Below are 258982 nucleotides of genomic sequence, written 5' to 3' on the forward strand. Positions count from 1 at the left end.
GACCAGTGGTCAGGGATGATGGGAATTGTAGTCCAAAACATCTGGAGGGCCAAAGGGTGGGGATGCCAGGTCTAGTCCAATCCTCTTCTATGCAGGAATCTCAACTAAAACCTCCAAGACAAATGGCCATCGAAACCTCTGCTTAAAAACCTCCAATGAAGGAGAGTTCACCACCTTCCAAGAGAGCCCACTCCACTGTTGAACAGCTCTCACCATAAGAAAGTTCCTCCTGCTGTATAGTCAGCATCTCCTTTATTGCAACTTGAATCCATTGGTTTGGGTTCTACCCTCTAGAGCAGGAGAAAACAAGCTTGCTCCATCCTCCATGGGACAGCCCTTAGCTATTTGAAGATGGCAGTCATGTCTGCTCTCAGCCTCCTCTTTTCCAGGCTAAACATACCTAGCTCCTTTAACCGTTCCAGATCCTTTATGATCAGGGTCACCCTCATCCACACATGTTCCAGCTTGTTAACTTTTTTCTGAAATTGTGGCACCCAGAACTGGACACAATACTCCAGGTGTGGCCTGACCAAGGCAGAATAGAGCAGCACTATGACTACCCTTAGGGGATACTGGTGGTGCTGTGGGTTAAACCATAGAGCCTAGGACTTGCCGATCAGAAGGTCGGCGGTTCGAATCCCCGCGACGGGGTGAGCTCCTGTTGCTCGGTCCCTGCTCCTGCCAACCTAGCAGTTCGAAAGCACGTCAAAGTGCAAGTAGATAAATAGGTACCGCTCCGGCGAGGTAAACAGCATTTCCATGCGCTGCTCTGGTTCGCCAGAAGCGGCTTAGTCATGCTGGCCACATGACCCGGAAGCTGTACACCGGCTCCCTCGGCCAATAAAGCAAGATGAGCGCCGCAACCCCAGAGTCGGCCACGACTGGACCTAATGGTCAGGGGTCCCTTTACCTTTATGACTACCATTGATCTAGACACTATATTTCTGTGGATGCAGCCTCTAATATAATTAGCGCCCCCCCCCATAGCTCCTTTGCTGGAAGCAACAATACAAACCACACAGTGAAGAAACAAAAGCCTATCATACGCATTCCTTAAGCAATGAAGAGCATGTGCAGAGTGCTTTCCCCTAGATTATCATGATCTATTTACTTACACTCCGCCTTTTTCCCGTAAGCCTTTTCCCTTTTCGCCTAAGCCCTTTATGGCTTAGGGCCCTCGTATTTACGGGACCGCCTCTCCTGGTATGCCCCACAGAGGACCTTAAGGTCCATGAATAATCATAGTTTAGAGGTCCCGGGCCCTAAGGAAGACTATCCTCCACCAGGGCCAGGGCCTTTTCAGTGATGGCTCTGACCTGGTGGAACGCTCTGTCCCATGAGACTAGGGCCCTTCAGGATTTAACCTCCTTCCAGGATTTCCCTTCTCTTCCCTCCCCTTTTATGAAGATTACCCGCTCTGAGACCCCACAGCTAATTTTCCCCTGGCCTCCTCGCTGGCCCAAGTAGGACTAATTCATCCAGCTAGCCCTGGTGATTATCTAATGTTTATTAGATGGATTTCCCCTAAATAGATTTATGAACTTTGAATTTTATTGTTATTCATGTTTTTATACTGTATTTTATGCTGCTTTTACAATTAAGTGTTTTAAATTTGTTGTTAGCCGCCCTGAGCCTGGTTTTTGAACCGGGAAGGGTGGGGTATAAATAAAGTTATATTATTATTATTATTGTTATTATTATTACGGGACTAAAGGTAAAGGTAAAGGGTCCAGTCGTGGCCGACTCTGGGGTTGTGGCGCTCATCTCGCTTTATTGGCCAAGGGAGCCTGCGTACAGCTTCCGGGTCATGTGGCCAGCATGACTAAGCCACTTCTGGCGAACCACAGCAGCACACGGAAACACCGTTTACCTTCCTGCCAGAGTGGTACCTATTTATCTACTTGCACTTTGACGTGCTTTCGAACTGCTAGGTTGGTAGGAGCATTATGCGGCGAGAGAGAGAGAGAGAAAACAAGAACCCCCTCAAAAGATGGGGGGAAATCATTTTTTTAAAAATAGACAGTGATATCATTAAAACTATATCCATATATAAAATCTACGAAAGCCATATGAACAATTTTTAAAAAACACAACAGCAGGGCACCTGCCCTTTAATTAACAGCAGCCGCCCCGCCCCTTTCCTATCTCCTTGCACGCCTCCAGCCAGCCTTTGCCCTCCTCGCTTCTTCCTCATCTCTCATTCTCCGCCCCCTTCCGCTCCGGAGGCTCCTCCCTCTTCTCCCGCCCTTCCTACCACCTGAAAGCTTTGCCTCGCCCCTCCCCATCGCACCCCCAAAGGGGCGCAGCAGGCGCACGCGCAGCGCCGCGGTAAACAAGGGGTGGGGAGGGAAAGGCCGAGGCCCCGCCCACATCGCGGCGTGAACGTTCCACGGGCTTCCCTTCCCTTTTGCTTTCGGGCAGGGGAAGCGAGCTTTCCCCCTTTCTCGGCGGCGGCGGCGGCGCCTGCGCGCTGGCCTCAACATCCGGGCACTGGGGCAGGATGAATGCTCCTTTCCAAGATGGCGGCGGAGGGAGGAGGGAAGGAGATGAACGAGATTAAGACCCAGTTTACCACCCGCGAGGGGCTGTACAAGCTGCTGAGCCACTCGGAGTACAGCCGGCCCAACAGGGTGCCCTTCAACTCGCAGGGCTCCAACCCCGTCCGCGTCTCCTTCGTCAACGTCAACGACCAGAGCGGCAACGGCGACCGGCTCTGCTTCAATGTGGGCCGGGAGCTCTACTTCTACATTTACAAGGGGGTCCGCAAGGTAAAGGGACGGGAAGGGGAGGGCGCCGCCGCTCGGAAGGGACTGCCGGCGCCGCGCTGAGGGAGGCGGCGCGGCCTGAGGAGGGGCGTTCGGGGCTAGCCGGGTGGCATGAAGGGGCGCCCGGCCCTCTCTGGCTGGGCTCACCCTCGCCGAGAGGCTGCCTGACTGGCGTAACCGCCTCCGCCCCGCGGGAGCTGTCAACAAACACGTTTCCCTCGCTTCCTTTAAAAAAAGAAGGGGGGGAGAAATCCGTTAAAGGGTCCCCCACCCCTTGTAGCTTTTTTGGGTAGGTGGGTTGGTGGGAGGGAGGTAACTTTGCGTGGTTTGGAGAGCAATGGAGGTGTCCTTGCCGGGATCAGGCGTATAGGGCAGGTTACACAGGTCTCTCTTAGGTGCTGTGGGTCTTCACTTTGAATAAGATAAAAGCAAATGGAAGCGGGGAGGCGGCAGCAAGACCTTTTTTCCTTCTTCTTTTTGCCTTGGAAGTCTTTAATGTAACCTGCCCTCTTGACAGGAAGCACAAAAAGGTGTCTCTGGAAGTATGTGTGGGTGGACTGCTGGGTACCTTTAAAAAGTTGTCTGCCATGCTCTTCAAGGAAGAGCAATAAAATAAGAAGGATGGACTTCTTGTTCTGTTCATTTACTTTTTTTCTTTTAAGAAGCGCTGTTAGCTAAAGCAGCATTGATCATTTTGGTATTCCAGGAACGCTTGTGCTGTAAGGTGAATGTATTTACCCTTAAACAAACCTGGTCTATAGGAGCCCTTCCAGCTCTCGGTTTACAGGACAAATGAATTCTGGATGTGTTCATTTTCATTCACTGCCTCGTGAGATTTTGGGAGGAGAAAATTATTTTGTCATCGTTGTGTCAACACCCTTTTGAGGTGCATGTAGTTTGCAAGGCTTGGTTTTAGCTAGGAAAACTGGGAATTTTGATGTAGAAAGTGAGGAGTTACCCCAGTGTCCTGGTTGGTAGTGAGTTTTGGTTGGAAAATGTTTTCAAAGTAGTGAAGATTCTTGTGTGTTTAATGTAAGTGTAGGTGCTGATATGAGATAGTGTAATAGAAACAGCTCTTAAGAAGAGCGTGCTGGATCAGGCCACTGGCCTAACTAGTCCAGCACCTTGTTCTCACAGTGGCCAGCCAGATGCCTGTGGGAAGCCTGAAAGAGAAGGGATAAAGTTTTTTTAGCCATTCACTTGATATTAAATAATATGTAATCACAGTTAAGTTTATTTGGATAGTTTGGAAAGTTTGCATTTTCATCTGTGAGTTGGGTGCCTGACTAAATCATAGAATACCATGTTAATGAACATAGGCATGTAGATGCTGATAATGATAATAATATCTGGTACCTGCTGTATTATATTGAAATGCCAGTTTCCTACTCAGTAGTAACACGATGGGTTGAATTGCCAGTGAAAAATCAAACACTCTAGTTGAGGATCAGTTTGCAGTAACTAGCCCTACAGACCTATTTTTAAGTATCCCCTTAGATCAACTAAAGCCCAAATCTTGTACACATGCACCTGTGCCATATATTGAGGCAAGCCTTTCATTTCAAAAGGAGAAAACAGAGACCTTCTGACTATATACAAATTAAGTGGTGTGCTAATTAATATTGGCAAATGAAGCTTTGTGGTTTCATTTCATAGCCTGACGAAGTTATTACCACATCTTAATTGCTTGAACTTTATCGTTTCTATGACTTTTCTGTCTGAGATTCAGTGCCCTAATACATAATTAAAACATTAGTTCATCTTTCCTCAACAGTCTGGTCTATAATGTATTAAGATTCATATTTGGTGTAATATTTGTTTGTTCGCTTCAGCCAAAAAAGAGTTCAAGGGTGGCTTTTAGATCACTTTATTGAAGAGGAAAAAAGAAGAAAGCCCCTACTCTCATGCTTATACTTTAAACAGACACAACACAGAAGTAAAATGGATAGGGATGGAGGAGGCAATAAGCAAACTTGGCTACAGATTCTTTGTTTTTCTCTACTGGCAAGTTGGGGTGAAAAAGCTTAAGGTAAGAAGCGGCAAAATCTTGGTGCATTGGTGGCGCAGCCCTACCTCTCCTCTTTCCTCCATTACTGCAACTGGATATAATGGCTGCTGCCAGGTGACAGTTGCTGAAGGAAGGAGTCTGGCTCCTCAGTAGAGCTGTAAATGACCACTCATGCCTTCCCTTGTTTACAACCAAATGCTACTCATGGGAACTAATTTTCAAGATGACCCAGTGAGTCATTAAATTTCTGTGGCACCAGTTATCACAATTGTAAAATATGGGGGAAGGGGTGTGCAGTTTGGAAGTAGGACAGAGATCTTGAAGTGAAATGGCTTTCTGAAGCCATTTAGATTCTCCCTTTTGATTAAAAGAATAATGTCATACTGAATGAATGACAGTAAGCTCTGTTGAGAAACATCTAGTATATTTCAGATCCAGCTGTAAATATTTTGAAAGGCAGTACAAAAGTCAATAAATACTTTATTTTAGCAAGTTGGCTAGAGCCATGAATAGCCTTAAAAAGTGCTTGAATCAAAAACAGTATCTTAGCTGGCAGTGCTCAGATTTCTATGTTAAGAAATTGATGTTAAAGGTTTTTGTTGTAGTTTTTGCTATGCATGGTAATCTTTGATACAGGCATTTTGTATGAGAGGCCTTTTTGGTTTTAGTAATAATTAAACGTTTTAGACATCTTATCAAAGGAACATATAGGGTTCTGTTTTTTCCTTGAAGAAAGCTATGGAAGAAGAAAGTAGAAAATGTGAAACATTATGTTCTGAAAATGAAACTTTTTAGTTAGAATGCAGCAATCATGTGCTAAACTAGTGATGTCAGGTGGACATCTTCAAAAACAGTGAACTTTTTCCAGTGGTTCACTTTTCCGTGGAAATTTAATTGCTTCATAAGTTCATTAGTAACAATGAATGGATTCCAGTTACAAATACAATATTAGGCAAGCTCGGCAGTTTAAAAGTTGTAGTTAATGTTTTTCAGAAGATTATCCCTATCAAGTGTGAAAGAGAATACATGCATTTGTAAGTGGCAGGTGCAAGGGAATCAAAACACCATGTTGACCATTTTCAATACCCTTTTGCCTTAAATTTAGAAAATGTAAGGTGAATACATGCTACTGTCATTAAATTGTACAAGTATTCCAAAAGAAATGTCTACATAATATATCATTTAAGCCACTTCAAGTGTGCTTTGTAGGACAAAATTTTTTTTGGAGTGCTTTTATCTTTGTTTACTAAGTGGAAGAAAAATAAACATACTAAACTAGATCACTTTCTATGGCATCAGAAAATTTCCCAGTGCAAACAGAAAGATTTCCAGAAAACCGGTGTAATGGTTAGAGTATTTGACTAGAACCTGGGAGGCCAGGATTCTGATCCCCACCCATGGAGCATTCTAGGTGGCTTTGGGCCAGTCACTATCTTGCAACCTAATAGACCTCACAGGGTTGTTTTGCGCATGAAATGAAGAGGAGAACCATTTATGCCACCTTGGGCTGTTTGCAAGAAACGTGCAATATAAATGTAGCAACAAAAAATCAGTATACAGTGGTACCTCGGTTTATGAACTTAATCTGTCGCGGAACTCCGTTCTTAAACTGAAACCGTTCTTAAACCGAGGTACCACTGTACTTGCATACATTATTTTCAATTATTCATAGGGCTATAGGATCAATCTATAGAATCAGATAAATAGTATTTATCTTCCCGTTTGCTATTTGAAGGTCAGTATATATTCATGGGCTATCCAGATTACTGTGTTCTTGCTTAGCTGCCTACTTCTGAAATCTCATTGTGTTGATTTATTCCCCCTAAACCTGGTTGTAATAACATTCCAAGTGAAGACTAAAGTCTCATGTCTTTGCACATCACTATCTCTTTGGTTGTAATTTATTAGCATTTATTACTAGTATTTATATACTGTAACTAGTGTAACGGGCATTTTACAGAACAGCACAGGTCTCAACATACCTTTAAAACACTTACGATACAATTGCAAATCCTTACGTTAAGCCTGCTCAGGGGCTTTCATGCCCCTAGTGGAATTCTGGCCTTCAACCCTTTGAAAAAGCAGGCCATGTTTATCAACTGTTACTTCATATTCTAAAGCAAATTGTGAGAACCATGTTCATTTTTTTGTACAGAGGTAAAAGGCAGAAATTCCTCTGGGTGTTTTGCAAGTTCTTGAACATGCCTAAAATTAGGTTTTTCAGTTTAAGCTCCTTGAGGCAGAAACTTGTCTCTTTGTTCTGTAAAACACCATTAACAACAACAACAAAAAAGTTCTTGTGTTCATGTTGATGACGCTTGTACTGAAATAAGAGATACAAGTTAGTGTGGTTAGCAAGTTGCTGATCGAAACACTGAGTACAAATTCTCCTTGAATCATCCTATTTGTGGTTTTTGGATCCCAGCTTTTGAATCTTTTTTGCTGATGACCATAGGCCGAAATGATGGAGCTGAATCTTGGGAGTTCATACTTCATGCTTCCTATTCTTATTTTCCCTACCTGTCTCAGAGGATTGTTAGGCCACAGTGTTGTTCTGAACTACTGCCAGAAATTAGCTAAAACAAAAAAAAAATTTCCTTCCAGTAGCACCTTAAAGACCAACTAAGTTAGTTCTTGGTATGAGCTTTCGTGTGCATGAGCTCATACCAAGAACTAACTTAGTTGGTCTTTAAGGTGCTACTGGAAGGAAAAAAATTTTTTTGTTTTGACTATGGCAGACCAACACGGCTACCTATCTGTAACAGAAATTAGCTAGTCACGTTTTGCTACTGGCACAGATCCAACTGCGACCGCACGGAGATCTCTGGATGCCATGTTGCTGACTGGGGAAAGCAAAATGTCACCTAGAGAAGGATCTGAAATATTTTCCTTGAAGCTTGAATTTGTTTTATTCTGGATTGTTTTACTTGATGTTTTAATGTATTGTAAGCAGCTTTGAGATTGGTTCTATAAAGTGGTATAGAAATGAAATGAACAAGAACAACAACTTCATGGGGGGGGGATGGTGCCTACACATTCCATTGTGTTGACCATAACCTACATTATTCCATTTGGCGATTTCATTATATATCTGAGTTTCTAATACTGTTCTGAATTCTTCAGAGAAAGAGTAGGAAACAAAAATATCAAAATAAGTGCTAATTGAAATGATAACCAATTTTATGGCTCTATACTACCCAAAAAATCATCAGGCTCCCCCCAAATATTAAACGTAAGCATTAAATAACTAGTTAATATATCCAACACCCATGTACCAATCACCTGTGAGTAAATTCGTATTTTCTGTTTTGCTGAAATTATGCAAATTATCTTCATCGTTTGACTTTGTCATAGCTTGTTTGTAATTGTTAGTGGCAAACACTCATTGCACATTGATAATGTCCTGTGGGAAGTACTGGTATTCTAGGGTGCATATTGTCCTATTCCCAGTTGCCTGAGAGTACAATTATGTTTAGTGGTTCTTACTTTTGAGCAGAACTGTACAGGACTGCACTGTAAATATCACTTTAGGTAGATTACCTATGCATTGACCCACTCTGTATTTGCATAGTGCTTTAAAAAGTATTATAAGGTAGATTTTCCTTCCATTTAAATGTGTATGTGAATCCATATTGGATTGTAATCCATATAGATAATTGAACTATGTTATTGTTACTTCACAACACGGAATATATGTATGATCTTGCATTTGTCTTTAAATTGATCTGCCTGGGAGGTGAGGAATGGTTTGTTTGTGTGCATGTGTTGGCCTTAACTTTAGATGTCTTGTAAAGGGCATGTGACTTTGCTAAAATGTAGATTAAAAAAAAAAAAAGAGGTAGCCAAACAGAATGAGATATAGGATATTCAAGTATTATAAACCTGTGGGAAGCTGTCTACTTACTGAGGCCCCTGTCCTTAATGTTCTAGTCTGTCAAGACAAACTGCTGAGAAATACTGCTCTTGAAGTTGCATCTGTTAAACAAGGAATTGATCTCTTTTTTTCTTGCAAAGTATTTGAAAGTCTTAAGCTATTCTGTCATACCAACTGCAATGATACATAGAAATAACAATTCATGTATTATGATATAAGCTTTTGTGTGCCAGAGTCCACGTCATCAAATATATTTATATATTTTACTACATTTTTATCCTGTTCTTCCTTCCAAAGAATCTCAGAGTGGCAATATCTGAAGCATAATATTTAATTGTCAGCCCAGGCATACACATGGTTCAGGAGAAATGGAGAAGGCAGTGGCCAGAGGGAAACAAAATGCAAAAAGGAAACTTTTGACTTTGAAAGCATGTGCCACAATAAATTGCACACTTCTTCAGATACCTGTGTATCTGAAGAAGTGTGCATGCACATGAAAGCTCATACCAAGAACTAACTTAGTTGGTCTTTAAGGTGCTACTGGAAGAAAAAAAATTTTTTGTTTTGACTATGGCAGACCAACACGGCTACCTATCTGTAACACAATAAATTGGTTAGTCTTGAAGGTATCACAAGACTGTTTTTGCTGCAACAGGCTAACATGGCTGCTACTCTGGAAGTATTTGTGGAAAGGCCATGCTTCTATAATGCTTGCCTCTTTTCTGCATTTGAAGGTAGATGTGTGTCCAATGACATAGGTGGAGGTGAATTTTTTTTTTAGCCAGCTTTGTGAGTACTGAAGACTAAGGGATCCAAAATACATGTCAGAAATATGGTGGCTGGTTTCTGTTTTTCCATCCCTGAGACTGTATGTTTTATTTTGCTTTGTCACAGATAAAACAGTACCTGGACTCATTAATTTATTCTAAATTGCTCTTCTGTCAACCCTGTAAATTTCATGTACCCAGCTGCAACTGCCATTGGCTCCTTTGAATATTCTTGAAGGGTGGATTACTGCAGGGGTAGATTGACCTGGTCTTGTGTCTACTTATTTTCACGTGCATCGTTATGATCCATGGTTGAATTTAAAATTGACAAAACAAGAGTGCATACTTGGGATCTCTGACCAATTAAGACATAAATAATCTGTTTTAAGTAATACTTGGTATGCACCATCACTTTTTGCCAGAATCCCAACAACCAGTAGGTCCTAGGCAGATTCCCAGAAACTGGCCAGTTGTTCATCCATGGAGCATAGTCTGTCTTTTGCCCAACCTTGAATTACTGGATGACTTCTAGAAAAGTTTGCTTTTTAAAAATTATCAGACTGACATATCAGATTGCTGTATGGTTTACCAAATATTAATTTTTAATGTAATGTCGCTAGTGTGGGAAGGTTAACAACGTTCATGGGTTAATCATATGAAGTTCTTGACCTGCACTGAGGCATGGCAAATGATTGTCTAATTGTCTTAGTGTAATACATCTTGGCTTTCTGCATACAGGTTAACTAATTTAACATGAATTAAAGAGTTGCCTGATAAGATGCTTGCTCTTGGGTTAACAGGCAGATAGCCTGTTATTTGTACCTAGATGTGCTGAGGTACATAAAAGTTTAGACTACGGTTAAAGTGACAAACAGAAATACTTCAGTATCTTTGGCTTCCAGAGTATTGTACCTGATGATTTCTTTTCTTTTGTTGGAGTTGAGATGATTTGTTATCTCTGGATGCCTTCACTGTCCATGCAAATTAAGGGTGGGGTACCTCTGCCCCTTGGGCCCAACGGTGCCTCCCCATTGGCCCATCAGGCCATTTGGGCCAAACATGCCCACTTGCATGATGCCTGTGGGGCAGGAAAAACCTAGCTCAGCTGAAAGGGCATTTGCAGGCACTGTTGATTAGCTTGTTAACAGTGTCTGAAAAGTGCTGTGCAGATAGCACTTTGAAAGGGGCTTCTGAAAATCCTGTAGGCAATTGTGATGCCAGGTGATTGACGTGTGGATGGCTCTGCCTACTTGTCAGACTTGACCTGTAAGGGATGGGGGAGATAATGATAAAGCTCTCTGGCCAGGGCCAGTTCCTCACCCCTGATGTAAACAATAGTTCTCTAGGAAAGCAGATTTATGGTATTGTGTCCATTACTGGAATTGGATGAAATGTGTAACAATGGTCTTGCAAAACAATGTGGCATCGACACTCTAGATGTGTAAGCAGCTTGCTGCATAATCATACACATGTTTACTCAGAAGGAACATAGAAGTACCACTGTCCTAAGCAGGGCTAATTCACAAATATAGATAGGACTCGCTCATAAGCGATCGAGAGTTAGAAGTGAGCACTGAGATGGTCAAACTTGCTAATGATACTAAATTGTTTAGGGTTGCTAAAACAAAAATGTGAAGAGCTCCAAAAGGACCTCTCCAAACTGACTGAATGGTCAGTAAAATGGCAAGTGCAGTTCAATGTAAATAAGTGCAAAATGATTCATATGGGGGCAAAAAAAAATCTTAATTTCATGGGGTCTGAACTGGAGGTGACAGACCAGGAATGAGACTTTAGGGTCATGGTAAATAACTTGATGATGATGATGTGAACCCAATGTACAGTGGCTATGGAAAATGCATAGTGTCAGACTAGGATCTGGGAGATCAGGGTTCAGATCCTAACTCACAGTCATTAAGCTCACTAGGTGACCTTGGGTCAGTCACAGCCTCTTAGCCTACCTCACAGGATTGTTGTAGGAATTAATTTAGGAGGGGGGTGAACCATGTACTCCTTGGAGAAAAAGGTTGGATATAAATGCAATTTACTAGCTCTTAAGAAAGCAGGAGGTGCCAGCCAGATGACGGTCATCAGTCTGACATCCAGAGATCTCCGTGTCATCGAAATTGGATCTGTGCCAGTTGCAAAACTTGCTTGGTGCCTGGGGAATTTCAAACACTGGTTGGGGTACCCTCCAGAACAGCATGAGAGTCTCTCCTTCCTCCCGCAGGAACCTCCTCCTGGATCTCAGTTCCTTCTGTCAACAGGAGCAAGTCTGGATCCAACTGTCTTGGTAGTTTTAGCCAAAACTACAATTTTTCATAGGATTATAAGGATTTATCAGACGAGGCTTTTAAAAGGATGCTTGAGAACTTTTGTGAAACTTTTTATAGTGCTTTTCTAAAATGATTATACTCAACAGTGTTACTGCTGTTTTCCTGCATTTCAGTCATGACCAAACAGTTTGTGGCTAGTGGAAAGATGGCAGTAAAGTTTAGTAGTTTTTATTGTATGTAAATTGCATTCTTGGTGTTTCAGAAACAGATAACTATAGTAATACTCGATTACTCAGTTGGTTTCTGGGTAGTAATGTTAGCAAGTGATTTCTCTTGCTAACTGCCTCCGGACTGTGTGGGGAACTCTGAGCTCAGTTGCAATTCTGATTTCTGGAACATGTTCTTCTAACTTCAAGATTACATAAACTGAAGTTTTGAAGATGGGATGTTTACAGTACTTTCTCCCTGCATTTCTGAGGTCACCATTTCTAGTAACATGGTTATTAAGCTAACAAACAATGGAAAACAGCCTAGAAAAAACAAACAACCCTACAAATCCATTTTTCGTACAGCATCCACAGGATGGCTAAATCTGTGGCTGTATTCAGGATACAGTTGATTTGTTTATTAAGTATGTTAACTATTATGCTATTCTAATACTAGAGGGTGAGCTTATTTAATATGGGGGTGTGGGACCTATGGCCCTCCAGATATTGTTGGACTCCCATCAGCTTGCTGGGGCTTACGGGATCGAGAGTCCATCAAGGCTGCAAGTTCCCCATCCCTGTTTTAATATAAAGACATGATTATTTCCTCCACCCACCCCAAACTGGTAGAATTTAACACCTACAGCCCTGGATTCTGGCATCCTTTTTGTAGAGATGCCAGAGATTTCATATGGCATCTTCTTCATCAAAGCTTGGGCTTAACTAGTAAGCTATGATTTTAACTCTTTATCTCTGGGCTTGGTTGTGGTCCCCAGAATATTCAGACTAATTTGTGACTAAGGATATGTGCAACTTTTTGAGCTCTATAAAGATGTTCACAGCTTTAAAAAGATGTATTTGCTTTTCAAAATCAGCTGTCTGATGAAGGCTTTTGTTTGGGGGCTAAAGTAGATATAACAGCAGCAGTCGCAAGTGTTCTCTGTGTTTGCCCTACTAGCATACGGAATGGGGTGTGTCTAATTTAAACATCAGTCTCAGGGTCATTGGTACGAGCCACACATTAGGCAAAAGGATAGAACAAAATACATGTGTGCCCTACATTGTGACTGATGTACAAGCAGTGAAGTGTTGGGGTATGTTGTAAAAATGATTTTCTTCTAAAACCATTTTGAAAGTGGCAAAATAAAAATGGACCCTCCTGATCCTAAGCATCTCAGCTCAATGGAAGAGGGGTTTTGAGAACCTGAAGCTGTGAAGCCTGATAATTACATGGGCAGATTAAAGAACTCTGGAGGCAAACAACCAATAATTGTTATAGCTTTATTGGTCAATAATCAGACTTCACTGTACTGGAACTATCCAGACATCCAGCTGGCTGGAAGAACTGAGATGTAAAAGAAAACTATCTTGCATATCTTTAATAGGCTGGTGCTGTGGTCTGTGAATGAAATACCTATGCAAACTAAAGAATAGTGGGAAAATTCCTTCTTTCTGGAAGAGGGTAGTCTTCATTTTTTTCTCTTTTACCTGAGACAGTTGAGTTGCAATTAGGAGAATGTTGTTCTTGACCTCAGCTGTTAATAATGTACATTGCCTATTCAGAAACTGCAAAAATGGTATTTATAAAATTGCAAAGTGAGTCAGGCCATGAAGCTGCCTACAGCTGAGGCTTGCATAAACAAACAAGGATGCAACACAAATTAAATACACCACTTGTGTAAACATTCTAGGCTACAGGGGCACCAGGAAGTGGAGAATTAGCAAACTAGAAATCATAACTCTAACTTGGTGTCCCTCTAATGTAGGTGGTGTTGGACATGCACTTGAAATCCTTTTATTATTTTGTATCGCATATTTAATACTGTATTTTATTCTTTTAATTTTTGTGAGCCTCTTGAGAGAGTAAGTGTTTTTGGGCAGCTCTACAATTATTGTAAATTGAAGTCTTTGGTTTTTTTTAATGAATTGTTTTAACTGATGAAATAGTTACAGTAAAAAATTACCACCACTACCAGAACCCTGGAAACTGTAGCTTTGTAGTTGTGCCATATATGCACCCCCCCTTGACTCCATATTAATTCAGAAAAATCACTACCCCTTGGCACCATAATCATTAAATTTATGCTGGTCCTTCTGCAAGAAGACAAACTCCCTCTTGATTTCCTGTACAGTTGTCCACCAGCTCTTAACCTAAATCTTATTAGTGCACTCAAAAGAAACACATTGGACTTTCATGACTTCCATATCTTATATATCACTAGTAATTGACTGTATTCATTTCCAGCTGTTATGGTTTGGTTAAGGCATAGTGACCAAAGTGTATTTTGGTGTCTGACTACCTACAAGATATAGCATCTTCCTTTCCCTGCTTCTCTCAAACTTTAGTTTTGTCATTGCATCTCAGTTGGATGAACTGTAGTTGCTTCCACCCAGGAATCGCTTCCAAACTATGACTCCAAAAGGTTTGGATGCAGTTCCTGGTTTGCAGTAACCGTAGCTTGTCAAGGCTGGATTTCACAGCAAGCTACAAAAGGGAGGAGGAATGCCCCCTGCCAAAGTTTCTGAACCATGGCTTGACAATGATATCTGAATTGGACTGGTGAAATGTCAAGCTTTGCTAAAACATCACTTGCTTTGCCACTGAGGGACAGATTCAGCTAACTGGTCCAAGTAACACAAACCCACACAAGGACTTATTGTAGTGCAATGGGGCATATCCCCTCCCCTCCCACCGTGTGTTCCACCAAATTGGCTGCTGTGGGGTGGGGTGGGGTGGGCAGGATAACTCCCACATCAGCATGCGGGGGAAGGAGATGGGAGATCATTCCATTGGGTAAGCAGAACTGCTTGCACTGATGGGTCAATCTCCTTAGTGCTGTGTTATACATAGAGAGATATGTAGTAGATTATAGCCTGCTTTTTGTCACAAGTCCTCAAAGCAACTAACAGCTGCACGCTCATGAAACAAAACAAAAGCAGGGGCTGGATCGGGTGGCAGTTGGTGTCAATTGGCTCTGAGATGGGATGTGGGAAAGACAGGCTGACAGGATTGGGCCCTGATGTTACCCTTGATTGCTTCCCTCACTCTTTCCATAGAAGATATCACCTCTGTCCTTCATTTCTGCCATGCCACCTATCTTCTCTTGCCAGAATTGGTAAGTGCTGCAAAGCCCTACTCTATCTAAATGCCATTCTTGAGCTTGAAACCAAACTATTCTCATAAATCTGTTTGGCTTAGAACACTGTTGCAGGATTGCTGAGAATAGCACATGTGACCATATATTCTTTTCACTGTGTGTATATATGTTGAATATGTGTTGCAGGCTTTGTGTAGCTATGTGTGGGAAATGAATGAGAGGATCATATGCATCCTTTTAAAAGTATAGGAGGTTGTTTTGTGTGGAAGGGTGTGTGTACTTGCACCTTGTCTCTTAGGGGCGGGCCCCAGAGATTGGCACAGCAGTTCTATTAACAACAGCTGATGGTGCCAGCAGCTGCTTTAAACCCTGCATGCTAAGAAAGTTTTTCTCAGGAGACAAAGTCCCTGACAGAGGCAAGACCTGCCCTGGTGTGGGTGTGCAGGTGGAGGGAGGGAGGATGCAGTGAAGAAATATCTTTATGCTCCTGAGACATGCCAAGCTTTCTACACAGCCAGTTCCAGATTGGGTCAGTTCCAGTGCTCATGCCTTTTCTGCAATTGTTAAGGCAAAAGATGCACTGAATACTTCTTCACTGTGGCTGATAACTCCTCATCTAAAAATGGGCTGCAGTTCCTTTTTATTTGTTAGGATGCAGAAGAATTAGTTTTTTATTCTCTAAGTCTGTGATGCCTTAGCAGGGATAGGATGAGAAAACTTTCTGAAAAGTGGTGTCATTGACGTTGTTTTCATTGCATTAAGCAGCAATAGAGTCCAGTTTTGATGTCATGCCAAAACATACTTTTGATTACCATACTGTATATCTGGTTATAGAACCTTGTTCCTTTTCTGAATCAGTTATCTCCAAGAAGCGACTGTCTAAACATCCTGCACAAACTGAGAACCCTTATTCTAAGAAACCACAAATTCCCTCAGCTTCATACCTTTTCTCGTTTAAATCTTTAAGGAATCAATAATCTCTTCCCTTAACCTCCTCTCCAGAGATGTGTCAAAGAATGGATGATAAACATATTGCTAATGATTTTGAGGTTGCAGTTGGTGGCAAGCATATGATCTCTTCCTCCAGTAGAAATCTTTGAGGCCACCCAGTACCTCTCCACAATGACACAAATTGGCATCTCACGGGTTAACTTCAATCACAGCTATTGCATACTCTCCTCAAGGATCCTGAGAAACCACAAGTGGCCATTCCACATTGTCTCTGGCAACAAGAAAAACAGTGAATGTGGATTCATATGCAGGAGCCATTCTTGCAGTGTCCAGAAGTTCCAAGACTCAAATAGAGATACTGGAAAGCAAAATGAAAAATGGCAAGTGAATAAAAAGTTCATTGCCTGGAATGAGTTGTGAGGTGTGGTTGATGTTAAGATGGTGCATTTGCTGCCTTGATTCACTACTAAGTCCATGTGCAAACAGGAGTGGCTGTGCTGGTCCATGTCAGATGGCACAGATCATTTTGAAGGAGGACAAAGATGAAAATGGCTGAGAACAGCCAAGCCATTCAGACATCTCAGCTCCCTTTCCCATATACTTGCATCATCCTGAGGCCAGGAAATGAGTTTTATTAAGAGCTAAACTTGCAAATGTTGCTTCTACCAAAGCTTCACTCATCAGCTTCAGGGGTTATTTATACCTTATAATAGTCTCATGGCTTGCTTCCATGTTTTCAAGGGTGGGTTTGGGGACTGTGTCATCCTGAGAATGGGGGCAGAAACTCTCCCAAGCCAGCATTGGTTTCAGCAGGGAACTCTGACATACATAGTGCAGAAAGCTTGACTGTGCTTTGCAGCATCAAAAAACAAGAAGAAAAAGTTGGGTAGCAACCGTGAGTTAAAATTACTAATGCAGGGGGAGTGGAGAACCAACACTCCATTGTGAAGTGCTTAAGCCAGATGTGGGGTGTGGATGGCAGCTTCTATTTTAGACATATATTTATTATATTTATATACGTTAATCCAAACATGTTCTCTGCATGAAATACAGTTTATAATTTGCAGTGCTGTAGGAGGTAAGCTGCTTCTATAGTAAGCAGTTTGTGGTAACAGAGAAAGAAGGGCATTATTGACATCAAAGTATATAAAATACGCCTATAAAGGTAATTTTCTGCTAGTATAGAATCATAGAATTGTAGGGTTGGAAGGGACTCCAAGGGTCATCTAGTCCCACCCCCTGCAATGCAGGAATCTCAACATAGCATCCATGGCAGATGGCCATCCAACCTCTGCTTAGTAGAAATTGGTAGTCATAATAAGAGCTGAGCTTAGCCTTTGGCTAATACTTTTTCTTTGAAAGAAAAAGGCAAGGTGGGAAGAATAAAATCTTATTGGGTGTGGGAGAAAGTTTTCTTTATTTTTTACAGGGTAGGGGGCCATACCCTAACAAGCAGTTAGGGTTGTACATCATGCATTGAGCATACCAGTATGTTTGCCTAGGGGCTTCTTTTCTCTTGGATCCTTTTTTTCAGATGAGTATGGCAGAACCTTGAGCCCATGCCCTAGGGCAGCCTGGGTCCAATATATGCTTCCTCCCAAGCAAGCTGTCTGGGGTTTGTATAATATTGAACATCCTTCCCTGGAGTGCTGCCTCTGAAGTGCCATAGGGACACTGATGAGTAATGATTACCAGCTGCAACACAGTCACTGGACTGATTGAGTCAAAGTGTTCATGAGCAAGTGATGGTTCTCCCATCTCAATGCCCTTCTGGTGCCCTTGCCGTGTTGTGTGGAGGAAGGGTATTGTCTGAAACAATAGTTAGCCCTTCCTTGGGAAGTGGGACTCTTACGTGCATAGAGTCTAGGAAAAACTGGGTATGGATAAATAAATGGACGAGAACAAAGATCTGTGCTCAAAGTAGCTGTGCCCAGGCATTGATCCTATAAGGCAGGTGGGCCTCTGCACCTTTGACCAGCAGTTGCAGTGGCTGGAACAGAGCACATGCTGCTCATGGACTCGAGCATTTCATCTACATAATTGAGAGTATTGAAGCATGAGGAGCAAAATGTGGGGGACGTGTGTAGCAGTTATACTTTGAGGCATGGCACCTTTCCTCCTTGTGAACCCTTCTGAAGCAGCAGAGTATAATCTCTGTTTTGAATCCTGAGGCAGAGTTAGAGTTCTGAGAAGGCCAATGGTGGCAATGAGCTCTTCCTGCATTTGTGCTGAGGCTAGGCTGTTCATGTAGGGTGCCCTCTCTTTGTGCAGTCTGCCCTTTCACCATAGATCTTCTCACCAAAGTTCCCATTGTGGAAACTATGTGAGACCCAAGTGATGTGTGCTCTGTCATGTAAGTAAAGGGCTTCCTTAGTGCTGGACAGTTTGTATACTAGTGATACTGCACTGCAATTGGGTGCAGTTAGAGTCTATAGTCTGCCACAGCAGTGTAGGTGGTGGCAGGGAGAGGAATAGTTTATTTTGGCAACTCATTTTCAGTTATTTTGCCAGCAAAGAAATTGGGCTAAGCTTGATCCTCACCACCTGCTGCCCATCTTGGCCACTCTATCAATAGTTCTGCCAACAGTGAGGATATGTTGCTGTCTCTGGGACTATCAGCTAAAAAGATCGCCAATGATGGTGTGGTATGTGCCCAAGATACATCAGCATTGGGAACGTAAGCCAGTTAAGATGGTATCCTTGAAGCCTGGGATTGTAGTGTGAGCTGCCTTGAGTTGGTAAAATCTTAATTGGACCGATGTCCTGGTAATCTCTTGGAAGAGGCTTTGCTATTACTGCTTCCAAAAAATCCTTAATTAAAGGACAAAATAGTTGGTTCTAGATTTTCTCCTTAGCAATAAAACATTTAAGCAGCCCACAAATATCTCATGTCTCGCAGAATACCAATGTTCTGCCCCAATATCTCATTCTGAGGAGAGAAGAGAATGATTAATCCAAATGACTTCAAGCTGTGAATAGAGACCAGTACAGGAAAAGGTGGGCAGCTGTTATGGAGGGAGGATCTGTCCAAATGAGCAGTAATTAAAATGGAGTGCTGAATATTTGAAGACTTAATAGATGCAGGAAACAAGTTGCTACAACTAGAAAGAGAGGGAGTAGGAAAATAAGGCCTTTGCTACATCCTTTTTATACGATTTATAAAAGTGACTGAGAACAGGGATTGGGAGGCATGGCACAGGAGACACTGTAATTATATTTTCAAGTATAAATAGAAGTCTGTCTGGGATTCCAGTTCCTGGAGGCATCTGTGTGTGTGGCACTAAATAAGTTTCTCACTCTGGTGATGGAGTTGAGAAGCTACACAAATCAAAGTAGATTGTTAACTAGTTTTACATTTTTAACCAGAACAGGAAAGTACTAAATTTGGAGGCAGTGTGTCATGAACACATGCGAAACCTAATTTTTCTATTTCTAGAACCGCTGTAGCGCTATGTGTTACTGTTGTAACACTTTTTTCTGATTGTGTTGGGACTAGAGTCTTAAGATTTGGGTGGGGGGAAGTAACACGGTTTTTCAGAACTTGTCGAGGAGCCTCCCAATGACTTTTGACTTAAGTTCAATAGAAGTTTAAATTGTTATTGCCTATTCTTTCTAACTCAAGAACTGTAGCATAAAATGATTTTCTAGGAACTGTTAATTACTTTCTTGCCTGAATAGGTAGAAATCCTCCGCCTAACTGGCATGTATACATCTAAATTGTTCCCATTGCCAGTGGTGTTTTCTTCTTATTATCTTTGCACCACCCTCTTAACCCTCAAATTTGCTCAACAAAATTGATTATTGATTAATAAGCTTAGATTATTCTTGTCTTCAGAGTTTTTCTTTAATCTATCAGTTATATTATACCACATCTTTCTTGATCATCACTGTTTCTGTAAAATTAGCATGATTTAGAGTTCAAAGAGTACATTTGATTAAAGCAGAGAAAGTGATCTAATTTAGGGGTGTCATAGGGATGGATGTAGCCAAGATTATAAAGAAGATGAACAATATTTATGAATTAATGTTTCTTCCACCAGCCTGTTACTGCATTTCCCCAAGATGGGCTGTTGGAGATTAAGGCCTCACACCAATGTCAGGGAGGGGTTAATCTGGCATGCTTTCCTGGATAGTGCAGTGTTTGGAAGGGTGAAGGAGGTGCCCTAACCAGATAGGCAAGAAGGCTTTGCATAGCAGGTGAGAATAAGGAAGTTGAGAGGTACTGCAATTTTAGACACTGATCCAAAGGAGGAAAAGATGTGAGTAGCTGCTTCTTTCTTCAGCTGTTTGGAGTTCTGGCTCATCATCTCCTACCTCAAATAATCACCCCACTGCCCTTTTACCTATTGGGCCATGTTGTGGAGTTCCAGAAAAATGGTTCCATGCTCTAAATTAGGATCTTATTCAGCATGTTTATTTTGACTAATAGTAAACAACTTAAGAAGTACCGTGTACTCTAATAACCATACATGCTATATAGCACCAGCATTTTTCCAGCAGCTGAAGGGATTTGAATGAGAAGGTCTGATAAGGAGGAAAATTAAAGCACACTAAGAATTGAATGCACTGAAACAGGTGTCTACAATTTTTGGCTTTCCTTGCTGGCCATGCGAAAAACTGGATAGATACCATATTTTCCTGTGTATAACACGCACCCCTATAGACAACCCCTATTTGGGGGGACTCAAAATTAAAGAAATGGGGGGAGATTGCTCAGAGTTGTTGAGCTTTTTAAGGGGAGATTGCCCAGAGTTGCACAACTCACCGAAGCCATCGATCGTCTGCCCGCTAGCCACCAGCAACAGCCAAACACACGGCCACTTCCCACAGCAGCAGCCAGTCGCCAGCACGCATTGCTGCAGCCCAAAAACCACAGCCAAATCACCGCTTAAAATCTCCTGCTCACAGCTGCGACCAATCGCACTTCCCCCCTCTGCACTATCCGTGTATAAGATGACCCCAAAAATTTAACAGTTCTTTGTAATATAACAACCTCATCTTACACACAGAAAAAGACGGTAACCCCTTCTCTACATTTCCTGAACTCAAGCACAAAAAACATTGGGAACAATGAAAGGCAGTCTGTTCCTGAATGACCAAGGTTGTCTGGCAACATAGCTGTCAGATGTCCCTTAACTTTCTGCCTAGTGGCCCAGGTGGTAGCGATCTCTGTAGAAAGATATCTGCCACTTTCTACAGCTTCAAAGTTGGGATAAAGGCAGGCTGCTCACTACAGTGAAGTTACATCCTTGCCACGGTGAGCATAATTGGACATCTTCCCTGTTGTTATGCTAAATTTATAAAACTCAAAAGGGTTTTGTATTGGGCAAGACATTACTGTTGTAAGTAATGTGGAGTTGCAGGGGTGGGGAGAGACGTGGAAAGAGAGGGAAGGAAGGAAGGAATGGATGGGGGTTGGTGAAATTTCATTATATTGCATTGTAATGGTATATGAACAAAGTTTTGTGTCAGAGTCCCATAAATAGGTACCTTATTTTTGTTGGCGGTATGAGAGTCTGGAGTGCCCAGGGCATGGTTGGTTGCAGATGGCTGGTTGCCTGACTTCTGTAGAATTAAGAAACAGCCTCTAGTGCATACAGCTGCATGTGTGATTAGGAGCCCTGGCCAGCCATCAGCACAGATCCAACACCCCATAGCCTGTTCTCACTTTTTGCTCAGAGAGCAGAGGTTGTTTGGGCAGGGCTTCTGCATGTTTGGTGAGAAGGGACGAAATAAGTAGCCACAATCCCACTCCCCTCCATGACTAGATGGAACATGAGAAAGGACCTATAGTTAAGGGGGTGGGGACAACTTACAACTTTGAACATGCCCAGTGAAATTGCATTTATTCATTATGATGCTACTAAGTCATTTTTAAGAAAACATTCTTTCACATGGAAAATGTTCTGCCCCACATCACTTCTAGTATACTAGGATGGGTGAGGAGGTAGTAGGAAGTGAAAGAGAGCAGATTTCCAGGAGGGAACACACTAAAATGCCAGCTTGTCTTCTAGCAGTGATGGCTGCCAGTTGCTCCAAAACCCCAGCATTCATTTTCACTACCACCCCACCAGTTAACTACCTGCATGCATATGACGGAGTAGCTGCATATGGCACCATTTTGAGAATATGTGAATTCTTTTCTGCTGGCTGTCAGTTGCGAAGCCAAACTTCCAAATGTTACTAAACCAGGTTAACAAGTTGTATGATTATGAAACAAATGAGGCTAATTGCTTTCACGTTGTTATGCTGCTAGGGTGCATCTTTTAATTGTTTCAGTTGGACCTTGGGGAAGGGAGAAGTCTACAGCAGAAATAATTTTGAGAGAGCTACTGAAATTGAATTGCTCAATAATTACTGAGGCCTTTTAAAATTGCGTCTGACAACATTTTTTGTCTGCAAAACCTTCCCCTACTCCTCCGATAGGAAAACACCTGCTAGGGAGGGAAATTTGAGACCAGTGTATATAAGCAAGGAGAACAGTAATCTTGTTCACGTGCTTTAGACTTGTTTTTTCTGTCTCAGTAAATATGAGAAATCTTTCATACCAGGAGTGTGAAAGCATTTTGCAGCAATATTTTGTGCAGCAGGCAAATAGTTGTACATATGACACTGCACAATAACATTGAATAGCCCCCACAACCCTGTTGGCTTTCTACCTGCATGCTTTTTGTTCATGGTCTTCTACAGTTGTGAAGTTGGGATTTGTAAGATAAAGTGGGAAGGTTATCTGCCCTTGCCTACTGGCCCTGTTGCTAAACCTGTGCAGGTGGCAGGTGCTTACCTTGCTTGTTTGCTTAACTGTTTACCTTAATGCTTTGTCACTGAGGCTGAGACTCTTGTCTGCTGGGATTCTGCTAATTCTTGTAGAACTGCCACCATCTCCCTCCTTCTGCCTACTTGTTTCTGTCTGCCATCTTTCTTTGGGTGTAATCTTCGATGCCTCCCTCTCCATGGAGGCGCAGATTGCAGCTATAACAAAGGCGGCATTTTTTCATCTCCGCCAAGCTAAGCAGTTGGCTCCTTACCTCTCTCGCCCTGACCTAGCCACTGTGATCCACGCGACGGTCACCTCCAGACTGGAATATTGTAACTCGCTCTACGTGGGGCTGCCCTTGAGACTGACCCAGAAACTCCAGCGGGTGCAGAATGCTGCAGCGAGACTCCTTACGGGGTCTTCGCTGCGAGATCACATTCACTCGGTGCTATACCAGCTGCACTGGCTCCCGGTGGAGTACAGGATTAGGTTTAAGGTGCTGGTTTTAACCTTTAAAGCCCTATACAGCCTAGGATCCTCGTACCTACGGGACCGCCTCTCCTGGTATGCCCCACAGAGAAACTTACGGTCTTCAAATAAAAACATCTTGAAGGTCCCAGGCCACAGAGAAGTTAGGCTGACCTCAACTAGAGCCAGGGCTTTTTCGGCTGTGGCTCCGACCTGGTGGAACACTCTATCACAAGAGACTAGAGCCCTGCGGGACTTGACATCTTTCCGCAGGGCCTGCAAGACAGAGCTGTTCCGCCAGGCCTTTGGCCAGGGCGCAGCCTGACTCCCTCCCTTGGCAATCTTCGCGGAGCTCTGGCCCAATGGTGGCCAGTGGCTTGAATTTAATTAATTTTATAATGAATGATTTTAGAGTGTTGTTTGTGCTGTACTTTTGTACTATTTTATTGTTGTTAGCCGCCCTGAGCCCGGCTTCGGCTGGGGAGGGCGGGATATAAATAACATTTATTATTATTATTATTATTATTATTATTATTATTATTATTATTATTTCCTTCCTTCCTTCCTTCCTTCCTTCCTTCCTTCCTTCCTTCCTTCCTTCCCCTTCTCTCCATTTTGCTGCTATCTTCCTTTCAAACACCAGCCAGTGCTCCAACTGGCCTATCTGGAAGTGGAGGAATGCAGTTGTAGGCGGTGGCGGCAGCAGCTTACACCCTGCAAACTACTGAGTGCTGAGAAGTGGTGACAAAGAGTTGTGTGCTTGGCACCAGTAGTACCAGGAAAGGAGAGGGAGGTGCAAATTCATTGTGTGGCGGTGGAATGAGGGGCAGTCTTTTTGCAGGTGCAGGGAAGGGACCATTGACACACAGTCCCAATATTACAACCAAACTATGGGTTGTCCGTAATCTGGCTGTAAAGGGCTTACATGGTCACTTATTTACTCTCCCCTTCCATCCTGCACTTCCTGGTTTCTGTCAACCACACTTTATCCTGACACCAGAATTGTTCAGACAGTGGTTACCACAAACCATGGCTTCTGGTTCTATTTTTGAAGCATACTATGAACCTTAATCTTCCCAATTCAGACATCATGTCAAGCTATTGTCATTGAAAATCAAGAAGCTTAGATGAGAGTTGGCATTGCCATTAGCTTGCTTTTCCCTCTTGTGTTCCCAGTGGTGAAAACCTGTTTTCATTGGTGCCATGCTATTAAAACCAGAGTTGGTTAGAGCTCTTTAAAGAGAATGTGTGTGTTTCTAAATACTCAGTGATTTTCTCAAGATGGCATACTGTGTTGGCTTGAAGGTTTCTTGATCTTTAGATGTCTATAACCATGCTGTGCTGTTTAGTTATCACTGACAAGAGTTTCTGTTTGAAGCTCACTTGCTTAAGCTAATCCGCTTTAAGTTTACAACTGTTCATTTTTCTTCCCTTCAGTGGACTGGTGTGTTTTTTTCATGCCACCAAGCCGTACTTTTGCAAAGCATTCTGTGGTTCAACATAGATGCACTTTTTCTGACAACTTGCTGCTTTCTCTTCTCCTATTCAAAAGTTGTTCTTGTCTTTCTTCTTTGGCATAAGTTCATCCACATCTTAAATACACTGGAATAGAATATGCATTTCCCATACACAGCTTATTGCAGTCATGCAGCACAGAAGACCTATAAATCAGAGCTGTTAACCAATCTATGCTTACATACTGTTTGTGTGTGAGGGAGCAGATGAGCAATGAATTTCACCACTTACTGGCTACAAGGCAGTTGTGTTGCTGGTACTAAATGTTTCATTATGGGGTGGGAAATTGAAACATGACTGTAGAGATGAACTTGTGATATTTAAGTTGAACTTCCTCTTCAAAAGGTGTGCCCTGACTGTAGACTGCTCAACTCAGAGAGGCTCACCCGGTGTCTTCCTTGATGCCCTTCTTGCACTTAGCAAATACCTCTTTATTCCCTCAGGCCTTATGTATGTATCTATGTATTTCTGCACTGTCAAATTACCAAATAGCAGGGTGCTGTACAATAATAAGCACCATTAAAAAAATACAAATTGTTTAGTTTCTCACTGGCATATCCCTCTGTGATTTTAGACTTGATTTGTCTTTTCATTGCATTTCACACTTTGTTTTCTGATAGTTTGCTCCCCTGAGAACTTACTCAGATGTGGAATAGAAATGCAGTCAATCAGTTGCTAAAGTAGGTGGGATGTAAAGAGCTCTGTTCTGGGCCTCTGCACATACAGCCCCTTTGCTTTGCAAAAGACCACCTTGAAGCGCTTGCAGAAACAGTCTCTGGCATACCACAAGGAACATCAAAAGTGGAGAACAGAAGCTTTCTTGTACATGCACCAGAGCACTTGAACCCTTGCTTAGAATTTTTTGTATCCTATCCTATATGTTTTAAAACAAATCTGACTCTGATTTACATAGGCTGCTTGCCAACTCCTGTTGCAAGGTAGGCTTGCATAATTATTGTAACAAGTATATCTGATCTACCTTTACACAGACATAGCACTGTGACACAGATGTCACCATGGTGGTGCCCACAGAGGCATATGCTTCTGTGCACAGAGTCTCCCCGCCCTCACTGAAATTAAACACAAAAGAAGCATTCTGATAGTTTCCCTGGTTTGCAGTTGTGTCCATGACCCAAAAAGGTCGGGAGCCTTTATGGACAGGAAGGAGTTCACTTATTCCAAAAACTTCTTCTTAACTCTAATCCAGAACTTCTGCCTCGTGCTGCCTTAGAGTTAAAATACTTCTGCACCTCTTACGACCCTGACAATCAATTTACAATGTATGTATAAACCAGCTGGTTCTCATTTTTAGAATTCAAGGAGTGCTGTAAAATGACATTTTATTCATAGCTTACTTGGAATAAAACATGTCAGTTCCAAGACAAAAGCAAATTAAGACTTCTATGCATTTCTTAACATTTCATAAAGCAGGTGTCTGTGGGATTTTTGTTTTTATTGCATGCTGCAATACTAAATAATTGAATAATTTTGTAATTCTCACCTGTTCTTACTAGGCAGTTTCCACATGATCAAAAACATCTCTACAATTTAACAAAAGTACAAAATCAGAATTTGACACAACCATTTAGGATAGAGAGAATGCACAGTGATTAACCATCACCACCACATTAGAACATCTCCTTGGCAACCCAAGATAAAATTATGCAAACTGCATTTAGTTTGTTGATAACTTATTTACATCTAAATGAAAGATGAACACCTAAGATTTTGACTTTTGTGGTGTGCATATTATAGGACTGTGAACAGTTTATTTTACACTGAAATGCCAGTATCCGTAATACATTTATTTTTCAACCAAGGTGCTAAGATCTTTGAGGTTTCGGTATTACTGTTTGTATTATGCTACTTGATACTTACATATAGTACTTGATAATTGACATGTTGGTGTGTTTGCACTTGAAAAAAACCTGTTGCTTAAGGGCCAAAGTAGACATTACACACAGATGTGAGTAACATCTCTTTAGGAACCTAAAAAATCAAATCAAAAATTTTGAGAGATGGTGAGTAATCTTTTCCCTAGGGCTGTTTTTTATTATCCAAATATGCCACCCTCCAAACCTATTTATCTCTCCCCCGCCCCCCCCCCTGGAGACTTATATTTGAAACTTGCTGGCTGTAGTACTACTCTGAATTGAGAAACAACTACTGGGGAGAGGGAAGTAGATACACCACCTGTTTCTCCTCCTGAACACCCTGTCCTGAAGCCGCTGCTGATTAGCCAGCAGGGTAACCTTAAAGAAACCCATGCATTTGGCCATAAAATGCAGCCAAATTGGAATCATTCTAATTTCAAAGAGGAAAAATAATATTGGACAGTTAGAGTGGCTAACCATTGAGTCTGACTTGATACTACATTAAGGACCGGATTTAGACATTGCCCTAGTTTGCATGGAACACTAAACTCTGGATGGGGTGAGTTTCCTCATAGGAACCTTCTCGCATGCTGGCAGTGGGTGGGAATAGAGGCAGAAATGGGTGGGCGAGAGGCAAAACAGTCAATGGAGCAGCAGCTGTCGTTCTTACCTTTGAATTATGGGCCACATTCCAGCCTTGCAAAACCCAGAGGTTTTCCCACATGTAGATCTCTCTTTCCGTCCAGGCAAGCAAAAGGGATGATCATATTTCAAAGAGATATTCTGGGCAGGCAAAAGCACTTGAGGAAGTGAAGCAGTGCCAGTGAGGTGAGCTTGTATTGAGGTGAGCTTGCATTAGACCCCCGGGCCTGAGGCTCCACACCCCAGCACTAAACCATTGCTTAGTGTAGGGTTGGCTAATATCTTTTTCAGCCTAAGGGCCATAGTGAAAGCTGCTCACTTATGGCATGGGCATGACAAACATGGATAGTTTGTGTCTGCATACACAACATTTTTCAACCCCACAATAGGCTAGGAGTGTGGGTTGAGATAAACAAAGGGAAGTAAAATCAGGATAGTCTTAGTGCCTTTTCTCCCTCTGGCACAGTACCTTTGTAAGGAAGTCTTCGTGCTCTTTCCTATTTCTCAGGTCTCCAAAACCACCTTCCAAGACAAGGCTTTCCTACCCCTGATTTTGGTCGAAGGTTGGTAGGCCATAAAGGTGGTTCTGTGGATCAGAACCAGGCCAAGGTTCCGTGCTACATGCATGAGGTGGAACAAAGCCAAGTGAAGCATTGGGTTCCATTTCCTCCTTACCCATTTTACAGGGAGAGCTTTGCAAGGCCCCATCCCCACGTTCCTCTAATCTCTGCTTGTTGCATATAAGCAAAATATTGCAGTTTAGCACATATACTGGTTAGTTCAAAATAAGCTAGCTTTAGATGGCGAGTTAAGAAGCTGACTTGTTAAACTAAGCTGAACTTTCCGTAAACTCCAGTTTCTATTTCGTACACAAGGACAAGCTAAGATGAGGGGAAAGTGAAAGAAAATGCTGGCAAAATCCTTCTCCTGGATGTACAAGATAGGGGAATGCATGAGCCTGAGGCTTTGTTTAGGCTCATTGCAGCTTGTGCGCATAGCACTGAAGAACGGTTTAGCATCATACGCAAGGACTTCCAGTGAGTTACTATGTCCTTTATAGGAAGCACCTACTGTTTTGAATGACCTAGAGAATGTCAGGTTTTTTGTGCTGATTTGTCAAGTAAGTACAATCATAGGGTTAATCATCAGAGAAGAGAGAAATCTGCTGTAATACCTTTTTTTGTTTAACAAAATGTTGCACCAAACCAAAGAATGGAAATCTTTATGCATTCATGTAGCACAATTGCATGGTGTGCAGTGCTGAATTGCCATCTGAAGAGCTTAGTCAAAAGATGGAAGTTGACACAATAGATAATAAACAGTGGTGGTATGTGTACTGAATGAATGCCTTTTGGATGATGCTAGCAATCTCCATCTCCACTTATCTGAAGTCATGCAGATCTTTGGCAACAAGTCTCAGTGGCTTGAAATTGTGTTTAAGGAGCATCAGAATTTAGATTTAATCTCTGCTTTAAACACATAAGGGTGCAGAAGAATATAAAGCAGGCAATAAGGGAGAAAATCCTTGTTTTGAGGGTGTCATCTGAAGCCTGAAAGAGGAATTGAATCATTGCTTTGTGAATGTGTATGGAGCCTAAAAATTAGCCCAGCCGAAGACGGGTAAATGGGGTATGCAGAGAGCAGGTTGGGATAACCCTTGAAAGATTCTGAATTGATGTGTCTAATGAATGTATTTGGACTTTTCTATCCACCGCATAGCCTTTGTTGCATATAACCACAAGCAATAGCCCTTTGTGTTGATGAAAAGTGGCATATAAATGCTGGTATGAATAAAATGAATACTCCCAGTATATCTTAATGATAGAACTTCTTGTTCTGTAAATATTGGCCATTTATTGTTCAAAATCACTCTGAAACATCAAGATACCCTGAGGCATTTTTGATAGGCCCCTTGGCAATTTTGCTTTGAGGTTGTGCAAGGATCCATCTTAACCTCCGTGTTGTTAAATACCTATATGAAACAGCTGGGGAACATCATTTGGGAAACAATGTCAACAATATGCAGATTATTCCCAGCTGTCTTTCTATTCCACCTGAAATCAGGTGATGCTGTGAAGATGCCAGACCAGAGTCTGGTGACACTAATGAGCTGTATGTGGGCCAGTAAATTGAACTGAGCCTTTGCCCATATAGTTCTCAACAGATTACAGTCAGTTGCTTACAAGTCTTTCCCGAGTCACACACAGTGTACCTTTGGAGCTCAGAGGTCAACAGTCAACATGATTTTTTCACTGCATCAACTGCAGGAGAAGTGCCGAGAGCAGAGACGCCCCTTGTACATCACCTTCATAGGCCTGACAAAGGCCTTTGATCTCTTCAGCTGAAAAGGACTCTTCACACTGCTCAGCAAGATAGGTGGCTCACCTAAGATTGTTTTCTTCCACAAGAAAGTGCACAGCACTGTCCAATATGGCGGCTCATCCCCCTGGGATGATGGTCAAAGAGTGTTCTGCCCTAGCCGTACAGACCCAGGGCAATTCAAAAAACTGAAGGAGAGCAGGACTTTGTGTTTGGGGCAGTAATTTACCATTAAAAACAGCAACACCCTCAGTTGGTTCCTCTGGGTGCATAAATAAGAAAACTGACTTGCAGTGTGATTTTTCAAGGATTTGTGTTTGCTAAATTGTGTCAGTTATTAATATAAATATTGGCATAATCATTTATTAACTCTGACTGCTTCCCACCACAACTTCTAAATGTTGCTTAATACATTGCCCCTCTGTTCATTTAAGAATGTGAAAGCAATTTTTACACCTTGGCTTAAGATACAGTTTTTGCTTAAGCTGGGGTGATAGGCTTAGAGATTTGGGGGCAATGATGTGGAAAGTTTTTTTTTTTGTTGTGTGGTCTTCTGAAGTTTAGATAGTTACATTTGTCCCAAATAAAACTTAGCTGAATATTTGAAAATCCACAGTTGATACCAATAGTGACGGGTAATTTTGTGCTTGCTTTCAGTGTCACAAAATAGAACAAACTGTCACTTCTACTGTAATTATACATAGTAAGCAAAGAATACTCAATGTAATGAAATGAAATGCAGTGGGTACCCATGAGTAGTAACTAGGGCTGCCACATTTCACAGATCCTGAATCCTCCACCTTTTGAAGCAGAAATATAGCTGGCGATTCTCACAACTTTGTCGGCCTTCTCCGGCTGCTGGGAATTGTAATCCAAAACACCTGGAGGATGCAAGGTGACAGAAGGATGCTTTACGTCCATGTTAGGAAAAAATGGACTGCTTAACAGCAGTCTGACATATAGATGATAAATAGGTGAAACTTTTTCCTGTTACCTTATATATTTGTCGGAAAAAGCCTAATCTGAATTGTGTGTCAGGTTGTTACAGGAACAGAAGCAGACCAAGGAAAAAGGTGGCAGCCTAAGGAGTACCTGAATTTAAGTCACCATGTATCTTTCACCTTGGTATAAAAGGTTTATCTAGGACTCTTAAAACAGTATTTTCATTTGCTGCACATTAGCATTGGCTACATCTTACTCTGGTTTTGTTTTGGGTAGTGCAGGTGGGGAAGAGAAAATTGAACCATAGCGGATGCTGTTGCCACTTAGCTGTGAATAGATTGATGTTGGTATTTGGTAATCCTACCAGCAATATTAGAAGAGCAGAGATTTGGATTGTGGTAAACTGTAATATTTGGTAAATTGTCATATAATTCACGAAATTTTATTCAATAAAATGTTGTGATAGTCTCCAGTCTAAATGGTAAATTTGTAGAGAATGTTAAGCACGATAGCTAAATTGAACCACCATGTTCAAAGGAAGTATGCCAAAATACCAGGAATTGGGGATAAACATCAGTAGAAGTTTGTTTGCTTCATACCATACTTGCAGATTTCCTGGAAGATTATGTTGGAAATGGGGTGTGGATTAGATAGAACCCTATGCAAAATCATATTTTGTCATCCAGGCACCTTGGGGTTAGCATAAGAGATCGACTTCACTATCTCTTGCCAAGAAAAAATGGGCACATAAAATGCAATGTGTGTATGTGTTTCTGGGCTTGCTTGGCTCTAATTTGATGCTAGATCTGTTTCTGATGACTGTCCTTTACCAGTGTGTCATGCAGAAACGTCTTCACACTGAGTATCTGTCTTGCAGAGAATAGTTTAGCAATGGTATTAATGTGTTCCTCCAGCATGGTAAGAATAATGAATGAAAAATATTACGGCTCCCAAGATGTTTAAGAGCAAAGACCACCAGTCCTTTTCTCCTCCCGTCTAATAAAAAAAGTCATTGTTCAGAGGCCCATTTAGACAGGTGAGACATGTATCCTTCAGAGCATTAAAAACCAAGAGTTAGTTAAAGGATAGTTAATGTATTTGCTTCCTCTGTTTTACTTATGGGGTGCTCTTTATATTTGTAACAAACCCTTTAAAAATTGCTTGCCCCCAGGTCCAGTGGTTAGCCCTCTGGCTTGCACAGTCTCTTAAATTTAGTGGACTCTTATTAAATATGTTCGTGTTGTAATATGAAATGGCAAAGAGGTCATATTTAATTCAGTGCTTTTGGAAACGGTATCTGAAGCATTTAGACATAATGAAATGTTCAGTGCTTTTATTCCAACTCTTTTAAGTACTGAGGCTGGATCTGAGGAAGCATGGTAGTATAACTTGAAGAGTCACTTAGTGTGAGTGGAAACACAGAGCACCTTTCAGATACAACCTCCTAACAAACTTAGGAACTGCTTCAGATTGCGAAGAAGGGTTCATATTGTGCAGTGGTGGCGAACTTACGGCATGTGTGCCAGAGAGGGCACTCAGAGCCTTCTCTGTGGGCGCGTGTGCCGTTGCTTCCGTGCCGGGGGTGGGGGAAGAGGAGGAGAGGAGGGCTCACGCGCGCCGTCCAAATTCTGTGGCACCAGGGCCTGGCGAGCGAACAAGGGGCTGAGCAAGCATTGACTTTTGATGCGCCAGGGCCTCCCGCCAGTCTGTTTTTCCTACTTGGGAGTAAGCTGCCTTGAGTTCAGCAGGGCTCAACACCTAGGCCATTAAGCATATAAAGACGGCAACCTAAGAAAGGGCTGCTGGGTTTACAACAGAGAAATTCATTCCATTGAGGCTGCGATCAAACGGCAGCCAAAGAAACAGCAAATAATAATGATAATAATAATAATAATAATAATAATAATAATAATAATAATAGTATTATTTATATCCCGCCCATTTGGTTGGGTTTATTTATTTATTTTTATTTGTATGTGTGCACGCAGACTATCACTATTATCTCACATTAAAAATTGGGAGAGGGTGGGTCTTAGTACAGCCCTCCAGTGTGCTAGTGGCCAAAATTGTGGAACCTTCTGGAAAAAACGTATTTGCGAGGTTTGATGGCTCATAACACCACTTTGTTTTGGAGTAATACCAGTGCTTTTTTCCTGTGGGGACGCATACCCCTAAACATTTTGTGAATTTAATGGGAGAAGAAATTCACTGTATTTATTTCCCCCGATTTGAACTGTATTGATTTCCCCCCGGTGGTGATTTTCTTGAGTCAATATGAGAATGCCATTAAACATTTTTTTAGAAAAAAAGCACTGAGTTATACCATAAAATTATATATCAGTGGGAAGATAATTTAATGAAGAATGTAATGCAATAACTTTTATGAAGGATTATTTATTACAACAGCAGCCATAAAGAAGAAACGTGAAACACACAGAAAAAATGAGATATAAAGGTTAAATTGCCGTGTTGGCACTTTGTGATAAATAAGTGGGTTTGGGGTTGCAGTTTGGGCACTCAGTCTCTAAAAGGTTCGCCACCACTGATATAGTATAATTGGTATTGTTACCTTGAAAGCCATGTTTCCTGTCCACAGGAAAACAGAAAATTAGAGTTTACAATAAATCTGGGTGAAGTTTCCAGTAGTTAGAATGAAACCTCTGTGGACAAATTGGAGGGAAAGGCAAGTGCACATAAAACAAATATTGTTCCCAAGCCATTTGGAATTCAGTTTTCTCCTATAAAGGAGGTAGAAAATAAACTCATTTGCTTACCTTATGCTGGCTCACGGGAAAGCCTAAGGCTGCAGTCCCAACAATACTAAGTACCATTGAATTCAATAGGACTTCTGAGTAGACATAGGTAGGCTTGTTCTGTTAATCACAGTTCTTCTAATATATTTGCCAACTGCTTGCTCCCAATATCACAGCCTTTAAAGTCTACTTGTGATTAAGTTCCTAATACATTATATTTAAGATCTTAGTTTAAATCACCAAAGGCAGCAGAGATTGCTATTGCTGCACCAGGTGTTGGGTCTTTGACCTCAAGACCACTCTCTCCCCACCACAGAGAGGTAGGTCAGCAGCCTCCCAGCTGTTCTTCCCACTGCCCTAGGATTGTTCTCAGGATGTCCAAGTTAACACTATGTAGATTAAGTATTTAATTTACTTGTCAGCTGTATAATTTGTACTAAAAAGTATTAAGGACGCTATTGCCACAACTGTCTCTTAATAGCAGGGGTCATATGGAAAAATACACCTTCCACAATTCAGTTAGTTCCATTGTTGACCTTACTAGAATAATACATATTAACATTGCTCTTGTAATCTTTAAGCATCTTCATGATGGACAGTAAAGATGAAACTAGATGTTAGGCTTGACAAAGATTGCAGAAACCTTGTGTTGAATTATTGCATCTCTCTCTAATGCTCAGGCACATTTACTTATGACATATCACCATGCACTAGTTATTTAAAATATTTGTATCCCACTCTTCAGCCAAAAATGATTCCAGAATGACTTACAAGATCAATAAAAAACAATGCAGCCCCCGCTGTGGGGCTTATAATCTAAGGTATGATACAAAAGGAAAAAGGAATGTGAGTGGAGGATGCAAATGTTTTAAAAGTAGAGTGTTGTAGTGTAGTGTAATGGGCAAGAGAGATTCAATTTATGAGAAGTTGGAGAGCTTAACATGGAGCTGCTGTTTTATTGTGCCAATGCCGCACTGAACATTAAGTCTTTTTCTACCATATGTTTTAGGTAGTCCTACTGCATTGACTTGTGTCTGATACAGTGCTAAGTAACTGTCCCACCAGTTCAAGGGTTAATGCTTGTGCAACAGTACTTTTCTCCCATCTCCTCTCCCTAGGTGTTCCCTGCATCCTCCCCAAATGTACGTGTGAGGGTTGTGGGAATCCCCAGAACAGATTTAGGGGCACATGGTTCAGGTCCTGTGGGGGCCTGGTACAAATTGGCCTAAATGGAAGATGCAGAATTATCCTTTCAACAGGCTGATAAAATAGATTAGACTGGTGGAGTGACCTATCTGGGGTACCTGATGAACCTCATAGCCTTCAAAACCAGAAGCTCTATGCCATTGCATTACTCTTCTGTGATAATGGATAATGACTCTGATGACCAGAGATGAAGCAGCAATGCATTTCATGTAGAGCATGAAGCTTATTGGCACACCACTTAATACAGTGGAGTTACAGATTCTTGGAACATTTTGCTTCAAACAAGGATGGCCACCTGCCAGCAGTTTCATGTCATCCGAATCTTGTACTAAGGTGTTAATATACAGTAAAACCTTTGGTCCACTATGTTTACTTGTAAGGGAACTTCTTGTTAAGGAATTGAGATATCCATTGTTGTTGTTGTTTAGTCGTTTACTCGTGTCCAGCTCTTCGTGACCCCATGGACCAGAGCACGCCAGGCACCCCTGTCTTCCACTGCCTCCCGCAGCTTGGTCAGACTCATGTTTGTCGCTTCAAGAACACTGTCCAACCATCTCATCCTCTGTCGTCCCCTTCTCCTTGTGCCCTCCATCTTTCCCAACATCAGGGTCTTTTCCAGGGACTCTTCTCTTCTCATGAGGTGGCCAAAGTATTGGAGCCTCAGTGAGCACCCTGGAAGGACAGATCGTGAAGCTGAGGCTCCAATACTCAGATATCCATACTCAGTTGCAACTTCTTTGAATTTTTGAATGTGCTGCCAATGTGCATGTTACTGTGTAATGCTTTCCATGAATGCATGTGCTGTCCGACTGGGAAGCCCAGGTGCTGCCAACTTTTGATAGACTGTGTCCATTTCTGAAGAGGTCAGTACATGAGTGACTAGATATATTTTGGCCTCCTGATGACTCTCGACTATACAACTCTTGACTATACAAAAAAAAATGCAGTTCCTTTAGTACATGATTTCCAAATGGTCTACTTAAAGTTAGTTTCTAAACTCTCTCTGGGTTTTAATCCTGCATTGTTGCCACAGTTGCTACAAACATCAGACTTGTTCTATTGTAGAGCACACTAGAGTACCGTTATATTCATTGCTAATCTTATTTTCAATCTTTTTGCAGGCTGCTGACTTGAGTAAACCAATAGATAAAAGGATATACAAAGGAACACAACCAACGTGTCATGACTTCAATCATTTAACAGCCACGGCAGAAAGTGTTTCTCTACTAGTGGGCTTCTCTGCAGGCCAGGTGCAACTTATAGATCCTATTAAAAAAGAAACTAGCAAATTATTTAATGAGGAAGTAAGTGGATACCGTAATCTTGGTGCATGCAAACGTTTATTTTCTTTTATGAGTTCTCCATATGCATGTTTGTTTTTCCATTTGAAAATAGTCACCTTGGGGGGATACTAGGGGAAGCCTTTGAAAATGGGAAAGCACATTTATATCACATTCTGTGAGAGGGACTGTATCACAGTAATGCACCATGGAAGAGGTGGTGGTTTTTCTCACACCCTCAGTTTATCACCATTTGCTTATTGTCAGAAGACTGGAGAACTGTATGGGCTATAGCAGTGCACTTAAACTGTGGGCAGCGTTACATCTGTATCATCTCCTAATCTAAGGGTGGCTAACACTCAGGTTGACTCCCAAAGGCCCAACAATTTTCCCTGGGGCAGCAAAAAATTAAAATAAAGTAGACACAGTGCTGAAATGGGTAGACTCTACCATTCTGTGATTGCATGAACTGTTATATGGAATGCTCTAGACCTATTTCAGTTAATATTAATGCTTAAAGGCTTGCATATTTGCAGAACATAAATTTATTAGTTCTTGGTTTACCTTCGAGCTTGGACAGCTGCATCCGAAGAGCTCCTTCAGGCGAGTTGCACTCAGTGGTTTCTTAGCTTGAACAGTTTATTGCTTTGCAGCTTTCCTCAATTTCAAGTATTTTACCATGCAATGAAACTGGCACACATACATACCAGCCTTTGCATGCCCAAGACAGTTTTGGAACCATGAAACTTTTGGGGACCATGAAAGTGATTTTTGGATTGCTTAGTAACTATTCTAGAGGGGTAGGTAATTCATAATATAAGACAACTATGCCCAAACACCTCCCCCTGTTCTCCTTTTGCATACAAGGCAAGATCACAGAATTGTAGAGTTAGAAGGGACCACAAAGGTCATCTAGTCCAACCCTCTGCAATGCAGGAGTCTTTTGGCCAACATGGGGCTCGAACCCATGACCCTCAGATTAAGAGTCTCATGCTCTACTGACTTAGCTATCCCAGATCATCAGCTCTCCAAAGATGGATCAGCACAATTTGGACAAAATGTGCTGCAACTTGCTTTAGGTATAGTTTATCGTTCATTGCAGTGGTTTGTAAAGAAAATATAACACTGTGAGAGCAGTTGTAAGTCACAAACCGTGTTCCACAATTTTATACTGGCTTTAATGCCTTGTTACTGATGATGATAGATAATAATAATAATAAAAAAAATCTGGTGCAACTTGAAAGAAGCATTTTTTTGTTTTAACTTGTTGAGGATTAGTATACCATATGATGGTGAGATGTTTGGCTGCCAGATTTTTAAAGTAGAGAGATCTGTAATTTAATTTGAATACAAATTCTACTTTAAAGTGAGTCTCTAAAATCTGATGCTTAAAGGTCTTGCCTTCTATCCACTCATAAATGTGCTCAGCAGTTTGCTATAGCAACTCAGGTAGTTGCAAACACATTCAAAACACATTTGCGCATTTCTAGCACCTGTGTCAGTAAAATCGTTAACTGGAAGTCTAACATTGATTATGACTCAGTCGAATTATTCTAGAAGGTGGATCCTTGAGTAACCCTGAATATAAACTGGATTGGGTTTGGGGTTTTTTGGTTCTGTTCTCATGAATGTCAGCCATACCTATAAAACCTTCTTTTGTTTCATTGGCTGAAAATGTTTCACTTTTCGGGGGTTCAGGAGGCATATTCCTGAAAGTGGTCACCTTAGTACAGAATATGGTGGACTTTGGGCCGGGCATGTTTTTTTCTTTGAAGTTTGCTGAGACGAGAGTAGTAAAAAACTCTGCATCTCACTATAAATTTGCTAGCTTGGATCCTATGATAAGTTGACTTAAGGATGCTTACAGGAGACTTTCTCATCTTCTCCTGCTACCGCCCACATGAGAAAAGACTCTCCAGAACAATGTGAGATGGGGAAATGTGTGTTGGGGGGTGACATCTTCTGCGGGGAGGGGTAATTGCCGAAAATTGGACTTGGATCCCAGTATAAGCTTTAATGTAAGGGATTTCACAAAAGGAAAGTGTCCTGTTCTCTTCTTTATTATTAATATTACCATCTTTCTCTCCCCTGCCCTCACACCAGGGAAATGCAAACCTTCTTTGCTTGTACTGACTCCAGATTATCAGGGATCCATTAGCCCCTATACCTCAACCCACCCTATTCAGCAGGTTCCCCTGAAGCCCTGAGGGGAAATCAGCTTTTGCCAGCCTCCTTCCATTGACTCTTCTCTAGACCATCCCAGCATTTTCTAGCTACAGCTGCTCATTTAACATATTGTGCATTGTACACAATTTGTCACGTTGGTGTATATCCTATATTGAACAAGACAGGGCAAGAACTCTAGGATAGGGTTTTCACATTTCATAATTTGATGATTTTCCCTCAGTGAGCAGCCTTTACATCACTGTACTAGTGAAAAAGTATGGTATCATAAATTTTAGTTAAATAAATAAGTTGTGTCCCAGTTGAAGACATACTACAGTATTCCAGAGAGGGAAGGACATTTAGTTTTATAGCTGGTTACAAAAAACCCCCCTGGTATTACTGTTATTTGCTTCTTCCCTTTTTTGTTGTGATGCTTGAATGGCCTAGGTTGGCAGAATAATGATAAAACCCACAGAAGTGCCATTACTATCACTTAAAGATAATGAACCCACAGGGCAAATTGCATTGGTTGTTCATAGAAGCCCAGCACAGGTAATTGGAAGGTGGAATCCGCAACTGAAAATCTCTTCCATCTATTGTAACTAATTACCTTGAATGTCTAGACATCTACACAAAAGCAATGCAGTATTTGTTAAGTGGCTCAAAGATTTTAACTTGCCCAGATACTAGATCTCTCTCCCAGATCCTAGGTCCAGACTGTCAAAGTATTTTTTAAGTTGAGCATACTTTGCAATTGCCATTATTTTTGTTGAAATAACTTCTACTTGCTTCCTATTTTCACTTCAGTAAGTTAGAGCTCTAATACTTAAAGTGGTCCCATTATTCCACTAAATTACTTCTTCTATTCTGGATCCTTAAAGCCAGGTTCCTTTTTCCAAGGACAAATTAAGTGGTTGTCTTTTCAGGCCCCCGCCCACCCCCAAATCTATGTCAGATTCAGATCATGCTGACCATGGTAATGTTACTCCAGATCTACATGGGGTAAGAAAAGCACACAGTACCTTATAACTGAAGTAGTCATAAGCTTGTTTTCTGCAAGTAGAATAACTTATGTGTATTAAATGCCGACTGGCAGAAAATGAATTACCTTATTAAATGAAAAATCAAAACTGAGATGACTCTGATGTGTACCTTCTTTCCTTTGTTTTCCAGAGACTAATAGACAAGTCCAGAGTAACTTGTGTAAAATGGGTTCCTGGTTCAGAAAGCCTCTTCCTAGTAGCTCATTCCAGTGGCAATATGTACTTGTATAATGTGGAACACAATTGTGGTACCACAGCCCCACACTATCAGCTACTCAAACAAGGAGAAAGTTTTGCAGTCCATACATGCAAGAGCAAATCTACACGAAACCCTTTGCTTAAATGGACAGTAGGTGAGGGGGCCCTGAACGAATTTGCTTTTTCCCCAGATGGGAAATTCTTGGCATGTGTAAGCCAGGATGGCTTTCTTCGTGTATTTAACTTTGATTCTGTGGAGTTGCACGGTACAATGAAAAGCTACTTTGGAGGGCTGCTGTGCGCCTGTTGGAGCCCTGATGGCAAATACATCGTGACAGGCGGAGAAGACGACTTAGTGACTGTCTGGTCTTTTGTGGACTGCCGAGTGATAGCTAGAGGCCACGGACACAAATCCTGGGTCAGCGTCGTGGCCTTTGATCCGTATACCACTAGCGTAGAAGAAAGCGACCCAATGGAATTCAGCGGCAGCGACGAGGACTTCCAAGACCTTCTTCATTTTGGAAGGGATCGAGCAAACAGCACGCAGTCTAGGCTATCTAAAAGGAACTCTACGGACAGTCGTCCAGTAAGTGTCACATATAGGTTTGGTTCAGTGGGCCAGGACACGCAGCTATGCTTATGGGACCTAACAGAAGATATCCTCTTCCCACACCAACCCCTCTCGAGAGCAAGGACACACACAAATGTCATGAATGCAACCAGCCCACCTGCAGGAAGCGGTGGAGCTAATCCAGGCAGTAATGGAAACAGCATCACAACACCTGGGAACTCTGTGCCCCCTCCTCTTCCACGGTCCAATAGCCTTCCACATTCTGCCGTCTCCAATTCTGGCAGTAAAAGCAGTGTCATGGACGGCGCCATTGCCTCTGGCGTTAGTAAGTTTGCAACCTTATCACTACATGATCGGAAGGAGAGGCACCACGAAAAAGACCACAAGCGAAACCATAGTATGGGACATATATCTAGTAAGAGCAGTGACAAACTGAACCTAGTTACTAAAACCAAAACGGACCCAGCAAAAACTTTGGGAACGCCCCTGTGTCCCAGAATGGAGGAAGTTCCTTTGTTAGAGCCTCTTATCTGTAAAAAGATAGCACACGAAAGACTGACTGTGTTAATTTTTCTTGAAGACTGTATAGTCACTGCTTGTCAGGAGGGATTTATTTGCACATGGGCAAGGCCTGGTAAAGTGGTAAGTTTTAACCCTTAATGCTGCATCAAAGAAGTAGAACTTGAATAGGTAGTTTTTCTCAAAACATAACTGAATGTTGAATATAAAATTTCTTTATGCTTAATGTAAAAAAGAAAAAGAAAAAAAGATTATTTCCTCAGAGCCATACTTTTGGATACTGCATGCCATATTTCTGAACGATTTGAAGTGTCTGGCCCAGGTAAAGTTCTTTTGAAATACAGTTGCCTTCCAGCTGGAGAAGTGTTGTGTATCCAAAGTGTCCGTGATAGTTTTCCTATATTTTCAAAAGCTATTTTTGTATAACATGATTCAGACAAATCTAAAAAAAAAATCAACTAGTGAGGGTAGAATTGTAAGGGCATTCAGGATATCGGATTGGTTGCAGCTTGGGTGAGCTGTAGCTTTGCATAACATGCATTCTGGGTAAATTGAAGTTGGAACACTTATTCTGACAGGAATCCATAAAGCAGGGTCTGTTCTCACTTTTTTTTCCTTTCCAAAAGTTAGTCTCTTCCTCCTTCGGTGATCATCTCAACAGCAGTTTTTAGTGTCGCCATTTAAAATTTGAATAAACTTGGTATTAAATATACGTTGTAATATTCTGATCTTTAATATCAATCTTCTCCAAATATGTAAGGTCACTTTTTAAAAGAAGCTTCCTAGTGAATTGTATCCCTTACTCATTTCTACCCCCTAATCACTTTACAGAACGTTTGTGTTAAAGGTATTTTTAATTCATGCATTTTTCATTAAATCCACAGGCTTAAAATGTGGCACTAGTGATGTCTTCTTTCATGTTAAGAAACTGAAATTATCTATTTAATATTTAGTACTTTCTACTGATAAAAATTATTTTGCCTTCAAATACTCATGGGCAATTTGCAGGCTATGGCCAAGCTCCAAGACTTTTGAGGTGGCTTTTGGGCATGCAATTTGGTTGACTTTGGCTTGCTCTTCTCAGAGGGGGCTCCCCAAAAGCAACCATTAAGGGTTGGGGGGATCCTTTAATTCAGAACCCAACACTGTGTGAGGGGTTAGAGCTGCAAGCAAAGACTTGGGAAGCCCAGTGTGTGCATTGGAATGCACACATGGGTTCTCCTGATCTCTGCCTATGATGGATAAACCAGCAAAAGACCCTAAATGGCAGCTGGTTATCTTCTGTAGATCTTCCTGAAGGTTCCTAAACTTGGTTCCTAAATCTTCCAAAACTTGGAAAGTGTTGTTGAGAGTTTCTGAAGTGCGTCTGTTTTACAAAATTAACACTCTTCCAGTAGACATTAATGCCCATTTTGACTGTAAGGATTCACAGCTTCTCTAAAATATGTAATAATTGGATATTTTAAGTGAAATCTTATCAAACATGTTCTGGTATGTAATGTCACCTGTATGCCTTATCTTGGATAGACAATCTGGAAAAATACGGCATTGCTTTTCGTGCAGGGGGAATAGCAAATGGTAAGGATAAAGGACAAAACTATGTTCCCAAGTGCTAAAATCATGGAAATGTGTGTATTTCTGTGCCAGGGCCAAACAGTTTTGAAGGTAATTTTGCAGATGTGCATTGCTGAGCTATCGTTGGTAGCTATCCAAGCCCCTCTGCTTACTATATTCTAAAGTAACTTAACATTCACCCTTTGGCTACTTGCATTTCTATTAAGTAAAAATTCTGCAAAGAAGTTGTGTTTAATCGGTACAGGTCGTAACTTGCACGCAAATGACAATTTGATTTGGAGCACATTTCAAATATTTCAGAGATAAGTATGCAGTACCAAAAGCTAGGATTTCTATATTTGGCCAATGCGGAAATCTTTAATTAAAGGTAAGTTTCATGCTGATGTTGTTCACTAGGTCTTTGAAAACTAATATCACACACTGATGTAAATGCCATATTGTTTAGGATGTGTTTATTTAGAATGGGTTTCAAATTATTATTATGCTTTATTTTTGCAGTCAGTGAGCTCACTCAGCTGGCCTAAATTAGCAAGTTAGGTGATATGTTTACATGGCTCTGGCCAAGAAAGTCTTTGTTCCAGAAAGGTGTTAATAAGCACCATTTTCGTTCTATAGGAGAGCACTTACTAAACTTTATACTTATTTAATGAGTCTTCAGAAACACTCATGGTAACATATTTCTTTCCCTTGGGTTATACACTGCATATGTTAGTCTTGCCTATAGTTTAGTTCCGTAGCTTTTAAAGAGTTTAAAGCTGCTACCTTCCCGCGTTGACATTTCTCTCCCAGACTCCTCGAAAAGTATTTCCATTGCCCTTTTCCTCTGCTGAATTTGTTTCCCACCCACCCTTTGGCAGAGGATCTCAGTTGGAAAGAAGGGCCACAAACTTCCAGTTTGAGGAGCAAATGGGCCAGAAGACTCAACCAGTTGCGCAGTCTGAAACCTCACTGCTACTGAGCCAACCCTGTCTTTTTCCTTCCTCACCTGTCTGTCTGCCAGGCTGATGCAGTCAGGAAAGCAAATGTTATTTTCTTGAGAAGAACAGGGTTCGAATAGGCAGGGACGGGCAACCTGCGGTATTCGTATTGGGCTCCCTTCAGCCCCAGCCATCATGGCTGATGGTTGAGGACGATGGGAGTTGTAGTCTGACCACACCTGGAAGGCCGCAGGCTAACCCATCCCTGGTACGGACAGTCCCTCCCTAGAATAAACAGCTTTTGTCTGGCTGATACTTGGCTAGACTTGAGTCTCAGAGACCCATAGGGCAGAGGAAGCCAATGTAGTGCCCTGCAGATGTCACTGGACAATATCTCCCCCCACCACCGCCATAGGGCACAGACAGACTCGCTGCCGGGTTGGAGCAAGAAGATCTACGCTACAAACATTATGACCTCCGTGTAGCATTCGCACCATGTCTTGAGCTTCCTTAACTTCCTTTCTCTTTTGAAATGCTACTTAAACACGAGTTCAGATCTAAAGTACCATGTTCAGCAGAAAACATGGGACAAGCCCATGTTGCATACCGCAGCAACATTTTAGAAGTGCACTAATTTGTGGGAGAAACTACCTACTCTACAGGAAACAAAACTTCTCAGTAATGACTTTGTAAAAATATATATGTATATATGCTGTACTACTGGGAAAGACAAAACTGCTTATCTATCTCTCGGCCATTTCCTTCCTGATTACATCGTATGGCAGAGATGGCAGGAAAGCTTTTGCATTTCTTTTGCAGTGCTACTGTCACACATGGAGGTGTTGCTTTCAGTAGCAGGCTAATCTGCAGCCCTCCAGGTGCTACTGGACTGCAGCTCCCATCAACCCCCATGCAGCAGAGCCAAAGGCTGGGGATGATGGGAGCTGCAGTCTAGCAAAACCTATTGGGCCAAAGCATTGTTATCCCTGATCTACAACCCCTTGTAATTTCAGGGGAACTTGCCACTACTTAACCGGAAAACTCATGGTAAGAAAGAGTAGACAACTGCAAATGAATACAGTAGTTGAGTGAAATGGCAGCATATACCCTGGCTGAGAAAATGTGTTACCACTTTGTACAACAAAATGCACATGAAATTTAGAATATTTATTTGAACTATATTGTACAGGGAAAAATCTAGAGTTAAATTATAGAACGTCCTTTAGTTTTCCAATAAACAGGAACTATATAGTACAGCATCATGTTTAAATGAGTTCTATCATTGCTGTTTTAACAGACATTTTGTTTTACTATTTGGGCATGGGAAGACGTCACGTTTACTACTAAATCTTCATTGGCAAAGGGCATTTCATTTGTTAGAACTGAAGTATAAAGTGCTGTTGGGAAGTACTATCTTATTTTGTTTGATTTAATTTTAAATTCAGGGATGGTTAGGAATTGCTAAATCAGTTCTTGATTTTGAGGTTGCCATGATATAAAATGAAATATATTGAACCATAAACACTGCAAATGGGAGTTGGGATTCCTTGAAATATTGCCATGCAAAGTTCTCGGGATTGGTGTTGGCTTAGTACACCAGGTTAAGAAGCTGCCCAGTTGAGAGTGGGCCAGTTACTTCTGTGAAGCCAGGAAAGAGTAATTGCCTTATTATGTGGGTGTCCAGATTAGGAGGGAAAGATTCTTACTAAAGACTTTTCAGAAATGCTTGATCTTTTGGAACTCAGTTATGTACTTGAAAAGACTGTATATGTCTCCTCCTACCACGTTAAAGCTACTAAATTTGCATTTAGAATAACTGCTGGCCTGCTTGTGTTCTCAAAGAAAGAAAACCAGCTAATTTACTGTCACATAACTTGTGTAAAGTTTAAAAGCGAGACTTTTTTCCTGCATTTATGAAATCTGTATACATGAATTTGTTAAGATTGACACGTTAGGTGATACTGTACAAAATTGTAATGATATAGTGAAAAAAAATCAACAGTAAAATTCATATGTATTTTCTTTATAAACGTCCATCTAATTTCTTGACAACTTGAATAAATTTCATAAGAGCCTTTCTAACATAACAAATTGTTAAACTAAATTGACTGTTGCAATAATAATGAAGCTTTAATAAGTATTGTTATATTTATAATTTTAAAAAATCATGTTTGTTTCATACTGCTTATTTTTTAGCGTTTTATGTCACTGTTTCAGCTGAAGAACCCTACTAAATACTTGACATTACAGAATAATTTACTGGGGTTGTCCTCTGTATACTGACATTAAATAAAAAGTGTGACTGAACTGTAAAATGTAGATAACTGTCAATAGTGCTTCTCATGCCTGAAGTTCTAATATTGATCTGCCGCAGTTAAGACTTCTATGCAGGAAGAAGCATATTCCTGAACAAAAAATGGCCACCGTGAAACTGCTGCCTCTGTAACTGCCATTTTTATAAATGACCAATGTACAACCTCTTATTTCATACAGTTTTCAGATGTCAGCTTTGACTTACTTACTTATATTGATCTGTCATAATTCATGTCCATTTGAACTGTCATAGATACCATACTGGATTGTTATATGACTTAAATGAGAAAATATGCAGTGGGCGTGGTTAAAATTGGTGTTTCTAGTTTAAATAACAAGGAATTGTGGGAGAAGGTAAGATGATGATGTAAATCCATTAAACAACCAATGGAATGGAGAATTGATGCCTTTTGGATTCTACAGGAGCTCTTTTGTTTATCAACAATGCACGTTAACGTTTAAGCGCTTTAGGGGCTGCTCACCAGAATGAAGTGCATAAAAGGACAACCCAAGGCTAACTTTAAACACAGATTCGTGCAACTCTGAAGTGTTTGGGTAATGTAGGCTGCTGATACTGCAGGATGTTGCTGGCAAACTTTAATTCAAATTTGGTTAGACCACTTGGTTCTTTCTGTGTTCTCTCCAAAAGCAAGAGTTCTTAACTGTATCAGAAGCAGGCATGGTATTGTCACTAGAAGGTATCTTCCCCAGGCTGGCACGTTGAATATGGATTTAAAAATCCATCTCCCAACTTGGTTTCCAAAGCCATACTTCCTACTACTGTTCGGTTACGTTACTTTCTAGTTACCCAATTCCTTTGATTCCTGTCCATTTGCCTCTGTGCACCAAAGTGGCTTTAAATCTGGCAGTGACCCCCCTCCCCCAAGCTTTACGAAAACACAGAATGAAAAGGGGAGGGGGTAGAGCTGTCCTTGCTGAAGAGTTATATGACCGCTACCTTCGGGTACAGAGTCTGTGTCACAGCAAGATCATAATCATTTGAAGCCCAGCGTCTAATCTGACTTTCAGCATATAGCTTTCCCCAGGAAAAGCATTTGAAGATTCTCTGCACTGGCTCCAGTTTAATTTTTGAATGGATCACCCCTAATTTTGGCCCTTGGGGAACTTAGCTTCCAAACTTGACGAGAGAGACAAGCTCCTCAGTGGGTACGGCAGTTTCTGCTAAATTAGCAACCGTAACCATATCTTGGTGTGTGATCCTACTTGCAGAGAGTATATACCTTGAACATATGAAGGGTATTGCTCCTTGAAGTTTGCTATATTCAGGGTACCAGTATGGTACCCCCCAGATTTCATTTGATTCCTACCTCCATCAGCCCAAGCCAGCCTGGCTGATGGTTGGCGATGATGGAATAAGTAGCACAGCAACATCTGGAGGCACCATGTTAGGTACCCCTGGCAATAGACCTTGTAGAAGTGACATGCAATGCACTAGAGCACGGTGCCCCAATTACTGCCAAATGCTTTTTCGTGTCTCATTGATAGAAGCAGAGTATGTTGCAAAAGGGAAAGTGGATATATTTGAGAAGAAGTCTGGAAGAATTTACATTACATCAATAAGATTATGCAGTCTTAATTTCTGTAAAGAGATTGAGTGGTGTCCAGTGAAGTTTTCCAACAGAAGTAATACATCAGATGAATGGGAGGCAGGCAAATTTTGGCGATTCTGCCTCCCCCTGCACCCCCTAAATGCGTTTCATAGGGCTCCCCATTGTTAACCAGTCTTGAATGGAATAGCTTGTTTTTATTGCGCCGAAAGAGAGCAGCCTTTTTTGTTTGTCAGGTAGCTTTGGCTCTCACTGTCTCAATATTTGTTGCAGTGTGTTATGCAAGGTACCGGTTTCCTCCCTGAGTATTTGCATAGAAGCAATGTTGTTTCAACTTCGTCTGCTTGCCCAAGAAAAATACTTGAATCGTTCTAAGAACCTTTTCCTGTCTTGATGTGCCAAGCATTCGAAAAGAAAAGGTTTATATTGATCATAGTTGGATTTCTTTTTGATAGTTTCCTTGTACAACCTTTCTGATACGGTCAATTTTCTTTAAAAGCAAACTAGGGAATGATCCTGTCTCCCTTCTGTGGATGGTAGATGAACCCTTTCAATCACTCCGATGTATGTGCAAACAAAAAGGAAAAAATATAGAGAGCAGCTGGATTCCCTCCTTAGACTTAAGGATGGTACCTTAAGAGATTCAAGATGTATTATGCCCTACTTATTATATTTGATAGAGAAATAGCTACCTTTTCATTCTATCGAGTAAATGATTACTTGAAAGGGATGCCTACATAATAACCATGGAAAGTTGGGCCAGTGAAAATTTATTGATCTGCATATAGTAAGTGTGAGACCTACAGAAAACCTGGCTTCAGTTATTCTACAATGTCTCTGCTAAGCTTCTTTTCTTTCCTACGTGTGACTGAGATATGCATGTAATAGATTTTGTTGAAGCTGATCAATGTCATTTTATAAGAAAACCATTTATTACAGTGTTGATAGTTTCTGTTTCCCAAGCCCCACAAAGCCAAGATATATTTGATCCCTGAATATATCTGTATACTTGGGGCATAGCAGCTCAGATGTCAGCTGCACCCCAAGGCACTAAATATATTTTGATTCTTCCCTGGTTGGGAAATTTAGGGGAGAAATACATATTACATAGGAATGATCTACACTATAATAAATGAAAGTCTGTTCTTATTTGGGTTTAAAGCAAACCCTTCTCCAGAGCCCTGCACTATCTAGAAACAGATGAAACAATACCAAAAATACCCACAAGGGAATAATAGAACACACAGGCTTCAAGTAGTGATCTTTTTCAAACTCTTTACTGCTTCAGAGCTGAAATGGGCTACTTCTAGCTTTAACAGAATTAGATAATTGGGGATCTTACAGCTGTTGCTGGGATCCAGCTTCTTTCAGCCCCAGCCAGCATGGTCAGGGATGTGGGAGTTGTAGCCCATAATATTTGCTGGATGGTGGTGGTGGTTGTTATTATTACTATTACTATTATTATTATTTAAAGTTATTAAAGGAAGCAAAATGGAGCTACAATAATATTTTAACACCCTAGGGTTCCACAGCTTAAACTGCTGTACTCGGGGAGAAGTGAATGGAGGCTGCACACAGTATTTAAGCTAGTTGGCTAAGCAGCTTGAAAAGTATCGAGTATGAGAAGTTCTTCATACTTAAATGCTCCTTGAACAGGCCTGTGGTGATGGGGACTGACTGATCAATACAAAAGTCTTCTGGGTGTCAAATTAGTCATGTAGTTCTCTGGACCCAGGCCCAAGTGTTTTAGATAATTTTGAAGGACATTTTTATATTGTCAAACAGCTTTGTGCTGACGGGAGTCACCATTTGTTAGCTTGAACAGATTAGAACTTGGAAAGAGTAAGAGAAGATAATTAGAATATCATTAAAATTTGCCAACCCTTGCTGAACTAGCACTGCTCAAAGTGTTCAATTTGCCTTTGAACATAGATGTTTCATTCTTAGTTACTTTTGGCTAATGGATCTATTACTGGCAGCTGGCTATAGGAGGAAAAATGAATCATTAAAGTTGGGCTTAGCAATGGCTGTTATTGTGTGTACTCCGCAAGCAAAAGTCCATAGCTCAGTTGCAAACGGCCCGCTCTAGATATGTTGTTGCCTGATAGAGCATCAAATGCCTCCTTTCAAGGTACATAGTACCCAAGGCCAGCCAAGTTATTTTGGCACCTGAGGAAGAAAATCCTTCAAGCACTTCTTCCTGGCAGTAAAAAGAATAAGCCGCAATTTCCTGCTCTTTAATGATACTCAAAATCAGGTACTTGAGGTGCATGCTTCACTTCCTCTAATGATCGGGCCAGCCCTGGAGAGAGTCCATGGTGTTTGTATACAGAAGATTCTAGATTCACTGGCAAGTACCTGCTGTTAAAGGATTTAAACTGGATTTTAACAAGCAGAACTGGGAAAGAGCTGCTGTTAATCAGAACACTTGGACCAATGGACAACAGTCAGTCATATTTTGTAATTTCCCCCCATACTTAATCCATCTTATGCAGAGTTTAGAATATGATGGTCTCTCTTTTCGTTGCTTTATTTTAAAAGGACACACTTCCGGCATTTATAGTTTCATAGATAGTTTTGAATGGGTACATGCCATAGAAGTTCTAAGAAGCCACAATGCTGGATGAATAAGATCTTCGTGCCTGGCAGAAGCAGAACATATTATGCAAATCCAGCAAATAGATGTAATTTCTTCATAATCATACAGGTCACAGAATTCAGCTTCTCTTGGTCCAGAGCTCTTGAGTCAGGCTAGCTGCTCGCAGCCAGCCAATTAGAACTTGCTCGTTCAGAGGCTGTATACTAGTGCTTAAAGAAATTGTTGGGAAAGTTACACACCTCTGACAATTTTTCAAGTTATGCATGGGGGGGGGGGAGATCTGTTTCCCCATCCAAACACACTTTTGCATTAGGGATATATGTTTGAGTACACTTCCATATCCAAAAATACATGTATTTGCTCTGCACTACGTTTTTTCAGTGGGATGCATGTGCAGTCACACCATAGGAAATCATGGGTCCAGCTGCCTTGGAAATGGGGACATGTTCCCCTTCTCTCCTCCCCTGCCCCCCAGCAGTGACAGATGAGAAGAAATGGTGGCTGTGAAGAGCTATGGAAATGTGCAGAAATGAAAACTGGAGGCATGAACCATGGGGACTTTGGCAGTGAAAAGTGATCCTCACCAATTCAGCTGAGAGCACCACTACCTACATCTGTCTACTAAGTCAAATTTTGTTGTCAAACTCTGATTATGAACACCTGGGTTAACAGTAAATCATTGATGTTGGATGATATTCATCATTTGGACCTGTGGCCTAACCAAGTAAAGCAATTTGTTTATTAATATTGACATGTATGAGAAACGTAAAGAATATAGTGACCATACAGATATCAGCCACAGAACAGACCGTGTTTTTTAGCTACGTTGATTAAGGGTTGTCCATTAGCCTTTATTTTGCCTATTGAATCCGACTTTGGGGCCGTCACTCCTATGACAAGGCAAGTTTATGCAGATGGTTTAGATCTGACTTCACATTTTTTTTTGCTACTTTCTCCTGTCTCTTGTTTCTAGCTAATGCTATACTCTTTATTCAGAGTGGTGTTTTCTCAAAGGCTCCTTTCCCATTTTGAAATCAGCAGTTTTACACCTTTCTCGCTGGGACATAACTTTGGTGTGGGGTATGCTAGACTATGTTGTGCATAATATGAAATATAATATGAAAAGTGTGTGCCTACCGAAACAGTGGTTAGGCTACTGGGCTTAAAATGAAGACACTGTGAATTATACCCTAGTGCACCCGGAAGAGCTATGTCTGTCTTTCTGTGCTGCTACCTGAAATGTCATCTTGAATAAACTTGGTTTAGACATTTTTAAGAGATGAAAATATCAGGCCAGGTTCTGGTCTGGGTAGCTTGTGTTCTCCAAAGCAGGGCACTTTTGTCCAACCTGATTTCAAGAGCAGGGAGTATACTTCTCTTTCATAGCGCTTTCTCAGTATTTGGGTCAGACCCCAAAAGAGCTCCTGTAGATTCTGAAGACTTAATTCTACATTACAATTAATAATAATAATAATGATTTGTACCCCGCCCATCTGGTTGATCCAACCTGAATTTCACAATATTCAGGTAAGAAAAATACCTGCAAACCAAGTATTCAAAATGAGGGATTTCCTCCATGCATACTTAAAGTGGAACAACGGTATTTAAGAAACAAAACTAAAAAAACAAGCACCCAAGTTAGGTGTAGATGCCAGTGTATCTGTTAGGGGAGGGGTGTAACACAGAAATGTTCAGAACCGTATCTCTAAAGCCAGCTTTGCTAGCCTTGCTGATCAGTTTCTGATTGGAGAAACGGTTGCTTAGTGAGCTGCAAATTAAATATGAAATGAGCATTTCCCATTGTTTAAAACTCAGTTTTAAAAAATGCTAATTGGAAACGTGAGAGTTCACTGCAAGCGCAACCACTAGCTGCAGTTGCTTGTTAGTGATCCGTTTGTGGGTTTCATTAGAGGTGAAATGATTTCCTATTAAAGGGTTGCTTCCCTGCGATGTCTATGTCTGACATAGCAACATTGGTTCTGTTGGCTGGGCAGATCCACAGGCTGGGCAGGGTCCATTATGTCATATGAAAAAGCAGGGTAATTTTTCCCCCCAATCAGCAGTTCTGCATCCAAGAAACAATAGGCTGCAGCATCTTTCCTTGGCATAGATACAGTGGTTGAGAGGGGCTGTAGCTTGCACTTTGAAACATCTGGCTGAAGAGCCCCTCACGAATACCTGTGTCTTATGGTTGCAAGGTGCATACAGCAGGGAGAGATACATGTTGATCGTAACCTCCTGGTAAAAGACTTGTGGCACAAATGTGCCCTGTAGCTCACTGACTTTATGTTTTTAATAGGATAGCTTAAGTTTTGTAAGACATGAGCTAAAATCTAATCGTACTACGGTCATAATCAAGATTCCTGGGGCCTATTAAAAATGAATACATACTGTGGTATAAGCTTCTGTGGACTAAAACCCACTTCGTCAAGTTTTATTATTTTAAAGCAGCAACCATATTCCTTGCTTGCTGGAATATATTACAGCTGCTACACCCCTGGAATTCTAATTATGATCTACATCTTATAAGTTACTTTGAACTAAACTGCTACATAAAGAGCGAAATCGTTCATGTTAAGACGTTCGAACAATGTGATCTATCACTTTGAAGTCATAATATGCAAATGCCACTGTGCACTGAAAGTCTACAGATATATATAGAACTGTTTAGAAAACTAAATGCTGGGTTCTCTTGCTGGATTAATGCAAATTGCTTTGTTTGCAGGGTTTATTGCCATCCCAAAACCAGGCCAATTCTCCAAGTGGAACTGTAGTATAGCCATCACATTTCTGCTAGCAAATCTTTGAACACAGAACAAGAAGTAATGGCAATGGAACCAGGAGCTGCTGTTCAGCCAGGGAGCACCACAAATTCTTAAAGGCAGAGTGTAAACTTGGAGTTATGTGAATCACATAGTGTTTTACAAAAATAATAATGTAATGAATTCTTTTTACAGCTAATATTTAGGCTGATGGCCGAAAGAAGGATTTTGCTAAAAAATACTTCTTTTGGTGTTGCAGTTAAAAATAGTATAACTTTTCCAGTTTCTCTGTAAAACAAAATGTTTGTTAAATCTGAGTAAGTTTAATGGTTATATAAATTAGAACTTCATTGTTGGGTTTTTTTGCACTGATTTTTTTATCCAGCAATGGTTAGTCTAGAATGCTCTCATGGGAAATGAAAGTCATTACTTTCTGGCTTCATAAATGTAATTCAGGAAGATGGATGCTGCAATCATAGAGGTTCCCCCCTCCCCCCAAAAAAGATTGTTTGCACTTAAATAGCTTAATGCTAATAGAAAATTACTTTTAAATGGGTGTTTGGACACCCTCTAAAGCTATGTTATGGGGAAAGAGATCCTTTGTATCTATTAAACATTTTATTTTAATAATGTTTTGAGCTACAATCAATCTGTATTATATGTGTAAATAATGTAATTCAGTGATCGGGGGAGAAATGAGTCATTACACTAGTAATTTTCATTTAGGAAAGTGATATTTCTAATTCAGAAAATACATATTAAACTATCTTGAATATGCAGTTTTGTTTATGTTCTGTTTAAATTAAATCAACTGTGATGTAATCTTTTTTGAATGTAGTATTGGCGTGGACATGCAGGGCATATTCATTTTGGAAACACTCAGGTTGGATTCACTACCCATTTAACCAAGCTTGCCCTTTGTTATAAGACATAATAATTCCCCACTATATTCTAAACACTACATCAATTCTTAAAATTAGTCTAATTTTCTAATCAAGGTTAGCCACTTAACAGTAGGACTATCCATTTTTATATATTAGAAATGCAATGTAGCATATTTTAAGGCTAGCATAATTTTAAATGTTGATTTAAAATTCAGTGTAAGAGCAATACAGTGAAATAGGTTGATACAATAGAATAATGTGTCAGACTATACAGTTTATTTTCCAGAAAAAGACATGTCTTCTGTTGGAGGAGAGATTTGACAGCCTACAAAGTCTAACTGCTGCTTAGTTAGTATTAAACTGATTTTGAACAGTATAAAGACACTAGATTTCAATTCAGTTCTTCACTGGTAGTGGTTCCCACCCTGTGGAACGCCCTCCCATCAGATGTCAAAGGAATAAACAAATATGACGTTTAGAAGACACCTGAAGGCAGCCCAGTTTAGGGAGGTTTTTTAATGTTTGATGTTTTAATGTATTTTTAATCTCCTGTTGGAATCCGCCCAGGGTGGCTGCGGAAACCCAGTCCGATGGGCGGGGTATAAGTAATAGATTATTGCTATTGTTATTAATATTCATTGAAGAAAATGCTGTCTGCTTGATACCAGGATCTATGAGGGCTGGGTATTATTTTCCTGATAGTGAAAGCCTCACCTTTTTAACTTTTTGAGTTAAACTTTTTGAGTTAAAGTAGTCTTCTTATTCCCCCCCCCCCAACATATCTAGTAACATGACAAGTTTTAATGCCTCCTCACAAAAACAAAAACAAAATCTGGTCCCCAAACATAACATATTTAGGCATATTCACCTGTGTTTAAAAGCTCTGGTCTTCAAAGATAGCTTTTTATATATTTGGATGGGTGTGAGCAGGCAGGCAGCTAGCTACTCATATTGCCTGTTACATTCAAAACTCTGCAGCTAGATCTAAATCTGTCAGACCATGCTTCTCAAAGTGGTGCGAATCACTTTTTTGAACAGCATGTTTCAAAATCGGATCATGGAGCCCTGGGCTCCCTCAGGAGGAATTACAGGCTATATAAACGAATAGGGGAAACCCTTCCGCTTTTCCAAAGGACTGCTCTGGCATGTAATCAAGACAAGTATTAATTAGTTTGAAAGAGGGTAACAGCAGCACTAAGACACTCAAAAATGTTTCAAAGCCTCCCTGCCTTTCTTGTTCATTTGTGGTGGTCTGAAAAGGGAAGAAGAAGAAGAAAACAGATTCCCTACCTGGTGACTTGCATAGGCTCTTATTTGTACAGGGAAGTATTTGCAGTCTTAACCTTTTAAATATATGCAAGTATTTGCAAAGCCCGGTAGAAAGGAGAGTTGCACTGGCAGCCTCACCTGGTACTTCCTCCACATTGGTTAGTATATGTGTATACAATTTCACTTAAATATAAGAGCAAGAAACACTTGAGTAGTAACTTCATGACCTGTTCACCAGAGCGCTGCTCCTCCGATGTGACTAATGCTGCACTCATAATCATGTCTACTCAGAAGTCTCTCATTGAATTAAATAGGGCTTACTCCCAGGTAAGTAGAATTTGGATTAAAACCTGAATCACGAAGAGGCAGAACTATAATGAACAAGTTACTTCTATGGCGGGATTCAAGTTCAAATGCAAGTTGGGAGCATAGCTTTACTTCAGAATGCATGAAACCCATGTGGCTTGACAGTTGCGAGTTTCTTCCCTTAGAGGGCTGTGCAAGAAGTCTCTGCCCCTCCCAGCTGGTGGTAGTTGTCATATGACAGCTCTGGAGGCTTCAATAGAACAGCTGTGACAAAACAGACTCCCAAGGGAGAAAAGCTGAATTGAGACCAGCAAAAAGTGGGCAAACTTGCGTATTTTTGCTTGCTTTGGATGAATGACATTTCGCTTCTGCTAGTTGTGGGTCAGGTCAAGCAGCTTTGAGGGGTTCTGAAGCCCCATCCCTTGACTCGGAACTTGCATGCAGCTCCCTCTCTGGCTTGTGAGATTAGACCACATCAGCTGTATGAGTTACAAACTTCAAATCAAAAAGAGCCAGCGTTGATTTCAAAGGTGAAAACTGACATTTCCCACTTGCATGTAAACACTAAAACAACAGAACAATCCAGTCCTTGGCTACCTTTTGTGCCTTTCAAGGGTTCTGGTGTGACCTCCCCCCCCCCCCCCCGGCTACTTATGTTATATTACCTTGATGATGCAGGAAGAAAGCATGCCAGAACTGACGTGTAGAGAATGTGTCTGCACTGCACTCTTAACTTACTTGCCAATGGGTACCTAGAAGCAGCACGTCTTCTGAGCTGCCTCTGCTCTTCCCAAAAGCACCTGCCAGGTAAGTCCACCTCAGAAGTGGGGTGGAATGGGATAAATCCCAGAACCAGTTTACGATGCCATGCAAAAATCAGTGTGGGTGGGAGGTACTGAGATTAATAGCCTTTCATGAATTTGGCATGTAAACTAATCAGCACAGTATTTAGGATCCTTTGCTGCACTTCCCCCAGCAGTGGATGTCTGTAATTTTTTTAAAAAATAGGAACCTGCTCCATGAATTAGCACTTAACTTTCTGGATCTGAATGAAGTCAATACACTTGAGAAATGCTTGTGCTTGAAGATGCTTAAAGATACTTTTCACTTGTGCTGGTAGCAAGATTGGAAGCTTTTGCCATTCAATAGGTACTTGGATGAAACTGCAATATTGTTCAAGAGTTCTTGCCCTCGTACATGGAAGAAATGCAACCTTTTAGCAGTATAGAAGCTACATGGCTATGTTCTGGTTCATGCTTCCCTTGAATACATCTGTGGCTTTTCTGGAGGGAAAATCCATTTACCGTACAACTTTCATTATTTAAGGTAAGGTCAGGTCTCACTTATTTTTGTACTATCTACCTATCCGCTAGCATTACTGATTAAAAAAAACCCCATTGTATCATTGACTTCCTTTCTAGGATAGGTGTTCACCTCTATTTTGGGGGATCTGATGCTTTGGATGATGGTCATAAATTTATTTATACAATTAGTTGTACCAGTAATACACAAACTACTTTCCTTGTTAGAGAGAGGTTGTTATAGAAGTGGATTTCATTTCAAAAGGGTAGTATATAATAAACCTTGAGAGTACCATTTCAAAACCTGGTATTTTAATAAAACGGCATTTTTATTTTTCATTTAAACGGTCATTCTGAAAGCAACTTAAGAATCTTCTTGTTCCTGGCAGAGACAAGGCCCCTCTCCCACAAAATATACTTTCAGATATTATTGGCTCTTCTAGCACAAATGCACAATGTGTTCTTTGAAGTGAAATTGTATTGAGCATGTGACAAATCGCATTTTAACTGATAAAACTTGCCCATGCTGTTTAAGCTTCCGTGCTACAGGAATATGTTGGGAGAGCAACAGCAAGACTAACTTGATCTTACGAACGACGCATGCAGAGAAAATCTGCCCATTTACATAATTTGGAAAATAAACCTTTACACAAGATTGCACTCAAATCAGATGTAACATACTCCAGAAGACACTAAGTAGACTCGGGTTTTGAAACTACCAAACACCTTCCCCGCTGCTTCAATCTATATCTCCACAGTCACATTTACAAAAATACACAAATTCAGTTTCAACACACCTTAAATAAGAACTACTGTATCGTGTTTAATATAAAAGTAGTAACAATTCCATTCCTACCAGAGCAGCACAATTGGAACAAATGTACGACCCACTTAAGAGGAAATAAAATTGTACATCGGGAGCTTAAAAAAAAAAATGAGTCTGAGTTATGAAAACGGTGCTCACGTAGAAAGGCTCCTTTTCCTTTTTTTTTTAAAGTTAAGCACAAAAATAATAATATTGTAGCATCTTGCTGCAGCATTTGAGAAGATAAGGCACTATTGCTGTTAGTGTACCTTTCAAAAGTATTGGCGAGCACAAGGGATTCTTAGTCCATCAGTAACCACCTCTTCTTCCCAGAGCAGGCAAGTGGTAGTGTTTCACAGGAGATTTAAATTCCTTCTGTCTTTCAGACTGTTGGTGAGACAACACAAGTTAAAATGGGCTGTTAATTACTTGTCTAAAATTGTACAATCTGAGAAGCAAGGCAGAATTACCTTGCAGTGTGTCCCAAAATATGTTATGGGCTGCAACACTTGGACTTGCCCGTTGGTTGCTGGGAGAGGAAAAACTGACTGAAATGGAGGATTAGGGTAAGAAGTCAAGTTGGTTACTTCAGGAACAGCCAGTTTGGGCAACTCCACTGTATAGGGAAATCCACGACGTCCCAGTGGATTCTCCTGGGCTCTCCTAAGAAAGTTCTTTTAAAATAAAAATAAAAGTTCAATTTTTTAAAAAAATCAGTATGTTTTGTGTAGGCTAAATGTTAAGTGTTTTGATGACCTGTGTTGGTCTGGTTGACATTGTTGCTGTGGTGGTCTAACCATGTATACAGACTTACAACCAAAATGGTTCTTCCCAAGTAGTGCTGCTTGTTTTCTGTGATCGCACCTTCAGAAAGAAACACATAGATGGATGTACTTTAAAGGTATTCGGATTAGTGTAGGAGCAAACGTAGATAATGGTAACTACACCAATACTGGTATCCAAACACTACTGAAGAAAAGCTGGAGCATATTGGAAGGTGGATATTTACCAGGAAAATAGATTTTTTGCTGCTCTAATTTTGAGAGAACCAAGAATTTCAACTGTGCCACAAGCTGAGGCCTGATCAAACTTGCTCTGTTAGTAGCATGAGATTAATTTCTAATTTCTAAAACTACTCCCTAGAACAGCTATTGGAATACCTTCTAAATAAGACAAAACATTGGTTAGATCTGACATAGAATTTGATAAGGTGTTGGCAACTTAAACCTGGTGCCTTCAGAATTCTATGGTGGGAAGGAAGCTTAGTGTAGTGGTTTCAAAAGGTAAGATCTGTTGTTCATCGGGCACATTTCATCCTGCCCCCTCCCCTTGCACAAGTGATCCAATAGATCCTGGAAAAGCTTTGTTAGAATAAGTGACCCTCTTTACCCTGCTTGGATTTCAGTTTGGTCAGCACAGAATCTTGCTTGGGTGCTGGCAAATGGGATACTGATAGCTCAAGTGACAACTTGCATCTGGTTCAGCCAGATTCTTCCGATTTCATAGTTCTATAATTAATGTACAATTTGCAGGGATGATTTAATAAGCCTGGATGCATCAGCAGTCATGCTCACAGGAACATCTCGAGAAAAGATGTGTAAATAACCTGTTCCAGCATAATTACATGTGCATCTTCATAAGGTCACTAAAAGTTTTCTGAGCGCCAAATGCTATACTGTATGCTCCTCCAAGCTGTAAATCATAATATTCAGCACCCTGACATTAGCCTGGTAGTGACTGGCAACAAGAAATTCCATGCAGGCAGCTGAACAGGCTTGTAGAGAAGGGACAGAACATTTCCCCCATCCACTCCCAAACTAGAAACCAAACAGGCTGCCGGGAAGCCTCTCTGCAATTCCATATAAATGAAGCAGGTTCCTGCAAGAGGGACAGAGCCCTCTTTCCCCAGCCACCAACAAGCTAGTAAATATTTTTGCAGGCTAGTAGCTTTTGGGGGCTTATTTGCAAGGCTAGTATGCAGTATGTATGCAAAGCCTTCTCTAAAGCTACCTGTCTTGCTTAGATGGACATTGTTTGTTTAGACCAGAAATCCATACAGCCTTGGATCCTTTTGAGACAAAAATCCTAAAATACGTTTTGCCTATTGGACACTATTCATCATATCATCACATTTGACACAGGGTTGTTCTGCTGGCAATTTTAAAATGACATTACTTAATTAGGTTTATTACTTATTCATTGATTTAAAGATTACCTGCCTTTGATCCTCCTTTGAAATACGACGCAAGCTGAGAGTCTCCCTTTCTAATGGGTTTTCTGCTAATCTCATTCTTCTGCGTATGGTCAAAGCTTGTTTCTCTGCCAACCTGTTCAGCACAGAGCCAGACAAAATCTCACCTATGAAACTCAAAATTCATTTGTGTCAACTAGAGAGTCGAGCCAACATAGCACCTTCCGTTTTTCAGCCGTACTAAACAGTAATTTAAAATGCAGCTGTTAAGTACCCAAACCTAGTGAAGTAGGTCAAGATTTAAGCTTGGATGCTATAGGTGTAATTTAAGTCCTCTGGGTGATATCCAGTGTTGAATCGTGTTTGCACCAGTGGGACTTTCCCTTCCTCGCAGCCCCCCACCTGCCCCTGTGGTCTGCTTTAGTTAGCCAAGGGCCTCTCTGGAGCAGTTTGTGAGGATTAAGGCGGTTGTGAGAGGAAGGGAAGTCCTGTTCATGCACTGTTGCAATGGTGGACCTCACTCACTGATTTTAAGTCTGGGATTAAGAAGCTGGAGACACCAGCAACTCCACATTTATTGCTCAATTCAAGAGACACTGAAAGTTTACTTACCTTAATTCTCTGAAGTAAGGGTGCTGTAGGGCTTCATGGGCACAGATCCTCTCGTCAGGATCATATTGTATCATTGCATACATAAGAGTTAGGCTCTTGTTTGACAAGCTAGGCATAAATGGAGAGATTCCTGTCCCTTTTCTGATGGGAAAATCAAAGCTCATCACTCGTGACCTGCATTAATCCAGTGAAAGGAAACACATTCCTGTCAGGAGGCTATTAATGTCAGCCTTACTGGGGAGATGGGGCAGGGATGCCAAAGAGATAAAGCTGACGTAGAAAATCTTGAAGGCTAAATACACATTTTGCTCTTTGTCTGACCTTCGATTTGTCTACCCAGAAGCAGCAGGTTCACAGTTTGTTTGTGCTTTTGGCTCCAGCTCTGTCACTGGAAGCCTCAGCAGCTTAGAAGTGCCTTTTACCAATGGCAATTGCTTTGACTGATGCAGCCATTCCTGGACTAGGAAAACCTGGCCACAGCAGTTCACAAACTGAAGACTGGATCGCTGCAGTGCACCCTAGGTGGGGCTTCCCTCGCACTTGATCTAGAAGCTGAAGTTTGTGCAGAGTTGCTGCAGCACAATTACTGACAATAGTGAGACTTTGTCAGTGTATAACACCTATGGTCAGAGATCTGGCTACCGGGCCGTCTTCAGCGGTGCTTTGCAACCCATAGCCTACTTAACATATACATAGCATTGTTGAGTGTTCAAAGGACTTCTCATACATTAATGATTCACGTTATTCCCATGTTATAGAGGATGAAGTTGAGAAGACAGTAGCTTGCCTCAGGGCACTTGGCGAGGTCATGGCAGAGGTGACTTCCTGACTCAGCATCTTGGCCATTAAGTAAATAACAGGTATCAGGATCTTCCCGTGCTTGAGGAGGTACTCATTGATCACAGTTTAAAATACCACAATGCTGGAGTAGAAGCATGTGTGACTTGTGGCATAGGGGTGGGGAGTGGGATCTCTGGGGAGGCAAAGGGATAAATGCATGTCCCTCTGCTGGATCTGCTCTGTGCTTGGAGCCTGAAGCTGGTATATCTGTACCACTTAACACTCTGAAGCAGAGATCTAATTTGCTTTTGAATGGAAAAGTAGACAGCGAGCAATCTAATCAATTCACAAGATGACATGATTTGGAGTGTGACCTCAGCTCACAACCGATGAAGTAGCCTCAGGTTACACTGAATTGTTAGTCTACAGTGTTTTAGCTACGAACTAGCAAACAGCTTCCTTGACATGATGTGTGAGCATTCTCCTCTAAATTAAGACATTTATTTGTTCAGGTTCGATCACAGAGAAGATGCACTATTAAATCCCAGAATTCAAAATGTACTTACTGCTTGAACTTATTAAGAATCTTCTTGGGAGGAGTACCTACAATATCATGGATTTTTGATATTTGGTCCAGTTCATTAGATCCAGGAAAGAGTGGGTGGAAACTAGAAACAAGAAAAGGGGAATTGGTTGGCCAGTCTGGGAAATTAAACTGCCAGGGTTGAGGGTTTTCTCCTTGTGAGAAAAACTGTCCAGTCTTAAATTGTGGCACAGGTGTTGGTAGTATTTGCCCCCTGCGCCAACTATTGAGGAGATTACAGGTGGAATTCAGCACTGTGCTATTGCAAACATTCCATCTGTGCAAGCAATGCAGCTTGCAAGACAGAACAATCTTCTCTCCCTCCCCATGTGCTGTTCTGGGGTTTCTTCCATCCCTCTCAAATCCACCCCCACCCCAGTGAAGACTCAAGTATATGTTTACTAGCAAGGCCAAAGACTATATCTAAAACCCTCTCCACGCAAAAGCATGTGCTTTCCCACTGAGCTTTACCTGTTGTTGTCCAGCTTTTCACAGTATCTGAAATTGTTTCCGTGACACAACTGTGAACACTTCATGCCATCTACACAATCCTACCCTTATGTGAATTTCACTCTAAGACAAGGGCGGTGTGTCCCGTTCTGCCGCCCGAGGCAAAATGGGAAGGTGCTGCCCCACTGCCAATGCCTCCGTTACCTGGGTCGCGAAGTGGTGGCAGGAAGCCGCCACCGCTGCTTGTCTACTAATGACGGGGCAGACAGGGGTACCACCTCGTGGTGTTCCACTGCCCAAGGCGGCTGCCTCAGCCCACCTCATGGCTGGGCCGGCCCTGCTCTCAAGTCAAACCACCAATTCCTTTAAGATAATGTACCTTGCAATTTCATAGAACACACAGCCAGCACTCCACATGTCCATTTTATAACTGTAGTACCCATCTGTGAGAAGACATTCAGGTGCCCTGTACCAGCGCGTAGAGATGTACTCTGTATAAGGCTGCTTGGAGTGTATACTTCTGCAGGAACCAAAATCCCCGAGCTTCAGAAGATCCTGCTGCAGTTAAGATAGTTGTGGCATCTCAAATGAGAAGGCATTCATATAAAATCAATCATGTGTAAAGGTGCTTAATTTGAGAATTAAATCTGGCTATTACATTGCAATGAACTCTGGTCCATGGCTATTTTAGGCAGAGTGCTTATAGTCTTTGGAAATGGAGAGAAAATGTAACTGCAGGAGCACTTAACATGGTAACGGGGTGTAAAGGTAAAGGGACCCCTGACCATTAGGTCCAGTCGTGGCCGACTGTGGGGTTGCGGCACTCATCTCGCTTTATTGGCCGAGGGAGCCGGCGTACAGCTTCCGGGTCATGTGGCCAGCATGACTAAGCCACTTCTGGCGAACCAAAGCAGTGCACGGAAACGCCGTTTACTTCCCGCCAGAGTGGTACCTATTTCTCTACTTGCACTTTGACGTGCTTTTGAACTGCTAGGTTGGCAGGAGCAGGGACCGAGCAACGGGAGCTCACCCCGTCGCAGGGATTCAAACCACCGACCTTCTGATCGGCAAGTCCTAGGCTCAGTGGTTTAACCCACAGCGCCACCCGCGTCCCCATAACGGGGTGTACTTAACTGGGGGGGAAAAGCTTGAAACTTTGGTCACAAGAAGACTTACCAGGTTATAGAATATTACTTACTCCACTTCATCAGTAGTGTTTGGGAAAGGCTAGGGACAATACTGCCACTTATCTAAACTGGGCACCTGTAGTTCCACATCCAAAACTAACAATGCACTTTTCTCTTAGGTACAAATGCACTTCCAAATTGCAGTCTTAGCATAATGAATACAGAGTTTCAACATATTTATCGCTTGTGCTACGGCTGTGTTTCCCAAACCTACAACAAACCTCTTTTGAGTTTAGTCTTACTGGTGTGCCCCTTCTCAAGCAAATATAAATTGGGGGTATTTTTAATAATACTATTTTATTTATGATAAAATAATAAATTCTGCCTTGTACTCTTTGAAACTCTTTCACGTACCTGGAGGGGGGTGGAACACATTTTGAGAAACACTGCACTAAAGACTGCTTACCTTTATTAATATGTTTTCTGGTTTTACATCTCTGTGAAATAACCCATTCCTGCAAGAGAATTATGCAGGGCAAGTAAGTATTTATATACCAAGAATGGCGTACAGAAAAGTCCCCTGTGCATTGGGGTTTTCCTGCTCCCCACTGTCCCATTCCCAGTCCACCTTATGAACACTCCTGAAAACCATCCCTGGGCTGGAGATTGGGGGATGCTCCAGAGAAGAATTTGCAGAGTGAGAGGCTGCAGCTGGAATAGATACATCAAGGCCAAACTGCATGGATGTTACATGCAGAGCCTGCTGCTAGTGGCTTACTGGTTTTTTTCTGTGCATAGTGTTTTTAAACTGTGATTTAAGGTTGTTTTAATGTGATTTTATGAAGACTGTAAGCTACCTGGGCTCCTATGGAAGGAAGGACAGATATTATATATATATATTATCAAGATAGGGGGATTAACTTGATTCCTTTTTTTTTTTGGAGAAAACTAGAATGGGCTCCCAATCCACATTGGAGCCCTATACCATTTCCCCCCTACTGAAAATCATTCTCTTATGGCTGTTATTAGCCCCAGCAAATGCTGTATATTGCCATCAGTAGTCTACTTTTTGGAGGCAAGCAGATGAGCAATTTTCATCAGTGTGAAGTCAGAATAAATGCACATTCTGGATAGGGCCCCCAAGGCTGCTTTTCCTCCAAAATAAAAGCAGCCCCACGACTAATATCGTATGTACTTTGACCCTCACAGCAGTACCTTCGGGGTATTCACTGGACTCTCCAGATCCCGGCTCAATGATATAGCCAAATACTACATTTGCAAAAATAAATACAAATGGCTGCCTTACCTGTGCATGTGATCAAGAGACTTGCATAACTGGTACATATAATTCATTATTTTTCCTTCAGGCAATGGTTTTTTCCTCCCTAGAGGAAACAGTCAAATGAACGTGGTACAGTTTTATACAAAGTTCACTTTATGATGGAGAGCTTGCAGTCACTTCTGCCAGTTAAGTGAATTTTAAATACAGATGTGAGATGGTTTGCCTATGAACCATGGTAGAGTGTTTGTTTTCTTTTTACATTTTCCATAGTGGTGAGGAAGAACACACTGGGCTGGTTTAATCTGTTTCTAATATACTGTTGATTTTAAAAAAAATGTTTTAAATAGTTGTTTTTAACTGTATTCTCTTTGTAAACCACTTTGAGGGTTTTTGTTTACAATCAAGTAGAATATAATTTTTATTAAAATGCATTCATTCATTTAACGAGGCTACCATTAAGAGTTCAGCAGTCATCTATCCCCCTCCCTAGAGCAAATTATCCTGCTCAGCCTGAACCACTGTTAAAAGAAACACAGGCACTCACCTAACCACAGTTAACACATGCCAGAGTTCTGGATAACTGTAGACAGAGTCAACGCTGACTCTTCTCTTAATAGTGGTCAACATGATATGAAGGTTTGCTCCCCATAAATGTGGGCGAGGAGGAAGTGTTGATTCCTAAACTGGCTTTCCAATCTCTGCTGAAAGGGCAGCCACTGTTGGGAATACCTAGGCCCATTCTGAACAGTGTAAAGTACATGCCTTAGATGTTTACTTGCCCTCCAGGAACGGAAGAGCAAACTTCCATGCCTAGAGGGAACCTACTATCGGATACTCCCTTATATGGTGAGCTCAACCACATGATACGGTTGGTGCATAGTAAACCTGACAGGAGATATATCAATCTAACCAAAGCATCTGAACTTTGGGAAATGCGGAGCAGAATGCCCTACTCCAAGATGGTGAAACTGTGGCCCCTCAGAAGTTGTTGGCTTCCCAGATCCCATGGAACCTAGCCAGCATGGCCAGTGGTCATGGATGATGGGAGCTGAACAGCTAGAAGGCCACAGGTTCCTTTCCTACACAATAGGCAGTAGTAGCCTCATCACATAACCACACCTGCCCTGATATGGCACACAGACTGGCTCTTCCAAAGACTGCTTTCAGTATTACAGAGGATAGATATAACAGGACACCAAGGGTGTTTGTATGCTGGCAGTAGGATGTAATGCATGAGAAGGAAAAGCTTTGTCAAGGCCCCAAAGTATCACAAATATGCGTATTTTTTTATCTTCCTGCTCAAACTGCTACATTGCTTCATTTCAGGTAGTATTGGCATACTTGAAGCAACCATGACTAATTTACTCACTGCATTTTCAGCATGAACTTTTACTTCTCAAGTTATTGCTTCAATAAGCTACAGCTGTTTGGGATGATAAGGGTGAACGAATGCTCCTGACTGACCAATGTACAGTGCTACCTCGGATTACAGATACTTCAGGTTACAGATGCTTCAGGTTACAGACTCCGCTAACCCAGAAATAGTACCTCGGGTTAAGAACTTTGCTTCAGGATGAGAAAAGAAATCGTGCAGCGGCAGCAGCGGGAGGCCCCATTAGCTAAAGTGGTGCTTCAAGTTAAGAACAGTTTCAGGTTAAGAACGGACCTCCAGAACGAATTAAGTACGTAACCAGAGGTACCACTTTATTCAATTTGGGATGGGGGGGGGGGAGAGGTAACATTGGTCATACTTGGATCCAGATTAAGATAGTCATGCTTTAGTCTTGCTGTAATCAGTGGGATTAAAAGTATGACTAATTTAGCCTGGATTCAACCTACAATGTAGTAACCTGACTCCTAAGACACTTCACCCTCAACTATTTAAATACAAAATACCTTTATACTTAGCCACCAAATGAGCCATAAGTTCATGAAGAAGCTGAACAGCCAGACATCTGGATTTTATATATATTGTCCCATAGATCTCCTGTCATAATACTGTGTCTCTTTTCACAGACATTTTCAGAATATTCATCATGGAAACTCAGTCACATTTTCATAAGCCTTAATTGCTTATTTTAATGCATTCTAGATGACAGAATCAATCGGCTTTCTAACTCACAGTTATTGCTATGCAACTATCGCCATTAGAAAACTATTTCCATTCTAGTTGTTGCTTCTGTGTATTGTATTAGCAACTTATTATTTTTCCTTAGCTAATTTAATAAGTGAATGCAGTAGATTATTCCAGTCCTTACAATCTCACCCGAAGAAATGATACTAAAACCCCAGCAACTGTGGGGCCTCATATTCTGCAGTTTGTTCACATTTAAGATCAAATAATGATTTAAGATTGAACCCCCAGTATCTATGTCACTCCTTTCGAAAGAATTATCAAATGGAAAGGGCCTCAGCCATCACCTTGCCATGCTAAGTGCCAACTCATACATACCATATTTTTTGCTCTATAAGACTCACTTTTTTCCTCCTAAAAAGTAAAGGGAAATGTGTGTGCGTTTTATGGAGCGAATGCAGGCTGCGCAGCTATCCCAGAAGCCAGAACAGCAAGAGGGATTGCTGCTTTCATTGCGCAGCGATCCCTCTTGCTGTTCTGGCTTCTGAGATTCAGAATTTTTTTTTTCTTGTTTTCCTCCTCCAAAAACTAGGTGCGTCTTGTGGTCTGGTGCGTCTTATAGAGCAAAAAATATGGTACATTATTTTACTCTGCATCTACAAACAGAATATGGATTCACATCAGCTTGTACTAGTGTGAGCTGACTCTCCTGGAAAGCATCGCATCTGAGGTGACCTCAGGAGCAATGAAAGCATCCATCTATGAAGGCCCACTCAGACAAGTGAGTCACCACTAGGTGTTGTAGTCACTAGCTGCTGAACATGTATGAGTGCACTGTCCCTCAGAAGATTCATCGCTGAAGGAAATGGAACTGCAACTAAAGAAAGCAAGCCACATTTTCTTTATGTATGATACATATACCAAATGCCCTGAAGGACCAATGGGTTGATTAAACAGAGGCAAGGGGGAAAGTCTATTTTTGCAGATTCTCTCTTCTGGAGAAAAAAATTAAGGTTGGAGGAGGGAGGGGTAACTGGTGAAATTTATCTCCTGCGTTCTGTTGGGAGGGGCCTCTGCTAGATCAAAAGCCCTTCCACAAGCAGGAGGACATTGGCTGCCACCCAATGAGTCCTTATAAATATCAATACAATCAATGAAAGCCTTTCCCTGTAGCAACTCAAGGACAAAATTATTATAAAGGCACTGAACTGAAGAAACTTGATTACCACCCTTAGAAAGTGGCTTGCATAGAGAAGCATGATTTTTAGTTTAGAAAGCTTCTTCTGTCATCATTCTGCAATTTTTTGCATTTGTATGTGCGGCCACATTCAATACTAGCTAAGACAATCGTGAATACTTGTCTTGAATTCTGAAAGTTCTGAGTTCCTAAGACTCTTTAGATAAACATAGAGTTAGCCTAAAAAAGGAAGATGGTGGAGCTGGAACTTTTAAGATTCATTGCATTAAAATTACTTGCGGCTCATGGTACCAGACTTGTCCAGCCTTTCATTTTTCATCAACATACAACCAGCATTTGAAGCATACACTATGCCATTCCCTCCAATACTCAGCTATATTTTACTGCCGGGGGGCAACAACCACAGGCCAAGATCCAAACAGTGCTCAGACTTGAAAGTGATTCCACTTGTGGTGAAAAGGATTGCTGCTGGAAAGGAAAGTCAGTAACTGCTATCTACCCTTGCTCTGCAGGGACCCTCAGCCAGTGGCATTGCAAGGGGGGGGGCGTTCGCACTGGGTGCCATGTGTGGGGGGTGACAAGAAGGCACCTCACGGGGTGCTCACCCTGCTGCCCCCGGGCGCGGTGGCGCAAGCAGCCATTGCGCTGCAGCAGCCGCATGTGGAGGATCCTCTGTTCACGGCTGCAGCTGCAAGCAGAGAATCCCACCGCCGGCCGTACAACATTCAGGAGGCGCCACCGGCAAACCACTACGTACAACGCATGCACAGTGTCGCACCCATGTGCTGTACATAGTGACGCCGCACATGCGCCCTATGTAGTGACACCATGCATGTGTCGTACATAGTGGTGCAAAGCGTGTGCAGCCGGCGGTTTCCCCTGCCCCGGGTGTCGGTTAGCCTTTGTTCGTCCCTGCCCCCAGCCACCAGTAATAACTTTTGAGGTGTGCAAGAAAGCAGGTGAGTGCAAACTCCTGTTCTCACACACATGCACATGGCCAAGAATGACAAAGGAATGGCAAGAAAAGATAGGGGACTTAATCTCTCAACAGCACTGAAACATGATCGTGGCTTTCTAATCTCAGCCAATCAGTTGTTTTGAATTGTAAATATATATATTTGTGATGTGTGAGCTGTTATAGCAGGACTCTTAATTACAGAGCAGAGATGACACAATTATTAGCTGCTGTTCCCTTTCTACACAGTCTTCCCACCTGCACCTGTTTCCTCCTTTCCAGCACCGTCAAGCAGGTGTTTCCCTTCGGTATCTGTAATTATATGGAAATGTCATCTCCACATTTCAAAATCTCTCTCTGCCTTCACCTACTGGGAAGAAGACCATGGGCGGTAAACAGCTGAATTGCACAAAGAGAATGACTTCAGCTTGGGCATCAGGACTGGCCAACTAGAGAAATCTTGTGGTCCTTCAGATGTTGTTGGACAACAACTCCCTGACAACTGGTCCTCCAGATGTTGCTAGAGAAAAACACCCTGACAATTGGCTATGCTGGCTGAGACTGATGGGAGTTGGAGTTCAACAACATTTAGCGTGTCACAGGTTCTCCACCTGCCCTACTTTATTCTTTTGGTCAGTCATACTGTACAAATAGTTGGGTTTCTGCATAAATAAATAAAGATAATCTCTGCAAAGGACTTTCTCATTGGTATGATCTACATACCTTTGATCAGTTCATAAATGTTCATGTCCATGAGTTCACATATCAATGCCACAGCACCGGCTTTCTTGTCACTGAAGGGGGAAAAAGAGTGATCTTACTTAACTACATAGAAGAAAGGATAAAACTACTTATGAAATCCTTTGGTGGATAGGAGGTGTTCTCATATGTAAAAAGGCTAGAACTCTAGCAAAAGTTCTGAACTTATGTGGAGACAAAAGTCACTTTATTCAGTAGAATACAACAGTATGAAAAACGTTTTGTTATCATCCACTGACCACCTGCAGTCTTTTATTGGGCAGGTGGCATAAGACAGCCCACCTTACAATACGGGCATCTCCCCATTTACACAGGGGTTGCATTCTGAGGCACTTTGTGTTTAAGTGAAATCACGTATATTGGGAACACCATTGAAAAAGCCTGAAAGCACCCTCCAAACCTCCTTGCTCAAGTTCCAACTCTCGACAGGCCTCAAAGTTCGGGGCAAAGGCTCCTGGGATTGCACTCGCAAAGGCTTGTGGGATTGCTAGACACTGTTTTCATGCAATTTCTGCCGTTTTTTGCTCTCTTTTAGGGCTGTTTTTGCCCCTTTTCATGCCACTTCCAGGTTCATGGCAATGTGTGCGCGCATGGTCACACGTGCCTTCAATGCATGTAAATTGGGAGTTGCCTGTACGTGTAATTCTCCTTAATAGTGTCATTACTTGAGTCCTTCGTTGTACTTTTCTTGTACCGTTCATGCTGCCATCATCTACACTACCAGAGAACACAGATAAAGATGGAATAAAAGCAAGTTGTTCCTTAAAACTTGTACATGTAGAGTCTCGGTGTTCATGCTACCAGTGGCTCAATGGCCTTACTTAGATATATTACTCAGCCATTCAAGTGCAAGTGATTGGTAGCCCCAGTAGGCTCACTTCCCAACGCAAGGGTATTTGCTGCCCTCCTGGGAGCAGGGGTGTAGGAAAAGGCAGAATCTCATTCATTATGCCACAGGAAAATAGAGGAGCTGTTGCCTCAAACAACTGTAACCAGATTAAAACTGGTCTGGCAAATGAAATTGTGATTCACCACCTCCGCATCATCTTAGGGAAGAATACTCAGGGTATAGAAAGGGAAGGTGAAAGAAAGCATGCAGCACTTACAATATCACTTCATGCAACGTGAGGATATTTGGATGTGGATTCAGTCGCCTTAGTGCTTGTATCTCTCTCATACTGTTCACGTGGTCGATACTTCAGTATATAAAAAAGGGAAAAGATTAGGCTACCATGTTAAGGTCGCTTTTGTTTGTTAAAATTACAGAAGAGTAAACACTTCATCCCCCCTCCTCTTTATTGTTGCTCGGTCCAGTCTGTGAATTGGGCCACACATAATCTCAAGAGATGCGTGAGACACATGCTTGGATGAGTGAATTAGAGCATTTCATGGTTTTCTCTTCCAGTAGCAGAAGAGTGTTATTTATTTATTTTATTTATGTATTACATTAATAGCAGAGGCATCTCATGGCGTTCCCCAAGGTTATGAAAGTGGCTTATAAGACAGCATGTAAACTACTTCTGTAAGAGATCACAAAGAAGCCTCTATCTCTGGTCACCAGCTCCCACACCTCTGATGGTTGTGGGATCCAGAGAAGGGCTACGTACTATGTTTAATGCTCGGGACAAAAGAGACAAATTTGGATATGTCAGCCAAGTCCATTATTGAGAAATGTAGTGGTTGTAAGGTTAGTTGTCCTCTTTGAAGGCACTCTTTTTCTGTATAACAGTTATAAATATTCAGAATCAATTTTTAAATCAAACTTTGATCATCTTAATTTCAATATTTCAACATTTAAGTAAAAAGAAAATTCAAAAAGCAGCTGCACCTACCTTTCAAAATGCTGTTTCATTTGTTTACATGCATAATATTGTCCATCTTTGAAATTTTGTACCTTCAGAACATCAGAAAATGTTCCCTCGCCAATCTTACCAATCGTTTTATATTCTAAAAAGGTCAAAATTTTAAAAGAAAACTAGGTTTTAGTATCAATAGCAAGCTTAATATCCTCAAGATTGCTTTAAATTCTGCTTCATTGGACAACTTTACAGTTATAGCTTACTTATTTATTCAACCAACTCTCCTATCATTACTGTATCTATCAAAAACTAAGGCTTGCATCCCTCTACACTGTATAAGGATTATGGAAATACAGCTCTTATTTATGGACAGCTCCACCTTGCTTATGATTGCATTTACTGTAATAACTCGAAGCTTTTCTTTGCTTAACTGCCTATCAGATGCTTCTTCAGCAAAGTGTGGAATAGTCATTTTACTCCCATGGTCATTTATGAGATAAAATGTTAATCAAATTAGTGTCAATTTAGTTTTCAGAGATTTGAGTTTGCTGTGTAAGAGTATCAGAAATGAGCAACAGGCATTTTAAAGCTTGACCACTATGGCGTTTAAATTCATGCCTATCTAGCCTTTAAGTTGGACTGTTTTGATTCTTAGAATCAAATAATCATTTTTATTATTATTTATTAAATTTCTATACTGTCCTATACCCAGAGGTATATTGTTGGAATCCTTTAGTGAAATGTAGCACATGTAAGCTGGGATCACAGCTGTAGCTACATCTATAATCTCCTAATGCTCTGCTATGTAATTCAGAGCGTTTTACTCATTGTGTGACATTGCCACTCACACAGGGATAGCTGCCCATGGATATGGCTTTTGGCCCCCAATATAGACAGCATCCCTCTTGCTATCATATTGATAACTCTGGTGTTAAGTATCTGCAGACTGAGTCAATTCTAACTTTTTAATTGTCTTCTGTAGATACCTCTGTCCTCTCTAATTTGGTTTAGTCGTCTCCCATACATATCACCTCTACAACAACTGCTTCTAAAAGCCTCTACTGGCTAACTTCTCATGACAATTAACTTCTTCAGACTGCAGCTAGCTGTAAAGAAAAAGTAGTTCTTTCAGGGAGGGATGCGGGGTGCTCAAATTGCTCTGCAGTTGGAAAAGCAGATGCAGGTGTCTGCAACTCAAGAAGTGCATTGGCTCATAACTGTACACCATTGATAGCTTTGGAAACATGTGTTTAAAACAATTGGTTAAAGCAAATAACCCCACTTTTAAAACTTTAGATTCGTTGAAGATTATGGAGTCTGAACATGTAGACAATGAATTGTGCTCTAGCATCTAAACAGGTATGGGGTCTTCCACATATTCTTGAGTAAAAAACTCATCATCCTTAACTACTGGCCATGCTAGTTGGGGCTGATGGGAGCTAGAATTCATTGACATCTGGAAGGACACAGCTTGTCTATCCTCACCTACCCTTCTTTTAAATGAAGTGTGACTATCAGAGCCACATATCTAATAATGGCAAAGCACCTGGAATCTGGGCCTGTCCCCAGTTCAAACAGTAGAACACAGACTACAAAGAGTGAAGTACATACCAGTCATGGTAAGAATTGGTTGGGTACCCTACCCCACCCCTATTAAAGATCTCTTTTTACAATATATATCACTGCTTGATAATAAATCAAACCATTGCTGTTACCACCTTAGGTATGTTTACTTGACAACTCTATATAGTAACAAAAGGCAGGGTGGGGAAACTGTAGCCCTCCAAATAATGGTGGTCTGCAACAGGTGTGGGGAACCTTTGACCCACCAGATATTGCTGAACTACAACTTGCATCAGCCCATGGGTGATGTCCAGGGACGATGGGAGTCGTGGTTCAGCAACCTCTGGCGGGACGAAAGTTCCCCACACATGGCTATGTTGGCTGGGGATAACTGGAGTTGGAATTCAACGCCATCTGGAGGGTCAAAGGTTTCCCACTCCTGAAGGAAGGCTTGTGCTTGATACATACATGAAAGGAAAACCCATTAAATTGTGTTTTGAGTAAGCATTATCAGATCAGGGGCTAGGAAGAGTTTTAAGGCTGGACTGCAATCTGAAACATTTATCATGGCATAAGCTTTTGTAGATCATGTCATATAATACTCCAGATGTATAAAGCAGGCTGAAAATATGATAGGTGTTCATATACACCTGAATTGAAGCACACATCCTAATTCAGGCATCCCCAAACTCTGCCCTCCAGCTGTTTTCGGACTACAACTCCCATCATCCCTAGCTAACAGGACCAGTGGTCAGGGATGATGGGAGTTGTAGTCCCCAAACAGCTGGAGGGCAGAGTTTGGGGATGCCTGTCCTAATTATTGAACATGAAATTAGAATAGGATACATACAACAAAGCAGAAGAAACACCACCTTCAATCTCTGTTCAAAGCCTGAAAAATGATGTACCTAGCCCAGGCTTCCTAAACCTCTGCCCTCCAGATGTCTTGAGACTACAATCATGCGAGTTGTAGGCCAAAACATCTGGAGGGCTGAAGTTGAGGAAGTCTGTCCTAGCCCAAGGTCACTCAGTGAGCTGCATGGCTGGCCCAGAGGGGATTTGAATTCTTTTATCTCCCAGGTGGTTGACACTCTAACGCAGAGTTTTCCAAACTGTGTGTCACAACACATTAGTGTGCCAGCGTGTTGCATGAACACTCCCCGCACTCCTCCTGCAACTAGAAAGGGGTTAGTTTAACCTCCGGTTTGCTAGTAAAAGGTTACCAGATGTCCTCGTTTCCCGGGGACAGTCCTGGATTTACAAACCAGTCCCCATACAAAATCCATTGAAGTTGAAAAGTGTCCCTGGATTCATTGAAAAAAATCTGGTAACCTTAAGTAAAACTGAATTACTGCGTCACAAAATGATGCATGTCTAAAAAGTGTGTCACCAACATGAAAAATTTGGAAAACTCTGCTCTAACCGCTATTATTGTTGGCACTCTACTGCCTCTAGAGACCATTGAGTGCGCCTCTGAGGGCGAAGTCAAACCACTGCATTAACAGCACCAAAGTGACCTCCCTGGGGTACAAGCCTGGGCAGCGTTTGTGGAGTTCCAGGGCTGCCTAGTCGATGACACCCCCCCCCCCCGCTTGGCCTCGCTGATATGATCCAAAGGAAAGCAGAGCAATATGTTGGGCACCAGCTTGGCTGCAGCAGTTGCCGGATGGACTGGAGTTCTCCTTCTCCAAACGGGCTACCTTCCCAGGTTGGCGAGCCCCATCTGCCCCTCGCTTCCCTCTACAGCACACGCAGAAACCACTATACCACACTGTTACAAACACCTCTTCCCCTTCCCGACGGGCTTCCCCTCCCCACCCCACCCCCACTAAGCGGGATATCGAATCAGACACCTCTCGCTATAAGAATTTAGCATCTCTGTTTAACTAGCCGGCTGCCAGAAGATATACGCCTCAGCAGCCACCGGTCGCATCCTTCCAGGACCTGGATCAAACTTCTCCGACGCGATGTTGTAGATCATATACATTACACACGTGTACACACATACACACGTACACACATATATATTCCTTTAACCCCTCCTCCCCCGCCTCCTCGCGATCCGCCTTGAAAAGCGAGCTGCACCGGCTCCTCTCCTCTCTCCCCCTCCCCCTCCCAATTCCCCTCAGGGAGACTCGCCGCTGCCGCCGCCCCCAGCGAGGCCGCCCCCTTACTGTTCATCCTCCGCTCGCTTTCCCCGCGCGTGCCCTCCGGTGGGGAGCGGGGTGTGGGGCGGCGAGGGTCCTCTCTGAAGCGCCAGGGCCCCCCGCCCTCCGCTCCCCGCGCCGAGAACTTGTCAGCGCGCCATGTTGTATCCCCGTCACCCTGGCAACCCCAGAGCGTCAAGCTCCCTCAACCCGGGGGCGCGACCGTGTCAGCCCCGCCCTCGGAGCGGCGCAAGCGCAGTTGCTAACCTCCGCCCTCTCCTATTGACTGCGGCAGCCGCAGGGCGGGCTTCATGGCGGCGGCGGGGCCTCCGAGGGGCGCATGCGCACACCGCGGCGCCTCTCCTTTCTGCGCGCATCCTCAGTCGCCTCGCCCTATGAAACCCCACCCACCCCCGCCCCTCGGGCGAGCCTTGCACATGCGCAGTCACGGAAGAGCCTAGAACCTTAGCCGAGTCGGAAGGGGTGCCCCAAAGGTCATCTAGTCCAACCCCGCTCGGCAATGCGGGAATCACACTCCATGACAGATGCAACCTCTGCTTTAGAATGATCAAATGAAGGAGAGTAAGCTTATCTGGGAGTAAGTCGCCGTCGAACTTCCCTGTAAGCATGCTTAAGTTTGAACTGTAAGGGGCAGCAGGTAGAATTACTCAAGGAGCTATACATGCGGGCAAGTTCCATTGCACTCAGCGAGGCTTACTTCCGAGTAAGCATCTCCTGCTCCATGAAGACACATCTTGAACATAGTTAAGCAAAATATTGTTGTTTTGAAAAGGAGCTATGTTACCAAAACCAACCACTGCCCACTGTCAGAATTACAAAGTAATTATTTTGGAGTGGGAGTTGACGTGACAGGCATTCAAAAGGAAAGAAATAACATGCTGGTTGAGTCGCTCTTGCAAAAGTCGCCACTTCCAGTACAGAATTGGGATTGCAGGGGTGTCACTTGCCTGTGAATAACTGCAGCTCGAATACTGTGTCCCAGTTCGCTAGATATCTCCGCAACTGCTCCGCGTAATAAGACAGCATAGGATCTGAATAACAGATTTTGAAAATCCAGAATTGGAAGGTGTATCCAGCTCTGAAAATCTACCAGCTGTTACATCGTTTGCTCATAACCCTTTTCTCTAGCTGTTAAAAAAGGCAAAGCATAGTGTTGACTCGTGTAGTCGATGCTCTGTATGTAATAAATAGCCATTAGACAGTCATTAAACGGAGCAGCCCTTTTTCATAACCGCAGCTACAATTTTTCTCACACTCTCAAATGGATCACTTTTGAACAGCATGCAGATCTGCTTCGTTTTACAGTGAAACACACATTTGTGATTCAAAGAAACGACATGCAACTCTAGATGCACAGCCATTAATAGTGTATACGAATTCCAATCTTCAAAGTTGAGTCACCGAGTAGCAGAAAGAAAGCCAAGGCAAAACGTTCTCCCAGTGGCCGGTTAGCTCAGTTGGTTAGAGCGTGGTGCTAATAACGCCAAGGTCGCGGGTTCGATCCCCGTACGGGCCACAAGGAAGCCTTTTGCTTTTCAATAAAATGTTCGTCCGCCACAAAGCAAAACAAACAAATACTCCGTTGCCGTAAAATGTCGCTTAGAAAAAAGCAAATTTCTTCATTTTGCAAACAGCAAAAAAGGCGACGGTTATACGATGTTGAAAAACTGTTTCTTTTTTATGTTTAGGATTTTAAGGAAAAAAAGGTCGACTTACATTTATTTTTAAGTACAGCAACAAAAACAGAAACCTGTGCTCCACCCCGTTAAGTGAAAACCACCCAGGCTTCATTCTGCGGAGGGGCTGTGCACATTTCCGTACAGTACAGGCATTTCTAACAGATCGCTTTGGAGACAAAAGTCAGAATACTCATGTTTTGTCAATCTATTTAATCTGCTCGGCGTTTAGAACCTCGACTTTGGCAATACCTTCCAGTTTAAATAATAATAATAATAATAATAATAATAATAATAATGAAGAATTTAAAGCTTCCCCCTTGGATAATGCAAACAAAACACGGCCCCTCCAGGCACAATTAAGTTGCGATTTTATTTATTCCCATTTGCCCGAAATCCAGAATGTGCCCACCGAGTTCGCGTCAAGGAGATGAGCGAGCATACGAGGGGTTCGAAGATGGCACTAGGACTCTAGGGAAGCGACTAAACGCTTTTGAAGCTAATTTGACCCCGCTCGGCTCCCACCGCGACGCTCTAACTCTTGCTCCTCCTCCCCACTCCACCCCTTCGCTGTCGTCCCGTACCCCAAACAGCCGAGCCCGATTCCTATTGGTCCGGCGCTGTTTGTACCTCATGCGCGCGGTAGGGGCGGGGCTTAGGGAGACTTCCAACCGTCTCCCCTGACAGCAGCTACTCGCTAAGATGGCGGCCTCTGAGGCGAGCGGGCTTGTAGACCCGGACTCGGCGCTCGGCCTACAGCAGCCGGGCGAGACCTTGCCCCTTGGGAAGCAAACGGGGAGGCCCGTGGGCCCCCGTATCTCCGGGGCTGCAGCGTCGCCTCAAGGGCGGGAAGCCTCTTCTCCAGTAGCCCAGGACGACGGCCTCGCGCCTTCTCATCCCCACTTCCCGGCTCGGGGCTTCTGCTCGGCGACTTCCGCCTCGACTTCGGCGGACCCGCCGGTGTCCAGTATCCCGCACGACGCGGCGCAGCGGCTGCAGAAGGTGCCCCGTGTCCCCGCCAGGCTCCTGCCGCCCAAGGTATAAGAAATAAGCCTGTGGGGTTTATGTGGTTGATTTTTCGTAAGGGGGATCGCTGATGCTTAAGTCGTAGAATGGTTAAATCGCTGCTTGCGGGGCGGAGGGCTGCTGCTATTTATTTATTTATTTAATAACTATATATACCGCTTTTAATCCGAAGATCCCAGAGCGGCTTACAACATAAAAACACCAAATACGTATTATTATTATTGCTATTATTACAGTATTGTTAAGTAATTGGTGTTTTTTTGTTGTAAGCCGCTCTGGGATCTTTGGCTGTAGGGTGGTATATAACTATAATAATAATAAATTAATATAGGGTCACCAAAGTGCTGCTTTACATGGAGGCGAATAGTTTAGTGTCCTCTTGGGAGGAAAAGAAATTCTGGATCTCCTGTGTACAAAGCAGGCACGCCTTTGAAGCAGTAGATTTATCAGAGAGCAAGGTAAGCAGTGCTTATCCATCACAACCTCGCCTGAGGCGGAGCTTCCCCAAAGTTGTGAACTTCTTTGGGGAACATCACCAAAACGTGCTTAGCTCCGACACGCTCCAACCCCCCATCACGCCCAGGACACCCTGCCCCCCCCCCCGCCCACCTCTACTACTGCTTTCTGCCTATTCTAAAGTTGCACAAGCATCTGCTCCCTCTGCTGAACTGAGGGGTGTACCATAAAGAAATGAAAGGAGATCCCCAACTTTCACAAATCCTGTCAATTAATTTCCCATGGATGAAACACCAACTGACCATGCCAGACTTTTACCCAGCAATCTGCTTAACAATAGCAGGTCAGTTAGTTAGCAGTTAAAACCACATCATTTCTCCCCTTCCTGCCCTTGATCTCCTTCAGGTCACTATTAAAAATTTACTCCACTCCCCATAAAACCTTAACTTTAATCCTTACAATGATATGACAAGTAGATAAACGTGTATAATACTAGTTTCAGGAGTATGCAAGCTAGAGTATTATTATTTTTTAAAGTCAATTATGCTACAATTTCCAACCAATCTTGACTGTGTTTACTTGGATTAAAAGAGACTTTTAAAAACTAGTGTGTGGTCATCTAGATCAGTTTCATTTTCAAGAATGTATAGAAAACCTTATATGACTTTGTGCTTAAATAAGCTTTATTTTTTCTTACAGCCATTGGAAACCATCTGTGTCCAAGTACAGCCAGAACAGAAAAAAGAGAAAGAAAGATCAGAGCTGTCTCTTGCAGCAATTCAAAGATCAAAAAATGTAACTATGAATCAGCCATTTGAGAAAAATTCCAGGATTGTAGCAGTCAGTGTTATTAACCCACATATTGCTACAGTGCCTAGACCACAGCAATTTTTGTTATATAAATCTTCTGAACCTACCCTTCAGCTGCTTCTGCAGAGACCTTTACATCCTCTTGGACAAGTTTCCTCAGGCAACATAACACATGAACTACTCAATGGCCTCGCTGTCAATGGACAGAAAAGCATATCTGTTGCAATAGCTGCTTCAGATTCTCCAAATGTTACGCGCACCCCATCTTGTTCAGCAAATTCACTCACAAACCATGAGAAGTACAAATACAGAGTTAAAAAATCTCTAAAAGTGAAAACTCGTTCTGGGCGGATTTCAAGGCCTCCCAAATATAATGCTAAGGATTACAAATTCATTAAAACGAAAGACTTGGCTGACTGTCACCAGTCTGATTCTGATGACTATGCTGAGCTAAGTCTAGAAGATGATGAAGGAGGCGGCAAGGAGAAGGAAGTGTGCTCATTATTTGGTCCCTTGAACTATGACCTGAAGCCAAAATTGTTTAAATGTCAAAGCTGTGAAAAATCCTACATAGGAAAAGGTGGATTAGCAAGGCATTATAAACTTAATCCAGCTCATAGGCAGGAAGAATCTTCACAATCTTCTCCTATAAATAGACAGTTGCTGGAGTGTACTGGGCAGACAAGTTGTGAAAGTGTACATCAGATGCTTTCACCACCACCAATTAGTGCCCCTCTACTAAATGAAATTGGATCAGCTGTAGACTTGAAAAATAATCTTCCTATAGAGAATAAGCAACAGGTAAGAGAAATATATATATATTTCTATTTCAAATTATCCAGGGAATAGTCAGCTCATGCCCTCTGCCTTTCCAGAGCAAGCTGGATCTCCCTTTGCCACTTATCTAAAACCAGTTCGTAGCTACAGGAATCTATACAATAGGCTTCACTGAATGGTATTGCTGGACTATTTTAAACAACTGCACTTCTAATTCTAAACGCTAGTAGCTCATTAAAGTTAGACAGGAGAAAAACAGGTGTATGCCATTCTTATCCCTGCAATATGAAGAGGGATTTAGTCTGGGATAGAGTCTGCTGGTAACGTTTAAGTATTTAATGGACAATCTATTCTAAAGGCAATTTCTAATCAATGTAATGGGGAAGCATACCATACAAAAAATCCTTTTCATGAATGGCATTTGTCATATGAAAGCAATACAGTACTGTATTGATACATGCATGTCTTAAAAGATCTTCAAATACTGTGAATTATTGGTCATGATTACTGGATAGATAAGGTAACTGGTGTAAAAGTATTGCTAGTATTCTCATTGCCTTCCTCCTTCTGAATTGCAAGGTTCATTTTGAAGCTTCCTTGCAAGTAGCAAGCAAATGAAAACTGCTTACCAGCTGCAGTAATTCCAGAGGCACCATTGTTTTGCCTTGTTGCTCTATCAGTGCTCCTTACTGTGTCAAAAAGTAGGTAGTCCTTGTTTCTGGAAGTAGACAGGGTTATGTGAAAATAAATCCTAAAACAGCAAAGTTAGCAGCACATGCAAACCATAATGATGTGACATCACGGTGCATTAAAGGTAGGAGAAAAGGAATTTGCAATCTTCCTTGTCTTGAAGTGACATGTGGGAAGTATATGTGCCTTTAAACTCAGTTTTATAGGATAATGTTAGTATAATGATTCCAAACTGAAAAATTAATACATAAAGTCAAAACTGTTTAAAGCATTCTTATGAACATTTTTAAAAGTCTACAGAAGATGGAAAGTTACTAGAACATCAAAACACCGATTTATTGTATTTGGCTCCTGGAAGACCCCGACGACCAAGAAGGTGTGGCCGACCAAAGACAGCTGAAAGATCAAGGTATTCTGGAAGATATAGCAGATGCAGTCAGTTCTCTCCAAAGTGTCTTAATAATATGTCAGCAGAGCACCACAGTATATTTAGAAGGAAAGCTAGGCTAAAAGAGGTATGGTTCCTTTTCACAATTGTTCATACTCGCTTCTCTAGTGATAGTTTCTCCATTAGGCTACAGTACTCACAATAAATCTTAAGCATGTTTACTGAGAATTGGGTCTCATTGAGCTCAGTGGGACTTACACCTTGGTAAAAATACCTAGGATTGTGAACCTAGAGAGGCCTGGATGTTTTCCCACTTCTGAACTATCTGGCCCCCTGGATTCACACCAGTCCGTCTCCTCACCCTCCTCGAGTGACTTTGCCTAGCTGGAATGTGCTGTTGTACCTTAATAGTACCTTACTTACTTGAATGGAGAGATATGTGTGTGCATGTGTGTTGAAACCTATGACTTTTGTGTAGTTGGAAAGAGATCCTACAGTACAAAGTAAAAAATCTTAATCACTTTTGCCAGCTGCCCTTGCCACCATTGGTGTATGGCTTCAAGAACGTTGCTCATGAGGAAATGCTGCTCCAGGATTGACAAAGGATCCCCATCCCTTAGTTAGCCTCATCCATTTAAAATGTTTTGATAACTTGAAAGGTGTCTCAGTTGGGCAACACACATTCCTGAAATTATTTTGATATAAGTATAAAATGGGGAGATGGCTGGTGCTATCTTATAAGAACTATCCATTTCTCTTTAAGCAGGAGGAAATGTTTCTAAGGGTGCCTGCTGCTTCATCTAAGAACAAGCATGCCTTTCTCATCAAAGCTTTTATACATATGTGACCATTTTTGCAGATTTAACCATTTAAAATTCCTACAAGTTATTTAGTTCTCTGGTGAAAGACTTATTATTTTTTCTTTCAGTATCTGCCAGCTAAGATTCTACTTGGTAACTAGCCTTTCATGTAGTAAATGAGGCTTTGGAGAGGCTTGGATAAAGTGTTTGCCCATGGCAAAATAATCCAATTGTGTGTGCTTCACACAAGTTGTACATGTTTTCTGCATTAGTTTTGATCATCTCCATGCAGGAAGAATGTTGTGTGAGGTGGCCCCTAGATATAACTGCTGGGATTTAAAAATTGAATTTATTCTGGCAATGACTCTAAGAACTGTCTCCTAACATTGACACTTCTCAGTGATTATCTGTTTTCTATAATAAATTGCTCAGATATCATGCATTTTTCTTTGTTCATTTCCATGTATTTAGACTTGGCGTTTTAGCGATTTGACTTTATGGCTTCTCTAAAGAAATTATTATGGTCTTTAATAGCTGATTCAGCAATGTGCCAATGAAGATTTTATGGAGCTGGCTCTTCCACGCTTTACAACACTTGTTACTGTATCTGAATTCCTATTGATGAAGGTAAGATACATCTTGCAAACTTAGTGTAAAATGCACAAAATAACTGAATAATAAATACTACCTGCAAATGTGCATTTAATTTCCTATAGTCAAACTCATGCGGGTTTGAACAAAAATTGGATGAAACCAGATTAACCAGGAGGAGTACAAGGAATTACATGGTGGAAGATTGAAGAAGTGGGACACATCACTTTCCCTGCCCTATTTGAAGTTATAGTTTAGGGGAAAGTCAACAATTTTATTTCACTCTTTATGGAAATATAGATTAGTACAGTAAGTTATTCCAGTGAGATATTTTTCTCATAACGGGTAGATAGGAGTTATGGTTCTTAACATAATCTTCCTGGACCTTGAACCACAGCCTCTGTTGTCTAGTTTTCTCAACTCCACAGTCCCTACTTCTCCAGACTCTGTTTAACATAAGATCAGTTTAAGCCAACGACAACCAGATGGACTGACAGCTTTGATCCAAACCAATGTGGTCAAGATAGGGGACTTGCTGGAGAGGTTCAAATAGTGCTTTCTGCCTTTAATCGCCTGTTACTTGTTCGCATTATAATAGGCTTGAATGATACTTATAGCATGTGATTGTGAATTTGCTCATATTCATGTAGCTTTTGTTACTAAACAGGTAGAAAAAAATTATCCAACCAAAGCACTTTTTCCAGAAGTATACCGGGAATTTGAAGAGCTGCACACTATAGTAAAGAAAATGTGCCAAGACTATTTGAGTACTCCTGAATTAAACAACTCTCTGGCGATAAAAAACCCAAAGGTATGTTGGGTAGTTCCGTGTGTGGCTGTGAATCAAGATCCAGTAGCTAAACTGAGTGTAGCAGGTGAAACTGAACACATTTTCTTTAAAAGAAGGAGTGTGAAGATAAATAGCAAATACTGAAGATAAGCAGAAATTAAGTACATCTTATTCTATATTTGCGCTTCTGTCTTTTGCTCTTAGGCCTACTTGCTAAGATCAAATATAGTACCTTGGAGTAAAAAACTATCACCACAATAGTTAAATAATTTTCCGCTAAAGCAGCTTTTAGGGTGGCGCTGTGGGTTAAACCACAGAGCCTAGGACTTGCCGATCAGAAGGTTGGTGGTTCGAATCATGGGGTGAGCTCCCATTGCTCGGTCCCTGCTCCGGCCAACCTAGCAGTTCAAAAGCACGTCAAAGTGCAAGTAGATAAATAGGTACCGCTCTGGCGGGAAGGTAAACAGCGTTTCCGTGTGCTGCTCTGGTTCGCCAGAAGTGGCTTAGTCATGCTGGCCACATGAGCCAGAAGCTGTACGCCAGCTCCCTCGGCCAATAAAGCGAGATGAGTGCCGCAACCCCAGAGTCGGTCACAACTGGACCTAATGGTCAGGGGTCCCTTTACCTTTAAAGCAGCTTTATTTACAAACATGATACTCAAAATATTAACAAAGAAGACTTGGTAAGGTCTAATAAAACCATCCTCGAAATAATGAAAGCAGGTACATGCCCTTCTGACTTACCGCCTGTAAATAATAATTTACTGTGAATAAATTGTGTATTACTGATCTAGGGCAAAAATATTGTGTTTCGTCTTTCATAGGTGGCTGAATCTCTAGGAATTATAGGCAGTGATCTTGAAATGCAAATGGTTCAAACAATAGAATCTTCACCTGAGTGTATTAAAATTTTTGATGCACCTGTATGTACACAGATTCTGGGACAGAAACGAGCAACTGAGGTATAAAATAGGTGAATTCTGCCACATCAATAATACTGTAGAAACCTTGTAGCATATTTCACTTTTCTTGTGCTTTTTTGCTTGTATATGTCTTGCTGAAAATAAGCTGTTGCATATTTCATCTTCCATACAAAATTGGTCTTTATGAGCAAACTATACTTTTTTGGCATAAGTTCATTCACTTGGATTCTTGTGTGGCACAAAGTGCTGCCAAATGAATAGAGCTTTTTAAAATATTGGAATAATTTTAAAAAGTTGATGTTTGATGAATATGCTGGTAAGTTTATTTTCTCTCTCAACAGGGTTCAGATGAAATGTTGCCATTTGCAAAAAAGATCAGAGCTGAAAATTTGTTAGAAAGTGTGACTATCAGTTCAAGTCAAGGTGAAATAAAGGAAAGAAGTCCTGCATATGAAGGTAGTGGTATGAGAATTCTAATATCTCCACTCTCTCCTGAAGATAAAATTACATGCAAATAGCTAGGAAGCTGAAAGAGTATAATGACCCTTTAAACTCTAGTGGTATAAGTCTAAAAATAATATTGAGTAGGGAGAGAGAGAAAGGAAACTTAGCTAAAAATTTGCTGTATCCTTCACACTTGCATTCTCCTTAAGGTACTTAATGCATAGGTTTTCCAAAAGTAGTTTTTTTTCTTTATTGGTGATTTGAATCCAGATTTCACTAAATGAATGTCAGTACTGCTGTTTTAGAAACACGAGCTTAAAGCCCCACTGGGCATACAAAACTAACTATACCTTTGTTTAGCTCTTAACCTGTATTGGAAGGAAATGTGATATAATGCAAGTATTTATTATTGGTAAATACTCCACCACCTGGCTGCTTTCAGGGATAAATGTTAACACTGCCAAGCAGATTTTAAAAAAAATCTGTTGCCAAAGTAGAAGCTGTTTGTTTATAAACTATTTATTCTATTATATTACTTAATGCTTAATATTATACTTAAAACAGCTTAATTTTTTATATGGGTAGCATATACCACAATCGGGCGGTATATAATTTTTATGAAATAAATATTTTATAAAACACTTTCGTTTTTGTCTGTTTTGAAAAGCATGCATGTAAACTGAAGTTTTGTGTTTTTTTAACTTGATTTTTTTAGGTTTCCCCCCAGAACAGAACTGCGGAGCAAACATTTGCACCGGAAATACATTACAGCAAAAGGAGTGCCACAAATCACTTGAACTAGAAGCTTCAAATGAGATTGCAGATACAGATCAGTTCCTGCAAGGGAAGGCTGAGATCTTACAACCTTCAAGTGTATCAGGGTTGGATTGTTCAGGCTACCTATTCTCACGGAGTGAAAGGTTGCCACTTGCCAGTTCAGAAAGTTCACAAGAAAAGATGGTGGCAGCGTCCTCGGATAATGCAGCAAGCAGACTAAGTGTGTTTGAGATTTGTAACTCCACAGCATCAAAAAAAGCTAATCAAAATCCTTCCTTGTTAGTGCATGAAGAAAGCAATCATAATGAAAAATATCAAGAATCTCAGGAAGAAGCGAGGATTTTGTCATTAATAGATTGTGAACATCCTAGGGTATCTGATTAAGCAAAATCCTCCCAAATTAGTAACATGGCAGTAGCTAATCCATTTGGGTCTCAGTGAGATAGCATTTCTATGTGTGCTTAGAAAACTCATTGACAATTGATTAAAAAGATGACTGGATGAGCTAGAAACTCTTCTCTAGGGATATGAAATAGCTCAGGCTTTGCCTCATCCTGGTGCTGCTGTCTTTTTCAACCAGTGTCGTAACCAAACTGATGATCCTGCTATGCACTTACACATTCCAGTTCTTTGGAAAGTACAGAGGCTCTTTTAACAACATTGTTCACACAGAGAACTTGCTCAGAGTAAAGCCATTATGAAAATATATGGGGTTTTTTAAAAAACCAATTTCTTAAAATGTGTATTTTTGTTATTAAATCTTAATTTTCTGCTGCTTGTGACCTTTGTGCAATTACAACTAACATGACTGAAGAGTAACTAGAATTCCAAGTAAACTGCACTGTTTACCAAACGGATCTGTTTTTTGGACACAACTTATTACCAAAATTACGCTGCTTTTTGACTAAACGGTAGGATCAAGAACCTTTTTTATAAAATTGGTAATCTGTGCAAACAAAGGTAATGGCATTCAGTGCTGGATGCCACACTGTAATTGATGGTTTATCTAGTTCAAATTAAAGGTACTACATATACTATCCTTGACACCTTGGGTGTGTCAGGTCATTTTGATGTTTTGAACACAGGAGCTGCTGTAAAGCTGCTAAGCATAGAGAGATTGTATTGCAGTCAGTTAGGAAGTGAAAGCTTCAGTCTGGTAAGTAGGTCACTTTCATATTTTGATATTATCCTCTGGAAGAGCAGGCCTTCGTGTCCCAGAGATGAATCCAATCCCCTAACATACAGACTTCAGTGACAGACTTCAACGAGGCTGTTCAGATTTAGATAATTTCCCAGAGTAGCGGCAATTCTAAAAAGCATATGCCTCTGGGCACAACCTGAGCCGAAATGGTAATGTAGCATTTGCCTAATGTTAACAATTTTCTGTTCACTAAGGTAGAAATGCAAAAAGTGCCTAATAGCCATTGGTGCCTGGAAAAAAATGGGCCTGTCAGCTAGGATGCTGAGAAGGGCAGGAGGCTGTTAGTGCTTTGCCTCTTGTATGTGTTTCCTGAAATCCCCAGTGCTTTCTATGCTGTCATGGCCTAGCAACAGAGGCAAGGATGGGCCTTTATGGGATTTACATATTGGCCTCGTAATCCAAGGCATGTGTTAACTTTTCTCATAGCCCTGGTGAAAGATCCAGCTACAGTCATATTTAGATTATAAATGAGGAGAGAGTGCTGGTGCACTCAGGTACTGCTAGCAGGCTTTCCACAGGCATATAGTTGGCCATTGAGAACAGTATGCTTGACTAGATAGACCATTGGCCTACTCTAGCAGGCTCCTCTTACACTCATGGTGTGAAAGTTCAGACTTTAAAACAAAAGAAAAAGGAGTTCCACTGGATATTGAAATCTGTGAAAGCAGATTTTTAGAGACCCTAAAGTTAATCAAGCTCTGTTTTAGAATTGTTTTGATTCTATTATTTTACAAAATTTATATAAATCTGGATGGTACTAAAACCTCTAAGTGGTTTTGTTTGTTGTAATCCCAATGTGGGACCTGCTAGGTAGATACAATTTTAGAAAATAAAACAGACTTTATTAAAACGTTGGAACTATACAAAAATATATAAATTGCATTGTATTTAATGTATTAGCAGTGCAGTTCAAGGCAAATGCAACCTTATGAAGTGGCAGGAAAGGTTAGACCAGCCTGTGTCCTGTTTCCAATAGCATGCTTTCTAGTAATACTTGGCTGGTATTCTCAATGTAGGGCTGGTATAACCATGACGACAAGTAGGCCATCAGGAGATCTTGGTCAGCGGTATGAGCAATCTCTTGCACAATAGTTTGCTTGAGTTTTAGTTCCTTTGAGTACATGTTCAAGAGCTTTCCAGAAACTTCATCTGAAAAAGATAAATTAAATCAAGAAGTAGCTCTGGAAATACATAGGCATTCTGAATATGGCTTAGGACAGCAAATGAAGAGAAGAATGTGCACTAACTTTGTCCCCACCCTCCTCTCAATTAGATGCTGTGTTTCCTAGCAACTGTCTGCATGTACCCCTGTGCACTTTGAAAGCCTGATTTTTTTTTTCAGGGTTTCAAAATGCATAGATGCAGCCATGATTCCAGGACGCTTCCCTGCTGCAGCCAGTTTGATAGGGAACACATGGCGAATGTGGTACAGCTACCACACCCTCAGAGTGCATACTCTCATATGTATTGACAAAGCCATAATTCAGAATGCCTGAGTAGTGCTCTGATTTTGCTTCATATTACAAATGCTGAACATACTACATTGCTAGCTAGATTGCTTGCCTATAGTTTTTAAGCTTTAGAATTAGTTAACTCATCCTCCATCCCTCAAGTTCCATATTTCTCCTGCTGCGCAATTTTTAAAAAGCCTATGTCGTTTCAACATATGGAATTCTAGGTATTGATGTGGGTTGATGATTTGGAGCATTCTCTCCTGAGAGCTATAGTTGCCTTGCAAATTTGCAATTCAAGCAATATAAGCTAAATTTAATTTCTTTAGCTCACAGTATTTCACTCTCATTTTCAAATAAATAAATAAATAAATAAATAAATAATATATATATATATATATATATATATATATATATATATATATATATATATATATTTTCAAATAAACATACTTCAGCAGAAAGAAATAGCAGTATCTCAGAAAGGAAGAATTTACTTACAGAAGTAAGGAATGGGCCACGTGTGAAAGAATGGTGTCTTCTGATATCCATGATATGCTTCTAAGTCACAGATCCCTTTAGTAGTTGAACATAGTTTTTCCATTTTCTGTTGTATTTTTGCCTAACAAAGTTTTAAGTGTCTGTGTAAGAAGCTAATATTTTGTAACCAACAGTACAATCCTAACCATGTCTATTCAGAAGTCACATTGAATTTTATGTTTGAACTGCCCTGAAATCTGCAGATGAAGAGCGGTATACAAATTTAATAAACAATAATAATTACGGTAATAAATACCATATTTATGTGAATCTAATGCACCTTCAAACCCAATGTGCACCTCAGTTTTCAAAACCTTAAAACCAAAAAAAGTACAGTAGTACCTCGGGTTAAGAACTTTACCTCAGGATGAGAACAGAAATTACGCGACGGCAGCAGCAGGAGGCCCCATTAGCTATAGTGGTACCTCATGTTAAGAACGGACCTCCGGAATGAATTAAGTTCGTAACCAGAGATACCACTGTATTTGCTATGTCTGTGTTTTTCAAGCTTGCAATTGAATCTAATGCACCATCAAATCTAATGCACACTCTAATTTCCATGACATAATTGGGCCAAAATGGTACACATTACATACGAGTAAATAATGTAATAATAACAATAAATGTGTGTTTGTCCTGAAGTGGCAATCCTAGTCCCACCTACCTGGCCTAACCTCAACTGAATTCAATGTGACTTATTTCTGAGTAGACATGAATACGACTGCAGCTTAACATATGTTCTATCTGTGTAGGCTACTCAATCCCTACTTTCAGAAACTTCACAACCAGGGAACTTTTATTACAAAGACTGGATAACTGGATTAGAGACAAATCACTAATTAAAGTATTCAGTCAGTACTGGACTAAAATTAGTAGTTCTCAAAGGGCATTTTTCACAACAAAACATTAAGAATAGCTTCAGTTCTCCCTTCTGAATGTTTTGCACAGAAGAGATTCATTTTTCATTTGGTTGATTGCTCCATTAGGTAGATTTGCATATAATTCTTATATCCTCTCTTGTGAAGGGGTCTTGAATATTCATGGAAAACATTGTTGAAAAGAAGACCTCTAGATCTCCCACAAGTGGCTATGGCCTCTCCCTCTCCAGAATAAGGGTTCAGAAACTGTCCAGGAGTTTCATTTAGGTGGTCTGCAATGTGTCCATAAAAATAAGAGTTAAAAATCACACAGCATCTAGCAGTGTGTGTTATAATTGCTACAACTTGCAGAAAAATCACTTAACTGGTCCCCTGGGCTGGGGAAAGTTTTGGGAACCACTGATATATAGGAGGATGGTGGAAACAGAAAAATGCAGTGGGGGTCTTAATAAGAGAAATAGAGTACCATGTTTTCAAAAGTATCAAGTAGTTCTGTACAGCACTCCTCCAATTCTACATTGTAGTCAACTGGTCGTCTTCCGGACTCTGAAGCAGTATTATCATGTTCTATTTCCAACTTGCCATTTTTGCACCTAAAGAAAAATATCATTCACTGTACATAATAGAAGCTCTGTTCCTCTGACAACTTCTACCCCTTGTTGCCTATAATATATAGGGTCAACTGTAGTCAGTACATAATGCAAGGTAAATTGTTACATTCATATCATGCAGATTTTAAAAAGTGATGGCCTAAGGTAATAAATTTGCATTGGAACCATCGACAAGATCTTTCAATATACTTACTCTCCAGAAATTTTGATGTTCACGATTTTGGTGGCAGTGGTAAATCCCTTATTATTCAGAGTTTCCCACTTCATCATTAAATTATGCCAGTCTGCTGCATTATCTTTAATTTTTCTTGCACTGATGGATAATACAGGTGTCTTGGGAGTTGAGCCTTTGGCTAATCAAAAACACAACAATAAAACCCTTTAAATAGGAAGAGGGAAAATATTTATGTGAGACATTTTAGGCTGCTGGCGACATTTTTTTTGTAATGTAATAAAATAAACAACAACACCATTCTCATTGTTTTGTGAAGTTTCAGCCTCTACACTTGGCACATTGCTTCAAACTTTCAATAAGAGGTTTTATTTCATTGATAGAAAACTGACAGGTCTCTGCCCGCTGCAACACCGTGCGCCTGCCCATTGCCCATCACCCAAACGTGTGAAGAAGATGACCAACCCAACCCAACCGGAAGCTGGGATTGTAGTAGCATCGCAGGATCATCTCACTTCCTTCGCAACGCCACAACCAGTTCCCAAAATTCACCCTCCCCCCTGCCTACATTCAGTAACAGCCTCTCTCAACTCCTGCCACGGCTGCCTTGCAACATCTCCAGTGTCAGATTTACGTATAAGCTAAACAAGCTACAACTTAGGGCCCCACTCTCTTGGGGGCCCCCAAAAAATTAAAGGAAAAAAAACCTGGATGTACATTTCCAAAATATAAGATTAAAAAACAAATAAAATAAAACCTACATACAGCAACAGTGTTTTGTGTCGTGTAGGCTCCAATGATGGGCCCCGCCTGCTAGCCTGCTCCCTGAAATATCACTGGTTTGCTCATTTCTATATATAGGGTGCCTACATTCTGCATGTGCAAATGGCTTTAGATACTTACTAGGTTCATAAATTACTATATAGCATATATTCAACACAAAAACGAGACTATTTGTTGTTGACAAAGGACAGCTGGACATATAAAGGGCCCCATTACCTTCAGCAGCTTAGCGCCTCATCAAACCTAAACCCGGCCCTGAACATCTCCTTATAGTTCTTAAGTTGGAGGCCAACCCTGCCTCCAGTGGCGGGGAGTTCCACCGTCCCGCTACCCTTTCATCTTCTGCTCCCTCGCACGCCCCCCACCCCCGTCCTGGTATTACTTGAGAGGGAGGAAAAAAACTGCCGGGTTGTGGCGCCCCCCTCCCCATGCGCCTTTCTCCAGCAACCGCTTTCCCTGGTGGAGGCACCCGGGGCCTCCTCCGCCGCAGGAGCTGCAGGCCGCGCTCCCGCCCGCTGCCTGGGGAAGAAGCGCTTACCGGCCATCTCCGCCGCCACCCGAGGCCGAGGCCGCTCCCTCCCCTCGGAAGTGCGCTCACGTCCGGCTCCGCCCAGCTCCGCCGCCCAGCGCTGGAGACCCAGCGCTGCTGGGCCTGGGGGCGACGCGGGAGCTCAGGCCCCGGCCCCGGCCCTTGCTGAGGTGAGGAGGGCAGCCTATCGCGGCGTGGAGACCGGGTGGGAGCCTCCTGGCTAGGCGGCCCTCTCTTCTTCCCTTCCCTGGCTGCAGGAGGAGATAAGAAGCGGAGAGAAGGACGCTCACCGTCCGGAGAACCCCCTTTTTACGCATTCCTTTCCGGGTTTCCTTCGAGAGACCCGGCGCTGGAAACACGTGTCGAGGCTCCGTCCTGACGAGCTCTGGGCGGTTGGTCGGCTTCTCTGCCCGCCAAGGCGCGCACAGAGAATGAGGCTTGCCTTGAGCATCTCTTACGGGGGTGAAGCGGGGGCGCATGTTTGGGAACCGCCGTGTGCTGGGTTTGTTTACCTCCTTTAGTGTATTTCGGCCGCCTGTCTGCCTGCCTGTACTCTTGTTCCGTTCATGCTTCAGGTGCGGTGGTTGGGCTTCTCAACAGTGCTGATTATTACTCTGTCGATTAATGGGATCTCTTAATTCTGCCATCTTTTATCACTCATGGGTTAGAATTGTCAATCTGCATTGAGGAGGAAGGACAAAAATCCAACCAGAAGTTTTCTCCTCTCCCATTAGTCTTGTCTTGTCTTTCTTTCTTTCTTTCTTTCTTTCTTTCTTTCTTTCTTTCTTTCTTGTAGATTTGTGCTTTCCTCTTCATGCCCTTCTTAGCAAAGCAAATAAATAATACAACTTCTAGACGGCATTGAAATGGGGGTGGGTGGGAATGCTATCTCTTTAAGCAACTCCTCTCACTGCTGCACAGTTTGCAGAATTAATATTGCAGCACCGACCCTTAACAGCTCCCGGGACCCTGAAATGAAAACATATTCCAAGAAGCTTTTCCATCCTAAATATCTGTAGCTAGGAAAGTGGCAAAGTTCCTGATACTTGAGCTGTGCATTTACTAATTCTGCAAGCTACAGATGTTGGCACAGCCACCTTGTAGCCCAGTGTACTTCAGTTATTTACTTCGTTCACTGTTCTGCCTGATGCCTGTTGAATTCTTCCTTGGACAAATCATTTATTTGTTATAAATGTATGCTTTTGAAAAAGGTAGCTCTCCTGGGACCTAGTTTTATGTTTGTTTAAAAAGCAAAACGGTTGACGCTGTCCCTTCAAAGTGATTTAATGGTTTCATTATTTGAGCTACTGTTACTTCAACAGGAGGATAACACACACCGTTTTCCAAATTTATTGTCTGCAACAAAGATGTATCCTGCCTTAGGGTAGCGGACTGAATGTGATGAACTGGCTGCTTAAAGCCATAGGATTCTTCGATGGAAGACTAGCAGAGTGAGTGCACCATAACCCTTGGTTCTGACATGAGTTTTAATATTCTGTTTTGAAAAAAGTGTCTGAAATTTATTGTGACCTTAGCTCACGAAATAGAAGTTCCCTAAAAACTCTTAAGCACACTGTGTTAGCAGAGCTTAAGCAATCCAGAGGGCTGTCACATGAGAACTGGGTGTGGAAAATTAGCAAGACATTCACTTTGACCTTTAATGGTGCCTAATTTCAATGCTGGTTCTTCCCTGTGAGTACATAGGCAGGTAAATGACAGCTGGCCAACCCATGTTCAGTGATGAACTGCATTTGGGTTGTACATAATTTTCTACACTTAAGGCAACTTTATAATGTATGAGGAGGTCTTCAATGCATATTTAGATGTCAGTAGTAGGAGTAAATCATATGACCCAATGCAAGAGGGATGCCAGGATTTAACTAGACTCCCCTCCCCCTCCCCACTATTAGCAAGGGACAATATTTATTTGGAACTTTTACTTTCATTTTATCTCAGAAGTGCCTTTCGAAAGAATACTAGCTCACTCAGCTTCTTTTACTTGCATGTGTGGCTTTTACTTGCTATGGTCTTGAGTGCTTGCATAGACATTAATTCTGCATAATTTCCTGTGGTGGCAGAGATGGAAGCATTGGCATTGGCTTGAATGAACAGGATTGCTGATTTGGCTATGTTTGCAAGTTGTGGCAAGCCATAGTTAATGGTTTCCTGTCAGCAACACATGTGACTTCCACATCACTCCTCCCCAAGCATGACTGGGAGGAACAAACCATGATCCCTGACGATGATAAGACACAGGACTATGATGTGGAAAACGCTTTGGAATTCAGACCGTGGGAAGTCAAAAAAATTAAGATTACAATTTGGAAGACAATTGGACTTTTTTATTTTAGTTTTTTATTTTAATTTGATTTGATATGTTAATTGGATGTTCTTATTGGAAAATTAATAAATGCTTTAAAAAAACAACAACATGATCCCTGACTTAGTGTTACATCCAAGCTGAGTACCATGGTTTGTTTTGCTCCAAATAAACCATGATGTGAAACCAAGGGTTGTTCTTGATTTACCATTAGGTGTGGGGATGGGGAAGAGATTTGGCACTAAGATTAAGATTCACTGTTACATCTTTGGATCAGCCTCTTAGAGAGTATTTTTGTTTTTAAACTCTGTGGGATTTATAAATGGGACCCGGGGTACAGAGGGAATCGTGAACTTTGCATTTTGTGGGAACATTCCCCAATTGTAGTGATGTTAAATCAGGGGTCAGCAAAGTTTTTGTGGCTTGGGCTGGTTCACTGTCCTGCAGATGCTGCAGTGGGCTGGAGTGCGCACACAAGCACACATGCGCAAACACTGTTTCCGGCGTGGAGAAGCCGTGTGCAGCTTCCCATTGGCTGCAGGAGCTTGCTGCAGCCAATGGGAAGCCAGCCAGCGTCGTGGAAGGCGGTCCCCGTTCTGCTCTGTGCCGGGGTCCATGGGCCGGTTAAACGACCCCCTTAGGTTGCCGACCCCTGTGTTAAATGAAAGACAGGAATCTTGTGCATCAGTTCACACTGCTATTTGCTGTCCGAGAGCTTGGTTCTGGAGGAGAAGAGGGAAGCTGGGTAAAATGCATGTCTCCCATCCCTAGCTTATTGAAGCAAAGCTCCTTTGTAAACCACAGTTTGAAGTTGGCTTATTTCTGCAAACTCTTGTTAAGGCTAACCACAGTTGGTCTGGCTTTGAATGGAACTCTGAACTGCAGTTAATGGAAGTGAATTTCTTTCTACAAAATATTGAGGGTGCCAGTTGGCATCCATCAGTTTTGGGAGACAGTGGAAGAGTGTTGGAACATTGGCAACTAATTGCTTTGTGTTCTCCTTTTCATAAGTTGAAAACCTTTGTCATGCATAAAAAAGAAATCACAAAGTGTTGTTCTGGGTTATGAGACACAAAATGTTATACAGCGTAAGCATTATGTTAAGCCAACTAGTTGCAGATCTGTAATGCAGTAAGTATTATTATTATTATTATTAAACTTTTCATGAGGGAGAAAAACCACTTTTCCCCACCAGCATTGTACGTACTCCCAGTTGTATAGATACCAAGGGTGGCCGCTGAAATAAATACTCCTTGTTTTCATGGGCTTCAGGAATACATGCAGTTTATCTTTTCCAGCCTCTAGGTAGCACATACAGATGTTTGCCATGGCATCGGCAACTCCATCGTTTACCTTCAAGGAGTTCTGTCCCTTGTACTATCTTCTCAATGCCATTCCTACAAAGATCCAAAAGGGATTCCGTTCCATTGTGGTATACCTCACTGCACTTGACACTAATGAGGACTACATCGCTGTGGGCAGCAGTATTGGAATGTTGTATTTATACTGCAGGCGCTTGAACCAGATGAAAAAGTACAATTTTGAGGTATGAACGAACACCTTCATTTTTTAAAAGGTGTGATGAAGCTTATGTCTTGGGTTTTGTCAGTTTTAGCATATTGAAATGTGCAGAAATGTAAAGCTATAGAGTTGGTTAACTTGAGGAAAAGCGGTTGCTCTGGCTGTTGCTAAAATTAGATTAAGAATCAGCATCTATTTGTGGTCTGTAATTATTTTATCTCACACAGCATGTTTTAGGGGTTTGTTCTCAATTCTGTCTACTTCTCAGTCAGGCATTCTGTTGTTCATCATATGTTTATTTATATGCTGCTTTTCCACTAGAGATAGTTCCCATAGTGGTTTTCAGGGCATAAGGAAATGAGAGCTGTAATATATTGCAAAATATAAACGTTAGTACATCAAAGTTCAACAGCAGTTTCATACCCTATAGATTGCAACAACATAATATCAACATATTTTATTTATTTATGTTACTTATTTAATTTCTATACTGCCCTATACCCAAAGGTCTCAGGGGAGTTCACATAAAATATCAAATACATAAAATCAAAACAACAACAACAACCCAGCATTTTAAAAAGGATATAGGATGTAGATCAAGTCAGGCAAAGGCCTGGTTAAAAAGGAATGTTTTTGCCTGGTGCCTAAAGGTGTACAGTGGTACCTCGGGTTACATACGCTTCAGGTTACATACGCTTCAGGTTACAGACACCACTAACCCAGAAATAGTACCTCGGGTTAAGAACTTTGCTTCAGGATGAGAACAGAAATCGTGCTCTGGCGGCAGCTGGAGGCCCCATTAGCTAAAGTGGTGCTTCAAGTTAAGAACAGTTTCAGGTTAAGAACGGACCTCCAGGACGAATCAACCCAAGGTACCACTGTATAGTGAAGGCGCCAGGCAAACTTCCCTGGGGAGAGCATTCCACAGACGGGGAGCCATTGCAGAGGAGGGCCATTCTCGTGTTGTCACCCTCCTGACCTCTTGAGGTGGAGGCACACAATTATAATTCATATTGATATTTCATTTATTTGGAAAGATTTATAGACCACACTTCATCAAAAAATTCTCTAAGCATTGCACATGCTAAAATTACCAGTAAAACACAGCTAAAATCCACAAAACTATTAAAAAAACAAATATACATAAAATAATTATGAATATAACACAAATTAAAATCGGTCACAATGTAAAAGAAACTTTAGGTGACTAAATTGTATGTTTGGGTAGACTTGCTGAAACATAACAGTTTTCAGCAGGCATCTAAAACAAAATAGTGAGGGCTCTTGTTTAATTATCAGCAGACAGGAAGATTGACACCTTATAAATGGTAATCAATGATTCATATAGCATATCAAAAAAATTATACAGCTGATAAAAAACTGGTAGTAAAACAGTGTGTTGCAAAGTCAGCTATCAACATATCAAGACATTCAATATGTTCCAAACATTAATATTATTATAATAGCCAGTACAATCATAATTATCCTATAAAACATACAAAAGAATACCAAAAGCGGCAGCAACAACACAGTACTTGAAAAACAAACAAATGCCTAAGCTACAAGTAAAACCCTCAGAAGCAGCAGCAATACGATATACTCTCAAGAGCATCCCAGAGCCCAGCAAGCAAGTCGGAGAGCTTAAAAGCTCTTTCCGTGTTGGGAAAACCTGGCGCAAAATGCGCTTTAAAGCTCTCTGCCTTGCATGTAATTAATTTGCAGGATTTCAGACTGCTGGCTTTCAACCTTGTAAGGTTGAAATCATGCAAGTTAATTGCACGCAAGACAAGATTGTATTGTACTGTGCATCCACAGTATAAAAATATGTACATTAAAAGCAGTTTCAGCAACAGAGCAAATTTTTATTCAGCATTAGCTAGAGATCAAACCGCAGCAACAGCCCCTTCCTAGTCCAAATATCCTTCTAAGCAAAGCGGTCTTCACTAGCCTTTGGAAAGCCCCCAGAGAGCTAGCCAGTTGAGCCTTCTTAGGCAGTGAGATCCACAGGGAGGAACGAAAGCTCTCCTTCAGGTATGCCACTTTTGTCTCAGCCGATACGAATAAACATGGCATCTTAATTTTACAGCTGTCTTTTTTTTTTTCCTGCTCCACCAGGGAAAAAATGAGTCTATCACTGTCGTGAAAGTCTTGAGCTGCTTTGATGATCTTGTTGCTGTTGGGACAGCTTCGGGCAAGATTGCTATTTTTCAGCTTGTCTCGTCCTTGCCAGGGAGAAACAAACAAGTAAGAGCCAAACTTGGTTACAGCCTGTGCTGTTTCACATTAATTGTGTGATTAGGTTAATGTTTCACATTAATTGTGTGATTAGGTTATTGTATTTTAGTGTTTTGTTGGAAGCCGCCCAGAGTGGCTGGGGAAACCCAGCCAGATGGGCGGGGTATAAATAATAATAATAATAATAATAATAATAATTATAATAATAATAATTGTTATTGTTATTGTTATTATTATTATTTTGCTTCAGCTCAGTGGTAGAGCAGCTGCTTTGCAGTCTCCACTGCCTTGTGGTACATCTTTGGGAGAAGAAAAGACTCAGGAGTAAATCCAGAGGGAAACCCAAAGACAATTGGATTCCTCCTTGTATGCCTTTTTCCTGCAGCCAAGCTGGTGCCAAACGCCTTGCTTAGCTTTCCTTTTGACCGCATCAGCGAGTTCTTGTCGTCTGGGCAGCCCAGGACCTCCATACACACTGCCCAGGTTTGCAACCTGGGGAGGTCATTTCAGTGCTGCTAACGCAGCAGTTTGGCTTCACCCCAGAGGTGCACTCCATTGTCTCTCAAGACAGACGGATGCCAATAATATGTTAAAGCTGGGGTCAGCAGCCTAAGGCCTATGGGCTGGAGGCAGCCCACGGAGGCTGTTTAACCAGCCCACAAGCCGCCCCCAAACCGAGCCGCCTGCTCAGCGAGTCCCCACTCACTGCACTAAACCAGCACAGCGTGGTGCGCAGACTCTCTTCTGCGGCTCCGGAAATTGGTTCTGCGCGTGCCCAGACGCTGGAAATTGCATCTGTGCATGTCCGCGGTGCCATAAAATCGTTTCTGCACATGCCCAGAGGGCGAAAATCGCTTCTGCACAGGCGAGATTTTAGGCATCTGCTCATGCACAGAAGCGATTTCCGGCGCTGCGGACATGCGCATGTGCAATTTCCGGCGTTGCGATGTGCTGGCCCGGCCCACGGAGGATCTCCGCGGGAGTGATCCAGCCCATGCCCAGTAAGCCTTGCCGACTCCTGTGTTAAAGTGTCAGTTGGGGCTTTTGTGACATTGCAATTCGCTGACTGCACAGATTCCCCCCCCCCAATTTTTTTTAATTGGTTTTCACAAAATTATAAACAAACAAACACATAAAACAACAAACATAGATCATAGCCTTATTAAAAATTACACTTATTAACATTGTTAGGTGACTTCCTTGCTTCCCCTTGGTTGAATTTCATTGCATGTCCTTTTAACGGTTTTCCAAATGGCTGACTGCACAGATCTATCTGGAAACGTGCGTGAGCATTAAAATGAAGTAGCAGGACTAATAGAGAAGTGCCTTTGATAGCTACATCAATGAATAAACCCACCCACTGTAGGCCTTCTTGCTTTCTGCTTGGTTTCTCCCGTATGCTCACTGATGTCTGTCTTTGCAGCTTCGGAGATTTAACGTGTCTGGTATCCACAAAAGTAGCATCACAGCCTTGGCGTGGAGTCCCAATGGAATGAAATTGTTCTCTGGAGATGACAAAGGGAAAATAGTGTATTCTGCTTTGGATCTGGATCAGGTAATTGGTTGTTTGCCCAAACCTTTGGTACCTGGGATACAAATAACAGTGGTACCTTGGTTCTCGAGCTAATCAGTTCCAGGAGTCCGTTCGATTCCCGAAACCATTTGAAAACCAAGGCACGGCTTCCGATTGGCTGCAGGAGCTCCCTGCACTCAATCGGAAGCCGTGTTGGACGTTCGGCTTCTGAAAAACGTTTGCAAACCGGAAAATTCACTTCTGGGTTTGTGGCATTTGGGAGCCGATTAATTCAGGAGCCAAGCCGTCCAAGGTACCACTGTATTCAAAGCGTATATAAAAACTTTTCCTATAGATTAAAATTGGAGATGTAGAGAAGGTGGAGCCTAGGGGGCTGTAAGTAAGGGAGTAGTTACGTAAAATTCTGCTGCTTGTGAGATGGCATTTATTGAGGGTTTATTCCCCTCCCGCCCTGACCACTATCTGTAGTTGTTGTGTTTTCCCCAAAGCATTTATTTCCTTGAATCCCTGTAGTGGGTGGTATTGATCTGCAAGACCTGGCGTCACATCTTTGCTCAGTCATGGGATCATTTGGTGGTCTTGAACATTGCCTGCCTTTCAGCCTTGAGGTTTTTACCTGGAGAAATATCCTAAGCAGAAAGAAGCACTCCAAAATGCTGTGACATTAACTACGTGAAGTGAATTCTAGTGGGTCCCCTACAAATAGTCGAACGCTAGATAAACCAGCTTTAACATAAGCTTGCACAGACCACCCGGCAAGTTTAGACAACTTAACTTGAAATATGACGGCTCTGTATATTCACACTACGTCCTTCCAGGGTCGTTGCAACTCCAGTTTGGTACTGGAAGAGCCTTCTTCAATCGTGCAGCTGGATTATAGCCAGAAAGTGTTGCTGGTCTCCACATTACAGCGAAGTCTGCTTTTTTACACTGAAGAAAAATCTGTCAAGCAAGTTGGAAGCCAACCCAGAAAAAAGTAGGTCTTCTAGATTTTTGCCCAGACATTTAGAGATGAGATTTAAATAATGTATATAACTCTGTATAATTCTGCTAAGGTATTTCATGGACTGTTGCCCTCTTCTAAAGTTGTTAATAAAGGAGGCAAAATAGATAATTTGAAGTACTGTTCATGTTTTTATTCTTTTAATCATTCCAATGGGGAAGGACTCTGCTGAAGTGAAAATGTAAGAAGCTTCCAGCTATTGGTGGGCAAGAAATTAGTATCCTGACCCTATTTGGTTCCGTAATTATTTTCCCATGATTCCTGAACTTAAGGGCTAACTCACATTTCCTTGTTCATTCACACAATCCTCTCCCAGTAGTAGTAGTAGTATTATTTCATCCCAAACTTCCCAAACAGGTAGTGGAACAAAGGTTTTTATGTGGCATAGCACTAAGGTGAACATTCTTTTAGTGCAAGGATTTTCCCTTGCTCAGTGGAACGTTCTCCCTTTTCTCTTGCCCACACACTACCACTAAATCTGTTAGGAGTGTTCCCCCAGTCCTCCAGAGCAGACAGGAAACAGCGCAGGGCACACACAAGAGGGTAGGCAGAATAAAAATAAGCAAAGCTATTTATACCAAATTTGCTAATCCCTCTTTGTTTTCTTCATACCCTTGCGTTTTGAGGATTTAAAATATCTCCCATCCAAGAAGAAGAAAGAGCAAGTATCTATCCAGGTTGTGAACAGCCCTAACTGTGAGCCACAGTACTTCCATGTGCACCTAGTGTAATGGTCAATGGGTGCATTGCACTGAACTCTGGGACAAATCTCTTGACTCCCAGAAACAGTGTTTAGGAAGACACCTAGGGTTGCAGCAAGAGGAAGAGGGGGTTGGAAAAATCTCTGGAGCATGCACGGTAGACCATTCAGAGCCCTTTGGCTTCCAGCACATATTTTTCTTTCTCATGTATTGCATGTTGGTAATGCGGGTGGCGCTGTGGTCTAAACCACTGAGCCTCTTGGGCTTGCTGATCAGAAGGTCAGTGGTTCAAATCCATATGACGGGGTGAGCTCCCGTTGCTCTGCCCCAGCTCCTGCCGGTCTAGCAGTTCAAAAGCATGCCAAGGCAAGTAAATAAATAGATACCACTGCGGCGGGAAGGTAAATGACGTTTCTGTGAGCTTTGGCACTTGTCACGGTCCTCTGTGCGCCAGTAGCGGTTTAGTCGTGCTGGCCACATCACCCAGAAACCTGTCTGTGGACAAACGCCGGCTCCCTTGGCCTGAAAGCGAGATGCGCGCCGCAACCCCATAGTTGCCTTTGACTGCACTTAACCGTCCAGGGGTCCTTTATATTTATTATTATTATTATTATTATTATTATTATTATTATGATGATGATGATGATGATGCTGCAATTATTTATTAGAGCCATGTTTTCACTTGGCTCCAGTTTGCACTTGGAGACAAAAGAGTTTTAGCATTGTTCATCTTCCCAGTCCCACCACTCCCCACCTCTGAGTATAATAACGACGTGGTTTGGTCATTTTTCTGCTTTTACATTTTTAGTACTGGCAGACTTGGAGCATGTTTTGTACCCGGGCTGTGCAAGCAAAGCGACCTGACCCTGTTTGCTGCAAGGCCTGGGATCCGCCTTTGGAAATCAGATGTTCAGGGGACTGTTCAGGCCACGTTTATTTTGAAAGATGTATTTCCTATTGGAATGAAGCCTTTTGAATTATATCCCCGACTGGAGCCCTTAAGCAACAGCAGCTGCAATTTCCCAGACAGGCAACTTGGACTCATTTCCTGCTTCTTCCAGGAAGGATGGGTGCTGAGCTGGAATGAATATAGCATCTATTTAATAGATACAGTAAACCAGGTGAGTCAAACCAAGAGAGCAGTAGCGTTTTAAGCTGGACGTGCGCGGCCTTTAATCTGGAACAGTTAAATTACATTGAAATTTAGAGGTATGTTAAAACTATCTGATCTGCACAAATAGGGCACATGTTTAATTAATCCCTGGCATCTCCAGTTCAAAGGGTTTAGTAGCGGGTGATGGGAAGGACTTTCTGCCTGACACCCTGGAAAACCACTGCCAGTCAGAGTAGACAGTATTGAGTTTGATGGGCCGGTGGGTCTGCCTCTGTACAGATCAACTTCCTTTGTTCCTATCTTAACATGCTTTCTAGACATAGAAGCAGTGACACTTCATATTAACTCACCTGCCATGGAGCCACTGCACATTGCAGAGGAATTCTGGGGCATGCTCTGAGATGCACTGTCAATTCAAACGGGGTGGCCTGTTGGTTGCCTGAGATGAAATTTGGAAGCTTCCCAATACTTTCCCCTCTTTTTCCTTAGTGTTCTGTGTACGAGGGCTCAGGTCTGGCGCTGACAGGCAGCCTTGAACATGAGCATTTTGAGTGGCGTGGCAGGATGCTATAGGCAGGGTGAAAATGTCTATTCCTTCCTAGAAAAATCCTCGTATAATGCAGGGAAGAATTGCTGCTTTTTAAACCCCCCACCCCATTTTGTTATAAGCTGTTAAAGGGTTGAGCAGGCCAGTTCCCTCTCCTTTCCTCACTCCCTTCCATTTCCAGTTCCTTTTCTTTCTCAGTTGACACTTCAATTTTCAGTAAATCCTGGACCTTCACAGGTCCTCCTCCTTCCATTTTGAGCTCTTAGTTTTGTTTGTTTAATTTGCAAACTTGCATATTTAGCAGTCCCATTTCTCTTCCAAGCTGACGACACGTTCAGCCACCCTAGCCTGCTATTAATGGGAATCATTTTGCACTTGGCTATAAAGCCCATGCAGGGACGCCCCCATCCAGGGACGCGGGTGGCGCTGTGGGTAAAACCTCAGCACCTAGGACTTGCCGATCGCATGGTCGGCGGTTCGAATCCCCGCCGTTCGGTCCCAGCTCCTGCCCACCTAGCAGTTCGAAAGCACCGTTAAGTGCAAGTAGATAAATAGGTACCACTTTATAGCGGGAAGGTAAACGGCGTTTCTGTGTGCTGCTCTGGTGCCGGTTCGCCAGATGCAGCTTGTCACGCTGGCCACGTGACCCGGAAGTGTCTGCGGACAGCGCTGGCTCCCGGCCTCTAGAGTGAGATGAGTGCACAACCCTAGAGTCCGTCAAGACTGGCCCGTATGGGCAGGGGTACCTTTACCTATAAAGCCCATTGACACTGAATTCCAAATAGGTCATGCAAATTAGTTGAGTTTATACAAGTTACCCTTTCCCTTTATCTCAACCAAGTCCTTTAAGAGCTTCTGCCAATCTTTTGCTTCTTTGGGACTTGGAAGTGTCTTTGATTGTGGTCTGAAGCTACATTTCTTAAGCCAGGAGTGAATTATCACAAACAGAGCTACGTTTATAAAACATTTATAGCCCATTTCTGTTCTTAGCCAAGCTTTACATGAGTCACCCTCTCCCCCAAGCCTGCATTCGTGCTTTCTTTCTTTTAGGACTGCTGTTTTGCTCCTTGATTTGACAGTATAATATTGCTTGCCAAAAATAAAATCAGGCCTCTGAAGTGTTGCTTGCATCCTAAAATGCTTCCTGGCACATTCGTTGCTCATCTTTAACTTCTCTTGCTTTCACAGACCCTGATTGGAAGTTTGGAAGGATCTGGCGATATTGTGTCTGTATCCTGCACAGAAACTGAGATATTTCTCTTAAAGGGAGATAGAGATATCATTAGGATCTCAAGCAGACCAGAAGGATTGGTCTCAATAGGTTTGCATACATTAGCATACTAAGCTTATAGTAATTTTTAAAAAAGATTTATGTTAATGCATAGATGATTGTTTTATTGCAAGGAGCTGTGTCTGGAGCTGTGCGTGCTTTGCTGCCACTGCCCTTTTTGTCCCTCAAAAACTTACTCCTGGAGATTGGTGGAGTTTCCGGAATGGCATGGAGTTATGTGTGGGGAGGTGAAGGGGGCGGCTACACCTCAGGGTCAGGATCAGTAGAAATCGGAGACCATCACTTGCAGAGTGGAAATGCCTTTTTGATAATGGACTCCCTTGGGCGAAGGCTAGCAATAGGGAGCAGATTTAAGACTCTTACCGGGTCACCCAGCCTACAGATTCTTCTTCCTCTTGTTCTTGTCTTTAGAATGGGCTGGATAAATCATTAGGGCTATTGGTTTTATTTTGGGCTGTCCTGTTTAGTAGCAGATTACCTATTGGAAGGCTATGACCAAGGTGTTTGGGGACAAATGTTGGGACTATCTCGCTGGTAAAATGTCACTGTAGGACAAGATGCTAATTAACCCAAAGCAAGATGCCAGGATACATTTGGGAGCCACGAACACCGGACACCTCTTGCACGCCTCTCTCAGCAGCCAGATGTCTCTGACAAATGTGCAAAGCCCCCATTGAAGCAAAACAAACAAACCAGCCTTGCCCTAATATGAATGTGGCTTTGTTTACTGCATGCAAGTCTGTACCAATGCATCACAATAAATTCTGGCTTGCTTAGAATGATTTTTAGGACACAATAAGACACAGCTTTTAAAGAAATGATTTGAATTTTCCTGATATTTTTTGTTGAATTGCAGCCTTTAATGAGATGAGTTTCAGTGATATCACTTTACTTCAACAGTTTGTTTGTTGTTATTGCCAAATTTATCTTGGAAAACATACGCATAAAAGCATATTTTTATTTTGCTGTTTTGCAAACCCCTTGATTGGACCAAATCTGGTCAACCATTCTATTTCCAGTCAGATGCGTCTGTGAAACATACAAGCAACACATGAAGACATTAGCCTTCTGCTGTCCGTCACCTAGCAATCTGCTATATATTTTGGAAAGTCGTTCATTCTCTTTGCATTCAGACAACTCTAAAGATATCATAACCAGATTTTGCATGATGGTTCCTGAGACCAAGGAGCAGATTGCCTTCTGCTTGGATACATTTTAAGTCAAGTTGCTAGGCTGAAGCTTTGAAAACTGCACTGATCTCAACTACTACCGTATTTTTCGCTCTATAAGACCCACCAGACCACAAGACGCACCTAGTTTTTGGAGGAGGAAAACAAGAAAAAAAATATTCTGAATCTCAGAAGCCAGAACAGCAAGAGGGATTGCTGCACAGTGAAAGCAGCAATCCCTCTTGCTGTTCTGGCTTCTGGGATAGCTGCGCAGCCTGCATTCGCTCCATTAGACACACACATATTTCCCCTTACTTTTTAGGAGAGAAAAAATGAGTCTTATAGAGCAAAAAATATGGTAATTTCAAAACAGCACTGATTTTTTGATGTTCTTCCTTAGAATACGTAGCTGCTAGTCTGATGGATAGACTGGCTGCATTCTCACATAACACTAAACTATAGTACAGTGTTCACAAGCTAGAACTACCCCAAAGTTTACCCTCGGACACGCATGCTCCCCTTATTCCTATTGCAAGGCTAGGAGGGAGTGTTCAGTTCTAATTTCAAATAATCCTGACTTAATGTTACTTACAAACCAGGGATCATGATTTAAAACAAACTCTGGTTAGCTGAACCGCAGCTTCATAAACTGCGGTTTGAAGTTGGTTGGTTTGGAAACTGTGCTAAATTGTTTGGAATTTGCTTTAAACCACAAACTCTGGGGTCACATCTACACCACACATTTAAAGTGCCTGGCTTCCCCCAAAGAATCCTGGGAACTCTAGGTTGTTGGGAATTGTAGATCCACGAGAGGCAAACTACAGTTCCCAGGATTCACAGAATTGTAGAGTTGGAAGGGGACCATGAGGCTCATCTAGTCCAACTCCCTGCAATATAGGATTTTTTTTGCCCAGCGTGGGGCTTGAACCCACAACCCTGAGATTAAGAGTCTTCATGCTCTACCAGCTGAGCATAGGCAGATACAGGGTCTTTCCTTCAGGCTACAGCCAACCAGACATAGCTGTCAACTGTCCCTTATTTGGCGGGAAAGTCCCTTATCCCAGCGCTGTGTCCCGCTGCTGTCCCTTATTGATGATGTCCCTTAAATTTCCCGGGTTTCAAAGGAAGCAGCTCCTCTCCCTCCCTCCCTGCCGGCCAGGGAGGAGGGAGGCTCCAACTGTGTTGCTTGGTTGCGTTGCTCACCCAATAAGGAGTCTAAGAACGACTGGGGGGTGGAGCTTGCATGCCTTGTGCCGATCAAATTGGCCGCGTTGCCTGGGGACTCGCCTTTGCTCAGCGCTTCCCAGCGGAGCGGTGATGGTGGTTTTCCTTGCTGCATCCCCTTTGCCGGGTTGCTGTGCTGTGGGAACCACCGCTTGAGGCTTCGTTTGGCTGCTGGCTGGGCTTTCTGCCTTTGGCTCGGAGGGACTCAGAAGTTGAACATACCTGTGCTCCGAAAATCCCTTATTTTGGCTGCTGATCCCTTATTTTCGAGGCTGCTGGTCCCTTACTTTCAAATCTGTAAGTTGACAGCTATGCAGCCAGGACACGATTGTTAAGCCATGACTGTGCTTTAAAAGGTATGGTGTGAATGTGACCTGCTTCATAAATTCCTCAAAGCTGGGATTCTTTGAAACTGAAAGAAATGTAACAAACGTCCTTTTCCTGACCGGGGGGGCGGGAACATTCTCACTTGTGTGCACAAATTTACATTTTAGCATTGCATGCAATCCAACCCTCTTTTCATCTATCATTGCTAACAGCCAGAGAGCAACAAATTCATGGGGGGGGGGCCTGGTCTAATTCTTTTTTTTTTTTTTTAAGCTGTCTGAGCTAGCAGCCGCCGCTTCATCTTGCAGCAGCCAGTCCCCTGCATTAATCATGTGTTCTTCTGTCTTGCGTGAGAAAGAAGACTGAAAACAGTCCACGAATTTCATTGAGCAGCTCCCAAGTTCTAGCATTACAAGGAAGGGAGAAAAATTCCTTTCCCATTAAGCCATGGTTATATTAAGGGAAGTATAGCCATGGCTTAGGGACGCAGGTGGCGCTGTGGTCTAAACCACTGAGCCTAGGACTTGCCGATCAGAAGGTCGGCGGTTCGAATCCCCGCAACGGGATGAGCTCCCGTTGCTCAGTCCCTGCTCCTGCCAACCTAGCAGTTCGAAAGCATGTCAAAGTGCAAGTAGATAAATAGGTACCGCTCCGGCGGGAAGGTAAACGGCGTTTCCGTGTGCTGCTCTGGTTCGCCAGAAGCGGCTTAGTCATGCTGGCCACATGACCCGGAAGCTGTACGCCGGCTCCCTCGGCCAATAAAGCGAGATGAGCACCGCAACCCCAGAGTCGGTCACGACTGGACCTAATGGTCAGGGGTCCCTTTACCTTTACCTAACTATGGCTTAATGGGGAAGGAATTCTTCTCCTTCTGCCCCTAAATATCTAGTTATCTCCCGCTTAGACTACTGCAATGGGCTCTACGTGGGGCTACCTTTGAAGGTGACTCGGAAACTGCAATTAATCCAGAATGCGGCAGCTAGACTGGTGACTGGGAGTGGCCGCCGAGACCATATAACACTGGTCCTGAAAGATCTTCATTGGCTCCCAGTATGTTTCTGAGCACAATTCAAAGTGTTGGTGCTGACCTTTAAAGCCCTAAATGGCCTTGGTCCTGTATACCTGAAGGAGCAGCTCCACCCCCATCGTCCAGCCCGGACACTGAGGTCCAGCTCCGAGGACCTTCTGGCGGTTTTCTCACTGCGAGAAGTGAGGTTACAGGGAACCAGGCAGAGGGCCTTCTCGGTAGTGGCACCTGCCCTGTGGAACGCCCTCCCAGCAGATGTCAAGGCAATAAACAACTATTTTGCTTTTAACAGACAACTGAAGGCGGCCCTGTTTAGGGACGTTTTTAATGTCTGATGCTGTATTGTTTTTAATGTTCGGTTGGAAGCCGCTCAGAGTGGCTGGGGAAACCCAGTCAGATAGGTGGGGTATAAATAATACATTATTATTATTATTATTATTATTATTATTATTATTATTATTATATCATTCTTTGTGCTCCAATTTCAGATAGGAATGGAAAATCGATGAGCCCGCTATCTGATACGAGCCCCAAGTTACAGAGCCCGTACTCTGTTGCTGCGGCGTCTGTGTTGTCCGAACCTTCTCCAGAAGCAAGCCAAACGCGGAACAGCTTCCCTTCCTCCCAAACGCCTGGTGACAGGAATGGCTCTGTCGCCAGAGCAGACCTGGAAGTGGCCCTGCTCACAGAGAGGATCCGTTCCCAGAGCTTCAACGGGTTTGGGGACTTGAGCACCGACCCGAGAAGGCGGGGCTACTCAGTGGCCAGTGAGCCCAGGAGCAGGAGCACCTCGGTCAGCTCTGTGGGCAGCGGCTGCAGTTTTGTGACCAGTGGAGAACAGGCCTCAGTCCAAGTCCAGAAAGAAGGTCTGCTTTCTTCGCAGCGGTTCAGTGTGATCAGTTCTGAAGACTTCAACCAGGAGCTGGTCGTTAAGCCAATCAAAGTGAAGAAGAAGAAAAAGAAAAGATCCGGTAAAGAAATATTATTTTTAAATTTTTGCTTGGTGGTCGGTTTCTTACCCACCCTTTATCGTAAGGTCCAGTACTCTGAGTGGACAGATTTGTATACCGCCTTTCATAGATCTCAGGGCAGTTCACAACATAAAAATGCAATATAAAAAAACACAAAATGCATAATGATTTATCAGCTACTTTTAAAATGAGGCTGCATTTTAAATTGCATTTTAAGATGTATTTTAAATAGTCCCCCCCCCAATTAAGGTTTAACTGTGGTTTTATTGGTGTTCACTGCCCCTCCCTGGCCAGAGTCGGGCTGGGTATAAATAAAATTTATTATTATTATTATTATTATTATTATTATTAAAACAGGAACAAAAAAACCACAAACCAATAACCCCACTCCCCATCATGGTTTCACTGCTGTTCGAAGATGATAAGCAGTTTAGAGCAGGGATGTCCAACTGGTTGACCGTGATCGACAGGTCTTATCCCTGTTTTATCACGGTCGGTCGCGGGCTCTTTTTCCTCTGCGGTGGGAAAAGGAGCATCCGCCCCCGCCCCCTCGCTCTGTCCTTTATTCATGCACGATTCCAAGAATGGAAGACGGAGTTCCCGCTGGTGGGACGACTACTACTACTATTACTATTACTATTACTATTACTGTTACTATTACTATTGTGATGTTTGTCACGCATGCCCCCCCCAGCAGCAGAACTATGGGTTCCCCCCCAAAATGGGTAGATCACTACCATTAATCTTTTCCCAGGAGTAGATCGCAACTCTTGGGAGCTGGACGTCCCTGGTTTAGGACATTCAGAGTTTTGTAATACTTAAAATAGCCCTACAGTATAAATCAGTGTTACTTCTCCCTATTGGAGAGTGGGGACAGAGGCTGAGATTTCCCCTTTGACAGCAGTGGGGTAGAGGTGACATTCAAACCAGAAACTTCCTGAATCACAGATCAGTCCCTTGGCTACTACAACACAACAGTTAAGATCCTGCTTTGGTGGCAAGTTCCCCACTGCTGAAGTAGGCAGTTTGGCCTGCCAATATATTCCTGGAGCTTCAAATAGATGGTTTCTTGTTTTTCGTTGGCCCTAGAATAGCATTCTCTTAATTAACAAGCTTCTTTTCTCCCTTTCCTCCTCTCTGCCCCTCGGCTTACCTATTTCCCTCTCCCACCTTTCCCGACTATGTGTGAGCTTAGAAAATTCGAGATACCTCAGCTCTCTGGAAAGCACACCGTCCTGTGAACGTCAAGACTTTGCTGACAGCCCTCAGTCTGTAAATGCGGACTCTTTCTCTATTGAATCTAGCCTCATGGGCAGTTCTGAAGACCAGGAAAGTGTATTCTGTATTGAATCCCAAAACGTGCCGCGGGAGGAAAATGGCTCTGAAACATTCAGCGTCCTTCAGTCGCCGGAGTCGGTAGCTGCTCTGACGCCAGAGGACGACGATGTGCCAGAAGTCTTGAAATGTTCCAACGGCGAGAGCGAAGTGGGCACATCTCCCGCTAGGAGCTCCTTGGCTTCCGGTTCCCCCTTGCTTCTCGCAGGAGATAAAGCGCTTAGCGATGGCGCTGAATGTAATTGGAGCCCTACGTCTGAACAAAACGAAATCGTCTCAAAACTGCCAGCTCAGGATGAAGAATGTTGTTCTATCCTGCATAAAACAGAAGGCACTTTAGCTAAGTTAGGTGTTTTAGATTCTCTGGAAGAGACAAACCCTGAGAAAGGAACATCTGGAGATGTGAAAGCCAGCCTTAGTGCTGAGGACTCAGCTGGTCAGGAGGCGGGAGTTGAGGCCCACACGGAACAGAAGCAGCAGCTACCTCTAACGGACCCAGTCCCCGCCAGTCCCCTTCCTGCCCCTTTTAAAGAGGAGAGCGGTCTTCAAGAGAGTGCATTGCCCGGGCAGGATTTCAGGGACCCACTGACGGCTAACTGCAACGCTAGCGCTGCCAGTGAATGGATAAGCAACACCTCTGATGCAGCAGCTGAGAGATCTGCATCGAGTGATGAAGAGGATATCTACAGGCATGGCCTACCTTACTCATCCTCTGAGACGAGTGTAACAGAAATGGGGGGCTGCCTCCCGCCCCAGGAAAAAGTCAGAACCAGCTTAGATGAAGGAGCACTTTTAAAGTCGGATCAGGTATGCGCTTGAATACAAACTTGCATCACACCCTAGAGCAGGCATAGGCAAACTCTGGCCCTCCAGATGTTTGAGACTACATTTCCCATCATCACTGACCACTGGTCCTGTTAGCTAGGGATGATGGGAATTGTAGTCCCAAGCATCTGGAGGGCTGGAGTTTGCCTACGCCTCCCCCAGAGGCTCCCCGGCATGAGCAGAAGGTCCTTGCGGCCCCACCAGCCATTTCCCCATTGATTTCCCTCCCTTCTGCTGCAGCCCTCCAAACCACAGTGTTCCCTGCAATCCCCACAAGTGGATTTGGGTAGGGTGGGGGAAGAGGGGAGAAGCAGGAAAGCCGTATTGCACTCCACGTGTGTTTCCTCTCAATCCAGTCCCTATTTTATTACATCTTTAAAATGAAGCACAGTTTTTAGGATATTGGGGCCAGTCTCCTACGAGCCAGTGCCCGCAAGCTGACTTTCCAGAATACTGGCTTTCCAGAAGCTGCATTTTAAAACAAAAAAACAAAAACAAACAGGTTTCAACAACTAGAAACTGCAAATATGCTTTTGTTTGGTTTACGGAAGTAGGAAGAGAGCCATGGGACACTGGAGGCGATTGGTATGAAGGAGAAGACGTCTGCAGTGTAGCAAAGAGTGATTACCTCCTTGTTTCTGGCCACTTAAATTTATTACACCAAGCCAATTTATTCTTGAAACTTCAGCACAGAGCATCCATACCCTATCAGACTTTACCTGCCTCTGGTCAGCATGAGAAACGTACTTTTGGATTCACATCTAGGAGCCATCATTCCAGTGTTTAGGAATTAATGGTGTTTTCCTGGCTGTGAAACTCTCTAGAAATCCCACCATAACTATCAAAACAGTTACCAGGGTGGGTGATTAAGCTGAGAAAACTCACATTGGATATAACTAAAAAAAATTCTGGAGACTGCGTTGTTTAATGTTTGTCTTGCAGAAATCAAATGATCCTCCTTTTTTAATGGAGCATTTCAAGAAGATACAATGAATGCATTCACCCCTCCCTTTTCGTAATGTCGAAATTTGTCTGATTTCTCGCACCGATAAAGATACCTCACCTGCATTCTAACTCTCCAGTCTTTAGTTTGCAGAAAGCTGGATGGGCTACGCAGGTCCTGGCTATGGAATACTGAGCCTAGTTGTCTCTGAAAAATACATCTGGTGCCTGGACTACAAAGGCGGCCTGTACTGCAGTGCTTTACCTAGTGCTGGTCTACGCTGGCAGAAGTTTGAAGATAACGTCCAGCAGGTGGCAGTCTCTCCTTCAGGTTGGTTAGCCTGTCATTCTTTTCATCATCATCATCACCAGCATCACCATCATCGTTTTGCATTCTGTACTTGGTTTGGGGGGGGGATGGCTTCTGCAACTATGCTGCAAAAGCCTCATTGCAGCTGCCCTCTGTTTGATTAAACTTTGTTTGCCTTTTCTTATATACAGAGATCATTCTTCCCACAGACAAGGTCCATGCGCGTCCCTTGAAATGATTATGAGCAATTTACAGATCTTGGTAGCAGAACCAGTGCACTTCTGGTGCATACTTCTAGAGTCCAGAATTAAGTTTGGAGCTGGGGTTAATAGTCTGTTACGTTAGTACAGAAAACAATAGGCTGAGGGCATCTGGTTGCATATTGCAGAAAAGCAGTCAAGCTTCCCTGAACTGTTCCACCATAGGCTGCAAATGGGCTGGTTTGGTTACATGTTTCAGTGATAAGAAACCTGTTGGGTTGAAATATAACCTTCCCAAAAAACACTTTATTTAAGGTAGATAAGGACAAGATGAAATTATACAATTGAATATAAATATAGATGGGAAACGGCTATGTATTGTGAGTACTTATCTACTTTTAAAAATTTCCACCTATGATCTTTTTCTTTTACTTCTTTATTTTTTCTTGGTTCTTTTGTTCTTTTTTCTGATATCTTATCTTTTTCCTCTCTCCTTTATTGTGAATAGCATTTTATAGAGGTATAAATAACTGTAAATATGAAAAGAGACAAAATATTCTCTAGTTTTTTTCCCCTTGGTTAGATGTATTTTTTTTTCTTTTGTATTTTCTTTTGTTGTGAATATGTATGTTTTCTAATTTGTACTTAATAAGAAAAAAAGGGGGGGAAATATAACCTTCCCCTGTCAGGCTAGTACTCTTGCGTGGAGGGATGATTTTTGCCAGGTGGAGAAGAACATTCAGACAAGCCCCCTCCATGCGCACCCAGCCTGAAGTATAGTCTCAAAAAAGCGTTTTATCAGTTCTCCTGATTGCATGTTCTGACTCTCCTACCTGCCCCTTAAGCTGTGCCTGATTTTCTGTGACAATTCTGTTCAATGTCTTTGGAATTTTAGCAGCATGCAGTATAATACTACAGGGGGCAATGCTGGCTTATTTTATTTTTTTACCAGGCAGCTCTCAGTTCAAATAAAAACCTAGTGCACCTCAATTGTAAAATAATATGATAATGGTGAAAGTACTAAAAGCAGTGTGCCTTCTAATGGGTTTAAGATCTTTGGGGGACATTTCCAGCAAAACATTTTGCATCCACAGGGTGGATAATGAAATTATTCCAGTAACACAAGACACAGTTATACAGGCACATCTTCAGTAGCTGGTCCTGTGAACTACAGCTGTGAAGGCCTTTGGGCCCTGCTTAAAGGAAAACCTTGCAAGCAGCTTCTGTGGCTGTGCTGTCCATAAAAATGCTCTTTGCCGGTATGTCATTGCGGTGAGCTCATGTTGCACTGTCCCAGCTCCTGCCAACCTAGCAGTTCGAAAGCACACCAGTGCAAGTAGCTAAATAGGTACCGCTATGGCGGGAAGGTAAACAGCATTTCTGTGCGCTCTGGTTTCCGTCACGGTGTTCCGTTGCTCCAGAAGCGGTTTAGTGATGCTGGCCACATGACCCGGAAAGCTGTCTGTGGACAAACACCGGTTCCCTCGGCTTGAAAGTGAGATGAGCACCACAACCTCATATTCGCTTTTGATTGGACTTAACCATCCAGGGGTCCTATATATATACAGTGGTACCTCGGTTTACAAACTTAATCCGTTCCAGAAGTCCGTTCTTAAACCAAAGCCATTCTGAAACCGAGGTACACTTTCCCTAATGAGGCCTTCTGCTGCTGGTACCCTTCCACCGTTCGGCTTCCGTTTGTAGACCTAGGTAAATTTTGCTAACCAGAACACTACTTCCGGTTTTGCAGAGTTTGTATACTGAATAGATCATAAACAGGGCTGTTCTTAAACCAAAGTACCACTGTATATACATATTCCATGAAAGTAGGTCTTTCAAGCTTTAAAATGACTGTAACGAACGAATAAAATTGGAGCGCCTAAGAAGGTCCAGAGGTGTTCCCTTGCGCTAAACATGATTCATCTGACTAATGTGAGGCTCCTTCCTCAGGGACTCTTCTCTGGAAGGTTGAGCACAAAACCAATAAAGCCTTTGCCTGTGGAAAAGTGACTATTAAAGGAAAACGTCACTGGTACGAAGCTTTGCCTGAGACAGCGTTTGTATCTTTGAGTGATGACACTGCCTGGATTATCCGAACAAACGGCGACCTATACCTGCAGACAGGTACCTCAGTTAACTTGCTTTTTTGCTTCTCTAGGGTGGTGGTGTTTCCCCCTCTGCCCCCCCCAAAAGTGCATTTTGGGAGAACCCTCCGGTTCTTTGGAAACTTCTCAAGGTTGTGACGAAGTAAAGCAGACATTTTTCCTGCCATTTCCCATCCTCCTTCAACCCCTCCCCTTGCCTAGGCACATCATGACTCAAGTTATTGAAAACAGTGTTATTGGTGGACACAGATAAATGTAGATTGTTTTAAAAAACCTTTTTTTAATTGGTAAATGTCACACAAGCAAATAAGTAAGGGAGAAACAAACACATCAGTAGTATTTATTTATTTATTTATTTATTTATTTATTTATTTATTTATTTATTTATTTATTTATTTGATTAATTAAAAACCTCATTACCTGCTGGCATTAACAAGAATATTCAGTCAGTCCTGATTTAAATGTATACATTCATATAGGAAGTCCAAATGTCTAAAGATGTATCTAAAAGAAAGGGATGATTGTGAGTCATGCTTTCATATGTAAAAAGTGTGAGATCTTCAGGTCACTGGGCGATAGACGTTTTACAGCAGAAGTCTCTTAGGCACTGTAGAGGCTTGCAGAACCCACTTTCGTTGCCCACAGGAATATGATTTAAGAGTGTGCGAACATCCACAGATATCAAGGCTTTTTTCAGAATGAAATTGATAAGAGCAGTAATTTCTGACCAGGAAGAAAACACCACAGGCCGTTCCCGGAAAGGAATATGCTAAGGGCGCATACTGTGAGCTTAAAGCATGGGCATAATAACCACAGGAAGATAATTTATGAACCCTGAAGGTGAGCACCGTAAGCATAAAAGTGAGTTAATGCAATTTATTTCTACTCTGTATTTTACTTGAAGGCCTGAGTGTGGATCGTCCCTGTGCCAGAGCAGTAAAAGTGGACTGTCCCTATCCGCTCTCGCAGGTCACAGCCAGAAATAATGTTGTCTGGGCATTAACTGAGCATCGTGCGCTTCTGTACCGCGAGGGGGTAAGCAGCTTCTGCCCTGAAGGGGAGCAGTGGAAATGCGATGTCATCAGGTAAGCAGTGTTTAATCAGCAGGTATGTTCTGTAATAGATGTTCCCTGATCTTGCAACACCGTAGTTTGGATTTACACATCTTTTGAAGGGAGTATTGCATCATACGAGAAGGCCAGTTTCCTAATCGGGGCAGTAGGTTTCATTGACCTCGCGTTACATTGCGCTCTGTTCTGAAACTGTACAAGAGGGTGAAAAGCAGCCTGTTTGTGGAAGCAGCACGAGGAAGTTGTATCAGCTGGCATTTAATATTGCACAATTTGATAACAGCTGTGCATTTATGTGGTCATGTTCCAACGAGTACTGAAAGCTTCTTTGATTTACCTTCTTAGACGCAGGGCTGTGTGTTTTGAGGTGTTGGGTGGTGTATGCACTGTGGAAGCTCAGCCAAGCGATTAAGCTCACCACAGAAAACAGCCATTTAACAGATTGTCTTTACAAGGCTAACTCCAGCGTACAGTTCAGTTGCTTGCAAAGTCCTGCAACTGATAGAGTTCTCCGAGTTCTGAAGTCTGGAAATTTTCCAAGTCCTTCCTCAGTACGATCTCTGAATGCCTTCCCTCAGATCCACGGTTCCAACAGATAGCCTTGACAGTTCCTGCGATCTCTTTCCATGACCCACACAATATGCTGCAACCTGAGCCATATATATATATATAGAGAGAGAGAGAGAGAGAGAGAGAGAGTGTTGTGTGCAAGGCTAAGACAATAGCATTCTACTGAACCGTTTTAACTTCAATTCCCAGAACTATAAATACCATATTTTTCGCTCTATAGGACGCTTCGGAGGCTTCGCGTTGCTATCGCTGAAGCCAAGGAGCCTGCATTCGCTCCATAGGACGCACACACATTTCCCCTTAATTTTTGGAGGGGAAAAAGTGCATCCTATAGAGCGAAAAATATGGTAAGTAAATCAGAAAAATCGGCAGGGCATGGTACAGGTTGTATATTTGGGGAGGGTGGAAACACTTGTGTGCAAATGTGTTGTGACTTTTGTTTGTTTTTGCAGTGAAATGCAAGCTCTAGAGCCGGTGTGTGTGACTCTTGGAGACCAGCAGACCATATGGGTTTTAGACATCCATGGCAATCTGTGGTTCAGAACGGGTGTTGTTTCCAAGAAACCACAAGGGGATGATAACCACTGGTGGCAAGTAGGCATTCCTTCTTCTACTTTCAGTAAATGCAGAGGGCAAAATACATACTTTGCACGTGTAAGGTCCCTGATGCAACCCGACCTAAAGGATCTTGGATCTGAGAAAAGCCTTTGCATGAGACCTTGGAGAGCCACTACTGATCAGATGCTGGTCCGGTTTGCATGTCACGCTTAAGCCAAGCATGAGAAGAGATCGTGGACACTTTGATCCTCCTCCGGTCCTGCTGCTCCCCCCTCCTGTCACAGTGCTGTTTGTTGAACCGTAGTTTGGCTTAGCCAGTCGTTCAAACCCATGCTCTTGGTACGCCCCACTGCAGACAAGCCACGAGGTGTAACCATGGTTTGTTCTTGATTTACAGCTCATGGTTTGTTTGCAGGAAACAAAACCGCAAGCCTGGGTTCAGATGACACACTAAGCCATGTATGTCCAATGCATCGATCGCGATTGACTTGTAGATCGCGTGATGGATCTTCATCTCAATCACCCTGCTTTACCCGACGTCCAGTCAGCTGGCCAGCCCAGAAAGGTGCGAGGCACCTCCCTCCCCCCCCCAAAGCCACAGCCCCGGGCAGGGAGGCGAAAATGAGGTGTGGGTGCAGCTGTGGAGGTGCCCAGTCAGCTGGCCAGCCGGAAAAGGGAGCCAAGGGAAGGGCAGAGAGACAATGACATCCCTCTCCCCACTCCCGCCAGTTCCCATGGGAAGAAAACACCCTCTCCCTCTTAGTTCTGCATGGATGCTGAACTTTCCCCACCTTTCCAGCTCCAGCCTAGCTGTGTTTACTCAGAAGTAAGCCACTGCCCCCCTCCCTTCCCAGGGAGCTCTTTGTCGGTAAAGGGGCAATTGGTCATTTTGGGGCATGTTGCCTTCCCACGTGCACCAAGAGCCCTGGGAAGGGCCTGGTGTAGGGGTAATAATTTGTAATTATCATCATCATCATCATCATCATCATAATTTATTATTTATACCCTGCCCATCTGGCTGGCTTCCCCCAGCCAAATATAACATGTTTAAGTTGAAGAATGACAGTGGGAGAGTGTGGTAGATCACTGCCAGATTTTGATACTGGATGGTGGATCGCAACCTATTGGAACTTGGACGTGCCTGCGTTAAGCCAAAACATGGCTTAGCACACCACAGCAACAGGACTGGAGAAGGGGAAAAAGCAGCCTCTGTCTCCTCTCCAGGAGCCTGGTGTTCACAGTAAGGTCACAACCACACCATACATATAAAGAACTCCTATTCATGGCTTCCCCCAAAGCATCCTGGGTGAGGAAGCCCCGTCCCAGAGAAAGTGTCTCTGATGGCACAGGGTTGGTGCTCAGCAGCCACTTCTGATATTTTTGACTCACTGTGAGTTTGTATAGAACTGTATTGCTTACATGACGAATTTGTTTTCTGTGCTATTTATATGCTGTTGTGCTTTTGATGTGACTATAGCGATTGTAACGTTTGCTCATTTTAAAGGTGGTTATTGTTGAGCTGCTCAATATGGTTGTTGGGAAATTGAAGTACTACAAAAACTGAGTCAAATAAAAAAAAATCCGATCAGCCCTGGGAACTGCAGTTTTAAGGGTCTCCTCGCAATTCTTGGCTCCCTTAACAAATTATAGTTCCCCAGGATTCTCGGGGGGGGGGGAGGGGAGAGCCATGACTGTTAAAGTTGTTTTTGCAGGGATTGTAGTGTGGAACTGCCAACAGACATGGCTTTATATATGACTTCTCTTATAGGTTAGTTCCTAAACGCAAGATAAAGGAGTCTATCTGGTCCTGTTCCCATTAGAGCCACTGAAGAAAAAATAGAGATAAAGAACTAAACTCATATTTATCTTGCTAAGTGAGGTATCTGAGCTTCTTCATTTTGCTAGTCGCAGTGTTCTCACAAACCTTCGCTAATCTCCAGCTGTGGAGTGAGACAAATGTTACTGTTTCCCCTTTGCAAAATATCAACCCTGTTACTTGGATTTTCTTGTCAGGTGTAGGGTTTTCTGCCCCCGCCCCCCTTTTTTGCACATACTTTCTCAAAAGGAACAGCTTGGCTGCTTGCCTTTGGTGTAACAACCAACCCTTCCAAACAAATTGAGGTGCCCCTTTGCAGTTTTCATTAATCTACACATTGTTCTGCTAGGATATTTCAGAGCCATCTGATTTTTTGATTAACAGCACTCCAGATTGGAGATCTATAGTGCTTGTTTCTTTGTCACCTCTCTGGTTCCGAAGCATAAAACTAAAAAGCATAAAACTAAAAACAGCTTCAAGAGCGAGGCAAGCAGAATTCAGTATTACACAAACTGCCTCCTGCCCGTCCTCACTATTTGTTGTTGCCAGTAGCCAGAATAACTGCAAAAATTCAGGAAGGGCAATAACCCGATTGTACATCATATGCGGGTGGCGCTGTGCTCTAAACCACAGAGCCTAGGGCTTGCTGATCAGAAGGTCGGCGGTTCGAATCCCCGCGACAGGGTGAGCTCCAGTTGCTCGGTCCCTTCTCCTGCCAACCTAGCAGTTCGAAAGCACGTCAAAGTGCAAGTAAATAAATAGGTACCACTCCGGCGGGAAGGTAAACGGCGTTTCCGTGTGCTGCTCTGGTTCTCCAGAAGTGGCTTAGTCCTGCTGGCCACATGACCCGGAAGCTGTCTGCGGACAAACGCCGGCTCCCTCGGCCTATAGAGTGAGATGAGCGCCGCAACCCCAGAGTCGTTTGCGACTGGACCTAATGGTCAGGGGTCCTTTTACCTTTATGCTTTGCATGTAGAAGGTCCCGGGCTTAATCCTCTGAATTTCCAGATAGGGCTGGGAGCGACCCCCGCCTGAAACTCTGGAGAGCCGTTACCAGTCAGTGTAGATGAGCGTTCTTCAACCTGGGTCCCCAGATGTTCTTGGACTAGCACTCCCATATTCCACAGCCAGCTGAGCCCAGTGGGTCAGGGATGATGGGAGTTGTAGTCCACCAACATCTAGGAAGCCAATATTGAAGAACACTAGGTAGGCAGATTCCTATGTTTCTATTGGACACAATGCAGACAAAGTGAGAGTGGCCTCTGGTTTGGACTCAGTCTGACCCTTATGTTTCCTTCCCCTTATGGTTTTGATCTATGGGCTACTATTAAAATGAGGCTGCATTTTAAATTTTATTTCTAACCTGAATTTTAAATTGGTGTTCCCCCCCCCCCTTTATTATGTTTTTATTGTAATTTTACTGGTGTTAGCTGCCCTGAGCCTGGCTCTGGAGGGTGGGGTATAAATAAATTATTATTATTATTATTATTATTAAAAGTCCCGCTGATTTCAAATGTGGATTTTTCTCCTCTTGAAATCAGAGAGACTCACAAACCTCACTGATAATACGCTGGGATTTTGCCTATTGTTGTGGGTTTCCCACCCCCTGATCCAGTCTTCACTTTCTCTTTCGCTGACCTGGTTCTTTCCGTACATTTCCCCCCCAGGTAAGCATTACGGATTACGTAGTGTTTGACCAGAGCAGCCTTTTCCAGACCATCATCCAGGCAACCCAAACAGTAGCCACAGCAGCTCAGGCCCCTGTCGAGAAGGTGGCAGACAAACTCCGCACGGCTTTCTGGCCACAGCCGCTTCAGTGTCAGCCGAGTCTCCTCGCCGTCAGCAGCGGCGGCGTCTGGATCTCGTCGGGGAAGAATGAGTTTCACGTAGCCAAGGGAAACCTCGTGGGTAGGCGTGCTTTTGGTTGCTGGCTTCTGTTTGCAAAAGACGAAGCCAGGCGGTTTGTCCACATTTAGCAGCACAACAGTGTGTCTTCATTCATACCAGCTGCTTAGAAATGGAAGACTCCCTGAACCTCCCATGGCAGCATGTACTTGCGTTGTAATGGGATAGCTCAGTCGGTAGAGCGTGAGACTCTTAATCTCAGGGTTGTGGGTTCGAACCCCACATTGGGCGAATGATTCCTGCATTGCAGAGAGTTTGACTAGAGGACCTTCAATGTCCCTTCAAACACTTAACATTCTGTGAGAAACGGTGGTCAACCTCTTTGGCAATTCTGCCATTCCAAAGTGGGCAAAAACAGAAGTGGATCATTTAACACCATATTCTGAGTAATACATATTTTTGGAAACATCACTGTGAGTGGAAACTCTACTCCATATCCGCAGCAATTTTCATTATATGAGAGAGATGAATGCGTAGATAATGGTGATGATGAATATTAGTACAAATCATAATATTGACTAATAATAATATGACTAATAATATTAGTCACTTTCCCCCCCAGAAAGATGAACTCAGAGCAACTTACAAAAGCAAATAAAGATGTTTCTGCCTGGCACCTAAAAACAGATAGTGATGATGATGCCAAGTGTGCCTCACAGAGCATTCCACAAACAGGGGGCCATCCCTGAGAAGGCCCGCTCTCACACCTCCCTTGGAGGGAAGGGCCTAAGATGAGAATTCCATGGTGTATAGAATAAAAACTTGAAGCAGGAATCTCAGGAGCACCAGAAGAGTTTGGGAGAAAGCTGGCTGTTTTCATTCTAAGACTATTCCTCCTTCCTTCTCCAGGTACTTATTGGAATAACGTCGTGCCTCGCGGCACTGCTTCGGCCACAAAATGGGCGTTTGCATTGGCTTCCGCAGCTCCAGCAAAAGAAGGTAACGTCTGTCCCGGGGCTGCCTTGCAAGTTTATTCTGCTTTTCTGACACACCGGCGAAAGATAACAAGCTCTTTGCATCAATATACTCCATCCATTGATATCGGCAGGTTTTTCTAAGGGCATCAATGTGTACTGGACACAGGGCGAAGGAAGGGGGTGCGGTGGGGGCAGGCCGTTCCAGGGGTCACCACTGGGGTGTGTGTGACAAAATGCTGGGCAGCACTCACCACGGAGCCTGGGAGTGACGCAGTGGCTTGGGCACCCACCGCCTCCCCACTGCCCCAAACAGTCCACCTGCCACCTCCCTCTAAGCTGTAGGGTGGCTGAGTGGAAGGAGGCAGGCAGACTCCTCAGAGGCCCCATGGAGTGTCCTGTCCCGGCTGGCCCCGCCCCTGGGCGCTGGGCATGTGCCCCAGGCGCTCAATCGACTTCCTCTGCCATTGACTGGAAGAGCAGACCTGAACAATGGCTTCTAACCCCATGGCTTAGCCTTTGCTCTGCACTGCAGCACAAGTAGGAAAAAGAGCACAGGTCACCCTAGCCAGTCCCATAAATAATCATTAACGTGGGCAGTTAAGATTTAAGGTTCACAAACAGTTAACAAAAATGCAGGATTAAAAGTGAGTGGTCTACTTTCGGTTCACACACAGAGACGGGGACACAGTATTAATTGCGCTCATTTAAGCCAAACGAAGTCTGCATCTTTGATTTTCACATTCCCATGTTCCTTTGGTGGTTAAGCTGGTGCCTTGTCTGCACTGTAACAGTTCTTTTGGTCGTGTGATGGAGTAACCCTGAGCAGAGAAGGGCAGGAGGGATGTTCCACCACTTTCCAAAACCTCGCTGGCTTGCACCAGCCGGAGCAGGAGCTGTGTTGTATGTGGCGTGGGTGTTTTTCCTTCAGCCCTGTTGATTAGCATGTGTTTAATTCCATCACTCCCATTATTGAAACCAATGGAGCATTGGTGAGATTATTCACAGCAGCTCCAAGCTGGCAGAGGTAGTGAGCCTAATTGCAGGTTCTCTTCGCAGGAACAAAAGAGTTTTTGGATCCAAGGCTGCCTCCACCCCAGGCCCAGAATGCATTGCTTCAGAAATTAGCACTGGCTATTGCTGGCCAAAATACAGGGAGCGGTAGATCTGGACCCAAAGAGTTTTCTGCAGCTGTTGCAGGGGCTTCTGCCGCAGCTGCATAGGGTGGGGAACAAAGGGGCACTGCCATTATTAAACCATCAGTGAAGAGGCTCTTCTTCCCCATCCTAACTCATTTCAGCCAGTGGTTAGGATTATTTGAGGGCAGTGCTGATATGCCAAGAGTTTCTGGCTGATTAAGCAGCATAGGAAATTGTCTTCTCCTGAATCAGACAATCAAGCCCACTGTTGTCACACAGCATGGCAGTGACCCTCTCCACTGAGTTCCAGGCAGGGGTCTGTGCTTGGCCTGGAGATGCCAGGAATCTCCTGCATGCAAAGCATTATTATTATTATTATTATTATTATTATTATTATTATTATTAGGTAAAGGTACCCCTGACCGTTAGGTCCAGTCGCGGACAACTCTGTGGTTGCGCGCTCATCTCGCTCTATAGGCCGAGGGAGCCGGCGTTTGTCCGCAGTCAGCTGGTCATGTGGCCAGCATGACTAAGCCGCTTCTGGCGAACCAGAGCAGCGCATGGAAATGCCATTTACCTTCCCGCCCAAGCGGTACCTATTTATCTACTTGCACTTTGACTTGCTATCGAACTGCTAGGTGGGCAGGAGCTGGGACCGAACAATGGGAGCTCACCCCATCGCGGGAATTTGAACTGCCGACCTTCTGATCGGCAAGCCCTAGGCTCTGTGGTTTAGACCACAGCGCCACCCGCGTCTCCACCTCCTCCTCCTCCTCTTCTTCTTTATTTATTTATATCCCACCCATCTGGCTGGGTTTCCCCAGCCACTCTTAGCGTCTCCCAACAGAATATTAAAAACACGATAAAAGATCAAACATTAAAAACTTCCCTAAACAGGATTGCTTTCAGATGTCTTCTAAAAGTCAGATAGTTGTTTATTTCCTTGACATTTGATGGAGGGCGTTCCACAGAGCGGGTGCCGCTACCAAGAAGGCCCTCTGCCCGGTTCCCTGTAACCTCACTTCTCGCAGGGAGGGAGCCTCCAGAAGGCCCTCGGAGTTGGACCTTAGCGTCCGGGCTGAATGATGGAGGTGGAGACGCTCCTTTAGGTAGCATTAGCTCCCTGAGCAACTCTGGAAAACTCATTGTGTGTGTTGATTTGCCAGACATAAAAAAAACTCGCCTCCAGTAAATGGTCTTTTGTAAAACGTATAGCATGAAATGAAGCAAGCACATATTTAAACTGTGGAGCTCCCTACCCCAAGTTGCAGTGATAGTCATGAACTTGGATGGCTTCGAAAGGAGGTTGGACAAATTCATGGAGGATAAGGCTATAGTAGCTCTGCATTACCTCCAGGATCAAAAGCAGCATGTCTCTGAATACCAGTTACTGGGGAGCAGCAGCACAGCAGCAAAAGGGTATTTCTTTATGTCTGCTTCTTGGCTTCCTGAACCAGGATGGGCCTTTGGAATGATCCAGCAAGACTCTTACATTACTAAGCAGCTATCTTTCAGCCTCAGCCTTCCCATCTGCATTATGGGGATAATGCTGGCTTACCGTACAGGGCTGTTTTGCCAAGATACTGTAAAATTTATATAGTGCTTGACTGTGGGAAAAACATTGAAGTGGTTTATGTATGCAAAGTTTCTTGGGTGCACAGTAGAAATAGTAATAATACAGTCATACCTCTTGTTATGTTCGGTTCAGGTTATGTCTTTTCAGGTTGCGTCCCGCGGCGACCCAGAAGTAATGGAACGGGTTACTTCCGGGTTTCGCTGCTCGCACATGCACAGACGCTCAAAATGACGTCACATGCATGCGCAGAAGCGGCAGATCGCGGCATGCGCAGACGTGGGTTGTGTTCTGCTCATGCTGTGAACGGGGCTCCGGAACGGATCCCGTTCACGACCAGAGGTACGACTGTAATAGTAATTATTTACTATATTCAATCTAGGTTTGAATACTGATACTTAGACACTGAATGGTTTTGTAACGGCGAAGGCTTCTGGAAAAGCAGATTTAACCATGTAAGTGTTGTCCCTCCCACAGGAAGCTTTCTGTGGTTGTGCCAAAGCAGCAAGGATCTCTTTTGTGTCAGCGACCAAAACCCTCAGTTTCATCCTTCGACTGTTCAGCTACCCCCTGATGACGAAATAGAATACTATTCAGCCTGCCAGGATGCCATATGGAGCCTGGACCACCTGGGACAAGTCTTCATAAGGACACTCTCGCCAAATTGCCCAACGGGGATGCACTGGACCAGGCTGGACCTTGCCCAGTTAGGTAAGACTCCTTGTGAGCTCGTTTGTCACATGCAAATTTCCCGACTTAAACACAGACTGATGGGGAGCATTCCCTCTGCATACCTGGTGAGTATTTGGACACAAACTTGCTCTGACCCGTGAAACCTATGGCTAAAGCATCAAACAGGGACACCTTCTGGTAGCTTGGCTTCATAGAATTTTTTGCCATCTTAATCTCAGAGAAAGGGTAGGACAGAGAACTGCAGGGCCATTTTGACTTGACTGGAAAGAAAAGATGATCCAGATTTTCAAAAAAGCAGAATAAAGGTGCCATCGGAGCAAGGTGTGATGTGCATCCTTTGGGAGCATCCTTGTGTGGACATCCCACAGGAGCGATGGGGAACCTGTGATCCTCACTTCATCCCTGACCTTTGGCCACGCTGGCTGGAGCTGATGATAGTTGGTAGTCGCAACAGTATATGGAAGGCCAGAGGCTCCCATCCTGCCCTACAGGATGAAGGTAGATCAAGAATTAATGCTATCCTGGCCCACAGAGGATCAGGATGTCTGCCACTTCCCTGTGGCTCTGTCCCACTTCTCCAGCTGTGATAAAACTGGAAAGGGTTTCTTCCCATACGAAGGTGTCCTGCCAACCCTATATTTTGCATGCTTGTGGGTTGCGGTGTGTTAAAGGGAAAACTGGATGAGCTCATCTTTTTTTAAAAGAAAGCAAAACTTCTACTTCAAATGTGCACTCTGGAAGTCAAACTCAAGGCAAGTAACACCTGATGAAATGGCATTAGCAAATAAGAGGCTTAAAATAGCATACCAATAGGTTTTGGAACGTCTCTTGCGCAGATTTCTGAGGCATAGCATTTGACGTGATCAGAGCTGCCCTGTCATATCCCAGAGTTCCAAAAAATGAAGCGGGATTCACTTTGACAGTGTGCTAGCAAGCAGAAAGATTTGTTTCTCTGGATGAGCAATTAGCATCAGCTTTGGAGAAAGGAGGAAAAACCCAAGGTGGAATAGGAAAACAAGCCGAAAACGTTACATAAGAGAAGTGCGCATTTGGATATCAGGTTGTGCTGCATATGTCAATAAGTGCCCAGCGATGCAGAGCAGGTGATATGTGACCCCTTGTTCAGAGAGCCCTGATGCTTAGCTAGATCAAAACCAACAGCTGAACCGCTGAGGCCCAAAGCCACCGTGATCCAGGATGTCTGTGCCGGGAGAAGTAACAAGACTTTATTTTAAATAGCGCTGCTGAATGTCAGACCCAGAGGAGCAGCAGAATTATGCTGATGACTCTCTTCCCCACCCCACGGCTATTTTGAGCCGGGCAGGTCTTATGTAACGGTGCTAAAATAAAGATAGAATGCAAGAAGAAACTATATGAGAATAAGCTAGGAGAAGTCAGGTGCTCAACACCTTGGTTGTTTTAACCCATTTCAAATAAAGCCACTTTAAATTGTCATTTTATCACTTAGCATATTGGTATCCCTTTCAACCTCTAGGGAACCTTGGGACATTTCTGAGCTACCACTCCCCCCCCCCCATTTTATCTGTGGTCTCTTTCTTTGACGTAAGGTGGTACCTCGGGTTAAGTACTTAATTCGTTCCGGAGGTCCGTTCTTAACCTGAAACTGTTCTTAACCTGAAGCACCACTTTAGCTAATGGGGCCTCCTGCTGCTGCCGCGCCGTCGGAGCACGATTTCTCTTCTCATCCTGAAGCAAAGTTCTTAACCCGAGGTACTATTTCTGGGTTAGCAGAGTCTGTAACCTGAAGCGTATGTAACCCGAGGTACCACTGTACATGTGGGCTTCTCCCATTTGTGCAGGAGTTTCTAGACTGCAAGCTCAGGACAGAGCTGGTGCCATTTCCCTCAACTGGAGAGATTTTATCTTTGTTCTGTACATGAAGGAAGCGAGTGGTAGTTCTTTTGACTACCACAAGACCAACAATGCAGATACAGTGGTGCCTCACAAGACGAAATTAATTCGTTCCGCAAGTTTTTTCTTCTTGCGAGTTTTTCGTCTTGCGAAGCACGGTTTCCCATAGGAATGCACTGAAAATCAATTAATGCGTTCCTATGGAGACCGCCTTCAGACCAGGTCCGGGGACAGTCTGTCCCCGGACCTCTTCTGAAGGCTGGCGGGGGGGAGAAGGACTTTTCTCCCCACCGCCAGCCTTCAGAACAGCCTTCTGAATGTTGGCGGTGGGGAGGAAAACCTTCCTCCCACCGCAAGTCTTCAGGACAGGTCCGAGAACAGAGGAGAAGCGCTGCGCGCCTTCTCCTCTGTTCCCGGACCTGTCCTGAAGGCTTGCGGTGGGAGGAGGGCTTTCCTCCCCACCACCAACATTCAGAATGCTGTTCTGGATGTTGGTGGTGGGGAGGAAAAACCCTCCTCCCACTGCAAGCCCCGGGAACAGAGGAGAAGCGCTGCGCGCCTTCTCCTCTGTTCCCGGACCTCCCACCGCAAGCCTTTAGGACAGGTCCGGGAACAGAGGAGAAGGCGCGCTGCGCTTCCCCGCTGTCCCCGGAGATTTCCCTGTGGGCTTTCGTCTTGCGAAGCAAGCCCATAGGGAAATTCGTCTTGCGAAGCCGCTAAAAAATCGGAAAACCCTTTCGTCTTGCGGGTTTTTCGTTTAGCGAGGCATTCGTCTTGCGGGGCACCACTGTACATATTTCCCCCCCCCGATAGGTTTTCCCCTCAGTGAATCCTTTCTTTCTCTCCCTACAGACCTATTACTTAATTCAGTTTATATTTTCTTTCTTTTCTGCCACACACACCTGTGGTGCGAAGGCCTTTTTTTAAAGCCACAACCTGCATTCTGCCACGGCCATTTTGAGGAGAAGAGCACAGATTCAATTTTTGCACTCAGGGAGAGAAGCCACGGGTTTGGCTTAGCATGTTGGCCGAACATCGAGTCGTAGTCAAAGTTTGTCCTTGCCTACAGCTCACGGTTAGAAAGAAGAGACCTTTGCCATGAGCCTCAGTTCAGACAGCAACCTTAGCCCAACCTTGGCTTAGCCTAACATGGGATTTTTTAAAAGAGAGAGAGAGAGAGAGAGGGAGAGAGGGAGAGAGAGATTAGAGCAAAGTGACTGTCAGCTCTTCTCTGGTATCCCATACATTTGTAGGGCTGATTTGCCTTGCTGTGATGTGAGAACGAAGCCATTGACAAGAGATGCAAAAAAAAAACCCCCTCCACGCCATTGCTGCTCTCCCATAGAACACGATGCCGCTTCCAGTTCTGTGATACTCGAGAACGTTAAACCACCATCGCATTCTTTTAAAGTGCCTTAAAGAACTACAAGGGAGGTGGAAATTTGCCTGTGGCTTATGTTGCAAAATGGCATGTTCCTTGCTCGTAGATCTTTTTTTATATATATTTTATTTTTAGCAAATTTTATTTTGCTTTAAACAGATAAATATAAACAACCAAAATTACAAAAGAAAAATCCTTAACAATGGAAAAGGCTAAAAAACTACAAAAAATATCAAAGTACATGGCACAGAACATAAGCTATTATGGGAAAGGAAAAAGAAAAAGGAAAGGAGAAGGAGAAGGAAGAAAAAAAGGGGGGGAAGGGTGGCAATGAGCCAAAACACAAGAAGGCTCGTCTATTGTACGCTTCTGTCAAGGTCACAACAGATCATTATTCTTATCAATTCTCTCTGTCTGCATTCCATAGAATCCCTCATCTTGGTATCAGGGAACATTTCCCTATGTGGTATCATTCTAAACATAACCAGGTCTTTATTGATGAACCCTTATCCCCTAGATAATTATTTAAACGTTCCCATTCTTCTTTCACCATCTAGTTCTTAACGCAACTCAGTTTTTTAGACTTCTCTTTCTCCCCCATCCAGGTGTTTCTGCTACAAAATACAGAAGCACTAGACATGATAAGGTTGGCCTTGGCTTATAAACCGTAGGTGCTTTCCCCCCCTTTTTCCTTGAAGTGCCTTTTTCAGTGTAAATAGTATAGCTGAAGTTTCTAGGAACAAGTGCTCTTGCTGATGGATGGCTGCCTAATGACCTGAGAGAGTTGCTTCACAGCTTTACACTTTTCTATTTCAGTCCTCGGGGAAGCAGCAAAGTTATGATGCTGCCGTACGGCTGAAAATAAAAATAACCTGTTGATGGCACAGTCGTTTTTTGGAGAAGAGCTCCTTGCTTGCGTTGCATGCTAGAAATGAAAGCAGGCTAACTCTGAAATACTTGTTCCATAGTTCGGCAACCACTGTTTGCTAGTAACATTTGGAATGTTAAGCACTAACATGTATTTATAGACCTGGTCTGTAAGCACGACCGGCTCCCTGGGAGAGTTCACTTGAGGTCATGTGAAAAGTTGCATCTCTAGTTTAGACCAATCACATTGCATGAAGGGATCCGCCCCCACCCCCACATTGCATGAAGGGTCCCGCCCCCACCCCCACATTGCATGAAGGGTCCCGCCCCCACCCCCACCTGATTTTCCTCTTTGAAAATCATCGTTTTAAATGTCAGTGATTTGTGGACTACATTGTGTCCTGTTATCCTAAGGCACTTCATGGAAGGGACCACAAGAGTCATCTGGTTCAGTCTCCTGCAATGCAGGAACATCTTTTGGCCCATTGTGGGGCTCGATCCTGGAAATAAGAGTCTTATGCTGTACCAAGTGAGCTATCCTGCAAACCAACTTCAGTGTTGGTGCTGACCTTTAAAGCCCTAAATGGCCTCTGCCCAGTATACCTGAAGGAGCGTCTCCACCCCTATCGTTCTGCCCAGACACTGAGGTCCAGCGCCGAGGGCCTTCTGGCGGTTCCCTCACTGTGAGAAGCAAAGCTACAGGGAACCAGGCAGAGGGCCTTCTCGGTAGTGGCGCCCTCCCATCAGATGTCAAAGAGATAAACAACTACCTGACATTTAGAAGACATCTGAAGGCAGCCCTGTTTAGGGAAGTTTTTAATGTGTGGCATTCTAATGTATTTTTAATCTTTGTTGGAAGCTGCTCAGAGTGGCTGGGGAAACCCAGCCAGATGGGCGGGGTACAAATAATAAAGTATGATGATGATGATGATGATGCAGAAAAGGACTCGCTAAACAAGCAGAATCAACATCTTACATTGCACCTGCCACCAGCCAGCTCTCATACTTGTTTCGCATTGCTAACAAAGTGAAATGTTCTATGCCCTCCTTATGGTAGACATAGTATTCTCTTGTGTAAATGATTCAGTTCAGGTGAATTCTCCCAAGTAGTGGCTACACATGGGGTGGGAGCAAGGGAGCCAGTGGATCCTTCTTGCCCGTCTTGCACTCAGACTCTGCAAAAGTCAATGCATGGGTCTAACATCTGCATGAGGGTCTTGCAAACACAAGTCTAACTCGTTCTGTCCGTTCCCTGGATGGCACACAAGATGTCCATGCAGTTCAGGCCTGGATTTTCTGCTGAGAGGGTCCATATTCTCACATACATCCAGTGAAAGGTAATCTGTAGCGTTGGAAGAGACCCCAAGGGTCATCTAGTCCAACCCCCTGCTGTGCAGGAATCTTAACTAGATCATGCATGACAGGTGGCCATGCAACCTCTGCTTAAAAAGAACCTCTAAGGAAAGAGAGTTCGCCGCCCATCGTTTTTCTTTGTAGTCTTAAGTGTCCATGAGAGGCTCTGATTTTTTTTTTTTAGTGCAACGGCAGCATTGGGGAAAGGAGTTTCCCGCTCTCCCCTTGCACCCCTGCCTTCGTAGTCTGACTCCCTTCCTCCTGAAGCTGATTTAGGGGGAAACGAAGGGGGAAACGCAGAGTATCTTTGTAGTTCGACCCTAACTAGCGTCATAAATCAGAATTGAAGGTGGCTGGTTGAATGACTGCGTGCCCCCCTTCCTCTCTTTTTTCAATTAGGTGCTGTGAAACTTAAAAGTCTGGCATGTGGCAAACAGCACATCTGGGCCTGTGACAGCGGTGGCGGAATCTACTTCCGGGTTGGGACACAGCCCCTGAACCCCAGTTTGATGCTGCCTGCATGGATCATGATTGAGCCACCAATCCAGGTAGAAAAACAAGTTGCCTTGTTTTTAATTCGAAAACCATCAGAATGCCTAAATCTAGCTGAAAAAAACATGTAAACGTAATAGGCTGTATGGTAACAACTGCAAAGTTATTTACTAGAAACTACTTCTCAAAAATTAGATACAGCTTCTCATAGTGTCAAAATCAACATTGTGACATAATATATTAAAATGTAGCTTATTCAGTTGACAACCAAGTCCAGTATGTACAAAATACAAATCCTATTTTGTCAGTGCCGTAATACATTCATTTCTAATTTCTTCATCTTCTCTTGTATTTTACCTCGCCTGAGAACCTGTTACAAATAAGTTCCATGTAGCTGTTATATACAGCTGATGAAGCCCCTTCGGGCGAAACAGGGAAATATTCAGGAATCCTTCTCTTCTCTGTCTGTGCCAGCATCTACCAGTGCCAGTTTCTTTTGTCTACCAACTTTATCACCTTCATTAGACATTTAGAAGATTATTTCATGTCACTCTTCTAAGGAATACGTCAGACAGAAAAACAGAAGAGAAGATGAAGAAACCAGAAACAAACGTATTACTGCACTGACAAAATAGGATTTGTATTTTGTACATACTGGACTTGGTTGTCAACTTAATAAGCAACATTTTAATATATTATGTCACAATGTTGATCTTGTTTTTAATTCAGCCTCTAATCTTTAGGCCTTCTGACATGAAAAGATCCCATTTCTTCAGTGACGGCAAGTGAAGATTCTCAGGTCTGGGAATGCTGTGGGGCAGGAGGGAGGGCTCAGCTATGGACTTAAGGCTGTCATAGACTTGGTAATATTTAGTAGAAGATTGAGATACCAGAATGAACACTGGTGTGCATGGTCAGAGCACCATTCTCTCTTTCCAGCATAGATCCTTGCTGAATTCCTGCATCTGTTTTTGAAGTGGACGGTGGGGTAGCCTTTAATGGGGGGAAACTGGACTTCTGTAGCTGGAGGTGAACTTGATACAACCTGGTTTCTCCTCCTGTCTTGATATCCCATTTCCCCCCCAAAACTGGAAATTCTTCCTTTTTTGCCAAACATCAGCAATGCCTAATGCAGTTGATCTCAAAGAGCAAAGAATTTGGGCTATTCCCCGCCCCCAACCTTCCAGAGAAGTAATCTCTTGGTTACGTAATAGCATCTGGGAGAATTCCAGTTCATTAGGCCAAATGGGTATAAGAAAATGTAAAAAACTGCAACTTCATATTGCCTAATGCCCCAAAACCCAGCTCAAATCTAGCTTTCGGCCAACAGATGTTAGCAGGCGAGTGTCTTCTTAGCAAGTCATTCAGCAAGCTTTGCAGAACCCCAGTTAATGTCATTTGGGCTGCACCTCACTGACTTGACCTAGGAAGTTACGTTACATCATGTTCACAACAATGAGCAAAAGAAGGAATGGCACAGAGCAGGCGGGGAGGGTGAGAGAGGGGTGTTGCCAAGGCTTTCAGTGGCTTCAGGTACAACCCTGCTCTCAGAATACAGCCTCTGCCATCATTGAGGCAGGACAGCCTGATCCTTCAGCCAGATAGAATAATTTGCTGTTCCTCAGAACACGTGAGTCATGAAATTTGCCTGCAAGTGGCTGAATTTTCATCTTTAGCTGCACCGCTTGTGTAACACTCCAAAATTCTAGGGCAACACGACTTCTGTCAGGGTTGATATGGATCATAAATCTGTCGCCTAAAATAACATCGCCTTTCTTGGATTTTCGCCGGCGATTTGAGTAACTAGACCTTACCTCTCCTTGTGAATCTGAGCCTTGGCTTTAAATGCTGGCTTATATCTGATAAATGTGCACATGTTCCTTTCATCGTGTTCTCTCCACAGCTTGTGGGATGACTCCCGACCCCTCTCATGTGAAAGCAGATCGGCTGTTTACCATCCTGTTTTTCTGTTTGCTGAGCCGAGATCAGCGGTCAGCAAAATGACAGGGCGGGGAGCTATTAAAATATGGAACAGTTGTTTATCAAAACATAGCCTGCTCTGCTCTGGACTTCTAACAGTATACAAACAAGCTGTCAGAATGCCCTTTTGCTCTGTGAGAAGTGCACTTTTAAATCTCTTGTCAGGTTTGAGAAAAAGTCTGTTCTCTGCTCCAGCATTTGAGCATCCCAGAAGTAAATCCGTTGTCTCTTTGTTTTCATTCATCACAATGGCATTTCTATACTTTTACCATGTAAATCAGATTTTGTTCAACTTATAAATATTAGGGGTTTGTGTGTGTGTGTGTGTGTGTGTGTGTGTGTGTATTTACAGCACACTCTTGTTGGGTAGAATGAAGTCCTTTTTGTTTCATTCCTTTAGCAGTTCTAGTAATCTGTAGCCATAATAGATGGGGAGAGTAGTAGTAGTAGTAGTAGTAGGAGTAGTAATAATAATCATCATCATCATCATCATCATCACCATTATAATCATCAGACACCCCATTAAAAATGCACTGGGTGTCTGATTCTGATGATGTTTAGTATATGATTGTGTTTAGTTCCCAGTGCATTTTAATGGGATGTCTTGTCTGATTCTGATGATCACAGCATAAAATTACAATACAAAAAGCACAAAATGCATGATTAAAAAAAAAGAACATAATCAAACCAATAACCCTCTCCTCCCCTCCCAGAACACATTTAAAAGGGCACTGAATGTCAATCAGCCAAAGGCCCGGTTGAAGAGGAACGTTTTCGCCTGGCGCCTAAAGGCGTCTAATGATGCTTCCATGATATGGTCGTTTCAAGTTTTTGAATGTGTTTCTTCACTTTTATGGGCTGGGGTTCTGAGTTTAACCTGAGGGAAGTTTGCAGGAGGAGGGTTCCTGCAGCTACCTGGATCCCTCCCTCAGAGCCCCTCCAGGTGGGATGGTGGGAGAGGGTCTCCTGGAGACTTTCCTTCCATGAACATCCTTAGACTGATTTATCTTTGCGTCCGATAATTTCCGCCCCCCAACCCTCGTCTTCCAGTGCTGTGCTTAAGTCAGAAAATGTGCACTATTTAGTATGGCAAGACAGAGACTTGCATCTGTGAAAGTGTTCTTCAATGACTCACCCCTGTTTTATCAAGGGCTCATGTGGATATCTGTTGTTGTTGTTGTTGTTGTTGTTGTTGTTGTTGTTGTTGTTTTATGCATTGCCTTAGATATGAAGGTCCCTAGGCGACTTGCATAAAAAGAAAGCCCACTGCGTTTTGGTGCCTAGGCAGCAAATCTAACTATTACTTTTTTTATTTTAAAAAAAAGATATTTATTGGAGTTTTACAAAAACATAAATTTAAAAAATCATATAAAAAGAAAGAAATACAATAAAAAAACATAGAAGAATACATAAAGTAAGAAAAAGAAGAATAAAAACAAATCCATTTTTGTAACCCTAACTCATTATCTTATTTCCTTGGCCTCCTCACACCTCCCCTTTTTGTATCCCCATTTAAATAATCAAATCAGCAAATCCTTACCCTCTTTCGTTTATCTTAACTATATCTTAACATATTATAACTCTATATTTTCATCCATTATCAGTTCAATTTTGCATACTCTTGTTAACTTTGTTGCTAATGCCACTTATTTTCAATCCAACATCATTTTAACATTCATTAATTTTACAGTGTTTCTGCAGATAGTCTTTAAATTTCTTCCAGTCTTCTTCCACCAACTCTTCTCCCAGGTCTCGGATTCTGCCAGTCATTTCCGCCAATTCCATATAGTCCATCACCTTCATCTGCCACTCTTCCAGGGTGGGTAAATCTTGTGTCTTCCAATACTTTGCAATCAGTATTCTTGCTGCTGTTAGCAAATCTAACTATTACTTCCCATGATGGTAAAAATGAAATAATAAACAACTTAATTCACGATTAGCTTCTCTTGCTTCGTCCTCCTTAAAGCTAAGACTGACTCTGGCTTTAAGGAAAGAGAGGCAAGAATCTTGCCTTGTTTGTGCAGGATGGGCGGCTTATCCTAATTATGGTGTTGGAATATGTTTCTCGTAGCTTTTTTAGTTTCCTACCGTGTCTCAGGGGCGGGAGGCAGGAGATGGTGGCTCAAGTAAGAGAAACGGAAAAGGGAACAGCTGATGGATGATCCACTCTTTCCAATTCTCAGGTGTTCTTGATATTTATCTCAGATGACACAGGGAATGTAAACAGTGCTGTAAATAAACAGCAGCTTGAAAGGGGATCCAGGAGAGATGCTTAACTAAACTGAGTGATCAAGGTGACTCATGTGGGCCTCTTGCATTCAGGATTTCTTAAGGCATTGGGGAATTCTGTGCCGTGACTCTGATGATGAAACATCCCATCAGTACCTACTAGAGTAGACACTTGACAGGTATTTTAGCACCTCACCCTGTACAAAAAAAAAAAAAAAGCTATATCTACAAAAGGAGTGAGAAAGTTACCTCTATTTAGAGCCAGTGTGGTTTAGTGGATGAAAGACCCCTGTTCAAATTCACACTAGGCCACAAAGGTTACTGGCATAACTTTGATCCAGTCGCTATCTTTCTTGCCCAGCCCACCTCGCAAGGTTGCTGTGAGGATGCAAAGGAGATGGGATGGAAAGGAGTAGAATAAAAATTTGAGGAGTAATAACATGAATATTGAACTGTTAGAGCCTAACATAATGATAGGTAATATAACACAGACACACCCCCCAAAAATGTTGGTGTACTACTGTTGTAAACAAAATCTGCCCTTCTTCCCTTATGGGGTATCCAAGAGCCCGTATAGAGTCCTTACGTGGGTTCCCTATTGGTAGGAGAAAATAACAGATGCCAACCAGAGAATATTAAGAAGCAAAGCAGCTAGTAAGCCTGATCTTTATTAAAATCTCTCACAGGTGCACACACACAATTCCCTTGTGGGCAGTGCCGGATTTACATATAAGCTAAACAAGCTGTAGCTTTGGGGCCCCCCCCAAAAAATTACTTCATTTACATTTTGTTATGTGCAAATGGCTTTAGATACCTATTAGGTCGATAAATTACCATATAGCACATATTCAACACAAAAACCAGCGACCATTTGTTGTTGACAAAGGACAGCTGGACATATAAAGGGCTCCATTACCTTCAGTAGCTTAGGGCCTCATCAAACCTAAATCCTGCCCTGCTTGTGGTTACCTGCATATTTTGCAACATTGGGCAAATAATAGCTTGGACATGGGGACAGAAGGCTAATGTCTTCCTTCCTGCAGCACTGCGGTGCTGATCTGACTCTCAGCTACAGCTGCTTGGATCTATTTTTTATTGTCGAGGGACATCCTGGTCGTGGATCTCCCACAACACACCCACCCAATGTGGCTACAAGGCAGGATCCTAACAAATCAATGGAAGATTTAGTGGCATAGAGATGACAAGCGGCGCATACATAAGGTCCCAGGCTCAGTATCCATTAAAAGGATCAAGTAGCAGGTGATGGGATAATTGCTCTATCTGTTGAGAAACTGAAGAGCTGCTTGCTGCCGGGGAAAGGAGGCAATACTGGCCTCCTATAAAGACTGGCAGGGACGCGGGTGGCGCTGTGGGTTAAACCACAGAGCCTAGGACTTGCCGATCAGAAGGTTGGCGGTTCGAATCCCCACAATGGGGTGAGCTCCCGTTGCTTGGTCCCTGCTCTTGCCAACCTAGCAGTTCGAAAGCATGTCAAAGTGCAAGTAGATAAATAGGTACCGCTCTGGCGGGAAGGTAAATGGCGTTTCCGTGCGCTGCTCTGGTTCGCCAGAAGCGGCTTAGTCATGCTGGCCACATGACCTGGAAGCTGTACGCCGGTTCCCTCGGCCAATAAAGCAAGATGAGCGCTGCAAGCCCAGAGTCGGCCATGACTGGACCTAATGGTCAGGGGTCCCTTTACCTTTACCTTTATAAAGACTGGCCTCCAGTGTCCCTGCAATAGAGATGTGCCCTGCCCCTTCTTTACCCCTCACTATGAAGATCAGCGTGCACATGGTTCCCCGGAAGTCTTCTATTCAGAAGCTGGGCAATCTCAGACATGCTCATCTTTGCAGCTGTTCAGGGTGCCTCAGACCATGCACGAGTCTCTCTGGTTGCCTGGAGATGTGAGTGCGGTTTGCAGATGGGTGCCAAAATCATCCCCGGGAATGCAGAGCTGAAGGGAAGCATGCTCGGCTTTCTACTGCTGAACACAAAAGCCACAAAGAGGTTCCTCCCAGGAAGAACATCATAGCAATGGGAATAATAATAATAATAATAATAATAATAATAATAATAATAATAATAATAATTTATTATTTATATCCCGCCCATATGGCTGGGCTTCCCCAGCCACTCTGGGCGGCTTCCAACAAAATATTAAAATACCATAATGCATCATACATTAAAAACAGGGCTGCCTTCAGATGTCTTCTAAAAGTCTGGTAGTTGTTGTTCTCTTTGACCTTTGACATCTGGTGGGGGTGCCACTACCGAGAAGGCCCTCTGCCTGGTTCCCTGTAACTTGGCTTCTTGCCGTGAGGGAACTGCCAGAAGGCCCTCGGCGCTGGACCTCAGTGTCCGGGTAGAACGATGGGGGTGGAGATGCTCCTTCAGATATACTGGACCAAGGCCTAGCCCTATCAATTAGCCAGAAATGGAGCAGCTGCAGAGAGCTTGCTTCGTTCTTCCTTGCCAGAAAGCAGGAGTGCCTGGGTGTTGTTGTTTTCCCCTCCCCCCTCCCTGTCACTTTCTCCTTTTGTGCCATGTCTTGTGTATTGCACAAGGAGCATGGAATCGCAGAATTGTAGAGTTGGAAGGGAACCCCAAAGGCCATCTAGTCCAACCCCCTGCAGTGCAGGAATCTTTTGCCCAGCATGGGGTCGAACCCACAACCCTGAAAAATTAAGAGTCTCATGCGCTACCGACTGAGCCGTCATCTTGTTACTGATCATTGTAACCCCTTTCTGGAGACAGGGTAAAAATACTGTCTCCAGGGTAAAAATACTTTATTGCCGTTAGGTCAAGGAATATATGGGCTTAAAAAAAATATTATTTTAGTAGAGTGGAGTGGGCACAGGAGAAGGTGCATGCAGCAGAGCAGAGTGTGGCCCTGTTTAAGGGTTTTCAGAGGACACCCACGTGTCTGCCTAAGCACATGTTCAAACTTGCAGCACTAAATTTTCCTCCAGGCGCCCAGTTGTACTTTTGGGAATGAAGCTTGTAAAATGAGATTGCAGGATAAAGGTCAGCGATGGGCCCTGCTCACGCATCCTGCCTCGAGTGATTCCCAGTGTAGCCCCTGTTTGGTGGTCGCTTTGAGAAGAGGAGCCTTTGGATGAAGGGCTAGCTCATCTTGCTTGTGCCACCCACGTTTGACTGCTTTTTCATTCCTTCTTTCTTTCTATCTTTTTTGCTCACTTCCCTTTTCATCTTTCAAGTCTTCTTTTCACAACATGCGTGTTGGGAATGCACGAATGGCTTATTAAAGGCTGGAAAGGATTTCTAAACAATTATCCTGAGTTTGGAGTGATGAAAGTACTGTTTCTGAACATTTACGGGCAGGATTTGACCTGTGCAAGGACATCTGATTGCACAACAGGGCTCCCCTACCTTCTCCTGCCCCCCATGGATGCCCTGGATCTCCCAGAATAATGTGGGTGGTGGAGCGGAGGGTGTTTCTATATTATATATTTTGTCATCTCGGTTTGTATTTTTCTGTTGCAAACTGCCCTGTGTTCTTTGAACGAAGGGTGGTATACATCAGGGGGTAGGCAACCTAAGGCCCATGGGCCAGGAGCAGCCCATGGGGGGGTCGTTTAACTGGCCCACGAGCTGCCCGCTTGGCAAGTCCCCGCGTCCTGTGCTAAACCGGTGCAGCGCGGCGCCGGAAATCACTTCTGCACAGGCGCTGGAAATTGCGTGCACATGTGCAATCCAGCCCGCAGAGGGATCTCCGCTGGAGTGAACCGGCCCAGGCGAGGTAAACCTTGCCAACCCCTGGTATACATAGAACCATAGAATTGTTGAAAGGGACCCCCCAGGGTCTTCTAGTCCAGCCCTCTGCTATGCAGGAATTCTGCCCACAGCTGTCCCTAGGTGGACTCGAAGCACCAGCTTTCTGGTTAGCAGCCGATGCACTGACCCATTGTGCCACTGGGGCACACATTTAATAATAATAATAATAATAATAATAATAATAATAATAATAATAATAATAAATAATCTGCAATGCTTGCACAGGTAGAACAGCAGGAGGAGCCCAGTGTTCAGTTCCACCCTGTATCCTCCAAGTTGATGAGGCTCGTTTGACATCACCACGAAACAGAGCCTTTAGTCTCATCGGCCCAGTCCTATGGGATGCTCGTCCAGCAGAGATTCAGCAGGTGTCTTCTGCCTTAACTTTCAAATATTTGCAGGGGAACGTTTTCTGTGCCGCCAGGCTTACGCAGACAATTAAGAAAATATTTCCTGTAATAGTTAGCTGATGATCCACTACCTTAAATTTTGTACGCAATGTGTGTGTGTGTGTATAATGCTTGTGAACCGCTTTGATATTTTTTATGATGCAGTATACAAGTATTCCCCCCGCCCCCGTAAATGCAATAGGTTTATAGTCTAAGCTACAGCATCTGGTGCATTTAAAAGCTAGCAGGTCTTTTTGTGGCTTTTGTGAACTAAAGCCTAGTTCGTCAGATGCCTAAACCATTGGCAAAGAATGGCACGGTGCTTGACTTTGCTGCAGGGCTAAGATTCAGCAACCACATAACCGGAGTCTTTTAAAATTCAGCCTTGGATTTTAAAAGAGAGTCTGGCTCGCACTCCATATTACTGGCCAACATGCATGTGGGGAATATGTGATTTGAAGTTGGGGGGGGGGGCAGAGGAAGGAGGACGAAACATAAGAGTAACTGTGTTTGACCCATAAAGAAAAATCTCCTAAGTTGGCTGCTAATGTGTAATGAGTAAAAGATCCCTTGCAATACCCAACAGCTATTCCTTCATGTTTGTTATTGTTTCTGTTGGTGTTCGGAGGGCATTTCACAGCTCATACTCAACCGTGCAGTCGCACAAGACTGTGGGAGGCATCGTGTGGGTGTGGGACTCTGAAGAGCCTCATACGAAACTCTCCTGCTCGTCTTCCTATGTGCAGCAACGTGCTTGCTATCTGCCTGTCCAGCTTATTGTGGGTGCTGCAAAGTGATAAGAAATGATGTGTTCCGCATAAGATACTGGTAGCTTCAAAAACTTCGAAGAGCTGGCTAACGTTTCACGTGCAATGCTCAAATGGCCCTTAAAATAAGTTGGCATCGGTGACATTTGCAGTAGCCGTTGTTGACACACACACAGCGATCCTTCTCACGATTCAGCAGCAGAGGCTTCATTTATAAATGTTTGCTTTTTTTAGAGAACAGGATAATTCTCCCCCTGTTTTGTTGTCATCTGTAGACCAGAGCGTGGTGTGCTAGATCAACAGTCTGTGTTCAGGACCCAGACATCATAACTGAAATACTTTATTGTCACTTGTACAACTTGTATACAGTGAGATTACACGAGCAGCCTCCACTCAGCTCTCTTAGTCTTAATTCCCCTCGTTTACTGACGCACACCCACCAAACCCAAAAATCAGTTGCCCTGTTGTTATCTTTCATTCAGCAGCCTAACAGCCCATGGATAGAAGCTGTTCTTTACCCTGTTGGTGCGACTAATCATGCTTCTTCTATATCTTCTGCCTGAGGGCAGGAGATCAAGAAAGTGCCAGCCAGGGTGTGAATCATCCCTGAGAATTTTCCTCACTCTCCTGAGGCAACGTTCTTCCGCTATTTCATCCGGTGGATTCACGGGACAGCCCATAATATCTTGAGCTGTATTCACCACCCTCTGTAGGCACTTCCTATCAGTTGATGTCAAACCAGCATACCACACCGTGATGCAGTATGAAAGGACACTTTCTATTGTGGACCAGTAGAAGGAGATCATTAAATGTCGATTGACATTGTTCTTTCTCAATACTCTGAGGAGATGGAGTCTCTGTTGGGCTTTCTTAACCACCTGGGTTGTGTTGATTTTCCAAGTAAGGTCTTCACTGAGATAAACTCCTAGGAATTTAAAGGAAGAGACTCTCTCCACACAGCCCTCCACACAGGGCTAAGAACGTCCTGATACCTGTCCACCACCTCATCCCCAATGCATAGTCATCCAAACATTTAAACCAGTGTGGTGTAGTGGTTAAGAGTGGTAGTCTCGTAATCTGGGGAACCGGGTTCGCTTCCCCGCTCCTCCACATGCAGCTGCTGGGTGACCTTGGGCTAGTCACACTTCTTTGAAGTCTCTCAGCCCCACTCACCTCACAGAGTGTTTGTTGTGGGAGAGGAAGGGAAAGGAGAATGTTAGCCGCTTTGAGACTCCTGAAGGGGAGTGAAAGGCGGGATATCAAATCCAAACTCTTCTTCTTCTTCATCGATAGCTAAAACCAGGGTGGAGAGCCAGAGGCTGAATGCGGCCCTGCAGGCTCTCAGTCTGGCCCTTGGCACTCTCCATAAGCCACAGCCTCTCCCTAGGCCATGCCCCTCATTGCTTCTGCTCTGCTGCCATCTTGAATGTTTTTACCTGGTTGTAATGTGTCCTTGGACAGCAAATAGATTCTTGCTTGCCTGGGTAGAGGCTGGAGAGAGGGCTTTTTGTGTACGTTGGTAGAAACCTCAGGCTTTTGGGTGTCTGGAATTTAGCCTCTTGCACAAAGGTAATAATCTCCCTTCATCACCCACCCCCTTCTCATTTCCCCCAGCACCACCTGCGTCGGCTTGTAGCCCCAGGAGGGTTCCCTATTAGGGCGTGGGGCCCTCTGGCTGAAAGCTTGATGTTGCCCTGGGACAAGAGCAGAATTCAGGGTGACTCGCACGCTGCCGCCGTCGTGGCAGTGCAAAGTAGCAGGGCAGAGACAGAGATCACACACAAGGGAAGGGGTCTTTGCCAGTTTGAGCTGGAGGAGAGCTTTTCATCCCAATCGCTATGATCAGATTCTGACTGGAAAGGGGATGAGCTTCTTTGGCTTCTAATACACTCAGCGCCTGTTCTCCCGGTAGCCATAATTTCGCTAAAGGCTAAGATACAGAGTGTAGATCGAGTTGTGCAGAATGGCGATAATTCAGATAAGCAGCTTTTTACTCCAGAGCACAATGCCTATGTATTCTATAATGCAGAAATAATAGGGAGCCGAAAGAATCAAAAGGCATTGACACTGCAAATAGCAAGGGCTTGTGCGCATGTATCATATTTGGATGTATTCTGTATTATTTGGTATTTAAATTGAAACACGATGGGGAACTGTAGGATGCAGTCATGAAAAATGAAATGTGTGTGTGTCAGAGAGCGAGAGACGGAGAGAAGAGAATCTCTTTGTAAGAACAGTATGACATGGAGTCTCTCGCCTACCATATTTCTCTTTCCATGACAGATTTGCTTCCTGTTGCACTTAATGGAAATTTGGCACCGAGTTCAGATTTTAAAACAGAAGCGTTATATAAATATCATTAGTTAGTTTGAGTTTTTAGAGAAAGTGATATTGAGCCTTCATTTTACGGGTGTTTTTTGCCTTCTCAGAGGCGAAATGGAATGTTATCTATCGTAATTTGCTTTGAGTTTGCTTTCTGCAATAAATAACAATAATGCTACTTTTTCTGAGGCTCTTTTGACTGCCAATATACATCCAGCACTTTCTCTCCACTCCTTCCAGCAGTTCATCTTTAATTTAATTTCCCGCCTCTCAGTCAGTGCCGATCCATTAGAGAGGGTTTGTATCAAACGGCAGAGGATGACATTGACCGTTGTATTATCTTTTGCAGCCAGTTGGAGTCAACTTGGTTAGTGTGTTCTCAAGTCCCAACGATCAGAGCCTGTGGGCGATTGACAACAAATGGAACGTCCATGTTCGCACGGGGATTACAGAGGAGATGCCTGTAGGCACAGATTGGGAACAGGTTCCAGGTGAGAATATTTTGCCTTCATCATTTGGTCGCTGTTGAAATGCCATTGGGAAATGTGTAACGTCCCTTTCCCCCATGAAATTAGAAGCAGAAGAAAAGGGAGAAGTGGTGTGTCGGTGTTCCTCCTCCTCCCTGCCTTCTTTTTGCATTTCCCTTTACTGACACTGTATTTTGCTTTTGTATTCGCTCTTCTGTACTTTGACCAAACTTATCCTTTGGCTTCAGGGCTTCAGGCATGCCAGCTGGCGATAAGTACAAGGACTGTTTGGGCACGTTGTCCGAATGGCGACATAGCACGTCGGTACGGCATCACGGATAAAAACCCCGCAGGAGATTACTGGAAGAAGATTCCAGGGAATGTTACTTGTTTGACAGGTGAGTTATGTTTCGCTCTCTTTTTTTATATATACATGCTCTTGCGGTCTTACGGGGCTTGTAGTGGGAATTGCATCCAGTACAATGATACCTCTGGTTACATACTTAATTCGTTCTGGAGGTCTGTTCTTAACCTGAAACTGTTCTTAACCTGAAGCTCCACTTTAGCTAATGGGTCCTCCTGCTGCCGCCGTGCGATTTCTGTTCTCATCCTGAAGCAAAGTTCTTATCCCAAGGTACTATTTCTGGGTTAGCGGAATCTGTAACCTGAACCGTATGTAACCCGAGGTACCACTGTACAGTCATACCTCAGGTTAAAGGCGCTTCAGGTTGTGTGTTTTCAGGTTGCGCACCGCGCCAAATCCAAAAGTATTGGAATGGGTTACTTCCCGGATTTGGCACTCGCGCATGTGCAGAAGACTAAATCGTGCTTTGCACAGAAGCACCGAATTGCAACCCGCGCATGCGCAGACGCGGCGCTGCAGGTTGTGAACGCTGTGGGTTGTGAACGTGCCTCCCGCATGGATCACGTTCGCAACCCGAGCGTCCACTGTACTTGAAACATGAAGCATGCTGGTCTGAGCAGGAGCATAATTAATAGCTGGATCACTCAGTGGGTGGAGCATGCAACTCTTCATCTCAGGGTTATGGGTTCAAGCCCCATGTTGGGCAAAAGATTCCTTCATTGCAGGGGGTTGGCGTAGATGACCCTCAGGGTCCTTCCTTCCAACTCTGCAATTCTATGTTGTTGTTTTCAAAGTGTTGAATGTCCTCTTCTTAAAGAGAACATTGGATGAATACAGTCATACCTTGGTTTTCGAACAGCTTAGTTCTCGAACATTTTGGCTCCTGAACGCCGCAAACCCAGAAGTGACTGTTCCGGTTTGCGAACTATTTTTGGAAGCCGAACATCTGACAGGGCTTCCGTCAGCCAATTGGAAGCTGCGCTTTGGTTTCCGAACGTTTTGGAAGACGAATGGACTTCCGGAATGGATTCCATTTGACTTCCAAGGTACAACTGTACAGGGTTTCCACAGAAAGCCTTGCGGAGAGCTTACTAATAATAATAATAGTAATAATAATAATTTTTATTTATACCCTGCCCTCCCCAGCCAAGGCCGGCCTCAGGGCGGCTTACAAGCAATAATAAAAACAAGTTGAATGATTACAACTTAAAAACAAAATTAAAAGACAACATTAAAATATTGAAACATTAAAATATTAAAATGTAGCCTCATCGCAGGAGGAGAAGGAAAAGAAGAAAGAAAGAGAGGGAGGGAATCAAATTGGCTCCAAGCCAAAGGCCAGGCGGAACAACTCTGTCTTACAGGCCCTGCGGAAAGAAATCAGATCCTGCAGGGCCCTGGTCTCATGAGGCAGAGCGTTCCACCAGGCCGGAGCCAGAATTGAAAAGGCCCTGGCTCTGGTTGAAGCCAATCTAACTTCCTTAGGGCCCGGGACCACTATTTATGGACCTTGAGGCTCTCCGTGGGGCATACTTATACTACTTATACTAGAGAGTAGGTGGAAAGGAATTGACCAAGCGCCGGGCACCCGGCTCATCAGTGGTGATGCATCTAACGTCCCTTTGGGCACTGCTTTCATAGGTGTGCTTGCCACACATACGGGATTAAAAATCAGGTGGTAGGCGCACTTGTGGGCAGTTTAATCAGGTCTGTTTTGGCCCTTCCTCCGTGTGGCATTTAAGTAGGAACAGTTGCAGCGATACTGTCAAACAACTCCCCACCCCATCCTGCCTTCAGCTGAACTGTTGAACCTGTTAGGCTTCAAACGGGATCTTTAGCACAGGAGACACAGCAATGCAAAACAGGCAATGCTTCTGGGAGTTGTAGTACAGGATGGGATGGACTCCTTAGCTAACAGCCTGTCTGCTGGCCTGCTAAAATTGAACCTGGCAAATTTTTTCTTCCTCAGCTACTCCTCTAGATGAACTGTGGGCTGTCGGTCCTTCAGGCTGCCTCCTTCAGCGCCTCACTAAGACCTTCCGCCATTCTCACACGTTGCAGAAGCACAGCGACGCTTCCATGTCGTTCCACTCAGACGAAGACGAATGGGAGGTAATATGAGGCCCCCGAAGACCTGGAGCGCTAAAACAGCATGGACATGCACGTGGGAGTGTTGGGCCAGCGTCTGGCAACAATTAGCACTTTGATATAAAACACTGACTTTGTCGAATATCCCCCAAACTGTGTAGTGAGGTGTCTTGTTTCTGTATCTCTCGGGCGAGATGGGCAACGTGGCTTTAAGAAGTCTTTGCCGTAGCTGTACCGTTTAAAAATACTTATCGATTTAACCTCGTTAGCAGCAAAACAAATGTTGCTCTAGCATGCAAATTAATATCTGTGCGACATTGGGGAGGACGTCTGTTACATAGGCTGAACAGCAGAAATGCATTTTTTAATGTCCTTGTACTTTTACACCGCACAGGGGGAAATGGGTGCAATGTGGAAGACGGTTACATTTCAGAACGAGAGAACCTTTCTCAGTAGAAAGTCAACTTAGCAAGGCACAGTTTGGCAATTGAGGTGAAAAACTCTTGGGACCATTTTCGTTGTAACTTCCAGGGTTCCACTGAACCTTCACTCTGCGGTTACTAATTTCATACCTTGCTGAAAAGGTTGGGTTCATCCCAGGCTTTGTGCAGACATTGGCTCCTCTTATGCCTAAAACCAGGACACTAATGGCTTTTGTTTCATAGATACCCATGAGAGAATTAGGCAGAACATTGAAAGTCAAGCTTGTAATATGAAGGGGGTGGGCTGTGGGTGCCCATTGAGATCCATGCTTGGCCTGACTGAACTATAACTAGAGGAAACTCTGAATTTCCACTTTTGTATCACGAAACAAAATGAAAATAAAGAAATTGCATCTCACGAGAGAGTCTCTGGTATTGGTTAGGTTTTGTCTTCAGAATGGTCCTTTTTAAAAAAAGCTATATTAGCTATATATTGCAATGTCTTATACTTGAGATGTTTACAGCAGAAGTGCTTGATAATTTACGAATCACTGCAATTTACCGTATTTTTCCGTCTATAAGACTCCTCCATGTATAAGACGCCCCCTATTTGGGGGGACTCAGATTTAAGAAAATGGGGGGAGATGTATCTGTGTATAAGACGCCCCCAATTTTTGACATTATTTTTTAGGGGGGAAACCTAGTCTTATACATGGGAAAATACGGTATATTTCATGAAGAGTTAAAAAAAACAAACCAACCCAAAACTCTAGGAAAGAGCTTGATTCCAGTGGCTTGGATGGGAAAGCCTTCCCTTATAGTTTTAAGGATATGTTTATTTGAGGAACAGAAGCACCCTTGGGGTTTTTTAAGCAGCTGCTAATGAACCTGTGGATGAGCCAACTTAACAGCAGGGACTGGGGGAGGGGGGGGCACGTGTGGAGAAGCTTTGGGAACCCAATGCCCAGGTCAAGTGCCACGCCTGTTTCCTCCTTAAACTGCCCTGTGGTAGATTTTCTGGGGAGAAACCACTGCAAACCAAGAACACAGCACCTCTGCATATCAAGAACTTAACATTTGGTCACGGCAGATACCTGTTTTGCAACAAGCGCTTGCATAATGAGTGTTACGCTTCTTCCCTTTCAGTTTAGGGTGACTAGCAGGTCATATTTGTTTCCCTCTGAGACCTGATCTGTTTTGCTCGATCCCTTCCTCGTCTATATATGGAGCCGGCCTCGGAGTTTCTTTTTATAGTCTGCCACTGGATCGTAACCAACTCAGCTGCCGAGGTTCACCCAGGTCACTAGATGGTCCGTTTGGGGAGCTTCATCGGCAAGCGAGATGTCTAAAGGCATCCAAGACATTTCTCTGAAGTCGGGAACTTCTGGAGGGTGGAAACGGGGCTGTTTTGCACTCTTCCTGGTCAAGAATCAGATGTTCATGTTACAATACTGAAATATTATACTTTTTTAATTAAAAAAAGACCTCATGATAACAGCTTGGCTTGCTAGTTTGTATTCTCTGTAATAGGGCACCTTGCTTTGTTCATTAATATTAGCTGGTGTTTACAACCCTTTTAAGCCAATAAGTTTTTTTTTTAATTATGTTTCATCCAACAGTCTGAAATGTTTACCATCTTTAGTTTCATTTCTGTACACCTGTGCATGTGGTTTTTTCCCCCATTGTGCTTTCAGATAAGTGCAATAAACTATCCTTTTTCTTAAAAAAATAATGCTTGGATTTATTTATTTTTAAATACGGCTTTCGTGGGGCAACTTAACACCACTAAACCAAAACACAAACTGCAATGTGAGCTGAAATAGAGTAACAACTCACCCAAGATTCAGTTTTCTTCTGCAAAGCCTGGAATAATTTAAATGCGACCGCATGGACCATTCAAGCTGAGCATACACCAAAAATTCTGTCCTGGTGCACTGCAAACACGCAGTCACTCTTGCATGGTGGTGCAGGGAACATGCAGCTCTCCAAATGTTGCTGGACTGCGGCTCCCATCGGTCTCAGCCGGTGTGGCCAAAGCTCAGGGATGATGGGAGCTGGGAGTCCAAACAATGGAAGGCCACTGGTTCCCCATCCCTGGTACATGGGACTCTCCTGTATCTACAGCTCTTGAAGCCATGTGTCTGAAAAGACAAGACATGCATCTTTGGAGTAGTGGGAGCTGCAGGGGTCTCTGCTTAAGTAAGATTAGCCTGAGGTGGTGTAGTGGTTAGTGCGCTGATCTAAGACCTGGGAGATCAGGGTTTGATTCCCCACTTGGCCATGAAGCTTGCTGGGTGACCGCAGGCCAGTTACTGCCTCTCAGCCTAGCCCACCTCACAGGGTTGTTGTGAAAGTAGAATGGAGAGGAAGGGGAATCATGCACACCACCTTGAGCTGCATTTGGTACAAATGTAATACCGTATTTTTCCGTCTATAAGACGCCCCCATGTATAAGACGCCCCCTATTTGGGGGGGCTCCAATTTAAGAAAATGGGGGAAGATCTATCTGTGTATAAGACACCTGCAAATTTTGCACATTATTTTTTAGGGGGGAAACCTAGTCTTATACATGGGAAAATACGGTAAATAAATTCCTTTCCCTGATGCAAAATATTAGGAGGTAACTGAAGAAAAGGAAGCATGGCAATTTGATCCCTTGCCAAGCAGAGAACATTTCTGCGCATTCTCCTATCTCGTGACCGTCTTTGTATATCGACGTTGCTAACTGTAATCAAGGTGTATAGATGACCAAATAACCCTAAGTATTCCATTACACTAGCGTTATTTGTTCATGCGTGTATAGAGATCTCGAAGAGCAGAGGACAGTCGGGAAAGAGTGGATTTCCGCAGTGTTACAAAGGAAGAAGGCAGAGTTTGGCAGCAGGACTGAGCATGCGAAATGGCAATTTAGTGCCTGGAAATATACTTGATCTCGTACAGGCACTGCTTAATAATGGCAGGCGCATTAATGTCTAATGAGGCAAACGCTGTTGTTACTATAACTATGAAGTGAATTAATAATGGCTTAAAACGATTCCCAGTCATGTATCGCATTCCAAATAAACTCGTGAAAAACAAGCTTTTAGTCACAGACGTTTAAATATAATATGTGTGGTAGATCCTTGCTGTCACTTCTGGGGACAAAAGAAAAGTTGTTCTGTTTTCTTGGGGAAATTTTCTTTTGAATATCTAGATTTCCTAGATAAGTAAATGAGCACTCTTTTTCTTTCTTTCTTTCTTTCTTTCTTTCTTTCTTTCTTTCTTTCTTTCTTTTGTATCCTGCCTTTCTCCCACAGACCCAAGGCATCTCACAGCATTACTACTACTACAAATACTACTACTATTATATTTATATTTATATGCCTCCCATCTGACTGGGTTTCCCCAGCCACTCTGAGCGGGTCCCAACAAAATATTAAAAACGCAATAAAACATCAACCATTAAAAACTTCCTTAAACAGGGCTGCTTTCAGATGTCTTCTAAAAGTCATGTAGTTCTTTATCTCTTGGACATCTGATCGGAGGGTGTTCCACAGGGTGGGGTGCGACTACCAAGAAGGTCCCTGGAACCTCACTTCTTGCAATGAGGGAACCGCCAGATAATAATAATAATAATAATAATAATAATAATAATAATAATAATAATAATAATAATAATAATAATTATTTATACCCCGACCATCTGACTGGGTTTCCCCAGCCACTCTGGGTGGCTTCCAACAAAACACTAAAATACAATAACCTATTAAACATTAAGAGCTTCCCTAAACAGGCTGCGTTTAGATGTCTTCTAAAAGTTTGGTAGGCCCTCAGAGAAGGCCCTCGGAGCTGGACTTCAGTGTCCGGGCTGAACGATGGGGGTGGAGATGTTCCTTCAGGTAAACAGGGCCGAGGCATAAATTAAGACAAGTCTTTAAAATAATGAGGCCTCAACTGCAGTCTATAGTCCAAACAAAAAAAAATTTTTTTTCCTTCCAGTAGCACCTTAAAGACCAACTAAGTTAGTTCTTGGTATGAGCTTTCGTGTGCATGCACACTTCTTCAGTGTTATCCAGTGTTATAGTGTTATCCAGTGTTATAGTGTTATCCAGCACAGTGGTACCTCAGGTTACAGATGCTTCAGGTTACAGACTCCTCTAACCCAGAAATAGTACCTTGGGTTAAGAACTTTGCTTCAGGATGAGAACAGAAATTGCGCGGCGGCAGCGGGAGGCCCCATTAGCTAAAGTGGTGCTTCAGGTTAAGAACAGTTTCAGGTTAAGAACGGACCTCCGGAACGAATTAAGTTCTTAACCTGAGGTACCACTGTAGTGGATTCAAGCATCTACTATTTCTACATAGTACATGGAATAGTCTTGTGACGTCACAGCAGCACTTGACACAGAATTGCAATGGTTGGTATGATAGATGACTTCACCTACCTCCCTCATTCATTTTTTCCCCATAAGGCTCTGCCTATGTTAACTTGTAGATCAAGGACTGCACATGCAATTTTGCCTTTCATCTCTCATACCAATTGAATTATGGTGCCAAGATGGGCTGCTCATCTTGGCACAGCTCAAAGCAGGCTCTTCCTGCCTCCAAAATTGCTGATTTATGCCTTCTCAGATTTCTCCGGCTGTATGATATACTCCAGTAGTTCTACTGGAAAAGGGGATTTCATCAGATTAGCTCTGATGTACCTCCCGACTCTATAATTCCACTGGCTGCAGAACAAATTGAATATGCTATCTTTGAAACATTATAGTCTTACAATTCTGCCTTACAAAGCAGCATGTGTCATATTTCTCTTAAAATGTTTTACATTTTCATTTTGCCCTGTCATTTGTTATGCTTATTTGTTAATTTATATATCGTATTTTTTGCTCTATAAGACTCCCTCCTAAAAAGTAAGGGGAAATGTGTGTGTGTCTTATGGAGCGAATGCAGGCTGCGCAGCTATCCCAGAAGCCAGAACAGCAAGAGGGATTGCTGCTTTCACTGCACAGCGATCCCTCTTGCTGTTCTGGCTTCTGAGATTCAGAATATTTTTTTTCTTGTTTTCCTCCTCCAAAAACTAGGTGCGTCTTGTGGTCTGGTGCGTCTTATAGAGCGAAAAATATGGTATATTAAGTCAGACCACTGGACCAATTAGCTCAGCTGTCCCCAAACTAAGGCCCGCAGGCCGGATAAGGCCTGAGGGACTCATTTATCCGGCCCGCGGCAACCCCTGTCTCCCGCTGCCACCGCCTGTTCTTACCGGCACAGCACGGCGCGGCTGCCCACTTCTGGGTTGGAGGAGCACTGGAAATAGCTTCTGCGCATGTGCAAGCGTTATTTCTGGTGCACATCCGGGTCGTAGGAGGCCCATGCACATGCGCACAAGCTATTTCCAGTGCTCCTCTGACCTGGAAGTGTGCTGGAAATAGCGTGTGGGCACGTGTATGGGAACGTGCTCCCCCGCCCTCCGGCCTACCATGCGATCGGTGCTGGAGACACCGGCGGTAAGTTTGCTGACCCCTGATCTAGCTCAGCATTGCATGCACTGACTGGCAGCAGCAGCTGTCCTAGGTTTCAGGCAGGAGTCTTTTCCAAGCCCAAATTGGAGATGCTGGGGATTCAAGCTGGGACCTCCTTCATGCAAAGCAGATACCACAGAGCTATGGCCCTCTCCTTTGCAATGCCAGTTTCCCAAATTGGGATCTGGCTGATCTACCAGTAAACTTGCAAAATCAGCATCCCTTGGGAGGAGAGTCCGTTCGCCCTGTGGCTGAGAGACCTCCTCCCATTATAAGAGAACCCCCTTCAGCAGCAGAAGGAAGCAGGGCCTTGAGTCATCCTTGTAATAAACGAAAATCTGCCCTTATTCCCATATGGGGGACATAAGAGCCCTTATAGAGTCCTTTGTAGGTTCTCCATCAGTTGGAGAAAAGAACAGAGGCCAACCAGAGAATATTGAGAAGCAAAGCAGCTTGTAAGCCTGATCTTTATTGAACTGTTGCAACAGGGTGCTCCCCTCACATGCAGGAAAGGAGGAGGACCCAGAACCCAGGTGTGCCCGCCCTTATATCGACATTTTAAATTGCCCGCCCTGGAGTCCAAGACCACCCCCAGAAACATCATACATACATCACAGAAGGGGTGTAGCTCAAGACCACCCCCCAGACACATCATACCTACATCACAGAAAGGGCGGTCTACAGCAGAAATCTGAGCGCGTTGTTTATCTCCTGTCGTTGTTTATCTCCTGTCTAGCAGGTTACCTGTTAATGCTTACTTGATTGGATACCCTGGGGAGCCTGGCTAGTCTTTTGTACAGTGGTACCTCGGGATGTGAACGGGATCCGTTCCGGAGCCCTGTTTGCATCCTGAACAGAACACAAGACACGTCTGTGCATGTGCAGGTCATGTTTCACCGCATCAGTGCATGCGCGTGACCTCATTTTGACCGTCCGCGCATGCGTGAGCGGTGAAACCTGGAAGTAACGTGCTCTGTTACTTCCGGGTTGCCGCGGAGCACAACCCGAATGCGCTCAACATGAAGCATATTCAACTCGAGGAATGTCTATAGTGACAAATACCCTATTCATACACAGATATACCCTTAAGACAGGTTTTGTGAATGGAAAGACAATGGGGAGGCTTTTCCATTTTCCTTTGACCTTGCAGAGAGAACATTTGGTCAGTTTGGGAGCCAAAATGGCTCCAGGACTGCCCTCCTGTGCTGCCTCAGACATGTGGCCCATACATTTATGTAAGTGTTTGCCTGGCAAATCCATGAACATTTATTATTTATATATATAAGACCTTAATTGTTTTATTTCATCCCCCACCCCAAAGGTTTCTCTGCCCCTGCATACTGTCCAGTGGAGCTGATTTGCGGTGAAGCGAGATCACACTCCAAGGGGGTCCAGTGCTTAATGTTTTCTTTCTCTCCCTGCGTGTGCTTTATATCCCTCCACGCACATGGAAACACTGCAAGGTTTTGCCGGTTTCTGGGCAACTGTTTCTAACACATGTGTGCCAAAGTGGGAGGTAAAGAGCCGGGAGTCTTTCAACTTCAGGACAAAGGGGCTGCAGATTGCAGAGGCTCAAGATCTCTCGCAGCTGTTGTGTGGCTTCCTACTACCCAGCTGGAGCAGATTCCTTTTTAAAAAATTTGCAAACTGCAGCATTAAGAAATTGAGATCAGCCTGCTGCTGGATCAGGCCAGGGGCCCATCTAGTCCAGCATCTTGTTCTCACAGTGGCCAGCAAGCAGGATCCGAGCACAAGAGAAACTCTCCCCTCCTGCGGTTTCCAGCAACTGGTATTCAGGAGCATAGCTGCCTCCAGCTGTGGTGTGATTTATTCTGAATAAGGAAGAAGACCAGAGCTAAGGTTCAGCCAGGGCTCAGCAGAGCAGAGCTCCACATCTGGTTTTCAGTGCCAGGACTCAGCCCTGTAATAACGGGAAAAGGAGCCTCTGAGCATGGTCAGAATGTATTTCATCTGCTTTCAGCAACACTGAGTTACAGGGAACCAGGCAGAGGGCCTTCTCGGTAGTGGCACCCGCCCTGTGGAACGCCCTTCCACCAGATGTCAAAACAACTACCAGACTTTTAGAAGACATCTGAAGGCAGCCGTGTTTAGGGAAGCTTGTAATGTTTAATAGACTATTGTATTTTAATGTTCTGTTGGAGGCAGCCCAGAGTGGCTTGGGGAAACCCAGCCAGATGGGCGGGATATAAATAATATTATTACAGTCATACCTCAGGTTAAAGACGCTTCAGGTTGAGCGTTTTCAGGTTGCGTTCTGCGGCGACCCGGAAGTAACGGAACGGATTACTTCCGGGTTTTGCTGCTCACGTATGCGCAGACGCTCAAAATGATGTTCTGTGCAAGCGCAGAAGCAGCGAATCGCGACCCACACACGCGCAGACGCGGGTTGCGTTCTGCTCTGGATGTGAACGGGGCTCTGGAACACATCCCATTCGCATTCAGAGGTACCACTGTATTGTTATTATTGTCCGTCCGATTAATGTGAACAGGCTTATCATTGTAGGCATGCCTTAAGGACAGAGGTGGTGAACCTGTTATCCTTCAGATGATGCTAGCTCTCCAACTCCCATAAGTCCTAGCCAATATGACCAATGGTCAGGGATTATTGGAGTCACAGCTTGAAGGCCCCGGGTTCCACCTCCTTTAAGGAAATACCTGGCAAGAGTCTTGGACTTTTCAAATGAATGCTGGTAGTGTGAGGTAATCAGGTGATGCCTCTTAATGGCAGAAATTTCACTGGAACATGAAACCAGCCAGAGCACAGCAGGTACTGGGCATGGCAGGGGGTTGGACTGGATGAACCCTGGAGGTCCCTTTCAACTGTATGATTCTAATATTTTTAAATAAAGTTTTTAATAATACAGTAAATCATGGGAAACTAGTGTAAATATATATATATATATAAACCAAAACAGCTACAAATAGAATACGGAGCCCTCTCTTAAAGGTAGTTCTTAACCCTTAGCACCCACAGAAGGGAGTAACCCCTCCCAGCATTCACCTGGGATCTTTCCTTTCTCCTCTCAGTCCCTGGACCCTAATAAAGATCCCGATGAGAGGATGCCAAAGAAGAAAGAGAAGAAAACGAAGAAGGGAGGGTGGAGAGAAAGAAAGAAAGAAAGAAAGAAAGAAAGAAAGAAAGAAAGAAAGAAAGAAAAAGAAAAGAAAAAGAAGGCTACGGAGTATGTGACTGATTAAGACTGCATGTTTGTACTTGCAAGAGAGAGCTTTGTCTGTGCAATCGGTGAACAGAACAAACAGGCTTTCCAGACCTTCAGACTGTGCAAGCAAGCAAGCAATGCAGCAGCATAAACAGCCTGTCCTGTTCTGGAGTCAATTTGCTGGATACCGAGTTGGGTGGGCCGGACTATTGCATACCCACAGACATTATGCAAATGGCAAAGTTACTTGTGCAACAGCTGGATTTGCATCTCTAGCTGTAAGGATTGTGACTGATGCAACAAACCGGTACTGAGTCTGTACAACTCAGCCTCTACAGAGAGAGGTAGGAATATCAGGTCTTAAAGGTAAAGGTAAAGGGACCCCTGACCATTAGGTCCAGTCGTGACCGACTCTGGGGTTGCGGCGCTCATCTCACTTTATTGGCCGAGGGAGCCAGCGTACAGCTTCCGGGTCATGCGGCCAGCATGACTACCGCTTCTGGCAAACCAGAGCAGCGCACGGAAACGCCATTTACCTTCCCGCCAGAGCGGTACCTATTTATCTACTTGCACTTTGACGTGCTTTCGAACTGCTAGGTTGGCAGGAGCAGGGACTGAGCAATGGGAGCTCACCCTGTCGCGGGGATTCGAACCGCTGACCTTCTGATTGGCAAGTTCTAGGCTCTGTGGTTTAACCCACAGCGCCACCCTTAGGGTCTTAGGGTCCCTCAAAAGACATCCTTTTTACTGTGTGTTCACAGTGACTTGTGCTCATGATGGTTATATGAGTGGTTATAGGTGATCCTTTCAGTACTGTGTTTGCCTGAAAGTTTTGGGGGCAGACCTACTGCTTTGTTTCCAGTCTGTGCATGTCCTGCTAAAATCCCATCACTTTAAATGTTCAAGGGGTTTGTTTTGTTTTGTCCTGTTTTCGTTGCACTATATTGCAAGAGTGCCTCTCCAGGCGTCAAGAATGTGGTAAAACTGAGGGAGCATCGCAGAACTAGTAGTAATAAAGCAGTGTGGACGCTCCTGTATAAATCCTGCACTATTACAGCATCAATGACAGGTTGCAGAATACAGCAGCAAAATTAAAATACCAGTCTGAAGGGGTCCCTAATGAATATGGAAGGCAGGGGGTGTCCAAATTCAGAATTTCATTTTTAAGCGATTGTGGCTCTGCCAATAAGCCAAACCAAGTTGTGTGTCAACTGAAGAAACAGCTTTTCTCTCCCTTAAAAGCAACAATCAAACACATTGTTTTGTGAAGAAGTAAAAGTAGTATTTACTTACATAATCTAGGTCTGGAACCAGCCAATTACAGTAGCAAAATGAAGGCAGGTTTATAACTACTATCTAAGTTGCAAACATGCAAAATATAAGTTCAAAAGTGGTGTCTGAACTGTGGGCCTAGTCTGGCTGTGTGGTGTGCAGCCCCCCCACTTCTTGTTCAATCTGTGGACCTCCACCACCCCTCTCTCATTTGACAGGGGACACGGGCTTGTGTTACCTGCTCAACCTTGATTTCTGCATGCAGAAGTGTTGGTGATGGAAATGGTTCATCAAACAGGGTTGGTGATTTCTAACTCAGGTGTGCAGCAAGGCTTCTCTGAGGCCAAAGGAAGAGAGGGGAGGGGAGGCTGGGTTGTCCAGTGTACAGTCAATTTGCTCTTCTTGAATACAACACCATCTGAGTATCTTCTGTGATGGTGTATTGAGGCCAAGGAGGAATTTCTTCATGGCTGAATAAACCAGGTTACTTATTGAAGGGGACAGATGGGTCATTCCTTGCCAAGAGGATGTAGAAACAAGAGGCAGACGAGAAAAAGGAATGCCGCATTTTCTGTACATATTTTTCATCTCCTTCTCCAAAGAACAGGGTAGTATTGACCAGCCAGCTGATCTGATCCGTTGCCCAAACGAAGGAAAAGTGATGTGTGGCTTAGTGGCAACATAGCTGGCTGACAGCCCTCTATGGCTATTTGAATCAACTTCCTTTGTCCCTTAAAAGGGCTTTCCTGTAACCAGACATATAAAATACATTTCAAGCACATTACTTTCCCCCCCAAAATCCTGGGATTCTTAATCTCTCACAAAGTTACAATTCCCAGCACCTTTAACCCAAACTACACTTCCCAGGATTCGGGGGGGAGGAGAGGGAGGAAGCTACGTGCTTTAAATTTACAGCGTGGGTATGACATAAGTGGCTTGCCAGAGTATGACAGCTGTTTCTACAGAAAACCTTTGGCATCCTTGGAGGGCCTTTAGAAGGCAGAACATCTGGGGAATCTTGGAACAATCGCACAAGCTCCCTTTCCACCCCTCCACCTCCTCTTTCCCCTTCCAATGTAAACAGAGAGGCTGTGGCCATTGTGCAGCATCTGTGCCACTCCGAAGATCCTGCAAACAGAGGAGCATCAGCACATATCCTGGTCATGTTCTTTCCACTTGCGCATGCAAATGTCCAAGATGCTGTTTCGAGAACTGGGCTGAGAGTTCTTTTTGTCAGGGCCTGGGAGAAAACCACGGGTCGATAAAAGCCGTTTAAAAATTTTTATTTTAAGGATAACTATCTAATCACGGGACGCGGGTGGCGCTGTGGGTTAAACCACAGAGCCTAGGACTTGCTGATCAGAAGGTTGGCGGTTTGGATCCCCACGACGGGGTGAGCTCCCATTGCTCTGTCCCATAATGCTCCTGCCAACCTAGCAGTTCAAAAGCACGTCAAAGTGCAAGTAGATAAATAGGTAGCGCTCCAGCGGGAAGGTAAACGGCGTTTCCGTGCACTGCTCTGGTTCGCCAGAAGCGGCTTAGTCATGCTGGCCACATGACCCGGAAGCTGTGCACCGGCTCCCTCGGCCAATAAAGCGAGATGAGCGCCGCAACCCCAGAGTTGGCCACAACTGGACCTAATGGTCAGGGGTCCCTTTACCTTTACTTTACCTAATCACAGGGCAGCAGGTGAATCAAGCTTAAAAGAAAAGGTGCAGAAGGAAAAATAGTTTTCGCCGTAGGCAAGGTTGTGGGTTTTTCTCCCAATGCATGTACAAAAATCATGCAGGGTTCCAATGCTAAGTATCTCAGTGTGTTTATAAAGCTTGGGGATTTCCGTGAGTTCAAGTGTGTCTAAGCTACACGCTGCTATCTCCCTCTCCTCTGAGCCTGACACTTGATCTCAATGCTTTGCTGCTCCCCCCCCCTTTCCTTTGGGCTGCGAATGTGATAGGGGACGAGTGATGCAACATCTCTTGGCCTAGAAAGATAACTGTTTTCTGAAATCAGCTGAGCGGAATACTTCTCCGCCAGGCAAGGTCAAACGCCGCCACCCCCAGACTGTGTAGAAACGATTGCAGAGTGTCCCAGGAGCAGGCTGCTTGTGGCCAATTGTGCGGCAATTCCAGAACCTTCCTCTGACTGATACGTAGTGGGAAGTACGCGGTATAATAGGCAAAACTAGTTGTGATGTTGGCTGGCCTGTTCTCTTCAAATGAATTTGACTCCCTCAATCCTGAGACTAGACTTGAGGGATCAAGATTTCCTTAATTAATCTTCTGTTATGTCTGCAAAGGGATTCGCCATCCCGCTTTTTATTTATTGAAATCGTTAATATTTATATACTGCTAGCCATAAAGAACACCACAGAAGTTTGCAACATTATGCATACTGAAATATACTCAGAGTCGCAAAGTGATTTCATGCTCTTTATTCAGCTCATAGTGGTGAGGAGGAATGAATGAAAGTCCCCTCAAGGTATCTGCTTTATATACATTATTTACACAATGGGCTGCACATGATTGGCTAATTCCGGAATTCTACTGTAAGCCAATCAGGTTGTGGATTCACTTCTATCTGGAGCATGATTGGGTGGTTCCTGCCAACCAATCATATTGCTGCATTGTTCTAGGACCAATCTGACTGCTGCATTCTGAATCCTATTGTTCTAGGACCAATCAGACTGCTGCAGTTTGGATCCTATTCAACTCAGTACATAACACCCCTCCCCTCTAAGTTCCAGTCCTGCCCGGGAGGTCGCATTCATAGTCCTCGAGGTACGCCGGTGGCCTACGTGTGCGTTGCGGCCTGGGGTGTTCCCTGGTCCGGGGTTCAGGTTCTGGCTCATGTTCCAAGGATGCTGGCTGTGATGGGCCTGTCTGGTCTGGTGCAACCGGCTCGCTCAGTCGTGGTTCTGGTTCCGGTGTCCTTTTGGCTTCGCGGGTCCTCTCTGTATTTACTGATTCTGCCTCTCCTGCTGGCCCCTCCTGCTCTATGGGCCTCACTGCCCCTCTGTTCCCTTGGGACTCCTCTGACCTTTCCTCCTCCTGGTTTTCTCCCGGGAATCGTCGCCGTATCTGGTCGCAGTGGCGGCGCCAGCATTGCCCCCCATCCGTTAGCACCTCGTACGACACGGGACCAGTGACCCTGGTGACTGTGGCGGGTACCCATGCTGGGCCTGCCCCAAAATTCTTTGCGTACACTGGGTCCTGGGCCTCGAAGGTCCGGGGGTTCCTGCCTTCCCCCACCACTACCTCATCCTGAGCTCTATCGGGGTGAAGGTGGTCCAATCTGATTGCAAGGCGCCGACCCATTAGTAGTTCAGCGGGGCTCCGGCCAGTCGTTGAGCTGGGGGTGCTGTGTTGTGCTAGGAGGAATGTGGCAAGGCGGTACTCCCAATCCCCTTGCGTCATGCGGCGAAGGGTGTCCTTGGTGGTCCGCACCATGCGTTCTGCTTGGCCATTGGTGGCAGGGTGGAATGGCGCCGAACGGATGTGGCGGATGGCGTTCTGCGCTGTGAAGGTTTGGAATTCTCCTGACGTAAATGCAGTCCCGTTGTCTGAGACGAGAGTGTCAGGGAGCCCGTGGGTTGCAAACAGCCTGCGTAGTACCCGGATGGCTGCGGACGTAGAAGTGGACGGTACCAGTGCGACTTCCAGCCATTTGGTGTAGGAGTCCACCACTATGAAGAATGTTTTCCCCTGAAAGGGGCCAGCGAAGTCCACATGCAGGCGTGACCATGGTGCTCGGGCGGACTCCCAGGACTGGACTGGGGCCCTTGGGGGATCTGGGCGGGATTCTTGGCAGGCCTGGCAGTGTTTGACCCAGGCCTCTATCTCTCCGTCGATCCCCGGCCACCACACATAACTCCTGGCAAGGGCCTTCATTCTTACTACCCCTGGGTGTGTCTCGTGTAGGGCTGTGAGGACCCTTTTGCGGAGGGGCTGGGGAACAACGACCCTGCTTCCCCATAACAGGCACCCCTTGTGGGCCGACAGTTCATGTTTGCGGGTTGTGTAGCCGGCGAATTCTGGCCCGGGGCTGCTGCTGGGCCATCCCCTCCACACCCAGTCCAGGACGCGGGAGATGACCCTATCTTTCTTGGAATGGTGTGCAACTTCTTGTGCCTGAATGGGGCGGTCGGGAAGCAGCTCCAGGCTCATAACCTCTTGTGCAGGTGCTGGGTCGGGGCCTGTTTCCGGTAGTGGTAGCCTGCTGAGGGCGTCCGCATGGCCCATCGCCTTCCCAGGGCGGTGAATCAGTGCATACTGGTAGCTGGCAAGGAAAATTGACCACCTGAGGACACGAGGAGACAGCACTTGGGGGGTCTGCTTTTCGGAGGCAAACAAGCCAAGCAAGGGCTTGTGGTCAGTCACCACGGTGAAGGGCCGCCCGTACAAGAAATCATGGAATTTTTTTACTCCCTTCACGATTGCCAGACCCTCCTTGTCGATTTGCGAGTAGTTCCGCTCGGTTGCGTTGAGTGTCTGGGAAAAGTATGCCACCGGTACCTCTCTTCCATCCGGGAGTTGGTGTCCCAGGACAGCGCCAATGCCATAGGGTGAGGCGTCGCATGCTAGCACCACCGGCAGCCTCTCGTCGAAGTGTGCCAAGACCGAGTTTGAGACAAGCAAGTCCTTGACTGCCTGGAATGCGGCCTCCTGGCGCTGGCCCCACACCCAAGGGGCCCGCTTGTCCAGGAGTCTGTGTAGGGGCTCCGCTACCGCCGCCTTGTGGGGAAGGAAGGAATGGTAAAAGTTCAATAGTCCCAAGAAGGCCTGAAGTTCAGTCTTGTTCTTGGGCGCTGGGGCATCACAAATGGCCCGTACCTTGTCCCCAGTCGGGTGGACCCCTTCTGCGTCCACCATAAATCCCAGAAAGTCCACCTGAGGCACTCCTAGTAGACATTTTTCCCGCTTCACCTTGAGACCCGCCGTCTGGAAACGGTGCAGAACGGTGCGGAGGCGGTCCTCAAACTCCTCTGGTGTGGGCCCGGCAATCAACACATCATCGAAGAAGGGGGTGACGCCAGGAATCCCTTTAAGGAGAGAGTCCATTAGATTCTGGAATATGCCTGGTGCCACGCTGACACCGAATTGCAGCCGCTTTACCCTGAACGCTCCTCTGTGCGTCACAATCGTCTGTGCCTCTGCTGTGGCCTCATCTACTGGCAGTTGTTGATATGCTTGGGCCAAGTCCAGCTTGCCAAAAATTTTCGACCCAGCCAGGGTGGCAAGGACATGGCTGACCACTGGCACTGGGTATGCATGGGCTGTGAGGGCCTTGTTTATGGTACATTTGTAGTCTGCGCAGATGCGGACCGAACCATTCGGCTTGACGGGTGTGACGATTGGGGTTTCCCAGGGGGCATTAGGCACCGGCTCCAGCACGCCTTGCTCCACGAGTCGGTCCAATTCCTCGTCTATACGGGGTTTCAGGGCGAACGGGACCCGGCGGGCCTTGAGCCTGACTGGTCGTACTGCGGGGTCAAGCTGTAGAGCAATGGGGGGGCCCGTATACTGTCCCAATTTCCCATCAAAAACCCCCGGAAATTCCTTGCATATGGCGTCCACGTCCACTTGTAAGCTCGTGTGGTTCACCCCGGTGACGGCTAGCCCCAGTGGTCCAAACCATGCCAATCCCAGTAAGCTAATGTAGGGGCCCTTGACCACAAGCAAGTCCAGTTGCCGCGTCCGCCCTCGGTATTGCACCCTGAAGGTCCCCACCCCCATTGTGGGGACCTTACGTTTCTGGAAGTCCCGGAGGGTGAATGGGGCCGGCCTGAGTTTGGGACCCCCAGTAGGACACAGTTTCCTTAAGGTCCTTGCCGAGATTATGGATAGAGTTGAACCCGTGTCAAGCTCCATGCGGCATGGGGCCCCCTCTATCTGTACCTCTACATAAATTTTCTCTACGTTGGGGTGGGGCAACTGGTATACCTGGAAGTCCGTGAGCTCCGTCGAGTTGCCTTGGTGTGTTGGGCCCCGGGACCTGGGGCTCTTGGATTGGTCATCTGATGCCTGGCGTCGGGTGGGCCGAGCTCGACACACCCGGGCGATGTGTCCCAATTTTCTGCACTGCCTGCACTCTGCGTTGCGGAAACGGCAGGTCCTCCTCTCGTGACTGTCTCCACAGCTTGCGCAGTTCCCTGCTTCTCGTCGAGGCAGCTGTGGTATGTGGGCTGCTTGAGTGCGCTGCTGTACTCGGTGCACCTCCTCCCTGTTGGATCCTGAGTCGTCGGTGAGGTCTTCGTGGTGGACCCTCGGTTGGGACGGCTGGCTCGGCCGTGCCTCTTGCGTCGACCTCTCGGCAGCTTCCGTTGCCAGGGCCTCCTCCAGAGCGACCTGGAACGTTAGGTTCTTCTTAGCGTAGAGGCGTCGTTGCAGCTTCTCATCCTTCAGGCCACCGACGAGGCGGTCACGAAGCATGTTCTCCAGCTCTGAGAAGTTGCAGAACCGGGCAGCTTGGCGGAGAGAGGTCACAAACCCAGTTATGGTTTCCCCAGGGGCTTGCCGCTTTGCATAGAAGGCATTTCGACGAGCCACCACAGAGGGCTGTGGCGAAAAGTGCCCCTTCAGCTGTTCCATTATTGTTTTGTATGGAACAGTAGCGACGTCTTCGGGTGCAAGGAGAGCCCGGGCGATTTCAAACGTCTCCTCTCCGCAGACGCTGAAGAATATCGCCCTCTTCTTGGCGTCTTCTTCATCGGTGACCCCTTTGGCTTCTAGGAGGAAGGTGAAACGGGAGGCATACGCTTCCCAGTCTCCAGATGCTGGGTTGAACGGCGAGAAGCTGCTGTCGGTTGCCATTCTGAGTTCCTTGTGTCCCGGAGCTGAAGCCTGGATACACGGTGCGAGGCAGCGGTGCGGCAGGTGGCGGTGCTGCGGTGCTGTGTGTGGCAGTCAGCTCAGCGGGATCCCATCCTCGTCGCCAGTGAAATATACTCAGAGTCGCAAAGTGATTTCATGCTCTTTATTCAGCTCATAGTGGTGAGGAGGAATGAATGAAAGTCCCCTCAAGGTATCTGCTTTATATACATTATTTACACAATGGGCTGCACATGATTGGCTAATTCCGGAATTCTACTGTAAGCCAATCAGGTTGTGGATTCACTTCTATCTGGAGCATGATTGGGTGGTTCCTGCCAACCAATCATATTGCTGCATTGTTCTAGGACCAATCTGACTGCTGCATTCTGAATCCTATTGTTCTAGGACCAATCAGACTGCTGCAGTTTGGATCCTATTCAACTCAGTACATAACACATACAAAACACACAATTAAAAGCCATTATTATTATTATTATTAAATCAGAGATCTTATTGCCTTCCAACCTCCTTCCATGTCGTTTGGAAACTAGATTTTCAAAATGATTCCCATTTTTACGCAAGGAACAGAACAGTGTTCTATCATTGCAATTCTCATTTTTTTCTCATATATGGTAGGGTGGGAAAGAGTCACAGTTTATGGGATTTGTTGCCCCTTGATTAGTCAGACACCTTCACTATACTTCTTCCAGCTCCTGCTAAAAAATAATTTTGTTGAAGAAAGCCTCCCCAGACATGTAAATTTCATAGGCCTTTTTGTATGTCTTTTATAAGGTATGTTTTTTTAAAAAATTGCTGGTATTTTATTTGGGAATATTTTTTTTTAGGCTAAATCATTTTTGCTTTCATCGGTAATTTTTATGTATATTTTATATAAACTGCTTCCAGGTTTTGATGATTAAATGGCATATCAATCTTGTTAATTAAATAAATATACAATCAGCTCAGCACCGGAAACGTCTGCCATGGGTGTGTGCATTTTGACGACGAATACTCAATGGTGAAGGAGAGATACTTTGCACATGGTCAGAAGTAACTCTCTTCTTCCTAGACATAGTCTTCACATATTCCAGGGCTGAACTGATTGGAAACGGGATTGAAATATACCCTTGATGAATCCTGACTAAAATAAAAGTATATTTCTCTTTCTTTTGTAGGCGAAGGGGATTTCTCCCTTTCCCTTTCTTGCTCTGTGGCGGCCATTTTTGGAAGCTGGCCTTGGTGCCCATTAGTTTGGTTGACATAGCAACCCCAGATAGCTTTATTAAGCATGACAGCAGCTGTATAATGGGCATTAGCTGCCTTTTTTCCCCTTTCTTTTCCAGCCAGCAACCCCTGCAGAAAGGCCACAGTGATGATGACGATGAGTGACCCCTTTGAAAGGCCCGATTTGGGCATGCTGTCAAGTGTTAGGAAACAGAATCGCTGCTTGTGAGGTAATACTCCGTGTCAGAACAGTAGGCCTCTTGTTCAAAGCCTTTGGCAGTCCCAGCACCTTTCCAAAGCATTAATGAATTCCGGATCCTAACGAGGATCCGGGGGAGTAGAATCATAGAATTATAGAGTTGGAATCGACTCCCCAGAGTCATCTAGCTCAACCCCCTGCAATGCAGGAATCTTCTGCGCAGCATGGGACTCGAACCCATGAACTTGAGATTAAGAGTGTCATGCTCTACAGACTGAGCAACAAGCATAATAAAACATTACTTTAAAAAAAAAACAACAACACTTCCCTATACAGGGCTGCCTTCAGATGTCTTCTAAGAATTGTAGTTACTTATCTCCTTGGCTCAGGGGTCGCATAACTCCATAACCTCCAACATTTCTCTGATGAAAACAGGGACACCCTAAGGCAGGCATGTACAAAGTCCGTTTGGGGGGGCCTAATCCACCCCCCTGGACGGTTTTATCTGGCTCCTGTGGCAGTTTATTGATTGGGGTCAAACCTTTAAAAAAGGTTCAACAACTTCAATCCTGAAAAAAGCTCAAGAACTTTGGTCGGCCCTCACGCATGTTCACTTCATCCAATCTGGCCCTCTTTGAAAAATGTTTCGGCACCCCTGCCCTGAGGAAAAGCGGGACATTCTGGGATCAAATCAGAAAGCGGGACAGCTTTTGTAAATCCAGGACTGACCCTGGAAAATAGGGACACTTGGAGGATCTGAAATAAACTGAGCAGAGAAATTAGGTAGGTTAAAATCAAGTGTTTTTTTCTCCGGGTACGGAAAGGTACGCTTTTATTTTGGAAACATTCCGAATTCCGCGACCAACCAAATTGTTATGAAATAGTGAGCAAGCTTTTCAGATCAGTAGCGCTTTTTCTGGGTGAGTGTTAAGCAGAGGAGGAAGGGTAGAGTTAAGAATCAAGAGGGCTTAGTAATTGAAGCCACAGCGACCACATTAACACTGCACATATAAAGCGCTCTGAGAACGCTTTAAACAGTCAGGATTCCCACCCCTGCCCCCCAGTAATTCTGGGAGCTGCAGTTTGTGAAGGGTGCTGCTGAGAGCTGTTAGGGGAGACCCTTATTCCCCTCCCAGATCTACAATTCCCAGAGTAGTTGCACAACCAATCTTAAGTGCTTTAAAGGCCTGGTGTGAATGTGGCCAGCATCTGCATTAGTCAAAAATACATATTTTTTTTGCAACTCTTTCCAGGATACGGCAAGATCTCTTTTATAAGGCTGCCATACGTCTGGACATTACTGGGATTTCAAAGGCGGAATTGATGTCCAGGGGAATTTCTCAAAGTTCAGTTGTCTAAAAATGTTTTTTTTTTGGGGGGGGGTCTTCCCAAAAAACTTTTGGGATGCCCTGGTTTTTACTTTTTGAAATATGGCAACCCTGGCGCTGAGGTCTGAATCACAGAGCCTAGGGCTTGCCGATCAGAAGGTTGGCAGTTTGAACCCCCGCGACGGGGTGAGCTCCCGTTGCTCGGTCCCTGCTCCTGCCAACCTAGCAGTTCGAAAGCACGTCAAAGTGCAAGTAGATAAATAGGTACCGCTCCGGCGGGAAGGTAAACAGTGTTTCCGTGCGCTGCTCTGGTTTGCCAGAAGTGGCTAAGTCATGCTGGCCACATGACCCGGAAGCTGTACGCCGGCTCCCTCAGCCAGTAGAGTGAGATGAGCGCCGCAACCCAGAGTTGTCCGCGACTAGATCTAATGGTCAGGAGTCCCTTTACCTTTATCTTTTATTAGTCACTTTCTGCTTCCTAGGAAAAGGGAAATCTGTGGTGATACTGATTTTGCAAAAAAAAGGGGGGAGGGGGAGTGGAGCTAATTAAAGGACAAGTCTAAGAATCTGCCATTTTTGAAGCAGGTGTTCAGTTAAATAGCACAGAAACGGACGGGAAGCTTGAAGTGGTAAGTGGTATGGTACTGTCCCTCCATCCTATCCTGTGTTAAGTGATTTCAGACTGGCAGATTAGCCAATATGCCACTCCTGAACCACTGCAAACACCCACAGGACTGCAGGATCCTTTAGCGCCTCTTCCATTCACCTCTTTATAAATGGGGGACGAACCACACATGCAAATGAATCCTGTAGATGATGTTCCTTTGCTGGGAATGTGCACACATTGCCCTGGTCTATATATCAGTGATGCTGCCAAGCTGCTACTCAATGAACGAGGGGGACATCACAACAGTGCTATTGCTGATTATCTATCCCTGGCAGATGCATGCATGTTCAGCTGGATCAAAGCATCAGTTTCTCAGATTCCACTGATTTGAATTGCTGACAGGTCAGTTGTGGGAAACATGCCTGGCTTGCAAGAGGCCCCCCAGGTGTGATACTTGGCATCTCAAGGTGGAACTGGGGATGATGAGCTAATATGGATCAATTGCCTACACAAAGCATCTTCCTTCAACCCAAACCCTCTGTGCTTTTCTCTTTCTATGGGCTGTGCTGTTATTCACATCCAGCCGAAGGCAGATAAAGTAACAATTCTCTTAACGGCAAATGGGCATCTTTTGCAAAGTACTGGAATACGAAAGGGGGAGGGGAGATAAAAGAATGCATTCGGGGACCAGGTGGATTAGTTATTTATAATAACCTAACAACTGTGTTTTGATGCAATATAAATATTCCTCCATGTTCGCCCTCTCTGGAATGCACCCCATGGTTCCACGTCTGTGTTTAAAACGATATTCCAACCCCATATAATTGCTGTGGAATGCACTCCCGAGAGGTGTGGATGTGCTGGCAGGCGCATAAGCCCTATGTGTGGATCAGAACAAAGGTTAAAAGCCCCACGCCTTTGCAAAGCCCCACGGCATGTGCCCCCTGGCACGCTCCCTACCTCTCATCTCCAGCATATGGTATTTGAGAGGCATGTTGTCTCTGGAGCTGGAGGTAATATTGCCATCATGACGAATAGCCATGGACAGCCTTCTCCTCTGAGGATAAGGATGGAAAAGGGATTGTGCAATCCAAATCATTTTTATGAGCGCTCCGGGAAATCGCCATAAGGTTTGGAACCGTTTTGTGAGTTACCAGTGTTTGTGCTTAAAAGAGGAGCCTAGATCACACAGAAAGGATATACAGTCGTACCTTGGAGGTCGAACGGAATCCGTTCCGGAAGTCTATTCGACTTCCAAAATGTTTGGAAACCAAAGCACGGCTTCTGATTGGCTGCAGGAAACTCCTGCAGCCAATCGGAAGCCACGGAAGCCCCATCGGACATTTGGGTTCCAAAAAACGTTCGCAAACCGGAACACTCACTTTCGGGTTTGCGGTGTTCGGGAGCCAAAACGCCCAAGTACCAAGGCGTTCAGGATCTAAGGTACAAGTGTATAATATGAAGTGAAGGCTTGCAGCAGTGGCCAATTTTCACATTGCAGGAATGGCCTACTTGGTACCGTTTACATTGCTGACTCCATCATGACCATGCAGGGACATTGGAAGCTGGAGCCCAGCCAAGCCTTGAGGACAGCAAGTTCGCTAGCCCTGATTTATCTAATTATTTAGGCTGCTAGCCTCAGCTCTGAACACCTACGTTGCCTTTTCAGACATGCACGAGGAGCATGTAGCCTTCCAAATACTGCTAGCCTCCAATTCTCATAGCCCTTGGCCATTGAGTCCAACAGCATCTGGAGGGCCAAAGCTTGCTTTTAATATCTGCACTTCACCATCAAGCAAAACATTTCCTCTCAAACGCTCTGCAGGTATTCCACCATATTCAAATAAAAGACAACACCACAGTCAGGGCTTTTAAAAAAACAAATTCTAATGAAAACAAATGCTTCTCCCACTCCCACAGTTTTTATATTAAACACACCGGCTCTCCGCACAAGAGCCAAGAGCCCTATTTTCATCACGCAAGCGGGAACTGCGAAGGAAGGACGTCCCGGGGGGAAAGTTCTTAACTCTTGAGTTTCAGGTCCAAGGGCTTCAGGAAGTGTGGCAAAGGCAGGTCGTCTAGCGCCTCTGGGAACTGATCTGGCGTAATGGTCCCGATTAAGACTTGCATGGAACTCACAAAGAGGGAGGGAGGCGCTAAGCCCGCCAGCCACTGGAACCTGGGCTTCCCCAGCAGGTCCTGCCATTGCTCAGAGTCCTGCAGCAGCTGCTCCTTCATGGCACAGTGAGAGCCCTGAGGCACAAAGAGGAACAGGGAGTCCAGGAGAAGCAGCTTGGTGCGCAGGTTCGAGGCCGGGCTCTCCCAGATCTGCTGCAGGAGAAGGTCCAAGGGTGTGTTCCCCGTGCAGTCAACAAGGCAGGGTGAGGCCCCGTGGCCCAGCAGCAGGAGCAAACACTCAGGCCTCACCAGCTCGCAAGCCACGTGGAGGGCGGTCTTGCCTCCTTCCACTCGGCTGCACCCTCTGCGGTCCAAATAGCTGGCCCGGTCGCTCGCCGGGAAGTCTCTGATGGCCTTCAGGATCTCCAGAAGGATGTGGACGCGGTTGTAGCGCACAGCCATGGCCAAGTGAGGAGCGGAGGAATGGCAGCAGCTGAAGTGAAGGCTGGGGATAGCCAGGGCACTCTGAGGGAAGTTGCTCAGCAGGTAGCGGGCGTAAGGCTGGTGGTTATGCACCAGGGCGTAGAGGAGGGCCTCGGAAGGGGAGTAGGTGCTGACTTTGCCCCCTTCCTGCCAGTGGAAGGCCTCCATGCGCCTCATGTCCTCCAACAGCCACACGGGCAGCTGGTCCCTCACCGCTTGGTAGAAGGCAAAGGAGGACTTCTTGCATTGCTTCTGGGACTGGGAGCTGTGGCTGCTGTAGCTGCTCAGCCATTTGATGTTCCAGGGCATCGCTGGGGTGGCGCGTCAAGGAAGGTGGCTTCTCAATGGTCTACCAAGCCGTTTCTTCATGAAGGCCCAAGAGAGGTGAGAATGCTGGGAAAGGAAGAAGCACAATGATTAGGACACACAAGCACACTGCTGCCCACTCAGACGTTGCCCCTCTGAGCCCATTGTACAATTCTTATCAGAGGGTGCTCTTCGACACAAAAGTTGTGCATGCACACAAAGGCCACCGGTCATGGATGATGGGAACTCCAGCCCAACACCTGAAATGCGCCATTTTGGCTAGTCCCAATTTAACGTGTGTCTTACTTCACACCCCCACAATCTTGCAAAGGTAACTGCAGCTTGGGGAGCAGGGCAATTTGGACCAGGAAAACATCATGGGTGTGTGTGCGTGTCAAAACACCTTAATTCCCCAGTGCTATAGTTCTGTTCAAATTCAGACCCCCACGCCCAGCTGCATTAAAAGAAAGACAAAAACATCAGCAGATTGACGCTGCTCAGTTTTTTATGAACTTTTTTTTTTTTTGAGAAGCAGGAGAACTCTCCCATAATGTGTTGTTTGGACCTTATGACATGCACTGGTTATCTCCCGCTTGGACTACTGCAATGCGCTCTATGTGGGGCTACTTTTGAAGGTGACTCGGAAACTACAACTAATCCAGAACATGGCTGCCAAGCTGGTGACTGGGAGTGGCCTCCGAGAACATATAACACCGGTCCTGAAGGATCTATACTGGCTCCCAGTACATTTCCAAGCACAATTCAAAGTGTTGGTGTTGACAGAACCTTTAGAAGACATCTGCAGGCAGCCCTCTATAGGGAAGCTGTTAATGTTTGATGTTTCATTATGCTTTTATATTTGTTGGAAGCCACCTAGGCAGATGGGCGGGATACAAATAAAAATTATTATAACTAACACTAAGTCCCCCCTCCCCACTGAGTGTAATGGTATTTATCCATGTGCTTTCATCAAGCAACTCCCTGTGTAGTTCAGAAACACACGTTCTCAAAATACCTGTACAGTACCCAAACCATATGGCCAAGCCAAAGGCACCTTCAACTCCAAAAGAAGGCTTTCTGAGAGCAAAAGTGGTCTTACCAGTGACTTCACGGGACTATAGAAAGCTGCCAGACCATTGGTCTACCTGGCTCAGTAGATCAGACAATACTGAACTAGATGGACCAAGGGTTTCACACGGCCAAAGGCAGCTCCATATGTTCCTTCCAGCACCACCCAGCATAGAGCAGTGTTGTTGTAACTTAGTTGTAACTAGCCTTTATTGGCATAAGTTAAAACAGTAAAATCATAAAACCATGCAAAGTCATCCAAATACATTGATAATTCAAACACATACAATAAAAAGACTAGATAACCACCATTAAATAAATCAGGCAACTTTAGATTTAGCTTTAGAAATCTCGGCTAAGTATCACGAGACTATCTTGATAGTTTCGGGAGTATCATCCCTCAACAGATATTGGATTACAGACTCTCTGCAAATCGATATTTTGAGCTGTAAGGGAGTCACTAGGAGATCTCTGATGGGCGTTGAGAAGAGGGCAACCCAAAATTATGTGGTGTATTGTATCTGGTGTTTTCTCATTACAGGAACAAAATCTGTTCTGGGAGAGGATTTTTTTGAAACCTTCCAAACAATATAGATGAGGGGAATGCATTTAGACAAGCTAGCATAAACGCTCTGCCATGCGATGGAGTCTCTAAATCAGGCATAGGCAAACTCCAGCCCTCCAGATGTTTGGGACTACAATTCCCATCATCCCTAGCTAACAGGACCACTGGTCAGGGATGATGGAAATTGTAGTCCCAAACATCTGGAGGGCTGGAGTTTGCCTATGCCTGCTCTAAATTATAAAAGTAATTAAGCATCACTCCATTGCGGGGCTGCAATCCTAAGTAGACGTGGCACAGTGGTTAGAGTGCTGGACTAGAACCTGGAAGACGAGGGTTCAAATCCCCACCCAGCTGTGAACTTCACTTGGCCACCTTGGGCCAGTTTCTCTCAGTCTATCCTACCTCACAGGGTTGTTGTGGGGGTTCAATGAGGAAAGAGGAGAACCATGCATATGTCAGCTTGAACTCAATGGACAAAAAGGTGGGATATAAATTCAAAATTAAATAATTACAGGGTTTTTTTAATGTTGATGTCCAGAGAGCCTTCTCTTTCCCTCTACTAACTCCTCAACCTTCCTTCCCACCTCCCACATCACAATGGACTTTTAATTTTATGCTATTTTATTTATTAAATTTGTAAGCCGCCCTCCATCTGAAGATCACAGGACTTGTGCATCCCACCAAACCCTCTGGCTGATTTAGCCACTGTCTGCAATGTCCTCCTTTCTGCAGCAGAATCTTAAGCAGCTCTAGATAATAATTGCCTAAACCCCCAACAAAGTCTGCAAGGACACTTCTCCCCTCATCCTTTCACCTCTTGTGCCTCCTAATTTTCAGCACAACAGTTAGCAATTAACTTTCCTCTCCTCCCCCCACTACCCCATGTCCCTTTTTAAAAAATATAATAAAACAGGGAGGGAAGAGCTGGTTGAACAAACAGGGCAGCTTAAATCTGGTCCGGAGACTGCAAACAACTTCCCTTAAGGCAGCTGAAACTGAAAACTGCAAAGTTAGCTTTTACCGGACACCAGGAATCTAAACAACTTGTAGGCAAAGATCTGTTCAGGGCCATTGCCCTTGAGGTTTCCTAGGATAGGATAAGGAATATTACCCCCCCCAAAAAAAAAGACACAGGACATGTATTTTGATTTAACTAACAAAGCTATCTATGGTCACATTCACACCACCCATTTAAAGCACTGTGATACCACTTCAAATCACCATGGTTTCCCCTGAATAATTTGGGGAGCTGTAGCTTGTGAAAGGTGCTGAGAAATGTTAGGAAATAAGAGTGGTTTAACAGTGAATCCTTCTTCCCAGGGAACTATGGGAATTGTAGCACCTATAAGAAACTACAGCTCCCAGAGTTCTTTGGGGGAAGCCAAGACTGTTCAAGGTGCTATATCATGTGTAAATGTGACCGACGTCAACTTCATTGACTGGAAGTTCCTGGTATAACAGAATGAAGAGCATGCCTTGCAACATCCTTAGATTGCGCCAAACTCTATTGAGCAGGCATTTATCGTTAATGGGCACGAAAAACAGTGGGAGGAGATCAGTTTGCTTTGACCCCCAAAGAGGCAAAAGATAGGTTATGAAATTCAAAGCTTGAGGCATAAACAGCATGTCAAACACTGAACGAGAATTACAGCTGAAGCTCTCGGAACGATATGTGCTTCAGAACCGCAGTTCTTGACATGGTGAAGCAAATTGGCAGAAGGGCTGTGGCTCAGCGGCAGAACATGCATGCAGAACAGTCTTGGGTTCAATCCCCAGTATCTCCAGGTCAGATTGGAAATGTCTGAAAGCTAGAGAGCTGCTACCAGGCCGTGTGTAGACAACAGATGAGCTGGATTGTCTGCCACCGAACCAGTGTAGGCAATACTGAGCTAGATAAACCAATGTTTTAATTTGGACTCTTCCTTCCTTGGGAGTTTTTTAAAGCAGAGATTGGATGGCCATCTGTCGTGGAGGCTTCAGTTTATATTTCTGCATAGCAGGAGCTTGGACTTGAAGAAGAGTTTGGATTTGATATCCCGCTTTATCACTACCCAAAGGAGTCTCCAAGCGGCTAACAATCTCCTTTCCCTTCCTCCCCCACAACAAACACTCTGTGAGGTGAGTGGGGCTGAGAGACTTCAGAGAAGTGTGACTAGCCCAAGGTCACCCAGCAGCTGCATGTGGAGGAGCGGAGACGCGAACCCGATTCCCCAGATTACAAGTCTACCACTCTTCACCACTACACCACACTGGTTGGTGACTCTTGGCATCCCAACTCTACAATTCTATGGTATAAGGCAGCTTCATTTGCTCCTCTTTCTTTGTGGAACCTCAATGGGCTGCTCCAGTTCCATGCATCCGAAACCCAGAATTTGTGCAGATTTAAAATTCAGAAAGGTAGCAATCTACAAATCTTCCCTACGCTCCCTCTGCACTCCCAGATTCCCAATCAGTATAACACATGCAGTAATGTGACTTCCCATTTATTTATTTTCTTCCTTGTAGCAACTCTTGACAACAACCCAGTGCTCTCCCAATGTATTGGCTTGCTCTGTGTGTGTGTGTGTGTGTGTGTGTGTGTGTGTGCAGGAGATAATGCCAAAGTTTGTGGAGTGAGTGCAGGGGTGGGGGAGGCTCCCTGGAAGGCAACTTTTTAAAATATATTTATTTATTATTGAATTTATATCCCACCTTTTTGTCCATTGAGCTCAAGGTGCCATATCCATGGTTCTTCTCATTTAAACCCCAACAACAACCCTGTGAGGTAGGCTCGACTGACCACTGGAGACAGCTGTTTGGAAAAGGGCTGCCTTACGGGCTTTGGAGCTCGTGGGTTTCCCAAGCACCTAATGGGGCAAAAGTTGTTGCTTTTTAGAAGGATATTCTCCTTTCTGGCATCTTTTGAGCCCAGCTCAGGAGGATTATCAAAGCACGCTGTTGTCACTGCTGCGTCTCTCTCTTCCTATTGATACCCCTGAGATGAGGGAACTCTGCCAGCCAACTCAGAAACACAGTTTTCTGTCATACTGGCGCTTGCTGAGAAGTTGAAAGGTACTCGCTTCCTGGCTCAAAGAAGCTTGCTATGAAACAACTGAGACCGTCACCTCAGTCGTTGGTCGGAAGGGACAAAGTATGAAGCGGTGTCACAGTGAATCAGCTGGCAGGCCTGTGACAGGAGCTTCAGTTCACATGACCAAGCTGGCGTCCCTGAGAACCCCAGTTGAGTGTAGCGATGCAAAAATACAGTGTGCAGTGAGCTGGGTGTGCGACTGCACCCAACTATGAAGCTGCCACACCGCCAGCCTCACCCCGCTGCCAAATCTGGTTGCATTCTGGCAGCTGAGGTGAACATGGTTTGAGTTGTGCGATTTACCACAAAAACTCACTCAATGTGCACTCTCCATTGGCCAGTTCAGTCATTTTGAGGGGCCCCAAGTGCTTTCAGTGTGAGGCAGCTGCTTGGTCCATTAGCTCAGTATTGCCCACACTGACCAGTAGTGGAGCTCCAGGGTTTCAGGGAGGGTGGGGTGTCTCTCTCAGCCATACCTGGAGATGTTGGGGATTGAACCTGCGACGTTCTGCATGCCAGGCAGATGCTCTGCCACCGAGCTACAGCCCTTCCCCATTCCAGACCAATGAAATGCCACAACTTTGTCTTTCCAGATGCTGCAGCCCCATGATCTAGGCTCTCCCCACCTTCTCCAGCCACCTCCTCCTCGCTGCCTTCGCCTTTCTTCCAACACAAGCCCAGGCTCCCCTCTCCAGGCCCTCCACTCTCCTCACCTCCAAGCTCAGGAGTCCTGCTCCCCTCCTTGCTTGGCAAATTCTCTCTCCTGCCCCATGGCATTCTGGAGAGGACCTTATTACTTTTAGGAGAACGATCTCCAAGGCCAAGGCTTCAGAGCAGAATGGAAAACTCCTCACAACCCCAGGCTCTGCAGCTCCCCGCCCCCCAAACTCTCCTTCTTCCTTCCTTGGAGGTTTTCAAGCAGAGGTTGGACGGCCATCTGTCCTGGATGCTTTCCGTTGCGATTCCTGCATTGCAGGGGGGGCTGGACTAGTTGATCCTTGAGGGTCCCTTCCAGCTTGACAATTCTACGATTCCCCCGCATCATTTCGAGGCGCCCCCCTTCTCTTCCTAGATCTCCATCTTCGCCTCCCGCGCCCCCAATTCTCTCCTCCTTCGCCCCAGATCTCCCCTTACGCCTCCTGCTTTTGCAGAGAAAGGGGTCGCCCGCCCCACTTGCCGGTGGACGGACGCCTCTCGGAGCCCAGGGGAAGCGGCTGCTCGACGGGAAAGAAGCCCGAGCGGAATCCTCCTTACCTCTCCTCCGCTGCCGGCGATGATGCCGCCTCGGACTTGGAAAGGGGAAATTGCGCGTGGGCGCCAACGCCGCTCGCCGGCTCCTTACAGCCGAGCCGGCTTCCTGCTGCTGCTGCTGCTGCTGCTGCAATGAATGAGCTGAGCCTCTCGCTCCTGCTCTCCGCCCTCGGCAACCACACGCAGCTCAGCCCGGCCCTCCGCCAGCTCCTCCGCGGCCTGCGCTCTCCTCCCCGCTCTCCTCCGCTGCTTGCGCAGAGCTGGATCGCCGCTTCCCTTCCCGGAGCGCAGGAGAGGCAGCACCGCGCAGCAGCAGCAGCAGCAGCAGCCAAACCTCGGCTGCCTCCTCTAGGCTCTTTTATCCCCTCCGGCCCGGGGAAGGTCAGTCCGGACCGGGGAAGCGTCCAGCGCCCCGTGATTGGTCCCCGCCCGGGGCTCCCCCAACTTCCCATTGGCTGCGAGGGAGGAGAGGCCGGCGCCCCGCGACGATTGTTTGCGTCAGAGGGAGGCCAAGTTCCAAGGAACTTGGCCGGGCTGCGCGCGCGCCATGGAGACCGAGCGAGGACGCGGAGGGAGGCAGGAAGAAAGAAAGAAAGAAAGAAAGAAAGAAAGAAAGGGGTGACTCAGGTGGCATGGGTGCCACCCACCACCCCCGCCAAGGGGATCAGGTGGTCCTCTCCAGGCACAGCAGAGTTGGGAGAGCCCAACTTCCACATGCGCGCGCGCGGATCCTCTTCCTTCCCCTTCTCTCCAAATCTCTCGCACCTCTTGGGGTTTTGCAGGCTTGCAAGTATCCAACTTTGCTGCTGCTAACTTTTTATTTGTTTACTTCATTCAGTGAGTCATCATCACCTCCGCTATGGAGAAGAGCTCTTCCGAAATCTATCAGGAAGAGCAGGGGTTTAGTTTGACCTCTACGCACAGGGAGGCGCGCAGAGGTGCCCTTGCTGGGCGCGGGAGGGTGGTGGTTGTTGTTGTTCTCCACATTCAGCGTGAGCAGTTGTGCGTCGTGTCTGAAAGTGGGAAGAAAGGTGACACACCTCAGGGTTCGCCCCAGGGACAATCCGTTGCCTAGAACCTGAAATTAATGATTAAGACTGTGACATTTGGGCTGTGCCCAGGAATTTTTTAAGGGTGTGTGGTTTGTGTGTGTATTCCCGTTGCCTGAAAAATGGAACTAAAACCTATATTGCTTGGATTGAATGCACAACCTCTTTAAAACCAGGTCTGTCCTACTTGTGGTCACGGTGCTCACAAGTGGGTTTGTACGGTTGACTAGAAGGTATTTTGAAGGTTGCTTGTGAAAGCATTCTTGCAGTCTTATTCCAAGCATGTTTGCTCAGAAGTACATTGGGTTGTGGGACGCGGGTGGTGCTGTGGGTTAAACCACAGAGCCTAGGACTTGCCAATCAGGTTGACGGTTCGAACCCCCACAATGGGGTGAGCTCCCGTTGCTTGGTCCCTGCTCCTGCCAACCTAGCAGTTTGAAAGCACATCAAAGTGCAAGTAGATAAATAGGTACTGCTCCTGCGTTTCCGTGCGCTGCTCTTGTTCACCAGAAGCAGCTTAGTCATGCTGGCCACATGACCTGGAATCTGTACACCGGCTCCCTCGGCCAATAAAGCGAGATGAGCGCTGCAACCCCAGAGTCGGCCACGACTGGACCTAACCCTAACTCTTTACCTTTTACATGTTGGGTTGTGAGTGACCTTTCAGCAGCGCATACAGTAACTCACTGTGGGTTCCCAGATGTTGTTGGACTACAACTCCCATCATCCCTGACCACTGGTCATGCTGGCTAGGAATGATGGGAGTTGTAGTCCAACAACATCTGGGGACCCACAGGTTGAGAAACACTCTGCTAAATGGACACCATATATATAAAAAAGAGGAAAGTGTGCATTTTTCCTTCAAAAGTATTGCTTTCTATCCAATTTAATAAATCAGCTAAGATTAATTAACCAGGTGACAGTCCTGGAAGTCAGTCCTCCTGATTTCAACGGAATTTGGCCCTGTGCAGCTCTGCCAACCTTTGGGGGCCAGTTGACACATTTGGAAGTTTGAGGAAGTGCCGTGGTCCCAGAAATGTTGCTGTAGGGATGTGACATAACAAAAAAAATGGCTACCAAGAGCAGCAAGAAAGACAAGACCGCAAAATGGTGCGAGTCCCCCATCAAGCGGGGGGTGGGAGGAAGGAGGCACTGTTACACTCACTCACTCACAGAGATAAGCTCTGTTCAGAACAGCAGGGAGGCTGGGTGTCCAATCCAGGCACCCAGGGAAAGTTTACAGGGGTGGCATGCTCAGTGCTGGGGAGGCTGAGCCAGTGCAAACAGGAACTTCAATATGTGCTATAATCTGGCCTTGGAATGTGTTAGGAAAGTGTATCATTCAGAGCGTTTGCCAAGCTCTATGTGGAAACCTAGACTGAGGCAAATAGCATTGTACATTCCCCACTGAAAGTAGGTCAATGCAATCCAAACAAAGCTATGAAGGTCTCCGGCGATGTCCCAAATTTCATTTATTTGGTCTGGCAGAACTTAGGAAATACCAAAACCAGTGTCTAAAATTGAGCTTGAGACCCCAGGCCAAAATAACCCTTGATTAACGCAGTTCTGAGAGAAACAGTTTAAAAGCCTTGCTGACCTACCCAGGGTAAAAAAACCCAGGCTGCTGCATTTGGAGACCAGCTGACGTTTCTGAGCTGTGTCCAAGGGCAGCCCCCATTGAACACAGAGTAGTAACTGGAAGGGGGTGGAGTCAGCAGAGCCCTTCCGCCTGGCAACCATTCCACAGTGCATTCACCTTAATGGAGAATGAAATCTGAACCTTCGGAAGATTGTGCTAATAGGAAGAGAAGTTGACTTTGAGGATTAGCTGTGACTTTCTTTCGCCCAAGGTCACTCACACACAGCCACTTTTGATAGTAATGATAAGACTGTTGTCAGTACAATACCATTCTGGTATTATGTTGTGATGATATAGACAGCCACAAATGGAGCTGGTTTCCTTGACCAAAGGTATGCACTTAACAATTAAATTTTAGTTGGTATTATGCCATATCTCGTTTGTCGTTTAGTCGTGTCCGACTCTTCGTGACCCCATGGACCAGAGCATGCCATATCTATGTGGCTACTTTTGAACCATATGATAAGCCATATGAATAAGCACTGAGCCAAAATGTGTCCACCAGTGTCCCAGAAGTTTCCTTCCCTGAGAAAAAAGACTTCCATTTTCCTCCTTCGTTCTCAAGGCAATTTAGATTATCTTTAGCATTTCTGTGGGCGCAGGATTTTGAGCTTACCTTGAGCTGCGAGGCAGTCGAGAGAGATGTGTCTTTTTCTTTCCTGTGTTTCTCCAGTGCTCTGTGGCCTGTCAGTCTGCCTGCACTTCTTGATCTGGAAAAAGCCACATGATGCCTTCTTCTGGTCTTCCATTTCGGCTTCTAGAAGCTGTCAGCATTGCGACAGTGGGCACAGCCCAGGAAACCCATTTGACTAGTCAACTAAACCAGGGGCTGGTAGCTGAGGGGTCTCAAACCTTCAGTGAATTAGAGACTTCCCCTGCATGCAAAGACTGGCTCCGGCGGATTGAGAAGACAAGACCAGTATAGGGCCCAACAGTAGATAAGGCCAGTGCCGGATTTATGTATAAGCTAAACAAGCTATAGCTTAGGGCCCCACTCTCTTGGGGCCCCCAAAAAAATTTAAAGAAAGACACCTGGATGTACATTTCCAAAATATAAGATAAAAAAATAAAATAAAACCTACATACAGCAACAGTTTTTTGTGTTGTGTAGGCTCCTATTTTGTTGTGTACAAATGGCTTTAGATACCTATTAGGTCCATATATTACCATATAGCATATACCGTATTTTTCGTCCTGTAGGGCGCACTGGCCCATAGGACACACCTAGGGTTTTTTTGGGGGGGGGGGATTTTTAAAAAATATTATTTCCCCCCCACCAGCCGCGGGGCTGGGGCGGGGGAAGCTCGGGCTTCCCCCGACCCCAGCCCCAGAACAGGCTGCCGCCCTCAAGCCTTGTGAGCCCGGCGGGACCTCCCACCGGGCGCGCAAGGCTTGCGGACATCTGCCCGAAGCACAGGGCGTGCTGCACAGGGCGCCCCGTGCTTTGGGCTGCAGGCTGCCGCCCCAAGCCTTGCACACCTGCAGGGACCTCCTGCCGGGCGCGCAAGGCTTGCGGACATCTGCCCGAAGCATGGGGCGTGCTCTGCAGCGCGCCCTGTGCTTCGGGCTGCAGGCTGCTGCCCGCAAGCCTTGGGAGCCCAGCGGGACCTCCCGCCGGGCTCCCCAGGCTTGCGGATAGCTTCCTGAAGCCTGGAGAACGAGAGGGGTCGGTGCGCACCGACGCCTCTCGCTCTCCAGGCTTCAGCGAAAGCCTGCATTCACCCCATAGGACACACACACATTTCCCCTTCATTTTTGGAGGGGAAAAAGTATTCAACACAAAAGACAGCGACAATTTGTTGTTGACAAAGGACAGCTGGACATATAAAGGGCCCCATTACCTTCAGTAGCTTAGGGCCTCCTCAAAACTAAATCCAGCCCTAGATAAGGCAGTTTCTGCATGTGCAGAAATCAAAAAAAGAATTTTCTTATATGCGACCACCGCAGCTAGGATAGTAATAGCATCTAAATGGAAAGCTAAAGAACTACCTACCAAGGAGGAATGGATTCTCAAATTTAAAATTGGCTAAATTAACAGCATCCATACGACAGCAGTCAAATCAAAGACTAAAAAACGAATGGCAATGCTTTGATGATTATATGACAAAATATTCCTCTAAAAAAGACATGCTAATATGCCTAGATTAAGAATGTAAATTCATCATAACAATAAATTATATCAACGACATATGTATGTATATAGAGAAAATAAAAACAATCAGAATGCAATGATAAGGGTAAAATTGATTTTAGAGAAGACGAGTAGCGGTGGAGGGAAGTTAAACAGGGTGGTGGGTTTATTTTATTTTGTTTATGTTTTTTCTTTTTTGATATTGTATAATGATTTAATGTTTCTTTTCTGTTATGTATTATTTCTCTTTTTTTAAATTAAATTGTATGATGGAAAATCTAAATAAAAATACAAAAAAAGAAAAAAAGTAATGGCCAATGGTCCAGGAAAACTAACAACAGTCTTAACAAACAGGGCCACAGACTCTCCACCCGGATATATGCCCTTCAAGAACACAGTCAGCAGGAGCCGAGTCCTTTTGGACCCCTGGTAAATCGTGTGGGCATTCTGTCTCTCTGCTTGTTCCAATATTTGCTTTGTCTTAGCTGCTCTGGGAGAGGCCCACTCAGCTCCTCTGCATCCAAGAAGACTCCTTAGCTTCAAAGCCCAGTTAGTGTGAGCCATCCTTTTGCCCTGTGCCATGCCAAGATAAACTGGCACTAACAATGGGCTCTGCTTTTCGTTTCCCTGTTTTTGCTGTTTTCATCTGGGAACCCCACAGTGACTCAGACAGTGAGGGAGGACATGAGTTGGAAACAATGACCTAAGCAAAGACAGACACCAGCAGCTCTTGTTATTTGAGCTTCCTGGAGTCTCTGATGCCTGTTCGCTTTGGAGCTGACAAAGGCTTCAGCCCAAACATGTTGAATTCCGTGACATCTGGGGAATCAAAGGAATCTTGCTTTCCTTTCCTTTTTTTTAAAAAAAGGAATGGGCCAGGAACCAAAACTTCCCAAGGCAGCATCTATGGCCCATCCAAGCCTGAAAGAATCCTGAAAAGGAATTGTTTCTGCTTCACGTTACATTCACACGCGAGCAGTAATGAAATGTTTAAAAAGGGATTCCTTCTACTGCACTGTTATGTAAACAAGACTATGGGAAAAGACCCAGGACAGAAAGCCTATCTCGCCAAAGCCAAGGTTCTTGTTATTCTGAGCTCAAATAAAGGAAATGTGATGATGTAACAATACAGCCTGAGAATATTATTATTATTATTATTATTATTATTATTATTCCCAGAGGTGTCAGGGTAGTTCACAGAATAAAATTAAAATATAAAACCACAAAATATATAACAAAAATAACAAAAATAAAAACAACCCAATAACCCTCCCCCCCCAAAAAAACCACATTCTCAAAGCACATAGGATGTCAATCAAATCAACCAAAGGCCTGGTTAAAAAAACACTTTTGCATGATGCCTAAAGATGTGTGCATACTCCGCAATAAATAACTGTCCCTCCCAAATATTCATGCAATGCTTTTTCCTCCTTTAATGATCAAAATTCAGACAAAAGTGCCGTATTTTTCCATGTATAAAGCTAGGTTTCCCCCCCTAATAAATTATGTCAAAAATTAGGGGACGTCTTATACACGGATAGTGCCAAGGCCATTTTCTTAAATCTGAGTCCCCCAAAATAGGGGGCGTCTTATAGACGGAAAAATATGGTAATTCCCAAGGAAAATGATGAAGACGAGTGTGACATCTCCTTTGATAAACCACAGAAAGAAACACCAAAGACTCTTGTCATCTTCTCAGAGGCCTCAAGTACAGGAAGTGCCAGCTAGGAAAGGCACATGGGAATGTGTTTTGAACAATTATATTTTTAAAAAAACACCCACCCACTTTCCCTCTGTACAGAAAAAAATGGAACAGATGTTTCATGGTAGCACAGAGTCATCTAGGAGATTTCCATGCAAATGGTCAAATCCAGACAGCTCCACCCTGCTTGTGGGGCATGAGACGTTTCTCTTGTTTGAAGCAATGAAATTCACATTTGCAGTGGTTTTTTTTAATATATAAATATAAAAACAACTTTCAGCTTCCAGTCTTTATATTTATAGTAACATAGTTTTTATTCATTTTCATCTTAATACTGTTTAACATGATTGCATTGAGATATATCTTTGTTTACATTAAAGCATATGACCTGTAACAATGGCATGAAATTAAAAATAAAAGTAAAGCAACAATAAACACTCAGACAAACATTTATGAATATATTAACAAAGTTGTGTCAAAGTGTGTATATCAAAATGATTACTGCATTTGCAGTACTGCCACTAAAGTGATAGCAGTAGTAGTAGCAGCAGCAGCAGTATTTTGTTTTGTTTTGTTTTGTTTTGTTTTGTTGTCACCCATCTGTCTGGGTTGTCCCAGCCACTCTGGGTGGCTCCCAACAAAATATTTAAAACACAATAAAACATCAACCATTAAAAACTTCCTCATACAGTGCTGCCTTCAGATGTCTTCTAAAAGTCATATAGTTAGTTATCTCCTTGACATCTGCTGGGAGGGTGTTCCACAGGGAGGCGCCACTACCGAGAAGGCCCTCTGCCTGGTTCCCTGTAACTTCACTTCTCGCAGTGAGGGAATTGCCAGAAGGCCCTCGAAGCTGGATCTCATGGGGCTGGATGATGGGAGCTGGACCTCAGTGTCTGGGCAGAACGATGGGGGTGGAGATTCTCCTTTAGGTATACAGGGCTGAGGCCGTTTTGGGCTTTACAATAAATCCACATTAAGCAATGGGCTGCTTTAATATCCAAAAGGGAAGCCCAAGTAAGTCCAAGAAGTCCTTATTTCCACTATGAACATTATATCCGCGTTCCCATAGTAGTGACAATTAAGGATTCGCAAGGAACATAGGAGGGACTGTCACTATTGCATCTCCCGATTTCCTCAATTGAAGAGCAACTTTTCAAACTCAGCACAGCTTACGCTCCAATGATCTGGTGATAACTGTATATATTGACTTCGGCCAGATTCTACATTCAGCCCATTTGACGTTTTGGATTCTGACTCATCCAATGGGTGAGCTGGAGCTGTTTCTGATTAAACAGTGCTGGGTTTATATCAGGGCGAGTAATATGCCTTCAGATAACAGCAAATGATAGCAAAATATTGTTTTCTAAAGAGACAGATGACACATTTTTTCTTTTTCGTTGAGTCTGCAAATGCAGCTGGTTGGAGGGCACCAAAAGAGGTATTGAAGAAACAGCAACTTCCCCTGCACTGCATGTGTTTGATTTTAGAGGGAGGGCCAAAGCTCAGTGGTAAAGCAGCTGATTTGCATGAAGTCGATGGGGATAAACTCCCAAATTAATCCCTGGAAAGCTGTTGTCACCCAATGTGGACAATACTGAGCTAGATGGACCAAATGGCTTCATCTAAGACAGATTTCTATGATGCTGATGATCCATTGTGAGCAGAGAACCTCATAACACCCAAACCTGTTTTTCTCTTCCCTCCTCATCCCTTTATCCTTGTGCGCTGTGTCCTTCTAGATTGTAAGCTTGGGTGCTGGGCTTGTTTTGTTTTGTTTTCTTTTCTTGTTGTTGTTGTTTAGTCGTTTAGTCGTGTCCGACTCTTCGTGACCCCATGGACCAGAGCACGCCAGGCACTCCTGTCTTCCACTGCCTCCCTCAGTTTGGTCAAACTCATGTTATTAGCTTCGAGAACACTGTCCAAATTTTTCCCTTGATATGAGGCAGTTTTCTGTGTAATTACAAAAACCAAACAGTGAGTTATACCGTTATTTATGCACCATTTATATTTCCAATAGGAGAGGTATTGTACCGAGACCGTTATAAGAAGCTTGCTTCCATGATTTTCTGTATATCTTCTGGGGAGCTGCAAGTATCATAAAATTTTAGTAGTAGTATAATACTGCAAGGAAAAGCTTCTGGTTTCTTAGAAAATGTTGAACATATTTTTTTCAATTCGTTACAGATCATCTCCCAAAATTCTTTTACTACTTTACAAGTCCACCACAAATGATAGAAGGTGCCCTCTTTTTCCTTACATTTCCAGCATGCATTTGATCTTGCTTTATATATTTTAGCTAATTTGTTGTTGTTGTTTAGTCGTTTAGTCGTGTCCAACTCTTCGTGACCCCATGGACCAGAGCACGCCAGGCCCTCCTGTCTTCCACTGCCAAAGTATTGGAGCCTCAGCTTCAGGATCTGTCCTTCCAGTGAGCACTCATGGCTGATTTCCTTCAGAATGGATAGGTTTGATCTTGCAGTCCATGGGACTCTCAAGAGTCTCCTCCAGCACCATAATTCAAAAGCACCAATTCTTCGGCAGTCAGCCTTCTTTATGGTCCAGTTCTCACTTCCAAACATCACTACTGGGAAAACCATAGCTTTAACTATACGGACCTTTGTTGGCAAGGTGATGTCTCTGCTTTTTCTTACTGACCCGTATCTGGGAGCTTTTCAGTGCTGAAGAGTAGCCTAAAGAAGGCTTTGAATGAAGGGCTGAATGAATATTAGTGCTGTCATTTATTTATACACTTGTGTATAGGGTCCTTTGCATATTATCACAAAGAAAGAGAGAGGTCTTTGCCTAAGGAACAATGTTGACAGTGCCCCCAGCAGCCTTAACTTACTAAAAGTTTGAAGGATTGAGCCAGGAGGAAGTTCCATATGAATGGTTCCATCACCAAAAATGGAAGTGCACAAGGACCATATTCTCTCTAGGCCAGGCATGGCCAAACTTGGCCCTCCAGCTGTTTTGGGACTACAGTTCCTATCATCCTTGACCACTGGTCCTGTTAGCTAGGGATGATGGGAGTTGTAGTCCCAAAACATCTGGAGGGCCAAGTTTGGCCATGCCTGCTCTAGGCCAAGCCTTGGAGGAACAGGAAGGATACATACCAACTGCGGGTGTGGTCACGTAAGAGTTGGCATGGCCAAAATTAGTGTTGCCCACCTATGAACATAAACAGCATGCATGGATTCATTCTTATAGATGGCAATGCAATGTCTAATGACAAAGATATACAGAGCCGGCTTTCTCTTTACTTGAGGATCTGGGGGGGCCTAAGAAAACCTTGTGGTCCTCCAAAAGCTGCTGAACTCCAACTCACATGGCCAATAAATCACAAATGATGGTAGTTGCTGTCCAACAATATCTGGAGGGCAGCAGGTTGCCCAGCCCTGATTGAGGGATTATGGAATGGTGGTATTCTGTAGCGAGGAAAGTCTACTACTAGAACTCTGATATTTAAAAATACTGTAAGGGATAACCTTTTACGAGAATAGATGCCTGGCAATCCCACCGTCATCTTAATATAGCTTGTTATGTTTGCTGCGTTAGATATATATTAGCGAGAATAGGCTGCACTGGCAGGAACACTCTGAGCCCAAGGCTTTGGCATAAATATAGAAACAAAACAACACAGCAGGAGAGGCATCTGTGATCTATAACCTAAGATGTACAAGGAAAAGGCAGAAAATAGGCTTTCATTGCAAGGCATTCCACATATATTCCATTTGCTCATGATGACACATAGTCTATATACAGAATGCCCTTACACTGCGTGTTGCAAAGAGGTATGTCCCACTGAGTTCCACAGTACTTTGTTGTTGCTGTTGCTGTTGTTGTTTAGTCATTTAGTCGTGTCCGACTCTTTGTGACCCCATGGACCAGAGCACGCCAGGCACTCCTGTCTTCCACTGCCTCCCGCAGTTTGGTCAAACTCATGCTGGTGGCTTCGAGAACACTATCAAACCATCTTGTCCTCTGTTGTTCCCCTTCTCCTTATGCCCTCCATCTTTCCCAATTTCAGGGTCTTTTCCAGGGAGTCTTCTCTTCTCATGAGGTGGCCAAAGTATTGGAGCCTCAGCTTCAGGATCTGTCCTTCCAGTGAGCACTCAGGGCCGATTTCCTTAAGAATGGATAGGTTTGAACTTCTTGCAGTCCATGGGACTCTCAAGAGTCTCCTCCAGACCATAATTCAAAAGCATCAATTCTTCGGCGATCAGCCTTCTTTATGGTCCAGCTCTCACTTCCATACATCACTACTGGGAAAACCATAGCATAAAGGTCATACAGGATTGTAGTCTTACACCTTAAGCATTCGTGATTTCCTGTACATGGGACAAATTGACACATCCAAACTGTGTCAGATATTTTGCGAGATGTGCAGGCGTGTAAATCAGTCTATATCTTTGCTTACCCATGCATGCCTATGTCAGCCATTTCTGGCATCGAGGTGGCCTGGAAAGGGAAGAAACATGACGCCTCCTGCTTTGCAAAATGCACAGTCACCTAGAGACCACCGTTCAATCGCCACTGGTGATCAGGCAAGTGGTTATTTACAAGTCCTGCAGAAAATTACATTTATTTGGCAAGCGTTCCAGTGTGGCATAACGGTTCGATGAGCAGAGTAGGATTTAGGAGATTCAGGTTTAAATCCCTATTCAGCCTTGAAGCTGAGCGATTTGGGGTCAGTTACCCTTTTGGCTCTAATTTACCTCACAGGACTGTTGTGATGATAAAATACGGAACGGGGAGAAGTCTTGCAACGCTGCCTTAAGCTCCTTGGAGCTTTTATGCGTGAGACACTGGGGTTCACGAGCTGTCTTCTTGTTTTGGGAAGTAGTTGCAGATATTCATAGCTAAATAAATAAAAACAGCTCTGTTTCTTTGCTTTCCTCCTAGCAACCTCATAAAGAAAACACTCGTTCCTTTCTTTCAACTTTCAACCAATCAAAACCGTAGCGCTAAGTTTCTGTTTCCCAAGAAAAGGATTTTTTGCTACCCATTTCCTGAAAACCTGGGCAGCACTTTGGGTTTCTATTCCTCTGGGTTACTTTTGGTTTTCGTTTTTGGTCCCTGCCTCCACCTGCCCCTCAGGTACACATCCACTGCCACCTCCAAGCTCCTCGTCTGATCACATAATTGGACCACAACACCTTTGCTAATATTGTCATTGTATTTCCAGGGTACCCAAATCTTGTAGCATTTGCAGAAGCAGCATCATTAGATCAAGAAGAGCAGTGTTCATCTGAGCTTCCTGCTGGTCCAGGAAGACTCTCATGCAGACAGTGCAGACAGTCCAAATCTAGCAGCCATTATGAATACTAATCTCAGACATCACTCCAAACCTCTTATTTATTAGTGTTTTTTTAATTGCATCTACAGTGGTACCTTGGGTTAAGAACTTAATTCGTTCTGGAGGTCCGTTCTTAACCTGAAACTGTTCTTAATGTGAGGTACCACTTTAGCTAATGGGGCCTCCTGCTGCTGCTGCGCCACCACCGCACAGTTTCTGTTCTCATCCTGAAGCAAAGTTCTTAACCTGAGGTACTATTTCTGGGTTAGCGGAGTCTGTAACCTGAAGCGTCTGTAACCCGAGGTACCACTGTATATCCAAGGTACCACTTTCTCCAAGGAGTTCAAGGTAGTGTACATGGTTCTGCCCCACCTGAACTGATCCCCACACAACAACCCTGTGAGGTAGCTTAGGCTGAGAGCAGTGTGAGCCCCCCAGGGTCACTCAGTGAGCTTCATGGAAGAGCCAGGATTTGAACTGTGGTCTCCTGGGTTCTAGATAAACACTCTGGCCACTACACTACGGGCACTTGTTTACGAGCTGAGTGTGCATGTGCATGTGCCTGTGTACATGTAATGTACTGAGTTGAATAGGATCCAAAATGCAGCAGTCTGATTGGTCCTAGAACAATAGGATTCGGAATGCAGCAGTCTGATTGGCCCTAGAACAATGCAGCAGTCTGACTGGTCTGCAGGAGCCACCCAATCCAGCTCCAGATGGAAGCGAATCCACAACCTGATTGGCCTACAGGAGAATTCTGGAAGACTTCCTCAAACCTGGATCTACTGATCCTTGTTCCTTGGTGGAACAATCCAACCATACAGCACACGCCACATGCTAAAATATGCTATATCTTGGGCTCCATTTGTACTACACATTTAAAGCCTCATCATGCCACTTTAAATAGTCATTGCTCCCCCCCCAAGAATTCTGGGAACTGTAGTTTGTTAAGGGCGCTGAGAGTTATTAGAAGACCCCTTGTTACATTTCTCCAAGCCGCGATTCCCTGGGAAGAGGGATTGACTGTTAAACCACTCTGGGGATGAGGAATAATTACAGTGGTACCTCGGGTTAAGAACTTAATTCATTCCGGAGGTCCGTTCTTAACCTGAAGCACCACTTTAGCTAATGGGGCCTCCCACCACTGCCGCGCCGCTGCCATGCGATTACTGTTCTCATCCTGAAGCAAAGTTCTTAACGTGAGGTACTATTTCCGGGTTAGCGGAGTCTGTAACCTGAAGCATCTGGAACCAGAAGCGTCTATAACCTGAGGTACCACTGTATTAGTGAGAAGACTGCAGTGGTAGTTTTTCACAAAGTAAACTGCTTGGGTGTGATGTTTTAAAACCGCTTTTCCTTGTAATTCTGGAGTAGTCTCCAATGAGTTGTGCCCTGGTAAGGCAAACGTTGTGCCTATTTACTTTGGGGGATAATGTTCGTTGTAGGAACCGGGTTCCAATCTGCAATGGTTTCTTGCCCTAATTCTGTCTTCCTGTTACAGAAGCAACTTTCTTAAATGGATAATTAGTCCATTGTTGTTAATTGTTACGTTTCATATTGTAAGCTCTACCAGCAAGTAGATTTTATTATTATTATTTTTAAAAAAGAAAACGACGATCTGATTGTCACAGACCTGCTCTGCAACTGCTATTTGCTTTGGCCGTTTGCTTAACAGGGTTAAGCAAGTAGGAAAGTTTATCGCAAGAGGACAGAGACCTGGCCTTGGCTTTAGGAAGCAAAGTTTAGGCAGGCCAATGGATCAGCCTCCTTTTCCAAAACTACACTTGTCAGCACATTTTCTTGCTCATCATGAAGATTTTCTCTTAGCTATTTCATTTTTCGAAAAAAGTTTATTTGGGTTTTCAGATTTACAAACAATCATATAGAAAACAAATAAGACAATGTCCATAAGTCCCTACTGACTTCCTTCCTCCCCTTTTGTGAGTCCTTATGTTAACTTTTTCTCCTTCATCTTCTCTGTTAATCCAATTCTATTAAATCTTCAATAAAACCATAGTTCTAATTACACATAGTTAGCCGTGTTGGTCTGCTGTAGTCAAAACAAAATTAAAAAATTCCTTCCCGCGGTACCAACTAAGTTAGTTATTGGTATGAGCTTTTGTGTGCTTGCACATGAAAGCTCATACAATAACTAACTTAGCTGGTCTCTAAGGTGCTACTGGAAGGAATTTTTAAATTTTGTTTCAATAAAACCATAGTCCAACTTTTAACCATGAACGTCATTCCAATCCTACTAATAACTGTAATTGTTTACAATGATTTTTTAAATAAATTTTTATATTTTCCCCATTCCTTATTGAAATTTTGGTCTTCCTGTTTCCTAATTCTTCCGGTCAGTTTTGCCATTTCTGCATAGTCCATCAGTTTAATCTGCCATGCTTCCTTGGTAGGGGCTGTGCCTTCTTTCCATCTCTGGGCTAATAGTGTCCGGGCAGCAGTAGTCGCCTACATAAAAAGTCTCTTCTGGTCACTTGGAATTTCGGCCATACAATTCCTGAATGTGTCCAACACATGGGACAGGAACTAAGCCTCAGATTCATCTGGATATCTCACTTCTTCCCTATGTATCAATTTCCTAGATCTATCTAAATGTACATTGTGTATGGAGCCTTTAAAGCACATGACCCCACGGCTGTGGCACTGTGCTGGGCCCAGGGGTAACCTGAGTAACGCAGTCCAGGTCCGGTCCCGAATCCAAGGGTTCTGCGAGGATTCAGTCCGACAGGGCCAAGGCAGGACACAAGGCAGGGTCAGGGTCAGGCACAGGGTCTCAGGCAGGTTCTGGCAAACAGCAATGTTGCTCGCGCAATCTGGGGCAGGGTCCGACAGCCTTTTATCTCTGTCGGGGTAGTGGCCAGTCCTGATCCGCCGGTGACTCACCTCCCTGTCTCGCCCGAAGGCGAGCACTCCTCCTGCGAGTACTCAGGTCTCTCCTTCTCTCAGACCTGAGTCTCTGCAGCTCGGGAGATGTCGGTGGGTTACTAGACCCAGAGGCCGCCTCAGCCTCTCCTGACCCAATTGGTAGCGGAGCAGCTGTAAGTGATTGCCCAGCTGGAGGCAACAAGGTAATCCCCGCATCTGGAGCCAGGGCAGGCTCAGGCCCCTCACTCGGCCCTGCTGGTGCTTGTTGCAGGGGAACTTGTGCAGACTGGGACTCTTCAGGATCAGGCTCCAGACTAGGTTCAGCTGCCGCCTGAGGCAAAGGATCCAGTGCGGACTGAGACTCCTCTGGCTCCGAGTCTCAGGCCATCACAGGCGCGATGGGTTTGTGTGTCCTGGTATTAACCAGAAGGTTGTTGGTTCAAGCCCACCCAAGGATGGCTGCATTGCAGGGGGTGGCCTAGATGACCCTCGAGGCCCCATCCCACTCTACAATTCAATTCTAGGACTTATAATCCATTCATTAACCACTTGCTGTTTATCAACCGTTTCTGTGCGGAGCCCAAAGCTATTGCTCTAGGGACGCTGTCACGCCAGAAACCCAACAAAGGAACACTATCTGATGGAGTTCCATCTTGTGAGCACCCTGTATATATGAAGAGAAGTATATTATCACAGAGACACACTGTCTCCAGCAAACTTCTTTGCAAGGACAACCAAACTCAAGGAGTGCGTTCACACCTCTGAAATCTGTTACCACTCAGAAGTTGGGTATGTGCGTGACAATGACCGATATATTGCGGCTAACGGGAGTTCGTTAGAGACCGAGCACAAACGAATGGCATGAAAGCAACTCAAACACACTCAAAGGAAGAGCATACAGAAAGATTTCATGCATTGGTCAATATCCAATATTGACTAGGCAAAGTACAAACCCTTAATCTGAGTCCACATTCCCCACCACTGCCTAGAGACGATGAGAGCAGCCCAAGCTGCACTGAATTGCATTTTAAATGTTTGCTCGCGGTTTTTATCTCACCTTTTAGGGTATTCACCCTCCCAAGTTGGCTTACAAAGCCATCGGCAAAACAATACGACAAGATTGCAAGCTGTACAATACGACAAGATCGCAACATAAATAATATTTAAATGACAGGGCTAGGTTCGTAGCAAAGAGCAGCAAACTGTTGTTCCTTGGCAGCCAAGGATGAGAGGGTGCTCGTGTGTTCGGGTCCTGCTTGAGGGGTTCCTGGGGGCCGAGTTTTGGGCCCCCTGAATAGTTTTGGGGTAGGGACTGCCCCCCCATATAACCCCTCTTCTGAAACAGCTTCAGTGGTTGTCAGCTCATTTTGAGGCCCAATTCAAGGTGCTCATATTAGTGCTTAAAGCCCTAAACAACTCAGGCCTCAAATATCTGAAAGACTGCCTCCTTCCCTACAGGCCTTCTCGATTGCTGAGATCAGCAAAAGGGCCTCTCTTGGTAGTCCTCTGACCTCAAAGGCGTGTGTTTGTTTGTGTAGATTTGGGAACAGGGCCTTCTCTGTGGTGGCCCCTTAGCTGTGGAACTCACTCCCCACGAAGGTGTGTCAGGCACCTTCAGTATACAGCAAGTCATATTTTTATGACTCACCTTATTTTTATGACTAAGTTGCTTTAAACTATTTTTTATATTGTGTTTTAATTTTGTAACCCACCTGGAACCTTAGGGTGAAGGCAGGTAACTACTACTACAACTAATAATAATAATAATAATAATAATAATAATAATAATGCAGCCTGTTAAGGGTTCTGAAAATTACAGCTCGTTGAGGAAGAAACTACATCTCCCATGATTCTTTGGGGGAAGTAATGTGCTTCAAATGTATGGTGTGGATCTGAAGTCAGAGAGCAGTGAAAAGTCAAAAGGTTGTCCTCAATGTTAATCCTACTCAGAGTAAACCCATTGAAAACAATGGGCACCACTAGCTTAGGTTCATTCATTTTAATGGGTCCTCTCTTATTATAATTTAAGTGCCACTTCAGATAAAAACAACCCAAAGTTGCTAAAAGTAGCATTGGTAAAACAGCTAAATCTGTGGGCTGAAATATCTAAGAAAATTGACTGGGTATCTTATAAAGAATTATTAATGGAAATAGATCATGAGCTGAAATTAAAGAGATTTGAAGATATAAGAGGATTATTAACTGATTGGTTACAATACCATCAACTTAATGATATCTTTAAGATGGACCAAAAGAAAGATTTCGTTAATGAAACCTCTAAATTTGAAAAGGAGCTGTTAGAAATTAAGACTAAATTATTTTTAAAAATCAATAAATTATTATTAGAATGAGATACAAAAGACGAACAGATCAATTTGGTAATTATACACTGGGTGAGGAATTTTGGATATAGCATACAATTGACAGCATGGGAGACATTATGGAATCGGGACTTAAAAGTTTACAGCATGCTATACCTTGAAAGAAAACCATATGAAAATGATGTGCGGCTGGTATTTAACCCCTAGTAAATTAGCTAAAATGTATAAAGCAAGATCAAACACATGCTGAAAATGTAAAGAGAAAGAGGGCACTTTCTATCATTTGTGGTAAATTGTAAAATAGTAAAAGAATTTTGGGAGATGATATGTAACGAATTGAAAAAAAAAATGTTTAACATCTAAGAAACCAGAAGCTTTTCCTTGCAGTATTATAATACTACTAAAATATTATGATATGTGCAGCTCCCCAGAAGAGATACAGAAAATAATGGAAGCAAGCTTCTTATAACGGTCTCGGTACAATACCTCTCCTATTGGAAATATAAATGGTGCATAAATAACGGTATAATTCACTGTTTGGTTTTTGTAATTACACAGAAAACTGCCTCATATCAAGTGAAAAATTTGGTTCATCCAGCTCAAGATTGTCTACATTAGTTAGCAATGGCTCTCTGGGATTCCAGGCAAGATTCTTTATCTGGGACCTACAACCCTCTCTGCCATTAAAAGATTGGTATATGGCCCTCCCCTATATTTTAAAGACAGGTATGCCACCTTGCTCCCAAAGGACGTCCAAATCACGTTAACAAAATTCCATGTGTGTCATGTGAGAATTGTGCTTAGTCATTCCCTCCAGCCTTGTTTTTAACCACTCCCTCCCACAGCCGGCCACTGAGCCTAAGAGATTACTGAGCCTCTGGTTGTGGAAGGATGTGACCCTTGCCCACACACATTTCTCTGCTTCCATCCTAGGCTGCATTCGCACTCGTGCTGCCAGGAGTGAGTCAGCAGTCAATCACACATAGCAAGTGGAATTTACTATTTATTAGGAAAAAACCAGGATCTGCACGGGAGTGTCAGGCCTGAGGAGCACACCAGCTTGTCTTCTGTAGGTCTTGCCCCCGTGAAGCTGTTGCAGAGACTGAAGGTCCCTGCAGTCTCACAGCTGCCTGTTGCCTCCTCCAGGATTTCCCCCAAGCAATCTGATCCTGAGCCTGCATGAGGCTAATTTCTCCTCCACCCTCTTCATGCCTCTCCTGGTACTGGGAGACTAGGGGAGAGGGGAGCTTGTCGCAGCAGGAGGGGGAGACTCCCAGGCATCTTCACCAGCCTGACTCATCTCCTCCTCTGGGCCTCCCTCATCCAACTCTCCTGCTTCAGCTTCTGCCTCTGATTCTGGACTTCTCTCTGCCACAGACTCTCCCTGCTCACCAAGCCCTGATACCTCTTCAGCTACTGACACCTCCACCTCCCAGTCTTCTTCCTCGGACCACTCACGGTTATCCTACCACCAATCCCCGGGCTCTCAGCCTTCTTCCGTTGCTGGTTCCCCATCTGGTTCCTCCCACCTGCTTACACTCACGTGTGTTTCCAGTGCTGAGTTTTTAATCCGTGTTCACCCCATTATCCAAAATGCATAGGTACCCTGCACTTCGTTGAGAAATGTGACTGTTCGATACGACAGTGGCACTGATAAAAACAAAGTTGATGTGAACAGCTATGGGGAAGGAGGTGCAAAACACACTGGGAGGGTGGCAGCAGCTGGAGAAAACAACTTCACTGCACCCAGGCCTAAGGCAGTAATGTGAACACACACCCAGTGAACAAAGCACACATTGTGTGTATCCCTGGCCACATTTGGAACTGCCTTCCTTCCACAGATCTAAGCCCAGTTAAAGGATCCAGAGAGGAAATGGAACTCTCACAGAGCAGCACCCCAAATTGTCTGTGGCTTATTGTATATTTTTTAAAAAATTAAATTACCATATTTTTCGCTCTATAAGACGCACCAGACCACAAGACGCACCTAGTTTTTGGAGGAGGAAAACAAGAAAAAAAAATATTCTGAATCTCAGAAGCCAGAACAGCAAGAGGGATCACTGCGCAGTGAAAGCAGCAATCCCTCTTGCTGTTCTGGCTTCTGTGATAGCTGCACAGCCTGCATTCACTCCATAAGACGCACACACATTTCCCCTTACTTTTTAGAAGGGAAAAAGTGAGTCTTATAGAGCAAAAAATACGGTAGTTTTTATTTTATTATATTATATTATTTTTATTTACGGTAGTCCTTGCCTGTCCCAAGGTGCTGCTTTCTCGCTGTGCACCACCTCCCCTGCAATCCTGGCTTATTTTTGGTCTCGGAGCCCAGCCATGAGAAAATGGGCTTGAATCCCGTGTGCAGGTTCCCCACTGGTTGGCCACTGTGAGAACAGGATGCTGGACTCGATAGGCCACTGGCCTCATCCAGCAGGCATCTTTTATGGGTTTGTGTTTTTTTTAAAGCAACTGGGCTGGCATTCTGCTGCAAGAGAGGGAGAGGCAGTCCGTTATCTAGAAGCATTAGTTGTCACCTAGTTACGTTGGAAGTTCGTTGTGAATTTTGCCGTAGAAACACAAATCGTTAATCAGTTAAAACCGAGACAATCCGCCAGAAACAGCAACAACCAACCTTTCATCAACGGAGAGCCTGAATGTAGTATTTAGCGGATACACAGCTGTGAAGCCATTTTGATAAATGAGAGGTAGATGCTGCCAACATCATCTGTCCCCGTCAGCTTTGATAAACGACCCTCCATTTATTGCTGGGCGCGGAAGACTCTCGTGCGTGTGTACGCTGGTATAAATGGGATGCATTCTGTATTACTGAAGTGATATCATGGAGCTGGATTTCCCCACGAAACACAGAGCTCCCTGCTGTGGGTGCCAGTGATGCCACATGATGTAGAAGGCTTTCCCCTCTGCCTTCCATGTGCACATGGGTAAACATTGTGCCTCTATAAAGCAGGAGCACGGCTGTGTCAGTTTCATGCCAAAAGGAAATAAAACATTCCAGTATACATTGGTACCTTCGTTCTCAAACGCCTTGGTACTCAAACAACTTGGAACGCAAACACTGCAAACCCGGAAGTAAGTGTTCCGGTTTGCGAACTTTTATCGGAAGCTGAATGTGCTCTGTTTTGAGTGCCACACTCCCGTTTTGAGTGTTACACTGAGGTTGGTCTGTTTTTGCTACAGTGGCACCTCGGGATGCGAACGGGATCCAATCCGGAGTCTCGTTCGCATCCTGAAGCGAATGCAACGCACGTCTGCGTGTGCGCGGGTTGCGCTTCGCTGCTTCCGTGCATGCGCGTGATGTCATTTTGACCGTCTGCGCATGTGCATGTTCTGAAACCCGGAAGTAACACGTTCCGTTACTTCTGGGTCGCCACGGAGCACAACCCAAAAAAACTTGAAGCACATTTATCCCGAGGTATGACTGTATTTATTTCGCGTTTTTGTTTTTTGTTTTGGCTCTTTTTGTTTTGTTTTTGTGACTGTGTGGAACCCAGATTCAGGTAGGTAGCCATGCTGGTCTGACGCAGACTGAAAAAAATAAAAAATTGTCAGATACACTTCTGTACCTGTATCTTCTGTATCTGAAGAAGTGTGCATGCACACAAAAGCTTATACCCAGAACAAACTTAGTTGGTCTCTAAGGTGCTACTGGACAATTTTTTAATATATTTTTTTGTGGAACCCAGTTCAGCTGATGATTGATTGTGTGACTGCAGCACATTGTTTATTGCTTTCATTTTATGGATCAGTGGTCTCGTTAGATAGTAAAATTCACGTTAAACTGCTGTTTTGGGGGTTGCTTTAAAAGTCTGGAATGGATTAATCTTTTAATTACTTTCTATTGGAAAGCGTGCTTTGGTTTTGGAATGCTTTGGTTTTGGAACTGACTTCTGGAACGGATTAAGTTTGAGAACTAAGGTACCAGTGTAGTTTTAGGGTTTATTCAACCACTTCCCTTGTAAGTTATCCCTTTGGATTTTCTCTACATATATTTGTTAGACAACTCCCACCACTCTCTGCCCCCTGACCATAACAACTGGGGGCGATGGGAGTTGCAATCCAACCACATTTGGACCATTGATTGTGTCGGTGATTCTTTTGGTTTGAAAGCCTTGAGAGTCACTTCCGTTTATTTCAACTGGGTTTCGTTTCGTTGCTGTGTTTCTTTTTCTCCGTGTTGTTTGAAAGCCTTGAAGTCACTTTCGTTTAGTCTGGGTTTTGCTTTTGCGTTTATTTTCCTTCGTTTGTGGGAACAAAACAGAAACTGAATGTTAAATCCAGGCTCCCTCCTCCTCCTTCTCCCCTCCCCTCATCCAGATTCATGGTTTCTCTTGCTGAAAGGATTCCTGGAGTCCTCCTCAAAGTTAACTCTTGTGGTTCCTCTCAGTTGATCGGCTTATTCATAGGAATCATAGAACCGTAGAATTTGCTGAGCGCAAATACATTTACAAAAGAGTTCAAAGTCTTAATTCAGCACATCGCAGTCGCATCTGGGCTTGCCTTCAGTTGAATCTCAGGTGTGTAAGGCCAGGGACCATAAATAAACACAAGCATGATTAACTTAATGCACCCCAGCATTCATTCCACAGGTTATTTAGAATCAGCCAAGACTTTCTACGAAACAGTTAATAACATAACAGCCTTAGTTGAATGACATTATTTTCCTTACATGTTTGCATCAGTTGCAAAATGTTACCCTCTACAGACAACTTAAAGTTACTGCAGATTTTAGGAGATTGAGAACTCTCTTCTTCCTTTTGGTCAACACCCCCTGGCTGCTAAATGGGGGAGAAATTCAATTCAGTTCACATTTAAATTGGAATACGTCCCATTTTCACTTTCTGAAACAATAGGAGAACCAAACCATGGCCTTCAATATTTGCACTTACCCACATTTTGCAATGTGGTTTCCCAGCCAAACGATAATTACAAAAACGCATATATCAGGAGAATATGTACATAAAGATGAACGCGCTAGTGAAATTAACGTTCAGAAATGCATCGTATTAGGAGAAATTGCTTGCAGATATGTATATATTAATTAAAAATGCATACAAAAAATGTGTTTATTGGAGGAAATTCATACTAAAATGCTGAAGAAGCTCCATTAGGATATATATTATATATTATATATTATATATTATTATATATTATATATTATATATTATATATTATATATTATATATTATATATTATATATTATATATTATATATTATATATTATATATTATATATTATATATTATATATTATATATTATATATTATATATTATATATTATATATTATATATTATTGCTGAAGAAATGTGTAGGATTGAATTTAAGATTGGAAAAACAAGAAACAGAGAGAACTGACAGATCCGTTCATCCCTAGTTGCCACGTTCTCTAATGTCATCATTTGCAGGTGAGAGGTAATTGAGATGCCTGCAAATCTCAACATTTCTTGCCTGTTTAGCTTTGAGGATAAATATACAGAAGTAAACTCCTTCACTGACCCTGATTCACATCCCAAGTGTTTTTGCTGGGCTGGAATATTCACTGAACTTTGATAATGTCTCTTGTTTGTCTGTCTGGAAGACATATAAGGGTGTGTTGTGTTGTTGATTTTATTTTATTTTGATTTATTATATTTATATGCCACTTTTCATTCAAATGAACCCCAAAGCGGCTTACAAACAAAAAACAGCAATAACATGACAGAACATCACAATTTCAACATAAATCATATAAAATACTTAACAAATATCCAATGAAACAAGTACATTCTGTAAAACACTGTTGCCAAAGCAACAACTAAAAAAATAAATAAGCTAAACATCATAATTAAAGCAAGAGTCATGTTATATGGTTTACAAATCAGTACAGCATTTATAATCTATAAAACAACATTAACAAAATAGCAGCCATAAAAATAAACTAAGCACTGTTAAGTTCATACACACTCTCTCTACACTCCCACAGCGGGTAACAATAATTAAAACACAATGTGAAAAAACAGTTTAAAACAGTTTATAATCGCAGAAATAAGGTGGCTCCTAAAAACCATGTCAAGAAAGCCAGACATGCAGGGCCGTCTTACCCATAGGCACTAGAAGAAGAAGAAGAAGAGTTTGGATTTGATATCCCGCTTTATCACTACCCTAAGGAGTCTCAAAGCGGCTAACAATCTCCTTTCCCTTCCTCCCCCACAACAAACACTCTGTGAGGTGAGTGGGGCTGAGAGACTTCAGAGAAGTGTGACTGGCCCAAGGTCACCCAGCAGCCACATGTGGAGAAGCGGGGACGCGAACCCAGTTCACCAGATTACGAGTCCACCGCTCTTAACCACTACACCATGCTAGGGGTGTGGGGCACCCGGGGGCCAGGCCGAGAGTCCAGGGCCCGAGAGTTGAGTTCAGGGAAGAGCCTGCCCATCAGTCGGAGCGCCGCATTGGGCTCTTCTGTTGCGGGTGGCTCTGCGCTGCAAGTTCGGGGGTGACCAAGCCAGCGAGACACTGAGGAGGCCAGCTGGCTCCACCCTCCTGCACGCCTGGGACTGGGCAACCTGGGGAGGGGGCGCTGGGTGGATCTTTGCACCCCGGCGGCACATATTATTAAGACAGCCCTGCTGACATGGGGGGAGGTCAGGCTTTCTGCACTTTGGGGGGAGGTTGCTAAAATCCAAGGGTAAAACCAACCCTGAAGCATACTATCAAACTCAACATTACCTCAACATTTTTTTTAAATGTTTTATTAGCAATTTCAACATAGCAACATACCAAAACATATCATATTCATCCCCCCCCCCCGTTTTACCCTCAGCTCCTCTCTGATTTCTCAGCACAGATTATTCTCTGCATGTAAAATTATACAAATCCTTACATTATCTGTCTACCATGTTATCAATAAATTTGTGTATGTTCATTCAAAACCTGCCAAGGAGTCCAATTCATTTTGTTGTCCTTTTACTTAAAATTACCTCAACTTTCTAAGCATCTGGGGGGACTTGTCTAAACAGGAATGTTTTTAGCAGGCGCCGAAAAAAGAACAGCGAATGCCTGATATCAATAGGCAGGGAGTTCCGAAGGACATGCGCTGCCACACGAAATGGCTGAGTTCTTACAAATGCAGAACGGGTATTTATGTGGCACCTGTGGTAGTGCCAATTCCTCTGACTGAAGCAGTCAGGTGGGCACATGTGAGGTAACGCGGTTTTGTAGGTAAACTGGTCCCAAGTTGTTCGGAGCTTTCTATACTAATAGTAACACCTTGAACCAGACCCAGTAGCAAATCGCCAACCAGCAAGAGCACAGGGGTTATATGCTGGCAAGGCCTCACTCCTGTCAGCAATTGTGCTGCAGCATTCTGCACCGGCTGCAGCTTCCGGATCATGCGTGAGGGAAGCCCCCCATGTTAGCTGTGATAGCTGAACAGGCTCCAGCACCACATGTCTTTTAATACCAGTCATGGGAAGCAAAGAGAAGGGGGCATCCCAGGAGGCTGGCCCATTTCTGGCTCTCTGATTGGATGGCGCTTCCCTGACCACCTCCTTGCTGTGCAGCTGCCCATTAGCTCTCCAGTTGAATATTAACACAAGCGAACCTTTATTTGCTGGCGTTAGGGGAGGGCTGTTCTTGGTACCGAGCTCCTCCGGGTTGTTGCAAAAAGCAGGTTTCGCAACGCTGTCTACCTGCAGAGCGTTTTAATTAAGAGAGCGGAAGCTCTAGATCACGGCGCTTAACCGGCGCTAAGAGCAGTGTTCGCATAATCCGGCTTCACACGACATCTTTTGAAATTATGTGTCTGTGTGTGGGAAGAATAAACAAGAGCAGTTTGAGTGAGAAAGACAGAGTTTGGGGGTTCTGCAAGGAAGTTATATAAGCATGCCAGATGCCTCTCCCTGCAGATCTGACATGGAACCAATGGGGTTTGGCTGCCAGGGGTGGTGAACCTACACGGCTTAGGCCCAAGCTATCCAAAAGACACTGTTTCCTCACGTGAACCTGCCCATCTTTAAAACAAAAAAATATTTTTTTCCTTCCAGTAGCACCTTAAAGACCAACTAAGTTAATTCTTGGTATGAGCTTTCGTGTGCATGCACACTTCTTCAGATACCTGAAGAAGTGTGTATCTGAAGAAGTGTGCATGCACACGAAAGCTCATACCAAGAACTAACTTAGTTGGTCTTTAAGGTGCTACTGGAAGGAAAAAAATATTTTTTTGTTTTGACTATGGCAGACCAACACGGCTACCTATCTGTAACTGCCCATCTTTGGTGATCTTCAGGGAAGGTCCTCTCTTGGTCCTGCCGCCTTCACAGAGACACTTTGGGTGGGGACGCAGGAGAGGGCCTTCTCGGTGGTTGCTCCCAGACTTTGGATCTCCCTCCCTAGAGACTGGCTCCCACCTTGTTGTCCTTCTGCCAAGCAGGTGAAGAACGTTTTGTTCCAACAGGCTGTTGGGAACTGACTGCTTTTAACAAAAGGGCCGCTGCTGTGTTGTTATCTTTTGACCCGTTTCTGAAAAGAAGGCTCAGCACTGGACCTAGAGGCATGAGAAGACCCTACTGGGTTTAAGGTAGCATCCTGTTCTCACAGTAGCCCCCCAGATATGTGAGGGAGGCCCACAACCTGGACATAGGAGCAACAGCATTCTTCTCACCCACAATTCATAGCAACTGGTATTCAGAGACAAGTTGCCTCTGGCAATTGAGGTAGAACATAGCCATTGTAGCTAGTAGCCACTGGTAGCCTTATCTGGGGGTTTTTTCCCAGCCAGAACTTGCCAGAACCTCTCAGGTGGGTGCCATTGCCATTCTAAGAGAACAAAGGAGGTGTTCATGGTGAGGTCTGGCACCTCTTTTTCTGAAAAATAGTACAGGCCTTTGTTGTTGTTTAGTCATTTAGTCGTGTCCGACTCTTTGTGACCCCATGGACCAGAGCACGCCAGGCACTCCTGTCTTCCACTGCCTTCCGCAGCTTGGTCAATCTCATGCTGGTAGCTTCGAGAACACTGTCCAACCATCTCGACCTCTGCCGTCCCCTTCTCCTTGTGCCCTCAATCTTTCCCAACATCAGGGTCTTTTCCAGGGAGTCTTCTCTTCTCATGAAGTGGCCAGGGTATTTGAGCCTCAGCTTCAGGATCTGTCCTTCCAGTGAGCACTCAGGGCTGATTTCATTAAGAATGGAGAGGTTTGATCTTCTTGCAGTCCATGGGACTTGTCTTGTCTTCTGAAGCCATCCAAATTGGTGGCCCTCACTGCCTCCCCAGGGAACGTGTTCCATTGTTTTTGCCTATGCACTGTGTGAAGAAATTCTGTCTTTTATCTGTCCTGGAACTTCCAACATTCAGCTTCATTGTTACGGCCACGAGTTCTAGTATTGTGACAACTTCTTGCTACTCAAGGAAGTGGGGCATACACTCAGGGCCGGCCCACCCAAGAGGCAAGATGAGGCGGCTGCCTCAGGCGGCAGGATCCACGGAAGCAGCAGATCCCAATGTTGATGTTTCTCCCCCCCCCCTTGCTGCTTCCCTGAGTGCTGGAAGAAAGACCTGCTCCCTGCTGCAAAGCCCATTTCCACATGGCCCAACTCACCTTGAACAGCTAAAAGAGGCTCCTGGGACGCCACTGGGACATTGATGCTGGACCAACTCTTGGGTTGGGGCAATTGTCTAAAATGTTTTAAACGGTTCTAATTTTGGTTCCTCTGTTTCATTTTTGTTGGGTTGGTGTTGGTTAAATGTTTAGTGGGGGTTGGTGGTTACCTAAGTATCGGTATAACTGTAAACTGCTTATTATTGTTCTTATTGATGACAGGAGTGCCTGCCGTGCTCTGGTCCATGGGGTCATGAAGAATCGGACACGACTAAACAACAACAAAATCGTTATTATTGGTTATTGATTTATTTGTCGCTTGTATTGGATACCTTGTTTTTTTAATGTTTGATGTTCTGGTGTGTTTTATATGTTGTTAAGCCACCCAGAGTGTCTGGGGAAACCCAGGCAGATGGGTGGCATATCAATTTAAAATTACTATTTATTTTTACTATTGTTCCTGGTGTAGATCTTCCCTCACCCCTTCTTCCCTGGCGGGGAGGGGGGGCATCATATTGGGGATCTGCCTCAGGTACCAAATTGTGCCCTATTCATTTCAGTGAGGGCTTGCACTGGAGAAAATTTTCCCCAGGTTACATTCCTCCTCTTTGAGGAAAGTGCATGCAGCGTGGAGACAGAGAGCTGAATTCAGCCATCCACAGTTAGCTCCTCTCTGTGGAATTCAGGTTGTGTGTGTGTATGTGTGCGTGTGTTTTTAAAGGTGCGAGTCAGCACTTCGGAGTGTATTTGTTGCCTCTCCACTGTGTCAGAGGCAATTAAGTTAACAGTAGGTAATGAGTGAGGAGGACTTCAGGGAACACTGATGACTGAGCACATAGCAGAGCCAAGAGAACTAACTGATTGCCTCTCTTCCTAATGCTCATTTGTGCCACATCAGATGCACTATTCTTAGCAAAAGGAGGTGAAATTGGGACAGGGTTGTCTATCAATGGCTGAAGAGCCAGGGTAATTGTTTCTCAGATACTAGCCCGGGGCAAGCAATGGCAAACCCCAGGTGGAACATGTAGCTCAGACGCTATTTACATCAACTCTCAGTGGCTTTCTGGGATCTCTCCCAGATCTACCAGGATATGCCTGGATATGAACCTGGGACCTTCTGCTCTGCCACTGAGCTATATGCTCCTCTTGCAGACACATAGGAAGTGCACCTTCTTGTCCATACTTCCTGCCCTCTGATAAGTGGCAACTATGCCACTCCCAGGAGATCAGTTCTGCATCTCCACCCCACTGGCTGCTTCTGAGCAGGAGGAAAATAGCACTCAGACCCCCTGGCAGGTTGGTATTGGCCCATGGGATGCAAGTCCCCGACCCCTGTCATCCGGAAAGGCCCATCTTACGTTCTTAAACAGGACCAAAACCACAGATCCCTTTCCCTAACAATAACAGAGAGAGGAACTCTTTGGCCTGCATTGTTAACATTGCTGCAGGAAGCTATTCTGAAGTTCAGAAATTAACGAAATGTTCTCTCTCTTTTTGGAACCTTAATCTTGGGTACAGGGCCAGATTTAGGTTTGATGAGGCCCTAAGCTACTGAAGGTAATGGGGCCCTTTATATGTCCAGCTGTCCTTTGTCAACAGCAAATTGCCGCTGTTTTTTGTGTTGAATATATGCTATATGGTAATTTATGGACCTAATAGGTATCTGAAGCCATTTGCACATGCAGAATGTATACAAATGAGCAAAGCAGTGATATTTTAGGGAGCAGGCTAGCAGGCAGGGCCCATTACTTACATCATAGGAGCCTACACAGCACAAAACACTATTGCTGTATGTAGGTTTTATTTTATTTGTTTTTTATCTTATACAGTGGTACCTCGGGTTACATACGCTTCAGGTTACATACACTTCAGGTTACAGACTCCGCCAACCCAGAAATAGTGCTTCAGGTTAAGAACTTTGCTTCAGGATGAGAACAGAAATCGTGCTTTGGCGGTGCAGCAACAGCAGGAGGCTCCATTAGCTAAAGTGGTGCTTCAGGTTAAGAACAGTTTCAGGTTACGAACGGACCTCCGGAATGAATTAAGTACTTAACCCGAGGTACCACTGTATTTTGGAAATGTACATCCAGGTTTTTTTTCTTTAAATTTTTTGGGGGGCCCCCAAGAGAGTGGGGCCCTTAGCTACAGCTTGTTTAGCTTATACCTAAATCCGGCACTGCTTGGATATATCCAAGGCGGGACCTTTATATCCGATTGGCAATCCTGCACCCATTCCCTCTATAGATGTCAGTGTATCACTGCTGCTTTTTCACCCACCTTTGCAATCTGAGCCACCAACCCACCCCCTGTTAGCCATCATTTGCAGTTCTCTTCCTTTCCTCCCCGGAAAAACACGAGGTGATGAACAGGGAGCAATTGCTGGGGCGGAAAGCACATTTCCCATTCTTAAACTTTTTAAAGGAAAGGGTTTCTGCTAAAACGTTTCCTGTTTGTATAACCCTGACCTCGAAAGGCTTGCGTCAGAGCTTTTGAGATACCGGTTGCTGACGCCATGTGGAATCTTGAGCGGCTCCCTTGCGATGGAGGAGGAGGGCGCTCGCTGCCACAAGCCTGGAGAGAGTGCAGCAATGTCCTTCTGCCGCCTCTCTGCCCTCAGTTGGCACGCGCAAAAGTGCACGGCGCATTAACTGCTCTTCTTGCAACTTCCCCTGCAGCACACAGCAGCCTCATCTTGGCTGCGATCCAGCTGCAGTCTGCCTGCAAACGAGCCAGCTGGGCATTTTAGAAGAGCTGAGCTATTTGTGGTCTTGTGACTGGGGGGTTCAGAAAGAGGAAGATCTCAGGAGCTAAGGGATCCAGCTTTCCTTCCCCACAAACCTGGTGCCCTCCAGGTGTTTGGGAGCACAGCTCCGATCAGGTTTGGGGGGAAGAAGGCTGCGGTAAGACAGGGAAGGATGAAAGAAAGTACTTTTGCAAGAGTTTAATGTATGGAATTTGCGCTCCAATGACAGCCACCATCTCGAATGCTTTAAAAAGAGAGTTAGACAAATGTTAATGTATGAAAAGGAATACGCAGCTTGGAGGCATCTCCCTTTGTTGCTGCTGCCTTCAAAAGGCAGCAGCTGTTGGACAATGAATATTTTAATCCTAAATGCAAAAATGATGGAGCCAGATGTGAAATGAAAAGCCCCCCCCCCCGTTGCTTATGTGGCTGGTGTTCTGGCTGATGCTCTGAGAAGGAGCTGGGTGTGGATTCTTCTCTGGTTTCCTGACAGGGAGTAAACAGCCAGCCCAGCCTCTAGCAACGCATGCCTGCTAATCATCCGTTGGGGACAGGTGAGCTGGCAAAGATTTCACCTTGAGCTCCTCCACAAGAGCAAAGAGCTTAATGGCGGTTGCATGTTTTCCCTTGCCATCTGCTCCTGAATGGCCACAGACAACTTAGCTTCCTCCAGAAGGGCAACTTTCTCCATGTAGTACTTTAGAACGCAGCAAGCAACTTGCTCATGCACTTCCAGGGAGCTTGCCACCTACTTTTAGTGCAGTGCTTAGATCTGGAAACAGCTAATAGTCTTTGGAAATATGCAGATAGCCAGAGCCGGCCCTACCATTAGCATAGCTGTCAACCGTCCCTTATTTGGGAAAGTCCCTTATCCCAGCGCCGTGTCCTGCTGTTGTCCCTTATTGATGATGTCCCTTAAATTTCCCGGGTTTCAAAGGAAGCAGCTCCTCTCCCTCCCTCCCTGCTGGCCAGGGAGGAGGGAGGCTCCAGCTATGTTGCTTGGCTGCGTTGCTCACCCAATAAAGAGTCTAAGAACGACTGGGGGGTGGAGCTTGCATGCCTTGTGCTGATCAAATCGGGCGCGTTGCCTGGGGACTCGCCTTTGCTCAGCGCTTCCCAGCGGAGAGGTGATGGTGGTTTTCCTTGCTGCATCCCCTTTGCCGGGTTGCTGCGCTGTGGGAACCACCACTTGAGGCTTTGGCTGGGCTTTCAGCCTTTGGCTCAGAGGGTCTCAGAAGTTGAACATACCTGTGCTCCGAAAATCCCTTACTTTGGCTGCTGATCCCTTATTTTCGAGGCTGCTGGTCCCTTATTTTCAGATCTGTAAGTTGACAGCTATGACCATTAGGCAACGAGAGGCAGCCATCTAGCGCAGCAAATGCTGGAGGGCATGGTTTGTATGGACAGAAGCAGTCCACGCTGCAACATTTCTAGGAGGCAGACAACAAGGCCGTTCCATTAGTGACTAGTTCCCACAATCTTGCATTGATTGTCAGAGACTGGTTGGATGCAGAGGAATAGTGGGAGGAGCCAGCTGGTGAACCCCCAAGGAAAGAAGGCTTGGAGCCTGGGAAGTGGTGGTGGGAGGACAATGAGCAGGCAGAGGGAGAAGACTGGGAAGAGGAGGTGTCAGAAGCTGAAGAGGTAACAGGGTTTGGTAAGCTGAGGAAGTCTGTGGCAGAGAGACATCTAGAATCAGAAGCTGAAGCAGGCGAGGAAGAGGAGGGATGCGAAGAGGCAGAGATGAGTCAGGCTGGTGCAGAGTCATGAGTGTCTCCCCCTCTGCAAAAAGCTCCCTTCCTTCTTGTCTCTCAGAACCTAAAGAGGCATGAAAAGAGCGGAGCAGAGGCTTGTTCACACAGGCACAGTCTCCGATTGCCTGGGGAAAGCCCTGGAGAGGAGCAGACTTAGGTGGCTGTGAGGAGGAGGGAGGACTTACTGTCTCGGCAACTTGATTTTCATGGAGTAAGACCACCGGGAATGAGTTGCTCTGCTTGTTAGGCGTGACTCTCAACCAAATCTGTGGCGATCGTGTTTTTGCTAATAAAGAGTTAGCACCAGCTTTAAATTGTGTGATTACAGTCTGGCACGCTCCTGTGGCATTGATGTACTAGAAAGGAGGCAGAGATATTGACACCATTTCTGAGCACTAAGAAAAGGGCACCTTCTAAGGGAAGTGGAGCAGATCGGGATGTGTATCGGCGAAGGTTTCCAGCTTGCAACGGACAGCGATTGGAACCTAAATCTCTGGAGCTTCATAAAAGGAGGTTGGATGAATATCTGTCAGGATCAGTTTAATTTGAGGCAGCTGTGCCAGTACATTACACAAGACTGGGTGTCCCTTGATATTCTTCTCAGATCATCAGTCCATACTTTCCTGTTGTCTTTAGAACTTAAACTCAGCAACGTTTTCTACGTTAGTTCCTCCCACCCACAATTTTTGGAGCTTTAGAAATGTAATTCAGATGAATTTTCGAAACAAGATAAATGTTTTGCAGGAGGGGATGTAAATAAATGTTCGGGATTTTCTAGGAATGCACTGTTTCTGAAGAGCTAGGAAAGGCATTCAGGAGCATCCTTTAAAAAAACAAACATATGTGCAAGTCCAAGTTTGCCCAGCAGATGTCAGCAGTTCATCCCAATGCAATTTGGCATCCAGGGTTCCAAAAGGAGCAGCAAAAATTTTCTGGGACAGGTGCTAAATGTTGATACAGTTACCGAAAGATCAGAGAGCACAGAATATTTCGCTTGAACGTCTGACCTGTCACATCCCGGCAGCGCAGCTAAGTAGGATGTACTTAAAAGCACGCTCACGCCGCAAGATTAAATGTCTGCCATGAAAAAGATCACACAGATTCACGGAGAACAGGGTAGTTTTACCGAGACACTGAGGATGGGTGTTCCATCCAGGCAGCCACTTTTATTAAATACATGTCACCTGGTGTTAGGTCCTAAGGGCAAAAAATGGATTCATCATCTAAGCCGCAGTGGAAGTCTAATGCACCAGGGCAGGGAAATCTTAAATGCCAGTGAAAGGGACAGGAAGTCTGTAAGACAAAGGCTGCATGCACACCATATATGTAAAACACACTGAAAGCACCCGACTCGCCCCCCCCAAGAATCCTGGGAACTGTAGTTTGTTAAGGGTGCTGAGAGCTGTAGGTCAGCGCTGGGTAAACTATAGCTCCCATGATTATTGGAGGGAGGATTATTGGATTATTGGAGGGATGCGGGTGGCGCTGTGGGTAAAACCTCAGCGCCTAGGACTTGCCGATCGTCAGGTCGGCGGTTCGAATCCCCGCGGCGGGGTGCGCTCCCGTTGCTCGGTCCTAGCTCCTGCCAACCTAGCAGTTCGAAAGCACCCCCGGGTGCAAGTAGATAAATAGGGACCGCTTACTAGTGGGAAGGTAAACGGCGTTTCCGTGTGCTGTGCTGGCTCGCCAGATGCAGCTTGTCACGCTGGCCACGTGACCCGGAAGTGTCTTCGGACAGTGCTGGCCCCCGGCCTCTTAAGTGAGATGGGCGCACAACCCTAGAGTCGGACACGACTGGCCCGTATGGGCAGGGGTACCTTTACCTTTACCTATTTTGTGCTTTATGGGACGCAGGTGGTGCTGTGGGTTAAACCACAGAGCCTAGGGCTTGCCGATCAGAAAGTCGGCGGTTTGAATCCCCATGACGGGGTGAGCTCCCGTTGCTCGGTCCCTGCTCCTGCCAACCTAGCAGTTCCAAAGCATACCAGTGCAAGTAGATAAATAGGTACCGCTCCGGCGGGAAGGTAAACAGCATTTCCGTGCGCTGCTGTGGTTTGCCAGAAGCGGCTTAGTCATGCTGGCCACATGACCTGGAAGCTGTACGCTGGCTCCCTCGGCCAATAAAGCAAGACCCTTTACCCTTTTATCTCATGCTTTAAACACATGGGGGGGGGGAGTGCAGCCAAAGTGGTTATGGAAACGAGAAAGGTGAAGACAGGAGGGAGAAGTGAGTGATAATCATATCCTGTCTCGCAAAAGGGAGAGTAAAGATAAGTGGGTTTCTGAGTTTCACTGTGGCCTGCGTGCCATGAGTCACGACTCCACAGTTGTTTATTGTTGGTATTTGGTTAAAATCACTAAAAAAATACATTTTTTTAAAAAACAACAACATGGTTATCTATTTAAAGACTCGGAAGAAAGCGAGAGACACAAGTAGCTGCTTTGCTTTCCTTCCTGATATTTCCCTTAGCCATTTCACCCAGCCTCTTCCCGTGCTTCTGACAGAAGATTACGGCTCCCTCGGCATGCAACGCTAAGCCAAACCATAGCTTAGCACAGAGCTTTCCAAACTTTTCATGTTAGCGACCCACTTTTTAGATCTGCGTCATTTCATGACACAGCGATTCAGTTTTACTAGCAAACCGGAGGTTAAACTACCCCCTTATAAGAGCACACTGAGGCCAACACACTAACATGTCATGACACACAGTTTGGAAAGCTCTGGCTTGGCATGAAAGTGTGAATGTTTAAGGTCCTGCGGAGGATATTGCAGCTGTCTTGCTCCTTCTTGGCTCTTTTAGCATAGTGCGGCATAGGAGTTGAGCTGAACCTGTCCACAACTATGATCATGGTCAAGCTATCTCCTTTTCTGCAGCTAAGGTTTACTTTGCCTTGCAGGACCTTGTGATCCCTCTATTTAAATGCAAACCCTTCCCCCACGTATTTTCCAGCCTGTTACTAAAAAGTAGCAGGAAAACATAATGCATCTTTGCCTTTGAAACCTTGCCAGAGATCTTGTTAATTAATAACTTTCCTGTGCAATCCAACCCATCATAGACACACCTGGCATGCCTTGCAACATAACTGTGGCTCTGCCCCAGACTTTTATTTATGTATTTCAAAAATTATATCCCACCTCTGAGTTATGGAAATGATGGTGAAACAGCTTTGCATGCAGAGAGTTCCAGGTTCAACCATTTCCAGGCAGGGCAGGAAATGTCCCCTTCCTGAAACCCTGGGGAGCTGGGTGGACCCAATTCAGCATATGGGATCTCCCTGTGTTCCTAATCTTGAGCTTAGTTGCCTTGCTATGCTGAGATGAAGCACCAGCAAGGAACAAAGTGGCTGCGAGCTCCTTTCTGAGAGTCCTCACGTTTGCACAGGTAGGCCATATATCATGAATGAGCCAGCTCCCAGGGGCAGTTTGCAACCAGCTGAAGAAAGCAGCCAGGAACAGAGAGGGTTAACTGCCAGGCAGGAAGAGCACTGGCACGCTCTCAAAGAGATTGGAGCTGAGCCAATCCCTCCTCAGAGTAGACTAAGGGGAGGGCTGTTAGACAGAAAGTAAAACAAAAGACGTAAGAAGCAAAAGTTCAGTTGCTTCTGACTTCCGGGTCAGCGCCATCGGCAATGGCGGATTTCCTCTGACTCAGAGGAACCTGCTCCGCAAAAATCGGGTCTTGCCGCCGCGGCGAAGGCAGAGACCCTTTAAAAATCCCAGGCGGAAGAAGCCTGGGAACGTGGGATTTGGCTGACACCAGGAGCGCCCCCCCTACCCACAGGGAAACCCCTTTTCGGGGCTTCCGAAGTGACGCGGGGTGAGTGGCGCAGTGTTTCGAATCGACTGCTATTTTCGTGGAGTGAAGCCGCACAGCCGTTGCCGGAGAGTGCTGACTTCTTTCTGTGGACATTTGGATTTCAAACAACAACCCGTGAGTAGTACGGAAATTGGATTCTTAAAATATTTTTAAATTTGGCACCGATCGGGGAAGGTCCAAACAGGAAGTCCGCCTCCCCTTTCTGTAAATAATCTAAAGCAAAGAACCTGTCAACTAAGGTCGTGGAGAGTTTTTTTTTTTTGTAAAGGACTTTAATTCTACTGATTGAGGCTATCAGAAAATTTTCTTGGAAGCAGGGGAGCCTGCAGGGGAAGAATAAAATTTGGGATTTGATGTGCCACCCCCCCCCCCGGACCCGGGAGTGGTCCGTGAGAGCCCGCTGATGAGGAACAGAATAATTTGACAGCTGTCAAGTTAGCTGTCAAGATACAAAAAGAGGACTTTGTTTCTATTGTCTACATTTGCTACAAGTTTGTATTTTAAATGAAGGAAGGACTGTTACAATTTAACGTGTGGGACCTTTGGGTCTGTGCTGAGAGGAGTGAAAAGAAACTTAAATTCCCCTAGAGGGAGCTTTGGGATATTGCATCAAGGACCAGCTGAGAAGTTGTTTTTCGACCCTGGACTGTTTAAGAATGGCTGTCGGGAAGGAAATTCAGTTTGAATTGAATAAGACATTCTTTCTCTTCGGAAAGTTGCAAGGTCAGATAAATGTTTTGACTACAAATGTTACAACTTTGGGAACAAGAGTGAGTACTAATAATGAACTTGATAAGAACTCGGCACAGGAATTTTATTCAACTGAACAAACAGGGAAATTAGAGAAGGAGAACTATGTTGTCTCCGAAGCGAAGAAAGGGGGAGCCGTAACCCTGCAGATGCAAAAGGCGAGCTACAACTTGAAGCCTGACATGAGGGTAACAAGGAGAAATAAATCTTGGAAGATGGAAGCCTGGCCTGAATTGGAAAGTGAAAAATGGAGGGATCCCCTTATGTGGAGACCAGATGACCTTTGGATTACAAATCTGATCCAGGTGGAAGCTGGAACTTTGGGGACCGTTGGATCTGAAAGGAGAATGAAACAAGATTTGGAATATTTTATAGGCCCTATTTTCAATTATGGAGGTTTGGCTGGAAGGAATGTGGATGCTGTTGGGTTGGAGCTTCCCCGAGATTTGGCTTTTAATACTAAAAATTATCAAAAAGACTGGCAGATGGGACATGAAAGAGATTTAAGAGCCTCGGATTTGAGATCTCCGGGCTGATGGCTTTCTGAGATTGATGGACTTATGCTGGGGACTGAAACCGGGAAGGGGTTTGGGTGGATTGGAAATTGGGAACTCAATATGCATATAATATAATTTCCTTTTTGTTTTTCTTTTAATGAGAGTAGGGAAATTCGTGGAAGGGAATCTTTTTCGACCCTAGGGAAACGTACTAAGAATAAGTATTTAAAGTATACCCTTAAAAATATCGCAAAATCAAGGATTGTTAGAAAGATGTTGGAAAAAGAAAATTAGGTGGTTTTGGCAGAAATGATATAAAGGATTAAGTAAAAATGAACTGATGAAATTGATGAAAGAGAGAGCGCAAAATTACAATATATTAAAATAAATTATTAAGGTTAAAAAAAAAGGTTGGAAGGATTTGCTGAAAGGAAAATTTTTGAACTAGAATACAAAAATGGGAGGTGTGAGGAGGTCAAGGAAATAAGTAAAAGAAGAAAGTTATGTAAAGGTTTAACTTGCTTTTCTTTTTTTTCTTTTCCCCCCCTTTTCTAAATGATTTTTGTACTTTTTCTGTCTTTTGTATTTCTTTTTTCTTTTTTTTTTGTAACCTTCAAACTCTGAATAAATATTATTATAAAAAAAACCACAAAAGTTCAGTTGCTTCTGGTCAGGCCGGAAGCAGTCTTCAGAAGGGTCATCTTGACTGATGATGGCGGAGGCTGTGTTAGAGCCGTCTGGAGTTACCTGTTTGTTTTGACAATAAAACATCCTTTTTAATTAACTATGCTCACTGTGTTATCATGCCGGGGACTGGACTCCTGGCATCATATTTCGGCTTACTGTGATGTACGAGCCAAGCCTACGTGAAGAACATATCAGAGGTGATGCAAGGTTGAAAATGGAAGTTTCATCTGGGGTGTTTGACCTGTGGCATCATGCCTCATTCGCGGACGGACATTGTCACTGACAGCCTGGCCAGGTGGGAGTGGCTTTTACTGCACCTTTCGCTGATTAATTTCATACTTATGCAATATTATTGCACAGATATTTGTCCTGGAGCCGAGCCCTGCTTCCGATCACACTCTGCCCGAGCTTTAAACATTTCCTCTGCTTGCCAAGGCTTCATTTTGCGGCTTCGGATAAGCCATTACCTCTCAGACAGTTCTCAGTTTTGCTAAGCAGAAAGTGCTCCATAAACATTTGTGACAGCACCAGCCTCCAAAACCCTCATTACTGCCTGATTTTCACTCATTTATCCTCTGGTCCTCAAAAGCCCTGTCGACCTGAGACGAGGAGATTGCTTTTTTTTAAATTTCTAATTTGCGCTGCTCATTCAGAGACATGGAAGCGCGGCAGTGAAGGGAATGCCACAAACTGTTCTCTCTCTTCAGGATCACAGGCCTCCGGCTGTCTCCGCATCTCATTGGTAGGAATCAGACATCAAAGAGAAGCCTTAGCAGTGCTGGCAGCTGCTCGGTTCGGGAAAAGGCCTTAGCTCTGTAGCAGAGAACAGGATCAGGCCCTAGCATCTCTAGGTAGGGCTACAAATGTCCCCCGTCTAAAATCCTGGAGACCCGCTGCCAGTAATTGCAGATCAGTGGTTTCCAAAGTTGGGGGTCCTGCACCCCCAGGAGGCAGTGGGATTATAGGGTGGTGAGCACTAAGAAGCAAGTGGGTGACAGTGGTGCACTGGAGCTATAAATGATCACCAGACTTTGAAAAGCTGGTATCACTGGATTAAGTTCATTGTTGAATTGAACTTCAGGTGGCCAGTGCAGGATTTATGTACACTGGTACCTCGGGTTACAGATGCTTCAGCTTACAGACTCCGCTAACCCAGAAATAGTACCTCGGGTTAAGAACTTTGCTTCAGGATGAGAACAGAAATCGCGCGGCGACAGTGGGAGGCCCCATTAGCTAAAGTGGTACCAGGTTAAGAACAGTTTCAGGTTAAGAACGGAGCTCCAGAACGAATTAAGTTCTTAACCCGAGGTACCACTGTATAAGCTAAACAAGCTATAGCTTAGGGCTCCACTTTCTTGGGGGTCCCCCCCCCAAAATTTTTTTTAAAGGAAAAAACAACATCTGGATGTACATTTCCAAAATATAAGACAAAAAACAAATAAAACCTACATACAGTTAGAGCTTAATAATTATTTCACTATTAATATACTTCTTATTAATTATATTTCAGTTCAAAAATTGCTTTGATAAAATACATATTTTGTTATGTGCAAATGGCTTTAGATACCAATTAGGTCCATAACTTACCATATACAGTGGTACCTCGGGTTAAGAACTTAATTCGTTCTGGAGGTCTGTTCTTAACCTGAAACTGTTCTTAACCTGAGGTACCACTTTAGCTAATGGGGCCTCCTGCTGCCGCCGCGCTGCTGCTGCGCGATTTCTGTTCTCATCCTGAAGCAAAGTTCTTAACCCGAGGTACTATTTCTGGGTTAGCGGAGTCTGTAACCTGAAGCGTCTGTAACCTGAAGCGTCTGTAACCCAAGATACCACAGTAGCATATATTCAATACAAAAACAGAGTCAATTTGTTGTTGACAAAGGACAGCTGGATATATGAAGGGCCCCATTACCTTCAGTAGCTTAGGGCCCCATGAAACCTAAATCCGGCCCTGCAGGTGGCGAGTATTTTGTGTATGTGGATTCCATTCCTGCCCCTCCACGCATCGGGGGACTGTGCATAAACCCATCCTGTTCCGTTCCCTCACCCTATTTCGCCCCCCATGCTGTCCTCCTCTGGGTCCACAGCAGCCAGGCATTGTTAGTTGCCCCAAAATGGAAAGAAGCAGAAGTCCCAGCAAAGGAAGAATGGATACAAAAACTTATGCAGTGGCGTAGTGTGGGTTGTCAGCACCCGGGGCAAGGCAAGTAATTTGCACCCCCTAACCCGTGGATTTGTGCCCCCTAACCCGTGGATTTGCGCCCCCTAACCCTAACCCCCAGATGTTGCGCCCGGTGCGGCCAGCCCCCCCTGCACCCCCCACGCTATGCCACTGAACTTATGGAATATGCAGAAATGGCGAAACTTACCGGAAGAATAAGAAATCAAGATAACAAACTTTTTATAAAAGAATGGAAATGGTATATTGAATATTTACAGATAAATTGCAAACAGATAAAAACACTGGCAGGATTATTGTAATAGCCTGTAGTTTCATAAGAGTATATATTTAAAGAAGATGACTAAATGAGCAAATTAAGAATTAGGATATGCAGAACATATTAAAAATAAATTTAAGGAAGGGTGGTGGGAATGGGTGATTGGCTGATAGGTGTGGTAAACCTGTTGACGACTGTTAACGACTGCACTTGGTCTTACAGGGAAAAGCAAGGGGTGAGATGGCCAAAAATAGCTTTATCATGTATAATGAGATAAGAATCCAATGTCTCTATTCAGACCAGGTCTCTCCATGGTTTTAAGTTTGGTAATAAGTTGCAATTCAGCAACTTCTCTTTCCAGTCTCTTTCTGAAATTATTTTGTAATAAGACAGCTACTTTAAGATCTTGTATAGAATGTCCTGGGAGATTGAAGTGTTCTCCTACTGGCTTGTCTGTCTTGTGATTCCTGATGTCAGATTTATGTCCATTTATTTATCTTATGGTGCAGGGTTTGTCCTGTTTGTCCAATATAGAGAGCTGAAGGGCAATATAGAGAGCCTGTAAATTGTTTTTGTTGGGTTTTGAATAAATGTGCAATCAATTTTCACTGCTTGGCATTTCACTGCGTTGTTATCTAACTCAGTGGGTCGTGCATAGAACTACAATTCCCAGAGTTCCTCATTAAGAGGGATTAACAACAACAACAACAACAACTCATTATTATACCCTGTACATTTGGCCGGGTTGCCCCAGCTTCCAACAGACTATAAAATAATGCAAAAAAAATCAGACATTAAAAACCTTCCCAAAACATGGCTGCCTTCAGATGTCAGATGTTAAACCACTCTGGGAACTGTGGCGCTCTCTCTCTCTCTCTCTCTCTCTCTCTCTCTCTCTCTCTCTCTGTGTGTGTGTGTGTGTGTCTTTTAACAACTCTCAGTGCCCCTAACAAACTGCAGCTCCCAGACTCTGCAATATCTTGTGAAATTTCGGGCGAGGTCTCGCCCCAAATGGATGAGATCTTGTCCCAAATTGGTGCTGCTGGCAGAGGCAGGGGGGTCGGGCAGGTGTGGGACCCACAGGTATGTTGCCTGAGGGGGTTTCTGCTGCCTTAGGCAATGGCCTCACATGTCTAATGGCTCGGGCTGGGTTTGGGTGTGTGTATTCTTCATCAGATTCTGCAGTGACGTCCCCCTCTGCCTTTTTCTCTTATCAGCTGAAGTTGTATCCAACAGCATAACTGCAGTTTATCTAAGGTCCCGAAAAAGCAAGCAAGCAAGCAAAGAGTGCCTTTTGCTCTTTTGACTTCTTTTATGCATATGCAAATGCATTCGGAGTTAACAGCACATTCCTATGCATGTTTACTGTGGAAGCCAGTCCAGCTGTTGAACAGGGTGTGCTCCTAGGGAGCTGCGCAGGATCGCCGCCTTAGATGCTTTTAAATTAGGCAATGGCCCTAATACAGATGACATACATTTTTTCCCTGTTAAAACTGTGATATTTACGGAGTTGGTGAGGGCAATCGTTGGGAAGAGGAAGATAAGGCTTTTGTAACTGCGCAGAAGAGAGAAATCTCCGGGAGAGCGCCGCTTTCCTTTCCTCACACTTACACACCCCCGCACGACAAACTACACCTGCCAAATGGTTCCTTCTATGAAATTCCTTCCTTCGCATCCGCTCACCCAGGCATGGTGATTTTTGAAAAGCGGCAATCTCAGCGTCCCTTCCCATCTTTATTTTAAAGCCTAGATAATTAGGGGTGTGTGTGTGTGTTTGCATGTGTGTCTGACAATTTGGCATATGCCCTAAAGTCTCCATTAGCAAGAAAGAGAACATAGACACATGACTTTTCCCTCTGTAGCTGTTCTGTATTTGAAGTGACAGCACAAAAGAAGGCCTGAGTATATTTAAAGGTGCAGCGCACAGCCACAAATGCCATCAGCCACACAGCCAGAGCGCTGAGTGCTGAAATGATCCTTCTCTCTCTCTCTCTCTCTCTCTCTCTCTCTCTCTCTCTCTCTCTCTCCCTTTTCATTTTTTTACCTGCACTACGGAAAAGACCCTGATACTGGGAAAGATTGCGGGCACAAGGAGAAGGGGACGACAGAGGACGAGATGGCTGGATAGTGTTCTCGAAGCTACCAGCATTAGTTTAACCAAACTGCAGGAGGCAGTGGAAGACAGGAGTGCCTGGTGTGCTCTGGTCCATGGGGTCACGATGAGTCGGACACAACTCAACGACTAAACAACAACAGAGATATTATTTATCTTTGCTCTCAGCTTGCTAAAGATGGCTTGCATTTTACACTGTTATTTTTTTAAAATATATATATTATTGGGATGTATTGCAAATGTCAGTGTGAGACACAAAATATGCACATTTTGACTTCCGGGGTGGCGCCATAGGTAATGGCGGACTCCCTCTGAATTGGAGGGACCAGCTCCGCATGAAACGGGTCTTTTCCGCTACGGCGAAGTGGGGACCCTTTTGGAAATCACAGGCGGATGAAGCCTGTGACCGTGGGACTCGGCGGGCACCCTTAGCGCCCCCCCAACCCGCAAAGGAATCCACTAACGGGCTCCGAAGCGACGAGGGGGAAGTGGCGCGGTGCTGTGAGTCAATTGCTTTTTCTGCGGAGCGAAGCCGTATAGCCGTTACCAGAGAGCGCTGCCTTTTTCCTGGGACAATTTGGCATCTAAAATAACCACCCGTGAGTACTGAAACACTGAATAATTGGACTTGAATTAAGAACTGGCGAAATAGAAAGGAATTTGGACTTAAAATTTACCTTAATTTGGTACTGAAACGGGAAGGTCTAAACAGGAAGTCAGCCTTCCGTTTCCTTGTAGCCAGAACAAAGCAAAGACAACGTAAACTAGAGCTTTGAAAATCACTTTTAAAGGATTGGTTTTCATCATTTAAAATCGCTGAACCCCTCTTCGGCAGCAGGAGAAGAAGGGGGATCTTTTTTGGGCTGTTTAAACCTGCAGAAGTGAGTTTAAAGCAAAGTAATTTTCCACCGTCCTGATCCTGGAGCGAGGTGTCAGAATTGACGTTTGAAGCTCATTGACCAGAAACAAATGTCTCTGACAGATAGTTAAGAGAAGAGAAACATAGTGATTCCATTGTTTCCTTTTGCATTTTAAAAGAACAAATATGGACAAAATATCACAAAAAAGAAACTTTGTTGCTATTGTTATCAAAAGAAAGAACAACTAGAAGCTTTCCCCCTAGAGGGGAATTGTGAAATTGTAACTAATTCCAGGGAGCTTGCAGCTGTCTCAGATTACAACCGTGGGAAAGGATTTGTGACCTTGCAGGACAATGTCTTCAGAAGCACTGTTGGGTGCTTTCTGTAAAATAAATGCCCTATTGGATCAGTTAAGCCAGAAGACGGATTTAATGACTAATGCGGCCAAAACCCTTGAACAGGTAGTGGGAAATTATATGGAGCCCACCCAGGAACTAAAACAGGAGTGTGCCATGACAGAACAACTGAAAGAAGAGGATGTTGCTGAATCTTGGGCGCCAGAGACAGAGGGAGCAGCGGCCCAGCAAGAACATAAATTTTTGGAGTTGACAAATGAACTTGGAAAAAAACAGACTTGGAAAGATAAAGTTTGGTTAGGTTTGGAAATGGGGGGCTGGATAGACCCCCCTTTACAGGGAGATTTGGACTTTTTGAGTCTGGCAATGGGACGTCTGATGTCTGGAGCTGTGGGGGCTCTCAATTTTGGAGGGAATCTGGAACATGTTTTTAAATACCATATGGAGTCCAGTTTGGTCTATGGAAAAGGGGCTGATTTGTTGAAAAGGGTCCAAAACATTACCAAGCTGGAGTTCCTGAGAATGAAAGGAAAATATGAAGAAGAGCTGCGGAAGGGACATGGAAGAGACTTGAGGGCCTCGGATATAAGGTTACCAGGTTAATGTGCTAGATTAATAGGTTAAAAAGGACTGACAAAGCCCGGGACCAGGAGGAAGGGACGCTGGATGAAGATTGGATTGTTTTTCTCTTTTATATATATATAATTAAGATTGTTCTATAAAATTAATGAATGTTAGAAAAATGTTGAAATGAAATTACTTGGCTCTTGTAAAAATGTCTAAAGAATTAGGTAAGAATGTTATGGTTAGGAGAAGTTGGTAAAAATAAGATTTAAGCTTTAAACTTTAAGGTTTCTATATGATAAGATGAAAATAGAATTAAGGTAATGTAATGACAGAATATTATGAATTAAGGAAAGGATTTGCTGCGATTATTATTAATCAGGATACAAGAAAAGGGAGGAGGAGGAGGTCAAAGAAAGAAGGTATTGAAAGTGGGGAATCTGAGAATGATGGTTTTATTTTTTATTTTTATTTTTCTGTCTTGTTTTTTCTTTGTGTGTATGAATTTTTTTTTTAAAAAAACTTTTTTCCAATAAATATCATTTAAAAAAAAAAGATGGCTTGCATTTTACATTGTTACTTTTTAAAAATATATATATTATTGGGATGTATTGCAAATGTCAGTGTGAGACACAAAATATGCACATCACATAAATATTACAAAATGCAACTGTGAACTGTGGTCAAGGCATTGTCGAGGATATTAACAGAGATAGGATGCCGTATCGGTAATCTTCTTCTTCTCTGGCGATCACTCGTAGCCAAGTAAGATTGTCTTCCATGAACATGGTCTTAACAGTGAGTCCGGAAGTGACTGTGGAGGCCAATTCTGGATTCACACATCCTTCCACAAGTGGGGACATACCGTAGGTTTGATCATGGAGAGGGTTTGCCAAACGTGCCTTCCTCTTAGCTCGTTTCCCCTTTTCTCCCTAAGTTCGTGCTTCTTCAAAGTCCATGACACCTTTGGTAAAGGCTGTTCTCCAATTGGAGTGCTTGCAGGCCAGTGTTTCCCAGTTGCCAGTATTTATACTACATTTTTAAAGATTTGCCTTGAGAGTCTTTGAGCTTCTTTTGTTGACCACCGGCATTACACTTTCCACTTTTAAGTTTGGAATAGAGTACAGTCATACCTCGGGTTACAGACGCTTCAGGTTGTGTTTTTTCAGGTTACGGACCCGCCAAAACCTGGAAGTACCGGAATGGGTTACTTCCAGGTTTCGGGGGTCGCACATGCACAGAAGCACGAATTGCAACCTGCGCGTGCACAGACACACCGCTGCGGGTTGTGAACATGCACCCCGCACAAATCACGTTCGCAACCCGAGTGTCCACTGTAGTTGCTTTGGAAGGCGATAATCAGGCATCCAAACCACATGACTGGTCCAACGGAGCTGATGTTGAAGAATCATCGTGTCAACACTGGTGATCCTTGCTTCTTCTAGTACACTGACATTAGTTTGCCTGTCTTCCCAAGTGATGTGTATAATTTCTCGGAGACACCGTTGATGGAATCTTTCCAGGAGTTGGAGATGGCGTTTATAAGTGGTCCATGTTTCACAAGCATATAGTAAAGTTGGTAGGACAATAGCTTTGTAAACGAGCATTTTGGTTTCCCTGTGTACAGGAGCCCTCTCCCTATCTGTGGCTTCCTGCAACTGTTGTGCAGAAGCATTACTGCCTTCAACCTTGAAGGCCGAGCATATTCCTTGTGTCTAGTAGCCGTCAATAGCCTTCACCCCCAAGAATTTGTCCAGTCCTCTTTTAAAGCCATCCAACTTGGCATAAATCACTGCCTCCTGTGGAAGTGAGTTCCGTAGTCTATGCACTATATGAAGAAGTACTTTCTTTTGTTTGTCCTGATGAATAAGAGACAGCATAACCCGGGTCAGCCTATGTAATAACTCCATGAACTTGTAGTGTGACCTGTTTGGCATCTGAAGTCCTCCTGTTTTCTTAGTCCCAGCTAATCATTTAAAAATGGGAGGTTTGCTGAGTGGGCAGGTGGGTGAGTGGGACGGCTACTGTTCTAGGCGTTATTTGGCTTGTTGAGCTCTACATTGCGCACTCCTCGTGTGAGCACTCAGGTGCAAAGGAGGGCACAGGTGTGTCTACTTTTACAAAGCTCTTCTCATCTTGCAGGGGTGGTCAAAGTCGTATCAGCTGAAAACTCGTCCTTCCGCACAAGGACCAACCAGGTTTGCACAACTAACATTTAATTCATACACCTAACATAACAACAACAACAATTTATCATTTATACCCCGCTCATCTGGCTGGGTTTCCCCAGCCACTCTGGGAAGCACCCAACAGAATATTAAAAACACAATAAAACTTCAAACATTAAAAACTTCCCTAAACAGAGCTGCCTTCAGATGTCTTTTAAAAGTTGTGTAGTTTTTTATCTCCTTGACATCTGCTGGGAGGGCATTCCACAGGACGGGCGCCACTGCTGGAAAGGCCCTCTGCCTGGTTCCCTGTAGCCTCACTTCTCGCAGGGAGGGAACCACTAGAAGGCCCTCGGAGCTGGGCCTCAGTGTCCGGGCAGAACGATGGGGACGGATGCGCTCCTTCAGCTATACTGGGCCGAGGCCATTTAGGGCTTTAAAGGTCAGCACCAACACTTTTGAATTGTGCTCGGAAACGTACTGGGAGCCAATGTAGGTCTTTCAGGACTGGTGTTATATGGTCTCGGTGGCCACATTTAATTCACACGACTTCCACCCACCCAGAAATCATAGGAACTGTAGTTTTGCCCTCCACAAAGCTACAATTCCCAGCACTCTTAACAAACTACAGCTCCCAGGATTCTTTGGAGGAAAATGTGGATAGCTCCGTTGGTTAGAACGTGGTGCTGATGGCGCCAAGGTCCGATCCCCATATGGGATAGCTGCATATTCCTGCAGTGCAGGGGGTTGGACTAGATGATCCTTGGGGTCCCTTCCAACTCTGCAATTCCGTGATTCTATGGGTTAACACATGCTTTAAATATACGTTATGTAGGCAAAATTATTCAGAGTTCACAGCATCTCTCCTGTGACAAAATGCTGGAGATTTAGATTTAAAAAGGGGGAGGGTACTTTTGGGCTGGGGCTGAGGCTCTTGGGGAGGTTTATATAGGCCCTGCCTCTTGTGCTGTTTTCCCCATTTAAATCCTGCCCCTTGAAGAAGCTGGTATCTACATACAGTGGTACCTCGGGTTAAGTACGTAATTCGTTCTGGAGGTCTGTTCTTAACCTGAAACTGTTCTTAACCTGAAGCACCACTTTAGCTAATGGGGCCTCCTGCTGCCGCTGCGCCGCTGGAGCACGATTTCTGTTCACATCCTGAAGCAAAGTTCTTAACCTGAAGCACTTTTTCTGGTTAGCGGAGTGCGTAACCTGAAGCGTATGTAACCTGAAGCGTATGTAACCTAAGCGTATGTAATCCGAGGTACCACTGTATTTTCTCCCCTGAGGCAAATAAGAAGTACATTCATGCCAGTTCAGACCATTGATGCTAAACCACTGAGCCTCTTGGGCTTGCTGATCGGCCCTGCGACAGAGTGAGCTCCTGTTGCTCTGTCCCAGCTCAAGTCCTGCCAACCTAGCAGTTCGAAAGCACACCAGTGCAAGTAGATAGACAGGTACCTCTGTGGTGGGAAAGTAAACGGTGTTTCTGTGCGCTCTGGTTTCTATCATGGTGTTCTGTCGCACCATAAGTGGTTTAGTCATGCTGGCCACATGACCCAGAAAGCTGTCTGTGAACAAACGCCAGCTCCCTCAGGCTGAAAGCGAGAGGAGCGCCACAACCCCATAGTCACCTTTGACTGGACTCAACCATCCAGGGGTCCTTTACCTTTTTACCTGTCTACACTAACTGGCAGCAGGTCTCAGGTGGAGGACATGCTTTCCATAGCGACAAAGGACCCCTCTGCTCTCTTGTTAACCTGTGGGTCCCCAGATGTTGCTGGACTACAACTCCCATCATCCCTGAGCTCTGGCCTTGCTAGCTAGGGGTGATGGGAGTTGTAGTTCAACAGCATCTGGGGACCCACAGGTTGAGAAAGGCTGTGTTAAAGGTTCTCATTAACCTGTGCCGATAACCTTGTCATAATTACGAGGTGTCGGAAAGATGGGGAAAGAAATGCTCTTAAAACCCAGGGCTTTTTTGTGGCTTTGACCTTGAACGCATTCAAGGAATTTCGACTGGAATAGCTTACCCTCTCTCCCACTGCTCCTTGAGCACCATATGTGGAAGCAGAAACGGTGTACCTCCTCAAAGGACTCTCTCTCTCTCTCACCCACACAAGCACACACAGAAACATACTGTGCTGGAGATACACCAGCAAGGTGGGGATTCAGCAGAACATCTGTATATTGTCCATTCAGCATAACCATCTGAATACAGGCCCTGCACAGGGAACATACAAAGGAAAAGTAATTGGGTTGGGGGGGGGGAGCAGAACGAGTTGGAGATGTCTCAGAGGATGAACAGATCACTGGGGCGAGGGGAGGGGAGGGGAGCAAGCCTGGGTTGTTGTATCAACAGAAAAGGCAACCGCACCTTAAAGCAGTGGCAAGGTACTTAAAAAGACTTGGGGCATAAATTGCCTTAAAATGCACATATGCTAATTTCTATGCACCAGTGTAAATGTGGGCTGGCTGTCAGAGACAGAGAGACAGAGAGAGAGAGAGAGAGAGAGAGAGAGAGAGAGAGAGAGAGAGAGAGAGAGAAATAACACCTCTGGCCACTGCTGCCAGGGGGGTGCCAATAGGATTTCCTGGGCCCTCCATACTGTATGTGGATTGGGCCCTCTGCAAATTAAGGGGAGGGGAGGCAGGCAGAACTGTTCTGTGGTGCGCTCAGCTGCTTTGTAAGCAAAGTTGTTGTTGTTGTAAACATATTAACCCTACCTTCTTTTTTTAAGGGAAGGGCAGGAAATCTGGAGTCTGGAGCAGAAGACTCAGTTCTTGGGGCTGCTGAGCCATTCCATAGCAACACCCTTGAGGTGCACAGGCCCCCAAAAATGTTGAGAAAGGAGGAGATTGTGAAGAGGTCAAATGCTAGATTGAGGATGCTCCTCCCTTAGTGCAAGGATTTACTCTTGTTCAGTGCACTCCCCCCCTTCTCCCCTCACACCCTGAACTCTCCCCAAAAGTGCTCCAGGGGATTAGGGTAACCCCCATAACAGATTTAAGGGGTGCACAGGAGGAGGAGAGTGTGTGTATGGGGGGTGTTCTGTTGCGCATGTGTAAATCCTTAGGAACACAGAGAACACAGGAAGCTGTGCTATACTGAGTCAGACCATTGGTCAGTCCAGCCCAGAGCTGCCTACACTGATTGGCAGCTACTCTCCAGGATTTTTTATTTTATGGGTGGGTTGAAACTGCAACCTTCTGCGTGTAAAGCAGATGCTCAGCCACTGGCCTATGGCCCTTCCCGAATTATCTTTGCTCTAACGGAACGAGTTACTTAATACTACATTGGATGCAACCCAAGGATTTTTCGAAACATAAAACCTCACACCTAAGTGTTTGTTAGAAACAGTAAAATTTCAGAAGCAGTGCCATATTAATTGGGCTAGCGGTGTGATTTATGCCAGCCTTGGCACATTCCAGATGTGTTGGACTACAGTTCCCATCAACCACATCTGGCACGACCTGGGCTAGCTGGACTTGTAGTCTGATCACATCTGGAGGGGACCCCAGGATGGCAAAGGCTGCTTTAGGTCCCAGGCCCCAGATTATATTCACGTAGTGTTGGCATGCGATACTCAATGCGCCAAGCCCTTGTTTGCAACCTTCTGGCAGGCAGGCCAGGTTTTCTTCTGAGTAATATTTGTGTCGGAAGGAGAGAGGAGGGAGCCCTTGAACGGTGCCAGCAGCAGCCCTTGAAGCTGACGTTGTCATCACTCATTCCAGCATGGTTATGTCTACTGAGATTGTCTGTGTTTCTAATAAGATGGCTGTCTTTTCATAAGGCCAAATGACACTGCATGTATTCCTTGAAAGCACACCCAAATGTTGTCTTCTGTTAATAGCAGATGTATTTTCCGCACCCCCGTGCGTGGAGAGGTGATGTCTAACAGTTCCATCTCAAACCATGATCTTGACCGAAATCCCCCTTCACCCCACACACTGCTTTTAGTTCGGAAAGGGAGGATTCTCAGTGGTGCCAATGGCAGCATTTTCCAGATTTTCCTCACACCTGTTTTCTTTTTTAAAAACAACAACAACAACAACCCACCAGGCCAACCAGATGCTTGTAGGAAACCTGTAAGCAGGACCAGAGCACAAGAACATCACTTTCCCCTCCTGTGGTTCCTAGCTACTGGTATTCAGAAGCCATTACAGCCTCGAGAGCCAGTGTGGTGTAGTGGTTAAGAGCAGTGGACTCGTAATCTGGTGAACCGGGTTCGATTCCCTGCTCCTCCACATGCAGCTGCTGGGTGACCTTGGGCCAGTCACACTTCTCTGAAGTCTCTCAGCCCCACTCACCTCACAGAGTGTTTGTTGTGGGGGACGAAGGGAAAGGGGATTGTGAGCCACTTGGAGACTCCTTCGGGTAGTGATAAAGCGGGATATCAAATCCAAACTCTTCTTCTTCTTCGACGACTGTGGATGCAGAGCACAGCCATTGTGGCTAGCGACTTACATGAGCCTTCGGTTAAGTAACTTTGGAAAGGCTACTTTTGTCAAATAACTCTGACACGGCTATTTTGCGGCTGATCCATGTTTTGCTTTGCTGAAGCGAAGGGAAAAGAGGCCTTCCTCAGTTCAGCAGCAGAACCTATACTTTTAAGGAGACAGCCACTAACTAGCAGCCTTAATACCCTTTTAAAGCGGTCCAATCCGGTGGCCATTATTGTCTCCTGCAGAAACGAATTCCCTAGTTGAATTGGGCCCTGTGTGAAGATGCTTTTCTGGGGATGAGACTGAAAACTTAGCCTGCGGCTGTTGCCAAAGCAACACCAGAGCTGTGCTGCTGTACAGCACAAGGCTTGGCCTTGGATGAAGTCAATTCTTGCGGGGGTTTCAGGGCAAAGTGTCCTCAGTGAGCCCTTTCCTCCGTCAACCCAGCTGTTGTGGCAGCACTCCAGTTTTCTGCTGAGTGGCTGAGTCTAGCTACCTGTTTAGTTTCCCACAATGCCCCAGAACATTCTAGGGCATTGTGGGAAATCGAAAGGGCAGCTGCATTCAGCTGACTGGATTTGCTTGCTGTGCCAGGTATGGAAAATACCATATTTTTCGCCCCATAAGACGCCCTTTTTTCTTCCTAAAAAGCAAGGGGGAAATGTCTGTGTGTCTTATGGAGCAAATGCATGGTCCCTGGAGCCAAATTGCCCAGGGGCAAAAAGCATATCATGCTTTTTTTTTAAAAAAAAGAAGGAAATGGGTGTTGAAACAAAGCCGCTGATCGTTTGCCAATCGGGGAGAGAGATAAGGGATGCTAGAGATAAAGGAGGCTGCCTGGGAGGGGGCCGCAATGGCGCAAAAATGTGGTTACAAAGCACGGATCCACATGGATCCTCAGGATTTTTGCGTTGGGTCACCCCAAATTCACCATCAGATCACATGTCTGTGGCCACAGCATGAACCACAAAAATCATACATCCAATGTTTCGTTCAGAGTATTTTTTTCTTGCTTTGCTCCTCTAAAAACTAGGTGCGTCTTATGGTCAGGTGCGTCTTATGGGGTGAAAGAATACGTAGGTGATGGGGATTTGGTCAGGGCAGGCACCAGCATTGGCCCTGATTGGCCCCTAAGCTATTCCAGCAACATCATCTCTAGTTCTATTTGCATCATCTCTAGTTCGGTCCTTAATTACGCAACCACCAGCAAAATGCTCCCCCTTTCCCACCTGCCACACCGCTAAAAAACAAGTGAACAAACAAATGTAACATCATAAATGCATACTGATTGCAACATTTTTGGTAAATTAACTGGAGGGGGATGGGTCTCCCACCCTAATTTAGGCTGCATTCATACAACACTTTGTTCCATTTCCCCAGTGCTTCCTGACCCAGTAATTTCCACACTTTATATGGCCTTTTGCACAATGCAAAAACCATTTCTGGAAAACTAGCAGAATCCGGTGGAAACTTTAGCGCTCATTTCCATTTTATTTGCCTCCAGAAAACATCCCCTTTTGCAGCTCTAGAAAATTGCAGGAGTTTTGTGTTATTATTTCACATGAGGAAATCTGGGGTGGTATTCCAACAAACAGTTCTTTCCTGACATTTAAAATTTAGGTTTATTGATCAAAAAGACCCACACACTCCTCACTGGTATGGATATTTCATGCCAACACAGACATTAGTTAAATCTCTAAGTGTTAAGTCTTGATATATCACATAACTGTTGCAACTTCTTGTTTATTAGCTGCTAATCCTGTGTTATCTGCTATGTGTATTACTGTTGATACCAAAACCAACAGGTTAGGCTGGTACCTTCATTATATACCTTTAGGCGCCAGGCAAAAACATTCCTCTTTAACTAAGCCTTTGGCTGCTTGACATCCAATGCCCTTAAAAAAAATTTTTTTTGGGGGGGGTGGAATTATTGTGTTATTCTTGTTTATATTTTTATTGCGTATTTTGTGTTTTTATATCGTGATTTTATGTTGTGAATCACCCTGAGACACTACGGGTATAGGGCGGTATGCAAATTGAATAAATAACAATAAAATGGCTAATGACTTTTCGATGTTAAGTGCACAGTGGCTGTAGCAAAATAGAAAGCATTTCATGTGCCCTAGCGGGGTAAAACTGAATTTGTGAAAGCTGGGCAATATGGGTTTCCAAAGCAGGGATGGAATTTGTCCTCGTGTAATATGGTGAGCTTTCTGTACGTGCAAGCATTTCACCTTGCTAACACGGCACTATCCCCTGCTCTCCTCTCCTCGTGCGAGCACAGCTTTAGTCTGGCCCTTAGTGGGACGCAGGTGGCGCTGTGGTCTAAAACACCGAGCCTCTTAGGCTTGCTGATCGGAAGGTTGGCGTTTCGAATTCCGGCGACGGAGTGAGCTCCCGTTTCTCTGTCCCAGCTCCTGCCAACCTAGCAGTTTGAAAGCACACCAGTGCAAGTAGATAGATAGGTATCACTGTGGCGGGAAGGTAAACGGCATTTCCATGCACTGCTCTGGTTTCCGTCACGGTGTCCTGCTGCGCCAGAAGCCGTCATGCTGGCCACATCACCCAGAAAGCTGTCTGTGGACAAACACCAGTTCCTTCGGCCTGAAAGCGAGATGAGCACCGCAACCCCATAGTTGCTTTTGACTGGATTTAACTGTCCAGGGGTCCTTTATATTTACCCAGTCTGGACCTTATGTTGTGAATTTAAGAAGCACACTGCCACAGACCACCGAGCTTCTATTTCACCACCACAGCTGATGGCTTAGCACTGGACCTGCAGCACATGAAATTATCCCTATGGAACCAGAAAGGAAGAAATGAGAATGAGGGAGAGGAGACTGCAGGAAGCCAGGATTTTGTGTGTGCCAGCGGTGCTGGATCACTCTTGTCCAGGAGTAGAGACGTGGGAAGGATGCAAGTGAACTCAGAGGAAATGCTGTTTCCTGTTTTGCTTTGGCCCAAAGGAGAAGAGCTCTTCCTCCCTCCTCCTGGAGGAGGAGAGGGTGTCTCCTTACAAGACCCTTGCTGTAATGTCTCTCAAGGACTAATTTCTAAAAGAGCACCACAGGAAAGCATGGTGCTTTTAGCTCAGAAGGCAGAACAGGATCTCCTGATAGATTTCTGGGCAGCTTGTCGCATATGGGCAAGGATTTCTGATTCCCAACTTGACGACAGCAGCAACAGCAACGTTACTTGTCATCCTCCCACCCTGAATTATGTTTCTGCTGCAGCAGCATTTTTTGGGTGGGAAGACTGTGAGCACCTTTCCTTTCCTGAAGCAAACTCCCCACACTCTGATTGAATCCTTTAATTCTTAGCTTATGTCTTCTGCACGGGGCTCCAGTTGGAGGATTTTAGGTGTCTAGTAGAAAACCCCACAAACCTGAAGTCCTTCCACAATATCCCACAAAGCTTGAAGTCTACTCGCTAATATGCATGCTTTAAAGAAATTGCATGCTGTCCTTTGAAGCAGAATGTCTGTCATTTGGTGCAGGATTTCCCACTAAGGCCTGCCTGCCGGACTCTCTCTCTCTCTCTCTCTCTCTCTCTCTCTCTCTCTCTCTCTCTCTCCATACTGCTGCTGAGCTGCAGTCACAGCTGCCCGTGACTTCAGCTCTCATCTTCTCCAGCCTCATCAAATAAGAACTTCAACTATTTCCCGTCCTTCATTCCTGACAATGTTCGACAAATGATACCCATCTTCTTCTTTTTTCCAGTTTGCATTATCACATCTACAAGGAGCAGGCTGTTTCTCATGCAGAGTTCATGCGATTCATCCGGTATGCCACTTACCTTCATTTCAGATCAGACATGATTAAACCTTCCCAGGGCCTGCATTTCTGAAAAACTCACAATGAATGAGGAATGCAGATCAACAGCCAGTGAAGGAGGCGTGCGTGCGTGGCAAAGACACAAATCCCCTTACTTGAAAAGGACGACTTTGTGACCTGGGTTGACACAGCTAGAGTTGTTGTGAGTCGGAAAAATAAAATAACCACAAGGTGTGCTGCTTTCCCCCCCTTTAAAACCAACCAAACCAGAGCTTTCCAAACTGTGTGTCATGACACGTTAAGTGTCATGGCTGAGTGGGGATTTAAAGCCTGGTCTCCAAAACCCTAACCACTACACTTGCTTGTTTTGCACCTTCAAGAGATGAATTGGACGCTTGACTGAGCTGAAAGGGGAGAACCTTGGCGTTCTATTTTGTGTTCTGAGACGCATGAGCAGTAACTTGGTTGCAGGGCACTTATCTCTGTTGTGCAGAAGCAGGCAGAGTACAAGAATTCCTTGCAAACAGGAGTGACCTGAAATTGACCCGAGTGGATGAGGGTCATCAGGGATGTGGGTGAAACACCCTGAAATTCCTTTTTCACAGAATGTCATGACTGGTTCCTGATAACTGTCCTGCGTCATCAGCCTCTGAAACAACCTTTGGGTGGAAGGGAACAGATCGCTGCTTGCTAACAAAATGGAAGTTACTTCAAAACATCCCATGTGGGAGCTATAAACTGTGGAGAGGTGGCTATCTCCAGCTTTTGTTTATGCCTGGTTCTGCTGGTGCTTGCCCAGATTTTTGAGCAATTGTGGAAGGCTGATAATACTCACCCTACTGTCTACCCAGAGGCTAAGAGAATACTTATATTTATTTTCAGTGGCTTATGGGCCACTTAGGTGGTCAACGCAGTTTGCTGAATGGCCAGTAAGACAATTCATCAGCCCAATAATTATATTGGATTTAAACAGCCTGGAGGAATATACATATGTCACTATTATTATTGCATGTTTATGTTTTATATTTATGTTATTGTTTTTCTTTTCATTTTGTGCATGAATGCACCAGAGTACGTGTTGATGGTGAGATATAACAGAAAATAAAATTTAAAAAGTGTTTTTTTTGGGGGGTGGGGTGGGGCGGAAATTTCATCATCCCAATAAGGTAGTGTTTAGCACAGATAAAAAAAACAAGCAAACCCACAATTCTGGCTTTTTTCTGTCCCCAAGTAGCACAGTCAGGAGCGTGGAAGGATCAAAGACCTGTTACATGTTAAATTGTATTTTATTTCAAACTATGGTTTAATGTTGCAATGTGAACCAGACCAACAAGGTTCCCTAGTTCTCCTTAAAGAACTACAGTTCCCAGAGTTCCTTTTGGGAATGGCTAATAAAAAAGTCCTTTGATTGCAGGGTTGCAACTAGAGAGTCTGGTGCCCTGGAGGGGGGGGGAATTGTTAAAAATAGTTGCGTTTGAATGTTTGAGCAAAAACCACAGCTGCCGTTCTGTCATGCATCAAAAGCACACGTTTTCTTCCTGAGCCTGGGACGTGCCGTTTCATCCTCTCCTGTGCAAAGAGATTCGTGCTCTGGGAAGCTGCACCTGTAAGATTTGCATTTTCTCCCAAAACTTGGTTCAGCCGGCATGTTGAGAAAATGCTTACCCTGCATGGAACTGTAGCATCGGAAGGGACCACGAGAGTCACCATCTAGCCAAACTTTTGCAATGCAGGAATCTTTTGCCCGATGAGGGGCTCAAACCCACAATGCTGAGATCAAGAGTCTCCTACTCTACCAACAGGGGACGCGGGTGGCGCTGTGGGTTAAACCACAGAGTGTAGGACTTGCCGATCAGAAGGTTGGTGGTTCGAATCCCCGCGACGGGGTGAGCTCCCGTTGCTCGGTCCCTGCTCCTGCCAACCTAGCAGTTTGAAAGCAGGTCAAAGTGCAAGTAGATAAATAGGTACCGCTCCGGCGGGAAGGTAAACGGCGTTTCCGTTCGCTGCTTTGGTTCGCCACATGACCCGGAAGCTGTACGCAGGCTCCCTCGGCCAATAAAGTGAGATGAGCGCCGCAAAACCCCAGAGTCGGCCATGACTGGACCTAATGGTCAGGGGTCCCTTTACCTTTTACTCTACCAACAGAGCCAGCCTTGAGTTATCGCTTGCTTCTGTTCTCTGAATGTAGGGGCACGGCATTTGCATGCTGAATGTCCCTGGCATCTCCAGGAAGCACCGAGAGTGATGCTGTCTCTATGAAACCCTGCATTGCTGCTGCCAAACAGTGCAGACAATACTGTGTTAGAAGGTCTGGCCAGACACCCAGCAGAGCAACTTAATTTATGCACAGAATATATGTTTGCTCTACTCTTTGTTTCCCTGCTATTTTCCCAAGCCACTGCGTCCGACAGGACCGCAACGACTCCCTTCTAAGGAATAAAAACAAAAGCCACTCAAATTGAATATTTGTTCATCAGGGCAGGATGCACACGCCTGCCATTCCAGCAGCCCCTACTACATTTACTGGAAATTTATGGATCCCTACAAAGCCATTTAAAACAAACATAGAAGCATTGTTTAATTAGCATGTCCCAAATTGCACTGTTACAATAACTGCCTAAGCTTCAGGTGGCAAATCCATTGCTAAGGGATTCCCAGTTGAATCACCGCTGGTATGAATTGATGCAGGCACAGAGATAGCTTGTGATGGGTTATTGAAAGATGCAGGGTTGATTAGATTCAAAGGAGTCGAAAGGGATCCTGCGTTTTTAAAAGTTCAAGGTTTTGGTACTAGCACAAAGTGGCCCTTGTACAGCTGGAGACAAACAGGGCTTGGTACACATTAGCAGTGTAAAATGCAGCTAGGTTGTTCCCCACTCCTGTGTGTGTGTTTCAAACTGCAGTCCTAGAGAGAGGGAGACAGGGATGTATTCACCGAGGGCTTATGACCCGAGTTGTTACCCTGAGCCAAACTCCAATTCACTGCCATCTGCACATGTGCAGCAGTTGCCTGGATCGTACATAAAGGTAAAGGGACCCCTGACCATTAGGTCCAGTCGTGGACGACTCTGGGGTTGCAGTGCTCATCTCACTTTATTGGCCGGCATGTGGCCAGCATGACTAAGCCACTTCTGGCGATCCAGAGCAGCACACGGAAACACCGTTTACCTTCCCGCCGGAGTGGTACCTATTTATCTACTTGCACTTTGACATGCTTTCGAACTGCTAGGTTGGCAGGAGCAGGGACCGAACAACAGGAGCTCACCCCGTCGCAGGGATTTGAACTGCCGACCTTCTGATCGGCAAGTCCTAGGCTCTGTGGTTTAACCCACAGCACCACCCGCGTCCCGGATTGTACCTACCTCAGCTTAACCGCAGCTTCTGTTTTCAAATTGGATGGAAGCTGGTTCAAAGGGAAGTGCATCAAACTAAAGTATTTGTCAATAAGCTACAGCAGGGGTCAGCAAACTTTTTCAGCAGGGGGCTGGTCCACTGTCACTCAGAACTTGGGGGGGGGGGCAGGACTATATTTTGAAAAATAATAATAATGAACGAATTCTTATGCCCCACAAATAACCCTGAGATGCATTTTAAATAAAAGGGCACATTCCACTCATGTAAAAACATGCTGATTCCCGGATCATCTGTGGGCTAGATTTAGAAGGCGATTGGGCTGGATGCGGCCCCCGGGACTAGGTTTGCCTACCCATGAGCTACAGGATACCTGTGGATTGTGGCTCACACCATGTACACTTGGCTTCAAGCACCAGTGGCAGGAGCACACTGGAGCCAGAATAAGCAGTGGTCTCTACCCAGCCTAGGTTGCACACCTTACCCCTTACAGACCGAGTAGGGCACTGCGTTCTGCTGGAGAGTCTCTCCCTGAAGTTCCTAAAATATCACGGCAACTCAGAGCAGGGCTTTCATTGCAGCTGCCCCTGTTTGGTGGAACAGCATCCCTGCAGAGATATGGCAGGCCCCCACTATTTGTAGTTTCTGGAATAACCAAAGTCATTTTTGCTTCCTCCTATTCCGACTGGATGGAAGGGGGAAGGTTTTAACCTGAGTGTTTATCTGTGTTGTTTTTGGATCTATTGTTAGTTGTTGTTGTATTGTTTTAAAAACCTATTTTAGTTGGTTTTATTGCGCGAGTGACTTATGTGAAAGGCAAAATAACAATAAGGACAGAAACAGAATTAATAATAGGACGGGGGCTGTCCTCAGGTTGCTTCAGTTTTTCTTTCTTTCTGTGCATCAACAAGTAGTACCAGGGCGAAGTTCACAGTCAGTATTTGCTATGTATGTTCTTTTGTTTTTTTATTATGTGAGTTTTTCTGATTGTTGGAGGAAATGCTGATACAAATCCAATTTTTAAAAAGTATATGCCAGGGGGATGTTGGCAAATGCAAACTGCACCATGTCTCCCTAACCATTTTAAGGTGGATCTTCTCCCTCTTTGGCAACACGGCAGATCACATTAGCCATTTGGATAACCAGGTCACACGCCCCTGCATGGCGGGTGGAGGCTATGAAACTGGTCTGACCAGTCGAGTGTGGGATGCGTGTGCCAAAAGAGCTGGAAAGGGAAATTATTTGAATGTTGGAGCTGGCTGAAAGTTAGCCAGGGATCTGTTGCCAGCTGAAGCAGCTTTGTGAGGAATCCAGAATGCTGGTATTACTTTGCAAGTGGTAGGGTCTGCTGTGTGCTTGCTTCTGCAAACCCATAATATTAACATGTGTACACATGTGTCAGTAAATACATGGGATGCTTCAAAACACTTCCCCTATCTAGCTGTGGATCATGCAACCTTGAGACCCCATCTGCCTATACAGTCATACCTTGGAAGTCAAACGGAATCCATTCCAGCAGTCCGTTCGACTTCCAAAATGTTCGGAAACCAAAGTGTGGCTTCTGATTGGCTGCAGGAAGCTCCTGCAGCCAATCGGAAGCCGCAGAAGCCCCGTCGGACGTTCGGCTTCCAAAAACAGTTCACAAACTGGAACAGTCACTTCCGGGTTTGCGGCGTTCGGGAGCCAAAACGTTCGAGAACTAAGCTGTATGAAAACCAAGGTACGACTGTATAATGAAAGCGGTATCACATCATTTTAAACAGTCATCCCAAAGTAATGGTCCCTTCCGGGGAACTGTTAAGGGTTCTGAGAGTTGTTAAGAGACGCTGTGCTCCGATGGTGGAGCATATTTCCATGGCGCCAGGGACTGGTGTTGTGTGTGTGTGCATGCGCCGAGGGTGGGGATAGGGGGCGGAGGACAAACAGAGCCCACCTTGCCCACCCAGCCCTGGCCCCCGAGCGGCATGGCTGTTGCATCCTTCTTACGCCACCCTCCCTAGATCCGAGCCTTGCAAGGGAGGATGGTGTGGGGATGGGGCAACTGTCCGCCATTCGATCCCACCTCGCGCAGGGATGGTGCAACAGTCATGTTGCTTTGGGGGCTGGTGTCCTATTTGTTCCCTTGTCTTGAGATTCCCCACCTTGGCCTCAAATTGTTGGTGAATATTATAGCGGAGGTGATGTTGCCTGATTCACACAACTTGGGAAGTGCAGTGTGAATCCAGGGGCCGGGATACGTTCCCCTTGGAAGCTTAAACTTGCTCGAAAGAGGAATTGCTCTACGAAGCCTTACCAAAAATGGATGCCGAGCCTTGGCAAGAATCCACGACAGACTTCTCACTTGATTATGATTCAGCTAGAGATCTTGTCGTTCCATATGGAATGCAGCCCACAGTGAACGGCAGCAGCGGCAGCGCAAGGATGAGCTAGCAGAGAATATCAAGGGAAAGCTAAGCACTCGAGGGAGGGCATGAGCAGTGGGGTAGCGGAGACAGGCCTGGCATCAGCTTGTGCCATCCTCAGGTGATTGTCAGGGTCCCAGTCACCAGCCAGATCTCACCACTTAGCGATGGGAGAATCGTTCCATTTTGGCTTCTCTCAATTTCTCATTTTTTTCAACGCAGAAGCTCAGTTCTCCAAATCTCCACATCCGTTTGCATTCTAAAAAATAATACAGTCCAGATGAAAATTCATCAGCATTTTAGTGTACATTTCCCCTCTTATACACATTTTTTCTATGCATTTTTGCAAAGATAAACTGATTGGCCTGAGTTGGTCTCAGATATGTTTCTACATCACAGGTATTCCAGTTCACCTAGAAATTAGAAAACCTAAATAATTACAGAAAGGTAATGACTCCAATTAAGTGGATGATCAGATGCTGCTGTTTTTTGGAATGATGGTTCTGCTGCAGAGGAGGTGGGCAGAGTGTCTCCCTTTTTACACATCTATGCCAAGAACAGCAGTTGCTGAGCTTAATTTTCTTCCTTCTTGGTCACGTTGCAATTTGTACATTGTCGCAAACACTTTGACCCAATTGACGGGCAGCTTCTGGGTGTTATGTGGTTGTTTTTAACACTGCTCCTACCATTGCTTTTATGTTGCTCCCGTTGTTTTGAATTGCTGCTGTAACCTGAACTCGTAGTGTAAAGTTGTACCATCCCAAGAGGGTTGCACCACATTATCTTTCTGGACTTTTAACCTCCGTTCTCAGACTCTCCAAAATCAGGGAGGCGGTGAAGTGCACCCAGCACCACCTTTCTGTTCACAGAATGGCTTTTGACCCAGCAGTGAGCCCTGGCAATTGAAGTTGATCATTTCCATCCACCCCCTGCCCCTCCACCTGTGTCCTTCCATTCTTTTCCACTGGGTTCCTCTCTCAGGGAACTAAGCAAAAACTGCCTCCCCTTTTCTCTTAGGGGCGGCCAACCTGTGGACTCCAGCAGCTGTGTTGTTGCTGTTTAGTCGTTTAGTCATGTCCGACTCTTCATGACCCCATGGACCAGAGCACGCCAGGCACTTCGGTCTTCCACTGCCTCCCACAGTTTGGTCAAACTCATGCTGGTAGCTTCAAGAACACTATCCAACCATCTCGTCCTCTGTCGTCCCCTTCTCCTTGTGCCCTCAATCTTTCCCAACATCAGGGTCTTTTCCAGGGAGTCTTCTCTTCTCATGAGGTGGCCAAAGTATTGGAGTCTCTGCTTTATGATCTGTCCTTCCAGTGAGCACTCAGGGCTGATTTCCTTAAGAATGGATAGCTTAGATCTTCTTGCAGTCCATGGGACTCTCAAGAGTCTCCTCCAGCACCATAATTCAAAAGCATCAATTCTTCGGCAATCAGCCTTCTTTATGGTCCAGCTTTCACTTCCATACCTCACTACTGGGAAAACCATAGCTTTTACCAAACACACCTTTGTTGGCAAGGTGATAGCTCTACTTTTTAAGATGCTGTCTAGGTTTGTCATTGCTTTTCTCCCAAGAAGCAGGTGTCTTTTAATTTCGTGGCTGCTGTCACCATCTGCAGTGATCATGGAGCCCAAGAAAGTAAAATCTCTCACTGCCTCCATTTCTTCCCCTTCTATTTGCCAGGAAGTGATGGGCCCAGTTGCCATGATCTTTGTTTTTTGGAAGTTGAGCTTCAGACCATATTTTGCGCTCTCCTCTTTCACCCTCATTAAAAGGTTCTTTAATTCCTCCTCACTTTCTGCCATCAAGGTTGTGTCATCTGCATATCTGAGGTTGTTGATATTTCTTCCAGCAATCTTAATTCCGGCTAGGGATTCATCCAGCTCAGCTTTTCGCATGATGAATTCTGCATATAAGTTAAATAAGCAGGGAGACAATATACAGCCTTGTCGTACTCCTTTCCCAATTTTGAACCAATCAGTTGTTCCATATCCAGTTCTAACTGTAGCTTCTTGTCCCACATAGAGATTTCTCAGGAGACAGATGAGGTGATCAGCAGCTGTGTGGACTCCCATAAACTCTAGTAAGCCTGCCCAGTTGTCAGGGACCCCCATTGTTTGGGGAAAGAGTGCACCCCATGCTATGCCCAAATCTGCTATGAAAGCCTACGGAACCCCCAGAAGAGAATTAGGGTGTGTACAGGGGCCGGAGGGTGGGGCGGGGTGTGCGTGGAAGTCCTGTTGCACAAGTGGAAGTTGTTCTGCTAAAGCATTTATCCAGTTGAATACCATCCAAAGAAAATCCATTTGGTGTCCTGCAGGCAGAGGCACGCTTGGGACAGTGAGGAGGTGCCCACAATTCCATGTGCCCGGTTTGTGCTTGGAGATGTCGTCCAATCTTTCTTACTACGCTTTACAGATGGCACGCTTGAGTGTGCAGATATTTGGAGAAGTGGCTCGCCCAACAGATAACATCATCCATGAAAGTCATCAAACTGTTAAGCGGACAGCCCTATGCAATGCGGAAGGAAGTTTATGGCTGGCATCCTCCACATAATACCTACCACAACCTCAGTGTGGTGTAGTGGTTAAGAGAGGTAGACTCGTAATCTGGGGAACCGGGTTCGCGTCTCCGCTCCTCCACATGCAGCTGCTGGGTGACCTTGGGCTAGTCACACTTCTCTGAAGTCTCTCACCCCCACTCACCTCACAGAGTGTTTGTTGTGGGGGAGGAAGGGGCAGGAGAATGTTAGCCGCTTGGAGACTCCTTCGGGTAGTGATAAAGCGGGATATCAAATCCAAACTCTTCTTCTTCTTCTCATGACAAAACTTGGCTTCTATGGCCTCTACAGAGATGAACATGAATATTTCAAAGACGAGATGAAATGGCTGAAAAAGCTGCGCGGGAAAGGACGCCCTATGAAAGGAGAAGGAAAGAGAGCACTGAAGAAGAAATAGCACCGTTGTTGGAGTAGACCTTGTATTTAATAAACATATCCTGGACAGAAAAAGGAAGGAAGGAAGGAAGGAAGGAAGGAAGGAAGGAAGAAAGAAAGAAAGAAAGAAAGAAAGAAAGAAAGAAAGAAAGAAAGACAGAAAGAAAGGAAGGAAGGAAGGAAGGAAGGAAGAAAGAAAGAAAGAAAGAAAGAAAGAAAGAAAGAAAGAAAGAAAGGAAGGAAGGAAGGAAGTCCATTAGGCCATCTTAGTCATGGGTGATCAAGTACAACTTCACACCTTCCAACATTTCATGTATTTATTTATTTGGATCAATAGGATCCAAAATGCAGCAGTCTGATTGGTCCTAGAACAATAGGATTCGGAATGCAGCAGTATGATTGGTCCTAGAACAATGCAGCAGTATGATTGGTCCGTAGGAGCCACCCAATCCAGCTCCAGGTGGAATTGAATCCGCAACCTGATTGGCCTACAGGAGAATCCCATAATTAGCCAATCATGTGCGGCCCATTGTGTAAATAATCTATATAAAGCAGATATTTTGGGGGAACTTTCATTCCTCCTCACCACTATGAGCTGAGTAAAGAGCATGAAATCCACTCTTGACTCAGATTATATTTCAATGTGTTTCCCCATTTCTGACCCAGAGACTGGACTCAAATCTGTCAGACACAAGTGTACAACTGTGTAGCCTAATTAAGTTTTTTTAAAAATGCATTGCTAGTTTCTCTCAGAAAACAAAAAGTGTGGACAACTATTATTTTCAGGGGTGGTAGCAGAAATTAGGGGCTGCTCCTCCTCAACAGGGAGAGCCAGGCATGTGGACATAGGGGATGGTGTGCGTTTGAACAGTTTCCTTTGTTGCAACCTTGCTATCACATGCCATTCCTACCTATGCAATAGGCTTGCTTATCTCACATGAGGATAGGCACAAATTGCTGTCACTAATTAATGAGGGCACAGTTGAGCTACTATTGCAACAGACAGAGAGCATGTAAACACACACACACAAGAGGCTGGAAGCAGATGAAAGATTTGTACTTTCTCTCCTGGCTAATTATGTGTAATAGTCAGCTAGCCTGTCAGTAAGCAAGGCACAAGTGCAGTAAAGTCACAGTTCCGGCCAAAAATACTACACAGGGAATATACTGTTAGTGTCTACCCGTTTTCCCGTCCGCCCAAACTGATTTAAATATACATCTCCGTATTTGTAAAAGCTGTTGGGGTGCCCTTAGAAACAGCACATGCAGAGGGATGCTTCAGACATTGCATTTTCAGAATCAGAATTGTAGAGTTGGAAGGGACCTTGAGGGTCATCTAGTCCAACCCCCTGCAATGCAGGAAGCTTTTGCCCAAGGTGGAGCTCAGACCCACGACCCTGAGTTTCTCATGCTCTACCAACTGTGTTCCTGTAAAAAGTACTTGTAAAAAAATACAATGTTGGAATGCAACAGGTATGTTTTTAAAAATGCATCTGTTGCATTTTTTAAAAAGAGCAATGGTCTGCTTGAGAAATGAAAGCAGCCAAAACAAGGTGCCTTAAAATTTTTTTACTTGTTGGCATCCGTCTGTCTTGAGAGACAATGGAGTGTGCCTCCGGGGGTGAAGTCAAACCGCTGTGTTAGCAGCACCGAAGTGACTTCCTCGGGGCACAAGCCTGGGCAGTGTGTATGGAGATACTTTAACATTAACCATTTAGGAAATCAACCATAATAAAAAATGTATGCTCAACTCCACTTCTCCAATAGTAGTTACAGAGCTGCAGACTGCAGTGCTTGTTGCTGTTGTTGTTTAGTCATGTCCGACTCTTCGTGAGCCCATGGACCAGAGCACGCCAGGCACTCCTGTCTTCCACTGCCTCCCGCAGTTTGGTCAAACTCATGCTGGTAGCTTCGAGAATACTATCCAACCATCTCGTCCTCTGTCGTCCCCTTCCCTTGTGCCCTCCATCTTTCCCAACATCAGGGTCTTTTCCAGAGAGTCTTCTCTTCTCATGAGGTGGCCAAAGTATTGGAGCCTCAGCTTCACGATCTGTCCTTCCAGTGAGCACTCAGGGCTGATTTCCTTAAGAATGGATAGCTTAGATCTTCTTGCAGTCCATGGGACTCTCAAGAGTCTCCTCCAACACCATAATTCAAAAGCATCAACTCTTCGGCGATCAGCCTTCTTTATGGTCCAGCTCTCACTTCCATACATCACTACTGGGAAAACCATTTAGGAAATCAACCATAATACAATAAAATATTTATGCTCAACTCCACTTCTCCAATAGTAGTTGCAGAGCTGCAGACTGCAGTGCTTACCCAAGTTCATTTTCTTTTTGGAAGGAAGCTGCTGGAAGCTTAGGCCACTTTGTAATATTTGAGATTATTTATAAATATACAGGTTGGATATAGCTAGGTAGTAGCATGGCTTAAGCACAGCCCATGGGCAGCCAAAGCCCACTGCTGCTATTTCAAATTTGCAGGCAGGACAGGATTAAGACATGCTGAGGCCCTAAACTGTATGTCATGTTTAAGAGGACTCATAACATTATTCTAACAGAAAGAACTATGAAAAAAAGAAATAATAAAGGTTTATATGTGCATATATACCGGCGTACTGGCAACTAAAAACTAACCATCTAACTAAAACATCTATATTGCAATAAAGCCTATTTGCATATGAAACAACTCCAGATGACTGGCAGAATCCGTGACCAAGGAAAAGAGACGGTGGAAGAAGATTGGAAGAAATTTAAAGTTTATCTTAAGAACTGTTGTAAAATTAATGAGTGCTAAAATGTCATGGGTAATGTAAAATAGAATTGCAGTGATAAATGATTGGGTAAGAGAAAAAGGATTAAAGAAAGTGAATTATAAGTAATTGAAATTAGGGGTTGCTGAAAAAATTTAAAATAGGGATGCAGAAAAGGGAGGTATGGGGAAGTCGTTGAAATAAGGCTTAAGAAAAAGAGGTTATGAAATTATACGTGTTTATATGTTTGTTTGTCTATGTATTGTCAGTTGTAATGTGTTTTAATTTATGTTGGAAAATCAATAAAAAATTTATATATATAAAAAAGAAACAACTCCAGATGAGAATACATTGTGAATTCTTACTTGGCATACATGAATACGTTTAACTTACAGCGACACAAAAGCAGTTACCTGGCCTCATGAAATTTTCACACAGATTGTGGTTATTTTTGCACAGATTTGTAAGCACAAGATGACAAATATGATATGAGTGATGATATTCTTCTATGAGTGGTGCTATAAACACAACATGACAAATAATTGTGTACTTGAAGTATATTTTTGTCATATCAGAACGGTAATGTCTGTTCACCCCCACCACATTTACATGATCTTTTTTTAAAAAGTGATTATGTAAAGCTTGAAATTTAGGAACAGATATGTATTGAGAGGCCCCACATAATCTAAGAGATAGCCAATACCCTAAAATCCATACAAAACCAAAACCCATCTCTTTTTCTTTCTCATGCTCATTCAAACTCCTGTCTGCTGTTCTTTTTACACACAGGTCTAACTTGTTCCCTCTTCCTGGATAGAGTATTGAAGTTAGATCACCTCTTCTGATTGTTCCCAGCCTTGTCTGAGCAGCTTGGCTCCTATGGAGACACACCACTTTTCGTTTCCCAGGAAGCTGACAGACACTCTTTTTGTCAAGCTTAGGTATTGCAAAGACTTCTCTTTATCTGGGCACTAGGCCCTTAATTTGAAGGGTGACTGTGGGACAGCTCAGTTGGTAACACATGAGACTGTGACTCTCAGGGTCACACTGTAAGAAAAGTGACTAACAAATCATCATCATCATCATAATACAGTGGTACTTTGGTTCTCAAACTTAATCCGTTCCGGAAGTCTGTTCCAAAACCAAAGCGTTCCAAAACCAAGGTGCGCTTTCCCACAGAAAGCAATGCAAAATGGATTAATCCATCCCAGACTTTTAAAAACAGCAATTTAACATGAATTTTACTATCTAACAAGGCCTTTGATCCATAAAATGAAAGCAATAAACAATGTACTGCAGTCAATCAGTAGCTGAACTGGGTTCCACACGGTCACAAAAACAAAACAAAAAAGCTGCAAAAACAAAACCCACAAAATAAATAGCAAAAACAGACAGACCTCAGCGTAACACTCAAAACGGAAGTGTAACACTCAAAATGGCTTCTATTTGGCTTCCGAAAAAAGTTTTCAAACCGGAACACTTACTTCCGGGTTTGCAGTGTTTGGGTTCCAAGTTGTTTGAATACCAAGGCGTTTGGGAACCAAGGTACCACTGTATATTCATTGTTTGGGGTGAAGGTGGCAGGCTGTGTCATATTCTGCAGCCTTGTAAAGAGTTTGATCTCCACATACGGGGCCCAACCTCTCTGTTATATTTACATTCAAACAGTTATGAAAACGAATGAACTTTGCACTCTACCTTCTTGCCCTCCCCCCCTGCCCCTGAGGTGGAGTTGACAATCTTGCCCTCAAGAACAGCCATGTTTGCTTGATGTGAAGAGCCATCTAGTGTGAGTTTATAGCATATGGAAGAGAAGCAAAATCCAAGTGCATGCTTTCATTGGATTGCACAGGGTAATATAGGATGCCGTATTAGACCAGACTGGACCATTGGTCCAGCAATGGTAGTAGCATCTGCTCTGACTAGTTATCAGGTTTTCAGGTGGAGAGGTGTCTCTCACCTGGACTGCAAGCCACCCAGGGAACTTAATGTTATGGGCTAGCTTACAAACACCACAAAAAAATTAATGAATGAAAAGTAAATCGCAGTGCTGAGAGGGTAGGACTTTGGGGCAGAAATTCAGGACCTCGGATCCTCCAAGTGTCCCTATTTTCCAGGGACAGTCCCAGATTTACAGAAGCTATTCTGGTTTCTTATTTGATCCCTGAATGTCCTGCTTTTCCTTAGGACGTCCCTATTTTCATTGGAGAAATATTGGAGGGTATGGAGTTATATGACCCCACCCCCCGAGCCAAAGAGATACAGTGGTACCTCAGGTTACAAACACTTTGGGTTACAGACTCTGCTAACCCATAAATAGTACCTTGGGTTATGAACTTTACCTCAGGATGAGAACAGAAATTGTGTGCCAGCAACGCGGCGGCAGCAGGAGGCCCCATTAGCTCAAGTGGTGCTTCAGGTTAAGAACAGTTTCAGGTTAAGAACGGACCTCTGGAACAAATTAAGTTCATAACCAGAGGTACCACTGTACTATACAACCCTTAGAAGACATCTGAAGGCAGCCCTGTATAGGGAAGTTTTTAAAAAATAATGTTTAATGTTTTATTATGCTTTTATGTATGTTGGAGGCAGCCCAGGGTGGCTGGGGAAACCCAGTCAGATGGATGAGGTATAAATAGTACAGATGATGATGATGATGATGATGATGATGATGATGATGATGATGAAATAGGATGTATCTATTCTCATCCGATAAATCAGCATTTATCTGTTGAACTGTGTATGGGACCTCCCCCAGCAGAATGAGCAGGTCACCCCCTAAACTCTGACAACAGATTTCGAAGGAAGTGAAGTAATATATATTTCTGGTGCTTTGTTTGGTTTAAAAAATATATATTATAATGAGATGCCAGTACTCGTATCTTGATAAAACTGCCGTGGGTGCTTATTCTTACATAAATGTGTTTAACTACCATAGCAGAAAAAGTGCACCCTGTTTAGTTCCTATAGTTGTGATGGTGCTGTGACTGAAATGAAATAAAAACACAAAACTGCAAGTTGTTGTTTCTTAAATCAGGGTTGGCAAACTGCCTATCATTATTTTCGATGTAGCGTATCAGGAGTTTGGAAGCCGTTGTAAAGAATGGGGTGGTGGTGGTGGTGGCGAGAATATAAAGTTAAGGGTTCGCTTTAATTCAAATGATGGTCAGCAGAGACTGAAGTGACCATGTAAGGCCCCCCCCCAATAAGCCCTGGGTCTAAAATTATCTCGGTGCACCCCTGGATGGAGGAAGATTCAGCCGAACTGCTCCCACCATCCCTGTGACCCAAGAAAATGATGTGCAACTTGAGAACGCACGTTTGCTGAGGTAACATCAGGTTTCGTTTCGGTTTTTTTAAAAGTTTTTTTATTCAAAATTAAAACAAGACATATTATCCAAAAACATATCATCCTTGTTTCCCCCCCCCATTTTTCCTCCCTCCCCCCACCCTCCCCCACAAAACACCCCCACCCCACCCCCCGACTTCCCTCAGTTCCAGTCTTTGGTTTCTCTGAGACTGCTGTTTTCTGCATGTTACAAAGTTGTATAGATCCTCAAACTATTTAGCTGATCATTATCAATAAAAAGTTTGTGAATGTTTATTCAAAAGCTGCCAAGGAGTCCAGTTCACTTTGTTGCGTCTTCAGATACTTTGTAAAGGGTTCCCATTCATCTTTAAAGTCACAGTTATCAGGTTTTGGCCATGCGTACCTTCCCAAAACCACCTGAAGTGATGCGTCAATGTTACTCCGCTCGGGATCTGGTGTAAACAGCAGCAGCTGCTCCCAGCACGTATCTCTGGAAGCATGTTGACAAAAACACACCCTTATTATAGATTTTAATTTTTAAAAAGAAGCGCTGACATTAAACGGAACAAAAACAACTGCGTTATATTTATAAGTTCAGAATGCCAATATGCCAAAGATAGCAAATTCGGAGCCATCACTCCCACAGCGACCATAACATCATCAGGCGCTGCAAATTGTGATTGTTGTCGATTTAACGGCATGGGATAAGTGGAAGGAGTTTGTGTGGGGGTTCAATCAAGGAGTTGGAACTGAAGCTGAGGGTTTCATGATTAAGCCCACCTTTTTGGAGCAGGAGGAGGGGACCCTACAGCCACGTCTCCTTTGCAGATATTAATTATATTGACTGTTGGCAAATTGAAGCACTAAAGCGGGGGGGGGGGCAGAGGAAAAGAAGGGACAGCACATGCTCATGTCAAAATGTTGCTTGACTGCATAGTGGGAGGCACACTTACTGTACAGTGGTACCTCGGGTTACATACACTTCAGGTTACATACGCTTCAGGTTACAGACTCTGCTAACCCAGAAATAGTACCTCGGGTTAAGAACTTTGCTTCAGGATGAGAACAGAAATTGTGTGGCGGCGGCGCGGCAGCAGCGGGAGGCCCCATTAGCTAAAGTGGTGCTTCAGGTTAAGAACAGTTTCAGGTTAAGAACGAACCTCTGGAACGAATTAAGTATGTAACCAGAGGTACCACTGTCCCTAACTAATGACTCACGTGTTATCAAGTCCCCTCCTCTCTCTCCTTCCTCCTACCCTGAACCCAGCAGCTCATCTTGAAAGCACAACTTTCACTGACACCCTTTTTCCATCTACTGAGCAAATTTGGGAGAGGCAAGGGCCGAGATTGTCAGAGGCTAATGGTGATATCCTAGATCACTCCTGTGACATTGCTATTGGGGTGGGGAGCACCTGTTTTCTGTGTCTAGGGGGCCCCAGGTTCATCTCTAGGCAGGCTTGGGAATGTCCCCTTGGGGTCCCTTTGAACGCTACAATTCTACGATTCTGTGAAACCCCAGGGAGCCGCTGTCAGTCAGTACTGAGGTAGGCGAAGCGACAGGTCTGGTTCAGTATCAGGCCGCTTGCTATGTTCCTGAAAATAATCCGCTAATCAAGAATCACAAGTAGGACCTGCAATAAATTGTTGCAGCATGGAGTACAGCTGCTTTGATTCCAGCCCTTACATTCCCTCTCCCACCTGGTCTTCTTTTCATCAACTCCCAGCACTTGAAAAGGTAAAGGTACCCCTGACCGTTAAGTCCAGTCGCGGACAACTCTGGGGTTGTGCGCTCATCTTGCTCTATAGGCCGAGGGAGCCGGCGTTTGTCCGCAGACAGCTTCCGGGTCATGTGGCCAGCAGGACTAAGCCGCTTCTGGTGAACCAGAGCAGCGCATGGAAATGCTGTTTACCGTCCCGCCGGAGCGGTACCTAGGTATTTATCTACTTGCACTTTCGAACTGCTAGGTGGGCAGGAGCTGGGACCGAACAACAGGAGCTCATCCCATAGCGGGGATTCAAACTGCCGATGGGCAAGCCCTAGGCTCCGTGGTTTAGACCACAGTGCTACCCGTGTCATATAGTTAGCATTATATGGCTGTTGAACACTCCTCTGTTCCCTTTGGCCTGTTTTTTTGTTTCTTCACCCCTTATTTATTTCCTTCTCCTGCAAACCTTGATGTTTCTTCAAGTTTGCTGGTTCCTCCCAGCTGTGTTTAGGTGATGCTGTTTTGGCAACATCATTCACAAAGCAAAAGATTCACGCATCAAAGCTAGATAGCAGGGGGAACTCAACCCCTGAAGCTGTTTTCAGCCTGGGAAGGAAGACTTTGTGTGGTGTTCAACTAAGTTTTTTCCCTCAGAGTAGGCCAATGGAAATGATTAGACCTGGTTCAGGGCCAGATTCAAGTAACCCGCTCCTCAGCGAAAGCAGGGGTGCCAACTCGAACAAAACATTGTGGGGGCACTGCTTAATTGATAACATGAAACGGTGCGCACACACCATTTGAATGGCAATGCCCATCAACTTTGAGGGGACTCAATATTTATTTTTATTGAGGGGACCAAAGTCCCTGCACCCCCTAGGGGTTGGCTCCTATGGGCGAAAGCCAGCACAAGGACTCCGATTAGTGCAATGGGGATTCCCCCCCCCTTTTCTCCCCCTGTGCCTCCCCCAAATCCGCTCTGGAGGGTTAGGAGAACAGCCCACATGGACATGAGAGTGGGGCTGTTCAGTCAGACCAACACAAATGTTGATGCAGCCCTAGTGCCCTGTTGAATTCCACTTGTAAGTCACGTCAAGCCATTTCAATGGGTCTGTACTGAGTAATATTTAGTTGAATGCCACCCCTTATTTCCTCATTTTCTACCTGTTTAACATAATAGTTTCACCTGTGGAATACCGGCATGTTTCTGCACATGTCCCCCAGTCAGTCAGTCCATATTCCATGGCCATTGAGAATACTCAGTTCTCAACGGTTGTGGTTCACGTTTTTCGCTTGATTTTGCTACGTTCGAATCTTGGGTTCCTCTGTAATATTTCTATGGGCAGATGTCATTTGTGTGGACAGAGCTGCTTCTTTCTTTCTTTCTTTCTTTCTTTCTTTCTTTCTTTATATATTTATTGATACCTGTCCAAAGATGTACAAAAGTTCATACCCAATACCAAGTATATTTTTATAACAAACTGAAATAAAATAAATGTTTAAAAGAAGAAGAAAGGGGGAATAAAGTAAAAAAAGGGGGGAAGAAAGGAAGAGGAAAAGGTGTGTGTGTGTGTGTGTGTGAGAGAGAGAGAGAGAGAGAGAGAGAAGAATAAAGAAATATAAACACTTCCAGTTCTCTGTCCTACAGCTACATATAGTATTCACTCATTAACTTCCAACCATTCTATCTTCTATAAACTAATATTTTTTTCAATCTTCAAATCCAGATATTACAAGTTCGTTTTATCTTCCATGCAAAAATCCCATAAGAGTTTCCAAGCCGTAATAAAGTGGGGACACAGCTTCTCAACGTGAACCTGGAAATGAGCTATCCAGACAGTAAGGTGGATCTTGCTGCCCTTTCTCTATCTATGAGTTTATTCCTTTTTTCGTCTGTTCCACCCACTTCATTCCATTGGTCTTCCCACATGGTTCTCGGTCCCCTGCCCCCCAGGGGTGGAAGAAGGGGAGTGCGGTGGGGGCGGATCCGCCCCGGGTGTCACCACTGAGGGGGGTGAGTGTGACAAAATGCCGGGTGGCACTAATCATAGGGCCTGCAGCGTGCCCGAGCCATGCATCTCTCTTGGGAGTGAGGCGGTGGCTTGGGCGCCCGCAGAATCCATGCTACCCCAAATGGTCCGCCTGCCGTCTCCCCATCAGCTGCAAGGTGGCTGAGGTGGAGGAGGCAGGCAGACTCCTCGGAGGCCCCACAGAGCATCCTGCCCTGGCTGGCCCCACCCCTCGGGCAGCTGGCCCCGCCCCTGGGCGCAGGGCATGCACGCCACCCCAGGCACCCAATCAGCTTGCTCCGCCGCTGCCACCACCTGCTTCAATCTGTCATCAGTGGCCATTGAGACCTATTGGTCTGTCCCCTAGAGGTCATTCCCCTTCTTTCCACCCCTGAACATTTTGGGGTTCTCCTGAGTCTGCTGATACCTCCGTGTGTGTATGTTTGCCGGCAGTGCCGCCATTTTGATGCCATTTGCGAGCATCTTTGGGGACGGAAATGATAAATAGAGTGAACAATTATTTTGGCTGCACAGCAGTAATACCCATGAGGAACCGAGATATCTGCACAGCACACAGCTCCAGGTCAGTGAAATTAGAGGGTTTTGCGGCAAGTGTGTACAAAACCTAATTAACACGTGAACAAAACCCGGCGAAGGTGCAGTAGAAGATCCACAATAGCATTGTAATTCCCTTACTCCTTAGTGTAGTTTCCAACCAGATAGGGCAATAACAGAGAATAAACGAGTTCTTGCTGCTCAGTCATTTTCCACTAGTAATTCCTCGCTGTCTCCAAAAGTGCAAGCAGAATAATCAATTTTTAAAAAATTTAAAAAGTGGGGGAGGGGAGACTCTAGTGGAGAACACACTTAATAAAAAAGGGATGCTTTTTTGGTGTGTGATTGCTTTAACCTGGTTAAAAAAATTAACAGAGCTGTGAAGAATTAAATGTTTCCCCCCCCCCCTACTTTGACATCTAACTTGGTTTCACAAAGCCTGAGTATTACATCAACAGTTTGTGAACTGAGGGTGTGTTGAAGTCGACCCAAATGCCTTTGTTCTTTGTTCGTGGTCACCATAGCTACCATTTCAACTTGCTAACATACTGTTGCTTGCCACCCCAATCTCTAAGCGGTTGGTGTGAGAATCATGAGGTTCTGGGCACTTACCCAGGGTTCGTGTTTCCTTTTGGAATGAGGCACAGCAGAGACTGTGGTGTCTTTATGCTATATGGTTTATTTACACATACAGTGGTACCTCCGGTTGCGGACGGGATCCATTTTAGAGCTCCAGTCAGATCCCGAGTTTTTTGCAACCAGAGGTGCCTGTTCTACGCATGCGTGTGGTGCGGTAGAGTGCTTCTGCACATACGTGCAGCTTGGTAGAGCGCTTCTGCGCATGCGTGTGGGGTGAAACCCGGAAAAATATTTCCGGGTTTGCCACGTGCGTATCCCGAAGGATATGTAACCAGAGGTGCTCGTAAGTAGACGTACCACTGTATATAAAACCTGAGCCTACAACAGAGTGGTTCACAGCATTAAAACACCAAGGGGGGTCTTGTTTCTCCCAAAGCCGCAGCCTAGGATTCAAACAGAAATCAAACAGTCTCCCCAACATTGCTCCGACTCTCTCTCTCCGACTTGTTGCTTTACTTCTAAGGTCACATCGCTGCAACTCAACTCTGAACTCTGCTTCGTCCTTCTAACTATCTCTGAGTTGAGGGCTCTTCCCTTTGTTTCTCTTAATGGCCCACTGCCCAGGCTGTCACCTCAACACAGGAAAATAGCCTGGCTTATATTTTAATGCTTGTTCGTTCCAGGAGTTAGAAGGATCTCGCATACTTCCCCTCGCCTCCCAACTCATAACAATACGTAGTAGCATTGTATTCTTAAAACTCCTTTCCACAGATGCTGCCAAGATTTTTCCTTTGTTCAGATTTGATGTATTTGCACCAGATTTTGCTGCTTTCAAATGGCTGCTTGATTAGGCTACTGAAACTTGTAAATGCCTTGGAGCAATTGCCCTCAAATTGCCCTTCTGGCATGATTTGTGCTTACGGTTCTATTTTGAGGGCACCTTCATATTATTATGGTAGTAATAAATAACAGCAACACATAATGATAATGATAATGATAATAATAATTTATTATTTGTACCCCGCCCATCTGGTTGGGTTTCCCCAGCCGCTCTGGGCGGCTTCCACAGAAACCAAAAATACACTAAAATATCACACATTAAAAACTTCCCTGAAGTTCAGATGTCTTCTGAATGTCAGGTAGTTGTTTATCGTTTTGACATCTGATGGGAGGGCGTTCCACAGGGCAGGCGCCACTACCGAGAAGGCCCTCTGCCTGGTTCCCTGTAGCTTTGCTTCTCGCAATGAGGGAACCGCCAGAAGGCCCTCGGCGCTGGACCTCAGCGTCCGGGCAGAATGATGGGGGTGGAGACGCTCCTTTAGGTATACTGGGCCGAGGCCGTTTAGGGCTTTAAAGGTCAACACCAGCACTTTGAATTGTGCTTTGAATGTACTGGGAGCCAATGTAGGTCTTTCAAGACCGGTGTTCTGTGGTCTCGGTGGCCGCCCCCAGTCACCAGTCTACATGTACCATTATAGCTCCTGCAGCCTTCTCCAACGTTGTGCCATCCAGCTGTTTTGAACTACAACTCCCATAAGCTCCAGTCAGCAGAGAGCATTAGCCGGCAGGCAGGAAAGACGTTTGATCTTATCTTTGTGCAACGTGTAACTAAGCCATCACCAACATAGTGCCTTCCAGATGTTGTTGGGTTACAACTCCCATCATCCTTGACCATTGGCCATTCTGGCTGTGACTGATGGGAGTTGAGTCTAATAACATCTGGATGACAACAGGTTAGACATTACTGGATTAGATCTTCCTTTTTTCCCCTTAAGTGAACGAGGTATGGTGCAGCTAAGGACAAAAAGATGATCTGAAAGGAAGAAATGGGACCGTGGGAATGCTAGGAAGAGAATGGAAATTAGATCTTTGCATGCCAAGATAAGCTTAAATTGCATGCGGTGAAGGCAGCCAGCACAGAGAACAAAATAGCCAAGATAAAGAGTGTGAAAAATTAGGGTGAGACCAAATGGTGTTTAAAATGGATCCAGGATGAGGTCACCTCTAGACAGGTGTGGGATGCAGCTTTCTGCCCCTTTCTTCTGAAAGCTCATCCCTAGCTAGTTGTTTCTATGGCAGCACACCTGTACTTGGCCAACTCTTTTGTCATGCAAAGAGATGCTTGGCTAGGGCCATTAACTGAATAAAAAGGGTTGTTTGGAGTCTTTTTTTCTTTTATAGAACCCCACCCCTTACAGATATAAAACCATGGGCTTGGATGAGACTTTAAGATGGCTTCCAATGCAACCAATCCTGTAGCTGAAATATACTCGGAGTCGAGTGTGGATTTCATGCTCTTTATTCAGCTCATAGTAGTGAGGAATGAAAGTTCCCCCCAAATATCTGCTTTATATACATTATTTACACAATGGGCCCCACGTGATTGGCTAATTCCGGAATTCTCCCGTGGGCCAATCAGGTTGCAGATTCACTTCCACCTGGAGCTGGATTGGGTGGCTCCTGCGGACCAATCATACTACTGCATTGTTCTAGGACCAATCAGACTGCTGCATTCTGAATCCTATTGTTCTAGGATCAATCAGACTGCTGCCTTTTGGATCCTATTCAACTCAGTACATAACAGTAGCAGTATGTTTTTTCTGGATTATTTACTTTACTCTCCTGACCCTTGAAAATTCCCATGGGTGCCTATGCATACACAATTAGCCTTATGTTGGGGGACCCAGCTTGCCTCTCTACTTCCACCCATTGCTCAGGCTGTGGGTGCTTATATAACAAAAACAGTACCTCTGACATACAAGAGGGGGGTTTCAATATGCTTGGGGGAACTCCATGTGGGATGATCAGCCTCATACAACCAAAATGCTTAAGTCTATGGCATAAAGGGGTTAATGCCATAGAGTAAGCTGTCCTGCCAGGCTTAACTAAGTCACTCTCCCTCAGCTTGGGAGGAAGGTAATCAAGGACTCTGTTCACTTTCAGTCTGCCTGAGAAGCAGTGATGAGGTTCTGAGCTGGTTGCTGCAGCTCAGGCAGCATGGCTCTTACAAGCCATTCTTGTATTCCTAGACCAATAATTTAGGAACTTTCACCACTGTAACCAAGCCAAGTTGTACTGCCCGTGTTTTCTGCTGTATGGAAAAGCACATGAATCTGACCTTTGGAGAGTTGTAAGTAAACCATTTTTATCTTACCGAACATGTGGACTTTCTCTATGCTAAGGGAAGTTTTGGAATTTAGGAGGGCATATTTTAAAGTTCTAACAGCCTATAATTCCATACTTCACTTGGCTTCATGTTTTGCGATTTTAAATCTCTGCTGGGGTTCTCTCACAAAAAAATACTTGCCCCAAATTTAGATCTTGGCATCCAGGGAATTCTCCTTTTATACCTCCCCTCCCAACACTCCAAACTTTGCAGAAGTAACACTTTGAAAAGAAAAGAAAAGAAAAGAAACAAACCAGCAATGCAGGGACAGGATGGATGGCCCAATGAAAACTGATCAGTTTCTTATAGGTGCTGAGAGTTTGGCACTGTGGTCTAAACCACTGAGCCTTTTGCTGATCAGAGGTTTGGCGGTTCAAATCTCCCCACAATGGAGTGAGCTCCTGTTGCTCTGTCCCAGCTCGAGTCCTGCCAACTTAGCAGTTTGAAAGCACACCAGTGCAAGTAGATAAATAGGTACCGCTGTGGCGGGAAATTAAATGGCGTTTCTGTGCACTCTGGTTTCCGTCATGGTGTTCCATTGCGCCAGAAGCGGTTTAGTCATGCTGGCCACATGGCCCGGAAAGCTGTCTGTGGACGAACGCTGGCTCCCTCAGCCTGAAAGCAAGATGAGCGCTGTAACCCCATAGTCGCCTTTAACTGGACTTAACTCTCCAGGGGTCCTTTACCTTTACCTTTTACCTAGGGGTCCTCTATTCCCCTCACAAAGCTACAATTCTCAGAGTCTCCTGGTCTCCTGCCCCACAACGTGATAACTGCACACTGAATGTCCAGACAGGACTCTGGTTGCAAATTCCACTTGTACAAATGGTTATTTCTGAATATTATGAACATTCTGAAACAGAGCTTTAATTTCTCCAAAAACATGATCCTAAGATATGGGAAAGAAATCTCATGTTATAAGAGTTGTGGAGGCTGAGAACTATATTTAGCCATTTCTGTCCCTGGTGTAAGAAAAACAAGCTGCTGGTGAGAATCTGGCCACAATTTCATTCTTTTCAATGTTGCTGCTTTCTCTTATCACCCTCTTTTTGGGGTTGCTGATACTTCCTGCTCTTCCACGCTTCTGAAGAAAGTCAGATTTTCTAGTGATGTGACGAAAGGAGAGGTACAGGAAAATGCAGGATGATGGTGATGATAATCAGATGGCATCGCTACTGGGATGTTCTGTAAAAAGTGAATTAAATACAATCATACCATGGAAGTCAAACGCCTTGCGACTTGAATTTTTTGGTTCCCAAATGTCGCATAACCGTGTTCTGGTTTGCGAACATTCTTTGGAACCCGAACATCTGACGTGGGTTCTGATTGGCTGCAGGAAGTTCTTGCAGCCAATCGGAAGCCGTGCCTTGGTTTCCAAACGTTTTGGAAATTGAATGGACTTCTGGAACGGATTCTGTCTGACTTCCAAGGTACGATTGTATGGCAGTTCTACACTAAATGTGCAATGTGGAAACACTTTTGGAGACATATGCAATTTAGCAGGTGGGCCCTTTTTGGGTTTGAAGATAATGCATTTAGAGCACATCAAAGCCACATTTAAAATGCGTGACTGCCCCGCTAGAACCCTGGGAACTGTAGTTCCCCATACAGTTCTTAGCAGCCTTAACAAACTACAGCTCCCAGGACTCTTGGAGGGAAGTATAGATAAAGAGACCCCTGACCATTAGGTCCAGTCGTGGCCAACTCTGGGGTTGCAGCACTCATTTCGCTTTATTGGCCGAGGGAGCCGGTGTACAGCTTCCGGGTCATGTGGCCAGCATAGAATCATAGAATCATAGAATCATAGAGTTGGAAGAGACCACAAGGGCCATCGAGTCCAACCCCCTGCCAAGCAGGAAACACCATCAGAGCACTCCTGACATATGGTTGTCAAGCCTCTGCTTAAAGACCTCCAAAGAAGGAGACTCCACCACACTCCTTGGCAGCAAATTCCACTGTCGAACAGCTCTTACTGTCAGGAAGTTCTTCCTAATGTTTAGGTGGAATCTTCTTTCTTGTAGTTTGGATCCATTGCTCCGTGTCCGCTTCTCTGGAGCAGCAGAAAACAACCTTTCTCCCTCCTCTATGTGACATCCTTTTATATATTTGAACATGGCTATCATATCACCCCTTAACCTCCTCTTCTCCAGGCTAAACATGCCCAGCTCCCTTAGCCGTTCCTCATAAGGCATCGTTTCCAGGCCTTTGACCATTTTGGTTGCCCTCCTCTGGACACGTTCCAGTTTGTCAATGTCCTTCTTGAACTGTGGTGCCCAGAACTGGACACAGTACTCCAGGTGAGGTCTGACCAGAGCAGAATACAGTGGCACTATTACTTCCCTTGATCTAGATGCTATACTCCTATTGATGCAGCCCAGAATTGCATTGGCTTTTTTAGCTGCCGCGTCACACTGTTGGCTCATGTCAAGTTTGTGGTGAACCAAGACTCCTAGATCCTTTTCACATGTAGTGCTCTCAAGCCAGGTGTCACCCATCTTGTATTTGTGCCTCTCATTTTTTTTGCCCAAGTGCAATACTTTACATTTCTCCCTGTTAAAATTCATCTTGTTTGTTTTGGCCCAGTTCTCTAATCTGTCAAGGTCGTTTTGAAGTGTGATCCTGTCCTCTGGGGTGTTAGCCACCCCTCCCAGTTTGGTGTCATCTGCAAATTTGATCAGGATGCCCTTGAGTCCATCATCCAAGTCGTTGATAAAGATGTTGAATAAGACCGGGCCCAAGACAGAACCCTGTGGCACCCCAGTAGTCACTCTTCTCCAGGATGAAGAGGAACCATTGATGAGCACCCTTTGGGTTCGGTCAGTCAGCCAGTTACAAATCCACTGAGTGGTAGCATAGTCAAGACCGCATTTTACCAGCTTCTTTACAAGAATATCATGGGGCACCTTGTCAAATGCCTTGCTGAAATCAACTAAGCCGCTTCTGGCAAACCAGAACAGCGCACGGAAATGCCGTTTACCTTCCCGCCAGAGTGGTACCTATTTATCTACTAGCACTTTGATGTCGCGGGGATTCGAACCACCGACCTTCTGATCAGCAAGTCCTAGGCTCTGTGGTTTAACCCACCCGCATCCTTGGGGGGAAGTAACGCACTTTAAATTTAGGTGCTTTAAATATATGGTGTGGACCTGCCCTTTAAAGTGATGAGAAAAGCTTGACTTTCTAACTTCCTGCTGCTGTTAAAAGACCTACAAACGACATTATCAACAATTAAAAATCTAGTGGCAATCCTACCTTAGAAGCTGCTTTTAAGTGAACTGTTCCTAACTTAAATTGCATGTGCACTCTCGGATCTTTCTTTCGCCTTCCACATTTTTGCTGGTTAGGAGCAATTTTAAATGAATTTGCAACGCTTACCAAGGGGACAGATTGCCACCTTCTGTGGAAAAGCTTGTGGGAGAAGGGAAATGCCAAAGGCCCTCCCCCTCTCTCTTAGGAGGCGCCAGTTCCCAGCCTGGAAAGCGCTGGAACGCTGAAAGCCTTTGCTGTGTACAAGCCGGAAGGAGCTTTGTACAGAGTGGAATGCCAGACTTTCTCTGCTCTCCATCATGGTGCATTTGTGGTCGCCTTTGAAAATTCAGAAGAGTGTAATGTAGAGGAACTCCTTAACCCACTGAAGCTCTTGCCCCAACCCTCCTTCCACTCCTTGACCTATGATCAAAGTGAAACCCCGAAAAGCAGATTAGATTGCATTCATCATAGACCTATAAACACATGATGAAGGCAATGTATCACACTGCAATGCTTTAAAGGGAAAGGGAAAGATTCACGCAACGCAAATCTGTACTATTATCTTAAACTGAGATGGGCAACCCGCGTAAGGCCTGATAAAGACAAGCAGCTCAAGTTTATCTTTAATAAGAAACCTTTTCGGAGTCTTTTAAAACACAGCAAAAACCTGAGGCACTAGCCCAAATCAGAGCACCTTACAATAAACTTACAAGAAACAAGTTTGATTTGGGCTGGTTAATATCAGGTTCTGCAACGGACCTGAATTTGGTCTTCAGCTTTGCTGTTTTTAGTATGTTTTATTGTGCTTGAACATTGTTGTAAACTGCCCTCAGAACTTGATTGAAGGCAGGGATTATAGTACTAGAAATAGAATTGTAGAGTAGCCTATGATAGCAGTGTTTCGCACCAAATGTACCTGACCTGTAGATTAGACTCCACAAACTGAAAACAGAGTTGTTATTTGTACCTTTGTTACCCATGAAAATCTTTCAATCAAAATATTTATTTAAAATTACTGTATACAAATAAACAACCCTTATCTGTATATAGAAAAGACAATAATTACGATAGCATATTCTCTCGGAAATTTAAATTCCAACCTTTCCTTTTACAAAGAGAATCCAACATTTCGACAAATATATCTGGTTGAGATACTTTCTCTGCCTGTCCAGTTGGGAGCACTACCGTTTAAGATGGTTATGGATAAGCTGGAACGTGTGCAGAGGCGGGTGACCAAGATGATCGAGGGTCTGGAAACCAAGCCTTATGAGGAATGGTTGAGGGAGTTGGGTATATCTAGCCTGGTAAAGAGGAGGCTGGGAGCTGTCTTCAAATATCCCAAGGGCTGTTGCATGGAAGATGGAGCAAGCTTGTTTTCTCCCGCTCCAGAAGTTAGGACCCAAAGCAATGGATTCGAATGATAAGAAAGGATGTGCCGACAACACAGTAGGAAGAACTTTCTGACTGTAAAAGCTGGTCAACAGTGGAAAAGACTACCTTGGAAGGTGGCAGTGCCGTATTAAACCCTGTGGAGGCTGCTGGCAGTCGAAATCTCGAGGCGGGGGGGACTCACAAATTATCTCCTAATATCCAGAGGACGAGATGGTTGGATAGTGTTCGCGAAGCTACCAGCATGAGTTTGACCAAACTGCAGGATGTAGTGGAAGACAGAAGTGCCTGGTGTGCTCTGGTCCATGGGGTCACGAAGAGTCGGACATGACTAAACGACTAAACAACAAATACGTTTTTTATTTTACCAACCAACAAGATCAAATTAATATTATTTTGATCTGTTGGTGCCAGGCCCCTAAAAGGCATGGGGACCCATAGGCCAGCGCCTGCTCTGCCTATTTGGTAATTCGGCACTGGAAGGCGGTGGACTGTTCTTCAGTGAAAGTTTTTTAAACATACGAGTGTTTAGCTGCAATTCCTGAGAACTAGATGACACTCAAGGTCCCTTCCAACTCTGCAATTCTTTGATTCTTCCTTGTGTACAAACAGAATGCTCAAATAGGGCTATGGTGAGTCACCACAGCAAGATGCATCGCCGAGTGGCCAATTGCATCTGGGTCTCCCAACCCCTAGATCAACTTTCCCACCGTGAAACTTCCTTCCCACACCACACATGTGCTCAGGTATACACGGTCACCAAAGTGTTGGTGCTGACCTTTAAAGCCCTAAATGGCCTCGGCCCAGTATACCTGAATGAGTTTCTCCACCCCCATCATTCAACCCAGACACGGAGATCCAGCACCGAGGGCCTTCTGGTGGTTCCCTTACTGCGAGAAGTGAGGTTACAGGGAACCAGGCAGAGGGCCTTCTCGGTAGTGGCGCCTGCCCTGTGGAACACCCTCCGATCAGATGTCAAGGAAATAAACAACTACCTGACTTTTAGAAGATATCTGAAGGCAGCGCTGTTTAGGGAAGTTTTTAATGTTTGATGTTTTATCACATGATGATGATGACGACGACGATGACGATGTTGGGAGCCATGCAGAGTGGCTGCGGAGGCCCAGGCAGATGGGCGGGGTAAGAATATTATTATTATTATTATTATTATTATTTTATTAATGGGAGAGAGCAATAAAACTTCCTGAAAGACGCATGACGAAGCAGATTGACAGTTACTTTTCTATATATATATATATATAGTTCTATACCCTTTTTCATAAAAAATACAAAAGCAGCTTACAAAAGCTATGCACAAAATCAATGCAATTAAAAACTTATTATTATTATTATTATTAAGAGAACAGCTAACTCTTATGAGAACTAAGTCGGTACATCATGAGACTCTTAATCTCAGGGCTGTGGGTTCAAGCCCCATGTTGGGCAAAAGATTGGTTGGACTAGATGATCCTTGTGGTCCCTTCCAACTCTACAATTCTGTATATTGTTGACTGCCTGCATAAACCTGGTGGAATAGAAAAAGTATTCAGCAGGCACTTGAAAGCTGAGGTAGAAGGGCCCTGACTCAATCTCTATTGGCAGAGTATTCCAGAAGACTGGACCGATGACACTAAAGGCTCCTTTTCTTGTCGCTGTCCGAATGAGCCTTGGCAGCCCAGGGAGTGACGAACAACACTACTGCGGATGATCCTGCAAACTATGGCTTGCAATCCTGATAACAGGCATTTATTATTTTTTAAACACTTATATACCACTTTGTATTTTAAAAAATGCCACAGCAGTGTACAGAGACAATGACCTGGTTCATACACCACGCTTTGCCAAAGCATTGCAAATATACAAGTGTGAGGAATCCCAAAGAGGGGAGGGTGACTGCTATAATCCCTCTCCCTAATCTTCCTGCTGCTAGGAGCTAAGCCATGGTTTGGTTTTACGTGTTGACCAAACCCGGACTTATGGTTTGTCTCCTTCAGACAAACCACAAGCTATACACCCAAGGATAAACCTTGGTTACAGCTCACGAACTGTAAGGAGCAAGAGAAGCCTCGAACCCGGGTTCAGACAACCAGCTAAGCCAAACCATGGCTTGGTAGTACTGCAGCAGGACTGTGGCAAACGTAAAGCAGCAGCTGTGAGCTCTCCAGGAATCCTCACACTTGTATGTTTGCTTCAAATCATAGTTTAGCTTAGCTAAATGTGCAATCGCTAAGCTAAATGTGCAGTTCAATAAAAACCATTCTAATGCACATTAGCGTTTTTATTGAATTGTGCAATTCGGTAAAAACCATACCACAAAACAGAAAAAACCCAAAACCGTAACACAAAAATTCACAATCATATCCACTGTAGGTGCTGCTTTGTGTTTCCTATCCAATATTGATGGCCTGGGAATGCCTGGGCAGATAGATGAGTGTTAAACACATCCTGACAGCCTAACAGAGTTGGGCCTTACTTCTGAGTCAACATGAAGTAGGGTGCTTCAGTGGCTTAATTTATTTTCTTATTTGTTAAGATTTCTGTTCTGCCTTATAGCCAGCGGCCCTGAAACCAGCATACAGTAAGTAGCTTAAAACAATAAAGACAGCGACCATAAAAACCATCAGAGCATTAGACAGAACACTAAAACCGGCTGGTTAAAAACGAATCAGAACAGCAGAAGGCAATTAAATGTGTCTTGACCCTTATTAAAAGTTATTATTTATTTTATTTATTTGCTACATTTATATGCCACCTTTACCTTTCAAGGATGGGATGCGGGTGGCCTAGGACTTGCCGATTAGAAGGTCGGAGGTTCGAATCCCCGCGACGGGGTGAGCTCCCGTTGCTCAGTCTCTGCTCCTGCCAACCTAGCAGTTCGAAAGCACGTCAAAGTGCAAGTAGATAAACAGGTACCGCTCCTGCGGGAAGGTAAACGGTGTTTCCGTGTGCTGCTCTGGTTTGCCAGAAGCGGCTTAGTCATGCTGGCCACATGACCCGGAAGCTGTACGCCGGCTCCCTCGGCCAATAAAGCAAGATGAGCGCCGCAACACCGGAGTCAGTCATGACTGGACCTAATGGTCAGGAGTCCCTTTACCTTTCAAGGTTCTCCTCCTCCCAATTTCATTTTCACAACAACCCTGTGAGGTAGGTGACTGGCCCAAGGTCAACCCAGTGAGCTTCATGGCTGAGTAGAGGATTCGAAGCCTGGTCTCCCAGGTCTTAGTCCAACACAACAACAATTATGCCACACATTGGAGGCACAGGCAGCAGGGCAGAGTTGGGCTGGAGCTAAGAAGGGCACTGGTGTACCTGTGTAGCAGAGAAGCATAAAACTGTACAGTCAGAAGGGACCACAAGGATCGGCCAGTTCCAGTCCAACCCCCTGCAATGCAGGAATCTTTCTCCCAGTGTGGGGCTCGAACCCACAACCTTGAGATTAAGAGCCTCGCGCTGAGCTATCCCTCAGAGAGTTTTGCAACAGGAAAGCCATCACTGGAAAGGCTCTGTCTCCAGCAGGGATGGGAAACTTTCTTCAACACATCCCCTTCCTGGCAGCTTTCCAAGGGCCACATGACAGAGGGGGCGGGGCCAGAGGCAAAAGTGGGCGGAGCAACAAATGCAAATGTTACCATTTCCCAGCAGACACTGGGACACACTCACATCTGTCACAGATGCTTCCGCTGAGTTTCCTGCATTGCAGCGGGTTGGACTAGATGACCCTTGGTGTCCCTCTCAACTCTTACATTTCTGTGATTCTATACCCTTCTCTATCCTCCATCCTGATGTGCAAGATTTCAAGGACAGAAGCATTTGGAGCGCAAAGCAGAGTCAGCAAGGCGGAAAAAGGCTGGCTAAAGTTCCTGAAAGGCTGCATTTGGCCCTCTCCCAGAGGTTCCCCAACCTGGTGCCCTCCGGATATTATGAACAACAGGCCCCATCAGTGCCCTCTAGCTACAATAATGCAGGTTGTAGCTCAAAGCATCTAGAGAGCACCAGGTTGGGGAAGGCTGTGGCACAACACACCAGGAAGGATTTTGGAGGCAGATTCCAGCTGGCAGGCAGGTTCATATTTGCTGGACGAGTGAGGCTTGGAATTCTTGTATTTCCTATCACGATTTTTCATTATTATTTTTTTAAAAAGCAGCCACCCCCTTGCTTTTGCACTATCAAATTTCACCTGCCTTTTAGGTTTTGCTCTTTGCTGGGGGGCGGGGGGGGGGCTAGGGAACACAGCCTGGGTATCAACGATATTTTGTGTGCTGTTTATTTTCCTTCCCAAAGGCCTTTGAGGAGCCAAACAAAGGCCACCAGATGCAGAAACTTCAGCCCTTCAAGGCTGCCTCTCTCTCTTTTTTCCTCCTTCCCCCGTGTGGAAAAAATTGTCAGATGCTGACAAATTCTTTCCCTCAGCCTCCACCCCCCCTTCCTTCCTCCTCTTTTCTTTTTGGAATGGGGGGGGGGGAGGAAAGACAGGTTTTTTGGGGGGGCGTAGAGAGACGGAAGGAAGAGAGCGAAGCCTCTTTCACTTTGGAATCAAATGTTAAGACAGCTTTGGAAAATATGCCATTGGCCTTCGATGTCTCCCTTTGCCCAGTGGGTGGATTGGACGGGTACATTATTTTGAGGGTTCTCTCTCTTCCACCCCACCCCAGGCATTTGAAATCTCCTCCAGGGTTTCCTTTTTCCTTCTCTTTCTTCCCCTGAATATTTGTTCTGCAGTACCATTACAGAAAGAAAGAAAGAAAGAAAGAAAGAAAGAAAGAAAGAAAAAAACCCATACCCTTTCCTCTTTTTCTTCTAGCCCTTCTCTGTCTCGTGTGGAAATGTGCAGGGGAAAGTTGCCTTCTTTCATAATAAGGTGGAAGGTTTTGTGTATTTCTCTCTCTCTCTCTCTCTCTCTCTCTCTCTCTCTCTCTCTCAACTCCACGCCACCAGACAGG

General features: G+C 44.3%; 6 protein-coding genes, 3 long non-coding RNA genes and 1 pseudogene across 26 annotated transcripts; 5 read left to right on the plus strand and 5 right to left on the minus strand.

Moving 5' to 3' along the window:
* Positions 1 to 2404: 2404 nt before the first annotated feature.
* WDR20 (WD repeat domain 20) lies at positions 2405 to 52708 on the plus strand. Of its 2 annotated transcripts, none has more exons than XM_083614920.1 (4): positions 2405 to 2768; positions 35540 to 35722; positions 39038 to 40318; positions 51893 to 52708. In XM_083614920.1, exons 1-4 carry the CDS (start codon positions 2505 to 2507, stop codon positions 51944 to 51946), a joined length of 1782 nt encoding a protein of 593 aa, XP_083471046.1. In that variant the 5' UTR covers positions 2405 to 2504; the 3' UTR covers positions 51947 to 52708. The 2 variants fall into 2 exon arrangements, with proteins under 2 accessions (XP_083471046.1, XP_083471047.1); XM_083614921.1 differs by lacking the exon at positions 2405 to 2768 and adding an exon at positions 14884 to 15009.
* A 3784-nt stretch (positions 52709 to 56492) lies between these two features.
* Positions 56493 to 74408, minus strand: MOK (MOK protein kinase). 7 transcript variants are annotated; one of them, XR_014549055.1, is made up of 12 exons: positions 74282 to 74408; positions 70338 to 70452; positions 69612 to 69701; positions 68470 to 68540; positions 63544 to 63622; positions 62704 to 62752; positions 61490 to 61668; positions 60644 to 60745; positions 59298 to 59471; positions 58714 to 58821; positions 56965 to 57168; positions 56493 to 56881 (listed from the first exon to the last, which is right to left on the minus strand). XR_014549055.1 is itself a non-coding variant. In XM_083617656.1 (12 exons), exons 1-12 carry the CDS (start codon positions 74325 to 74327, stop codon positions 56804 to 56806), a joined length of 1299 nt encoding a protein of 432 aa, XP_083473782.1. In that variant the 5' UTR covers positions 74328 to 74408; the 3' UTR covers positions 56493 to 56803. The 7 variants fall into 7 exon arrangements, 5 of the variants coding, with proteins under 5 accessions (XP_083473782.1, XP_083473783.1, XP_083473786.1 ...); XR_014549056.1 differs by lacking the exon at positions 74282 to 74408 and adding an exon at positions 74042 to 74244; XM_083617656.1 differs by having other exon boundaries at positions 58710 to 58821.
* A 1959-nt stretch (positions 74409 to 76367) lies between these two features.
* Positions 76368 to 85226, plus strand: ZNF839 (zinc finger protein 839). 4 transcript variants are annotated; one of them, XM_083613870.1, is made up of 7 exons: positions 76370 to 76749; positions 77893 to 78804; positions 81193 to 81285; positions 81917 to 82060; positions 82863 to 83000; positions 83303 to 83423; positions 84121 to 85226. In XM_083613870.1, the coding sequence occupies exons 1-7, from the start codon at positions 76414 to 76416 to the stop codon at positions 84564 to 84566; spliced, it is 2190 nt and encodes a 729-aa protein (XP_083469996.1). In that variant the 5' UTR covers positions 76370 to 76413; the 3' UTR covers positions 84567 to 85226. The 4 variants fall into 4 exon arrangements, with proteins under 4 accessions (XP_083469998.1, XP_083469999.1, XP_083469996.1 ...); XM_083613871.1 differs by having other exon boundaries at positions 76371 to 76749; positions 83303 to 83417; XM_083613872.1 differs by lacking the exon at positions 82863 to 83000 and having other exon boundaries at positions 76368 to 76749.
* A 972-nt stretch (positions 85227 to 86198) lies between these two features.
* Positions 86199 to 90487, minus strand: CINP (cyclin dependent kinase 2 interacting protein). 3 transcript variants are annotated; one of them, XM_083621004.1, is made up of 5 exons: positions 90357 to 90487; positions 89057 to 89216; positions 88719 to 88845; positions 87336 to 87456; positions 86199 to 86532 (listed from the first exon to the last, which is right to left on the minus strand). In XM_083621004.1, the coding sequence occupies exons 1-5, from the start codon at positions 90361 to 90363 to the stop codon at positions 86330 to 86332; spliced, it is 618 nt and encodes a 205-aa protein (XP_083477130.1). In that variant the 5' UTR covers positions 90364 to 90487; the 3' UTR covers positions 86199 to 86329. The 3 variants fall into 3 exon arrangements, with proteins under 3 accessions (XP_083477130.1, XP_083477132.1, XP_083477131.1); XM_083621006.1 differs by having other exon boundaries at positions 89057 to 89242; positions 90357 to 90431; XM_083621005.1 differs by lacking the exon at positions 90357 to 90487 and adding an exon at positions 90035 to 90177.
* On the plus strand, positions 90426 to 145803 carry TECPR2 (tectonin beta-propeller repeat containing 2). Of its 4 annotated transcripts, none has more exons than XR_014547181.1 (21): positions 90426 to 90517; positions 91670 to 91798; positions 93966 to 94213; positions 96304 to 96432; positions 97847 to 97978; positions 98776 to 98933; positions 100470 to 100782; positions 102511 to 102643; positions 106849 to 107331; positions 108527 to 109473; positions 110581 to 110764; positions 112894 to 113067; positions 113953 to 114133; positions 115141 to 115282; positions 118730 to 119112; positions 119148 to 119906; positions 123071 to 123304; positions 129159 to 129307; positions 141083 to 141224; positions 141449 to 141598; positions 143534 to 145803. XR_014547181.1 is itself a non-coding variant. In XM_083610257.1 (21 exons), the coding sequence occupies exons 3-21, from the start codon at positions 93986 to 93988 to the stop codon at positions 143683 to 143685; spliced, it is 4362 nt and encodes a 1453-aa protein (XP_083466383.1). In that variant the 5' UTR covers positions 90426 to 90517; positions 91670 to 91798; positions 93966 to 93985; the 3' UTR covers positions 143686 to 145803. The 4 variants fall into 4 exon arrangements, 2 of the variants coding, with proteins under 2 accessions (XP_083466383.1, XP_083466382.1); XM_083610257.1 differs by having other exon boundaries at positions 118730 to 118970; positions 119817 to 119906; XM_083610256.1 differs by lacking the exon at positions 90426 to 90517 and adding an exon at positions 90612 to 90849 and having other exon boundaries at positions 118730 to 118970; positions 119817 to 119906.
* LOC310766956 lies at positions 144822 to 149478 on the minus strand. Its single transcript, XR_014550547.1, has 2 exons — positions 149314 to 149478; positions 144822 to 146215 (listed from the first exon to the last, which is right to left on the minus strand). It is a non-coding gene; the product is annotated as an uncharacterized lncRNA (long non-coding RNA).
* A 6830-nt stretch (positions 149479 to 156308) lies between these two features.
* On the minus strand, positions 156309 to 163305 carry LOC310766757. Its single transcript, XR_014550404.1, has 2 exons — positions 161305 to 163305; positions 156309 to 156427 (listed from the first exon to the last, which is right to left on the minus strand). It is a non-coding gene; the product is annotated as an uncharacterized lncRNA (long non-coding RNA).
* A 2754-nt stretch (positions 163306 to 166059) lies between these two features.
* ANKRD9 (ankyrin repeat domain 9) lies at positions 166060 to 174127 on the minus strand. 2 transcript variants are annotated; one of them, XM_083619656.1, is made up of 2 exons: positions 173058 to 174127; positions 166060 to 167187 (listed from the first exon to the last, which is right to left on the minus strand). In XM_083619656.1, exon 2 carries the CDS (start codon positions 167101 to 167103, stop codon positions 166216 to 166218), a length of 888 nt encoding a protein of 295 aa, XP_083475782.1. In that variant the 5' UTR covers positions 167104 to 167187; positions 173058 to 174127; the 3' UTR covers positions 166060 to 166215. The 2 variants fall into 2 exon arrangements, with proteins under 2 accessions (XP_083475782.1, XP_083475783.1); XM_083619657.1 differs by lacking the exon at positions 173058 to 174127 and adding an exon at positions 171425 to 171574.
* LOC310766559 lies at positions 173952 to 176769 on the plus strand. Its single transcript, XR_014550249.1, has 2 exons — positions 173952 to 174085; positions 176416 to 176769. It is a non-coding gene; the product is annotated as an uncharacterized lncRNA (long non-coding RNA).
* Positions 176770 to 234777: 58008 nt separating this feature from the next.
* LOC310747434 (small ribosomal subunit protein mS33-like) lies at positions 234778 to 235402 on the plus strand (annotated as a pseudogene). The gene is made up of 2 exons: positions 234778 to 234965; positions 235213 to 235402. The product of its transcript is annotated as a small ribosomal subunit protein mS33-like (transcript).
* Positions 235403 to 258982: the final 23580 nt, after the last annotated feature.

The sequence above is a fragment of the Podarcis filfolensis genome (assembly GCF_964270895.1).
Source record: "Podarcis filfolensis genome assembly, chromosome: 1".
Classification (NCBI taxonomy): Eukaryota; Metazoa; Chordata; class Lepidosauria; order Squamata; family Lacertidae; genus Podarcis; species Podarcis filfolensis.

Excerpts from the sequence above, each read along its gene's own strand:
- WDR20 (XM_083614920.1), top strand. The coding sequence starts at position 2,505 with ATGCTCCTTTCCAAGATGGCGGCGGAGGGAGGAGGGAAGGAGATGAAC. Across the intron at positions 35,723-39,037 it reads GCAAATTATTTAATGAGGAA|AGACTAATAGACAAGTCCAG; the intron begins GTAAGTGGATAC and ends TTTGTTTTCCAG. Across the intron at positions 40,319-51,892 it reads GGGCAAGGCCTGGTAAAGTG|GGTTTATTGCCATCCCAAAA; the intron begins GTAAGTTTTAAC and ends CTTTGTTTGCAG.
- MOK (XM_083617656.1), bottom strand. The coding sequence starts at position 74,327 with ATGAAGCCCGCCCTGCGGCTGCCGCAGTCAATAGGAGAGGGCGGAG. Across the intron at positions 63,623-68,469 it reads CATTTATGAACTGATCAAAG|GGAGGAAAAAACCATTGCCT; the intron begins GTATGTAGATCA and ends TGTTTCCTCTAG. Across the intron at positions 62,753-63,543 it reads TCTCTTGATCACATGCACAG|GAATGGGTTATTTCACAGAG; the intron begins GTAAGGCAGCCA and ends ATTCTCTTGCAG.
- ZNF839 (XM_083613870.1), top strand. The coding sequence starts at position 76,414 with ATGGCGGCCTCTGAGGCGAGCGGGCTTGTAGACCCGGACTCGGCGCTC. Across the intron at positions 78,805-81,192 it reads CTATAGAGAATAAGCAACAG|CTGATTCAGCAATGTGCCAA; the intron begins GTAAGAGAAATA and ends GGTCTTTAATAG. Across the intron at positions 83,424-84,120 it reads TCCTGCATATGAAGGTAGTG|GTTTCCCCCCAGAACAGAAC; the intron begins GTATGAGAATTC and ends TGATTTTTTTAG.
- CINP (XM_083621004.1), bottom strand. Across the intron at positions 88,846-89,056 it reads AACATCAAAATTTCTGGAGA|GTGCAAAAATGGCAAGTTGG; the intron begins GTAAGTATATTG and ends ATTTTTCTTTAG. Across the intron at positions 86,533-87,335 it reads GTGGCCCATTCCTTACTTCT|ATGAAGTTTCTGGAAAGCTC; the intron begins GTAAGTAAATTC and ends TATCTTTTTCAG.
- TECPR2 (XM_083610257.1), top strand. The coding sequence starts at position 93,986 with ATGTTTGCCATGGCATCGGCAACTCCATCGTTTACCTTCAAGGAGTTC. Across the intron at positions 98,934-100,469 it reads GGAAGCCAACCCAGAAAAAA|TACTGGCAGACTTGGAGCAT; the intron begins GTAGGTCTTCTA and ends TTACATTTTTAG. Across the intron at positions 115,283-118,729 it reads ATGATAACCACTGGTGGCAA|GTAAGCATTACGGATTACGT; the intron begins GTAGGCATTCCT and ends TTTCCCCCCCAG.
- ANKRD9 (XM_083619656.1), bottom strand. The coding sequence starts at position 167,103 with ATGCCCTGGAACATCAAATGGCTGAGCAGCTACAGCAGCCACAGCTCC.